Here is a 286317-nt window from a genome sequence, read left to right as displayed (position 1 = left end):
AAATACGGGGGACCCCTACTCTTTTTGTCCCCCGTATTTTTGGAACCAGGACCAGGCGCAGAGCCCGATGCTGGTTGCTTAAATATGGGGGAACCCCTGTCAATTTTGTCCCCATATTTCTGCAACCAGGATCGGCTCAAAGAGCCCGAGGCTGGTTATGCTTAGGAGGGGGGACCCCACGCATTTTTTTTTGGGGTTTTTACATTGCTTAATTTAAAAAAAAAAAAAATAAGAACCCCAGCACGGATCACACAGATCCGGCCGAGATTGATTGTAAAAAAAAACGGCAGTGTTTTGCTAATCACTGCCGTAAAAATAGGTAAAAAAAAACGAATGACATCGACATCGGAAGAAAAGAAAAACCCGAATACGACAGCTTAGTAAATCCATCGTAATCAATTCAAAAAGTTGCAGTTTTACACTGTCGATGTCATTCGTGATTGAACTTTGACCTATTTTCGGGAATTACGAATCTTAGTAAATGTACCCCTATGTCTCTGTTCCCAGCAAGAGGGTCCTCACTGGACTCCCCATCTGTCACTTCCCCAGCCAAACTAGCAAAAGGCAAAGGGCCAGAAAGTTCCGAAGACCCACGTACATCCATAAAATCACCGGTATTATCAACTGGCTTTTTACTTCTCACATCTGTAGATAACCGTGATTCCCACAGTTTCCAAAAATGAGGAAAATCCCACCCTATTATGGCCTCATGCACCAAGGTAGGGACCAGTCCCACTTTAACTATTGCTGACCCACAACAAGTTTCTATATTCACCTCAGCAGTGGCATAATGTTGGGTATCCCCATGTATGCAAGTTACCCCAATAGGTATTTGCTGGACCTTTAAGGGGTTCACTAACCCAGCTTTCACGAGGGTAACTAAACTTCCTGAATCTAGCAAGGCCTCTACCCGGTTACCCTCTAAGAACACATCACACATTTGTTTTTCCAGCTCAGGTGAAGGTACCACAGTACAGGCTAACCTAGCAAAGAAAGACATTCTGCGACATTCAAAGGCAGCATCACATTGCATGGGTTCTTGCGTGACTGGGCAATTGGCAATAACATGACCTGGCATACCACACCTAAAACATTTAATCACACGATTATCAACCCGTTTGGGCAGCATAGACCGTTCTAGCCCCATTGGCCTGTTTCCAGGGCCAGTGTTTACAGTCTCTCCAGCCTTGCGTTCTCTTAACCGCCCAGCAACGTTTTCCCACGGAACAGTCTTACCAGTCTTTACTGAAGGGCGCTGTCGAGGATCTATGGGTTGCTGGGTGGTCATCAGTAGTTCCTCTGCTGCCAAATACCTCTCTACCATGTCCACTAATTGGTCAGCAGTACCCGGGTTTCCATGGCTCACCCACTTGCGCAGGACCATGGGCAAAGATCTCAAGTAGCGGTCCATGACGACTCTTTCCACCATCTGGGGACCAGTTAATGTCTCTGGCTGTAGCCATTTTTTTGTTAGCTGAATAAGGTCGTGCATCTGGGAGCGCGGAGGCTTCTCCATGGCGTACAGCCAACGGTGCACCCGTTGTGCTCGTACTGACAGCGTGACACCCAGGCGGGTCAGGATCTCAGTCTTTAGTTTATCATAGTCCCGAGCCTCAGCAGGGCTTAAATCAAAGTAAGCTTTTTGGGGCTCACCTGACAGGAAAGGTGCCAGCAGACTGGCCCACTGTGCTTTCGGCCAGTTCTCACGCTCGGCAGTCCTTTCAAACGTGGTCAGATAGGCCTCCACATCATCAGCCTCTGTCATTTTCTGCAGGAAGTGACTGGCCCGTATAGAACTAGAGCTGGTTGGAGCACTGACGGCCACATCTCCAACCCGAGCTGCAAGTCTCTGCACCACTTCTGCTAAGGCCTCTCTATCCTGACGCTGTTGCCTGTAAAGTTCATCAACAACTGCCTGCTGTTGTCTCTTATTTTCCTCCATTGCCACCTGCTGCTGTCTGTTGGCCTCCTGCTGTAGTCTCCAATTTTCCTCCATTGCCACCTGCTGTTGTCTCCTATTTTCCTCCATTGCCACCTGCTGCTGTCGGTTGGCCTCCTGCTGAGCCGCTGTAGCTTGCAGCAAGGCTTTAAGCAGATCCTCCATGTCGACAGATTTTTCAGGCGGCTTTGTAGCTGCTTTCACCCAGGACATATATCAAACCCTCAGGGGTGAGTCTCAGTAACTTCACACTGGGCTGTATCTGCATAAACCACCGTTTTCTGCAGGCCTCACAAAGCTGCTGCTTTCACTTATGCGCAGAACGGTGTGCTCGCATTCTCCACCAAGTTGTAACACTGTAGGGGTGCAAGGCGCCTTTTCCTGGGGAATATGGCCGCACGCAGCAGCTGAGGAACAACACAAGTCCAGTTTCTGGTACAACTGACCCCGGCCAGTTTTATTGAAACAGAAAATAAAACAAACCCCAAAATAAAAATACCTTGCCTGTCCGGCACTAACTAAACATAAGATATTCCTAACTGTCACTAAACAAAACACAGAGTTCTTCAGTACATACTGTATAGCTTACTTGCATCAGAAAACGTGTCTCTCACACACAGATCCTGCAGCCTTCCCAGGCAGTCTGCCCATACTAATCAGGTTAGAAACACTATAACACTCTTACACAGCTGAAACCCTGATTAGCCCTCTGTGAGGCCAAAGACCCGAACTGGGCCCAATGTCTAGAACTCGCCTTATCTCTCTCTCAGAGCCTTTACCCAGCTTTTACAGCAAACTGAAAAGGTTCAGACAAAACAAAAAGCATTTTTCCTAGAAGTTAACATTTTCTAAAACATGTAAGACAAGAACCTGGGACAAATATACCTGCCCTCAAACACTATCCCAGTGTTCTTGTCACAATATATATATATATATATATATATATATATTAGCTAAGCCAAGCACTCAGTATTTTCCTCAGTGGGGTTTTAATGGTATCTGGCACTGCTGGGGGCTTACTGTGCGGCGTAATATGAATTTGGCTCATACCGAGTGATGTAATGTGTATTTGGCTCATACTGTGTGGCGTAATGTGAATTTGGCTCATATCGTGTGGTGTAATGTGAATTTCCACTCATACCTTGTGGCGTAATGTGTGTTTGGCTCATACTGTGTGGCGTAATTTGAATTTGGCTCATACCGTGTGGTGTAATGTGAATTTGGCTCAGACTGTGTGGCGTATTGTGAATTACTGCTCATACCTTGTGGCGTAATGTGTATTTGGCTCATACTGTGTGGCGTAATGTGAATTTCCGCTCATACTGTGTGGCGTAATGTGAATTTCCACCCATACCATGTGGCGTAATGTGAATTTCAGCTCATACCGTGTGGCGTAATGTGAATTTCCACTCATACCATGTGGCGTAATGTGAATTCAGCTCATACCTTGTGGCGTAATGTGAATTCGGATCATACCGTGTAGCTTAATGTGAATTTCTGCTGTTACCGTGTGGCGTAATGTGATTTCCACTCATAATGTGTGGCGTATTGTGAATTACTGCTCATACCTTGTGGCGTAATGTGTATTTGGCTCATACTGTGTGGCGTATTGTGAATATCCGCTCATACTGTGTGGCGTAATATGAATTTCCGCTTATACCATGTGGCGTAATGTGAATTTCCGCTCATATCGTGTGGCATAATGTGAATTTCCACTCATACTGTGTGCTTTAATGTGAATTTCAGCTCATACCAGATGGGGGTGTAGTATGGTATGCAGGCAGCTGGGCAAGCGCAAGTGAGTCCCTTGCGGGCTTGCTGCGCTCGCCGCGCTATTTATTCTCCCTCCAGGGGGGTTGTGGACCCCCTAGAAGGAGAATAGTTGTTGGTATGCCGGGTGTTGGGATTCCGGCACCGGTATACTGAGCGCCAAGATCCCAACAGCCGGCATACTGAATACCACCCCCGTGTGCCGTAATGTGAATTTCAGCTCATACTGTGTGGCGTAATATAAATTTCGACAAATGTCACATGTACTACGGAGGAGGAGTCTGGTGGCATAGAAAGAGGCAGATGTGGCTGTGATTGCACATGTGTAAATATTAAACTTTACTTGTGTTGTATTAAAGCTCAAATGTTCGGCCCCCTAAATCTCCCATACATTTCAGAGTGGCCCTCTCAAAATCAGGGTGTTAGTGCTGGCGGGTGCAAGGGTTGGGGTGTAGTGGGGGAGGGGAATGCATATGCACCTAGGCCCACCACTCTCTATTTCTGCCACTGGATCAGGGATAGGTTGGGGAAGTGTAAGCAACGATAAGGTGCGGCGGCAGCAAGAGCTAAGGGTTATACCGTAGCAGACAGTCAGTACCAGCCGGTGGTTGCACCATAATGTTTTATTTTATTTCTCTGGGGTGTATTATATTAAGTTTATTAGGAACTAGGGAGAAATTAGATTAAGCCATGTGATTTTACTGAGGAAATGTGAAATTGTGCTAGACATGTCCCTGGGCGGTGCTAGACACGCCCAAAAGGTATTGCTAGATATGCCCAAAAGGTGGTGCTAGACACGCCCCTCCTGCGGTGCACCCCCTAATAAAATTAGCTGCGCACGCCTATGCTGGCAGCCTGTCTGCTCGAATCACTGCCATCAGTGCCAGTGCCCACTGAACACCCACCCCCAGCTGCCGATCACCTCAACACAGCCGCCCGAAGCTCCGCCCCCGGCCATCAGAAGCTGCATCACCAGTGTGGAACTCCCTGGTTGCTCTACGCTCTGCCCCCTGGAGGTGCTAAACTCCGCCTGCTGGCTACATTAAGCTCCGCCCCTGGCCATCAGAAGCAGTGTCACCAGTGTGGAATTCCCGGACTGCTATAAGCCCCGCCCCCTGACCACGCTAAGCTCCTCCCCCGGTCATCTGAAGCTGTGTCATGTGGGTGGGAGCTCCCTTGTGTTTAGCTCCACTCCCAATCACCCTAAACTCCACCCCTGTTCACCTGTGTCAGTCACCAATGTTGGAGCCCCCTGTTTGATCTATATAGCTCTGCACTGCCCACCCCACCCCTTACCCAGCCATCCAAAGAATCTATGGTTTGGTGTGACCCATTTGGACTACACCAGAACATCCCAGTACCTGATACCCTGGAGCCTGGACCAACTGCAGCCTTGTATTTCTGCAACCCAGGATTAGTGAGTACTACTGTACACTGATTTTTCCATACTTGGTTGTATCCCTGAAGTTGTCTGCAGAGCAGCATATGGTAATTTAAGAACACCAGGGCCTTATTCAGAGATGTATGTGACCTTGATGATTTATTTACATCTCTAGTGTTTGTGGGTCTCCACAGTGTGTGCTGCCACTGTACAGATTTACCCTGTGTGTGCTGTCATTGTATGCTGTAACCCTGTGTGTGCTGGAGCAGTGCGGTGTAACCCTGTGTGTGCTGTCATTGTATGCTGTAACCCTGTGTGTGCTGGAGCAGTGCGGTGTAACCCTGTGTGTGCTGTCATTGTATGCTGTAACCCTGTGTGTGCTGGAGCAGTGCGGTGTAACCCTGTGTGTGCTGGAGCAGTGCGGTGTAACCCTGTGTGTGCTGGAGCAGTGCGGTGTAACCCTGTTTGCTTGCACTCTATGGTGTGTGCAGTGTAATACCCCTTTTCCACTAGCGTAGCACGGGTCGCAGCCGTGTCGCCTGACACGGCTGCGACCCGTGCTACAGCCCCCTGCAGACAGCGCTCACCAACCCGGCAAAACATGATCTCCCAGCGCCGCCCTCCCTATGCACTGTGAACGGGAGCCGTGTCGCCTCGACACGGCTCCCGTTCACACTAGACAGCTAGCCGGGTTGAACCAGGGTAGGATTTGCCGGGGGACCCGTTTCCACTAAGGAAAAACACGGGTAAATGCGCGCCCCCGCACATTTACCCGTGTTTAAAAAAGCTAGTGGAAAAGGGGTATAACTGTGTGTACGGCCACTATATGGTGTGCCCTGTGTATATTATTACAGTATATTGGGTTTATGTGTATATACAGGAGGGTGTATGGGCGGGATGTAATAAGATGTTACGCTGCGCTAAGCTGCATTGCCTGGTGCTAATAGCCATCTTACCGCACCGAAGCCCCCACCCTTCGCCTCCTCCTCACCCAGCGCAGCCGCCTCACCCCTCTCTCCTCCCCGGGAAGAGAGGACACCTGGGAGCAAACATCTCCTCCCTCCACAGCCTCCACCTTTTCCACTAGAGCTGCACACTCCCCGCACGGCGCTGGCTGCAGGCGGCAGTGAGTGAGCGAATAACACCGCCACCTGTGTGCTGTATCCTCTAACCGCTCCGAAGCATGTTAGAAATCCTCCTCAGCCTCCCAGCGCTGTCATTCTTTCCAAGCAGTTTCCGCATCACGTGATCCCTTTGTCTCCTGACTCCATTGGCTAGTGCATACAGTTCACGTGATGAGGAAACTGCTTTGAAAGAATGACAGCGCCTGGAGGCAGAGAGGATTCTAATATGCTTCGGAGCGGTAAGATAGCTATTATCGCAGCGCAATGCAGCTCAGCGTAGCATCTTAGTACATTGCCGCCCTATGTATGTTTATTGGCGGGTAGTGAAGGTAATGGTTCCTGCTTGGTTAGGGTGCAGAGATCCAGGGACAGCAGCCGGGGATCACCTGTATGCTGCGGATAAGTTTTTTTGTTTTTTTGTTTTTTGTGCTTCTGAAGTGCAGATTGATGTGTTTAGTTAGTTACAGCACACAATGGGGGGAATTCAGTTAATATCGTGGGGTTGTAACTTCTTGGTTAAGTGCCCTGAGTTACCCAATCGCTCGCGTGGTAAACCTGCTAATAGCGGATTTCTACTCACAGCATCCAGAGGGAGCGAGCAAAAATCTGCATTAAGTACTGCCTTAAGGATAGTTGCGGTGTTACTGTGTGATACTAGCATTGCCCAGGAGGTGCAGTTTACCGCAACTAAGCCCTGGGCATTAGTCGCTGTAAGGTGCATCTCCTGAGTTAAATGCCGGATGTGATGCTTTCTATCGAATAGCTCCGGCACTTAACCTAGGCGCTACATCCGCACAATACTAATTGAATTTCCTTCAATGTGTATTTAGTAGTAATATTTTATATACTAAAACAAAGCAGGTGCCCTCCAGCCTAGTAAATATAGCAATGGGCCAGTAATACATGCAATACTCTAGAGGCAGCACTCTATGGAGACTAATTAGTACCACAACAATTGTAGACAGTGACCAGTGTTTCAGTGTTATTGTAGCATTTTGGTCAGGGTACACTGTGTATACGCGTAGAGTATGTTTGACTGATGGCCGGGATCCCGGCGGTCAGCATACCGACGCCAGGATCCCGGCCGCCAGAATGCCGGCAGGGAGGCAAGCGCAACAAAGCCCCTTGCGGGCTCGCTACGCTCGCCACAGGTTTTATTCCCTCTCTGTGGGTGTCGTGGACACCCACGAGTGGGAATACTCATTGGCCCCCTGCCGGCATTCTGGCGCCCAGGATCCTGGCGTCGGTATGCTGATCACCGGGATGGTAACTACATCCCGTGTATACACAGAGGTGCAGCTGTGACTGAGATGCACTGTATCAGAAATGTCTGGTAAATATGCTAGACGTTCCTGGGCAGTGACTGGGAGGTGGCTATTAATGTACGCAAAAATGGTCTGTCTCATGGGTGTGTTGCATACATGATGCTACAGTGTTTGCGCACACATACGCTTCATAGCTCACACTGGAGCCCACCCTCAGGGCCTAATTCAGACCTGATCGCTGTTGTACGAATTTGCAAGAAGGACGATTATCGATTGACTGCACATGCATACAGATTGTAGTACGCACGTGCGAGGCCAAACTGCGACAGAATCCTGCGTCTTTTTTGATCGCTAGGCGTACGCAAGTTGATTGTCAGGAATTGGACGTGTGTGGGTGGTAACTGGCTGTTTTCTGGGAGTGTCAGGAAAAATAGAGGCGTTCCCAAGCGTTTTCGGGGCAGATGTGTAACGTCGGCTCCGGCCCCGATCAGCCTGTGTGTGTCGCACTGTAGGAGTAAGTCCTGGGCTACGCACAGACTGCACAGTATGGAAAAACCATTTGATAGTAAGTGAGTTGCGAACGGATTTGCAGCTGACTGGCATTTGCAAAGCTTTTAGTACGGCGTACGCAGACTTGCACGGGGCAGGTATTCACTCTGTCTGGGCGGCGACTATCTGATAGCAAACCTCTGCAAATTCACAGAGGAGTGATCAGGTCTGAGTTAAGACCTGAGATGGAAAATCTGCACTCACCCAAAGACTGGTGCAAGTTTCCATGGTGCAACCAATAATGGTGTCTAAGCACCAGACAGGAAAGAGAAACTGCACCAAGCTGTATTACAGCATTTATAGACACTGACAGTGGGTGTCTCAGTCCTTGCACATTCCCACACATACTTATACACAAGGGAAGGGCTTTGTAGCGGCATATGCATAAAGTGCAGGTCACATATTCGCTTTATTTAATATTCTTTCATGTTTTCATGTTCTGTTCCTTGTACTTTGTTTAGAGCTAGATATTGGGAAATTAGCAATTTTCAGGTATATATTTCTGTCAAAGCACTCTAAATAAAAATATTATTAATAACCCATGGGGGGGGGGAGGGGTGTTATTCAGTGATTAATAATATAACAGGTGGTGTGGGAAGGGAGATTCAGGTGGTTGAAGGCAGACGGTAGCTATGTATGCCACTAGCCACACCCCATGTCGCAGACCAAACCCCCTGTGAAGACTACACCCCCACAACACTGGTCACACCCCATCAGTACTAACACCCCTGCCATGCTGATCATACCCGCTTCGGCACACACACAATAGGCCCTTCATAAATTTCAGCTCCAGGCCCATGTGGACCTTAATCTGGCACTGGCTCTGACGATAGGCCTTGCAGGTCTGAGAACTAGTGCCGTCTGGGCCACGCTGGAGCTATAAGAAGCAGAATTCCTTTTTCTTGCTTGAACTTCCGAAATACCCTGGGCAGGAGTGACACCGGAGGGAACACGTACGGCAGCCGAAACCTCCACGGCACTGCCAGCGCATCCACGAATGCTGCTTGAGGATCCCTTGTCCTTGCTCCGAAGACCGGAACCTTGTGATTGTGTCGAGACGCCATCAGATCTACGTCTGGAAGGCCCCTCTTTTCCACTAGGAGTTGAAACACTTCTGGATGGAGGCCCCACTCGCCGGCATGTACGTCCTGACGACTGAGAAAGTCCGCTTCCCAGTTCAGGACTCCCGGAATGAATATTGCCGATATGGCCGGTAGATGGCATTCTGCCCAATGTAGAATCTGTGAGACTTCCTTTATTGCCAAAAGGCTTCGAGTGCCGCCTTGACGATTTATGTAAGCCACTGTGGTGGCTTTGTCCGACTGTACTTGAACAGGACGGTTCTGAATTAAATGCTGGGCCAGGTTCAATGCATTGAAGACCGCACGCAATTCCAGAATGTTGATTGAGAGGAGGGACTCCTCCTTGGTCCACCGACCCTGAAGGGAGTGTTGCTCCAGCACCGCGCCCCAACCGCTTAGACTGGCATCCGTCGTCAACAGGACCCAGTTGGATATCCAGAAGGGACGGCCCCTGCACAATTGTTGGTCCTGGAGCCACCAGACCAGCGACAGACAAACCTCCGGAGTCAATGAGATCATGTGAGACCTGATCCGGTGAGGCAGGCCGTCCCACTTGGCTAGAATTAGCTTCTGGAGGGGGCGAGAATGGAATTGAGCATACTCCACCATGTCGAATGCTGAGACCATGAGGCCCAGCACCTGCATCGCCGAATGTATCGACACTTGCGGACGAGAAAGGAAGCAACGAATCCTGCCCTGAAGCTTCAGGACTTTCTCCTGAGACAAGAACAACCTCTGGTTGTGAGTGTCCAATAGTGCTCGCAGGTGCACCATGCTCTGAGCAGGGACCAAGGAGGATTTCTTCCAGTTGATGAGCCACCCGTGGGCTTGTAGAAACCGGACCGTCATATCCAGATGACGTAGGAGAGGTTCTGGGGAATTTGCCAAGATTAACAAGTCGTCCAGATACGGCAGTATCCTGACCCCTTGACGGCGGAGTACCACCGTCATCACCGCCATGACTTTGGTGAAGACTCGCGGAGCCGTAGTTAAACCAAAAGGTAACGCCCAAAACTGGTAATGGAGGTTGTCAATCACAAACCTCAGGTATTGCTGATGTGACGCTGCTATAGGAAGATGCAGGTAAGCATCCTGTATATCCAGGGAGACCATGTAGTCTCCAGGTTCCAAGGCCAGAACTATAGAGCAAAGGGTTTCCATACGGAACTTGGAAACCTTCACAAACCTGTTCAATGCCTTGAGGTAGAGAATGGGCCGGGAGGACCCATTCGGTTTCGGGACTAGAAAAAGCGGAGAATAGTACCCCCGGTCCCTCTGCGCAAGAGGCACCTGTACTACGACTCCTGTATCCAGGAGGGTCTGTACCACCGAATGTAGAGTATTTGCCTTTGTCTGTCCGGCAAAATCGGTGAGGGGGTCGGTTTTTGAAGGCTATGGCGTAACCTCGAGTGACGACTTCCCGTACCCAGGCATCTGAAGTGGTCTTCAACCATTCCTGGGTATACCCTAGAAGCCGGCCCCCCACCCTGGGGGCCTGCTTGTTGTACACCTGACCTTTTGCTTTACCTGAAGGGCGAAAGGAAGTACCTTTAGCCTTCGAAACAGAAGTAATGGTACTTGGCAGACAGGCAGTTTTGGCAGTAGCCAAGTCAGCCACTATCTTATTTAAGTACTCCCCAAACAGAATATCTCCCTTGAAAGGGAGTACCTCCAGGGTTTTTCTAGAGTCCAGATCTACAGACCAGGATCTCAGCCACAATCTCCGGCGAGCCAGGACTGACGTAGTAGAGGGCTTGGCTGCTAGAATACCGGCATCAGAAGCCGCCTCTTGTCACAACTGAGGGCCTGAGCTGACGGGAGGCAGCCTCAGTTGTAGGGGCTGAGATGTAACGGAACCTGGGAGGTTGTATCAGACCCCTAGACATGTAAGTAACATGTAGAATAACTGCCCGAAGGCGTGACCACGACAACCAGGATAAAAGTCAATGATGTTTATTATGACAAACTCCGTAACACAGCAGCAGTAAAGGAAACATAAAAGTCAACAGAGGATAAATACAATTCCTGGGTACTACAGGGTGGCAAGGGCCACAGGCACTGGTAGAGTGAGACAGTTCTTATAATCTTCTAGTTGGAAAGTCCTTACCAGGCCTGACTGTAGCAATGGAGAGAACCCAGGATCGTACCAGCTGGTGTTCCAGGAAAGGCTGGGCTGCTGAAGATAAAACGGCTGCTGTGGATACTGGCTGGAACCAGACTGTTGTTGGTACGGAGTGGATACTGGCTGGAACCAGTTAAATAATAAACGAACTTGAGAGCGATGAAATAATAATGAAGTTTGGAGTTTGAGAGCGGTGAAATAATAATACCGGTGGAGAGTGGTAAACTGCAGAAAGGACACCGGCCCTTTAAGAGAAGCTGTACACTGCTGGAAGCTGGGCTGGAAGCAGGTGATTGTTGTAACTGGAAACAGGTGAGTCCAGAATGGATCGGAGAGTCAGGCTACACCGCAGATGGAATGCTGGTGCGGGTCTCTATAGCAGAAGTCTGGAGACAGGAGCTGGAACCTGGAAGACAACCACAGGAGAGAGACAAACTGGAACTAGGTTAGACAACCAAAGCACTGACGCCTTCCTTGCTCAGGCACAGCATACTTATACCTGCAGCAAGGAAGGGGTTGGCTAGGCAATTATGCAAATCAACAATACAGACAGCAGATTGGTGGAAATAATCAGATGACATAATCCAAGATGGCTGCGCCCATGCAGACACTTGGAGGGAAGTTTGGTTTGTAATCCATGTGAGAATTGAAACAGTAATGGCGACGCCGGCCACAGGAGACAGGAGACGCCAGACTGACAAGCGCACATTTAACCACGCGGGCACAGCGGAGGCCGCGGCTGATGAAATCACCACTCTGACATTCTGCATGTGGAAACTCAGGAACAGCGGGATCCGGTCCTGGAACGCTGAGCCAGCCTTAGGAGGCATCTGAAGGGTAAGTAATGGCGTCCAGATACCCGGATCGTGACAGCACCCCCCCCTTTAGGAGTGGCCCCAGGACACTTCTTAGGCTTTAAAGGAAACTTTGCGTGGAAATTTCGGACCAAGGCAGGAGCATGGACGTCTGAGGCATTGGTCCAAGAGCGTTCTTCAGGACCATAGCCCTTCCAGTCAATGAGGTATTGTAACTGACTGTAACGGAAACGTGAGTCCAAAATCTTGGCCACCTCGTACTCGACTCCCCGTTGAGTCTGAACTTTGGGAGCTGGAGGAAGTGCGGAATGAAACCGATTCAGGATCAGCGGTTTCAACAAAGAAACATGAAATGTCCTGGGTATTTTCAAGAAGGATGGTAACTGTAACCTGTAGGCAACAGGATTGATGACTTGTTCAATCTTGAAGGGTCCGATGTAGCGAGGTGCAAATTTCATGCTGGGAACTCTCAACCTCAAATTCTTCGTGGACAGCCACACACGATCACCCACCTTGAGAGCAGGAACCGCTCTACGCTTCCTATCGGCAAACTTCTTATACCTGAATGAGGCTTTAAGCAGGGCTGCGCGGACGTTCCTCCAGTTATTTGAAAACTGACGCAAGGTGACATCCACTGCTGGAACAGAAGTTGCGGGAAGCGGTTGGAATTCTGGGACTTTAGGGTGGAATCCATAATTAATGAAGAATGGTGTAGAAGAAGATGAGGAATGGTATTGATTGTTGTGGCTGAACTCGGCCCAAGGAAGGAGTTGAACCCAGTCATCTTGAGAGGAAGACACATATATACGGAGGAAGGCCTCCAAGTCCTGATTCACCCTCTCGGTTTGACCATTGGTCTGAGGATGGTAAGCCGTGGAAAACTTTAACTTGACTTGGAGGGCTTGACACAAACTTCGCCAAAATTTGGCTACAAATTGTACTCCACGATCCGAGATGATCTCTTCAGGAAGACCGTGAAGTCGGAAGATCTCTTGTATAAACACTTGAGCCAACTTGGAAGCTGACGGAAGACCGGTGAGAGGGATGAAATGTGCCATCTTGGTGAACCGGTCAACTACCACCCAGATGGTATTAAACTTGTTGCAGATAGGTAGATCGGAAACAAAGTCCATCGACAAATGGGTCCAAGGTCGACGGGGAACAGATAATGGAACCAGTTGCCCCGCAGGCGACTGGCGGGAGACTTTGTGTTGGGCACACTTTGGGCAGGAGGCAATAAATTCCATAACGTCCTTCTTCAGAGTTGGCCACCAGTAGGACCTAGAAATAAATTCAAGGGTTTTCTGAATGCCTGTATGTCCAGCAAAACGGGAAGCATGGGCCCAATGCATGAGCTTCTTCCTTAGAACTGGCTTAACAAAACTTTTCCCTGGTGGAGGCGTAGAGTCCATCCCTACCGTGGAGAATGCCAACGGATTAATAATAGGATGCTTGTCTGCAGACTCGGACTCATTTTCTTGCTCCCATGAGCGGGAAAGGGCATCGGCCTTACGATTCTGAGAACCCGGACAGAACTGGAGTTTAAAGTCAAACCTAGAGAAGAAAAGTGTCCATCTGGCCTGACGAGGATTCAGACATTGTGCGCCTTTGAGATATAAAAGATTTTTGTGGTCGGTAAGTATGGTGATTGAGTGGGAAGCTCCCTCCAACAGGTATCTCCACTCCTCCAGAGCGAGCTTGATGGCTAGCAACTCCTGATCGCCAATGGCATAGTTGCGCTCAGCTGGGGAGAACTTCCGGGAGAAGAAACTGCAAGGATGTAGATGTCCATCTTTGGCCCTCTGGGATAACACTGCTCCTACTCCAACGGAGGAGGCATCTACCTCTAAGATAAAAGGAGAGTCGGTGTCGGGCTGTTTCAGAACTGGTGCAGAGATGAACCGTTGCTTCAGAAGGTGAAAGGCCTGTGTAGCTTCCTCGGACCACTTGGACGGATTAGCACCTTTCTTGGTTAATGCAGTGATAGGCGCCACGATGTTGGAAAAGTCTCGTATAAATTTTCTATAATAATTGGCGAACCCTAAGAACCTCTGGACCCCTTTGAGGCTTAAGGGTATAGGCCAATTCTGGATTGCTTGGAGTTTCTCAGGATCCATCTCTAGTTCGGAACCGGACACAATGTAACCTAGAAACGGAATGGTTTTAACTTCAAACACACACTTCTCCAATTTACAATAGAGGTGATTGACACGGAGACGGGAAAGAACCTCTTTTACCCAGAAACGATGATCTTCGAGATTATTAGCAAAGAGGAGGATGTCGTCTAGATAAACCACGACATGGCGGTACAAGATGTCCCTGAAAATCTCATTCACGAAGTGCTGGAAGACTGCTAGAGCGTTGCTCAATCCGAAGGGCATGACGAGGTACTCATAATGTCCGTCACGGGTGTTAAAGGCGGTCTTCCACTCGTCACCCTCACGGATTCGGATGAGATTGTAGGCACCCCTCAAGTCCAGCTTTGTGAAAATAGTTGCACCACTAACTCTATCAAAGAGCTCGGTAATCAGGGGTAAAGGGTATCGGTTCTTGACGGTAATGTCGTTCAGACCTCTGTAGTCGATGCACGGACGCAGACCACCGTCTTTCTTCTTAACAAAGAAGAAGCCTGCGCTGGCTGGAGAAGAAGATGGTCGGATGAAACCCTTCGCCAGGTTCTCTTTGATGTACTCTTCCATGGAGTGTGTCTCAGGCAGAGACAACGGATAAGTTCGGCCTCGCGGTGGAACCTTCCCTGGAATGAGGTCGATTGGGCAGTCCCATTCTCTATGAGGAGGAAGGATATCAGCAGAGGCTTTACTGAACACGTCCGTGAAGTCTTGATATGGAGGAGGCGGAACATCAGATGACCTGGGGAAGGAAGAACAAACAGGAAGAACTTTGGCTAAACAAGTCTCAGCACAGGAGAGACCCCATGCCAGTATTTGCGTAGTCGTCCAGTCAATTGATGGGTTGTGGAGACGGAGCCATGGAAGGCCTAAAACCACTGGATGTGTGGCTCTTGGAATCACTAAAAAAGAAATATACTCAGAATGAAGAACTCCCACTCTCAGACGAACTGGAAGAGTCCTTAAGGAAATGACTGCGTCAAAAATCTTGCTGCCATCCACGGCAGTCAAAGAGATGGACGAGGACAGTCTCTCGGTGGGTAGGGACCACCGTTTAACATAAGCTTCGGTTATGAAATTCCCAGCTGCTCCGGAATCAAGGAGGGCAATGACGTTCCTGTAACGTTGAGCAATTTGGAGCGACACTGGGAGGTTACAGTCATGAGGAGATGGAGAGGAGATCATTACTCCTAGCCGGCCCTCTCCTTGGCGAGCTAGGATCTGGAGTTTCCCGGACGTTTGGGACAGGCATTGATAGTGTGCGACGGAGCTGCACAGTAGAGACAGAGAGACTCAGAGAGACGTCTTCGGCGCTCAGCGGGAGATAGACGGGAACGACTAATTTGCATAGGCTCATCCTTGGATGGAGATGGTTGACGAGGAGGAGAAGCAGAAGATTTAGGAGTAGATGATCTTCCTCGCTCGGTTGCTCTCTCTCTGAAACGTAGATCAACCTTCGTGCAAAGAGAAATTAGCTCATCCAACTTAGAGGGCAAGTCTCTGGTAGCTAACTCATCCTTGATGCGTTCTGATAAGCCATGCCAGAATGCAGCATACAGGGCCTCGTCGTTCCATGCCAGTTCGGATGCCAGGATTTTAAACTGTATAAGATACTGTCCCACAGTACGTGTTCCCTGGCGTAAACGGAGAATCTCAGATGAAGCAGATGTTATCCGGCCTGGCTCGTCGAAGATGCGCCTGAATGTAGCTACAAAGTCAGTATAGGAGGATAGCAGGGGATCAGACTTCTCCCATAAAGGTGATGCCCAGTCAAGGGCTGAGCCACTGAGAAGGGAGATGTTATAGGCAATTTTGGTACAGTCACTGAAGAAATTGCCAGGTAGAAGCTCAAAGTGGATTTCACATTGATTGAGAAATCCCCTGCAGAACCTTGGAGATCCATCAAATTTTGCTGGCGTTGGAAGATGAAGATGTGGACTGGAAATGGGTAAGGTGGGTGGGGTTACAGCTGGTGTTACTGTAGTGGACGCACCGGACGTGCCAGGTCCACGGAGGGTCGTTTGAATCCCATCCAGCCGTGTAGAGAGATCCTGGAGACAGCGGATGATGTGGCCCTGTGCAGCCTCCTGATGTTCAAGTCGGGCTGCCAGTTCTTGCATCGGCCTGGCCGCTTGATCCTGGTCTCCAGCTGGATTCATTAGGTCAGTGCTTACTGTCACAACTGAGGGCCTGAGCTGACGGGAGGCAGCCTCAGTTGTAGGGGCTGAGATGTAACGGAACCTGGGAGGTTGTATCAGACCCCTAGACATGTAAGTAACATGTAGAATAACTGCCCGAAGGCGTGACCACGACAACCAGGATAAAAGTCAATGATGTTTATTATGACAAACTCCGTAACACAGCAGCAGTAAAGGAAACATAAAAGTCAACAGAGGATAAATACAATTCCTGGGTACTACAGGGTGGCAAGGGCCACAGGCACTGGTAGAGTGAGACAGTTCTTATAATCTTCTAGTTGGAAAGTCCTTACCAGGCCTGACTGTAGCAATGGAGAGAACCCAGGATCGTACCAGCTGGTGTTCCAGGAAAGGCTGGGCTGCTGAAGATAAAACGGCTGCTGTGGATACTGGCTGGAACCAGACTGTTGTTGGTACGGAGTGGATACTGGCTGGAACCAGTTAAATAATAAACGAACTTGAGAGCGATGAAATAATAATGAAGTTTGGAGTTTGAGAGCAGTGAAATAATAATACCGGTGGAGAGTGGTAAACTGCAGAAAGGACACCGGCCCTTTAAGAGAAGCTGTACACTGCTGGAAGCTGGGCTGGAAGCAGGTGATTGATAATGAAGTTTGGAGTTTGAGAGCGGTGAAATAATAATACCGGTGGAGAGTGGTAAACTGCAGAAAGGACACCGGCCCTTTAAGAGAAGCTGTACACTGCTGGAAGCTGGGCTGGAAGCAGGTGATTGTTGTAACTGGAAACAGGTGAGTCCAGAATGGATCGGAGAGTCAGGCTACACCGCAGATGGAATGCTGGTGCGGTTCTCTATAGCAGAAGTCTGGAGACAGGAGCTGGAACCTGGAAGACAACCACAGGAGAGAGACAAACTGGAACTAGGTTAGACAACCAAAGCACTGACGCCTTCCTTGCTCAGGCACAGCATACTTATACCTGCAGCAAGGAAGGGGTTGGCTAGGCAATTATGCAAATCAACAATACAGACAGCAGATTGGTGGAAATAATCAGATGACAAAATCCAAGATGGCTGCGCCCATGCAGACACTTGGAGGGAAGTTTGATTTGTAATCCATGTGAGAATTGAAACAGTAATGGCGACGCCGGCCACAGGAGACAGGAGACGCCAGACTGACAAGCGCACATTTAACCACGCGGGCACAGCGGAGGCCGCGGCTGATGAAATCACCACTCTGACATTCTGCATGTGGAAACTCAGGAACAGCGGGATCCGGTCCTGGAACGCTGAGCCAGCCTTAGGAGGCATCTGAAGGGTAAGTAATGGCGTCCAGATACCCGGATCGTGACACCTCTTTAATATAGTGAGAAGCTGTGACAATATATGACAAGCATTGTCTAGCATGGTCAGAAGAGATTTCAGCTTCCAACTCTAGGGCCCATGCTTCAATAGTCTCTTCAGCCCATGTTGCTGTAATAGTGGGCCTTTATGCAGCACCCGTGAGGGTGTTAATCGCTTTCAGACAACCCTCCACACGTTTATCCGTAGGCTCTTTTAGAGACGTGACGGTAATTACAGGTAGAGCTGAGGAAACCACCATCCTAGCCACATGTGAGTCTACTGGAGGAGGCGCTTCCCAATTTTTAGACAGCTCTGGCGCGAGGGGATAGCGAGCCAGCAACTTCTTTTGAGGCACAAACTTCTTACCCGGGGTTTCCCAGGGTTCCTGATGTATATCCACTAGGTGGTCAGAGTGAGGTAAAACTTGTTTAACCACCTTCTGACGCTTGAACCTATCTGGTTTCTTAGGAGGGACGGATGGCTCGGGATCATCCGTAATCTGAAAAATCAACTTAATAGCCTCCAAAAAATCAGGAACATCCACATGTGAACTACCCTCCCCATCAGCAGTATCTGTGTCAGAATCTGTGGGGTCAGTGTAAGTGCCCAGGGAATTACCCTGGGCAGGAGTGACACCGGAGGGAACACGTACGGCAGCCGAAACCTCCACGGCACCGCCAGCGCATCCACGAATGCTATTTGAGGATCCCTTGTCCTTGCTCCGAAGACCGGAACCTTGTGATTGTGTCGAGACGCCATCAGATCTATGTCTGGAAGGCCCCACTTTTCCACTAGGAGTTGAAACACTTCTGGATGGAGGCCCCACTCGCCGGCATGTACGTCCTGACGACTGAGAAAGTCCGCTTCCCAGTTCAGGACTCCCGGAATTAATATTGCCGATATGGCCGGTAGATGGCGTTCCGCCCAATGTAGAATCCGTGAGACTTCCTTTATTGCCAAAAGGCTTCGAGTGCCGCCTTGACGATTTATGTAAGCCACTGTGGTGGCGTTGTCCGACTGTACTTGAACAGGACGGTTCTGAATTAAATGCTGGGCCAGGTTCAATGCATTGAAGACTGCCCGCAATTCCAGAATGTTGATTGAGAGGAGGGACTCCTCCTTGGTCCACCGACCCTGAAGGGAGTGTTGCTCCAGCACCGCGCCCCAACCTCTTAGACTGGCATCCGTCGTCAACAGGACCCAGTTGGATATCCTGAAGGGACGGCCCCTGCACAATTGTTGGTCCTGGAGCCACCAGACCAGCGACAGACAAACCTCCGGAGTCAATGAGATCATGTGAGACCTGATCCGGTGAGGCAGGCTGTCCCACTTGGCTAGAATTAGCTTCTGGAGGGGGCGAGAATGGAATTGAGCATATTCCACCATGTCGAATGCTGAGACCATGAGGCCCAGCACCTGCATCGCCGAATGTATTGGCACTTGCGGACGAGAAAGGAAGCAACGAATCCTGCCCTGAAGCTTTAGGACTTTCTCCTGAGACAAGAACAACCTCTGGTTGTGAGTGTCCAATAGTGCTTGCAGGTGCACCATGCTCTGAGCAGGGACCAAGGAGGATTTCTTCCAGTTGATGAGCCACCCGTGGGCTTGTAGAAACCGGACCGTCATATCCAGATGACGTAGGAGAGGTTCTGTGGAATTTGCCAAGATTAACAAGTCGTCCAGATACGGCAGTATCCTGACCCCTTGACGGCGGAGTACCACCGTCATCACCGCCATGACTTTGGTGAAGACTCGCGGAGCCGTAGTTAAACCAAAAGGTAACGCCCAAAACTGGTAATGGAGGTTGCCAATCACAAACCTCTGGTATTGCTGATGTGACGCTGCTATAGGAAGATGCAGGTAAGCATCCTGTATATCCAGGGAGACCATGTAGTCCCCAGGTTCCAAGGCCAGAACTATAGAGCAAAGGGTTTCCATACGGAACTTGGAAACCTTCACAAACCTGTTCAATGCCTTGAGGTTGAGAATGGGCCGGGAGGACCCATTCGGTTTCGGGACTAGAAACAGCGGAGAATAGTATCCCTGGCCCCTCTGCGCAAGAGGCACCTGTACTATGACTCCTGTATCCAGGAGGGTCTGTACCACCGAATGTAGAGTATTTGCCTTTGTCTGTCCGGCAAAATCGGTGAGGGGGTCGGTTTTTGAAGGCTATGGCGTAACCTCGAGTGACTACTTCCCGTACTCAGGCATCTGAAATGGTCTTCAACCATTCCTGGGTATACCCTAGAAGCCGGCCCCCCACCCTGGGGGCCTGCTTGTTGTACACCTGACCTTTTGCTTTACCTGAAGGACGAAAGGGGCGAAAGGAAGTACCTTTAGCCTTCGAAACAGAAGTAATGGTACTTGGCAGACAGGCAGTTTTGGCAGTAGCCAAGTCAGCCACTATCTTATTTAAGTACTCCCCAAACAGAATATCTCCCTTGAAAGGGAGTACCTCCAGGGTTTTTCTAGAGTCCAGATCTACAGACCAGGATCTCAGCCACAATCTCCGGCGAGCCAGGACTGACGTAGTAGAGGGCTTGGCTGCTAGAATACCGGCATCAGAAGCCGCCTCTTTAATATAGTGAGAAGCTGTGACAATATATGACAAGCATTGTCTAGCATGGTCAGAAGAGATTTCAGCTTCCAACTCTAGGGCCCATGCTTCAATAGTCTCTGCAGCCCATGTTGCTGTAATAGTGGGCCTTTATGCAGCACCCGTGAGGGTGCTAATCGCTTTCAGACAACCCTCCACACGTTTATCCGTAGGCTCTTTTAGAGACGTGACGGTAGTGACAGGTAGAACTGAGGAAACCACCATCCTAGCCACATGTGAGTCTACTGGAGGAGGCGTTTCCCAATTTTTAGACAGCTCTGGCGCGAGGGGATAGCGAGCCAGCAACTTCTTTTGAGGCACAAACTTCTTACCCGGGGTTTCCCAGGGTTCCTGATGTATATCCACTAGGTGGTCAGAGTGAGGTAAAACTTGTTTAACCACCTTCTGACGCTTGAACCTATCTGGATCCTTAGGAGGGACTGATGGCTCGGGATCATCCGTAATCTGAAAAATCAACTTAATAGCCTCCAAAAGATCAGAAACATCCACATGTGAACTACCCTCCCCATCAGCAGTATCTGTGTCAGAATCTGTGGGGTCAGTGTAAGTGCCCAGGGAATTACCCTGGGCAGGAGTGACACCGGAGGGAACACGTACGGCAGCCGAAACCTCCACGGCACCGCCAGCGCATCCACGAATGCTGCTTGAGGATCCCTTGTCCTTGCTCCGAAGACCGGAACCTTGTGATTGTGTCGAGACGCCATCAGATCTACGTCTGGAAGGCCCCACTTTTCCACTAGGAGTTGAAACACTTCTGGATGGAGGCCCCACTCGCCGGCATGTACGTCCTGACGACTGAGAAAGTCCGCTTCCCAGTTCAGGACTCCCGGAATGAATATTGCCGATATGGCCGGTAGATGGCATTCCGCCCAATGTAGAATCCGTGAGACTTCCTTTATTGCCAAAAGGCTTCGAGTGCCGCCTTGTCGATTTATGTAAGCCACTGTGGTGGCGTTGTCCGACTGTACTTGACCAGGACGGTTCTGAATTAAATGCTGGGCCAGGTTCAATGCATTGAAGACTGCCCGCAATTCCAGAATGTTGATTGAGAGGAGGGACTCCTCCTTGGTCCACCGACCCTGAGGGGAGTGTTGCTCCAGCACCATGCCCCAACCTCTTAATCTGGCATCCGTCGTCAACAGGACCCAGTTGGATATCCAGAAGGGACGGCCCCTGCACAATTGTTGGTCCTGGAGCCACCAGACCAGCGACAGACAAACCTCCGGAGTCAATGAGATCATGTGAGACCTGATCCGGTGAGGCAGGCTGTCCCACTTGGCTAGAATTAGCTTCTGGAGGGGGCGAGAATGGAATTGAGCATACTCTACCATGTCGAATGCTGAGACCATGAGGCCCAGCACCTGCATCGCCGAATGTATCGACACTTGCGGACGAGAAAGGAAGCAACGAATCCTGCCCTGAAGCTTCAAGACTTTCTCCTGAGACCAGAACAACCTCTGGTTGTGAGTGTCCAATAGTGCTCCCAGGTGCACCATGCTCTGAGCAGGGACCAAGGAGGATTTCTTCCAGTTGATGAGCCACCCGTGGGCTTGTAGAAACTGGACCGTCATAAACAGATGATGTAGGAGAGGTTCTGGGGAATTTGCCAGGATTAACAAGTCGTCCAGATACGGCAGTATCCTGACCCCTTGACGGCGGAGTACCACCGTCATCACCGCCATGACTTTGGTGAAGACTCGCGGAGCCGTAGTTAAACCAAAAGGTAACGCCCGAAACTGGTAATGGAGGTTGCCAATCGCAAACCTCAGGTATTGCTGATGTGACGCTGCTATAGGAATATGCAGGTAAGCATCCTGTATATCCAGGGAGACCATGTAGTCCCCAGGTTCCAAGGCCAGAACTATAGAGCGAAGGGTTTCCATATGGAACTTGGAAACCTTCACAAACCTGTTCAATGCCTTGAGGTTGAGAATGGGCCGGGAGGACCCATTCAGTTTCGGGACTAGAAACATCGAAGAATAGTACCCCCGGCCCCTCTGCGCAAGAGGCACCTGTACTACGACTCCTGTATCCAGGAGGGTCTGTACCACCGAATGTAGAGTATTTGCCTTTGTCTGTCCAGCAAAATCGGTGAGGGGGTCGGTTTTTGAAGGCTATGGCGTAACCTCGAGTGACGACTTCCCGTACCCAGGCATCTGAAGTGGTCTTCAACCATTCCTGGGTATACCCTAGAAGCCGGCCCCCGACCCTGGGGGCCTGCTTGTTGTACGCCTGACCTTTTGCTTTACCTGAAGGACGAAAGGGGCGAAAGGAAGTACCTTTAGCCTTCGACACAGAAGGAGTGGTACTTGGCAGACAGGCAGTTTTGCAGTAGCCAAGTCAGCCACTATCTTATTTAAGTACTCCCAAACAGAATATCTCCCTTGAAAGGGAGTACCTCCAGGGTTTTTCTAGAGTCCAGATCTACAGACCAGGATCTCAGCCACAATATCCTGCGAGCCAGGACTGACGTAGTAGAGGCCTTGGCTGCTAGAATACCGGCATCAGAAGCCGCCTCTTTAATATAGTGAGAAGCTGTGACAATATATGACAAGCATTGTCTAGCATGGTCAGAAGAGATTTCAGCTTCCAACTCTAGGGCCCACGCTTCAATAGTCTCTGCAGCCCATGTTGCTGCAATAGTGGGCCTTTATGCAGCACCCGTGAGGGTGTAAATCGCTTTCAGACAACCCTCCACACGTTTATCCGTAGGCTCTTTTAGAGACGTGACGGTAGTGACAGGTAGAGCTGAGGAAACCACCATCCTAGCCACATGTGAGTCTACTGGAGGAGGCGTTTCCCAATTTTTAGACAGCTCTGGCGCGAGGGGATAGCGAGCCAGCAACTTCTTTTGAGGCACAAACTTCTTACCCGGGTTTTCCCAGGGTTCCTGACGTATATCCACTAGGTGGTCAGAGTGAGGTAAAACTTGTTTAACCACCTTCTGATGCTTGAACCTATCTGGTTTCTTAGGAGGGACGGATGGCTCGGGATCATCCGTAATCTGAAAAATCAACTTAATAAACATAGAAACATAGAAACATAGAATTTGACGGCAGATAAGAACCACTTGGCCCATCTAGTCTGCCCCTTTTTTATTTTATCCTTTAGGCAATCTCAACCCTTTTTTAATCTTGATTCTTTGTAAGGATATTCTCATATGCCTGTCCCAAGCATGTTTAAATTGCCCTACAGTCTTAGCCTCTACCACCTCTGATGGGAGGCTATTCCACTTATCCACTACCCTTTCTGTGAAGTAATTTTTCCTTAAATTTCCCCTGAACCTCCCCCCCTCCAGTCTCAATGTATGCCCTCGAGTTCTAATACTTCTTTTCCTTTGAAGAATGTTTCCCTCCTGAACTTTGTTAAGACCCTTTATATATTTATAGTCTCCAAAAGATCAGGAACATCCACATGTGAACTACCCTCCCCATCAGCAGTATCTGTGTCAGAATCTGTGGGGTCAGTGTAAGTGCACAGGGAATTACCCTGGGCAGGAGTGATACCGGAGGGAACACGTACGGCAGCCGAAACCTCCACGGCACCGCCAGCGCATCCACGAATGCTGCTTGAGGATCCCTTGTCCTTGCTCCGAAGACCGGAACCTTGTGATTGTGTCGAGACGCCATCAGATCTACGTCTGGAAGGCCCCACTTTTCCACTAGGAGTTGAAACACTTCTGGATGGAGGCCCCACTCGCCGGCATGTACGTCCTGACGACTGAGAAAGTCCGCTTCCCAGTTCAGGACTCCCGGAATGAATATTGCCGATATGGCCGGTAGATGGCATTCCGCCCAATGTAGAATCCGTGAGACTTCCTTTATTGCCAAAAGGCTTTGAGTGCCGCCTTGGCGATTTATGTAAGCCACTGTGGTGTAAGTGCCGTCTTCATCAGACGAGGTGTCAGTGACAGTAGTGGATTGTGAGGAGCATCTATTCACTGGAGTCAGAGGGAGAGGGGGCATGCCAGTGGCTCACAGAGCGCTGGGCATGCCCCCTTAGTGACGAAAATGGGGGTGTGGCTCGCGATCGTGGGTCCTCCGCGAAGCCACGCCCCTTTAATTAGGTCACACCCCTTTTCCGGGAGTGCGCGCGTGTGTCCCTCCTACCAGATATGAAAAGTTGGGAGGTATGTATATATACACACAGACACACTAGTTTTACGGACCCAGCATATACTGGGTCACCTCAGTCCCCACCCCCGTGCTTGGCTCCACCCAGTTCTGGAAACCCCCCCCCATGCAAATCCTGCGTTTGCCACTGCCCTGGGGCTGGGGAAGGGGCTTCAGGTCTAAGCCTTATCCCCCTGTTGGCAAAACCACCGGGTACTGTGGGCTACTATTAAAATGGTTTTAAGGGAAAACCTGACCTGCACCCATGCCCTGGTGATCTAGTGGGATCGCCTGTACTGCCACAGTGTCCACCGCCAGCGCGCTCTGCCCGCCTCCCACTGACCGCGCCGGATCGCGATAAAGTACGGGTCCCGCAAGCGGGACCCACTCGCCACCTCCCGAAGCGCAGCGATGCAATCCCGGAGAGCCCCCGTCGTGTGTGCCTAACCATGAAGAAAACCGGAGCCTCCTGCTGTAGTTACCCGGCAACCAGGGCTCGGGAGTGTACAGCGCCGCTGGGGAGAGCTGGAGCTGCAGCAGTGAATGTCTCTGACATTTACACACCGCTGCTGCCCTTGTAGTCTTCACTTTTTCTTCAAAAAAGCTCTTCTTAGGGCTGCCTGGAGCAGCCCCTCTGTTATGTGCCTGCTATCTGCGGCACCAACTACAAAACTGAGCTCTTGTGCAGGGAGGCGGGGTTATAGAGGAGGCAGCGCTATGCATTCTGGGAACAGTCAAAGCTTTTCAGCCTGTTAGTGCCTCGGATCAAGATCCTACTCTACACCCCTATGTCTATCCTTGTGGAGCCCAGTGTACCCCGCAGCAGAAACTAGGAGGTCTGGTCGTTGTGGAAGTAGAAAGGGACGATCCCACGAGAAACCCAGTAGGTCGGAGAACCAGTGTCGTCTGGGCCACGCCGGAGCGACCAGAAGCAGGTTTCCTCCTTCTTGCTTGAACTTCCGTATTACTCTAGGCAGGAGTGACACAGGAGGGAACACATATGGTAGCTGACAATTCCATGGAATTGCCAGAGCGTCCACAAACGCAGCTTGAGGATCCCTTGGCCTTTGATCCGAAGACCGGAACCTTGTGATTGTGTCGAGACGCCATCAGATCCACATCTGGAAGGCCCCACGTGTCCACGAGAAGTTGAAACACCTCCGGATGGAGGCTCCGCTCTCCTGCGTGAACATCCTGACGACTGAGATAATCCGCTTCCCAGTTCGGGACGCCCGGAATGAACACTGCGGATATAGCCGGTAGACGGCGTTCTGCCCACTGAAGAATCCGTGATACTTCCCTCATTGCCATGCGGCTTCGAGTGCCACCTTGATGATTTATGTACGCTACCATGGTGGCGTTGTCCGACTGTACTTGAACAGGTCTGTTCTGTATGAGATACTGGGCCATTGCCAACGCATTGAACACTGCCCGCAGGTCCAGAATATTGATCGGGAGCAGAGACTCCTCCTTGGTCCACCGACCCTGACGAGAGTGTTGTTCCAACACTGCGCCCCAACCTCTCAGACTAGCATCCGTCGTCAGAAGGACCCAATTGTATATCCAGAAGGGACGGCCCCTGCTCAATTGTTGGTCCTGCAGCCACCAGCTCAGGGACAGGCGAAACTCCGGAGACAATGAGATCATCTGAGATCTGATTTGGTGAGGCAGGCCATTCCACTTGGTCAGAATTAACTTCTGCAGAGGGCGAGAGTGGAATTGAGCATACTCCACCATGTCGAAAGCCGACACCATGAGACCCAGCACTTGCATTGCCGAATGTATCGACACTTGCAGACGAGATAGAAAGCATCGTATCCTGTCCCGAAACTTCAGGACTTTCTCCTGAGACAAGGACAACCGTTGGTTGTGAGTGTTCAATAACGCTCCCAGGTGTAACATGCTCTAAAGCAGGAACCAGGGAGGATTTCTTCCAGTTGATCAGCCATCCGTGGGCTTTCATGCACTGGACCGTCAGATTGAGATGACACAGGAGAAGTTCTGAGGAATTTGCCAGGATCAACAAATCGTCCAAGTACGGTAGGATCCTGACCCCTTGGCGGCAGAGTGTAGCCGTCATGACCGCCAATACTTTGGTGAAAACTCGCGAAGCCGTTGTCAAACCAAAGGATAATGCCCGAAATTGGTAATGAAGGTTGCCCACCGCAAACCGCAAGTACTCCTGATGTGATACCACAATAGGAATATGTAGGTAGGCATCCTGTATGTCCAGGGAGACCATATAGTCCCCAGGCTCCATGGCCAGAACAATAGAGCGCAGCATTTCCATACGAAACTTGGAGATCCGCACATGCTTGTTCCAGGACTTCAGATTGAGAATGGGCCGCGAGGACCCGTTCGGTTTCGGGACCAGAAACAGCGGTGAATAGAACCCCTTGACCCTCTGAGCCAGAGGCACCTGTACTACCACTCTTGTGGTCAGGAGGGAATGTACCACCGAGTGTAATGTGTTTGCTTTTGCCGGATCCAGAGGCACATCTGTCAGGCAAAATTGATGAGGGGGACGATTCTTGAAGGGTATGGCGTAACCTCGAGCGACGACTTCCCTCATCCAGGTATCTGAAGTGGTCTTCAACCATTCCTGGGCAAAACCTAGAAGTTGACCCCCCACCCTGGGATCCCCCAGAGGGAGGCCCGCCCCGTCATGTGGCAGGCTTGTCAGTTTTGGAAGCTGGCTGATGAGCGGCCCAGGCACGCTTCGGTCTGGGCTTGGTCGGTCTGGAAGCACGAGCTTGCTTTGGGTACGCCTGATGACCTTTTCCTTCTCCTGGAGGACGAAAGGGTAGAGGGAAAGTACTTTTAGCCTTCTGTGCGGAAGGAGCCATACTAGGTAAGCAAGCTGTTTTAGCAGTAGCCAGATCAGCCACAATCTTACTGAGGTCTTCTCCAAAGAGAATGTCTCCCTTGAAAAGAAGCACCTCTAGGGTTTTCTTGGAATCCATATCCACCGACCAGGATCTCAACCAAAGGATACGTCTGGCCAAGACGGACGCAGTAGCAGCCTTGGCCGCGAGCACCCCAGCATCGGAGGCCGCCTCCTTAAGGTACAGAGAGGCCGTGGCAATATATGAGAGACATTGTCGAGCATGCTCAGATGCATTGGAAGGCATCTGCCTCAAGTTCCTGTTTTAAACAGCCCTCCACACGTCGATCCGTTGGTTCCTTCAGAGAGGTGACGGTAGTTACTGGCAGAGCAGAGGAAACAACCATACGCGCCACATGAGAATCTACAGGCGGAGGGGTTTCCTAATTTTTACATACCTCCGCAGAGAGAGGATAGCGAGCCAACAGTCTCTTATTTGGTGTAAATTTTGTCCCCGGATTTTCCCAGGATTCCTGACGTATGTCAACCAGGTGTTTAGAATGGGGTAAAACTTGTTTAGCCAACTTCTTATGTTTAAACCTATCCGGTTTCATGGAGACAGTCTCAGGCTCAGAATCATCAGACACCTGAAGAATGAGCCGTATCGCCTCAATCAAATCGGGACATCCACCAATTACTTCGCTTCCCCATCCGAAACATCAGCATCAGTGTCTGTGGGGTCAGTATATGCATCGTCCTCGTCAGAGGACGTGTCTGGAATAGCAGTGGATTGGGAGGAGGTAATGGCCCTTTTAGAAGATGACTTAGTCTTATGCGGGCGAGAGTGACACTTAGATTTAGTCATAGATCGGTTCAAATGCTGTAACTGAGTGGAAAGCTGATCTGCCCATGGCGGGTTCACAGTAGGGACCATAAACTGTGGAAGTGGCACAGGTGGTCCCACAGGGGGCATTAATTTAGTCACAAGCGTGTTTAACAATGTGGAATATGTAGGCCAAGGTGGGTCTTGTGATGCCCCAGGTGCTACCGACCCACTGGGGGTTAAGGAACCCTCTGAACCTGAAATCTCAGCTATCCTCTGTTACGTCCGCGTCCTCACTACCATGCAGTGTGAGAGAAGCCCCAACGTCATTGCCACGTGTAGCAGACATAACTATGTGCACAATAATGGGCAACCTGGTACAAAGTGTAGCAGCACTACACCTAGCAAAAACTCTCAGAAAGGGTGCCTAAGATGGCACAGACCGGGGCCTATATTTACTAATAATCCGAGTTTGTCCGATTTGTGTTTTTTTTTCTAAGTCCCAACACGGGAATTCACTAAGCACAAATCTCAGCAGTGTTTGGGCTATTCGTAATGGTTTTAACGGCAAAGTTCAGAAATACGAATGAATAGACCATCGGTCAAACGCGGCTGTTATTTCATACAACACGGGTATTCACTATTCATTCGTATTTGGGTGTTAGTCTCTGAATGCTCAAGTGCAGGTGTATTTTTTTGCGATTCGTTCAAAAAAGCAGCAAAAAAATAGACCTGCTTTTTCCTGGTGAGTTTGGATAATCATGCACGGATCAGTGAGATCTGTGCATGGTTATCTATGGGAACGGGTCGTTTGGTGTAAAAACTGGAAAAGATTTTTGCGTGGGGTCCCCCCTCCTAAGCATAACCAGCCTCGGGCTCTTTGAGCCGGTCCTGGTTGTAAAAATATGGGGGAAAAATTGACAGGGGTTCCCCCATATTTTAAACAACCAGCACCGGGCTCTGCGCCTGATCCTGGTGAAAAAAATATGGGGGACAAAAAGCGTAGGGGTCCCCCGTATTTTTAACACCAGCACCGGGCTCCACTAGTCAGAGAGATAATGCCACAGCCGGGGGACACTTTTATATAGGTCCCTGCAGCCCTGGCATTAAATCACTAACTAGTCACCCCTGGCCGGGGTACCCTGGAGGAGTGGGGACCCCTTAAATCAAAGGGTCCCCCCCTCCAGCCACCCAAGGGCCAGGGGTGAAGCCCGAGGCTGTCCCCCCCATCTAAGGGCGGCGGATGGGGGGCTAATAGCCAAGTGTACTACAAGTCCCAGCAAGCCTCCCCCGCAAGCTGGTACTTGGAGAACCACAAGTACCAGCATGCGGTGGAAAAACGGGCCCCTGGTACCTGTAGTACTACTACAAAAAAAAATACCCAAATAAAAACAGAAATCACACACCTTGAAAGTAAAACTTTATTACATACATGCACACCTACATTCACACATACTTACCTATGTTCACAGGAGGGTCGGTCCACTTCTCCAAGTAGAATCCATTGTATCCAATGGTGGGAACTTTGCGGTCAGTGGTGAGGTTACTCGCGGTCAACTGCTGACCGCAAAGTTCCCACCATTGGATACAATGTAGCGCCTATTCACTACATTGTATCTTCAGTGCGCAGCCTGACTGACAGTTCAGGAGCACACAGGTAATCAGGAGAGTTCCGCGACGTGGCGCTCCCTGATTGGCTGAAGGGACCCTCTGTGACAGGAGTCACGGGGGGTCTCGGCAGTCGGGGAAAGGGGTCCCATATGTAAACATGGGACCCCTTTCAGTGTGTGGTTCGGGTTTTTCGGTGTGTTTTTTTGCCAAGTACGTGGATTACAAGCTCAGAAGAGGACCGATCTACACTGGATTTTTGTGAGTATAATTTTATTTTCAGGTACCCCATGGATTCTACTTGGAGAAGTGGACCGACCCTTGTGTGAACATAGGTAAGTATGTGTGAATGTAGGTGTGCATGTATGTAATAAACATATGTCAAAGGAATTACACAACTGCGCCTGCATGCATATAGAATGACATAAATGAGTGATTTTAGTGAAAAAAGGGGATCACAAAATAATATTTGTAAAAACAAATGATATTTATTCTTATGATGTTTATAATAAGAGGAAATAGAAAGAACTTGAAAAAAATTTGAAAAAATAATAAAGATGCAAAAAACAAATACACCTTTTATTTCGGGCAAAATATATGTCAAAAAATATTTATTTGTTAATACCAGGTCAGACTACCGTCCTGCACCTGTGTACTATTAAGAAAATTTGAAAAAAGCTTTGAAAAAACTTTGAAAAAGAACTTGAAAAAATTGAGGTTCCAAATGTCTGGTATGAACAGAGTGTGGCGTCCCACCTCTATTCCACCTTGTTGTGGCTTGTTAGATAGTCGCGGTCCCTCCGTTACTGACGATCGGCAGACACCTGTGTGTGCAGGCGCCTCCGGCTGTGCATAACGGAGCGATACAGCGGGGAGTCCGGGGCTTCTCTTCACCTTCTTCCCTGATCACCTTATCCCGCATATACCCACGTTTGGGGTACCCCGCAGCAACACATCCGCAAAAAACAAGAACTTGCCTCCCCTGGGAACTACAAATATTATAACCACTGTGTTTTACTTGGAAATTGAACATTCCAGAATATCCAGATATATCCACCTACCTGCAGTATACTATCTAACAAGCCACAACAAGGTGGAATAGAGGTGGGACGCCACACTCTGTTCATACCAGACATTTGGAACCTCAATTTTTTCAAGTTCTTTTTCAAAGTTTTTTCAAAGCTTTTTTCAAATTTTCTTAATAGTACACAGGTGCAGGACGGTAGTCTGACCTGGTATTAACAAATAAATATTTTTTTACATATATTTTGCCCGAAATAAAAGGTGTATTTGTTTTTTGCATCTTTATTATTTTTTCAAATTTTTTTCAAGTTCTTTCTATTTCCTCTTATTATAAACATCATAAGAATAAATATCATTTGTTTTTACAAATATTATTTTGTGATCCCCTTTTTTCACTAAAATCACTCATTTATGTCATTCTATATGCATGCAGGCGCAGTTGTGTAATTCCTTTGACATATGCTTATTGTTGGAGGCATTTGGGTTTAGCCTCTCTCACGTACTGCTGCCACCCCCGTATTATCCATATAAGTGGAGCGTTGGTCACACTTGCGAGAAACATGTATGTAATAAAGTTTTACTTTCAAGGTGTGTGAGTTCTGTTTTTATTTGGGTATTTTTTTTGTAGTAGTACTACAGGTACCAGCGGGCCTGTTTTTCCACCGCATGCTGGTACTTGTGGTTCTCCAAGTACCAGCTTGCGAGGGAGGCTTGCTGGGACTTGTAGTACTGCTACAAAAACCAATATTCTTATTTTTACACTTGGCTATCAGCCCCCCATCCGCCGCCCTTTGATGGGGGGGACAGCCTCGGGCTTCACCCCTGACCCTTGAGTGGCTGGAAAGGGGGGACCCCTTGATTTAAGGGGTCCCCACTACTCCAGGGTACCCCGGCCAGGGGTGACTAGTTAGTGATTTAATGCCAGGGCCGCAGGGACCTATATAAAAGTGTCCCCCGGCTGTAGCATTATCTCTCTGACTAGTGGAGCCCGGTGCTGATGTTAAAAATACGGGGGACCCCTACGCTTTCTGTCCCCCGTATTTTTGGCACCAGGACCAGGCGCAGAGCCCGGTGCTGGTTGTTAAAAATAAGAATTTACTCACCGGTACTTCTATTTCTCGTAGTCCGTAGTGGATGCTGGGTACTCCGTAAGGACCATGGGGAACAGACGGGCTCCGCAGGAGACTGGGCACTCATAAAAGAAAGATTAGGTACTATATCTGGTGTGCACTGGCTCCTCCCTCCATGCCTCTCTCCCAGACCCCAGTTAAGGAAACTGTGCCCGGAAGAGCTGACATTACTAGGAAAGGATTTGGAATCCAGGGTAAGACTCATACCAGCCACACCAATCACACCGTACAACTTGTGATAACTATACCCAGTTAACAGTATGAATAACAACTGAGCCTCATGCAACAGATGGCTCAAACAATAACCCTTTAGTTAAGCAATAACTATATACACGTATTGCAGAAAAAGTCCGCACTTGGGACGGGCGCCCAGCATCCACTACGGACTACGGGAAATAGAATTACCGGTGAGTAAATTCTTATTTTCTCTGACGTCCCAGTGGATGCTGGGAACTCCGTAAGGACCATGGGGATTATACCAAAGCTCCCAAACGGGCGGGAGAGTGCAGATGACTCTGCAGCACCGAATGAGCAAACACAAGGTCCTCCTCAGCCAGGGTATCAAACTTGTAGAACTTTGCAAAGGTGTTTGAACCCGACCAAGTAGCCGCTCGGCAAAGCTGTAAAGCCGAGACCCCTCGGGCAGCCGCCCAAGAAGAGCCCACCTTCCTTGTGAAATGGGCTTTTACTGATTTAGGATGCGGCAGTCCAGCCGCAGAATGCGCAAGCTGAATCGTGCTACAGATCCAGCGAGCAATAGTCTGCTTTGAAGCAGGAGCACCCAGCTTGTTGGGTGCATGCAGGATAAATAGCGAGTCAGTTCTTCTCACTCTAGCCGTCCTGGAAACATAGATTTTCAGGGCCCTGACTACGTCCAGCAACTTGGAATCCTCCAAGTCCCTAGTAGCCGCAGGCACCACAATAGGTTGGTTCAAATGAAACGCTGATACCACCTTTGGGAGAAATTGGGGACGAGTCCTCAATTCCGCCCTGTCCATATGGAAAATCAGATATGGGCTTTTACACGATAAAGCTGCCAATTCTGACACACGCCTAGCCGAAGCCAAGGCCAACAGCATGACCACCTTCCAGGTGAGATACTTCAACTCCACGGTTTTAAGTGGCTCAAACCAATGTGATTTAAGGAAATCCAACACAACGTTGAGATCCCAAGGTGCCAAAGGGGGCTGAATATGCAGCACTCCCTTGACAAATGTCTGAACTTCAGGCAGTGAAGCCAGTTCTTTTTGAAAGAAAATAGACAGGGCCGAAATCTGGACTTTTATGGATCCCAATTTGAGGCCCATAGTCACTCCTGACTGGAGGAAGTGCAGAAATCGACCCAGCTGAAATTCCTCTGTAAGTACCTTCCTGGCCTCACACCAAGCAACATATTTACGCCATATGCGATGATAATGTTTTGCTGTCACATCCTTCCTAGCTTTTATCAGCGTAGGAATTACTTAATCTGGAATGCCCTTTTCCGTTAGGATCCGGCGTTCAACCGCCATGCCGTCAAACGCAGCCGCGGTAAGTCTTGGAACAGACAGGGCCCCTGTTGTAACAGGTCCTGTCTGAGAGGCAGAGGCCATGGGTCCTCTGAGATCATTTCTTGTAGTTCTGGGTACCAAGTCCTTCTTGGCCAATCCGGAACGATCAGTATTGTTCTTACTCCTCTCCTTCTTACTATCCTCAGTACCTTGGGTATGAGAGGAAGAGGAGGGAACACATAAACCGACTGGTACACCCACGGTGTCACTAGTGCGTCTACAGCTATCGCCTGAGGGTCCCTTGACCTGGCGCAATATCTTTTTAGCTTTTTGCTGAGGCGCGACGCCATCATGTCCACCTGTGGCCGTTCCCAATGATTTACAATCAGTGTGAAGACTTCTGGATGAAGTCCCCACTCTCCCGGGTGTCCACTCCCGGAATAAACACTGCTGACAGTGCCAGTACGTGATTCTCCGCCCATCGAAGAATCCTTGTGGCTTCTGCCATCGCCATCCTGCTTCTTGTGCCGCCTTGGCGGTTTACATGGGCGACCGCCGTGATGTTGTCTGACTGAATCAGCATCGGTAGGTTTTGAAGCAGGGGTTCCGCTTGACTCAGGGCGTTGTAAATGGCCCTTAGTTCCAGAATATTTATGTGTAGGGAAGCCTCCTGACTTGACCACTGTCCTTGGAAGTTTCTTCCCTGAGTGACTGCCCCCCAACCTCGGAGGCTTGCATCCGTGGTCACCAGGACCCAGTCCTGTATTTGCATGGAACCTGCCAAAGGGAATTGCTTCGTAAGAAGCCACCATCTTTCCCAGGACTCGCGTGCAGTGATGCACCGACACCTGTTTTGGTTTCAGGAGATTCCTGACCAGAGATGACAATTCCTGGGCCTTCTCCGCAGGGAGAAACACCTTCTTTTGTTCTGTATCCAGGATCATGCCCAAGAACAATAGACGTGTCGCAGGAATCAGCTGCGACTTTGGTATGTTCAGAATCCAGCCGTGTTGTTGCAGCACTTCCCGAGCTAGTGCTACGCTGGCTAACAACTGTTCCTTGGACCTCGCCTTTATCAGGAGATCGTCCAAGTACGGGATAATTGTAACTCCCTTCCTCCGAAGGAGTATCATCATTTCGGCCATTACCTTGGTAAATACCCTTGGTGCCGTTGAGAGACCAAACGGCAACGTCTGGAATTGGTAGTGACAGTCCTGTACCACAAACCTGAGGTACTCCTGGTGAGGTGGGTAAATGGGGACATGCAGGTATGCATCCTTGATGTCCAATGATACCATAAAATCCCCCTCTTCCAGGCTTGCGATAACCGCCCTGAGCGATTCCATTTTGAACTTGAACTTCCTCAGATAAGTGTTCAAGGATTTTAAATTTAGAATGGGTCTCACCGAACCGTCCGGTTTCGGTACCACAAACATTGTGGAATAGTAACCCCGTCCCTGTTGAAGGAGGGGAACCTTGATTATCACGTGCTGAAGGTACAGCTTGTGAATAGCCGCCAGCACTACCTCCCTTTCCCTGGGAGCAGTTGGCAAAGCTGATTTGAGGTAACGGCGAGGGAGAGTCGCCTCGAACTCCAACATGTATCCCTGAGATACCACTTGTAGGGCCCAGGGATCCACCTGTGAGCGAACCCACTGGTTGCTGAAGTTCCGGAGACGGGCCCCCACCGCACCGGGCTCCGCCTGTGGAGCCCCAGCGTCATGCGGTGGACTTAGAGGAAGCGGGGGAGGGCTTTTGTTCCTGGGAACTGGCTGTCTGATGCAGCTTCTTTCCTCTACTCCTGCCTCTGGGCAGAAAGGAAGCGCCTCTGACACGCTTGCCTTTCTGAGGCCGAAAGGACTGTACCTGATAATACGGTGCTTTCTTTGGCTGTGAGGGAACGTGGGGTAGAAAAGTTGATTTTCCAGCTGTTGCTGTGGATACCAGGTCCGAGAGACCATCCCCACACAGTTCCTCACCCTTATAAGGCAAAACCTCCATGTGCCTTTTAGAATCAGCATCACCTGTCCACTGCCGAGTCCATAATACTTTCCTGGCAGAAATGGACATTGCATTAATTCCCGATGCCAGTCGGCAAATATCCCTCTGTGCATCTCTCATATATAAGACTACGTCCTTTATATGGTCTATGGTTAGCAAAATAGTATCTCTGTCGAGTGTATCAATGTTATCTGACAGGGTGTCGGACCAAGCTGCTGCAGCACTACACATCCATGCTGACGCAATAGCAGGTCTCAGTATAGTACCTGAGTGTGTATATACAGACTTCAGGATAGCTTCCTGCTTTCTATCTGCAGGCTCCTTTAAGGCGGCCGTATCCTGAGACGGCAGTGCCACCTTTTTTGATAAGCGTGTGAGCGCTTTGTCCACCTTAGGGGATGTTTCCCAACGTAGCCTATCCGTTAGCGGGAAAGGGTACGCCATCAGTAACTTCTTAGGAATTACCAGTTTTTTATCAGGGGAACACCACGCTTCTTCACACAATTCATTTAACTCCTCAGATGGGGGAAAAGTAACTGGAAGCTTCTTCTCCCCAAACATAATACCCTTTTTAACGGTAACGGGGTCAGTATCAGAAATGTTCAATACATTTTTCATTGCCGTAATCATGCATCGGATGGCCCTTGTGGACTGTACATTTGTCTCATCCTCGTCGACACTGGAGTCAGACTCCGTGTCGACATCTGTGTCTGCCATCTGAGGTAGCGGGCGTTTTTGAGCCCCTGATGGCCTCTGAGACGCCTGGGCAGGCGCGGGCTGAGATGCCGGCTGTCCCAAGGCTGTCACGTCATCCAGCCTTTTATGTATGGAGTTGACACTGTCGGTTAAAACCTTCCACATATCCATCCACTCCGGTGTCGGCCCCGTAGGGGGCGACATCACACTTATCGGCTCTTGCTCCGCCTCCACGTAACCCTCCTCATCAAACATGTCGACACAGCCGTACCGACACACCGCACACACACAGGGAATGCTCTGACTGAGGACAGAACCCCACAAAGTCCTTTGGGGAGACAGAGAGAGAGTATGCTAGCACACACCACAGCGCTATATAACCAGGGATTTACACTAAAGTGAGTGATTTTTCCCTATAGCAGCTTATTATACACAGTTTGCGCCTAAATTTAGTGCCCCCCCCTCTCTTTTTTACCCTTGAAGCCTGGAAACTGCAGGGGAGAGCCTGGGGAGCTGCCTTCCAGCGGAGCTGTGAAGAGAAAATGGCGCCGGTGTGCTGAGGAAGATAGCCCCGCCCCTTTCTCGGCGGACTTCTCCCGCTTTTTTATATGCTTTATGGCGGGGGATTATGCACATATACAGTTTATTAGCTGTATTATGTGCTATTTAGCCATGTAAGGTACTCTAATTGCTGCCCAGGGCGCCCCCCAGCGCCCTGCACCCATCAGTGACCGGAGTGTGTGGTGTGCAGAGGGAGCAATGGTGCACAGCTGCAGTGCTGTGCGCTACCTTAATGAAGACCGGAGTCTTCAGCCGCCGATTTTCAACTTCTCTTCGTACTTCTGGCTCTGCAAGGGGGACGGCGGCGCGGCTCTGGGACCGGACGACCGAGGACTGGGCCTGTGTTCGATCCCTCTGGAGCTAATGGTGTCCAGTAGCCTAAGAAGCCCAATCTAGCTGCAAGCAGGTAGGTTCGCTTCTCTCCCCTCAGTCCCACGTAGCAGTGAGTCTGTTGTCAGCAGATCTCACTGAAAATAAAAAACCTAACAAATACTTTCTTTCTAGGAAGCTCAGGAGAGCCCCTAGAGTGCATCCAGCTCTGGCCGGGCACAGATTCTAACTGGGGTCTGGAGGAGGGGCATGGAGGGAGGAGCCAGTGCACACCAGATATAGTACCTAATCTTTCTTTTAAGAGTGCCCAGTCTCCTGCGGAGCCCATCTGTTCCCCATGGTCCTTACGGAGTACTCAGCATCCACTAGGACGTCAGAGAAATATGGGGGAACCCCTGTCAATTTTTTCCCGTATTTTGACAACCAGGACCGGCTCAAAGAGCCCGAGGCTGGTTATGCTTAGGAGGGGGGACCCCACGCATTTTTTTTCTGTTTTTTTACTCTTTAAACTCTTTTTTTAAGGTACACAATGAAGCCCTGCACGGATCTCACAGATCCGGCCGGGATTCCTTGTGTTTTGTCAGGCAGTGTTTTACTCTTCACTCCCGTAAAACACTGCCTGACATTACGAATGACATCGACATTGGAAAAGACGAATAAGGAAAACTCGGCAGCTTAGTAAATGACCGTATCGGGATTCAAAAAGTTGCAGTAAAATGCACCCGATACCATTCGAGTTCAAACACCCTTAAAAATGGCTAAAACACAAATATTAGTAAATATACCCCCGGGAGTTCAAGAGATATAGATTATATGGTGACTATAAATCACAAGTAAAAATACACTGTCAGTATATCTTGTGATACAATCCTATATTAAACATAAAGAAAAACCTGAAACACTTGGCCCCCTCAGGTATAGCAATATAGGAATAGCCCACTGAGTGAAATACACTGCAATAAGGCAACCACACAACAGCTACACGTACACACACGTATATAGTCACAAGCGTACCATGCAGAAATTATGTACCATAAACTGCACTGGACTAGCAATACAAAGTAATACTCAGTATGGCTATATGTGACAACAATAGATATAACAATGCACAGTAAGCACTGGATGTATATCGCAGGGTGTTTGTACCTCACCACCCTGAATGTATGCACTTTTTCTTAACTAACACTGTCCCAGTGAGAGGTAGAATACTTAAGTGTCCTGTAGGAAGCACAGCACTGGCAATCAGGCGGTTCCACAGAAGAGGATTTGCCCTAGCAGTCCCAGGAACAGCAAGACTCCAACTTACAAACTCAGCTCCCTGTGCATGGAGGCGGGATTATAGAGGAGGTGGCGCTGTGCATCTTGGGAACAGTCAAAAGCTTTGAGCCTGTTGGTGCCTCGGATCAAGATCCTACTCTACACCCCGATGTGAATCCTTATGGAGCCCAGTGTACCCCGCAGCAGAAACATCCTTTTTGGGGAAGATCTCAATAAAATTGTTGCTGACTTAGCATCCGCTAAGACTGCCTGTCTGCCCAGTACTACTCCTTCGGCTCCGAAGGCTAAGACTACTTCCTTTCGTTCTTTTCGACCTCCAATTAAAGCAAAGGGTCTGGCATACCCGAAACAGGCTTGCACTTCCAAATCCACTAAGCCCAAACCTAAACGTGCCTGGGCTGCCCGTCAGCCTGCTTCCAAAACAGACAAGCCTGCTGCATGACGGGGCTGGCCTCCCCCTGGGGGATCCCAGGGTGGGAGGCCGACTTCTACGGTTTGCCCAGGTAGGTTACAGACCACTTCAGACGCCTGGGTAAGGGAAGTCGTCGCTCACGTATACGCCATCTCTTTCCACGTCCCCCTTGCCAGTTTTGCTCAACAAACATCCCTTCGGATCAGGTAAAAGCACAAACTTTGCATTTAGTGGTACATTCCCTCCTGGACACAGGAGTGATAGTGCCAGTGCCTCTGGCTCAGAGAGGCAGGGGGTACTATTCAACGCTGTTCCTAATTCCGAAACCAAATGGGTCTTCCCGGCCCATTCTCTACCTCAAGTCTTTGAATAAATTTGTGAAAGTTTCCAAATTCCGTATGGAAACTCTTCGCTCTATTGTTCTGGCTTTGGAGCCCAAGGACTATATGGTATCCTTGGACATACAGGATGCTTACCTGTATATACCTATTGCCGTGTCGCATCAGCAATACCTGCGGTTTGCTATTGGCAACTTACATTTTCGATTCCAGGCCTTACCTTTTGGTCTGACCATGGCTCCAAAAATTTTCACCAAGGCCATGGCTGTCATGACGGCTCTGCTCCGCCATCAGGGTATCAAGATCCTGCCGTATCTGTATGACTTGTTGATCCTGGCGAACTCTCCAGGTTCTCCTTTGTCATCTGGAACTGACAGTCCAATTCCTGCAAGCCCACGAGTGGCTCATCAACTGGAAGAAATCCTCACTGGTCCCTGCTCAGAGCATGGTGCACCTGGGGGCATTATTGGACACCCACAGCCAGCGGTTGTTTTTGTCTTCGGAGAAGGTCCTGAAACTTCAGGACAACATAAGATGTGTCACAATCCTGACTGTAGGTTTCATATTTGGTGACTTACCCCTGCCATCTGTCCCGGATCCTGTGTCTTTTTACTCACTGAGTTAAACAGCTTGTCAGCACTATGAGTTTTCCTGAGTTCTCTGCCTGAAAGGTAATAGTTAATCAGCTCCACCTGTGGGGATCTCCTGTGTGAGGCTGAATTCAGTAATCTGAAGTTTAGGCCTAAAAGCCAGCATCCTATGTTTTGCAGAAGTTCAGGCTTCAGTGTTCTCTCTGCCTGCTAGGCCTCATTCTACATCACAGCCTAGTCTAGAGTAGTCACATGACAGTGACTGTTCACCTGACCCAGAGTTGTCCAATCCTCTGCCAGCCTGAGACTCTCTGCATCACCTAATCCTGCTCACCAATCACCAAGGACCAGGAAGTATAAGTTGGGAGACTGAGTTGGAAACTGGGCCAGTTCCTCATGTCACACACAGCTCTGTGTGAGCCTTAAAGCTGAGCTCCCTAAAGGTAATCTTTGTACTTAAGTTCCTGTGGAAACTCTGTTCCCTTGTTACCCTGTTTGGTTTACTTTTGTGTTGCCACTGATATTCACTATTTCCACGAGTCTCAATGTAAAGGCACAGCTGCAGTGGTTCATCTTAAAGGCACAGTACTGTATTCCATAGTCTCAACTGAAAACCACAGCTGCCGTGTTTCATCTTTACTGCTGTTGTAGTTGTGATCTCCAGAGCTCCCGTATCCCTGTGGCTTCCGTGCCTCCAAGAACCTCCGTGCCTCAGCATCTCCGTGCCTCAGCATCTTCGTGTCTCAGCACCTTCGTGCCTCAGCATCTCCGTGCCTCAGCATCTCCGTGCCTCAGCACCTCCGTGCCTCAGCACCTCCGTGCCTCAGCATCTCCGTACCTCAGCATCTCCGTGCCTCAGCATCTCCGTGCCTCAGCATCTCCATGCCTCAGCACCTCAGCACCCCCGCGCCTCAGCACCCCCATGCCTCAGCACCTCCGTGCCTCAGCATCACCGTGCCTCAGCACTTCCGTGCCTCCAAGCACTTCCGTGCCTCCAAGCACCTCCGTGCCTTCAAGCACCTCCGTGCCTCCAGCACCTCCGTGCCTTCAAGCATCTCCGTGCCTTCAAGCACCTCCGTGCCTCCAAGCACCTCCGTGCCTCCAAGCACCTCCGTGCCTCCAAACACCTCAGTGCCTCCAGACACTTCTGCACCTCAGTGCCTCCTAGCACCTCAGTGCCTCCAAACACCCAGTGCTCACAAGCGTAGTTGGTGTCTCCAGCATCCAGTACTCCTTAATTCTTTCCTCAGCACCTTTTCAAGTTCTGTCTTTCAGGAGACCTCCAGCATCCATACCTGCTTCCTGTCTGCTGACCAAATCCTGCATGAGGAAAACCTAGATTCGGTCATCTCTGCTGCGTTTCCTCTTCCCGGTCACCGGAAGAAACCCCGAGCCCACAACACTCCCAAACCAGGTCAGTGAAAGTATTCACATAGTCCTCCAGTCGCCCGCACAGACTTCACTAACACCGGGTTCACAAAACCTCAGTCATGACAGTAGGAACTGGCCACATGGACCCGGCCGAAAGTGTTTGTCTGACGCAGGACCTCCTAAACAATATTGCAGGATGCTTGGAAGGTCTGGAGTCGACTCAGCATCAATTGGCACAGTGTCTGCAGCGGAATTCGTTCTCCAGAGATTCTCTGACATTCTGCACTAAGACTCCTGACCAACTGCAGATTTTCTACCAGATGTTATTACAGTTACAAGAACTTTTGTCTAGTATTCTTTCTGTGATGCCTGATCTCTTCAGGAATACTACCAACGTTGTTGATCCTGTTTTGTCCCATCCAGTTAATAGAGTCTCTTCCTCTGTGCAAGGAAAAGTTGTTCATCAGAGCTATCCACGGCCCAAACTCTCTGAAGCTGAACGTCAGCGGCGTAGGGAGCTACACCTCTGTCTTTACTGTGGAAATTCCGGTCATTTTGTTGTCATTCTTTGTCATTCTTCGTAAGCCAGGGAATGGTGACAAATCTCAGTATCACAGTGCTCATGTCTACAAGTCATCCACAGTAGCCGATCCTGCTACTGCTGACAGGGGTATCAAGATGGCTACTCTGAAAGAGACTCAAATTTATGACTGGGGACCGGTGATTAAAAGACCTTATCCCAAGTTGGGTGTCCAGAGAAGAATGTTCAAGCCATTTAGAGTCACAGAGGAGTCCGTGTCTTCAGCCCAAGGAGGGGCGTCCGTGTCTTCAGCCCTAGGAGGGGCGTCCGTGTCTTCAGCCCAAGGAGGGGCGTCCGTGTCTTCAGCCCAAGGAGGGGGGTCCGTGTCTTCAGCCCAAGGAGGGGCGTCCGTGTCTTCAGCCCAAGGAGGGGCGTCCGTGTCTTCAGCCCCAGTGAGGGGTTCAGAGCGTCCAGCCCCAGTGAGGGGTTCAGAGCGTCCAGCCCCAGGAGGGGGTTCTTCAGAGTGTCCAGCCCCAGGAGGGGGTTCTTCAGAGGATCCTGCCCAGCCAGAGAGTCTACAGAGCGCTGCCCAGCCAGAGAGTCTACAGAGCGCTGCCCAGCCAGAGAGTCTACAGAGCGCTGCCCAGCCAGAGAGTCTACAGAGCGCTGCCCAGCCAGAGAGTCTACAGAGCGCTGCCCAGCCAGAGAGTCTACAGAGCGCTGCCCAGCCAGAGAGTCTACAGAGTGCTGCCCAGCCCCGTGAAGTGGGGGCTCTTGCCTCAGCCCAGCCCCGTGAAGAGGGGGCTCCTGCCGGTCCAGCAATACTCCAGGCTCCGCCTGGTCAGTCCGTCCCGGTTCCATACAGTCCAGCGATACTACAGGACCAGCCTGGTCAGTCTCCTTTGGCTCCAGCCAATTCAAGAATCCTTGGATCCAATCCAGCCCTACTCGTTCAGCCAAAGATTTCTTCAGTTTCAGTCTTTTCAAGTTCATCTGGACTCAAACCGATTCCAAGCATTGGTCCGAGTACAGAACTTTTGTCAGTTGGTCCCAGTAAAGGACTTCCACCATCTAGTTCTAAAATTAGACTTCAGTCTGTCTCTGATTCTGTTTCCTTGTCTTCCAGCATTGAGTCCACAGCTTCTGCAGGGGAATCTAATACCTCTTCTCATCAATGTCAGAATAATTCTGCTGTAGCCGCCAAAGTCAAGGAAAATCCCAAGGCTACTCACTTAAAGTCTGAACGTGCTACAGAGCTGGATACCGATCTGAGTACAGTTTTCTCAGCTTTGTCCCTAAGCTTGTCTGAGCAACCTAATGTTCCATCTGCTGATTCGGATAAAGGACTTCAGACTAATATTGCTGAGAAGGATACTGATGTTGCTTCCTCAATCCTGTCACCAGATTCATTTGCCTCAATTGCAGACGCGAGTGTCGCAGCTTCAGGGAAAATTACTAGCATCTCCATCCAGAATGAGATTTCAAGTGACTTCCCAGTCTCATTTGAGGATTCCAGCGAGGCAACTTCAGAAAGGATATTTTCTCATCGATGTCGGGATAATTCTGCTGTAGCATCTAAAGTCAAGAAAAATACCAAGGCTATTGACCTAATGTCTGAATGTGTACCTCAGTCTAATGTTTCAGTGGCATCTGTTTCCTTGAGTCCAATTTCATCCCCCACTCAGTCTTTAGAACATTTAGCCAATGCTCCGTTTTTTGACCCATCGCTTTCTGAGCAAGATAATGCCTTGATGAACCAATACATTAGGAATTTCGGGGATGCCAAGAGTTGAAAACAGTACAAAGACAGCAGCCTGTTGATTTAAGAGTTGGTTATGTTTCCATTGATTCCACTCCAAGTTCCTTGTGTTGTTCTAAACTTGTTAATGCAGCTTATAAAACGGATGTTGTCACTCCCAAAGAAGACTGGTATCTTCCAATAGACTTGGACTCAGACTCTGAATTTGATCCAGTTTATGATGCTACTCCTTTCTTGGGAGGTCCCGTTCGTTCCTGTTATGCTTTAACGCATGAAGAGGTTCCGGAATTACCAAAAAACTCTACAGGTCTCGGTATGAAAAGTCCTCGTTATAGAACAAGATTTAATTTAAGTCTTAGTGGAGTGCTAGCTTCAAAAGCACAATCTTCTCGTACTACTAATCTAGGAAAGGAACCTTCTACAGTTTATTCCTCAGTCCTTTCTGATGAAGGAAATTCCAGTCTTGTCTATGATGGATGGTCTACCTATTCAGAAGATGAAGATCAGGAAGACTTCTAAAGAATCCAGCTTAAGTTTTGTTTCTGGACCCTCTGGTTTCCACTTTTCAGAAGCTTTGTGTACAAGTTATTCATCAAGTTCCCCTAGGTTTCAAGTTGGGTGTTCGGAGCCCACCCTTGAAGAGGGGGGTACTGTCACAATCCTGACTGTAGGTTTCATATTTGGTGACTTACCCCTGCCATCTGTCCCGGATCCTGTGTCTTTTTACTCACTGAGTTAAACAGCTTGTCAGCACTATGAGTTTTTCTGAGTTCTCTGCCTGAAAGGTAATAGTTAATTAGCTCCACCTGTGGGGATCTCCTGTGTCACTCACCGCGGGCAGCGGCGGCCGTGCTTGTCCCTGCGGGTGACCTGGTCTGCCCGGCGCCTCTCTTCTCCCGGCGATCTCCGGTTCCAGCGGCGGGTCGGCGCGTTCCTCCGGCGGCTTCCCGGAGTGAGGGCGCCACCATCATAGTGAGGTCAAGGAGGCGGAGCAGGACTGACGTCACCTGCCTGCTCCGCCAATCAGGCAAGGGCGGGGAATTCAAAACCAGACGCCGGGCAGAGATCCGGTGCCTGAGTATCTTCGTTTCTCCCACAGAAGCTGTGATTCCAGAGCTCCCACGTTCCTGTGATCTCCGTGCCTCCAAGCACCTCCGTGCCTCAAGAGCATCCTGTGCCTCCAAGCACCTCCGTGCCTCCAAGCACCTCCGTGCCTCCAAGCACCTCGTGCCTCCAAAGCATCCTGTGCCTCCAAGCACCTTCGTGCCTCCAAGCACCTCGTGCCTCCAAGCACCTCGTGCCTCCAAGTACCTCGTGCCTCCAAGCACCTCCGTGCCTCCAAGCACCCTGTGCCTCCAAGCACCTCCGTGCCTCCAAGCACCCTGTGCCTCCAAGCACCCAGTGCCTCCAAGCACCTCCGTGCCTTCAAGCACCTCCGTGCCTCCAAGCACCTCGTGCCTCCAAGCACCTCCGTGCCTCCAAGCACCTCCGTGCCTCCAAGCACCTCCGTGCCTCCAGCACTTCAGTGCCTCCAGTGCCTCAGCATTCAGTCTCACTGTGCTCCCGGCGCCTGTGTGTCTCGGTACCTGTACTACCAGCACCTCAGTGCCTCCAACACCACAGTGCCTCCAATACCACAGTGCCTCCAACACCTCAGTACCTCAGTATTCAGTATTTCTACAAGTCTTGTCTTTCAGGAAACCTTCAAGAATTCTTCCGTGCTTCCTGCCTGCCGTCTTAATCCTGCATGAGGAAGACCTACATCCGGCCATCTCTACTGCGACCCAGTAGCGGTTCCTCTTCCCGGTCATCGGAAGAAGCCCCGAGTTCACAACACTCTCAAATCAGGTCAGTGACAGTATACTCAGGCCAGATGGACCCGGGGAATCGGAACACGGACTCAAGTGCCATCCAGAATCTGGCTTCCCGAGTACAAAGTCAGGAAGCGGCGCAAGGCCAGGTGATGCAGTACCTCCAGCAGTTGTCCGGGCGTCTGGATCAGATTCAGGCGTCTCTAGCCTCTGTAATTCCGGCACCTGTTCCAGTAGTCGCACCAGTTGCCGTTGCCAGCAATGTTCAACCTTCGGCCGGTATCACCCCACGCCTTCAGCTGCCTACTCCGTCCCGCTATAATGGGAATCCTAAAAATTGTCGTGGTTTCTTAAACCAATGCGAGGTACATTTCGAGTTACTTGCACACAACTTTCCTACAGACCGGTCCAAGGTAGCATATATTATTTCTCTGCTGGAAGGGTCTGCCTTGGATTGGGTGTCTCCATTATGGGAGCGATCTGATCCCATGGTTTCCAACTATTCCAACTTCATCACGTCCTTTCGAAGAATTTTCGACGAACCCGGCAGAATGACCACTGCTTCTTCCGACTTGCTCCGTGTTCGACAGGGCGCCCGTTCCGTGGGTCAGTACGTGGTTCATTTCCAGACCATTGCCTCCGAACTACGCTGGAATAATGATGCCCTGAGAGCTGCCTTCTGGAACGGTCTTTCCGACCGGCTGAAAGATGAGCTGGTTACTAGAGATCTGCCGGATCCATTAGAAGATTTGATTTCCCTTTGCGTCAAGGTGGATCTTCGGATGCAGGAGCGTGGAAGAGAACGTAGCCGTTCAGATCGTTCCAGGTTCCGGAATCCTACTCCTAGACCGGTGGCCTCACCTAGCTTGGACGAGCCCATGCAAGTTAACCGATCCCGACTGTCTCCGGAAGAACGACAGCGTCGTCGTGAGGGTAAACTCTGCCTTTACTGTGGAGCCGCAGATCATTTTCTTAAATCTTGTAAATCCCGTCCGGGAAATGGGCAGGCCTAGCTTGTTCCGGAGGAGTCAAGCTGGGAGTTACGACAAAAGCTTCTCCAACTTCGGACTGTTTGCTTCCTGTAACTCTAGTCTCCGATTCAGTCTCCAAGTCTTGTGAAGCCCTGTTGGATTCCGGGGCTGCGGGGAACTTCGTATCTTCCTTCTGTGCCCAACGCTTGGCTTTAAAGTTACGGCCTATCGAGCGGCCAATTTCATTGACGGCTATCAACGGGACTAGAATTTCCAAAGGTCTTATAATGTGGCGCACGGGGCCAGTTAAGCTGCAGGTCGGGGCTTTACATCAGGAAGGTCTGGAACTCTTGGTAATCCCAGAAATGCACCATGATCTGGTTCTTGGAATGCCTTGGCTAAAATGTCATAATCCCCACATCGACTGGAAGTCTTCACAAATTCTGTCCTGGAGTTCCTTTTGTCACACTAATTGTCTCACTCCTGTTTGTCCGCTCCGTGTCTCCTCCAAGACGGATGAAGAGCACATTCCGGAGGCGTATCAAGGGTACAAGGACGTATTTTCGGAACAAGCAGCTGATCTGTTACCACCTCATAGGCCTTGGGACTGCCCTATTGACCTTGTCCCTGGGAAGACGCCACCCCGTGGTCGCACATATCCTCTGTCACTTCCCGAGACTCAAGCTATGTCGGAGTATATTAAGTCCAATCTGCTCAAGGGATTTATTCGCCCCTCCTCCTCCCCTGCTGGAGCGGGCTTCTTTTTCGTGAAGAAAAAGGACGGGGGGTTGAGACCATGCATTGACTACCGCGGCTTAAACGATATTACTATCAAGAATAAATACCCCTTGCCACTAATCACAGAGTTATTTGATAGGGTTCGTGGTGCCCGCATTTTTTCCAAACTCGACTTGAGGGGAGCTTATAATCTTATACGCATCTGAGAAGGGGATGAATGGAAGACTGCCTTCAATACCCGAGATGGGCATTACGAATACTTGGTGATGCCGTTTGGTCTCAGTAATGCTCCCGCTGTTTTCCAGGGATTTGTCAATGAAATCTTTCGTGACAGGTTATATCAGAGTGTTGTGGTATATTTGGACGACATACTGATCTTTTCCAAGAATCTTGTCGAACACAGGACTCAAGTCAAAGAGGTGCTCCACCGTTTACGAGAGAATCATCTCTATGCCAAGCTTTCCAAATGTACCTTTGAAGTAACATCAATTCCGTTCCTCGGTTATATCATCTCGGGGACGGAGCTTCGCATGGATCCGGAAAAGCTGTCTGCCATTCGTGACTGGACTCAGCCTCTTTCTTTGAAAGCAATACAAAGGTTCCTGGGCTTTGCGAACTACTACAGGAAATTCATTAGGGGTTTCTCCACCATTGTTGCGCCCATTACTGCCCTGACGAGAAAGGGTTCTAATCCAAGTTTGTGGCCTCCGGAAGCCATTGAGGCTTTTTCCCACTTAAAGTTAGCTTTCATGACGGCTCCAGTTCTCCAACAACCAAATTTCGATCAACCTTTCTTCCTAGAGGTTGATGCATCTTCAGTCGGGGTTGGAGCTGTTCTCTCTCAGTACTCCTCTGATAAGAAATTACATCCGTGTGGCTTCCATTCTCGTAAATTCTCTCCGGCCGAACGAAATTACACTATTGGAGACCAGGAACTCTTGGCAATTAAATCCGCCTTGGAAGAGTGGAGATATCTTTTGGAAGGGGCTAAACATGTGTTTACCATCTACACGGACCACAAAAATTTGCTGTACATCAAATCCGCACAATGCTTGAATCCTCGCCAAGCGAGATGGGCACTTTTCTTTTCTCGATTCTCGTTTGTTATCAAGTACCGTGCCGGGACTCTCAATATTAAAGCAGATGCGCTTTCCCGTTCACAAGCTTCCACAGACGAGGATGAATCTCCTGAGCGGGGTTTAATTCTAAATCCAGTTTCTGTCTCTGCTGCTTTAACTACTCCAGCTCCTCCTCCTGGAAGAATGTCCGTACCAGCTAGATTCCGGCCAAGAATACTACAGTGGGTCCATAACTCCAAGTTTTCCGGTCATCCCGGTGCCCAGAAGATGTACAAGTTTCTGCAAAGGTCTTACTGGTGGAACACCATGAGGAAGGATGTACAAGATTGCGTTAATTCTTGTCCACAATGTACACAACATAAATCTCCTCGTCTGCCTCCTGCAGGGTTACTTCGTCCTTTGCCTATCCCTGTGAGACCCTGGACTCACATTTCCATGGACTTTATCACTGACTTGCCCTGTTCCAAGGGTTACAACACCGTTTGGGTAATCGTTGACCGTTTTTCGAAGATGGCACACTTCGTGCCTTTAACTGGTCTCCCGACAGCTCCGAAACTGGCTCTACTGTTCATCCAAGAACATTTTCGATTGCATGGGTTGCCACAAGAAATTGTTTCTGACCGTGGAGTACAGTTCACCGCCAGGTTTTGGAAAGCCCTCTGTTCAACTCTACAAATTAAACTTAAGTTTTCGTCCGCTTATCATCCCCAAACAAATGGTCAAACGGAACGAGTCAATCAAGATCTAGAGACTTTCCTTCGTTTGTATCTCTCCCCTTCACAGGACAACTGGGTGGAGTTGTTGCCTTGGGCGGAGTTTGCCCATAACCATTTGTTTCATTCTTCCACTGGGGAATCACCATTTTTCGTCAACTACGGGTTCCATCCACGTGTTCCAGAATTTCCAAGCCTTCCGATAGAAGAGGTTCCAGCTGTAACATCCACTCTACGACACTTCGGACAAATTTGGAGAAAGGTTCATGCTAATCTTAAGAAGGTTTCAGTCCGGTACAAGTTCTTCGCAGATAAGAAACGGCGAGCCGCACCTCAATATAAAGTTGGGGACAGGGTATGGCTGTCCACACGTAATCTCCGGTTGAAGGTGCCCACCATGAAGTTCGCTCCAAGGTTCATCGGTCCTTACCCTGTGCTACAAGTCTTAAATCCTGTGGTCTGTAAACTGGGTTTGCCTTCCCACCTTCAAATACCTAACGCCTTTCATGTTTCTCTACTCCGTCCCCTCATTCTGAATCGGTTCCACTCAGCATCCCCTAGGCCAACGTCTGTAGTGACAGAAGCTGGAGCGGAGTTTGAAATCAAAGCTATTCTTGACTCCCGTTATCTTCATAAAAAATTACAGTACTTGGTGGACTGGAAGGGTTATGGTCCTGAGGAGAGAAGTTGGATTAAGGCTACTGAAGTAACGGCTCCTCGACTGGTTCGGATCTTCCACTCCAGACATCCAACTAAGCCCGGAAAGTGTCCAGGGGCCACTCCTGGAGGAGGGGGTACTGTCACTCACCGCGGGCAACGGCGGCCGCGCTTGTCCCTGCGGGTGACCTGGTCTGCCCGGCGCCTCTCTTCTCCCGGCGATCTCCGGTTCCAGCGGCGGGTCGGCGCGTTCCTCCGGCGGCTTCCCGGAGCGAGGGCGCCGCCATCATAGTGAGGTCAAGGAGGCGGAGCAGGACTGACGTCACCTGCCTGCTCCGCCAATCAGGCAAGGGCGGGGAATTCAAAACCAGACGCCGGGCAGAGATCCGGTGCCTGAGTATCTTCGTTTCTCCCACAGAAGCTGTGATTCCAGAGCTCCCACGTTCCTGTGATCTCCGTGCCTCCAAGCACCTCCGTGCCTCCAGAGCATCCTGTGCCTCCAAGCACCTCTGTGCCTCCAAGCACCTCCGTGCCTCCAAGCACCTCGTGCCTCCAAAGCATCCTGTGCCTCCAAGCACCTCCGTGCCTCCAAGCACCTCCGTGCCTCCAAGTACCTCGTGCCTCCAAGTACCTCGTGCCTCCAAGCACCTCCGTGCCTCCAAGCACCTCCGTGCCTTCAAGCACCTCCGTGCCTTCAAGCACCTCCGTGCCTCCAAGCACCTCGTGCCTCCAAGCACCTGTGCCTCCAAGCACCTCCGTGCCTCCAAGCACCTTGTGCCTCCAAGCACCTCCGTGCCTCCAAGCACCTCGTGCCTCCAAGCACCTCCGTGCCTCCAAAGCATCCTGTGCCTCCAAGCACCTCCGTGCCTACAAGCACCTCCGTGCCTACAAGCACCTCCGTGCCTCCAGCACTTCAGTGCCTCCAGTGCCTCAGCATTCAGTCTCACTGTGCTCCCGGCGCCTGTGTGTCTCGGTACCTGTACTACCAGCACCTCAGTGCCTCCAACACCACAGTGCTTCCAATACCACAGTGCCTCCAACACCTCAGTATTCAGTATTTCTACAAGTCTTGTCTTTCAGGAAACCTTCAAGAATTATTCCGTGCTTCCTGCCTGCCGTCTTAATCCTGCATGAGGAAGACCTACATCCGGCCATCTCTACTGCGACCCAGTAGCGGTTCCTCTTCCCGGTCATCGGAAGAAGCCCCGAGTTCACAACACTCCCAAATCAGGTCAGTGACATCCTGTGTGAGGCTGAATTCAGTAATCTGAAGTTTAGGCCTAAAAGCCAGCATCCTATGTTTTGCAGAAGTTCAGGCTTCAGTGTTCTCTCGGCCTACTAGGCCTCATTCTACATCACAGCCTAGTCTAGAGTAGTCACATGACAGTGACTGTTCACCTGACCCAGAGTTGTCCAATCCTCTGCCAGCCTGAGACTCTCTGCATCACCTAATCCTGCTCACCAATCACCAAGGACCAGGAAGTATAAGTTGGGAGACTGAGTTGGAAACTGGGCCCGTTCCTCGTGTCACACACAGCTCTGTGTGAGCCTTAAAGCTGAGCTCCCTAAAGGTAACCTTTGTACTTAAGTTCCTGTGGAAACTCTGTTCCCTTGTTACCCTGTTTGGTTTACTTTTGTGTTGCCACTTATATTCACTATTTCCACGAGTCTCAATGTAAAGGCACAGCTGCAGTGGTTCATCTTAAAGGCACAGTACTGTATTCCATAGTCTCAACTGAAAACCACAGCTGCCGTGTTTCATCTTTACTGCTGTTGTAGTTGTGATCTCCAGAGCTCCCGTATCCCTGTGGCTTCCGTGCCTCCAAGAACCTCCGTGCCTCAGCATATCCGTGCCTCAGCATATCCGTGCCTCAGCACCTCCGTGCCTCAGCATCTCCGTGCCTCAGCATCTCCGTGCCTCAGCACCTTCGTGCCTCAGCATCTCCGTGCCTCAGCACCTCCGCACCTCAGCACCCCCATGCCTCAGCACCCCCACGCCTCAGCACCACCGTGCCTCAGCACCTCCGTGCCTCCAAGCACTTCCGTGCCTCCAAGCACCTCCGTGCCTCCAAGCACCTCCGTGCCTCCAGCACCTCCGTGCCTTCAAGCACCTCCGTGCCTCCAAGCACCTCCGCGCCTTCAAGTACCTCCGTGCCTCCAAGCACCTCCGTGCCTCCAGCACCTCCGTGCCTCCAAGCACCTCCGTGCCTCCAAGCACCTCCGTGCCTTCAAGTACCTCCGTGCCTCCAAGCACCTCCGTGCCTCCAAGCACCTCCATGCCTCCAAGCACATCAGTACCTCCAAACACCTCTGTGCCTCCAGACACTTCTGCACCTCAGTGCCTCCAAGCAACTCAGTGCCTCCTAGCACCTCAGTTTCTCCAAGTACCTCCGTGCCTCCTAGCACCTCAGTACCTCCAAACACCTCAGTGCCTCCAGACACTTCTGCACCTCAGTGCCTCCAAGCACCTCAGTGCCTCATAGCACCTCAGTGCCTCCAAACACCCAGTGCTCACAAGCATAGTTGGTGTCTCCAGCATCCGGTACTCCTTAATTCTTTCCTCAGCACCTTTTCAAGTTCTGTCTTTCAGGAGACCTCCAGCATCCATACCTGCTTCCTGTCTGCCGACCAAATCCTGCATGAGGAAAACCTAGATTCGGTCATCTCTGCTGCGGTTCCTCTTCCCGGTCACCGGAAGAAACCCCGAGCCCACAACACTCCCAAACCAGGTCAGTGAAAGTATTCACATAGTCCTCCAGTCGCCCGCACAGACTTCACTAACACCGGGTTCACAAAACCTCAGTCATGACAAGATGCTTCCTATCCTGCCCACGTGTGTCGAAACACTAGGCGATGCAAGTCCTAGGCCTCATGGTGTCAGCTTTCGACATGGTGGAGTACGCTCAATTTCACTCCCGCCCTCTACAGAGGTTAATCTTTTCCAAATGGGATGGCCTGCCTCACCGGACCAGGACTCACATGATCTCCTTGACTCCGGAGGTTCGCCTATCACTGACCCGGTGGCTACAGGACCAGCAATTGAGCAGGGGTCGTCCCTTCTGGATCTTCAACTGGGTCCTTCTAACGACGGATGCCAGTCTGTGGGGTTGGGGTGCGGTGTTGGAGCAACACTGTCTTCAGGGTCGGAGGACCAGGGAGGAATCTCTCCTCCCGATAAAAACATTCTGGAGTTGCGGGCAATGTTCAATGCTATAAAACTAGCCCTGCCTCTGGTACAGAACAGGCCTGTTTAAGTACAGTCGGACAACGCCACCACGGTGGCGACATAAATCATCAAGGCGGCACTCGAAGCCGCATGGCAATGTTGGAAGTGTCAAAGATTATTCTTTGGGCGGAACGCCATCTGCCAGCAATTTCGGCAGTGTTCAGTCCGGGAGTCCTCAACTGGGAAGCGGACTTCCTCAGTCGTCAGGATGTACACGCCGGAGAGTGGTGCCTTCATCCGGAAGTCTTTCAACACCTAGTGGACAAATGGGGCCTACCAGATGTAGACCTGATGGCGTCTCGACACAACTACAAGGTTTCGGTCTTCAGAGCAAGGACAAGGGATCCTCAAGCAGCGTTCGTGGACGCACTGGCACTTCCATGGAAATTTTGGCTGCTGTACATGTTCCTCCGGTGTCCCTTCTGCCCAGGGTAATACGGAAGTTCAAACAAGAAGGAGGAATACTACTTCTAATCGCTCCAGCGTGGTCCAGACGGTATTGGTTCTCAGACCTGCAGGGTCTCTTGTAGAGCTTCCTCTTCTACTTCCACGGTGCCCAGACCTTCTCATTCAGGGCCCTTGTGTCTACCAGGACTTGGCCCGGCTGGCTTTGACGGTGTGGCTCTTGTAGCTTCAGTACTGAGGGCCAAAGGATTTTCTGAGGCGGTCATTCAAACTATGTTGAAGGCCCGTAAACCGTCTTCTACTCGGATTTATCATAGGGTCTGGAATTCTTACTTCACCTGGTGTGCGGCTAAGAATTATGATGCATACAAGTTCAGTACTGCCAAACTTTTGGCTTTCCTGCAACAGGGCCTCAAGGTTCATATTTCTGCCTTGTCGATATGGTTTCAGAGAAAAATTGCGACTCTGCCTGATGTTCATACAGGGTGTTTTACGAATTCAACCTCCCTATGTTCCTCCTGTGGCTCCTTGGGATTTGTCGGTTGTTCTGGATGCCTTACAAAAGTCTCCGTTTGAACCTCTTGAGTCTGTGGAACTTAAATGGCTTACTCTTAAGGTCTTGTTTTTGCTGGCTATCGCCTCTGCTAGACGGGTTTCGGACTTGGGTGCCTTGTCCTGTTGGTCACCTTTCTGATTTTTCACCATGACCGGGCGGTTCTTAGAACTCGCCCTGGTTATCTGCCTATGGTGGTGTCGTCTTTCCACCTTAACCAAGAGATTGTGGTTCCGGTCTTTACCTCTCCAGGTTTATCCTCCAAAGAGCGGTCTTTGGATGTGGTACAGGCTCTCCGTATTTATGTGAAGAGAATAGCTTCGCTTAGGAGATCTGATTCTCTCTTTGTTCTTTTTGGTTTTCACAAACGTGGCTGGCCTGCTAATAAGCAGACCTTGGCCAGATGGATTAAAATGGTGATTGCACATGCTTATGTATAGGCTGCGTAAAAAATGAGTAAGTGCGCAGCCAGCAGCATCTGGTATGAGGGTGGTCAAGCCCTCTGATGTACAGAAATAGGAAAATGTACCAGCGCTGGCTGTATAAATTAATATAAGGACGGTTTGCTTTGTATATAAAGATTAACAATTTATTAACATGTTACATTTAAAAACACAGTAATCAATTCCTATTACAGCTAGTGGTAGCAATCTCAGATGGTAATGTCCTCCTGGATGGAATACGTATTGTAAAACCACTCGCCTTTACGACAATTGTCAGTTCCTTATAGGCTAGGACAGTCGCTTGAATGGCAATCACTGTAACACATGGATATTTACCGGATCCACAGGAAGGTGTTAATAAATGGCATCAGCTTTAGGAAAGTCCATTTTGAGCTGCATGGGTGGATCGGATGATGTTGTGAAAAGATTTCCCAGTGATTGGAATAATGTCCAATATTGGCCAAAGGATTACAAAGTCCCAGTAAATGTATGTCATGGAGTGGAGTCCAGGTAGAGATAGGCTCAACGCGTTTCACTGGCAACAATATAATCCACTTTCCTCAGGAGCATAAACTTAGTGTATACTGGGTTATCTATTTATACCTGTCTTAATAGCTGTAATAGTCAGCACATGTTCGGGTGTAAAATCATAACGAAGTAAACCATCTCAAAATGATATTAAAAAAATATAATCTATAAATTAAAAATTTATTTAAGAGGACTTCCGGTGGGCGGAGCATCGAGATGGCCGCGTTTTAGTCTTATCTCCGTCTCCCCTGTACAGAATCCTCCACCATCCTTCTTTAACACGGCTGATTAACAAAAATAACCTATACTAAGAGCTGTGGGAGGACTAACTGTATGCAACAAGCTATATACCGGGGACATCGGAAAAACATTTCCACCGGAATCCAGCCCGCAAAGTCTGGGCCTCTATATGCCTCGTGGCGAGGAAAGCAGCCACTGCTCATTTTGACTCAGCGCTGCCTTACGGAACACCTTGGTCACACATCGGGGAAAGCAGCGGAATCCTGTGACTGGCCACCCGTTCGATAGCGGAGCCGACGTGGGGTGAGCAGTGACCGAGACCTTGTTGGTATGTGCGGTCTGGCGAGCGCTGCCTGAGACGACTGCTCCCGGAGCCCATTCCCCGTAATTATAGTGGCGGCTATACGGATTGCCACTGTCGGGCAGAGAGAGGGGACCTTTGCCTAAGACTTCAGAGGCGTCTCTGATGAACTCCTCATATTCCACCATATGAAGACAACGCAGCAGCGCTCTGGTAAGAACGGACATACCCCCCGGAGACACAGCTTTGCCCGGCTAATTTGCTGAACTTACCCTGCTGGAGTAGTGTGTGTAGAATACTGCAAGGGTAGTCTGCTGAACTGCTGCGACAGCCTAGGAGGTTTATTGCATCAGCTGGGACCGATCGGCTTGCTGCCTGCCCCTGCTGACGTCCGGACCTCGGATATATTTCTGCCGCTGAGGACCCGGGAGGTGACTTGTGGGTGGATGGTGCGCCTGCAGTCTGTGCCAGACATCGAGCCCTAGCTGCGGTGGATTCAGACCCATATGCGAGGATCTCCTGTCTTGGTGTTTGAGGATTCAGCCCTGAAAAGACGGATCCCGCCTTTACTGCAGAGCCTCTCCTTAATCTTCTCTGCCCATCACTCATCCATCAGAACCCTTGATACCAGAATCGGTGACGGACGGAGTGACACTGCCTCTATTAACCACGTATTGGTTAATCTGGTACTAATTACCTATCTCTCCCTTTCACTTTCTATCTATTTCTGATCCTCTTCTCTTCTACCCTCCTGTACTTCTGCTCTATATTCTCATCTCCACTCTATACCTCAAGTCAGAGCACAACCTGATTTTACCCAAGGAACTTATTGTTTAGCGTGACTGTAAAACTGCTGTATATGACATTCGTATTGCTGCAAGTATTTCCAAAACCCACTACAGCTCACGGTTTCATAAGTTGATACGTCACTCAACCTTGTTAGAGAAAGCAAACACTGCCATCTGGTGGTGTCCAGTCATAAAGGCCAGTATTATTCATCTAGTCTATATTAGAAAACCTATTATTAACAGTGACTGTGAGGAGGTTGTCTCTAAATAACTTACCACAACAGAGGTTAAAGTGGTGACAAACATTTCTGACTAAAATTCTATACCTAGTGACATATTCATATATTATACTGTTTCATATTTATAATTGTCTTGGCTACTGTTAATTTGTGAAGCAGTCATTACTGTAATCTCTAGTCATATATACAAATACTCCATTACTTTGTAATAGCTTATGAATAATAATTTTACAGGGATTACCAACTATGCTGTATGCTATTCTCCCACTACGATAAATAGCACTGATTACAGAGGACAGACGTTACCATCGTATGTCTCTCAACTTTCCGCAAATGTGAAGTGGTGTATGGATAAATAATATGCCCCACATTACTGGTATTTCAATACAAATTACGCTGATTCTAGGATCATAACCCTCTATATACTACATTTACTTTCAGTTATATATTGGTGTAGGTCTCATTGGATACTGTTTTAGAGGTTTATTCCCCCCCCTCCCCCTTTTCCCCCTCCCCCCCCCCCCCTTTTTTTATTGGTTTTAAGCCTTGCAGGACTGCTGCTGATTAACTGTGTTGCTGTGAGTGACCCAAAGGTACTGATCCTGATAATTTGCACATAATTCAATAAGTGCAGACTAATCTTTACGGATTCAGTGACTGAATTTAACCTTGATCCTAGATATATTTAAAGTTATGTAGCTGCCTCAAAGATCAACATCCATAGGTGGTACAGAATCTCTAGCTAACCTGGTTATTGTCCCGTAGTATGGACAAATTTGTAGACAAATATCCAACTGATACTATGGTCAGGAACGGGAAATCTCAATCAAAAACCCCTTCTGCTAGGGAAAAGGTAAATACACCCCAACCCAACCGCTCACCTCCCTCAGCTTCTCAAGATCTTTCCTCCTCACCCATTATACCTTCTCTCTCTGTGGAAGGCTCCGTACCTTTAAACCCAACTCTGGAGAAAAAGTTGGATGCAATCCAAACAAGTTTAAATACGGTCCTGGCCCATTTAGAATCACATACCAAACGATTAGGGGAAGTGGAACAACGTGTTAGTAGAGGATGCTATTGTATCTCTGCAAAATTCTGATGATTCCCACTATCAACAAATAGCCTTCCTGACCTCAAAGATTGATGAACTTGAAAATAGAGATATGCGAAGCAATCTCAGATTTATAGGCATCCCAGAATCAATATCGGGTTCAGATCTTTTTGATTTACTAAGTGTTGATATAATTCAAATCCTTAATGTTCCTAGTACCTCGGGAACAGTGATTATAGAAAGGGCGCATCGTATTGGCCCTGATAGAGGTCCCCCCTCATCCCAAATACGCCCTCGTCCTGTCATTGCCAAATTTCTTAATTTCAGAGATAAAGAGAACATACTCATGGCATACAGGAAAAAGCGCACTCTTGAGGTGCGAAACTTTAAAGTGCTGATATTTCAGGACTTTTCGGCCTCTGTGGCTCAGAGGAGAAAAGAATTCACCCCAATATGCAAACATTTGTTCACTGAGAATGTTAAATTCGCCCTTCTATACCCAGCTAAACTGCGGGTCCTCACTGATGGGAGGACCCTTACTTTTGATACTCCTGACCGAGCTAGAGATCACCTAAAGATTCCGTTGCAAGGTTCCTCTAAAAATCCACCTCCAAATGGATGAATTGATGGTTTACCATCTTGGCTATTTACGCTTTACTCTGGTCTCCCGACAAAATAATAGTTTCATACCCCCTTTGTGAAGGAGGGGTTGATCTATTGTTAATAAGCTGTCGGAATTATTACAATAATTACATGCTTACTATTTCTATGATGTATTACAGTTTGTTTATGTGTTATTTTTGGTGCTCTTTACTCTTTCTTTCTTTTCTTCTTACTTCTCCTCTTCTCCTGAATCGCCTGTGGCCCCTCTCCATTCTCCCCTTGCAGTTACCATCTTCAACCTACATTCAGAACACCGGTCTCACTCGCTGGGATGTGACGGGCACCCTAATCAAAGATACACTGTTTACATTCTCCTTTGGTAAGTGTGGAATTGGATGACAGCCCATGCTGACTTTTCTAATTTAGCCCCCCAACTATCATCGACTTCTATCCGGTTTTTGTCATGGAATGTAGCTGGATTGAATTCCATATGCAAACGACGACGGGTACTATCCCATCTCAAACGATTAACCCCTGATATCACTTTATTACAGGAGACACACTGGCTGCGTGGTCCCCATGCGACCCTTAAAGCGACATGGATTCAGGAATGTGTCTCTGCCTCTTTTGATAAAAAGAAACGTGGTGTGGCGATTTTATTTAGTAAACATCTTCAATATACTATTGATAATGTAGTGGCTGATAGGGAGGGGCGGTTTTTGTTGGTACATCTTTCAGTTCAGGGTGAGAAATTTACTATTTTAAATATTTATGCTCCTAACACGTCTAGTTTAACCTTTTATAAAAAACTATCAAATCTTCTTATGAAATATGATACCCCTAATCTGATATTTGGTGGCGATTTTAATTGTTTACATAATCCCCTATTGGATCACTCCGCCCATACCTCCCCCATCCCTTCAAATCGTGTAAATGGGGTTGATTTTCTCTGTTCCAACCATGATGTGGTTGATCAATGGAGACTGCATAATCCTTCTAGCAAGGACTTCACATTTCATTCTAAGGTTCATGATGTATTTACCAGAATAGACTATATACTGGTAGCAAATACTCTATTCCAGCGAATCCATAATACTATAATAGATCCTATCATTATATCGGATCATGCCCCTATACTTTTCGACTTAACTAGACATACTCCTTGGCATTCCTCACGCCTTTGGCGCTTCCCCTCTTTCCTTTCCCAGAATGACAATTTTCAATTATATTTGAAAACCAAGTGGAGGGAATATGTAGACGATAACTTAGAACATTGGAACGATCCTGTTTTATTTTGGGAGGCCTCAAAGGCGGTGATGAGAGGGCATGTGATCTCTTACATAGCCAAACGTAACCGAACCCACAGGGAGACATTACTCATTACTTTCTTTAAAAAATAGACTGAAGGAAGCTTACCGTCATTATTTGCGATTTTCAACAGCAGATAATAAATCTAATTATTTACATCATAAACAAATTTTGGAATCTTTCCTTTTAAAGGAGGCTCAAATCAAAATAGATTATTCTAAAAATACTTATTACCGCTGGGGAGGTAAATCGGGAAAAATTTTGGCTTACATGGCAAGTCGACAACGGAAGAAACAATTCATTATGAAAATCCTAGATCCAAACTCTAAAGTAATGGCTGCTAAACCTGCTGACATTAACAATATATTTCATTCATATTTTACTTCTCTTTATGAAGATTCTTCAGTTGACCCCCTTTTATCAGACTCCTTTCTTAAAGAAGCCAACTTACCATATCTAACAGCTCAACAGAAAGAATTCCTTTCTAGTGATATAACAGAGGAAGATGTCAGGTTTGCCATTGATAACCTACATCTTAACAAGTCACCGGGTCCTGACGGATTTAATGGGAACTATTATAAGATACTAAAAGATGATATTATTCCTTCCCTGACTCATGTTTTCAAACAGATTCAGGAGGGAAAACTTAAATATCCTACATTTAATGATTCCTACACTATATTATTATTGAAACCCAATAAAAATCCTGATTTGGTAGCCTCATATAGACCCATTACTCTCCTAAATCAGGATTACAAAATTCTTTCTAAGATTTTGGCTTCTCGCTTGCAAACAATCCTTCCTTCTCTCTTGACATCCCACCAATCTGGATTTACTCATGGCAGGAACATGGTTCGCAATGTTCGCTTGGCAATAGCAGCTTTATATTCTTCAACAACTCAAGGTCACTCCACTAATATATTGTTAAGTTTAGATGCCGAAAAGGCCTTTGATAAAGTTTTATGGCCACATTTATATGCTATATTACAACAACGGGGGTTTGATTCTTCCTTTATTAATTTACTCAAATATCTATATAGCTCCCCCAAGACAAAATTGTTAATCAATGGTCTTTTAGGTGATCCTATTCAAATGTTCAGGGGAACTCGACAGGGATGCCCTTTATCCCCCTTACTTTTCAATCTTGCGTTAGATCCTTTGTTAAGAGTTCTCCAATCCTGGCCCCTTTTCCGAGGTGTGTCTTATGACAATACAGAAATCAAGATAGCCGCCTTTGCTGATGACCTTCTCCTTTTTATTTCTAATCCACACAAATGTTTAATGCCCCTTCTCTCTAAACTAGAAGATTTTGGTAGGATATCAGGTTTTACCATAAATCACTCCAAATCTACCATCATGGCCCTAAGCGCTTCCTTTCGTAGAAATACATTACCGGTTGGTGATCTGAAATGGGCAGATGCTTACATCTCTTACTTAGGGATTCGCCTTCCTAGAAATATTCATGATTTATATACCATTAATATTAAAAGTACTATTGATGCGGTTCTCAAAGAATTAGACGGATGGCAGCATTTACGGCTATCTTTTCTGGGAAGAGCCAACCTTATAAAGATGATTACCTTCCCGAAGCTGCTGTTTCCTATTCAGGTTCTACCACTTGTGTTTACCAAGACGGTTCTTAAACGAATTGATGCAGCTTTCCGACAATTTATTTGGAAAAAAACAAAACCTCGCCTTAGTCTCCGATTGTTACAAAGAACTAAATCAGAAGGAGGTATTCATTTTCCAAATATGGAGATCTATAATTATACTGCTGTATGCAGGCATATTAAGGATTGGATTTCACATTCTGACTTATACTCCAATTATTTAGTAGAACAGTCCTTCCTTACCAATACAGACTTGGTTTGTTTTTTACACTTCCATAAATCTGACATCCCAACAGGAGTATTAGACAACCCTCTCTTAATGTCAGCATGGTCAGTTTGGCATACGATCCGTAATAAATGGAGACTTGGCACCTCGTACTCTTTGTTTCTTCCTTGGCTTGGCAATGTAAACTTTCAACACGGTTTGGCCTCTGCCCCCTTTACTTTATGGGCTCAACAGGGGCTTACCTCAATTCATCAGCTTACTGATACAACCATACAGCGTACTCTTACTTTTTCTCAGGCCCAATCTAAATTTTCTTTCTTAAAAATTCACAATTTAGCCTTTTTGCAAGCACAGCATTATGTTGCTAAAGTGACCTCTTATCTTTCTCCCATGGACTGGAAGAACCAGTTGGATATCGCCTTTCGATCTATATCTAATACTAAAGGAACTATTTCAAGGTTCTATAAAATATTGCGGACACCGTATTATAAAGGCCATTACGACACAGGCATTACTAGATGGCAGAGACACTTTCCTGATCTTAGTGAAGCAATCATTCTAAAAGCGCTTTTATATTCCAATCGTACCCTTCCAACCATTATGTACCAGGAAATGTTCTTCAAAATCTTTTATAGGGGATACCTATCACCTTCTCGTTGTCAGTTGGTGGGGATGTCTTCCACTTCGGCATGTCCAAAATGTACTCGACCTGAAGCTACTCTTTTTCACTGCCTGTGGGATTGTACTTATATTAAAAAATTCTGGCTTCAAATAAAACAATTCGCCATTTCAGATTTGGTTAATTTTCTACCATTGTCCCCTGAATGGGCCGTTTTTGGCATATTAACAACCACTTCTAGAATATCTCCAGGTTGTCGCAAGCTACTGTTGATTCTATCAGCTGTGGCAAAAAAATGTATTTTACAACAATGGATACACCCATCTCCTCCTTCCTTACAAATGTTTAAAGATAAACTTTTTCACGTGTTCAAAATGGACTGGATGGAGACTTCACTACATAAAGAACAACGCATAGAGAAATTTTTTGAGGTTTGGGAATCTTTTATTGATACCTTAAACATTTCAACAAAAACTCAGATTCATAATTGTTTTCGTACAACTCTGTGGTATGAAACTGCAGTATTTCTATCTGAACCCCCCATCCGATTGAGTTAACATCCTTTCCCTTCTCCCCCCCCCCCTTTTTTTTATTTTTTATTTTATGTCACGGGGCTACAGGCGATCCCCTTCCCTACTTTCCTCTCTTTACACCATACATCTGTTCATTCTTCGTTTCCTACTCTTCTATACCTTCGCCTTTTCTTCCTTCTTTCTCTCTACTCTTTCTCCTTGGAAGATTAAATTCTCCTTTACTCTTCTTTTCCTGATTGATTACGTAACGTTCTGATAATGTACGGACTTTATATTCTGGACACAACAATTTGTATTACAATCATTTTCTACTGTATTGTTCTCTTAAGTATTATTCCACTTAATGTTTTGTTGGCATTGTATTGAAAATGTTTAAGAGGAAAAAAAATAAAAATAAAATAAAAACATTTTTGAAAAAAAAAAAAATCTATTTAATTAGTAAAGTAGATATTATCTAAAAACGAGCATTAAGACAATTATTTAACACTAAAATTAGTTGAATAAAGTCGGTAACATATTCTCCCTTCGTATGAGGTCACATGGTGTTGTTCATGTGACCAGAACTCATGTACGGCTATTGAAGTATTAAGAATGCGTGACCCAAGTTCTCCGGTCACGTGACAACATCCACTATAAATAGAGTTTATGTACGTTTGATATCCACGGTTCGGCAGTGTTACTCACGTGACCGGGACATCCGCTACACTCATAGGCTACTTTTAAACACATGGACCAGAGGCACGTCTCGGGGAGTGTCCGGAAATATCTCCCTCTTAAGAATCATTAATGCAGGGGTGTATTAAAAGTGGCTGGATGTCCCGCGCACGTGAGTAACACTGCCGGACAGTGGATATCAAACGGACAAAAACTCTGTTTATAGTGGATGTTGTCACGTGACCGGAGAACTTGGGTCACGTATTCTTAATACTCCAATAGCCGTACATGAGTTCTGGTCACATGAACAACACCATGTGATCTCATACAAAGGGAGAATTTGAGACTCCGATCACGTGAGTACCATCACGTGAGTGGAGGATTAGGTCATTGATTGTAGTTTGACCAATGGATTAAGCATGAATCATGTGATGTGTGTTATCACGTGACCGGCTTTATTCAACTATTACTATTTTCCTATTTACAGTATGTATAGGCTGGCCTTCCAGCTCCTGCTACTATCATAGCCCATTCTACTCGGTCTGTTGAACCTTTTGGGGCTGCCCGCCGTGGTGCGACCCTTGAACAATTGTGCAAGGCGGCTACGTGGTCTTTAGTGAACACGTTCATAAGGTTCTATGCCTTTGATACTTCCGCCTCCCAGGATGCCTCCTTTGGACGCTAGGTTCTTGTGCCCGCTACAGTGCGTCCCCTCCCATGAGGAACTGCTTTAGGACATCCCCGTTGTTATTCCCTGTGGAATCACAGTGTACCCCGCAGCAGAAAGGAGATTTATGGTAAGAACTTACCTTTGTTAAATCTCTTTCTGCGAGGTACACTGGATTCCACAGAGCGCCCACCCTGACGCACTTGGCTTCTTTGGGTTTGTATGGCATTAGCAGCTGGTACCTTCTCCTGTCGTGAGAATGTAGGTGCATGTGGCTACTAACTGTTGTCGTCTTTTACCTACTACTGCATTGGACTGGTTAACAAAACTGAGCCCCAGTGCCTGGAGGTGGGGATATAGAGGAGGCGGCGCTAAGCATCCTGGGAACAGTCAAAGCTTTTAGCCTGTTGGTACCTCGGCTCAAGATCCAACTCTACACTCCGATGTAATTCCCTGTGGAATCCAGTGTACCTCGCAGAGATTTAACAAATTTGGCCTAAAACTACTTCAGATTTCCAAAAAGTAGATGAAGAGAACCAACTCAAACAAATAAGCAAAAAAATTAGACATGCTAATTTTTTAATTGAGGAAACTGATCAATATTACATATCTGTGAGTGGCAAAGTATGTGAACATTTAGGCTTAGCAGATATTTTGAAGAAGACATTAGAGTCAGGTATTTTTAATCTATGGGATGGCAAACTATAGCTTTGAGTCCTACTAAGAGAAAATTGCTATATAAATATCATTATAATTCTAATTATTATTATCTTAAGTTAACACAATCAATATGTGTACCTACCCCTATTAAAATTATATACTTGCTCATCAATTTGTTTATATGGTCCACAGATTCAAATAAATAAAGAACAGAACCACTGATATTTGATAAGATGGTGCGTAAATTCACATTCTGACAGTACTTCAATAACGAATGGACATTATTTTTTTAGATTTGTGTCCAGATCTAGCCCAAACTTTTTTTTCATGTCGAGTACTTTTTTTAATACATATCACAATTTATCCCAAGGATCTTGTTTGAGCACTTACAGAAGATTATTAAGTCCAATATTTGTGCACTTTAGCCGACAATCTGTACAGAAACATACATAGAATTGGACTTTAGGTAAAAACCAATTGGCCCATCTAGTCTGCCCCTTTAGAGTTAGGGTGATAGTGTTAAGGATTTATTTTGGGTTAATGGTTTTGGTTAGGTTATTTGGGTTGGGGTAGTGTTATGAGCCACGGCTGTGGCTCATTCCTGTTTTGCAGTTTTGTTCTGTATTTCATGTTATACTTCTGTTTATGTTCCCCGTGGGTGTCATGGGGTGCTCGGAGCTCATCCTTAAGGAGGGGATACTGTTATGAACCACAGGTAGTGGTTCATTCCTATTTTATGTTTATAAAGTTGTCTTGCATGCCAGGATTTCCTGTTGCTCTGTTTTAGAATACTCTTGTCTGCTGCCGCTGGTGAGTCTGTGTAATTGCAGCTTGTTCCCTTGTGTTCAGCCTCACCTGGCTGCTAATTGCATCTGGTCAGTTTGGAATCTTGCAACAAGGCAGCTGCATGGGATTATTAATTAGGCCTCTCTGTTATATGCTGGCTGTTTGCAATTCACAGATGCTGGTGATATTCCTGGGTTTTCAGTCCGCTTGAGTTCTGAACTTGGTTCCTGCTAGTTCCTGAGCTTCCTGTGTCAGTCCCTGTGTCGATTCCTATGTCTGATCCCGTGTCCTGCCGTGAGGCGTTCCTGTCCTGAGGTCCAGTACCTTTGCCTGTGCAAGTTTCTGGCTTCTTGGTGTCCACCGGTCTGTCGTTTGGGATTCTGCCTGTCCTCCAGTTCTGAGAGTCTGTGTCAGCAGCATTGGGAGTTCCTGTCCGTTTGCCAGTATTCGTACCGGTTCCGTGAGTAGCGGCACGGCCACGTCCGTTGGCGTAGGCCGCTGTATTCCCTTATTATTTCTGTCACTGGTGTTTTGCAGAGGGTTCTGCTTATGCTGTCACCGCCGGTACACAAGAGTATTGTCGGTGTGTGGTCAGCATTTCCTTTGTTGTTCTTTTCCTTTGGCGGCAAGCCGCACATACTTTGGTTTTAGGTTTGTTAGTAGCCCCTGGCCTTGTTGTTTAGTCAGAGGGCCCCTTGTTATCACCCTGTCTCGGTTCACTCTTTGTCTCTCATTAAGACCTGAGGGGGCATCGAAGTTGGGCAGACGTAATCCGCCCTTCAAACGCGGCTGCCTTGGGCTCAAGCAACCATAGTCTCGCAAGAGTGTACGGACAGCACAGGTGAGACAACGGAGATAGGGCGCCAGGGGCTATTCCCTTTCCATTCCCCTTTCCCAGCATTCCGTCCTGGTGCTCTGGACTCGCTTCATAACATCTCCCTTGTTCTGAGCACCAGGAACCTAACATTATCACCAGCCATACCACAAAAAAGAAATAAAACTTTTTTCTTTTTTGGCCCAGTCCAGTGTCTAGTCTAGAATCCAGTCCTGTCTAGAATTCGGTGTTTAGAATCCAGTCCAGTGTTAGAATCCAGACTTGTCTAGAATCCGGTGTTTAGAATCCAGTCCGGTGTTTAGAATCCAGTCCGGTGTTTAGAATCCAGTCCGGTGTTTAAAAAAAAAAAAAGTCTTGCTTTGTTTAGCAAAATTTAGTCTTGCCTTGTCTTGCCTTGTCTTGTCTTGTCTTGTCTTGTCTAGTTTTAAATCCTCCTATGTCTACTATGCAAGCCCTGCAGGCATCTCTCGCAGCCCTGAACTCTGTATTCAGTGCTTTGAGACCAGAGCGACTAGAAGTTTTGCAGCAATCCCTAAAGCAACTGCAAAACCTACTGACTAAAATCTTGCTCATCTTGCCAGAAGTCGTTGAGAGTACATCTATCTCTAAAGAGACTCTTGTTCACAGTATGGTGACAAGAGAATCCTCTGGTTTAATTGAAGAGAAAAGATTTAAAAGTTTTCTGCGGCCCAGGCTCTCAGAAGAGGAGCGTCTGCGTCGCAGAAACTTAAACTTGTGCCTATATTGTGGGGGTTTAGGCCACTATCTGCAGACCTGTGAGTTGCGCAAGCCAAAGTGTGGTGACGAGTCTTGCCCTCTGGCCAAGTTGAGTCAGGATACAAGACCTACTCCTGTCTCTACTGTGGAAGAGGTACTTGTCACACAACCCACACTAAAAAGCTCTCTGTCCTATAATTGGGGTCCTTGGGCAAGGGAGCCCCATTATAGATTCAGGAATCAAAAAAGAATGTTTTTCTCCTCTCTTGAGGTTCCTGTGGAAGCGGAGTTGCAAGCCCCTGGAGTGGTGCCCGATGCCCAGGGTCCTGGAGTGGTGCCCGATGCCCAGGGTCCTGGAGTGGTGCCCGATGCCCAGGGTCCTGGAGTGGTGCCCGTAGCCCAGGGTCCTGGAGTGGTGCCCGTAGCCCAGGGTCCTGGATTGGTGCCCGTAGCCCAGGGTCCTGGAGTGGTGCCCGATGCTCAGGTTCTTGGTGCGGTGCCCGATGCTCAGGTTCTTGGTGCGGTACCCGATGCCCAGAGTGCTGGATCGGTACCCGATGCCCAGAGTGCTGGAGCGGTAATCGATGCCCAGAGTGCTGGAGCGGTACCCGATGCCCAGAGTGCTGGAGCGGTACCCGATGCCCAGAGTGCTGGAGCGGTACCCGATGCCCAGAGTGCTGGAGCGGTACCCGATGCCCTAGCTTATAGAGGGACATCAAATATTATAGTTCAGGTGTCCATACCGGAAGGGGTCTCAGAAGCTGTCACCCCAGGTAGGGACTTGAAAAGCGCAACCCAAGAAAGGGTCTCTAAAACCATAGTTCTTGAAGGGAACTCGAGAAGCAAAACCCCAGAAGGGATCTTTGAAGTAATATCCCCAAGTGGGGTCTCGAGAGACGCAGCCCCAAAGAAGGGTCTAGAAGTCGCTTCCCCAGGAAAGAACTTAAGAAGCATAGCATTAGTGGAGGATCTGAACGTTATTGCTTCAGCAAAAGTCCTGGAAGTCATAGTCCCGGGAGAACTTTCGATAATTATCGACTCAGAGAGGGAGGCCGATGGCCCGATCCCAGTCAGGGAGGCCAACGGCCCGGTCCCAGTAAAAGAATCCGAGGTGCTGGCCCCAGCGGGGTTCCCGGAGGCCACTGCCCCAGCGGGGTTCCCGGAGGCCACTGCCCCAGCGGGGTTCCCGGAGGCCACTGCCCCAGCGGGGTTCCCGGAGGCCACTGCCCCAGCGGGGTTCCCGGAGGCCACTGCCCCGGGTGGGGTTCAGGAAGTCTCTGCCCCGGGTGGGGTTCAGGAAGTCTCTGCCCCGGGTGGGGTTCAGAAAGTCTCTGCCCCGGGTGGGGTTCAGAAAGTCACTGCCCCGGGTGGGGTTCAGAAAGTCACTGCCCCGGGTGGGGTTCAGAAAGTCACTGCCCCGGGTGGGGTTCAGAGAGTCTCAGCCTCGAGTAAGGTCAATAGTGACCAGGTCCTAGCAAAGCACTCCAGTCAGTCAGATGAGAAGGAAACAGATCCTGACTCTGATATCTCAACATCCATAATCTTTGATGGGGACTTAGCCCAATTTTTGACACTTTACAAACACTATTACATTATTATGTTGTCTAGACCATTTCTGGGCATCACTTCAGAGAACATTGTGCTTTATCTGATTTATTCTTTTAGAGGAGAGCCTTTTGAGTGGGCGACCAGCCTAATGAAAGCTGAAGATCCCATTCTTCAGGATCCCCTAGCATTCAGTGATGCAATTATTAAAAGATATGGTTCCAAAGAAATTGGTTCAGGTTCCTCTAGGTCACCCGTCTTATATACTGAGAGTCCACCAAATACTGTAAACTCAGCACAAGAGTCTCAGCCCGTTGTTTTGACTGCAGGATGTGCTTTTCTGACTTCTTCTTCTAATAATAGTACTTTAACAGAAAGTTCAGCTCCCAAGGGTAAGAGACCTGTCTCTGATTTGAACGCAGCCTTGCTGGGTGGTACCATCAGTTCAGACAATGTGTGGGGAATTACCTTGGTCAGACCTAAAGAGCTTTGTAAAAAGAAGAAGAAGAAAAAGAAATAATTTTTGACTCTTGCCTTGATAAAAAAAAGTTGTTTTTTCCCCTTGTCTTGTGTCCAGTGGCCACCATCAAGGGGAGGGCACTGTTACAAGTTGTTGCTACAGCTTGTTTTTGTTTTCTTGTCTGTTAGACCAGTGTGTCAGGTTTTTTTTTTGTATCCCTTGTTCTGGATACTCTGAATTTTGGGGTCTTTTGACCCCTCCTCAAGGGGGGGGGTAATGTTATGAGCCACGGCTGTGGCTCATTCCTGTTTTGCAGTTTTGTTCTGTATTTCATGTTATACTTCTGTTTATGTTCCCCGTGGGTGTCATGGGGTGCTCGGAGCTCACCCTTAAGGAGGGGATACTGTTATGAACCACAGGTAGTGGTTCATTCCTATTTTATGTTTATAAAGTTGTCTTGCATGCCAGGATTTCCTGTTGCTCTGTTTTAGAATACTCTTGTCTGCTGCCGCTGGTGAGTCTGTGTAATTGCAGCTTGTTCCCTTGTGTTCAGCCTCACCTGGCTGCTAATTGCATCTGGTCAGTTTGGAATCTTGCAACAAGGCAGCTGCATGGGATTATTAATTAGGCCTCTCTGTTATATGCTGGCTGTTTGCAATTCACAGATGCTGGTGATATTCCTGGGTTTTCAGTCCGCTTGAGTTCTGAGCTTGGTTCCTGCTAGTTCCTGAGCTTCCTGTGTCAGTCCCTGTGTCGATTCCTATGTCTGATCCCGTGTCCTGCCGTGAGGCGTTCCTGTCCTGAGGTCCAGTACCTTTGCCTGTGCAAGTTTCTGGCTTCTTGGTGTCCACCGGTCTGTCGTTTGGGATTCTGCCTGTCCTCCAGTTCTGAGAGTCTGTGTCAGCAGCATTGGGAGTTCCTGTCCGTTTGCCAGTATTCGTACCGGTTCCGTGAGTAGTGGCACGGCCGCGTCCGTTGGCGTAGACAGCTGTATTCCCTTATTATTTCTGTCACTGGTGTTTTGCAGAGGGTTCTGCTTATGCTGTCACCGCCGGTACACAAGAGTATTGTCGGTGTGTGGTCAGCATTTCCTTTGTTGTTCTTTTCCTTTGGCGGCAAGCCGCACATACTTTGGTTTTAGGTTTGTTAGTAGCCCCTGGCCTTGTTGTTTAGTCAGAGGGCCCCTTGTTATCACCCTGTCTCGGTTCACTCTTTGTCTCTCATTAAGACCTGAGGGGGCATCGAAGTTGGGCAGACGTAATCCGCCCTTCAAACGCGGCTGCCATGGGCTCAAGCAACCATAGTCTCGCAAGAGTGTACTGACAGCACGGGTGAGACAACGGAGATAGGGCGCCAGGGGCTATTCCCTTTCCATTCCCCTTTCCCAGCATTCCGTCCTGGTGCTCTGGACTCGCTTCATAACATCTCCCTTGTTCTGAGCACCAGGAACCTAACAGGTAGTAGAGTTAGGGCATAGGTTTAGGGGTTATGGTTAGGAGAAGACTTAGAGTTGGGTTAGGGTATTAGTGTTAGAGTATTAAGATTAACGTATTAGGGTGTGGGTTTGGTTAGGGCATTCGGGGGAGGGTTAGGGTACAGGTGCTCTACAGTCCAGATTTACCTGGGTTTGTACTGGATTTGGGGTATATCCCCCAGTGTCTTGGAAATAGTGGTAAAGGGAGGGTGGATTAGAAGTTGCCCATGGCAACCAATCAGCATTGACGTAACATTTATAATTTGCATACTATAAACATATACAGAGCAGCTGATTGGTAGCCATGGGCCACTTCTCCACTGGCTCACTTCTCCACTTTTATCACTGCTTAGTACATGCCCCCCTTAGTCTGGTGGTCAGCAGGGTGTGGGGAGAAGGACGAGGGAGTCATCCAGTGGTCAGCAGAGTGCAGGAAACAGAGTCCTGGCCTACAGCAGCAGCAGGTAGAGTGGTGGGCAGATACTCAGTCAGATCATAGAAGTCCAGCTTGGGAAAGTGCTGAGGAAGGAGTGCAGGAGTCTTAGGGGAAAACTTAAAAACAATCAGAGTGAAGCAAGTGTTATTTCTTTGCAATGTCCATGCAGGGAGCCCAGCAAGTAGTGTCCAGGATATAGAGAAAGCATGTGTTTGCATTTGAGGCAGCCAAAATGCAGTTTCTTCACAGTAGTTTTAAAATACTTCTAAACCTAAGAGTGCCTGCACACTTAAGGCCCATACACATTAGACGATGTCGCTCTGCGAGCGACATCGTCTAATGTTTCCCCCTCCCGGGCCGGCCGGCCGGCGGCCGACTATACACACTGAGCGATATGACCGCTCATATCGCTCAGTGACGTCACGCCCCCGCTAGCCCTGCATGAAGGTCATGGACGACAGTCCACATCCTTCATGCATGCCCTACCGACAGCGATGATCATTGCCGACCTGCGGGGCCGCGCATCGGTCGTCGCTGGCGGCATACACACTTGACGATAAAATGAGAGACGACGCTCAAGGAGGGGGAAAATGAGCGACGTCGCTCATTTTATCGTTAAGTGATATAGTAAACTATATTGCTCAGTTTCCACCTTCTGAGCGATATAGTTTACCATATCACCCAGTGTGTATGCAGTCAACGACGAGTGATGCGCAGCCTCAGTCTCAGACGCGCATGCAGCTCAATTTGGACTCATCGTCCAAAGCTGCATACTCCGGCTGGCCGCGGTATGACGTCACTGTGCGATATTGCTAGTGATATCGTGCAGTGTGTATGCCTGCCGTCAGGAGGGGAAACACTAGTTGATGTCACTCACCGATCACATCGCCTAGTGTGTACCCATCTTGAAGAGATAATAATATTGACATATGTATGCATTTAAAAACATTCTGTCTAAAAATAAGTACATAATAATAATAATAATAATAATTTTTTACTTTGCTTCCGCAAACTAATACACACTGCATACTACTATTTTCTGAAATGTGCCCCCTTTCCCATTCATAGTTAAATGGCAGCATTTCTATGTGATTGTGATGTAATACCTAACAAGCCCATAAGCATGTTTACCCATACTGCAATCATTTAATTTCAGCATACATTGTAGGATGAGGGCAACATGTAATATTATGGCAACATTAGATGATATTACACCTGAGGGAGGCAGCGTGACAATATGTCTCTCTTCAGCTACTGTTGAGCTAGTACTCTCAGCATGCTGGAGTGTCCCAGTGTGCCGGACACTGTATTAAACTAAATTGAATAATTACTTGTGGAAATTACAACTACAAAGAGAAAGCAAGAATGGACATTTCACCAATGAGTTCTTCAGGGAGCAAGGAGACTGTTGTAATAATTGTCTGTGTGAGACCTAACAACCTGAAAAGATACAATAATAGATAAGTCAATTCATGATGATAGTGCGTAACATATGTTTATTATTTTTTTTATATTAAAATTACTTTTTTTTAATCCAGAAATATATGTAGGTTATGAACAGTTTATAAGGGATCTGGTCAGTGGCTATTAAGTGTCCAAGACAGAAAGAGGAGCTGTAATCCAAAGTATATATAATAACGCTTTCACACCTCACAAATAACCTGGTGTCGACCCAGTATATTGCCGGGTCGACGCAGGTCACTTTGCGGTGTGAAAGGGGTCACTACCGAATTCCCGGATCACCTGATCCGGTAATTCAACCCTAGAATAAAGAGGGGTTATTACCGGGTCAGGTGCAGTGTGAATGGATTGCCTGGTCAATGCGACCCGGTACCCATTCACAGCAGAGGTGGTGTGGAGATGATCTCATCTCCCAGCGCCTCCTCCGCCACGATGCCGGCTCCGTCGGGAAGCCAGTGTGTAAGGGTCCAAAGCCGGGTCCCACCTGGGAAGTACCCGTTTCCAATTCTCGGGTGGGACCCGGCATTGCGATCTGAAAGCGGTATAATAAAATGTTTATTTTACATGCAATCACCATAGTTGGGGTAAAAACACTGGTATAAAAACACTGGTATAAAAACCCGGACCATTAAGTGAAAACAGATGGGAGATTACCTCAGGAATATCAATGTTCTCTAATGATATTCCTTTTTTTTTTTTTGGAATTCTTTATTTATACATGGTTAAGCACAGTAAGAAAACATTACATGAAGACATGGGACAGTTGGCCATCAGAACCAGTGTCCAGTATAAACCACAAATTTTCAAGTAAACAACAAGATTATTCAGTGAAGAAAGAACAGTAAACTTCAAACGTGGAATTCGGGGAGGGGGAGGGGAGGTGGGAAAGGGGGACAGGGGGGGGGGGGAGAGAACCACGATACAATCTGTGCATAGTACAAATCCTGGAAATAGTAAGATCAGAAGAAAGAGGAAGAGGGGGGTCAAGGAGGAGACGAGAGCAGACAAGAAGAAGGGAAGGAAGAGGAGAAAGAGAGAGAGAAGAAAAGAGAAGGAGATAGGCCGGAAGGGGAAATAGTAGGCAGTGCCCATGGATCTACGGAGGAAGCTAGGAGCAGGAAGAGGGGGATGGCAATCTGCGTTCAGCAGCGAGCCAGGGGGCCCAGACCTGCTCAAAAATGTGACCCCAGTCGTGGAGATAGTATGTAATCTTTTCCATTGAGGCATTGTGCCAAATTTTAGTTTTAAGGGACGGGAGGGAGGGTGGGGAGGGGTTCTTCCAATTAAGAGCTTTCAGCGACTTTGCCGCCGTTAGGATATGTGTGGCCAGCTTTTGGGAAAATTTATGGAGCAACGGGGGAGGATAACATAGCAAAAAGATCCAAGGATCTTTCAGCACAGGAGAATCCAAAAGCGAATTGAGGAGGGAGTGGACTAGGTCCCAAAAGGACACAATGGCCGGGCAGGTCCACCATATGTGGAGCATAGTGCCTCTAACCCCGCAGTTCCTCCAGCAATTAGGGGAGGAAGACGGAAAGAATTTGTTAAGACGGTCGGGGGTGTAGTACCAACGGTAGTAAACTGTGTAGGCCGTTTCCTTAAAAGCAGTGGCAATAGAGCATTTAGCAATCCCCAGTCTCATGTCCTCCCAATCTTCACTTTCTGGTGGGGGCCCAAGATCCTGCTCCCATGCGAGCTCATGGGGCCGGGAGGGGGGAAGGGAGGAGTCCAGTAAAAGAGAGTAGAGTTGGGAGATTACGCCTTTGGAGAGATGGGAGTTGATGCATAAGCTTTCAAAGGGGGTGAGGGCACGAAGTAAGGCGGTGGAGGGGAGAGAGCCTAGAAAGTGGCGTATTTGTAGGAATTGGAAGGGATTAAGTGGTTGTGAGGGGGTCTTTTGTTGGAGGTCAGGTAGGGATAGCCATTGGCTCCGATCGGCAAAGTTGATCGGGAATTTGAAGCCCAGCGTTATCCATAAACGGAACCTCGTAGTTGAGAGTCCAGGAGGAAACATAGGGTTCTGCCAGATGGGGGTCAAGGGCGAGGGGGCAGTGGTAAGACCCCTCTTCAGGGAGAGGGAGTCCCAAGTTTTAAGGTTGAATTTAATAGTAGGGAGAAGTTTAGAGGTTGGGGGTCGGGAGGTGGAGGTCAGACCCCATAAGGGGTCAGGTCCGGGAAACCAATGAAGGCTGCCTCAATATCCAGCCAGGATACCGATCCCGCAGGAGCATAAGAGGTGACAATATGGGATAGGTGAGAGGCTAGGTAGTAAAGTTTGACGTCAGGAAGGCCTCTACCTCCCGCGGGGGTTGGCCTTTTCAGGGTATTGGCAGCAATGCGGGGGGGTCTGTGATTCCAAATAAAACGCACAAGGGCTCGTTGGATAGTGCGAAGAAAGGAGGCCGGGACTGCCACTGGGAGGGTCTGGAAAAGATAGAGCCATTTGGGGACTATGGTCATTTTAACCACTATGACCCTGCCCAGCCACGAAATAAAAAGGCTGTTCCAGGAGGTCAGGTCAGCGAGTGTGTTGGTGAGGATGGGTGGGAAATTTTCCCGAAAGAGGGAATCATAACGAGAAGTCAGGTATATCCCCAGATATTTAATCTTTGTGGGCTGCCATTTAAAATTAAAGTTAGCGCGAAGGGACTCAGCCTCTCGATGAGGGATGTGAAGCAGCATAGCCTCGGATTTGGAGTAGTTGATCTTATACCCTGATATAAGGCTATAAGAATGCAGGACTGAGAATAAGTTTGGGGGTGAGATAAGGGGTTGGGTCAGAGAAAGGAGGATGTCGTCAGCGAAAAGGGAGATTTTAGGGTCTGTGCGGCCTACTTGTATTCCGTGTATATCTGGATGCGCTCTAATTTGGGAGGCAAGGGGCTCTATAATGAGGGCAAATATTAGCGGCGAGAGGGGGCAGCCCTGACGTGTACCATTTGAGATGCTAAGTGGGGCGGATGGGACCCCATTGATTAAAACTGTGGCAGAGGGTGCGGAGTATAGTGCCAGGACGCCAGTGAGAAAGCCACCGGATAAGCCATAGGCCTCCAGGGCGGCTCTCAGGAAACACCAGGAGATCCGGTCAAATGCTTTTTCAGCATCCAAGGTGAGCATGATAGTGGGGGATCTCCTGGAGTTCGAGATATGTATAAGATCAATAGCACGCCTGGTGTTATCTCTCGCCTGACGGCCCGGGATAAACCCCACCTGGTCGTAATGAACAAGGGAAGGGAGGTATGGGTTAAGACGGTTGGCAAGGATCTTAGCAAAGATTTTCAGGTCCAAGTTCAAGAGAGATATAGGGCGGTAGCTAGCGCAGTTAAGGATGTCCTTGCCTTCTTTGGGGATCACCACAATTCTAGCCTCCAGCATCTCGGGGGAAAAGGGTCGCCATGGACAATCCCATTGAACAGGGACTGAAGGTGGGGGGAGAGAAGAGCAGATAATTTTTTGTAGTAAAGAGCCGTGAACCCATCCGGGCCCGGGGATTTGCCAACTTTTTGCATGAGTATAGTCTGAGTAATTTCTTCCACCGAGATCTCACTGTTAAGATGGTCCATGGCGTCCTGGGGTAATCTAGGCAAGTTAGAAGCAGAAAGAAAGTGGGAGACTAGATCGGAATGGGGCAGTGGGGAGGAACCAGGTGGGGGGGGGGTGGGAGGTTGTACAGGTCAGCGTAGTAGGATTGGAAGGCAGCTCTAACGGCCGTGGGGTCTTGGACAAGTTGATTGAGAGAGTTTCTGATAGAGACAATATTGGTTTTGGCTCTCGTGGAATGGAGTCGTGCCGCTAGGATCTTGTCCGCCTTGTCTCCCTTCTCATAAAAGGATTAGCGAAGCCATTTAAGACGCTTGGCCACCCGTGCAGTGAGAAGGAGATCAAGTTCCGCCTTAACAGTACGAAGTTCGTACAAGACAGCCTGGTCGGAGGACGCCTTATGCTGGGTCTCAAGTAAGTGGAGTTTAATAGAAAGCTTGTTAAACTGAGAGAGGGATTGTTTTTTAGCTTTTGAGGCTAGGCTGATAACGTGTCCACGAAGAACTGCCTTGTGCGCCAACCAGAGAGTGGATCTGGAGATATCAGGGGAATCATTCAAGGTAAAATAGTCTGAGATCGTGTCCCGAAGCTGGGAACGTATCTCAGGGTTGTGGAGGAGGGAATCGTTAAGGCGCCATGTCATGGGGCGAGGTCGTGAAACCAAACCTGAGAGATCGCAGGTGATAGGGGCATGAAGGTATAGTCGCGGGCAGAGGGGTCTTTTATCCTCCAGGAGTCGTAGAGAAGTTGGGATCGCATGAGGCGGAGGAGGGATCTGGAGCGGAGGGAGTCCGACGAGGAAGCAGTAGGGGGAGAGGAAGAGCGGTCTATCTGTGGATTCAAGACGGAGTTAAAGTCCCCAGCAAGTATGAGGTCGCCCTGCCGGACTCGAGTGAGGAGGTTATCTAGCTTGGTAAAGAACCGTTCCTGTCGTTGGTTAGAGGCATAAACGTTGGCTAGGGTACAGAGGTTGTTATTAAGTTTCCCCACCAGGACAAGAAACCGGCCATCCTTGTCGGGATATGAGTCTAGAAGTTCAAAGGTGAGGTGACGGGCAAATAAAATCGCAACCCCCCCCCCGTTTCTTGGCCGAGTGGTCGCAGGCATGGAAGGAGTCAGGGTATGGTTTACATTGTAGGGTAGGGTGGGAGTCATGCAGGAAGTGAGTCTCCTGTAGGAAGACCAAGTCGCCTTTATGGTGTTTAAGGGAGGCAAAGAGCTTACCCCTCTTTTGAGGGCTATTCAGGCCCTTCACATTAAAAGATAGTACCCGGAGACCCATGGGCAAGCAACGATGAGGGAGGCAGATTAGAAAGAGCGGAGAGCACTGAAAGTAGATGAAGGAGAGAGGATAGAAAAGAAGGATATAAGGCGGGAGAGAGTGTGGTCAGAAGGGAGGGGGGAAGGAAAGGAAACCGGGAGGGGAGGGAGGGTGGTTGGTCATCCGGCAGTAGAGGCCAGGACCGGTAGTGCTGACAGGGGAAAAGGGGTACTAGGTGTCGGGAGGGCACCTAGGTCAGCGAGAGGGCTCAAAGCCCTGAGGGGGCGTGGCATGGGGTCCGAATCACGGATCGCAAGCCGCCTGGTGAAGGGTAGGAGGCAAACCTTCCCTTGAGGTACCTGAGGGAGAAAGCTGGAGAGAAGACAGGAAGAGAAGACAGATGGAGCGCCAGCTCCGAAAGGTAAAGGAGAGGGGGGGGGGGGGGGGGGGTAGATGGAGAACAAAGAATCAGGTTTCAGCATGTTAACATATCAGCAGCATAACATTTTAACAGAGGGTAACAACAGAACAGTCATGAGGTAACTAAGGGGCCGGGAGTTCAGGGTACGGGAAGCCTAAAGTGGAACAGCTCCCCGGGCAGGGGAGTGCGACCAGGAAGGGTCGACCCTATTAAGTAGAGGAGACATGAAATTAGAGAGCTGGAAGTCCATCAGGGAACCGGAGGTGGAGCCTGGGAGGCCGCAGAGGTCGGGACCGTAAACCACTCAGAACGAGGGGGCTGGAGCGAATCCCGCTGTGTCCGTGGCGACTGGCGTTGAGTATGGATATCCTGATCGGCAGTGGGGATGCCCAGCTTGGAGAGCAGCGTTTGAGCCTCGGATAGATCCCTGGCCGTGAGGAGCTTCCCTTGGTGCCAAACCAGGATACGAAAAGGGAAACCCCAGCGGTATTTTGGAAAGTCACAGATCCCAGCCGTCGGGCCTCCCTCATGACAGCCTCTTTCGCAGTGAAGTAGTGCAGTCGGAGAATGACATCCCTGGGCTGGGAGGAGTCCTGAGAGCGAGGTCGTAGGGCTCGGTGCGCTCGATCCAGGAGGAGTGTCAGGCGACAGGTGTGCAAAGAGGCGCTTGAGGTAGAGGTCAAGATGGGCCGCCTCGACCTCCTCAGGGACACCCCGGATCCTCAGGTTGTTTCTCCTCGCCCTATTGTCCTGGTCCTCATGCTCCTCCCGCAAGTGGGCAACATCTTGGCGGAGTTGATGGAAGTCGGTCTCGACCGCTTGTTGGAACGACACCACCTCCTCCACTCATCGTTCAAGTTGATCGGTTCTGGAGCCGATGTAGGCAATATCGGATTTCAGGGAGTGGAGAGCCTGGACTGAGGTCTTAATGTCCCGCCTCTCCTTAAGGAGGGAGAGAAAGTCCTTGCGGGTGAGGGGCGTGAGATCGTCATCTTCGGTCTCTGAGTCAGAGGGACCCTGGGGGGGTCCGGGAGTGTCAGGCCTGCTCTTGGCCGGGGTGTTTTTTTTTATAAGGAATGGTGTGAGGTCGGACCCCTGTGACTTTTTGCCACCCCTGGGCATCGTGAACATATGGAGGAGGGGGTGGACAGCAGGGTGGGAAGTAGAGGTGGCGCTCCAGCAGTGAGGCTCAGGACCAGGGAAGGTAAGGCGAGGGCCTTAAGGAGACATCATGGTGTGGTCAGCCGAGCCCGGGAGACGAGGCAGGTTCAGGAAGCCCCAGGAGAGCAGGGGGCCCGCGTGGTCCCGGAGAGGAGTCAGGCAGACAGAGAACGCAGGAGGCGTAGCTCCGTGAAGGACCACCCCCGTCCAGGGACTGCGGAGATGAGCCCCGGGCACGGACCAGCTAGTGACCGGGGCAGCACCGGGGCCGGACAGCAGGGGGGAGGGAGGTCTGCGGTTAATAGCGGGAATGGCCCTCAGATGGAATATAGTGTGTTCTCCAGAGAGCTGCAGCAGGGGGGGTCGCAACCTGCAGGTAGTGAGGGAGTATGTGAGAAGGTTGGATGGAGTGCAGCAGTGGAATCCTGCGATCTCTCCTCACAGGCTGCAGTGACAGTGTCCAGGGGTTAGGACCTCTCAAAGCCTCTATGTGGGGCACTGAGGGAGTTCGCAGCCAGGGTGTTGAGAGCTAGGAGTAGGCTCTGTGGGGTTCCAAACGTGTTGTTGCTATTTGGCCGGGTCTGCGGACTTCCGCGCCGAGTGTGCACAGTTTCTGGGTTCAGTCTGCAACTCGGGCCCGCGGCTTCAGCAGGGTGACTAGGCCACGACCTGCAAGTGTGGGAGGCCTTGTCTCCGGAGCCCGGGACCGACACCCTCCTGGTCAGCAGGGGTGCGGGCAGCAGATGGAGCACAAGGGGAGGTAGTATATGTGCCAGAAGTCCTGGTGTTTGGCCCGGAATGCGGGAGCTCCCTCAGGCTGCCTCCCCTCACAAAGCCAGCTAGGCCACGTCCCCCCAGTGTGATGTTTCAAAAGGAGCGGAGCCGACACATTGATTCCCCGCCCGGCAATGCAGCTCCGCGGAGTCCCCTTGATCTGTCGCCGGAGGTCCGCGGGCGGCGTGTCACGATGAGGTGAGTGTGGGCCCAAGCTCCGAGCCCGGAGCGAGGCCTCCTTCCCGTACAGCCGCCGCACGCCGCCCAGCTCCGGCTGGCCGGGGTCAGAGTGCGGCCGCAGATCTTCAGTGTCCACCGCAGGTAGTACTCAGCGGCCGCTCCGTCACCAAGATGTAGTGGGGGAATCCGCGGCGCCGCTCCACCGGACCTGGAAGGCCCTCCGGTTCAGAAGGTAAATTGAGGTCCCGGTCTGGGAAGCGCCCGCAGGCCGCAATCCGCGGAAGCTCCAAAAGGTGCTCCCCGATTCCGCGGTTCCTGCAGGGGCACTTCAGTAGGGACAGAAGGGGCTTGGGATCCACGTAGCTGGAATCAGGGGCAGGAAAGAACAATATATCTGGCTTATAAGTCTTCCAGCAGCAGGAGCCCGTGGGATGCACGTCTGCTGCCTTCAGCATCCAGGCCACGCCCCCCCCCCCCCCTCTAATGATATTCCTGAGGTAATCTCCTATCTGCTTTGACTTAATGGTCCGGGTTCCATTTTTTTGACAGTGGATGCCTTTAACTACAGTTTTTCACTATTATATCTGATCTATACATACCGTTGTTTTTATCCTAACTATGGAGGATTGCATGTAAATTAAACTTTTAGATTACAGCTCCTCTTTCTGACTTGGTTTGATTTTATTTATTTATTTATTTATTTATTAACTAACAGTTTCTTATATAGCGCAGCATATTCCGGTGTGCTTTACAAGTAAAACAACAGTAATAGAACAAAACTGGGTAAAAACAAACAGACATAGAAGTAGGAAGGTCCTGCTCGCAAGCTATTTTATGCACCACACCAAATTTGCTGGGAGGAAATTATTTTAAGACTGATGGGACATAAAGAAACTCAGTAAGAGTGTTTATCCTTCTTTAATCGTGAGTGTGGTACTGCAGAACCAACGTCTAAGTGAAATCACAAACAAAAAAGAAAAGACTACAAATATTCACCAACCACACCTCCTCAAAAGGACCATATTGTATACATATTTAATTGTGTATTAATTAATAGCGCCTGCACTTGTGTCTATCTGTCTCATTGTTAATTTACAGTGAAATCCAAGCGTTTGCTTTCAGACAATGATATAAAAACTTAAAAGGCATGATGTCGCCTCAGTACTACATCAGATGGCCTTGTGGAATTTGAATGACATTGTTCTGCACATGCCCAGGAAAGTGGCGGAATGCAAAGGAGATGAGAGTTGTAGTATTTGAACAGTTTTATTCATGTTTAATATTGAATGTGTTTGTGGCAATCAATATGATTAAATGCATGGTTCGCAATTAGGACGTGAATTGGGGCTTTGCATATGGTTGTAAATATGCATATGGGCCCTCATTCCGAGTTGATCGCTCGCTAGCTACTTTTAGCAGCCATGCAAACGCATTGTTGCCGCCCACGGGGCAGTGTATTTTCGCTTTGCAAGTGTGCGAACGCCTGTGCAGCCGAGCGGGACGAAAACATTTTGTGCAAAACAAGACTAGCCCTGTAGTTACTTATCCTGTGCAATGAATCTAGCGACGGAGGTCCCGGAATTGACATCAGACACCCGCCCTGCAAACGCCTGGTCACGCCTGCGTTTTCCCAACCACTCCCAGAAAACAGTCAGTTGACACCCATAAACACCCTCTTCCTGTCAATCTCCTTGCGATCGGCTGTGCGAATGGATTCTTCGCTAGAACCATTGCACAGCAACGATGCTCTTTGTACCTGTACTACGCGCATGCGCATTGCGGCGCATATGCATGCGCAGTTTTGCCATTTTTTGACCTGATCGCTGCGCTGCAAAAATCGGCAGCGAGCGATCAACTTGGAATGACCCTCTTGGTGTCTTCTTTTTTTTTTTCATTGCAATTGTGATTTGAGGCTCAAACTTGGCTAACTCAGCATTAGCCCCAAAATGTATGAAAAATGTAAATGCTTGGGAAATTATCTGCATTAGGTAAAACATAAGAGCTGGAGGCTACAGTCTCAGATTTGTAACACGCACTGGCTCAGCATGAATACTGGTGATTGTTTTGCTCCATCAGGTGAGTTTTCAAAGTGGGTTGTCACAGCCACACCAATTGTCCGCATGGACACTGAGGGAGTTAATGGGGGGTTTTATATGTTTGTAGCTTGTGCAAGTCTGCGACTGTGAAGCATTTGATACATTCTATATTGACGCTGTGATGATTTTTCTATATCAATAGTGCTCAGAATTCTTTCTTGTTGAATTTGAACATACAGTACTTTTCAATATCATATATGTATGTGCAAATGTGTGTGCAGTATACATTAAAAAAAATGTTATCTACATGAAGTATTTTGTGAGTGCCATGTCTGTATGGAAAGCTTGCCACATGAAGTATATTATGGCATAGGTGGTGTTTACTGGATTGATGTCTTACCATGTTAGAAGATATGCCGGTAAAAGAGGTTCCTGTCTTGATCCCTCGGATGTAGTTAGTGCAGATTTCACAGACTTAAAATTTGCTTCAATGTCTCTCTTTAGAACGTCTAGATAAAGACTTCCACTAAAATAACTGAGAACTTTCTAAGAAAGAGAACAGCACAACACTATCATCTAAAACGTAAAATAAGTGCTCTGCCCATATGTAATATAATTTTCTTACAAATATGTTTTACACAATGAAAACTCAGACATGACATATATGCTATTTGTGCTGCCAATATAATTGATATCAAAATTGGATCAAATGTGTGTCCTGAATAAATCGTAGTTGTACTGTGTTCTGTGACCTCACACGCATACAGTATATGATATTTGGACATTTTTAGGCACATTACCTTAGACTGAACGTCTGTGTTTAATGTAATTGTTTCTACATCAGTGATGATTGTATGGTCATCTATTTGAGCAATTTTGCACTTTCCTAAAGCTGTGCAAACACTATGCAATTATCTGCTAGACCATCTATCCAATGTGGCTGGTTGGAATGAATATCTGGCAATGTATTGGAGCAAGTGACAATCGACCTTTTGCTCCCAGACACTGGAAAATGGACAAAAATTATTGATCACGGATTTATCCAATTTGTCTGACCGACAGGTTTTTCCATTTTCAAGTGTTTGGGAGCAAATGGTTGATCGCCATTTGCTCTCATACATTACCAGATTTTAATTTCAACCAACCAGATTGGACAGATGGTCTGCCAGATAATTGTGTAGTGTATGCCCAGATTAAAATATGTGATGCTTTTACAGGTTTTTTAATAGAATGGGCTACACAAGTGATTCTCAGTGTAACGATTGGTGTGTAAATGAGTAGTTGAAAATAAGATTTTACTTACCGATAAATCTATTTCTCGTAGTCCGTAGTGGATGCTGGGGACTCCGTCAGGACCATGGGGAATAGCGGCTCCGCAGGAGACAGGGCACAAAAATAAAGCTTTAGGATCAGGTGGTGTGCACTGGCTCCTCCCCCTATGACCCTCCTCCAAGCCTCAGTTAGGATACTGTGCCCGGACGAGCGTACACAATAAGGAAGGATATTGAATCCCGGGTAAGACTCATACCAGCCACACCAATCACACCATACAACTTGTGATCTGAACCCAGTTAACAGTAGAGATGAGCGGATTCGGTTTTACTCGGTTTTACTCGGTTCTCAAAACGACATCTTATTGGCTCACGGATGTCACGTGTTTTGGATAGCCAATAAGATTCGGTTTTGAGAACCGAGTAAAACCGAGTAAAACCGAATCCGCTCATCTCTAGTTAACAGTATGACAACGTAGGAGCCTCTGAACAGACGGCTCACAACAAGAACAACCCGATTTTTTTGTAACAATAACTATGTACAAGTATTGCAGACAATCCGCACTTGGGATGGGCGCCCAGCATCCACTACGGACTACGAGAAATAGATTTATCGGTAAGTAAAATCTTATTTTCTCAAACGTCCTAGTGGATGCTGGGGACTCCGTCAGGACCATGGGGATTATACCAAAGCTCCCAAACGGGCGGGAGAGTGCGGATGACTCTGCAGCACCGAATGAGAGAACTCCAGGTCCTCTTTAGCCAGGGTATCAAATTTGTAGAATTTTACAAACGTGTTCTCCCCCGACCACGTAGCTGCTCGGCAGAGTTGTAATGCCGAGACCCCTCGGGCAGCCGCCCAGGATGAGCCCACCTTCCTTGTGGAATGGGCCTTGACAGATTTAGGCTGTGGCAGGCCTGCCACAGAATGTGCAAGTTGAATTGTGCTACAAATCCAACGAGCAATCGTCTGCTTAGAAGCAGGAGCACCCAGCTTGTTGGGTGCATACAGTATAAACAGCGAGTCAGATTTTCTGACTCCAGCCGTCCTTGAAATATATATTTTCAATGCCCTGACAACGTCCAGCAACTTGGAATCCTCCAAATCGCTAGTAGCCGCAGGCACTACAATAGGCTGGTTCAGGTGAAACGCTGACACCACCTTAGGCAGAAAATGAGGACGCGTCCGCAGTTCTGCCCTGTCTGAATGGAAAATCAGATATGGGCTTTTATACGATAAAGCCGCCAATTCTGACACTCTCCTGGCTGAAGCCAGGGCCAGTAGCATGGTTACCTTCCATGTAAGATATTTCAAATCCGCCGATTTGAGTGGCTCAAACCAATGGGATTTGAGAAAATCCAAAACTACATTAAGGTCCCACGGAGCCACTGGGGGCACAACCGGGGGCTGTATATGTAGTACTCCTTTTACAAAAGTCTGGACTTCAGGAACTGAAGCCAATTCTTTTTGGAAGAAAATCGACAGGGCCGAAATTTGAACCTTAATGGACCCCAACTTGAGGCCCATAGACAATCCTGTTTGCAGGAAATGTAGGAATCGACCCAATTGAAATTCCTCCGTGGGGGCCTTCCTGGCCTCACACCACGCAACATATTTTCTCCAAATGCGGTGATAATGTTGTGCAGTCACCTCCTTCCTGGCTTTTACCAGTGTAGGAATGACCTCTTCCGGAATGCCTTTTTCCCTTAGAATTTGGCGTTCAACCGCCATGCCGTCAAACGCAGCCGCGGTAAGTCTTGGAATAGACACGGTCCTTGCTGAAGCAGGTCCCGTCTTAGAGGTAGAGGCCACGGATCTTCCGTGAGCATCTCCTGAAGTTCCGGGTACCAAGTTCTTCTTGGCCAATCCGGAGCCACGAGTATCGTTCTTACTCCCCTTTGCCGTATGATTCTCAGTACTTCTGGTATGAGAGGCAGAGGAGGAAACACATACACTGACTGGAACACCCACGGCGTTACCAGAGCGTCCACAGCTATTGCCTGAGGGTCTCTTGACCTGGCGCAATACCTGTCCAGTTTTTTGTTGAGGCGAGACGCCATCATGTCCACCTTTGGTTTTTCCCAACGGTTCACAATCATGTGGAAGACTTCTGGATGAAGTCCCCACTCTCCCGGGTGTAGATCGTGTCTGCTGAGGAAGTCTGCTTCCCAGTTGTCCACTCCCGGAATGAACACTGCTGACAGTGCTATCACATGATCTTCCGCCCAGCGAAGAATCCTTGCAGCTTCTGCCATTGCTCTCCTGCTTCTTGTGCCGCCCTGTCTGTTTACATGGGCGACTGCCGTGATGTTGTCCGACTGGATCAACACCGGCTGACCCTGAAGCAGGGGTTTTGCCAGGCTTAGAGCATTGTAAATCGCTCTTAGCTCCAGTATATTTATGTGAAGAGATATCTCCAGGTTTGACCATACTCCCTGGAAGTTTCTTCCCTGTGTGACCGCTCCCCAGCCTCTCAGACTGGCATCCGTGGTCACCAGGACCCAGTCCTGTATGCCGAATCTGCGGCCCTCTAACAGATGAGCACTCTGCAACCACCACAGAAGAGACACCCTTGTCCGTGGCGATAAGGTTATCCGCTGATGCATCTGCAGGTGCGATCCGGACCATTTGTCCAGCAGATCCCACTGAAAAGTTCGTGCGTGGAATCTGCCGAATGGAATCGCTTCGTAAGAAGCCACCATCTTTCCCAGGACTCTTGTGCATTGATGCACAGACACTTTTCCTGGTTTTAGGAGGTTCCTGACAAGTTCGGATAACTCCTTGGCTTTCTCCTCCGGAAGAAACACCTTTTTCTGAACCGTGTCCAGAATCATTCCCAGGAACAGCAGACGTGTTGTCGGGGTCAACTGAGATTTTGGAAAATTCAGAATCCACCCGTGTTGTTGCAGCACTACTTGGGTTAGTGCTACTCCGTCCTCCAGCTGTTCTCTGGACCTTGCCCTTATCAGGAGATCGTCCAAGTAAGGGATAATTAATACGCCTCTTCTTCGCAGAAGAATCATCAATTCGGCCATTACCTTGGTAAAGACCCGAGGTGCCGTGGACAATCCAAACGTCAGCGTCTGAAACTGATAATGACAGTTTTGCACCACGAACCTGAGGTACCCTTGATGTGAAGGGCAAATTGGGACATGCAGATAAGCATCTTTTATGTCCAAGGACACCATAAAGTCCCCTTCTTCCAGATTCGCTATCACTGCTCTGAGTGACTCCATCTTGAACTTGAATTTTTGTATGTACAGGTTCAAAGATTTCAGATTTAGAATAGGTCTTACCGAGCCGTCCGGCTTCGGTACCACAAATAGTGTGGAGTAATACCACTTTTCCTGTTGTAGGAGGGGTACCTTGACTATCACCTGCTGAGAAAACAGCTTGTGAATGGCTTGCAATACCGTCGCCCTGTCTGAGGGAGACGTTGGCAAAGCAGACTTTAGGAACCGGCGAGGGGGAGACTTCTCGAATTCCAACCTGTAACCCTGAGATACTACCTGCAGGATCCAGGGGTCCACCTGTGAGCAAGCCCACTGCGCGCTGAAATTCTTGAGTCGACCCCCCACCGCTCCTGAGTCCGCTTGTAAAGCCCCAGCATCATGCTGAGGGCTTTGCAGAACCCGGGGCGGGCTTCTGTTCCTGGGAAGGAGCTGCTTGCTGCCCTCTCTTACCCTTTCCTCTGCCTCGGGGCAGATATGACTGTCCTTTTGCCCGCTTGTTCTTATAGGACCGAAAGGACTGCGGCTGAAAAGACGGTGTCTTTTTCTGTTGGGAGGGGGTCTGAGGTAAAAAGGTGGATTTTCCGGCAGTTGCCGTGGCCACCAGATCCGATAGACCGACGCCAAATAATTCCTCCCCTTTATACGGCAATACTTCCATATGCCGTTTGGAATCCGCATCACCTGACCACTGTCGTGTCCATAAACTTCTTCTGGCAGATATGGACATCGCACTTACTCTCGATGCCAGAGTGCAAATATCCCTCTGAGCATCTCGCATATAAAGAAAAGCATCCTTTAATTGCTCTAAAGTCAATAAAATACTGTCCCTATCCAGGGTATCAATATTTTCAGTCAGGGAATCCGACCAGACCACCCCAGCACTGCACATCCAGGCTGAGGCGATGGCTGGTCGCAGTATAACACCAGTATGTGTGTATATACTTTTTAAGGTAGTTTCCAGCCTCCTATCAGCTGGATCCTTGAGGGCGGCCGTATCAGGAGACGGTAACGCCACTTGTTTTGATAAGCGTGTGAGCGCCTTATCCACCCTAGGGGGTGTTTCCCAGCGCGCCCTAACCTCTGGCGGGAAAGGGTATAATGCCAATAACTTTTTTGAAATTAGCACTTTTCTATCTGGGTTAACCCACGCTTCATCACATACATCATTTAATTCCTCTGATTCAGGAAAAACTACAGGTAGTTTTTTCACACCCCACATAATACCCCTTTTTGTGGTACTTGCAGTATCAGAGATATGTAAAGTCTCCTTCATTGCCGTGATCATATAACGTGTGGCCCTACTGGAAAATACGTTTGTTTCTTCACCGTCGACACTAGATTCAGTGTCCGTGTCTGGGTCTGTGTCGACCGACTGAGGTAAAGGGCGTTTTACAGCCCCTGACGGTGTCTGAGACGCCTGGGCAGGTACTAACTGGTTTGCCGGCCGTCTCATGTCGTCAACTGATTTTTGTAATGTGCTGACATTATCACGTAATTCCATAAACAAAGCCATCCATTCCGGTGTCGACTCCCTGGGGGGTGACATCACCATTACCGGCAATTGCTCTGCCTCCACACCAACATCGTCCTCATACATGTCGACACACGCGTACCGACACACAGCAGACACACAGGGAATGCTCTATTGAAGACAGGACCCCACTAGCCCTTTGGGGAGACAGAGGGAGAGTTTGCCAGCACACACCCAAGCGCTATAATATATATGGGAACAACCCTATATAAGTGTTGTATCCTTATAGCAGCTTAAAATAAGAATTTACTTACCGATAATTCTATTTCTCGTAGTCCGTAGTGGATGCTGGGGACTCCGTCAGGACCATGGGGAATAGCGGGCTCCGCAGGAGACAGGGCACATCTAAAAAGCTTTTTAGGTCACATGGTGTGTACTGGCTCCTCCCCCCATGACCCTCCTCCAAGCCTCAGTTAGGTACTGTGCCCGGACGAGCGTACACAATAAGGAAGGATCTTGAATCCCGGGTAAGACTCATACCAGCCACACCAATCACACCGTACAACTTGTGATCTGAACCCAGTTAACAGTATGATAACAAAACGAAGTAGCCTCCGAAAAGATGGCTCACAACAATAGTAATAACCCGATTTTTGTAACAATAACTATGTACAAGCATTGCAGACAATCCGCACTTGGGATGGGCGCCCAGCATCCACTACGGACTACGAGAAATAGAATTATCGGTAAGTAAATTCTTATTTTCTCTAACGTCCTAGTGGATGCTGGGGACTCCGTCAGGACCATGGGGATTATACCAAAGCTCCCAAACGGGCGGGAGAGTGCGGATGACTCTGCAGCACCGAATGAGAGAACTCCAGGTCCTCCTTAGCCAGAGTATCAAAATTTGTAAAATTTTACAAACGTGTTCTCCCCTGACCACGTAGCTGCTCGGCAAAGTTGTAATGCCGAGACTCCTCGGGCAGCCGCCCAGGATGAGCCCACCTTCCTTGTGGAATGGGCATCTACATATTTCGTCTGTGGCAGGCCTGCCACAGAATGTGCAAGCTGAATTGTACTACAAATCCAGCGTGCAATAGACTGCTTAGAAGCATGAGCACCCAGCTTGTTGGGTGTATACAGTATAAACAGCAAGTCAGACTTTCTGACTCCAGCCGTCCTAACTATATATATATATATATATATTTTTAGGGCCCTGACCACGTCTAGTAACTTGGAGTCCTCCTAGTCCCTAGTAGCCGCAGGCACCACAAGAGGTTGTTTCAGGTGAAAACGCTGACACCCCTTTATGAAGAAACTGGAGACGAGTCCCAGTTCTGTCCTGTTCAAATGGAAAATTTTAATATGGGCTTTTGTAAAACAAAGCCGCCCATTCTGACAATCGCCTGGCCGAGGCCAGGGCTAACAACATGGTCACTTCCCATGTGAGATATTTGTCAACAGCATGGTCACTTTCCATGTGAGATATTTCAAATCCACAGATTTGAGCGGTTCAAACCAATATGATTTTAAGAAATCCCAACACTATGTTGAGATCTCACGGTGCCCCTAGGGGCACAAAAAAACTGTATATGTAATACATCCTTTACAATCTGGACTTCAGGAACTGAAGTCAATTCTTTCTGTAAGAAAATCTACAGGGCCGAAATTTAAATGTTAATGAACCCCAATTTGAGGTCCAAAACACTCCTGTTTTCAGGAAGTGTAGAAATCGACCTAGTTGAATTTCCGTCGTGGAGCCTTCCTGGCCTCACCCACGCAACATATTTTCACCACATGTGGTGATGACGTTGTGCGGTCACCTCCTTCCTGGCTGTGACCAAGGTAGGTATGACCTCTTATGGAATGCCTTTTCCCCTCAGGATCCGGCATTCAACCGCCATGCCGTCAAACGCAGCCGCGGTAAGTCTTGGAATAGACATGGTACTTGCTGAATCAAGTCCCTTCTTAGCTCCCCAGGCCCTTAGTCCTCTGTGAGCATTTCTTGAAGTTCCGGGTACCAAGTCCCTCTTGGCCAATCCGGAGCCACTAGTATAGTTCATACTCCTCTATGTCTTATAATTCTCAATACCCTGGTTATGAGAAACAGAGGAGGGAACACATACACAGACTGGTACACCCACGGTGTTACCAGAACATCCACAGCTATCGCCTGAAGGTCTCATGACCTGGCGGAATACCTGTCCCGTTTTTTGTTCGGGCGGGACGCCATCATGTCCACCTTTGGTCTTTGCCAACGGTCCACAATCATGTTGAAAAACTTCCCTATGAAGTTTCCACTCTCCCGGGTGGAGGTCATGCCTGCTGAGGAAGTCTGCTTCCCAGTCGTCCACTCCCGGAAAGAACACTGCTGACACTGCTATCACATGATTTTCCGCCTAGCGAAAAATCCTTGCAGTTTTCACTGCCCTCCTGCTTCTTGTGCCGCCCTTCTGTTTACGTGGGCGACTGCCGTGATGTTATCCCACTGGATCAATACCGGCTGACCTTGAAGCAGAGGTCTAGCTAAGTTTAGAGCATTATAAATTTGCTCTAAGCTTATTTATGCGGAGAGAATTCTCCAGACTTAATCACACTTCCCTGGAAATTTTTTCCCTGTGTGACTGTTCCCCAGCCTCTCAGGCTGGCCTCCGTGGTCACCGGCATCCAATCCTGAATGCCGAATCTGCGGCCCTCTAGAAGATGAGCACTCTGTAATCACCACAGGAGAGACACCCTTTTCCTTGGATATAGGGTTATCCGCTGATGCATCTGAGGATGCGATCCGGACCATTTGTCCAGCAGATCCCACTGAAGAGTTCTTGCGGGAAATCTGCCGAATGGAATTGCTTCGTAATAAGCCACCATTTTTACCAGGACTCTTGTGCAATGATGCACTGACACTTTTCCTGGTTTTAGGAGGATCCCGATTAGCTCGGATAACTCCCTGGTTTTCTCCACTGGGAGAAACACGTTTTTCTGGACTGTGTCCAGAATCTTCCCTAGGAACAGTAGACGTGTCGTCGGAAAAAACTGCGATTTTGGAATATTTAGAATCCACTCGTGCTGTCGTAGAACTACTTAAGATAGTGCTACTCCGACCTCCAACTGTTCTCTGGACCTTGCCCTTATCAGGAAAGCGTCCATGTTTCTTTTAAGAAAAATCCTCATTCCGGCCATTACCTTGGTAAAGACCCGGGGCGCCGTGGACAATCCAAACGGCAGCGTCTGAACTGATAGTGACAGTTCTGTACCAGGAACCTGAAGTACCCTTGGTGAGAAGGGCAAATTTGGACCTGTAGGTAAACGTCCCTGATATCCAGTGACATCATATCGTCCCCTTCTTCCTGGTTCGCTATCACTGCTCCGAGTGACTCCATCTTGATTTGAACGCTTGTATGTAAGTGTTCAAATATTTCAGATCTCACCGAGCCGGTTGGCTTCAGTACCACAATATAGTGTGGAATACTACCCCCTTCCTTGTTGTAAGAAGGGTACTTTGATTATCACCTGCTGGGAATACAGCCTGTGAATTGTGTGAGGGGGAGACGTCTCGAATTTCCAATGTACACCTGGGATATTACATGTAGGATCCCGGAGTTCCCTTGCGAGTGTTGCTGAAACTCTTGAGATGACCCCCTACCGCACCTGAGTCCGCTTGTACGGCCCCAGCGTTATGCTGCGGACTTGGCAGAAGCCGTGAGGAGCTTCTGTTCCTGGGAATGAGCTGCTTGCTGCAGTCTTCTTCCCTTTCCTCTCCCCCTGGGCAGATATGACTGGCCTTCGCCCGCCTGCCCGTATGGGGACGAAAGGACTGAGACTGAAAAGACTGTGTCCTTTTCTGCCAATATGTGACTCGGGGTAACAAAAGGTGGATTTTTCAGCTGTTGCCATGGCCACCAGGTCCAATGGACCGCCCCTTTATACGGCAATACTTCCATATGCCGTCTGGAATCTGCCTCACCTGACCACTGTCGTGTCTTCGTCTGGCAGATATGTACATCACATTTACTCTTGATGCCAGAATGCAAATATGCCTCTGCGCATCACACATATATAGAAATGCATCCTTAAAATGCTCTATAGACAATAAAATCCTGTCCCTGTCAAGGGTATCAAAATTTTCAGTCAGGAAATCCGACCAAGCCCCCTCAGCGCTGCACATCCAGGCTGAGGCGATTGCTGGTCGTAGTATAACACCAGTATGTGTGTATATACTGTTATGATATTTTCCAGCTTCCTATCAGCTGGCTCCTTGAGGGCGGCCGTATCTGGAAACGGTAACGCCATGTTTTTTATAAGCGTGTGAGCGCCTTGTCCACCCTAAGGTGTGTTTTCCAACTCGCCCTTACTACTGGCGGGAAAAAGGGTATACCGCCCATAACTTTCTGTCGGAGGAACCCCACGTATCATCACACACTTCATTTAATTTATCTGATTTAGGCAAAACTACAAGTAGTTTTTTCCCACCCTACAAAATACCCTTATTTGTGGTACTTGTGGTATCAGAAATACGTAACACCTCCTTCATTGCCCTTAACATGTAACTTGTGGCCCTAAAGGAAAAATACGTTTGTTTCTTCACCGTCGACACTGGGGTCAGTGTCCGTGTCAGTGTCTGTCGACCGACTGAGGTAAATGGGCGTTTTTACAAGCCCCTGACGGTGTCTGAGACGCCTGGACCGATACTAATTTGTCCGCCGGCTGTCTCATGTCGTCAACCGGCTTGCAGCGTGTTGACATTATCACGTAATTCCATAAGTAAGCCATCCATTCTGGTGTCGACTCCCTAGAGAGTGACATCACCATTACAGGCAATTTTCTCCGTCTCCTCACCAACATTTTCCTCATACATGTCGACACACACGTACCGACCTACAGCACACACATACAGGGAATGCTCTGATAGAGGACAGGACCCACTAGCCCTTTGGGGAGACAGAGGGAGAGTTTGCCAGCACACACCAAAAGCGCCATAATGTATATAACAACCCTAGAAGGTGTTGTTTCTATATATGGGCTCTTAATATATAATTATATCGCCAATTTATGCCCCCCTTCTCTTTAACCCTGTTTCTGTAGTGCAGGGGAGAGTGGGAGCCTTCCTCACCAGCGGAGCTGGTCAGGAAAATGGCGCTGAGTGCTGAGGAGAATAAGCTCCGCCCCTTTCACGGCGGGCTTTTCTCCCGGTTATTAGGAAAACTGGCCTGGGTTAAATACATACATATAGCCTTAATGGCTATATGTGATGTATTTATTTGCCAAATAGGTATTTATATTGCTGCCCAGGGCGCCCCCAGCAGCGCCCTGCACCCTCCGTGACCGTGTCAGTGAGCCGTGTAGCAACAATGGCGCACAGCTGCAGTGCTGTGCGCTACCTCTCTGAAGACTGTGAAGTCTTCTGCCGCCTGTTTCCGGACCTCCGTTCCGCCGTCTTTCTTCAGCGTCTGTAAGGGGGATCGGCGGCGCGGCTCCGGGACGAACCCCAGGCTGACCTGTGTTCCGACTCCCTCTGGAGCTCAGTGTCCAGTAGCCTAAAACTTCAATCCTCCTGCACGCAGGTGAGTTGCAAGTCTCTCCCCTAAGTCCCTCGTTGCAGTGATCCTGTCGCCAGCAGGAATCACTGATTAGAAACCTAAAAAAAAACTTTACTAAACAGCTCCTTAAGAGAGCCATCCAGTTTGCACCCTTCTCGGACGGGCACAAAAACCTAACTGAGGCTTGGAGGAGGGTCATGGGGGGAGGAGCCAGTACACACCATGTGACCTAAAAAGCTTTTTAGATGTGCCCTGTCTCCTGCGGAGCCCGCTATTCCCCATGGTCCTGACGGAGTCCCCAGCATCCACTAGGACGTTAGAGAAATATAGTAATATCGCCAAAAAAGTGCCCCCCCTCTCTGTTTTACCCTGTTTCTGTAGTGCAGTGCAGGGGAGAGTCCTGGGAGCCTTCCTCACAGCGGAGCTGAGCAGGAAAATGGCGCTGTGTGCTGAGGAGAATAAGCCCCGCCCCCTATTTCGGCGGGCTCTTCTCCCGGAGTTTGTGAGATCTGGCAGGGGTTAAATACATCCATATAGCCTCAAGGGCTATATGTGATGTATTTTTAGCCATAAAAAAGGTATTATACATTGCTGCCAAGGGCGCCCCCCCCTCAGTGACCACTGTGTGAAGTGTGCTGACAACAATGGCGCACAGCTGCAGTGCTGTGCGCTACCTCATGAAGACTGAAAAGTCTTCTGCCGCCTGTTTCTGGACCTCTTCAATCTTCGGCATCTGCAAGGGGGGTCGGCGGCGCGGCTCCGGGACCGGACTCCATGGCTGGGCCTGTGTTCGATCCCTCTGGAGCTAATGGTGTCCAGTAGCCTAAGAAGCCAATCCATCCTGCACGCAGGTGAGTTCACTTCTTCTCCCCTAAGTCCCTCGTTGCAGTGAGCCTGTTGCCAGCAGGACTCACTGAAAATAAAAAACCTAAAAACTTTTTCTAAGCAGCTCTTTAGGAGAGCCACCTAGATTGCACCCTGCTCGGACGGGCACAAAAACCTAACTGAGGCTTGGAGGAGGGTCATAGGGGGAGGAGCCAGTGCACACCACCTGATCCTAAAGCTTTATTTTTGTGCCCTGTCTCCTGCGGAGCCGCTAATCCCCATGGTCCTGACGGAGTCCCCAGCATCCACTAGGACGTTAGAGAAAGACTTTTATTTTGTTGATTAGTTTTATTTGTATTCTGTATTATAATGTATAATTGTCCAAAAATAAATATAGATAAATGAATGTGATGCTTTGTGACATTGTGAATGAGATACATTGTGAATATCGGATGACCATACTCCAAGTGAACACAAACCAAGTATGACAATATTAAGATATATCAGTAATCTTCCTATATAAGAAGACACGTTTATAGTGTAGTTTATAATGTAGTACTGCTAAAACATATCTATTAACAAAGGCTTCTGAAAACATACATAAGAATTAAATTAAAGTAGCTTCTATGTAGTTGGCTTGATTCTGATGTGTACGCAAACCCTACGGAGTTGTAATTTTTGAGGAACAATGCAAGTGAAGCAGCCACCTAGAAATGATTAGAGACACCCACCGACGCCATCACAAAATCTCAGCAACTGCGTAAATATTTGCACAAATCCGAGGAACATTGACCCCCCTAAGTGAGTCTATGGTCTCACAGAACAGCTGCAAGAGCTGTGACACTAGCACCAGGTTTTCTATGTGTACGATCACAGAAGTAAGCAGAGACACGCCCAAAACAGTCTCTGACTGTCAAACACTCTGAGATTAAATTCTCACTGCGAGCACCATCCCTAAAGTCTGATAATGACTCAGCTGCGTAATTACTGGCATTGCGTACAAGTCAGAATCAGGCCCATTGTTAGGTAGGTAGATCTTAATCTGTCTGCTATAATATCTCTGATGCTCAAGGGTTTAGAGGGGAAACACTCAAGGCGGAGTATTGGCCAAAGTTTTTTAAACTCTAAATAAAGTGTTCCAGCTCCTAATAATTCAGTGAACAGACGAAACACATAGGAAATTAAGAACACTTTATAGGAATTAGATGTTTTGTCCAAATCATCTTCATAATAATTCACTGTAATCTTGTCATATTTTTTTTCTTGTCATTTTTACTTTATGTAGAAAGTACAATGGAGGGCAACTCTTTCCCAGATACACTTTAATATCTGTTATGCTTGTTATGGGTTCACTAAGGCTATGCAATGGAAAAAGTACAACCTCACTTTCTGCGCTCCAAATGTCCCATCGATTGAACGGTTTCTCACCAGAGTAATGGTATCATATGAAAAAGAAAATAAAACACAACATAGTGTAATATAGTCTATGAGAAATAGTTCTTTCCACTGTGTGGGGGGGAAGAATAGGTGATGTAGAATTTTCCCAAAAAGATTCAAACGTCCACCTTCTTATGGGATCACCACAAGTGATGTCATACCAACGAAACAAGGAATTCGTACATGTATGCTTACTTGTATAAGCGAGGTAGAAAACACATAAAGGTTTCTTTATTGTGAGTGCTGTCTTGTTTTTCTTCAACCAATTCAGAAAGGATGAATATCACTCACAAAATACATAAGAAGAATTGAAAAAAAGGGAGCCAATTAAGGCAAACAAAAACCCCTTTATTAAAATTCAAAATACAAATAGACGACCGGCCATACCATGAAAAAGGAAACTGAGATGGAAATCAGCTGACACAATGTGACCCGGGTATCAATATGTCATAAGTTCCCCTCAATGAATATGGCAGGTTAGGACATCAATATGGCACTGTATCTGTTAGATACAGTGCCATATTGATGTCCTAACCTGCCATATTCATTATGTATTTTGTGAGTGATATTCATCCTTTCTGAATTGGTTGAAGAAAAACAAGACAACACTCACAATAAAGAAACCTTTATGTGTTTTCTACCTCGCTTATACAAGTAAGCATACATGTACGAATTCCTTGTTTCGTTGGCATGACATCACTTGTGGTGATCCCATAAGAAGGTGGACGTTTGAATCTTTTTGGGAAAATTCTACATCACCTATTCTTCCCCCCCACACAGTGGAAAGAACTATTTCTCATACACTATATTACACTATGTTGTGTTTTATTTTCTTTTTCATATGATACCATTACTCTGGTGAGAAACCGTTCAATCGATGGGACATTTGGAGCGCAGAAAGTGAGGTTGTACTTTTTCCATTGCATACTGTTGTATAGGTTGGTGACCTATTTTTGTACTACCCATTGCTGCTCCAATTTGCAGCGCCAAAAGAGGAACTGTTTTTCTATTCACTAAGGCTATGATCCAAACACAAAAAGCACAACTTTATGTTATTTTTTTAATAATATATTACCATAGTTTAGCAATTGTTGCAGTTATGTTGTAGTTTACCTCTTTTTTATTATATAAAATTAAAAAGCATTGTGCTTCTATAATAGTGTAGTGTATCTGTTTCGCTCTGCTTATGTGGACAGCTGTGTACTGCCATTCCACTAGTTCTTTTACAGATGTTATATTGTACCATAGTTATATAACTCTGATGCTGGCCATAAACTATACATTAGATGCGAGACGCCCTACGCTCCCCGGTGTATTATAGATCGTATGGTGACTTTGCGCCGTATGGCCTATAGCACCTCCGCAATTCAGCGCTGCCGGGATTAACTGATCATATGTACAGCACATATGATCAGTTGATGTGATGTGCGACCCGCGGGGCCACTCATCGCATTGTAATCAAACCCACGATGGGGCAATCAACACGTCATTATTGTGTATTCGTACACGATATCGACATAGTATATAGCCAGCTTGAGTGACACAGTATGGTGAAAGAGGTCATGGCAGTGTGAAAATGGTGGGCCTATACTTTTTTTAAAGGAGACATACCGTAACCACAAAAATGAAATTCCTAGGGTACAAACGTGTCTAGTTGATGGCTTTGCAATATATATGTTCACTAAAATACTTACATAGAGTACTGACAACTGATGAGCTACATATTTATGGCTTCCTAAGTGCTTCACATCATCCTCCAGTTGTTGACTCAAAACCAGGAGCTGATTAAGTTTCCCAATATGAGTGTAGTAATCTGCAGAAAAGTAGAATATTAATGATATCAGAATAACAAACATCAGGTTCATAGCTGCTCTAGACCATCACTGAGGACTCCAAGCATTAGATGACAGCTTTGCGTGGTTACTAACATATTCCATGAAATCTATTTCATAAATTATAACCGTTTCAGTAATGCATTTGGCATTCAGAAACAAAAGTAGTGACAAATCTTTATAAACTACTATGTTTGTGGAAAGATCAAGTCATACACATATGTAAGCGAGGACAGGATGGTATAATAATTATTATTATGATAATTATTGTGTATTTATATGGTGCCACAAGGGTTCAGCAGCGCCAAAGTACATAAATAAATTAGCAAAATATGAAAACCACAACATACAGTACAAGACAGTGTAGGACACATGACAAGTACATGGTGTATAAATATTTCTGCATCAGGGGACATGACACTTACATACTGTAAGCATCAGGGAGGCAGAAATCGAGGGTCAGGTGCTATTGTAGGGAGTATGGAGTATGGAGTAGAAGATAGTCTAAGTAAGAGAGGCTAAACCACATGAGACCCCTGCTCATAAGAGCTTACATTCTGATGGGAGAGGCATACAGACTGATTACAGATACAGATTGGGTAGCAGTGAGCATGGAACAGAGGTTTAGGACCAAAGATGGCTGGGATCTATGAAGAAGTGGGTCTTGAGAGCCCATTTGAAGTTTTGTAGGGCGGTGGCGAGTCTGATAGGGAGAGGTAGAGAATTCCAGAGGTAGAGAGCACCACGGACAAAATCTTGGAGGCAGGAATGGGAGGAAGTAATCAGTTGGCAGGAGAGGCAGCATGCATATGTGGAGCGAAGAGGGCGGTTGGGAGTGTAAAAGGAGAGAAGGTCAGAGATGTAAATGGGAGAGGAGTGGATGAGGGCTTTGTGAGTGTGAGAAGCTTGAATTGGATTTGGAAGTCAAAGGAGAGCCAGTGTAGGGCTTGTAATAGAGGGGAGGTGGATGTAGTATGTTTGGAGAAGAAGATAAACCTAGCAGCCACATTAAGGATAGATTGGAGTGCAGAAAGGTGTTTGTCAGGGAGGCTAGATAGGAGGAGATTACAATAGTCCAGTCTGGAAATAACCAGTGACTGGATGAGGGTCTTAGTAGCATCCAGAGTGAAAGATCCTGGAAATATTTTTAAGATGGAAATGGCAGGACTGTAAGAGGTACTTAATGTGTGGTATGAAGACGAGGGGTGAATCAAGGGTAACTGATACAATGTAATTTGAGGAAAGAGGAGATAGTTGTGCCATCAATAGATGATGAAATTGTGGGTGGTGAGATTATGTGGGAGGGTAGGAAGATGATCAGTTCTGTCTTAGACATGTTAAGATAGTGCTAGGACATCCAAGAAGAGATAGTTGAGAGACAGTTGGAGATAAGAGGGAGGAGAGAAGGGGAGAGGTCAGAGGAGGAAAAAGTAGATTTGAGTATCATCAGTGTAGAGATGATATTGGAAGTCAAAAGAACGAATGAAAGAGGTTGTATAAACAGAGAAAAGAAGAGGTCCAAGAACAGAACCTTGGGGGACAGCTACTGGTAGATGGAGTCATGAGAGGAGACAGAGAAGGAGCAGTTAGAGAGCTAGGTTTACAGCCAGTAGAGGGCAGTATCATGCAGATCAATGGAGCAAATGATTTGCAGGAGGAGAGGGTGGTCCACAGTGTCAAAAGCAGCGAGAGATCAAGCAGCATAAGCAAAGAGTAGTGGCTCTTGGATTTGGCAATAGAGTGGTAAGGACAAAAGCTAGGCTAAAATTGGTCAAGCAGGGAATGGGAAGAAAGAAAGTCAGCGGTTGTAGACAATACACTCATGGAGTTTAGAGACAAAAGGGAGGAGAGAGATGGGTCAGTAGTTGGAGAGAGTGTTAGGCTCAAGGGTAGTTTTTTTTTTAAGAATGGGGGAGACAAGGGCATCCTTGAAGGCAGAGTGGGCAGTGCCTGATGAGAGGGAGATATTGAGGAGGTGGGCAAGATGGAAACCGGCAGAAGGAGAGAGCTACCGGATAAGGACCATGACTTCATCTCCAAATACAGCGGAAAAAGAAGTCAGAGCTGGTAAGATGGAGGGGGAGAGGTGGTCAGGGAAAGGAGGGGTGGGATGCTGAGGGTCTGGTGTGATGTGATGTCCTGACGGTATTACAGGCATCATCCTGCAATATATCTGAAACAACAAGCAGGTGAACAGACTGGGTGTACTACGGTATGCCAGCGCTCGGGAAAACCAACCCCACATTACATATAAAATCAAATTCAAGCCCAAGTTGCTTTATGGCCTTACCCATTGGCATTGTGTTCCATGACAGTGAAATTGCATGTGCAATGTTCAAATGCTAGTGGATATAGTACCACTGAAGCCGGTGTGTTTCCCTAACATCCATGTTACATGCTTTTACTAGAATTAAAAAAATGCATGTAAAAGCTTTGTTTATCCAGGTGTCATCATACGATGCCAATACTTCTGGCATTTCATCTCATCTACTGACTTCCCATGTAACCATCTCTCACCTGCTGCTTTTATATCATCAGGTTTGCAAGTCTTCCTTGCTTTCTATTGTTGCACCTTCCAGACAAATCCATTGAAGCTTGTTATGTACTACATATAGTTATTCCTACATTTTATAATTTAGTGAGCAGTTCAGTTGTATATTAGTAATTTTGTAGTAACTGCACATGTAATATATACAAATGATGTCTCATTGCCTCTTACCATCCATTGGAGGACGCTCCAAAATATCAACAGGTCTCTCATGTATTATGTATATCTCAACCCTTGGGAAAAGGACTGATAACCCTGAAGTGTCAAGATAGTCCTGCAGAAAATGGAGATCTTCTTTATGACATGTACGTTATAAAAAATAGTCTAGTTCAATGATTTACTGTATTCATTAGATAGTTACCTCTAGGCATGGTGTTGGCTCCGGTAAGTGGATTAAACAGTCTTTCATTCTGTCAACGAGTTGTGAACCTAAAATTGGAAGTGAAACACTACAATGTGTTCTTTTTGGGGTTGTTAAAGTAACTTACATGTAACATAATTACAGGTCATAGCAAACCTAAGCAACAAACATCACACATTGGTGTATGCAACTTTAAAGTAAATGAGGCAACATACAGCATAAAAACCCAGGTGACAAAATGAGAGACACCTAGTATATTTAAAACAAAGGCTTCCCTACAAGTGTGGTTAGTGGGGATGTTTTTATTCCTTTTAGTTGTTAACACTCCAGGTTAATGCACATATTTTTAGGGTAAATTGGAGTTGTTTTAAGGCTAAATCGGGTTAATTTAACAAAAAAAGTAGGTATTTTCTTCTTATCCCCTCATTCAGCCCCAGACACTATGAGATGAGGCACGGTACCGATAGATAGATAGATAGATAGATAGATAGATAGATAGATAGATAGATAGATAGATAGATAGTATTATTATTTAAAACCCCAGGAAAATGTTTGTGATTGCAAAACAGACTGAATAGATGTTTTGGGCTTTAGTAAAAGCCAGTTAAGGGTTCCTGGGATTGTGGATGGAGAGAGAGGAGAGGCTCCATCCATTAGGCCCATATCAGGTATTCAAGCTTTCAGCCTGAGATCAGGCTAATTAGTGCTTGCACCTGTAAAGGCCAATAAAGGTGTGTCAGGGCTTTACTGAGGGTTTCACTACCTGGGGGTAACAGACAGGAAGCCCATTGACACTGGTCCTAATTAAGACCTGATCACAGCAGCAAAATTGTTCTCTAATGGGGAAAACCATGTGCACTGTAGGTGGGGCAAGTATAACATGTGCAGAGAGAGTTAGATTTGAGTGGGTTTCTGTGCAGGGTAAATACTGGCTGCTTTATTTTTACACTGAAATTTAGATTTCGGTTTGAACACCACCCACCCAAATCTAACTCTCTCTGCACATGTTATATCTGCCCCCCCCCCCTTGCAGTGCACATGGTTTTGCCCATTAGAGAACAATTTTGCTGCTGCGATAGGGCCTATTTACACTACTCTTTGTAAATCTTTGTGGTACGCAGTTTTATTTCTAGTAATTAAAGGGGGGTACATATGGGGAGATGTGTGCTGAGCGATCTATCACAGAACGCTCAGCACACGTCTCCCCCCCCCCCCCCCCCCCTTTCGCTCAGCACACAGTGCGATGGCCAATCTAGAACTGGCGCTATGGGGCATACACACGGAGCGATGTGTGCTTCATTTCTAATCAATCTGGTCAGATTGCTTAGAAATTAAGCAAAAATCGACAACCATTTCAATCAACAGGGGTATCTGATGAAAATCATATATGAGTGATGATGAAAATCATGTATGAGTGATTTAATGTTACTTTATTACAATAAATGAAACCTAGATTCTAACATCATACAAGTGAGTACCAGATCCTCCTTTTTTCTGATTGGCGAGGTGTTTGTATGCATATGTAGTTCTCAGGGTTCATCAGTGGTAGCCGATGCTTCTGGCATTTTATTTCATCTGTTGACTAACTACTGTACTTGTATCTCATTTGCTGCCTTTATATCCTCAGGTTTGCAAACCTTGAGATCATTGTTGCACTTTTCATTCAAGTATGCATCGGTGTGCAGGTCTGCTTTAAGCTAACACATCCCAGCTGTACTCTGCATCCGTTAGTGCCCACCATCCCGCCTCTCCGAGTGTCAACTTCATGGACATCTGCATATTAGAATGTGGTCTCTTTACTGGTCTTGTGCAGAATGGTTTGTCTGGTCTTACGCAGCGCAAACGGTTGTCTTACTCCACATCAGCCACTCTGAGTTTAACGCAATTTGTTTCTAGGAACATACCTGTCCATTACTTAAGGGCCATTACACGTAATATCTGCCTTACCCTGCTGTTCAATCTGCTATTCTGTCCTACATTCACCTGGATATTTGCTCTTCTGCTTTGCCATGCATAACTCTAGTTTCGAATTTGATTTTTATTTTATTTATTTTTTTTATAAGTGTTCCTGTTACTTCTGTGATTTTTCTTCTGTTTATGGTTGTATCTTCGTAAAGGGGCTTCTGCTTGTGCCTGCACTGGTCTGTGTAATCATACCAGAGGCTCTGCCATTTCTTTGACCATTCAGAACATGGGGCCTAATTCAGATCTTATCGCAGCAGCAAATTTGTTAGCAGTTGGGCAAAACCATGTGCACTGCAAGGGGGGGGCAGATATAACATGGGCAGAGAGAGTTAGATTTGGGCGAGGGGTGTTCAAACTGAAATTTAAATTACAGTGTAAAAATAAAGCAGCCAGTGTTTACCCTGCACAGAAAAGCAAATAACCCACCCAAATCTATCTCTCTGCATATGTTATATCTGCCCCCCCTGCAGTGCACATGGTTTTGCCCAACTGCTAACAAATTTGCTGCTGCGATCAGATCTGAATTACCCCCATGGATTGGAAAAACTGCTAATTGTTCACTGTTTCTTGATTTGTTCAAATACAAAAATTGCATTTGAAATGGATTCAACTATTTTTGTTTTAGAAAGATAAAAAATAGACAATTCATTTTATTTGAAATGTACAATGTAGTTTTTTCTGTTACATAGCTCACCTAATGCTTGAAATATGTCAGACTCTCCAAGGCATGTATTATCTGCAACATGTTCCTGTAACTGGTCACAAAGGTAGATGGTGTTAAATAAAATACAATTACAAGCAGTGAATTTAGAGTTGTGATAAAGTTGTACATATTCCCTCTCATAAAGTGTATACAATTTTTATGTTCCAGTTGGGACACTTTTTCTATGTTGGGGACTGTGTCTAATGTCAGCTCCATCACTCACTACATTTTTCTCTTTATTTTTTTTAAGCTAAAAATGTCTATATGTATTCTAAAGCTGAGTACACACTGGAGTGATGTCGCTCCAAAACGCCGTTTTGGAGCAACATATCGCTTACATCGCTCAGTGTGTACCCAAGACTGTGCGCTCCCGTGGTCATATGTGACAGACACTTGGATGGATGTGCTGCACATCAAACCAAGCGTCCGTCGCTAGCGTCCTGTGTTATGTTAAGTTCCGTCCTTCATTAAAGTCTCCCCAGTGTGTAGGTGCAATTCGGGCTGAGTAGGATTCTTTCCTATGTCGGAACGAATCCCTTTCGCTTCAGTGTGTACCCAGATAGATTTTGTTGAAACAGCACATATTGTCCCATAACTAATACACCGAGTCAGCTACAGCATACGTCACAGCTCAGGAAATGTTATACCTTGTGTTGTATTTAATATAATACCTAAAATGTAACCTAAGGGCTATATAAATTATTGTCCCTCCCTATAAACCAAATGGATAATGAGATGAAACTATCACAATCTTCAAGCGCTGTTATTTTTATTTTTTATGAACATTTGGGCCATATTTTTTTTTATTACCAGCAAGAAACCAAATGAGTCAATATTAGCATCACATTTGTATTTTAAAAACACTGGAGTAAAGTTGGTTCTGAAATGACAATAATGTTAGACAGGGCCACCGGGAGAGGTGTTTGAGCGGTGCCGGAACCTAGGGTGCAGGGCTCTGGGGGCATCACCATCACTGCCCCAAAGCCCTTGCATCTAGCTAGCCTGCAGTGGCACCCTGCAGCCAGTAGGGCTGCTTCAGTGCTGCCTGGAGTGTCCAAAGGATTCTCCAGACACACATTCCCCACTGTGTATAGCCGCACTGATATATGCTGCAATAATATTTAATAATAAATTCGATATCAGATTAATGTGTACTTCAGAAATGCTAATTATTAGTTGTCAGTAAAACAATGGTCTGAATACTGAATCAACCAACACGATGACTGTATACGCTATACTGTACATGCAGGTGACAGGCACATTTTACCCAGAGCCGGTTCTTGGCCTTGTGGCGTCCCGGGCAAAGTATAGGGGCGTGGCTTCAAATGGGGGCGTGGTCAGTTACGCCCCCATTTATGCCCCCTGTAGCGACGCTGAAAGAAAAAATAAAATAAAAAAAAGTATACTTACCATCCCCGTTCCTGATCCAGACCGCTGCAGACCTCCTCCGCCGGCGGCGCCACTCTTCTCCTCTCCTCGATCTATGGGAGAGACGTTATTACGTCTCTCCCATAGAACAGCATAGACACTAGAGGTCAATTATGACCCCTAGTGTCTGTGCCACTATGCTGTGCGGTGCGCGATGACGTCATCGCGCACCGCACAGCAAAGGTCCTCTACATGAAGGGAAACTAGACCGTAGCGCACACTAGACCGCACAACTAAGGTCCTCTCAATGAAGGGAAACTAGACGCTACGCGTCTGGTTCCCTTCAAAGTGGGGGGGCACAGCGGGGCACTGCGGGGGGCACAGTGGCGGATCTTGCCCTGGTGCGGCGCCTTCCGGATGGCGCCGACGCCCTCCGGAAGGCGGCGCCCTGGGCAAAAGTACCGCTTGCCCGTGGCAAGATCCGCCACTGATTTTACCATTGAATGTTAAACATTGCAACTGAAAGATTTAAGTTTTGGGGCCAAATGTAATAGAGTGAGAGTTTCAGAAAGTGAGACATTTGGTAAGGTTTTTCAGGGTTTTTTTTTTTAAGTGGCAATCATTTACACTGCAAAACCAGGTTGATCTTGCTGTGTAAATGATTGCCACTTTAAAAAAAAACCCTGCAAAATCTTACCAAATCTCTCACTTTCTGAAACTCTATTACATTTGGCCCTGGGTGTTGATAAGGTCGCCTTGTATAACTGCATGCAGATGGTTTTCAGTAATGACCTGTACGCTCTGAGCTAGATGAGTCTGCAACACACTGATACAGTATCTCAATAACATTGATAATGGTTTCCTCAGTGATGTCTATGCTTATGAATGATAATTCAGTGCAGTATTTCTAAAGTCGGGCGCAAACAATCATACTTGGATGCGATTGTTCTTACAGTTTTACTGATGATGAATATTCTTATTAATGCATACACACTATTAAGATCTTCCTTCTGAACAGTGTTCCTCATCTCAAAAGATTCTGCAGGAAGGACTTTACATACTCAACAGCTATTTGGCTATGAAACATGAAGCTCATCGGCAGAAGTATTGAACAGATTGATTGGTAGTGTGTACACTAGACACTGTACCATCTTGTTGCAATAATATTAGGATGAACATAAAGCCAAGGGCACGATTCATGTTTGTAAGTAAAGTGAAAAAGTACACAACTGGGCAAAACCATCTTGCACTGCAGGTGGGGCTGATGTAACAGAGAGATTTAGATTTGGGTGGGTTATATTTTTTTTTCTGTGCATGGTAAATACTGTCTGTTTTTGCATGTAGCCCTCAAACATTAGACAGCTTTATTTTTACACTGCAATTTAGATTGCAGTTTGAACACAGTCCATCCAAATCTAACTCTCTGCACATGTTACATCTGACCCACCTGCAGTGCAACATGGTTTTGCCCAGGTGCTTGCTTTTTTTGCTTTACTTACAAACATGAATCAGTCCCCAAACTAGCAGACGAGAACTGTTTTGTTGAGCTAAAATGTGATTGTGGGTTTGTACATACTCTTACAATATCTCACTAAGAGGTTGTGAATTTTATGATCTGCAAGGGCATTGTATAGGTGTGTACCCAGCTTAAAATAAGATTTTACTCACCGGTAAATCTATTTCTCGTAGTCCGTAGTGGATGCTGGGACTCCGTAAGGACCATGGGGAATAGCGGCTCCGCAGGAGACTGGGCACAACTAAAGAAAGCTTTAGGACCACCTGGTGTGCACTGGCTCCTCCCTCTATGACCCTCCTCCAGACCTCAGTTAGGATACTGTGCCCGGAAGAGCTGACACAATAAGGAAGGATTTTGAATCCCGGGTAAGACTCATACCAGCCACACCAATCACACCGTATAACTCGTGATACTATACCCAGTTAACAGTATGAAATATAACTGAGCCTCTCAACGGATGGCTCAACAATAACCCTTTAGTTAACAATAACTATATACAAGTATTGCAGACAATCCGCACTTGGGATGGGTGCCCAGCATCCACTACGGACTACGAGAAATAGATTTACCGGTGAGTAAAATCTTATTTTCTCTGACGTCCTAAGTGGATGCTGGGACTCCGTAAGGACCATGGGGATTATACCAAAGCTCCCAAACGGGCGGGAGAGTGCGGATGACTCTGCAGCACCGAATGAGCAAACTCTAGGTCCTCCTCAGCCAGGGTATCAAACTTGTAAAATTTAGCAATGTGTTTGACCCCGACCAAGTAGCTGCTCGGCAAAGTTGTAAAGCCGAGACCCCTCGGGCAGCCGCCCAAGAAGAGCCCACCTTCCTCGTGGAATGGGCTTTCACTGATCTAGGATGCGGCAGTCCAGCCGCAGAATGTGCAAGCTGAATCGTACTACAAAACCAGCTAGCAATAGTCTGCTTTGAAGCAGGAGCACCCAGCTTGTTGGGTGCATACAGGATAAATAGCGAGTCAGTTTTCCTGACACTAGCTGTCCTGGAAACATAAATTTTCAGGGCCCTGACTACGTCCAAAAACTTGGAATCCTCCAAGTCCTTAGTAGCTGCAGGCACTACAATAGGTTGGTTCAAATGAAAAGCTGATACCACCTTAGGGAGAAACTGGGGACGAGTCCTCAATTCTGCCCTATCCATATGGAAAATCAGATAAGGGCTTTTATATGACAAAGCCGCCAATTCTGACACACGCCTGGCCGAAGCCAAGGTCAACAGCATGACCACTTTTCACGTGAGATATTTCAAATCCACGGTTTTTAGTGGCTCAAACCAATGTGACTTTAGGAAATCCAACACCACATTGTGATACCAAGGTGCCACTGGAGGCAAAAAAGGGGCTGAATATGCAGCACTCCCTTAACAAATGTCTGAACATCAGGCAGTGAAGCCAGTTCTTTCTGGAAGAAAATCGACAGAGCCGAAATCTGGACCTTAATGGAACCCAATTTTAGACCCCTGACTGTAGGAAGTGCAGAAAACTGCCCAGCTGAAATTCCTCAGTTGGGCCTTCCTGACCTCACACCACGCAACATATTTTCGCCATATGCGGTGATAATGGTTTGCGGTCACTTCTTTCCTAGCTTTAATCAGCGTAGGGATGACTTCCTCCGGAATGCCCTTTTCCTTCAGGATCCGGCGTTCAACCGCCATGCCGTCAAACGCAGCCGCGGTAAGTCTTGGAACAGACAGGGCCCCTGCTGCAGCAGGTCCTGTCTGAGCGGCAGAGGCCATGGGTCCTCTGAGATCATTTTTTGAAGTTCTGGGTACCAAGCTCTTCTTAGCCAATCCAGAACCACGAGTATAGTTCTTACTCCTCTCCTTCTTATTATTCTCAGTACCTTGGGTATGAGAGGCAGAGGAGGGAACACATACACCGACTGGTACCCCCACGGTGTTACCAGAGCGTCCACAGCTATCGCCTGAGGGTCCCTTGACCTGGCGCAATATCTTTTTAGCTTTATGTTGAGGCGGGACGCCATCATGTCCACCTGTCGCCTTTCCCAATGGTGTACAATCATTTGGAAGACTTCTGGATGAAGTCCCCACTCTCCCGGGTGGAGGTCGTGCCTGCTGAGAAAGTCTGCTTCCCAGTTGTCCACTCCGGGAATGAACACTGCTGACAGTGCTAACACATGATTTTCCGCCCATCGGAAAATCCTTGTGGCTTCTGCCATCGCCATCCTGCTTCTTGTGCTGCCCTGTTGGTTTACATGGGCGACCGCCGTGATGTTGTCTGACTGGATCAGCACCGGCTAGTGTTGAAGCAGGGGTCTAGCCTGACTTAGGGCATTGTGAATGGCCCTTAGTTCCAGAATATTTATGTGTAGGGAAGTCTCCTGACTCGACCATAGTCCTTGGAAGTTTCTTCCCTGTGTGACTGCCCCCCAGCCTCGGAGGCTGGCATCCGTGGTCACCAGGACCCAGTCCTGTATGCCGAATCTGCGGCCCTCTAGAAGATGAGCACTCTGCAGCCACCACAACAGCGACACCCTGGCCCTTGGAGACAGGGTTATCAGCCGATGCATCTGAAGATGCGACCCGGACCACTTGTCCAACAGATCCCACTGGAAGATCCTTGCATGGAACCTGGCGAATGGAATTTCTTCGTAAGAAGCTACCATCTTTCCCAGGACTCGCGTGCATTGATGCACCGACACCTGTATTTGTTTTAGGAGGTCTCTGACTAGAGATGACAACTCCTTGGCCTTCTCCTCCGGGAGAAACACTTTTTCCTGTTCTGTGTCCAGAACCATACCCAGGAACAGTAGACGCGTCGTAGGAACCAGCTGCGACTTTGGAATATTCAGAATCCAGCCGTGCTGTAGTAGCACTTCATGAGATAGTGCTACTCCAACCAACAACTGCTCCCTGGACCTCGCCTTTATAAGGAGATCGTCCAAGTACGGGATAATTATAACTCCCTTTTTTCGAAGGAGTATCATCATTTTGGCCATTACCTTGGTAAATACCCTCGGTGCCGGGGACAGACCAACGGCAACCTCTGGAATTGGTAATGACAGTCCTGTACCACAATTTTGAGGTACTCCTGGTGAGGAGGGTAAATGGGGACAATGTAGGTAAGCATCCTTGATGTCCAGTGATACCATGTAATCCCCTTCGTCCAGGCTTGCAATAACCGCCCTGAGAGATTCCATTTTGAACTTGAACCTTCGTATATAAGTGTTCAAGGATTTCAATTTTAGAATGGGTCTCACCGAACCGTCTGCTTTCGGTACCACAACCATTGTGGAATAGTAACCCCGGCCTTGTTGAAGGAGGGGTACCTTGATTATCACCTGCTGGAGTACAGCTTGTGAATTGCCGCCAGTACTACCTCCCCTCGAGGGCAGCAGGCAAGGCTGATTTGAGGTAACGGCGAGGGGGAGTCTCCTCGAACTCCAGCTTGTATCCCAGTGATACTACTTGCAGAACCCAGGGATCCACCTGTGAGCGAGCCCACTGGTCGCTGAAGTTCCCGAGACACGCCCCCACCGCACCTGGCTCCACCTGTGGAGCCCCAGCGTCATGCGGTGGACTCAGAGGAAGCGGGGGAAGAATTTTGATCCTGGGAACTGGCTGTCTGGTGCAGCTTTTTCCCTCTTCCCTTGTCTCTGTGCAGAAAGGAAGCGCCTTTGACCCGCTTGCTTTTCTGAAGCCGAAAGGACTGTACCTGATAATACGGTGCTTTCCTAGGCTGTGAGGAAACCTGAGGTAAAAAATTTTCTTTCCCAGCTGTTGCTGTGGATACGAGGTCCCAGAGACCATCCCCAAACAATTCCTCACCCTTATAAGGCAGAATCTTCATGTGCCTTCTAAAGTCAGCATCGCCTGTCCACTGCCGGGTCCCTAATACCCTCCTGGCAGAATGGACATTGCATTAATTCTGGATGCCAGCCGACAAATATCCCTCTGTGCATCCCTCATATATAAGACGACGTCTTTAATATGCTCTATGGTTAGCAAAATAGTATCCCTGTCCTGACAGGGTAATAGACCACACTGTAGCAGCACTATCCATGCTGAGGCAATTGCAGGTCTCAATATAGTACCTGAGTGTGTATATACAGACTTCAGGATAGCCTCCTGCTTTTTATCAGCAGGCTCCTTCAAAGTGGCCGTATCCTAAGACGGCAGTGCCACCTTTTTTGACAAACGTGTGAGCGCCTTATCCACCCTAGGGGATATCTCCCAACGTGACCTATCCTCTGGCGGGAAAGGGTACGCCATCAGTAACTTTTTAGAAATTACCAGTTTCTTATCGGGGGAACCCACGCTTCTTCATACACTTCATTCACTCATCTGATGGGGGAACAAAACACTGGCTGCTTTTTCTCCCCAAACATAAACCCCCTTTTTTTTTTTGTAGTACTTGGGTTAATGTCAGAAATGTGTAACACATTTTTCATTGCCGAGATCCTGCAACGGATGTACCTAGTGGATTGTGTATATGTCTCAACCTCGTCGACACTGGAGTCAGACTCCGTGTCGACATCTGTGTCTGCCATCTGAGGTAGCGGGCGTTTTTGAGCCCCTGATGGCCTTTGAGACGCCTGGGCAGGCGCGGGCTGAGAAGCCGGCTGTCCCACAGCTGTTACGTCATCCAGCCTTTTATGTAAGGAGTTGACACTGTCGGTAAATACCTTCCACCTATCCATCCACTCAGGTGTCGGCCCCGCAGGGGGTGACATCACATTTATCGGCATCTGCTCCGCCTCCACATAAGCCTCCTCATCAAACATGTCGACACAACCGTACCGACACACCGCACACACACAGGGAATGCTCTGACAGAGGACAGGACCCCACAAAGCCCTTTGGGGAGACAGAGAGAGAGTATGCCAGCACACACCAGAGCGCTATATAACACAGGGATGAACACTATAACTGAGTGATTTTCCCTTATAGCTGCTTATATATATACTGCTGCGCCTAAATTTAGTGCCCCCCCTCTCTTTTTTACCCTTTGTAGTCTTGAAACTGCAGGGAGCGATCCTTCCAGCGGAGCTGTGAGGGAAAAATGGCGCCAGTGTGCTGAGGGAGATAGCCCCGCCCCTTTTTCGGCGGACTTCTCCCGCTTTTTTATGGATCTCTGGCAGGGGTATTTTTCACATATATAGCCTCTAGGACTATATATTGTGATTTTTTTTGCCAGCCAAGGTGTTAATATTGCTGCTCAGGGCGCCCCCCCCCCAGCGCCCTGCACCCATCAGTGACCGGAGTGTGAGGTGTGCATGAGGAGCAATGGCGCACAGCTGCAGTGCTGTGCGCTACCTTGTTGAAGACCGAAGTCTTCTGCCGCCGATTTTCAGGACCATCTTCTTGCTTCTGGCTCTGTAAGGGGGACGGCGGCGCGGCTCCGGGACCGGACGATCGAGGTCGGGCCCTGTGTTCGATCCCTCTGGAGCTAATGGTGTCCAGTAGCCTAAGAAGCCCAAGCTAGCTGCAAGCAGGTAGGTTCGCTTCTTCTCCCCTTAGTCCCTCGTAGCAGTGAGTCTGTTGCCAGCAGATCTCACTGAAAATAAAAAAACCTAAAATATACTTTCTTTTCTAGGAGCTCAGGAGAGCCCCTAGTGTGCATCCAGCTCAGCCGGGCACAAGATTCTAAATGAGGTCTGGAGGAGGGTCATAGAGGGAGGAGCCAGTGCACACCAGGTGGTCCTAAAGCTTTCTTTAGTTGTGCCCAGTCTCCTGCGGAGCCGCTATTCCCCATGGTCCTTACGGAGTCCCAGCATCCACTTAGGACGTCAGAGAAATGACAAATAATTTCTGTTTTGTTTTTTTTTTCTATTACACTGGCATACCTCCCAACATTGTTGGTTCAGGGAGTGGGACCCTGTGCACACCGAAGGAGCGCGTGCAATCGCAATGGGAGCGAAGCCTCGGAGAACAGGGGTGGGGCTTCATGGCACACCCGTTCTCGTCACTGTGGCAGCGTGCCCAGCACTCAGACATGTTGGGCAGCCCCCAGACTCTCCATATTCTCCGAGTAGGTGCCATGAGCATGCGAGCAGTATCTATTCTCCTGCTGCTACCCGCTGCTCCCTAACTGCCCACCCCCACCGTGGAATACTGCGCGGGTGGGACAGCGGGACAGTCCGAGAAAAATGGGACTGTCCCGCTGAATGAGGGACAGTTGGGAGGTGTGTACTGGCATCATTCTCAACATTATGTTATTTACATTGCTGTATACTTATATGCACAGTACTCACATGCTGTACTTCCCCTCTGATGAGAACATCAAGCTGTGAACATAGTGAGAACATTTCTGATGCCACTTGCTTGTAATCCATTTGAATTGGCTGTAAAGGTTTCTTCAAATTGATAATCACTTAAGAAAATAGAAATGTTTATGAAAATAGAACACTTATGACTACACACAAACTGAAGTACATTGCAGTGAGGGACAACAACTGTGTTATAGAGTGGTCCTTGATGTAAGTTTCTGTATGGGAAAAATCTGTTTCAGGCACAGCTTGTTGTCACCTAACTAATACAAATGAAACCCGCCGCAAACACACATTTAGATATACTGGTGGCAAAACAGGGCCAAAACTAGGATTTTCACCACCCGGGGCTAGGCAGTAATTCCCCCCCCCCCCCCCCCTCCCCCCAAAAAAACAAACAAAAACAAAACAAAAAACCCCAAACAAACCCTGTCAGATTCAAATAATCAGATTATAAAAAATGGATACTATTAGACAATATTTCCCTATGTGTCTCAAATGCTCTGTGTCACATGCCAGGCCAGCGTGTTCAACTACATGCTCCTCTGTGTGTCCCCATACAATGCACTATATCATAACACTTCATCACTGCCCTACATTCCCCTATCCACTGCACTACATCACTATACTACATCCCCTAAACGCTGAACATCACTACACTACCTGCCCTTATGCACTGCAGTACATACCCTATATGCTGCACTACATCACTACACTACATCCCCTTATCTGCTACACCACATCAGTGCACTACATGTCCCTATATACTGCAATACATTACTACACTACATACCCTATATGGTACACTACTACAACACTACACTACATCCCCCTATCAGCTACACCAAATCCCCTCATCTGGGAGGCAAAGCAGAGGTTGATACTGCTAACTGGGAGTACAGTGTGCTTCTATAGCATGTACGGTACACCGCATGCTAGTCGCAGCACTGCATGGCAAAGAAGAGAGTTTAAGACAGTAGCTAGCATAGGAGAGATCCCAGGTACTGGAGCTCACCCGCACAGCGTCGGAGCCAGCTACGGGCAGACATGTGGGTCAGATACATTGCCCTGGGACCTGTCTGTGACTCACTGAAGCAACACAGCACTGCTGGTAAAAACAAAACAAAAAACCCTGCTCCTCTGTAACTCCTTGGCACCCCCTCAAATCCTGCACCCGGGGCGCATGCCCCCTTATAGCCCCCCTCCCCCCACTAGTTATGGCTCTGTGCAAACTGTAATAGCCTGCGACATGCAGGCTGCTCGGGAATTCCTGCGAGTCTGCCTGTATTTTTAAAGTGGTAATAATTGGCAAGGCAAAACTGACTTGGTTTTGTCTTGTAAATGATTGCCGCTTTAAAAAATATGTGCAGACTTCAAGGAATTCCCGAACAGCCTACATCTCACAGGCTATTACATTTTCCCCTGGGACTGAATTGCACACAGAAGCCCATGCAGCAGCGTCTATTGGTGGTTGCTCATCTTCGACCTTATACAAATGCTGCTCCAAACTTTTTTCATTATGTACATCCGTGCCGCCAAATGTGCTGACTGATAGGCCCACTTTTAGAGTCCATACAAGCTGTAATACTTACTTGTACATCTATATGCCACCATCGGTTGCACCACTAAAACTTGCAACTACTCTATAGCAGGTGCAATTTCTCAGTCTGACTATGGCCACATTTGCCTACGGCTGTGCATCTAGGAAAGCAGCCACTTGCATTGACATGCCTACTGAGTGTACCGTTTGTGCATTCATGGCCACCTCCAATTCACCACCCAGGGATGTCCATAACTTTTCTACAACATTTTGGATACCCTTGCCTTATTCACAAAAGTGCCTTTCTGCGTACACAGGGTCATTCCGACCTGATCGCACGCTAGCTATTTTTCTCTTACGTCCTAGAGGATGCTGGGGACTCCATAAGGACCATGGGGTATAGACGGGCTCCGCAGGAGACATGAGCACCTATAAAGAACTTTTAGTATGAGTGTGCACTGGCTCCTCTCTCTATGCCCCTCCTCCAGACCTCAGTTAGATCTTGTGCCCAGAGGAGATAGGGTGCATTACAGGGAGCTCTCCTGAGTTTTCTGTGTAAAATAATTTTGTTAGGTTTTTTATTTTCAGGGAGCACTGCTGGCAACAGACTCCCTGCGTCGTGGGACTGAGGAGAGAGAAGCAGACCTACTTAAATGATAGGATCTGCTTCTTAGGCTACTGGACACCATTAGCTCCAGAGGGAGTCGGAACACAGGTCTCACCCTGGGGTTCGTCCTGGAGCCGCGCCGCTGTCCTCCTCGCAGAGTCGGAAGATAGAAGCCGGGTATGAGAAGAAAAGAAGACTTCAAGGCGGCAGAAGACTTCAGATCTTTATAAGGTAAGCGCGCAGCTCCCAAACAACACACACAGGCACAGATGGGTGCAGGGCGCAGCGGGGGCGCCCTGGGCAGCAATAAACCTCGTTTTTGGCACAAATATATATATTAGGCTGCGGAGGCAGCAAATAGACGATCCCCCGCCATTTTTATGATATTGAAGCGGGACCGAAGCCCGCCGCTGGAGGGGGCGGAGCTTGATCTCTCAGCACTAACCAGCTCCATTTTCTCCACAGAAGCTGCAGAGAACGCTGGCTCCCCGGACTCTCCCCTGCTGAACGCATCAGAGGGCTGAAAAAAAGAGGAGGGGGGCACATTTCAAGCGCAGTGAGTGGGAATAGCATTGGCATTATATATAAAAGCGCTATCTGGGTTTTCCAGTGTTAGTTTGGCGCTGGGTGTGTGCTGGCATACTCTCTCTCTGTCTCTCCAAAGGGCCTGGTTGGGGAATTGTCCCCGTTCAGTTATATCCCTGTGTGTGTGGGGGGTCAGTACGTGCGTGTCGGCATGTCTGAAGCGGAAGGCTTATCAAAGGAGGAGGTGGAGTATATGAGTGGTGTGTCCCCGTCGGTATGGATGGATATGTGGCATATGTTAAATGCAAGTGTACATCATTGCATAAGAGGCTAGACAAAGCAGAATCCAGAATCAGGGGGTCAATCCACGGATTGGACCGACTCACAGGGCCCGTCAGGGTCTCAAAAGCATCCCTGGTCACAAATTGTGGACACAGATACCGACACGGACTCTGATTCCAGTGTCGACTATGATGATGCTAGATTGCACCCTAGGGTGGCAAAAACTCTTCAGTATATGATTATTGCAATTAAAGATGTTTTGCATATCACAAACGACCCCTCTGTTCCCGACACGAGGGTGCGCATGTATAAGGAAAAGAAACCTGTGGTAAACTTTCCTCCATCTCATGAACTTAATGAGTTATTTGAAAAAGCTTGGGAATCTCCAGATAAGAGACTGCAGATTCCCAAAAGGGTTCTTATGGCGTACCCTTTCCCTACACAGGACAGGGCACGTTGGGAATCCTCTCCCATAGTGGACAAGGCTCTAACACGCCTGTCCAAAAAGGTGGCGCTGCCGTCTCCAGATACAGCGGCCCTCAAGGACCCTGCGGACCGCAGGCAGGAGTCTACATTAAAGTCTATTTATACACATACTGGTACTTTACTTAGACCGGCAATTGCGTCGGTATGGGTAAGTAGTGCAGTTGCAGCTTGGACAGATACCCTGTCAGCTGACCTTGATACCCTAGATAGGGATACTATTTTGCTAACTTTAGCACATATTAAAGACGCAGTCTTATATATGAGAGACGCTCAAATAGACATTGGATTGTTGGGTTCCAGAGCCAATGCCATGGCTATTTCAGCGAGACGATCCTTATGGACCCACCAATGGACGGGTGATGCGGATTCAAAAAAGCATATGGAGGTTTTACCCTATAAGGGTGATGTGTTGTTTGGGGATGGGCTCGCGGACCTGGTTTCCACAGCTACCGCAGGTAAATCTACCTTGTTACCTTTTGTTCCCCAACAGCAAAAGAAAACTCCACAGTATCAGATGCAGTCCTTTCGGTCGCAAAAGCCCAGAAGAGGTCGGGGCTCCTCCTTCCTTGCCAGAGGTAAGGGTAGAGGGAAAAGAACACCTGCCGCAGCGGGTTCCCAGGAACAGAAGTCCTCCCCGGCTTCTACAAAATCCACCACATGACGCTGGGGCTCCCCTGCGGGAGTCCGCACCGGTGGGGGCACGCCTTCGACTCTTCAGCCAGGTCTGGGTTCGGTCAGACGTAGATCCTTGGGCGATGGAGATAGTTTCCCAAGGCTACAAGCTGGAATTCGAAGAGGTGCCCCCACGCCGATTTTTCAAGTCGGCCATACCAGCTTCTACCCCAGAGCGGGAAGTAGTGTTAGCTGCAATTCAAACGCTGTGTCAACAGCAAGCAATGATAGGGGTTCCCCTGAGCCAACAGGGAAAAGGGTACTATTCGACCCTCTTTGTGGTCCCGAAGCCGGATGGTTCGGTTGGGCCCATTTTAAATCTAAAATCCCTAAATCTGTACTTGAAACGTTTCAAATTCAAGATGGAATCACTCCGAGCTGTAATAGCCAGCCTGGAAGGGGGGGATTTTATGGTGTCACTGGACATAAAGGATGCTTACCTTCATGTCCCCATATATCCCGCTCATCATGAGTACCTGAGATTCGCGGTACAGGATAGTCATTTCCAGTTTCAGACGTTGCCGTTTGGGCTTTCAACGGCCCCGAGGATTTTCACCAAGATAATGGCGGAAATGATGGTGATCCTGCGCAGGCAAGGAGTCACAATTATCCCTACTTGGACGATCTCCTGATAAAGGCGAGATCAAAAGATCGATTACTGAAGAACGTGTCACTCTCTCTGAGAGTGCTCCAGCAACACGGTTGGATTCTCAATCTGCCAAAGTCACAGTTGGTTCCAACAACTCGACTATCGTTCCTAGGCATGATACTAGACATGGAACGAAAGAAGGGTTTTCTCCCGTTGGAAAAAGCTCAGGACCTCCAGAACATGGTCAGCGACCTGCTAAAGCCAAAAAGAGTGTCAGTTCATCAATGCACTCGAGTTCTGGGGAAAATGGTGGCAGCGTACGAGGCCATTGCCTTCGGCAGGTTCCATGCGAGGACGTTTCAATGGGACCTTCTGGACAAGTGGTCCGGGTCCCATCTACAAATACATCAGAAAATATCACTGTCCCCCAGGGCCAGAGTGTCTCTCCTACGGTGGCTGCAAAGTGCTCACCTTCTAGAGGGTCGCAGGTTCGGCATTCAGGACTGGGTTCTGGTAACCACGGACGGAAGTGGGGACTTCATCAAGAAGTCTTTACAGAGATAACAGGTCTCTGGGGAGTTCCTCAAATAGACATGATGGTGTCACGCCTCAACAAGAAGCTTCGGAGGTACTGTGCCAGGTCCCGGGACCCTCAGGCAATAGCAGTAGACGCTCTGGTAACGCCATGGGTGTTCCAGTCGGTCTATGTGTTTCCTCCTCTGCCTCTCATCACAAAGGTGTTGAGGATCATAAGACGGAAAAGAGTACAGACAATACTCATTGTTCCAGACTGGCCTCGAAGGGCCTGGTACTCGGATCTTCAGGAGATGCTCGTAGAAGATCCTTGGCCTCTTCCGCTAAGGGAGGACCTGTTACAGCAGGGTCCCTGCACATTCCAAGACTTACCGCGGTTACGTTTGACGGCATGGCGGTTGAACGCCGGATCCTAGCTGAGAAGGGTATTCCGGAGGAGGTCATATCTACTCTAATAAAGGCTAGGAAGGAGGTGACGGCGAAACATTATCACCGTATCTGGAGGAAGTATGTATCTTGGTGTGAAGCCAAGAATGCTCCTACGGAAGATTTCTACCTGGGCTGTTTTCTCCACTTTCTACAGACAGGAGTGGATATGGGCCTGAAGTTAGGCTCTGTTAAGGTACAGATTTCGGCCTTATCGATATTCTTTCAGAAGGAATTGGTTTCTCTTCCAGAAGTCCAGACTTTTGTGAAGGGAGTGCTACACATTCAGCCTCCTTTTGTGGCCCCAGTGGCGCCATGGGACCTGAACGTGGTGTTACAGTTTTTTAAGTCACACTGGTTTGAACCCCTTAAAACGGTTGAGTTGAAATTTCTCACCTGGAAGGTGGTCATGTTATTGGCCATAGCTTCGGCAAGGCGGGTGTCTGAATTGGCGGCATTGTCTCACAAGAGCCCCTACTTGATTTTTCATGTGGATAGAGCAGAATTGAGGACTCGTCCTCAATTTTTACCTAAGGTGGTGTCTTCATTTCATATGAACCAACCTATCGTGGTGCCTGTGGCTACGAGTGACTTGGAGGATTCCATGTCCCTGGATGTAGTCAGGGCCTTAAAGATTTATGTAGCCAGGACGGCTAGAATTAGGAAAACAGAGGCTCTGTTTGTCCTGTATGCAGCCAACAAGATTGGCGCGGCTGCTTCAAAGCAGACTATTGCTCGCTGGATCTGTAACACGATTCAGCAGGCTTATGTTACGGCTGGATTGCCGTTACCACATTCAGTAAAGGCCCATTCCACTAGGAAGGTGGGCTCTTCTTGGGCGGCTGCCCGAGGCGTCTCGGCATTACAGCTTTGCCGAGCGGCAACTTGGTCGGGTTCAAGCACTTTTGCAAAACTCTACAAGTTTGATACCCTGGCTGATGAGGACCTAGCATTTGCTCAGTCGGTGCTACAGAGTCATCCGCACTCTCCCGCCCGATTGGGAGCTTTGGTATAAACCCCATGGTCCTTACGGAGTCCCCAGCATCCTCTAGGACGTAAGAGAAAATAAGATTTTAAACCTACCGGTAAATCTTTTTATCCTAGTCCGTAGAGGATGCTGGGCGCCCGTCCCAGTGTGGAAGATCTGCAAGACTTGTATATGGGCCCTCATTCCGAGTTGTTCACTCGCAAGGCGATTTTAGCAGTATTGCACACGCTAAGCCGCCGCCTACTGGGAGTGAATCTTAGCTTCTTAAAATTGCGAACGAAAGATTCGCAATATTGCGATTACACATCTCGTAGCAGTTTCAGAGTAGCTTCAGACTTACTCGGCATCTGCGATCAGTTCAGTGCTTATCGTTCCTGGTTTGACGTCACAAACACACCCAGCGTTCGCCCAGACACTCCTCCGTTTCTCCAGCCACTCCCGCGTTTTTTCCGGAAACGGTAGCGTTTTTTCCCACACGCCCATAAAACGGCCTGTTTCCGCCCAGTAACACCCATTTCCTGTCAATCACACTACGATCGCCTGAGCGAAGAAAAAGCGGTGAGTAAAAATCCAAACTTCATAGCAAATTTACTTGGCGCAGTCGCACAGCCGATCACAAGAAGATTGACAGGAAAAAGGCGTTTATGGGTGTCAACTGACCGTTTTCAGGGAGTGGTTGGAAAAATGCAGGCGTGTCAAAGCGTTTGCAGGGCGGGTGTCTGACGTCAATTCCGGTACCGGACAGGCTGAAGTGATAACAGCGGCTGAGTAAGTTCAGACCTACTCAGAAACTGCACAAAACTTTTTTGTACCGCTCGGCTGCACAAGCGGTCGCACACTTGCAAAGCGAAAATACACTCCCCCATAGGCGGCTACTATCTGATCGCAGCGTTACAAAAAATAGCGATCAGGTCGGAATGACCCCCACTGTGTGTAATGCACCTGTTACACAGAGTGTACACGCAAAGTCACATTTAGCGCATGCACAGTTTTAAAAAATCGCTCAGCTACGTGGACATGGGTATTGCATGCTGTTCTGAATCAGGCGCACTATCCTAAATGAGTGCATGATGCTGAATTGCTGACAGATCTTTAATCAGTTTATTTAATAACCAATAATTTACAATTGGTAAAACAATTAAGGTGAATATTACATCATAAATTACCTTCAACTACATCATGATCCATTTATAAGGAGTCGCAAGTATCAGAAATTGCGTATCTGCATGCAATAGCTTTCCGTACATTCGCTGACTGAAGTTACTATATACAAACTGTCTTACTTCTCTGCATCAGAAACTAAGGGCCTGATTCATTAAGGGTTGCAAATATGCATTTGCCGTCCTTAACAATGCAAATGCAGGAGGAGGTGCATACCTCCTCCTGCCTGCATTTTTTATGTGATCGCAAATCAGATGAACATCGCAACCACCGGTTTAGATGTTCATCTGCGACAAAGGGGTTGTAAGTTTCAGCTTACTCTGCCTTGCCGTCACAGTGTGGCTTGCGGGGCCAAGGAAACCGCGTCTCGTGACGCAGTCCTTGGCCTCACCACTCCAGGAAAACGCCCCCCTTTTCCTAAACACCGGCCGAGATTCATCAAATATCCTAAAATCCATTTAAAAAATAAAGAAAAACAGAAAAGGAGATTTATGGTAAGACTTACCATTGTTAAATCTCTTTCTGCGAGGTACACTGGTTTCCACAGGGAATAACATCGGGGTGTAGAGTTGGATCTTGATCCGAGGCACCAACAGGCTAAAGTTTTGACTGTTCCCAGGATGCACTGCACCGCCTCCTCTATAGCTCCGCCTCCAGGCACTGGAGCTCAGTTTTGTTAACCAGTCCAATGCAGTAGCAGGTAAGAAAGACGGTAGATGTTAGTCACACAGACCCACATTCTCACGACAGGAGACGGGACTAGGCTAATGCCATACAAACTCAAAGAAGCTAAGTGAGTCAGGGTGGGCACCCTGTGGAAACCAGTGTACCTCGCAGAAAGAGATTTAACAATGGTAAGTCTTACCATAAACCTCATTTTCTACAGCAGGGTACACTGGTATTCCACAGGGAATAACATCAGGGATGTCCTAAAGCAGTTCCTCATGGGAGGGGACGCACTGTAGCGGGCACAAGAACTCGGCGTCCAAAGGAAGCATCCTGGGAGGCGGACGTATCAAAGGCATAGAACCTGATGAACGTGTTCACTGAGAACCACGTAGCCGCCTTGCACAAGTGTTCAGCGGACGTGCCACGGCGGGCCGCCCAAGAAGATCCAACAGACCGAGTAGAATGGGCCTTGATAGCAGCAGGAGCTGGGAGTATAGCCTGCACATAAGCTTGTGCAATCACCATTCTAATCCATCTGGCCATGGTCTGCTTATTCGCAGGCCAGCCATGTTTGTGAAAACCAAAAAGTACAAAGAGAATCTGATCTCCTGATAGAGGCAGTCCTTTCTACATATATACGGAGAGCCCGTACCACATCCAAAGACCGCTCTTTGGAGGACAAACCAGGAGAGATAAAGGCCGGAACCACAATCTCTTGGTTAAGGTGGAAAATTGACACCACCTTATGTAGATAACGTTCTAAGAACTGCCCGGTCATGGTGAAAAATGAGAAAGGGTGGACGACAGGACAAAGTGCCTAAGTCAGACACCCTCCTAGTAGAGGCAATAGTCAACAGAAAAATTACCTTAAGCGTAAGGCATTGAATGTCCACAGACTCAAGAGGTTCAAACGGAGACTCTTGAAGGGCATTAAGGACAACAGACAGATCCCATGGAGCCACAGGAGGGACATAGGGAGGTTGAATCCGTAGTACGCCCTGAGTGACTGTATGAACATCAGGAATAGATACAACTTTTCACTGAAACCACATCGACAAGGCAGAAATGTGAACCTTGAGGGAGGCCAGACGAAGTCCTAAATCCAGGCCTTGTTGCAAAAAAGCCAGAAGTCTAGACGTACTAAGCTTGTATGCATCGTAATTCTTAGCACCACACCAGGTGAAGTAAGAATTCCAGACCCTATAATAAATTAATGCAGAAGCCAGTTTGCAAGCCTTCAACATAGTTTGAATAACCGCCTCAAAAAATCCTTTGGCCCTCAGGAGTGAAGCTTCAAGAGCCACGCCGTCAAAGTCAGTATTGCCAAGTCCTGGTAAACATGAGGTCTGGGCGTTGAGGAAGTAGAAGAGGACGCTCGATCGAGAGACCCTGCAGGTCAGAGAACCAATGCCGTCTGGGCCACGCTGGAGTGACTAGAAGCAGTATTCCTCCTTCTTGCTTGAACTTCCGTAGCACCCTGGGCAGGAGTGACACTGGAGGGAACACGTATGGCAGCCGAAAGATCCATGGAATTGCCAGTGCATCCACGAACGCTGCTTGAGGATCCCTTGTCCTTGCTCCGAAGACCGCAACCTTGTGATTGTGCCGAGACACCATCAGGTCTACATCTGGTAGATCCCACTTGTCCACAAGGAGTTGGAAGACCTCCGGATGAAGACTCCGGGTTGGAAGACCTCCGGATGAAGTCTGCTTCCCAGTTGAGGACCCCCGGAATGAACACTGCCGATATTGCTGGCAGATGGCGTTCCGCCCATCGAAGAATTTTTGACACTTCCATCATTGCCATGCAGCTTCGAGTGCCGCCTTGATGATATATGTACGCCACCATGGTGGCGTTGTCTGATTGTACTTGAACAGGCCTGTTCTGTACGAAAGGCAAGGCCAGTGTCAATGCATTTAACACTGCCCGCAATTCCAGAATGTTTATCGGGAGGAGAGATTCCTCCCTGGTCCACCAACCCTGGAGAGAGTGTTGCTCCAACACCGCACCCCAACCTCGCAGGCTGGCATACGTTGTCAGGAGGACCCAGGTGGAGATCCAGAAGGGACGGCCCCTGCTCAACTGTTGGTCATGTAGCCACCAGCACAGTGACAGACGAACCTCCGGAGTCAAGGAGATGATTTGAGTCCTGATCCGGTGAGACAGGCCGTCCCATTTGGAAAGGATTAACCTCTGCAAAGGGCGGGAATGAAATTGAGTGTACTCTACCATATCGAAAGTCGACACCATGAGGCCTAGTACTTGCATCGCCGAGTGTATCAACACTCTTTGGCGAGAGAGGAAGTATCTGATTCTGTCCTGAAGTTTCAGGACCTTCTCTGGAGACAAGAACAAACGTTGGTTGTGTGTGTCAAGTAATGCCCCCAGGTGCACCATGCTCTGAGCAGGGACTAGTGAGGATTTCTTCCAGTTGATGAGCCACCCGTGGGCTTGTAGGAATTGGACCATCAGTTCCAGATGACGAGGGAGAACCTTTGGGGATTTTGCCAGTCATCCAAATACGGCAGGATCCTGATACCCTGACAGCGGAGAAGGGCCGTCATGACTGCCCTGACCTTGGTGAAGATCCGAGAAGCCGTGGTCAGTCCGAAAGGCAAGGCTTGGATCTGATAATGAAGGATGCCAATAGCAAACCGTAGATATTGCTGATGCGACATGGGTATGTGTAGGTAAGCATCCTGTATATCCAGGGATACCATATAGTCCTTGCGTTCCAAGGCCAGTACAATAGAGCGCAGAGTTTCCATACAGAATTTGAACACCCTCACAAATTTGTTCAAAGATTTGAGGTTGAGTATATGCCGGGAAGATCCATTCGCTTTGGAACCAGAAACCGCGTTGAATAGTAGAATAGTATCCCCTGCCTCTCTGAGACAGAGGCACCGGCACTATCACTCCTGTATCCAGGACGGATTAGACAACCAAATGTAGAGTTTCTGCTTTTAACAGATCCGAAGGGATAACCGTTGAGCAAAACTGGCGAGGGGGACGTCTCTCGAAAGAGATCGCGTACCTGTGAGAGACCACTTCCTGCACCCAGGCGTCCAAAGTGGTCTTTAACCATACCTGGGCGAACTGCAGAAGTCGGCCTCCCACCCTGGGCTCCCCCGTCATTCAGCAGGCTTGTCCGGTTTGGAAGCAGGCTGACAGGCGGCCCAAGAACGTTTAGGTTTGGGCTTAGAGGACTTGGAAGTGCGAGCCTGTCTCAGGTACGGCTGACCCTTTGCTTTACCTGGAGATCGAAAGGAACGAAAAGTAGTACTCAGCCTTCGGAACCGAAGGATTAGTACTTGGGAGAAACGCAGTCTTGGCCGATGCCAAGTCGGTCACAATCTTGTTCAGATCATCTCCAAATAGTATATCTCCCTTAAAAGGGTCTTCTTAGAGTCCAGGTCCACCGACCAGGACCGTAACCACAGAATCCGGCGAGCCAGGATAGACGTAGTAGATGCCTTGGCCGCCATAACGCCTGCATCAGAGGCCGCCTCTTGAATATAGTGGGTGGCTGTGGTAATATAGGACAGATATTGTCTGGCAGTGTCAGAAAAATTCAGAGGTAGCTCTTCCTCAATTGCTTGAACCCATGCTTCAATGCCTTTTGCAGCCCAAGAGGCTGCCATAGTGGGTCTATGTTCAGCACCTGTAAGAGTGTAAATAGACTTCAAGCAACCCTCCACACGCCTATCCGTTGGTTCCTTCAAACAGGTGACGGTGGTGACAGGTAGAGTAGATGACACCACAAGTCGGGCTACATGTGAGTCCACTGGTGGCGGGGTTTCCCACATGTTACTCCGCAGAGATAGGATAACGAGCTAGCATCTTTTTAGACAGGGAAAATTTCTTTCCTGGAGAAGACCAGGATTCCTGACGTATGTCAATTAAATGGTCAGAATGTGGTAAGACAAATTTAGTAACCTTCTGACGTTTGAACTTATCAGGTTTCTTAGACATATCAGGAGTGTCAATCTCATCATCAATCTGAAGAATCAGCTTTATAGCCTCCACTAGGTCAGGAACATCAACCTGTGTTGTAGAATCTTCATCAGAAGCAGCGGTATCAGCATCTGATGGATCAGTATATTCCACATCCGAATTGGAAGAATCATCCAAAATATTAGTGGATTGTGAGGAAAAAATGTCCCCTTTGGGCCCAGTAGGGCGAGGGTTAGGTTTTTGTTTAACCAAGGACTGACTTAGGGGGTAATTCTGAGTTGATCGCAGCAGCAAGAAAGTTAGCAATTGGGCAAAACCATGTGCACTGCAGGTGTGGCAGATATAACATTTGCAGAGAGAGTTAGATTTGGGTGGGTTATTTTATTTCTGTGCAGGGTCAATACTGGCTGCTTTATTTTTACACTGCAAATTAGATTGCAGATTGAACACACCACACCCAAATCTAACTCTCTCTGCAAATGTTATATCTGCCCCCCCCTGCAGTGCACATGGTTTTGCCCAATTGCTAAAAAATTTCCTGCTGCGATCAACTTGGAATTACCCCCTTAATTGCTATAACTGGGTTGACAGAGTATCCGCCCATGGTGGATTAACTACAGGGACAATATGTGGCTGTAATGACACAGGAGGTCCCACAGGGGGCGTAAGTTTTGTTACAAGCGTAGTCAGCATATTTGAAAATGCAGCCCAAGGTGGATCTGCCATAGGTGCTGCGGGCTGACTAGGGGGTGCAGAACACCCAGTACCTGAACCCTCAGCAGAAATAATTTCCTCAGGTAAATTGGTGGCGCCAGCACTGCATGATGCAGGAGCGTCTGCGGATTTTATAGCCAGACACACACAACACCTGACAAAAACCGCATAAGATATGTGACAGCAATTGCAGAGCACAAAAATAAGAATTTACTCACCGGTAATTCTATTTCTCGTAGTCCGTAGTGGATGCTGGAAATTCCGTAAGGACCATGGGGAATAGACGGGCTCCGCAGGAGACTGGGCATTCTAAGAAAGAATTAGATCTACTGGTGTGCACTGGCTCCTCCCTCTATGCCCCTCCTCCAGACCTCAGTTAGGGAAACTGTGCCCGGAAGAGCTGACACAATAAGGAAAGAATTTGGAATCCCGGGTAAGACTCATACCAGCCACACCAATCACACCGTACAACTCGTGATACTATACCCAGTTAACAGTATGAATAACAACTGAGCCTCACGAACAGATTGCTCATAACAATAACCCTTTAGTTAGGCAATAACTATATAAGTATTGCAGACAATCCGCACTTGGGATGGGCGCCCAGCATCCACTACGGACTACGAGAAATAGAATTACCGGTGAGTAAATTCTTATTTTCTCTGACGTCCTAGTTGATGCTGGGAACTCCGTAAGGACCATGGGGATTATACCAAAGCTCCCAAACGGGCGGGAGAGTGCGGATGACTCTGCAGCACCGAATGAGCAAACTCAAGGTCCTCCTCAGCCAGGGTATCAAACTTGTAGAATTTTTTTTTTTAATCAATAGTTTTTATTGAAAAGATAAACATTTTTATGGGGTACAGAACGAAGAAAAAAGGGGGGGTGATACATCAACACAGTGTAAGGGTCGGTATGGTAGGGATGTAGAAGAAAGAGGGAGGGGGGGGGGAGAATAGGGGTCCAGACTAGAATTGGAGAGTGTTACATCGGAGCCTTGTATACATAATACATCAGAGAACAGAGAAGTTGGGACATATAGAAAAACTATACATTGCAGTAAGGTAGTAGTGGCCTAATCCTGTTGAGCAGAAGTTATAGGTACGCTTTAGAAGATGGTATTGGGGGGAGACCTAGTAGGGGTCGACTCTTAACAGGGAGGGGAAGGTGTAACTGCCTAGGTAATGGGGGGTGTGATGATAGGTGTTGTATTTTAGATCCCGAATGGGCTAAGTGGGGGTGAGGTGGATTTATGAAGATATTGAGACCCTTCAATCGAGGAAATAAAGGTTTGCCACGCGAGCCAGCGCGTTTTGAGGGAAGAGAAGTTGGGGGAGGAGGAAGCTGAATCTGTCTCCATATGGAAATGGTGGTTTATCTTATGTATAACTCTTAGCAGGGTAGGGGGAGTGGATTGTTTCCACATTTGGGCTAGGTTTGCTCGAGCGGCTATCAGGATGTGGCCCAGGACATATCTGGCAGGTGGCGTTATTGAAGCGGGGACGACTTGTAATAATGCTAGAGTTGGGTCTGGAGCTAGGTGGGTGGACAGAACTTTGTTTATTAGCTCAAATACATCTAACCAGTATTTAGTGATCTTTGGGCACGACCAGAATATGTGGAAGACATGTCCTACCGAGCCGCATAGTCTCCAGCATTTATTACTGTGAGAGGGCCAGAATTTATGTATTCGGTCCGGGGTTTGGTATAGTCTGTTCACTAGTTTAATATGCATTTCAGTGTGGTTTAGGCACTGGGACATGGAGTGCGAGGTTAAAAAGATTTGACGCCAGTCGTTTGGAGATAGGGTTTTTCCTAGGTCCTAATCCCATTTCTTTTGGGCGTTTGACTTGGAAGGAGAGGTAGGGGTAATCCGAAGTTTATACCAGTATGTGATGTCGCCTTTGGAATCTGGTAAGGAGAGACGAGAAAAGAGAGTATGTGAGGATGTGTGGAGCGTTGCGTAGGTAGGAGGAATCGTCTTCCACCAGTGTGCTACTTGTACATAGTGGAAGAGTTCTGTAGCTGGAAGAGAGTAATGTGACTGGAGAGTAGAAAAAGATTTTAGAGAAAGTCCATCGAGGAGGTCTCCTAGGGATAATACTCCTGCGCGTCTCCATTTGGATAGGTTGAGATGTGGAATCATCGATGCTAATGTGGTGATGGATATCTGGGAAATATGGGAAATGGGCGATGTTAGGGAGGTCGATAGGGAGTCCCAGGTTTGTAAAGCAGCTTGCGTGGAGGGAAGGAGGGACGGTTGCGTAGGTCGGAGCGATTTTGGGATACGGAAAAGGTCAGCTAGGGGGATTGGGTTTGATCGAATTTGCTCCAGCTCCATCCAACCACTGTGCAATTGGGTTGAGAAATAGTATTTAATGGGGGCTAGGAGGGAGGCTTCTTGGTATAGAAGAATATTAGGTATATTAAGACCCCCAAACGCTCTTGGCAAGGTCATTCGTGAAAGAGCCATTAAGGGTGGTTTTGCAGACCAGATATACTTAGTCATGATAGAGGAACAAGTTTGGATGGCTTTCTTTGGGAAGGGGTATGGTATAGTTCGGAAGAGATACATTAGTTTAGGGAGTAGGGACATTTTAAATGCCGCCATTCGTCCCAGCCAAGAGACCTCATAGGATGACCAGGCTTTCGTAAGTGCTTCTAATGACTTCATCAAGGGGGTTAAGTTGGCAGAGAAGGCGTCTGTAGTGGAGATAGGGATGTTGATACCCAGGTATTTAATTGTATGAGTTCGCCAGTTATATGGAAAGGTAGTTTGGAGTGCTGGGGTGGAGTGAGATAAATTGAAGGGGAGGGCGTCCGTTTTAGTAGTGTTTAGTTTATAGTAAGAAGCGAGGCTGAAGGCTTCTAGGACAGAGTGTAAGACTGGAAGAGTTGTAGTGGGGTTGGAGATAAATAGGAGGACATCGTCTGCAAAGAGGCTCAGTTTATGGAGGGATGAACCGAACTGAATCGCCGGAATGTTGGGATTGTCTCTTATTTTAGCTGCTAGGGGTTCAATTGATAGGACGAAGATCAGGGGGGATAGGGGACAGCCTTGCCTGGTGCCATTTGAAATAGGGAAAGGGTCGGATAGGAAGCCTCCATTGAACACCCGGGCCGTGGGGAAGCTGTATAACGCTAAAATAGAGGAAAGAATACGATCCCTAAATCCGAATCTAAGGAGGGTTTGGCGCATGTATGTCCAGTTTAATCTGTCAAAAGCCTTCTCTGCGTCTAACGAAAGCAAGAGAAGGCCCTGGTCTTCAGATAGGGAGTCTATCAGGTTGAAGACCCGACGTGTGTTGTCAGACGCTTGTCTCCCAGGGACGAAGCCAGTCTGATCCGGGTGTATCAGTGAGGGTAGGAATTTGTTAATGCGTGTTGCAATCATTTTGGCGTATAGTTTGATGTCGCAGTTTAGTAGCGCTATTGGTCGGTAGTTGTGTACGTGGGCGGGGTCTTTGCCGGGCTTAGGAATAGTAACAATACGCGCTTCTAAGAGTTCTGGGGGAAGGGAGCCTCGATCTGAGAATGTATTGTATAGCGAGGTCAGGAGGGGAGAAAGGACGTCATGGAAAGTAGTATAGAAGTCAGAGACAAAGCCGTCTGGGCCGGGGGCTTTATTCCTGGGTGTGGATCTAATAGTTGTAGAGATTTCATCCGCCGACCAAGGGGCATTCAGAGAAGAGAGCTGGTCCTGCGTAAGAGTAGGGAGGGAAAGGTCATCTAGGAAGGACGAGATAGACGGAGGGGAGGGTTGTGGGGTGGACGGGTCAGTTGCTAAGTTGTATAATTTGGCGTAATAGCTTGCAAATTGGTTCGTTATATCTTTTGGGTTCAAGATCTTTTGTTTGGTGGGAGAATAAATACATTTAATTCTATTTCTGGCTTGCTGAACGCGGAGTTTGCGCGCAAGCATTTTGCCAGTTTTATTTCCTAGCAGGTAAAACTTGTGGCGCATTCTATTCAAGGCCGCTTGGGTGCGTGCGAGGAGTAGCTTTTGTAGTTGTCCTCGGACATTAGAGATCTCAGTTTTAAGTGTTTTGGAGGGATGGGCCCTATTCTTAGTCTCAAGGTCTAACAGGTCAGCCTCCAGAGTCTTCTGCTTTTGAAGGGCTTGTTTTTTGAGAGTGGCTCCGGCCTGAATGGCGGCTCCACGGGTGACGGCTTTAAAAGCACACCAGTGATTGATAGGAGAGGTATCTTGGGGAGAATTAGTGGTTAAATAGGAGTCAATAGAGTCAGAGATTATTTTTTTAGACAAAGGGTTATTTAGTAGGTAGGGATAAAGGCGCCATTGTCGGGGAGGGTTGTAGTTGCCCTGAAGGTTCCATTTCCAGAGAACTGGGGCGTGGTCCGACCATGTGATTGGTAAGATATCTACGTTATTAGTTCTCTGGAGAGACCATTTATCACATAGAATCAGGTCTATTCTGGAGTAGGAGTTATGGACAAGGGAGTGAAATGTGTATTCTCGACCTGAGGGGAATTGTGTCCTCCAGACATCGTATAAATCGAATTCTGCAAGCAGGTTGCGGAAGGCTAGGGAGGGGCCAGAGATAGTGGTTGGAACAGGCTGGGGGAATTGGCGGGACTTGTCCAATTTAGGGTCTAGAACAAGGTTAAAGTCCCCCAAAACTACCAAAGATCCCCTTAGAGCATTCCGTATATTGAGGAATAATTTTCGCAAAAAGGGGACCTGGTTAGAGTTAGGAGCGTATAGGGATACCAGGGTAACCGGTTTGTCATTGAGGAGGCCAGTTATGATAATATATCGGCCATTTTTGTCTGAAAGTTGAGAGTGTAGGGAAAAGGAGACATTTTTGTTAAAAAGGATGGCTACTCCGTTTCTTTTGGATGGGCCATTAGCATAGTACCCCACTGGGAAATGGCTGTCTTTAAAGAGGGGGGGATTAACAGAAGAGAAGTGGGTTTCTTGTAAAGCTACGACATCAGCTTTTTGCTGGTGGAAGAAGGAGAGGGCCAGCCTACGTTTGTTGGGAGAGTTCAGTCCCTTGACATTGAGAGATATAAGGTTCAACATTGAAAGTCTATATTAGACATGAGAAAGAGGGGTCTATGGAGATCTATTGGAGCGTATCTGCTCCGAGTGCTAATAGGCACTGGTAGCCAGGGATATGATTCAAGTCTGGAGCTTGAGGAGGAGGGGAGCATGCGGGAAGTGGATGGGTCGGGTTTAAAACAGGAGAGGAAGAGGTAAACAACGAAAAGAAAAGGTCCGGTATATTGGACCTGCATGACTACTGCAGGGGAAGGGAAAAAAAATTCTGGGGAATGCAGTAGTGCAGAAAAAGGTGAAGGCGGGCTGGATTAACCTGCGCCGCCACTCCAAAACAACTTCTGAGAAAGTAACCTTAGGGCATAGGCATCTATTGAAGGCTTCTCTAATTAGGAAACATATGCACCCTAGGGCATAGGCAGGTAATTAGTATGTGTCAGTAAATAACTGGGCAAAGTGTCGCCCCTTAAGATATAACAACAGTTGAACAACATGTGAGGGAGTAACCCCGTAACTTATAGACCTGGAAAACAAACTTATAATAAGGCACAACATTGCATTTGTAGAAAAGAGCATAATGAGGATATTTTCAACTCCCCACACTAGGGGGGGAGGAGGTCTACAGCCTCCGTGACTCTGAGGTTTTGGTGCATGGTTTCCGAAAAGACCCAGCTCGGCAGTCCAGTGATTCAGGTGTTCGTCCAATCATGGCTGACGTTAGCAGCACGAGACGATGAAGACGGCTTCGAGATGGAAATGTCCCAGTCCATCAATAATTTCACACCTGCATCTAGGGAGGAAATTATGTAGGTCGAGTCTTCATACGAGACTATCAGTTTAACTGGGAATCCCCAGCGGTAGTGGATGTCGTGGGATCTCAAAGCAAGGGTGATAGGGGTGAAAGCACGTCTCTTTGCTATGGTAGCGGCAGAGAAATCTTGGAACAACTGAAGTCCCCCCAGAGTGTCTGAATTTTTGGATTCTCTAGCGGCCCTCATAATGCGTTCCTTAACTGGGAAGAAATGGACTCGAAGGAGGGTGTCTTTAGGGAGGTCGGATGAGACAGTTCGGGGTCTGGGGAGGCGGTGAATGCGGTCAATCAGGAGTTCCGAAGGATCCGCCTTTGGGAGGAGTTTCTTGAATAGGACAGTGGCGTAGGCTTCCAGTTCAGAGTTGGTGACTGAGTCTGGGATGCCTCGAATTTTGATGTTGTTCCGCCTTGATCTGTCCTCCATATCTGCCAATTTAGATTTGAATTGGTCTAGATCTTGTTGTTGGCGATCGTGAGATGAGAGTAGGTCGTTGTGGGAGGTAACCAATTCCTCCATCTTGCGTTCCAAATGATCCGTCCTATCTCCCAGAGATATCAGCTCAGTTTTGACCTCACGGATGGCAGAGGTCAGATCTTTAGAGAGTTCAGACTTGAAGGCGGAAAGTATCTGGCAGAGGGATCTCACGGTTAGGGGGGCATCCGACTCGCAGTCTACTCCCGAAACTGAGAGAGCTGTGGACAGGACACTAGATCCCAAGGGGTCCAGTGTGGCGGAGGGGGAAGGAGCATTTTGTAGCGGGGAGATTTGGAGAGATTTTCGCGAGGGGTAGGCGACTTTCGGGGGAATTGTCTCCTTTTTTTTTGTAGGAGCCATTTCTCGTCAGTAGCAGCGCACTTAGAGTACTCGGAGAGACGTGCTTCAGGGGAGGGTCCAATCGGCTGGTAATAGTGAAACAGGGGTGCTCAGTCACATTGATGGATATTTCGTGTTATTTAGACAAGCATGAGTGGCGACAGACAGGTTAGAGAGCGCTCACTTTGTGGAGGTCACTGAGGTCATAAAGCCGGAGGGTGTGATTGCAGGAACAGATCTGAGCTGGGCGGGATGACAATCAGGCCTGTTAATCCAGAGGGGTAAGGGATCTGGTTTTGTCCCGAGGGTGGTGCGGCAAGAGTAGTGGGAGTGCTTCTGGTCTCCGATCTCGTGGTGTTTGGGGTGGTCTGAGTGTTGGGTGCGGGGTATAATAATCGCCGCACGCAGCCGCTAGAGCTATTCCGTCTGCCTTTCTCTGGAGTAGGTGCTGGCTTCAGGAGATAAGAGAACAGGCAGGGTTATAGAGATAAAGTATAGTGGCTGAGTTGACTATACCAGTATTCGCCACAAGAGGGAGCCTTAGTTACAGCCAGCACCAGTCAGGGAGTGAGATGTGTGCTTTGCCAGTCCCAAGATGGCCGCCGCTTATCAGTGAGAGTTAGGCCCACCGGAGGACTCCCGGTCGTCGATCCCCGCCAGCGGGGGAAGAGATCTTGCTAGATCTTGCTAGCAGTGTTGTGTGAGACGGGGGAGGAAGGGCAGGCGCCTGGAGAGGTCGGGAATCGGCCAGGTAAAGTCTAGAGGCCGGGCGGCGCCAACCGCAAGATGGCCGCCGGCTGCCAGCCAGACACTTCTCGGCCCTTACCTCCAGCCGATCGTCCGGTCCCTGGTCTCCTGCGAGGATCAGCGCCCGGTGGGTGAGTCCCCCAGTGCCAGGGAGAGCCTTTCAGGTGGGTGGGAGAGTCTGCAGGGTCGCCGAACCGGGTCCCAGGAAACGCCGGCACAGCTCCAAAATCGAGGCCCCGGCTTCTGGGGCGGAGGTAGGCCGCAATCCGCAGGGGGCAACGCAGGGCCCCCTCGATTCCGCAGCTTCTTCCTCCAGGTGCTGGGTGTAGTGGTGGGGCTTAGGGGACTAGTCCCTTGTCGGTGGGCCTCCAAATCTGGTCAAAAAGTGGGTTTTAATACAGTGCCAGCCAGAGCTCAGCAGAGACCCGACCTTCCTCTATGCTAGCCAGGCCACCGGCCAAACTTGTAGAATTTTGCAAACGTTTTTGATCCCGACCAGGTAGCAACTCGGCAAAGTTGTAAAGCCGAGACCCCTCGGGCAGCCGCCCAAGAAGAGCCCACCTTCCTCGTGGAATGGGCTTTGACTGATTTAGGATGCGGCAGTCCAGCCGCAGAATGTGCAAGTTGAATCGTGGAGCAGATCCAGCGAGCAAGCAGGAGCACCCAACTTGTTGGGTGCATGCAGGATAAACAGCGAGTCAGTCTTTCTGACTCTAGCCGTCCTGGAAACATAGATTTTCAGGGCCCGGACTACGTCCAGCAACTTGGAAGCCTCCAAGTCCCGAGTAGCCGCAGGCACCACAATAGGTTGGTTCAAATGAAACGCTGATACCACCTTAGGGAGGAATTGGGGACGCGTCCTCAATTCTGCTCTGTCCATATGGAAGATCAGATAGGGGCTTTTACAGGACAAAGCCGCCAATTCTGACACCCGCCTAGCTGAAGCCAAGGCCAAAAGCATGACCACTTTCCACGTGAGATATTTTAATTCCACGGTCTGAAGTGGCTCAAACCAATGTGATTTTAGGAAATCCAACACAACGTTGAGATCCCAAGGTGCCACTGGGGGCACAAAAGGGGGCTGAATATGCAGCACTCCCTTAACAAACGTCTGAACTTCAGGCAGTGAAGCCAGTTCTTTTTGAAAGAAAATAGACAGGGCTGAAATCTGGACTTTTATGGATCCCAATTTTAGGCCCATAGTCACTCCTGACTGTAGGAAGTGCAGAAATCGACCCAGCTGAAATTCTTCTGTGGGGGCCTTCATAGCCTCACACCAAGCAACATATTTTCGCCATATGCGGTGATAATGCTTTGCTGTCACATCTTTCCTAGCTTTTATCAGCGTAGGAATGACTTCAACCGGAATGCCCTTTTCCATCAGGATCCGGCGTTCAACCGCCATGCCGTCAAACACAGCCGCGGTAAGTCTTGGAACAGACAGGGCCCCTGCTGTAGCAGGTCCTGTCTGAGAGACAGAGGCCAAGGGTCCTCTGAGATCATTTCTTGCAGTTCCGGGTACCAAGTCCTTCTTGGCCAATCCGGAACGATGAGTATAGTTCTTACTCCTCTTTTTCTTATTATCCTCAGCACCTTTGGTATGAGAGGAAGAGGAGGGAACACATAAACCGACTGGTACACCCACGGTGTCACTAGAGCGTCCACAGCTATCGCCTGAGGGTCCCTTGACCTGGCGCAATATCTTTTTAGCTTTTTGTTTAGGCGGGACGCCATCATGTCCACCTGTGGCCATTCCCAACGGTTCACAATCAGTTGGAAGACTTCTGGATGAAGTCCCCACTCTCCCGGGTGGAGGTCATGCCTGCTGAGGAAGTCTGCTTCCCAGTTGTCCACTCCCGGAATGAACACTGCTGACAGTGCTATCACGTGATTTTCCGCCCATCGGAGAATCCTTGTGGCTTCTGCCATCGCCATCCTGCTTCTTGTGCCGCCCTGTCGGTTTACATGGGCGACCGCCGTGATGTTGTCTGACTGAATCAGCACCGGCTGGTTTTGAAGCAGGGGTCTTGCCTGACTTAGGGCATTGTAAATGGCCCTTAGTTCCAGAATATTTATGTGTAGGGAAGTCTCCTGACTCGACCATTGTCCTTGGAAGTTTTTTCCCTGTGTGACTGCCCCCCAACCTCGGAGGCTTGCATCCGTGGTTACCAGGACCCAGTCCTGTATGCCGAATCTGCGGCCCTCTAGAAGATGAGCACTCTGCAGCCACCACAGCAGAGACACCCTGGCCCTCGGGGACAGGGTGATCAGCCGATGCATCTGAAGATGCGATCCGGACCACTTGTCTAACAGATCCCACTGAAAGATCCTTGCATGGAACCTGCCGAATGGAATTGCCTCGTAAGAAGCTACCATCTTTCCCAGGACTCGCGTGCATTGATGCACCGACACCTGTTTTGGTTTCAGGAGGTCTCTGACCAGAGATGACAACTCCTTGGCCTTCTCCTCCGGGAGAAACACCTTCTTCTGTTCTGTGTCCAGAATCATACCCAGGAACAGCAGACGCGTCGTAGCAACCAGCTGCGACTTTGGAATATTCAGAATCCAGCCGTGCTGTTGTAGCACTTCCTGAGATAGTGCTACTTCGACCAACAACTGCTCCCTGGACCTCGCCTTTATAAGGAGTTCGTCCAAGTATGGGATAATTATAACTCCCTTCTTTCGAAGGAGTATCATCATTTTGGCCATTACCTTGGTAAATACTCTCGGTGCCGTGGACAGACCAAACGGCAACGTCTGGAATTGGTAATGGCAGTCTTGTACCACAAAACGGAGGTACACCTGGTGAGGTGGGTAAATGGGGACATGCAGGTAAGCATCCTTGATGTCCAGTGATACCATGTAATCCCCTTCTTCCAGGCTTGCAATAACCGCCCTGAGCGATTCCATTTTGAACTTGAACCTTCTTATATAAGTGTTCAAGGATTTCAAATTTAGAATGGGTCTCACCGAACCGTCTGGTTTCGGTACCACAAACATTCTGGAATAGTAACCCCGTCCCTGTTGAAGGAGGGGAACTTTTATTATCACCTGCTGGAGGTACAGCTTGTGAATTGCCGCCAGCACTACCTCCCTGTCCGGGGGAGTAGCTGGCAAGGCTGATTTGAGGTAACGCCGAGGGGGAGACGTCTCAAATTCCAGCTTGTATCCCTGAGATACCACTTGTAGAACCCAGGGATCCACCTGTGAGCGAACCCACCGGTCGCTGAAGTTCCGGAGACGGGCCCCCACCGCACCTGGCTCCACCAGTGGAGCCCCAGCGTCATGCGGTGGATTTAGTGGAAGCAGGGGAGGATTTCTGTTCTTGGGAACTGGCTGTATGGTGCAGCTTTTTCCCTCTACCCCTGCCTCTGGGCAGAAAGGACGCGCCTCTAACCCGCTTGCCTTTTTGGGGCCGAAAGGACTGTACCTGATAATACGGTGCTTTCTTTGGCTGTGAGGGAACCTGGGGTAAAAATGTCGACTTCCCAGCTGTCGCTGTGGAAACGAGGTCCGAGAGACCATCCCCAAACAATTCCTCACCCTTGTAAGGCAAAACCTCCATGTGCCTTTTAGAATCCGCATCACCTGTCCACTGCCGAGTCCATAATACTCTCCTGGCAGAAATGGACATTGCATTTATTCTAGATGCCAGCCGGCAAATATCCCTCTGTGCATCTCTCATGTATAAGACTACGTCTTTAATATGCTCTATGGTTAGCAATATAGTGTCCCTGTCAAGGGAATCAATATTATCAGACAGGGAATCCGACCACGCTGCTGCAGCACTGCACATCCATGCTGAAGCAATAGCAGGTCTCAGTATAGTACCTGAGTGTGTATATACAGACTTCAGGATAGCCTTCTGCTTTCTATCCGCAGGCTCCTTTAAGGCGGCCGTATCCTGAGACGGTAGTGCCACCTTTTTTGATAAGCGTGTGAGCGCTTTATCCACCCTCGGGGATGTCTCCCAACGTACCCTGTCCTCTGGCGGGAAAGGGTACGCCATTAGTAACTTTTTAGAAATCACTAAATTTTTATCGGGGGAAGCCCACGCTTCTTCACACACTTCATTTAACTCATCTGAAGGGGGAAAAACCACTGGTTGCTTTTTCTCCCCAAGCATAATACCCTTTTTAGTGGTACCTGGGTTAATGTCAGAAATGTGCAACACATTTTTAATTGCCGTAATCATGCAACGGATAGCCTTAGTGGAATGTACATTAGTCTCGTCGTCGTCGACACTGGAGTCAGACTCCGTGTCGACATCTGTGTCTGCCATCTGAGGTAGCGGGCGTTTTTGAGCCCCTGATGGCCTTTGAGAGGCCTGGGCAGGCACTGGCTGAGCCGGCTGTCCCACAGCTGTTATGTCATCAAACCTTTTATGTAAGGAGTTGACACTGTCGGTTAATACCTTCCACATATCCATCCACTCCGGTGTCGACCCCACATTTATCGGCACCTGCTCCGCCTCCACATAAGCCTCCTCATCAAACATGTCGACACAGCCGTACTGACACACCGCACACACACAGGGAATGCTCTGACTGAGGACAGGACCCAACCAAGTCCTTTTGGGAGACAGAGAGAGAGTATGCCAGCACACACCACAGCGCTATATAACACCGGGATTTACACTATACAAAGTGATTTTCCCTATAGCAGCTATAATACACAGTATTGCGCCTAAATTTAGTGCCCCCCCCTCTCTTTTTTACCCTATTGAGCCTGGAAACTGCAGGGGAGAGCCTGGGGAGCTGTCTTCCAGCGGAACTGTGAAGAGAAAATGGCGCCCGTGTGCTGAGGGAGATAGCCCCGCCCCTTTCACGGCGGACTTCTCCCGCTCTTTTATTAATATTATGGCAGGGGATTTTTACACATATATAGTGTATTAGACTATATTATGTGTTTATTTGCCATTTGCAAGGTAATCTAATTGCAGCCCAGGGCGCCCCCCCCTCCCCAACGCCCTGCACCCATCAGTGACCGGAGTATGTGGTGTGCATGGGGAGCAATGGCGCACAGCTGCAGTGCTGTGCGCTACCTTAATGAAGACCGGAGTCTTCAGCCGCCGATTTTCTCCTCAGAATCTTCCGTCTTCTGGCTCTGCAAGGGGGACGGCGGCGCGGCTCCGGGACCGGACGACCGAGGCTGGGCCTGTGTTCGATCCCTCTGGAGCTAATGGTGTCCAGTAGCCCTGAAGCCCAAGCTAGCTGCAAGCAGGTAGGTTCGCTTCTCTCCCCTAAGTCCCTCGTAGCAGTGAGTCTGTTGCCAGCAGATCTCACTGAAAATAAAAAACCTAACAAATACTTTCTTTACTAAGAGCTCAGGAGAGCCCCTAGTGTGCAACCAGCTCGAGCCGGGCACAGATTCTAACTGAGGTCTGGAGGAGGGGCATAGAGGGAGGAGCCAGTGCACACCAGTAGATCTAATTCTTTCTTAGAGTGCCCAGTCTCCTGCGGAGCCTGTCTATTCCCCATGGTCCTTACGGAGTTCCCAGCATCCACTAGGACGTCAGAGAAAAGAGGATTTAAGTGGTATGAGGTGACTGAAACACACAGTGAAAAATATAAAACAGTATATCCTGTGGAACACTATATAGTATATGAGACCTTGATGCACTTAGACCAGGGCACAGAATATAGTGATAGCAATATGTGTGATACACAGAATAGAATCCACACAGCAGCTATAGACACACACAGTCACAGGTACAATGCAGAAATTATTACATATAAAAAATAAAACTGCACTGGACTAGTAATACTACATATAGAAATGTATGTATACAGATATAACAACACAGTAAACACTGGATGTATATCACAGATACTTGTACTAAATATTCATATAGCAGTACACTTGTTTTTAACTAACGCTGTCTAAACGACATGTAGAATACTTAAGTGTCCTGTAAATGCACAGCGCTGATGCGACAGGCGGCTTTACAGAGGAGACTGTGCCCAGCAGTCCCAGGATCAGCGCAGCTCTGTGAAATGGCGCCCACACGCGACAGGGAGTGAGGGAGAGAGATGCAGCTCCATGGAAGGGACACCTGCTGTAGATGGCGCCTGGAGCTGGGGGAGGGGCTACAAGTCAGCGTCTTATCCCCTCTGCTGGACTTCACCACCGGGTACTATGGAGCCTATAATAAATGGATTTTTGTAAATTCGACCTGTGCTCCCTGCCCTGGTGGATATAGTGGGGTCCCTGCATGGCCACAGTGTGCACGCCAGCGGCGCGGTCTGTCTCCTGGGACCGCGACCGGATCGTGATTTCGGCAGGTCCCACCTGGGGGACCCTCTTACCTCCTCCCTGAAGTGCGGCCACGCGATCCAGGAGAGCAGCAGCGGTGATGTGTGCCTGATGACCGAAGCGCCTCCGCTGCAAGTACCCTGCAACCAGGGCGCGGAAGTATGCAGCACCGCTGGGGGAGGTGATGGAGCCGCAGCACAGAATGTCAGCATGACATACACAGCATCTAGTGCCTGTGCTGCGGCCCTTGAAGTCTTCTTTCTTCTTAAAAAGCTCTTCTTAGGGCTGCCTAGCGCAGCCCCGCGCAGCCCCACCTGTTAGCTCCCTGCACTGCAGGCACCAACTTACAAACTGAGCTCCAGTGCCTGGAGGCGGGGCTATAGAGGAGGCAGTGCAGTGCATCCTGGGAACAGTGAAAGCCTTAGCCTGTTGGTGCTTCGCAGTGCCGTAACTAGACATTTTAGCGCTGTGTGCAAGAAACGACATTGGCGCCCCCCCATGCAAGATAGGGGCAGTGCGCGCCGTAGACGCGTGAAAAATATATAGGGGCGTGGCCACAAAATAATAGCAATTCATACTACAGTGCACAGTAGTCTCCATTATTCAAATTACGCTGCACAGTAGCGCCACTACACCAGGTAGAGCCCCTTTTATACATTACAGCAGACAGCGTCCCCCTTTTTACACATTACAGCAGACAGTCCCCCTTTTTACACATTGCGGCAGCCAGTCCACCTGTTTTACACATTGCGGCAGCCAGACCCCCTTTTTACACATTGCAGCAGCCAGGCCCCCATTTTACACATTGCAGCAGCCAGGACCCCTTTTTACACATTGCGGCAGCCAGGCCCCCTTTTTACACATTGCAGCAGCCAGTCCCCCTTTTTACACATTGCAGCAGCCAGGACCCCTTTTTACACATTGCAGCAGCCAGGACCCCTTTTTACACATTGCGGCAGCCAGGACCCCTTTTTACACATTGCGGCAGCCAGTCCCCCTTTTTACACATTGCAGCAGCCAGGACCCCTTTTTACACATTGCGGCTGCCAGCCCCTCTTTTTACACATTGCAGCAGCCAGGCCCCCTTTTTACACATTGCGGCAGCCAGTCCCCCTTTTTACACATTGCGGCAGCCAGGCCCCCTTTTTACACATTTCAGCAGCCAGGCCCCCTTTTTACACATTGCAGCAGCCAGGCCCCCTTTTTACACATTGCAGCAGCCAGGACCCCTTTTTACACATTATGGCAGACGGTGTCCCCCAGAGAGAGAGAGAGAGAGGGATATACTTACCTTCTCCCCGCTGACAGGCTCCTCGTGCTGGCATCTCCCTCTGTGCAGGCATCGGACAAGGAGGAGGAGGGAGGGGGACTGAAGCCGCAGCAGTGCTATGTCATTGGTAGTAAGCGCAGCTGCAGCATCCCCCTCTCCTTCCGTATAGGCTGCCCGACGCTGCTGTGGATGCTGAGATGGAGGAACCGCATCCCAGCATCCACAGCAGCGCCGGGCAGCCTATACGGAAGGAGAGGGGGATGCTGCAGCGGCGCTTACTACCAATGAAATAGCGCTGCTGCGGCTCCAGTCCCCCTCCCTCTCACCTGCCCGGCGCTGCTCTCTCCTTCACAGCGCGGCTGCGGCGCACGGTGCAGACTTCAGAGGCATGTAATGAGTCAATTTGACTCATTACATGCCGCTGGCCGTGCGCCCTCAGGGCAACTGCGCTGTGTGCCAAGCCCACTTGGCACACACGTAGTTACGGCCCTGGTGCTTCGGATCAAGATCCAACTCTACACCCTGATGTTATTCCCTGTGGAATACCAGTGTACCCCGCTGCAGAAAACATGTTTTAGCAGAAGCCATTTACTGTTCCATTAAACCAAAGATAAATGAAAATGATTCCTATTTACATTATAGAATGCTAATATTCTATACAAAACCCACTGCTCTCCCAATAACAGATTATTGCTCTAAATGTAATACAGGGTATATGTAATAAAAGAAATGTTTATGTCATGTTTTGCACAACACAAACAAAAGCCATAAAATATCACAAGCAGCAAACCTCGCAGAGAATGCAAGATGCTGAGCCTGTCAATAAATAAACTACCTTTACAATGCGAGTGGTAGAGGCAGGGCTGGCGCAGGGGCTGAGACAGGCTCACAGCTGCCATCCTCACACAATACCCAGGGAGAGCAGAATTCTTCCAGGAGCACCACAGACAGGATGGGATCTATGCAGCACACAGCATGGAATACTGTCTATTCTGTGTCTGAAGACACAGTAACAACAGTATGATGCTACCGAGTTGGATGCTGCCCAGCCAATGGCAGCAAATCTTTTTCAGGGCTGTGCAGAAGACAGCTGTGTTCAGAAATGCATTTCTAGGAATCTAGGAGAATCTAGGAAGGTGAGCTTAGAGGGGAAATAACTAGAGAGAATAAGGTTTTTTTCTTCCATAAACTGAACATATAACATCCACAAAATAGCGAGGATTCGCACTGCACATTCTAATAAAATGGCTGCACATAAATATGGGCAATGCAGAGTTGTATGCATTTCTGTCACATTCTACCACACGTCTGTGGTAGCGGCTAGGGATAACATTCGGAAGGTTCTATCACATAAAGATTTATGAAGAAATAGGCAGATCTGAGTAGTAAGAACTGCTAGATTCATGTAACTTGGCCCTATTTTTATAGTTTATTGTTCCTATAGTATCATTAATGTCAATAACGTTAATTTCCAGTCAATTTTGCCCACCTCACCATACACTCTTCAAAGTGAAATGGCACCTGATATTATGAGGGTGGGACTTAGGGTGTGTACACACGGTGAGATCCCTGCTATGTTCGATTTTGACTATGCGATTTCCCTTGAACTCCCCCAGAGCCCAGATAGCACAGATTGTACAGATTTTGACTATCTGTGCTTGAGATTTTGGGGTAAATTTACTAAGATTCGTGTTTTCCCGTTTGAGGTCAAAGTTCAATCACAAATGACATCGAAAGTGTAAATATGAAACTTTTTGAATTGATTACGACTAATTTACTAAGCTGCCGTATTCTGCATTTTCGGGTTTTCCGATGTCGATGTCATTCGTTTTTTTAGGCAGTGTTTTACGTGAGTGACTTGTAAAACACTGCCGACTTTAATACAATGAATCTCGGCCGGATCTGAGAGATCCGTGCTGGGCTTCATTGTGCACTTTGTTAAACAAAAAAATAAAGTTTAAATGTAAAAAAAAAATTGCGTGGGGTCCCCCCTCCTAAGGCAAACCAGCCTCGGGCTCTTTGAGACGATCCTGGTTGCAGAAATATGGGAAAAAAATGGACAGGGGTTCCCCCATATTTAAGCAACCAGCATCGGGCTCTGCGCCTGGTCCTGGTTCCAAAAATACGGGGGACAAAAAGAGTAGGGGTCCCCCGTATTTTTGAAACCAGCACCGGGCTCCATTAGCTGGACAGATAATGCCACAGCCGGGGGTCACTTTTATACAGTGCCTTGCGGCCGTGGCATCAAATATCCAACTAGTCACCCCTGGCCGGGGTACCCTGGGGGAGTGGGGACCCCTTCAATCAAGGGGTCCCCCCCCCCACAGCCACCCAAGGGCCAGGGGTGAAGCCCGAGGCTGTCCCCCCCATCCAATAGGCTGCGGATGGGGGGCTGATAGCCTTTGTGAAAAGTGATTGATATTGTTTTTAGTAGCAGTACTACAAGGCCCAGCAAGCCTCCCCCGCAAGCTGGTACTTGGAGAACCACAAGTACCAGCATGCGGCGGAAAAACGGGCCCGCTGGTACCTGTAGTACTACTACTAAAAAAAATACCCCAATAAAGACAACACACACACACACCTTGAAAGTATAACTTTAATACATCCATCCACACCTCCATATACACATACTTACCTTATGTTCCCACGCAGGTCGGTCCTCTTCTCCAGTAGAATCCAGGGTGTACCTGTAGAAAAAATTATACTCACATAATACAGTGTTTTCGGCTCCTCGGCAAATCCTTTTGTAATCCACGTACTTGAAAAAATAAAAAAACGAATACCCAACCACGAACTGAAAGGGGACCCATGTTTTCACATGGGCCCCCTTTCCCCGAATGCCAGAAACCCACTCTGACTGATGTCTAAGTGGGTTTCCTCAGCCAATCAGGGAGCGCCACGTTGTAGCACCCTCCTGATCGGCTGTGTGCTCCTGTACTGTATGACAGGCGGCACACGGCAGTGTTACAATGTAGCGCCTATGCGCTCCATTGTAACCAATGGTGGGAACTTTCAGGTCAGCGGTGAGGTCACTTTCGGTCACCGCATCCCGCAGAACATACCTAAAGGATTCAAATAGCCATTATGCTGTAGTCATTTGTTTTATACTACTTGTTCTGTATTTGGCTTTTATTTGGAGGTAAGATATTTACATTAACGTAGAGTCTCTTCCTTTGAATCCTCCGATTAATTTGCAATGTTTCACATTAGCAATACACACTGTGATTTCACACATACAAAGGTATATGAATGATTTGACATTAAGCACATTGCCCCTGCCTCAATTGATGTCTGGAAACAAATGGTCAAGCGTAGAGAAATAATTTTCTCTGACGTCCTAGTGGATGCTGGGGACTCCGTAAGGACCATGGGGAATAGACGGCTCCGCAGGAGACTGGGCACACTAAAAGAAAGATTTGGTACTACCTGGTGTGCACTGGCTCCTCCCTCTATGCCCCTCCTCCAGACCTCAGTTAGATTTCTGTGCCCGGCCGAGCTGGATGCACACTAGGGGCTCTCCTGAGCTCCTAGAAAGAAAGTATATGTTAGGTTTTTTATTTTACAGTGAGACCTGCTGGCAACAGGCTCACTGCAACGAGGGACTAAGGGGAGAAGAAGCGAACCTACCTGCTTGCAGCTAGCTTGGGCTTCTTAGGCTACTGGACACCATTAGCTCCAGAGGGATCGACCGCAGGACCCGTCCTTGGTGTTCGTTCCCGGAGCCGCGCCGCCGTCCCCCTTACAGAGCCAGAAGCATGAAGATGGTCCGGAAAATCGGCAGCAGAAGACTTCAGTCTTCACCAAGGTAGCGCACAGCACTGCAGCTGTGCGCCATTGCTCCTCATACACACTTCACACTCCGGTCACTGAGGGTGCAGGGCGCTGGGGGGGGGGGCGCCCTGAGCAGCAATAAAAACACCTTGGCTGGCAAAATAATCACAATATATAGCCCCAGAGGCTATATATGTGATAATTACCCCTGCCAGAATCCATAAAATAAGCGGGAGAAAAGTCCGCGAAAAAGGGGCGGAGCTATCTCCCTCAGCACACTGGGCGCCATTTTCTCTTCACAGTGCAGCTGGAAGACAGCTCCCCAGGCTCTCCCCTGTAGTTTTCAGGCTCAAAGGGTTAAAAAGAGAGGGGGGGCACTAAATTTAGGCGCAATATTGTTTATACAAGCAGCTATTGGGGAAAATTCACTCAGTGATAGTGTTAATCCCTACATTATATAGCGCTCTGGTGTGTGCTGGAATACTCTCTCTCTGTCTCCCCAAAGGGCTGTGTGGGGTCCTGTCCTCAGTCAGAGCATTCCCTGTGTGTGTGCGGTGTGTCGGTACGGCTGTGTCGACATGTTTGATGAGGAGACTTATGTGGAGGCGGAGCAGATGCCGATAAATGTGATGTCGCCCCCTGTGGGGCCGACACCAGAGTGGATGGATAGGTGGAAGGTATTAACCGAAAGTGTCAACTCCTTACATAAAAGGCTGGATGACGTAACAGCTGTGGGACAGCCGGCTTCTCAGCCCGCGCCTGCCCAGGCGTCTCAAAGGCCATCAGGGGCTCAAAAAACGCCCGTTACCTCAGATGGCAGACACAGATGTCGACACGGAGTCTGACTCCAGTGTCGACGAGGTTGAGACATATACACAATCCACTAGAAACATCCATTGCATGATCTCGGCAATAAAAATTGTGTTACACATTTCTGACATTAACCCAAGTACCACATAAAAGGGGTTTTATGTTTGGGGAGAAAAAGCAGCCGATGTTTTGTTCCCCCATCAGATGAGTGAATGAAGTGTGTGAAGAAGCGTGGGTTCCCCCGATAAAAAAATTACTGCTGGCGTACCCTTTCCCGCCAGAGGATAGGTCACGTTGGGAGATATCCCCTAGGGTGGATAAGGCGCTCACACGTTTGTCATAAAAGGTGGCACTGCCGTCTTAGGATACGGCCACTTTGAAGGAGCCTGCTGATAAAAAGCAGGAGGCTATCCTGAAGTCTGTATATACACACTCAGGTATTATACTGAGACCTGCAATTGCCTCAGCATGAATAGTGCTGCTGCAGCAGGGTCTGATACCCTGTCAGATAATATTAATACCCTAGACAGGGAGAATATGGTGCTACCATAGAGCATATTAAAGACGTAGTCTTATATATGAGGGATGCACAGAGGGATATTTGCCGGCTGGCGTCCAGAATAAATGCAAGGTCCATTCTGCCAGGAGGGTATTAGAGACCCGGCAGTGGACAGGTGATGCTGACTTTAAAAGGCACATGGAGATTCTGCCTTATAAGGGTGAGGAATTGTTTGGGGATGGTCTCTGGGACCTCGTATCCACAGCAACAGCTGGGGGAAAAAAAATTCTATCTCAGGTTTCCTCACACCCTAAGGAAGCACTGTATTATCGGGTACAGTCCTTTCGTCTTCAGAAAAGCAAGGGGGCCAAAGGCGCTTCCTTTCTGCACAAGGGAAGAAGGAAAAAGCTGCACAGACAGCCAGTTTCCAGGATCAAAAATCTTCCCCCGCTTCCTCTGAGTCCACAGCATGACGCTGGGGCTCCACAGACAGGTGCGGTGGGGGCGCGTCTCGGGAACTTCAGGGACCAGTGGGCTTGCCCACAGGTGAATCACTGGGTTCTGCAAGTAGTATCACAGGGATACAAGCTGGAGTTCGAGGCGACTCCCCCTCGCCGTTACCTCACATCAGCCTTGCCTGCTGCCCTCGGATATAGGGAGTTAGTACTGGCGGCAATTCACAAGCTGTACTTCCAGCAGGTGAAATCAAGGTACCCCTCCTTCAACAAGGCCGGGGTTACTATTCCAAAAATGTTGTGGTACCGAAACCAGACGGTTCGGTGAGACCCATTCTAAAATTGAAATCCTTGAACACTTATATACGAAGGTTCAAGTTCAAAATGGAATCGCTCAGGGCGATTATTGCAAGCCTGGAGAATTTCAGGTTATCACTGGACATCAAGGATGCTTACCTGCATGTCCCTATTTACCCTCCTCACCAGGAGTACCTCAAAATTGTGGTACAGGATTGTCATTACCAATTCCATACGTTGCCGTTGGTCTGTCCCCGGCACCGAGGGTATTTACCAAGGTAATGGCCGAAAGAATTATCCAGTACTTGGACAATCTCCTTATAAAGGCGAGGTCCAGGGAGCAGTTGTTTGTCAGAGTAGCACTATCTCGGGAAGTGCTACAACAGCACGGCTGGATTCTGAATATTCCAAAGTCGCAGCTGGTTCCTACGACGCATCTACTGTTCCTGGGGATGGTTCTGGACACAGAATAGAAAAAAGTGTTTCTCCCGCAGGAGAAAGCCAAGGAGCTGTCATCTCTAGTCAGAGGCCTCCTGAAACCAAAACAGGTGTCGGTGCATCACTGCACGCGAGTCCTGGGAAAATTGGTAGCTTCCTACGAAGCAATTCCATTCGGCAGGTTCCATGCAAGAACTTTTCAGTGGGACCTCTTGGACGGGATCGCATCTTCAGATGCATCGGCTGATAACCCTGTCTCCAAGGACCAGGGTGTCTCTGCTGTGGTGGCTGCAGAGTGCTCATCTTCTAGAGGGCCGCAGATTCGGCATACAGGACTGGGTCCTGGTGACCACGGATGCCAGCCTTCGAGGCTGGGGGGCAGTCACACAGGGAAGAAATTTCCAAGGACTTTGATCAAGTCAGGAGTCGTCCCTACACATAAATATTCTGAAACTGAGGGCCATTTACAATGCCCTAAGTCAGGCAAGACCCCTGCTTCAAAACCAGCCGGTACTGATCCAATCAGACAACATCACGGCGGTCGCCCATGTAAACCGACAGGGCGGCACAAGAAGCAGGATGGCGTGGCAGAAGCCACAAGGATTCTCCGATGGGCGGAAAATCACGTCTTAGCACTGTCAGCAGTGTTCATTCCGGGAGTGGACAACTGGGAAGCAGACTTCCTCAGCAGACACGACCTACACCCGGGAGAGTGGGGACTTCATCCAGAAGTCTTCAAACTGTTGGTAAACCGTTGGGAAAGGCCACAGGTGGACATGATGGCGTCCCGCCTCAACAAAAAGCTAAAGAGATATTGCGCCAGGTCAAGGGACCCTCAGGCGATAGCTGTGAACGCTCTAGTGACACCGTGGGTGTACCAGTCGGTTTATGTGTTCCCTTCTCTGCCTCTCATACCAAAGGTACTGAGAATAATAAGAAGGCGAGGAGTAAGAATGATACTCGTGGTTCCGGATTGGCCAAGAAGAGCTTGGTACCCAGAGCTTCAAGAAATGATATCAGACGACCCATGGCCTCTACCGCTCAGACAGGATCTGCTACAGCAGGGGCCCTGTCTGTTCCAAGACTTCCCATGGCTGCGTTTGACGGCATGGCGGTTGAATTCCGGATCCTAAAGTAAAAGGGCATTCCGGAGGAAGTCATTCCTACGCTGATAAAAGCCAGGAAAGAAGTAACCGCAAACCATTATCACCGCATTTGGCGAAAATATGTTGCGTGGTGTGAGGCCAGGAAGGCCCCTACAGAGGAATTTCAGCTGGGTCGTTTTCTGCACTTCCTACAGTCAGGAGTGACTATGGGCCTAAAATTGGGTTCCATTAAGGTCCAGATTTCGGCTCTGTCGATTTTCTTCCAGAAAGAACTGGCTTCACTGCCTGAAGTTCAGACTTTTGTAAAGGGAGTGCTTCATATTCAGCCCCCTTTTGTGCCTCCTGTGGCACCTTGGGATCTCAATGTGGTGTTGAGTTTCCTAAAATCACATTGGTTTGAACCACTTAAAACTGTGGATCTCAAATATCTCACGTGGAAAGTGGTCATGTTATTGGCCTTGGCTTCGGCCAGGCGTGTGTCAGAATTGGCGGCTTTGTCATGTAAAAGCCCTTATCTGATTTTCCATATGGATAGGGCAGAATTGAGGACTCGTCCCCAGTTTCTCCCTAAGGTGGTATCAGCTTTTCACTTGAACCAACCTATTGTAGTGCCTGCGGCTACTAAGGACTTGGAGGATTCCAAGTTACTGGACGTAGTCAGGGCCTTGAAAATTTATGTTTCCAGGACGGCTGGAGTCAGGAAAACTGACTCGCTTTTTATCCTGTATGCACCCAACAAAATAGGTGCTCCTGCTTCTAAGCAGACTATTGCTCGCTGGATTTGTAACACAATTCAGCTGGCGCATTCTGCGGCTGGATTGCCGCATCCTAAATCAGTGAAAGCCCATTCCACGAGGAAGGTGGGCTCATCTTGGGCGGCTGCCCGAGGGGTCTCGGCTTTACAACTTTGCCGAGCTGCTACTTGGTCAGGGGCAAACACGTTTGCTAAATTCTACAAATTTGATACCCTGGCTGAGGAGGACCTGGAGTTCTCTCATTCGGTGCTGCAGAGTCATCCGCACTCTCCCGCCCGTTTGGGAGCTTTGGTATAATCCCCATGGTCCTTACGGAGTACCCAGCATCCACTAGGACGTCAGAGAAAATAAGATTTTACTCACCGGTAAATCTATTTCTCGTAGTCCGTAGTGGATGCTGGGCGCCCATCCCAAGTGCGGATTGTCTGCAATACTTGTATATAGTTATTGCCTAACTTAAGGGTTATTGTTGAGCCATCTGTTGAGAGGCTCAGTTGTATTTCATACTGTTAACTGGGTTAAATATCACGAGTTATACGGTGTGATTGGTGCGGCTGGTATGAGTCTTACCCGGGATTCAAAATCCTTCCTTATTGTGTCAGCTCTTCCGGGCACAGTATCCTAACTGAGGTCTGGAGGAGGGGCATAGAGGGAGGAGCCAGTGCACACCAGGTAGTACCAAATCTTTCTTTTAGTGTGCCCAGTCTCCTGCGGAGCCGTCTATTCCCCATGGTCCTTACGGAGTCCCCAGCATCCACTACGGACTACGAGAAATAGATTTACCGGTGAGTAAAATCTTATTATCACAATATCACATCTGGGACAGAGAGAGGGGGGAGGGGTATACACTTGGATCTAAAAAAAAATGGTGGTAGCAAGGTAAAATAGTAAAATGTGAGAAAACAAGAACGTCAAGCAGAGAGGGTATATGGGGTGATATTTATTTTTGCTCATACCATCTACATCTGTATATTTGGTTGTCATTCACCATGTCGACATGATAATGTTGACGTTGAACACATTGACAAGTGCATAATGTCGACATGGATGAATTGTCGACACTGTACAGGTCTACCCCTAATGGTAATGTATACATTTTGAAACTGTCAATATTATGTCGACATACCGACCGCCACTAGTGCCCCTACATATATGCTGTAATAACGGTGCGTGCTGTATCCCTTGCGTGTGATGTATAATAGTGCACCAGCCAGGAAACACCTAACACACCGGCTCCCTGTGCTGTGTTGTTCCAGTGTCCGGGGTCAGGGTGTTACAGTGTGCGTACAGTACACTACAGAGCTCCCCTCACGTCACACCCATATACATGTAATACGCCCAGGCCAGCACCAGACTATGGCATCGTCCGGGCCAGCAAGTACTGGAGGGGAGGAGTCAGGGAGTGAGCTGAGCTGTGTGCAGGAACTGACACCCCAGCAGCTGTGCTTCCGCCCCTGTGTGATGACCGCTGCCACTAGCAGCTCGGCTGGGTAGCGTCTAGTTTAGCTTCGTGGAGAGGACCTTTCCCATAACCCCCTGGGTCCATGTCACAATCTACCGGTATTTGGAATAGTACGTAGCAGCTAGGCTGCGGCAAATGGCACCATCCTGTGTGAGAGCCGGCATGCTGCTTCCAAGGTTGCTGAGGGCGGTGGGGAGACACCATCGTGCCGGCGGGGTGGCTGCTGTGCATAGAGCAGCCTGGTGCGGCCTGGGTGCTCCTCCGTACCCTGGTCCCCGCCAGTCTCATGCTCCGAGACCCCGCACACTATTTAGCGTCACGCCGCTCTGGCAAGCCGGTAGACCTGGGGGTAGGGGGCGCTGGGGTGGGAGTGAGGACGGGAGCTGCAGCGAGGAGGAGACGGACGGAGATGAGGAGGATGAGGACGAGCTGATAGTGTCTCATACGCCGCCCCTGCACGGGGCTCAGCACGTACTGCTGCTGCACCCTGACGTGAAGTGGGGACCCAAAAAGCAGCACAGCACCACCGGTAATACAGGCAGCCGTGATAGACATACAGGCCCTACTGGGTACACGCACTGTAACTAATGGTTACCGACAACCATAACTGTTAACATTGGCTACAAATGTCATATACTGACATGTAGAAATGTATATTTTAGCAGAATGGCTGCAGGGGGCCCACGCTTTCAGTTAGAGATCACAGTTTATCTTTATTACCAGTTATTTATATAGCGCACACCTATTTCACAACGCTTTACAGAGAATATTTGCCCATTCACATCAGTCCCTGCCCCACTGGAGTTTACCCCCTATATTCCCTACGACACGTACACAGACACACACATTATTATTAACCTTTATATAGCGCCACAAGGGATCCGCATTGCCTAATTACAGAGTACATCTGTGGCGTCACAGGGGGCAGGGGGTGCGGCCCGCAGCCGAGGGGTGACACCAAAATGCCGGCTTCTGCTCAGTGACAGGAGCCGAGTGCTGCACTGTTACATTATGTGCAGCACTCAGCTCCTGTCACTGAGCAGGAGCCGACACGGCAGAAAAAGCACTCCGCTGGAGGCAGCACGCACCTCCCGAACCCCCCAAGTGACGAAAAACGGGGGTTGGGAAGCGAAGCCCCGCCCCTCCCATGAAGCCATGCCCCTTTTTCTGGCAGGGGTGTACAAGGCGTAAGTGACGCTTCTGGAGTACATAAATTAATAATCAAAACAGGAAAACAGTGACTTACAGTTGAAGAAAATTATAGGACAAGTACAGGGTAAATAAACATAACTAAAGCAACAGAAAAAAGTATTGGGGTGGAAGAAAACCACAGGATTTGGTGCTGTTGAAGATGGTTTACGTAAAAGAAGGATAAGCACATGAGGGTTGAGGGCCCTGCTCTTGAGAGCTTACATTCATACTAAGGTTAATTTTTTTTGGACGCCAATTAACCTACCAGTATATTTTTGGTTTGTGGGAGGAAACCCATTCAAGTACGGGGAGAATATACAAACTCCACACAGTTAAGGCCAGGGTGGGAACCTGTGACCTCAGTGCTGTCAGGCAGTAATGCTACTACACTGTTACTGCCACTTGTGCTGAATGTTTATAAACTGCATTTTCTCTATCGTCCTAGTGGATGCTGGGGTTCCTGAAAGGACCATGGGGAATAGCGGCTCCGCAGGAGACAGGGCACAAAAAGTAAAGCTTTAGGATCAGGTGGTGTGCACTGGCTCCTCCCCCTATGACCCTCCTCCAAGCCTCAGTTAGATTTTTGTGCCCGGCCGAGAAGGGTGCAATCTAGGTGGCTCTCCTAAAGAGCTGCTTAGAAAAGTTTAGCTTAGGTTTTTTATTTTACAGTGAGTCCTGCTGGCAACAGGATCACTGCAACGAGGGACTTAGGGGAGAAGAAGTGAACTCACCTGCGTGCAGGATGGATTGGCTTCTTTGGCTACTGGACATTAGCTCCAGAGGGACGATCACAGGTACAGCCTGGATGGTCACCGGAGCCTCGCCGCCGGCCCCCTTGCAGATGCTGAAACGAGAAGAGGTCCAGAATCGGCGGCAGAAGACTCCTCAGTCTTCTTAAGGTAGCGCACAGCACTGCAGCTGTGCGCCATTTCCTCTCAGCACACTTCACACGGCAGTCACTGAGGGTGCAGGGCGCTGGGAGGGGGGCGCCCTGGGAGGCAAATGTAAACCTATTTTTGGCAAAAAATACCTCACATATAGCCTCCGGGGGCTATATGGAGATATTTAACCCCTGCCAGAATCCGTTAAAGAGCGGGAGACGAGGCCGCCGAAAAAGGGGCGGGGCCTATCTCCTCAGCACACAGCGCCATTTTCCCTCACAGAAAGGCTGGAGGGAAGGCTCCCAGGCTCTCCCCTGCACTGCACTACAGAAACAGGGTTAAAACAGAGAGGGGGGGCACTAATTTGGCGTTAGAAATATATAAAAAAGATGCTATAAGGGAAAACACTTATATAAGGTTGTCCCTATATAATTATAGCGTTTTTGGTGTGTGCTGGCAAACTCTCCCTCTGTCTCTCCAAAGGGCTAGTGGGTCCTGTCCTCTATCAGAGCATTCCCTGTGTGTGTGCTGTGTGTCGGTACGTGTGTGTCGACATGTATGAGGACGATGTTGGTGAGGAGGCGGAGCAATTGCCTGTAATGGTGATGTCACTCTCTAGGGAGTCGACACCGGAATGGATGGCTTATTTAGGGAATTACGTGATAATGTCAACACGCTGCAAGGTCGGTTGACGACATGAGACGGCCGACAAACAATTAGTACCGGTCCAGACGTCTCAAAAACACCGTCAGGGGTTTTAAAAACGCCCGTTTACTTTAGTCGGTCGACACACACGGACACTGAATCCAGTGTCGACGGTGAATAAACAAACGTATTCCTTATTAGGGCCACACGTTAAGGGCAATGAAGGAGGTGTTACATATTTCTGATACTACAAGTACCACAAAGGAGGGTATTATGTGGGATGTGAAAAAACTACCGTAGTTTTTCCTGAATCAGATAAATTAAATGAAGTGTGTGATGATGCGTGGGTTCCCCCCGATAGAAAATAATTGGCGGTATACCCTTTCCCGCCAGAAGTTAGGGCGCGTTGGGAAACACCCCTTAGGGTGGATATGGCGCTCACACGCTTATCAAAACAAGTGGCGGTACCGTCTATAGATAGGGCCGTCCTCAAGGAGCCAGCTGACAGGAGGCTGGAAAATATCATAAAAAGTATATACACACATACTGGTGTTATACTGCGACCAGCGATCGCCTCAGCCTGGATGTGCAGAGCTGGGGTGGCTTGGTCGGATTCCCTGACTAAAAATATTGATACCCTTGACAGGGACAGTATTTTATTGACTATAGAGCATTTAAGATTCCAAACGGCACAAAGGTGTATTGCCGTATAAAGGAAGAGGAGTTATTTGGGGTCGGTCCATCGGACCTGGTGGCCACGGCAACTGCTGGAAAATCCACCGTTTTTACCCTAAGTCACATCTCTGCAGAAAAAGACACCGTCTTTTCAGCCTCAGTCCTTTCGTCCCTATAAGAGTCATATCTGCCCAGGGATAGAGGAAAGGGAAGAAGACTGCAGCAGGCAGCCTATTCCCAGGAACAGAAGCATTCCACCGCTTCTGACAAGCTCTCAGCATGACGCTGAGACCGTACAGGACCCCTGGATCCTACAAGTAGTATCCCAGGGGTACAGATTGGAATGTCGAGACGTTTCCCCTTCGCAGGCTCCTGAAGTCTGCTTTACCAAGGTCTCCCTCCGACAAGGAGGCAGTATGGGAAACAATTCACAAGCTGTATTCCCAGCAGGTGATAATTAAATTACCCCTCCTACAACAAGAAAAGGGGTATTATTCCACACTATATTGTGGTACTGAAGCCAGAAGGCTAGGTGAGACCTATTCTAAATCTAAAAAAAAATTTGAACACTTACAAAGGTTCAAATCAAGATGGAGTCACTCAGAGCAGTGATAACGAACCAGGAAGAAGGGGACTATATGGTGTCCCGAGACATCAGGGATGCTTACCTCCATGTCCCAAATTTGCCCTTCTCACTAAGGGTACCTCAGGTTCGTGGTACAGAACTGTCACTATCAGTTTCAGACGCTGCCGTTTGGATTGTCCACGGCACCCCGGGTCTTTACCAAGGTAATGGCCGAAATGATGATTCTTCTTCTTCGAAGAAAAGGCGTCTTAATTATCCCTTACTTGGACGATCTCCTGATAAGGGCAAAGTCCAGGGAACAGTTGGAGGTCGGAGTAGCACTATCTCGGATACTGCTACAACAGCACGGGTGGATTCTAAATATTCCAAAATCGCAGCTGATCCCGACGACAAGTCTCCTGTGCTTAGGGATGATTCTGGACACAGTCCAGAAAAAGGTTTTTCTCCCGGAAGAGAAAGCCAGGGAGTTATCCGAGCTAGTCAGGAACCTCCTAAAATCAGTGCATCATTGCACAAGGGTCCTGGTAAAAATGGTGACTTCCTACGAAGCAATTCCATTCGGCAGATTTCACGCAAGAACTTTTCAGTGGGATCTGCTGGACAAATGGTCCGGATCGCATCTTCAGATGCATCAGCGGATAACCCTATATCCAAGGACAAGGGTGTCTCTCCTGTGGTGGTTACAGAGTGCTCATCTTCTAGAGGGCCGCAGATTCGGCATTCAGGATTGGATGCTGGTGACCACGGAGGCCAGCCCGAGAGGCTGGGGAGCAGTCACACAAGGAAAAAAAAAAAAAAAAAAAATTTCCAGGGAGTGTGATCAAGTCTGGAGACTTTTCTCCACATAAATATACTGGAGCTAAGGCTAAATTTATAATGCTCTAAGCTTAGCAAGACCTCTGCTTCAAGGTCAGCCGGTATTGATCCAGTGGGAAAAACATCACGGCAGTCGCCCACGTAAATAGACAGGGCGGCACAAGAAGCAGGAGGGCAATGGCAAAAACTGCAAGGACTTTTCGCTGGGCGGAAAATCATGTGATAGCACTGTCAGCAGTGTTTCATTCCGGGAATGGAAACTGGGAAGCAGACTTCCTCAGCAGGCACGACCTCCACCCGGCAGAGTGGAAACTTCATCGGGAAGTTTTCCACATGATTGTAAACCGTTGGGAAATACCAAAGGTGGACATGATGGCGTCCCGTCTGAACAAAAAACGGGACAGGTATTGCGCCAGGTTAAGAGACCCTCAGGCAATAGCTGTGGACGTTCTGGTAACACCGTGGGTGTACCAGTCGGTGTATGTGTTCCCTCCTCTGCTTATCATACCTAAGGTACTGAGAATTATAAGACGTAGAGGAGTAAGAAGTATACTCATGGCTCCGGATTGGCCAAGAAGGACTTGGTACCCGGAACTTCAAGAGATGCTCACAGAGGACTTATGGCCTCTGCCGCTAAGAAGGGACTTGTTTCAGCAAGTACCATGTCTGTTCCAAGACTTACCGCAGCTGCGTTTGACGGCATGGCGGTGGAACGCCGGATCCTAAGGGAAAAAGGCATTCCGGAAGAGGTCATTCCTACCCTGGTCAAAGCCAGAAAGGAAGTGACCGCACAACATTATCACCACATATGGAAAAAAATATGTTGCGTGGTGCGAGGCCAGAAAGGCCCCACGAAGAAATTTCAACTCGGTCGATTCCTGCATTTCCTGCAAACAGGAGTGTCTATGGGCCTCAAATTGGGGTCCATTAAGGTTCAAATTTCGGCCCTGTCGATTTTTCTTCCAGAAAGAATTGGCTTCAGTTCCTGAAGTCCAGAAGTTTGTCAAGGGAGTATTGCATATACAACCCCCTTTTGTGCCTCCAGTGGCACTGTTGGATCTCAACGTAGTTCTGGGATTCCTCAAATCACATTGGTTTAAAACCAGTCAAATCTGTGGATTTGAAGCATCTCACATGAAAAGTGATCATGCTCTTGGACCTGGCCTGGACCAGGCGAGTGTCAAATTGGTGGGTTTTTTTTTCTCAAAAAAGCCCATATCTGTTTGTCCATTTGGACAGGGCAAAGCTGCGGACTCGTCCCCTGTTCTCTCCCTAAGGTGGTGTCAGTGTTTCACCTGAACCAGCTTATTGTGGTGCCTTGCACCAGACTAGGGACTTGGAGGACTCCAAGTTGCTAGATGTTGTCAGGGCCCTGAAAATATAGGTTCCAGGACGGCTGGAGTCAGGAAAACTGACTTGCTGTTATCCTGTATGCACCCAACAAACTGGGTGCTCTTGCTTCTAAGCAGACTATTGCTAGTTGGATGTGTAATACAATTCAGCTTGCACATTTTGTGGCAGGCCTGCCACAGCCAAAATATGTAAATGCCCATTCCACAAGGAAGGTGGGCTCATCTTGGGCGGCTGCCCGAGGGGTCTCGGCTTTACAACTTTGCCGAGCGGCTATTTAGTCAGGGGCAAACACGTTTGTAAAATCCTACAAATTTGATACCCTGGCTAAGGAGGACCTGGAGTTCTCTCATTCGGTGCTGCAGAGTCATCCGCACTCTCCCGCCCGTTTGGGAGCTTTGGTATAATCCCCATGGTCCTTTCAGGAACCCCAGCATCCACTAGGACGATAGAGAAAATAAGAATTTACTTACCGATAATTCTATTTCTCGGAGTCCGTAGTGGATGCTGGGCGCCCATCCCAAGTGCGGATTATCTGCAATACTTGTACATAGTTACAAAAATCGGGTTATTATTGTTGTGAGCCATCTTTTCAGAGGCTCCGCTGTTATCATACTGTTAACTGGGTTCAGATCACAGGTTGTACAGTGTGATTGGTGTGGCTGGTATGAGTCTTACCCGGGATTCAAAATCCTTCCTTATTGTGTACGCTCGTCCGGGCACAGTATCCTAACTGAGGCTTGGAGGAGGGTCATAGGGGGAGGAGCCAGTGCACACCACCTGATCCTAAAGCTTTACTTTTTGTGCCCTGTCTCCTGCGGAGCCGCTATTCCCCATGGTCCTTTCAGGAACCCCAGCATCCACTACGGACTCCGAGAAATAGAATTATCGGTAAGTAAATTCTTATTTTTTGTAATTAAGTGGTTTGGCCATTGGGTAAAGGGGGTTTGAATAGCATTCCCAGCTGACTCCTTGGGGTCCGTTCAAATAGCAGGGAGCCCCATGGTGTGCTTTTGCATTCCAATGGAAACACCAGCAACAGCTCATTAACTCACCCCTATTACGCGCCAATGTAACCCAGAGCTGATTTCTGTATGCAGCCCTGTGGGACAGTGAGCAAACATCTTCAGGGATGTACAGTATGTAGCCTATGCGTGTGCCGGTTTGTAACTAATGTTGCTTTCAGATGTGACCCTGGAATTTGCTGGTTCTAGCAAGCTGGAAAATTCCTGGGTCTCTGCTTCATGGCCCTGGTCGGGAACAGGGATGTGTATCCAGGAGATAGTCTCGGGTTGTTTCCTTTCACACATGCAGAAATCTCGCATTTATGTGCGTTCACGTGCAAAAACCAGAGATGTAATTGCATGTGTGAAAGGGGTGTAAGTGGATAGAAACACATAATTTGATGGCAGATGAGACTGCCAATCTTGTCTCCCCCACCCCCCTTCCCTTTTCTCTTACGTCCTAGAGGATGTTGGGGACTCCGTAAGGACCATGGGGATAGACGGGCTCCGCAGGAGACATGGGCACTTTAAGAAAGACTTTAGATCTGGTGTGCACTGGCTCCTCCCTCTATGCCCCTCCTCCAGACCTCAGTTTGATACTGTGCCCAGAGGAGATGGGTGCACTTCAGGGAGCTCTCCTGAGCTTCCTGGCAGAAAGTATATTTGTTAGGTTTTTTATTTTCAGGGAGCCTGCTGGCAACAGACTCCCTGCATCTGAGGGGAGAGTAGCAGACCTACTTCTGTGAGTTTCAAGGCTTTGCTTCTTAGGCTACTGGACACCATTAGCTCCAGAGGGAGTCAGAACACAGGTCTCACCCTGGAGTTCGTCACGGAGCCGCACCGCCGTCCTCCTCACAGAGCCGGAAGATAGAAGCCGGGTGAGTATGAGAAGAAAAAGAAGACTTCAAAGGCGGCAGAAGACTTCATGATCTTCACTGAGGTAACGCACAGCAGTGCAGCTGTGCGCCATTGCTCTCACACACGGCAGTCACTGTAAGGGTGCAGGGCGCAGGGGGGGCGCCCTGGGCAGCAATATAAACCTCATTTCTGGCAAAAGAGATATATATATACAGCTAGGCACTGTATATATAAAGAGCCCCCGCCAGTTTTTATTATTTAAGCGGGACAGAAGCCCGCTGCCGAGGGGGCGGGGCTTCTCCCTCAGCACTCACCAGCGCCATTTTCTCCACAGCACAGCTGAGAGGAAGCTCCCCGGACTCTCCCCTGCTTATCCACGGTGAAAGGGGGTTTCAGAGAAGAGGGGGGGCACATAATTGGCAGCAAATAATAGTATTACAGCGCTACTGGGTAAACACATTGTGTGTTTTTCCTGGGGTATTAGCGCTGGGTGTGTGCTGGCATACTCTCTCTCTCTGTCTCTCCAAAGGGCCTTGTGGGGGAACTGTCTTCAGATAAGAGGATTCCCTGAGTGTGTGGTGTGTCGGTACGTGTGTGTCGACATATCTGAGGTAAAAGGCTCTTCTAAGGTGGAAATGGAGCAAATGTGTGTGTGTGGTGTCTCCGTCGACAACGCCGACACCTGACTGGATATGTGGAATTAAGTGCTGAGGTAAATTTATTGCACAAAAGATTAGAGAACAGACAGGGAATCTACCCATGTCTGTCCCTATGTCGCAGGGACCTTCACAGTCTCAAAACGCCCACTATCCAAAATAATAGACACTGATACCGACACGGAGTCTGACTCCAGTGTTGACTACGATGATGCAAAGTTACAGCCAAAACTGGCAGAAAAGTATTCAATATATGATTATTGTAATAAAAGATTTTTTGCATATCACAGATGACCCATCTGTCCCTGACACGAGGGTACACATGTTAAGGGGAAGAAAGCTGAGATAACATTTCCCCCCTCTCCTGAACCAAATGAATTGTGTGAAAAAGAGCGGGAATCTCCAGACAAGAAACTGCAGTTTCCCAAAAGAATTCTCATAGCGTATCCTTTCCCTGCTAGGGCCAGGATACGATGGGAATCCTCCCCTAGGGTGGACAAGGCGTTGACACGTTGACCCAAAAGGTAGCGCTGACATACCAAGATACAGCTACCCTCAGGGATCCTGCAGATAGCATGCAGAAAAGTACTTTGAAGTCCATTTACACACATTCTGGTACACTACTCAGACCGGCGATTGTGTCGGCAGGGGTTTATAGCGCTGTAGCAGCGTGGACAGATACCTTATCAGCGGAGATTGAAACCCTAGATAAGGATACCATGTTATTGACCCTAGGATATATAAAAGATGCTGTCTTATATATAAGACATGCTCAAAGAGACATTGGTCTACTGGGTTCTAGAGTCAGCGCTATGTCGATTTCTGCTAGACGTGTCCTGTGGAACATGCAATGGACAGGTGATGCCGACTAAAAGAGGCATATGGAGGTTTCTCTATCGTCCTAAGTGGATGCTGGGGTTCCTGAAAGGACCATGGGGAATAGCGGCTCCGCAGGAGACAGGGCACAAAAAAGTAAAGCTTTTACCAGATCAGGTGGTGTGCACTGGCTCCTCCCCCTATGACCCTCCTCCAGACTCCAGTTAGATTTTGTGCCCGAACGAGAAGGGTGCAATCTAGGTGGCTCTCCTAAAGAGCTGCTTAGAGAAAGTTTAGCTTAGGTTTTTTACTTTACAGTGAGTCCTGCTGGCAACAGGATCACTGCAACGAGGGACTTAGGGGAGAAGTAGTGAACTCACCTGCGTGCAGAGTGGATTTGCTGCTTGGCTACTGGACACTAGCTCCAGAGGGACGATCACAGGTACAGCCTGGATGGTCACCGGAGCCGCGCCGCCGGCCCCCTTGCAGACGCTGAAGAGAGAAGAGGTCCAAAATCGGCGGCTGAAGACTCCTGAGTCTTCATAAAGGTAGCGCACAGCACTGCAGCTGTGCGCCATTTTCCTCTCAGCACACTTCACACAACAGTCACTGAGGGTGCAGAGCGCTGGGGGGGGCGCTCTGAGAGGCAAATAAAAACCTTATTAGAGGCAAAAAATACCTCACATATAGCCCACAGAGGCTATATGGAGATATTTAACCCCTGCCTAACTTCAAAAATAGCGGGAGACGAGCCCGCCGAAAAAGGGGCGGGGCCTATCTCCTCAGCACACAGCGCCATTTTCTCTCACAGAAAAGCTGGAGAGAAGGCTCCCAGGCTCTCCCCTGCACTGCACTACAGAAACAGGGTTAAAACAGAGAGGGGGGGCACTGATTTTGGCGATATTGTATATATATAAAAGATGCTATAAGGGAGAAACACTTATATAAGGTTGTCCCTATATAATTATAGCGTTTTTGGTGTGTGCTGGCAGACTCTCCCTCTGTCTCCCCAAAGGGCTAGTGGGTCCTGTCCTCTGTCAGAGCATTCCCGGTGTGTGTGCTGTGTGTCGGTACGTGTGTGTCGACATGTATGAGGACGATGTTGGTGAGGAGGCGGAGAAATTGCCTGTAATGGTGATGTCACTCTCTAGGGAGTCGACACCGGAATGGATGGCTTATTTAGAGAATTACGTGAGAATGTCAACACGCTGCAAGGTCGGTTGACGACATGAGACGGCCGACAATCTATTAGGACCGGTCCAGGCGTCTCAGAAACACCGTCAGGGGTTTTAAAAACGCCCATTTACCTCAGTCGGTCGACACAGACACAGACACGGACACTGAATACAGTGTCGACGGTGAATAAACAAACGTATTTCTCATTAGGGCCACACGTTAAGGGCAATGAAGGAGGTGTTACGTGTTTCTGATACTACAAGTACCACAAGAAAGGGTATTATGTGGGAGTGAAAAAACTACCTGTAGTTTTTCCTGAATCAGATAAAATAAAATGAAGTGTGTGATGATGCGTAGGGTTACCCCGATAGCAAATATTGGCGTTATACCCTTTCCCGCCAGAAATTAGGGTACGTTGGGAAACACCCCTTAGGGTGATAAGGCGCTCACACGCTTATCAAGTGGCGTTACCGTCTCCAGATACGGCCGCCCTCAAGGAGCCAGCTGATAGGAAGCTGGAAAAATATCCTAAAAAGTATATACACACATACGGTGGTTATACTGCGACCAGCGATCGCCATCAGCCTGGAGATGCAGTGCTGGGTTGGCTTGGTCGGATTCCCTGACTGAAAATATTTTATTCATGTAGAGCATTTAATAGGATGCATTCTATATATATGTATGTGAGATGCACAGAGGGATATTTGCTCTCTGGCATCAAGATAAGTGCGTTGTCCATATCTCCCAGAAGATGTCAGGGACACGACAGTGGTCAGGTGATACAGATCCCATACGGCAGATGGAAGTATTGCTGTATAAAGGGAAGGAGTTATTTGGGGGTCGGTCCATCGGACCTGGGGACCACAGCAACAGCTGGGAAATCCAACCTTTTTTACCCCAAGTTACATCTCAGCTAAAAAAGACACCGTCTTTTCAGCCTCAATCTTTCCTTTCCCATGAGGGCATGCAGGCAAAAGGCCAGTCATATCTGCCCAGACATAGAGGTAAGGGAAGTAGACTGCAGCAGGCAGCCCTTTCCCAGGAAAAGAAGCCCTCCACCGCGTCTGCCAAGTCCTCAGCATGACGCTGGGGCCGTGCAAGCGGACTCAAGGTGGGGGGGTAGTCTCAAGAGTCTCAGGGCGCAGTGGGATCACTCGCAAGTTGACCCCTAGATCGTACGAGTATTATCCCAGGGGTAAAGATTGGAGAGTCGAGACATCTTCTCCTCGCAGGTTCCTGAAGTCTGCTTTACCAACGGCTCCCTCCGACAGGGAGGCAGCATTGGAAACAATTCACAAGCTGTATATCCAGCAGGTGATAATCAAAGTACCCCTCCTACGACAAGGAAAAGGGTATTATTTTTCCACACTATATTGTGGTACTGAAGCCAGACGGCTTGGTGACACATAGTCTAAATCTAAAATGTTTTGAACACTTACATAAAAGGTTCAAATCGAGATAAAGTCACTCAGAGCAGTGATAGCGAACCGGAAAAAAGGGGACTATATGGTGTCCCTGGACATCAAGGATTACCTCCATGTCCAAATTTTGTCCTTCTCATCAAGGGTACCTCTGGTTCGTGGTACAGAACTGTCAATATCAGTTTCAGACGATGCCGTTTGAATTATCCACGGCACCCCGGGCCTTTTTACCAAGGTAATGGCCGAAAAGATGTTTCTTCAAAGAAAAAAGGCATCTAAATTATCCCTTACTTGCACGACCTAAAAAGGGCAAGTTCCAGAGAACAGTTGGAGGTCGGAAGAGCACTATCTAAAGTAGTTCTTCGACGGCACGACTGGATTCTAAATATTCCAAGAATCGCAGCTGTTTTCCGACGATACGTCTGCTGTTCCTAGGGATGATTCTGGACACGGTTCAGAAAAAGGTTTTTCTTCCCGAGGAAAAAGCCAAGGAGTTATCCGACCTGTCAGGAACCTCCTAAAACCAGGAAAGGTGTCTGTACATCAATGCACAAGAGTCCTGGGAAAAATGGTGGCTTTTTACGAAGCAATTCCATTCGGCAGATTCCATGCAAGAATTTTCCAAAGGGATCTGTTGGACAAATGGTCAGGGTCGCATCCTCAGATGCACCTGCGAATAACCCTGTCGCCAAGGACAAGGGTATATCTTCTGTGGTGGTTGCAAAAGGCTCATCTATTGGAGGGCCGCAGATTCGGCATACAGGATTTGATCCTGGTGACCACGGACGCCAGCCTGAGAGGTTGGGGAGCAGTCACACAAGGAAGAAACTTCCAGGGGGTATGGACGAACCTGGAAAAGTCTCTTCACATAAACATTCTGGTACTAAGAGCAATCTAAAATGCTCTAAGCCAGGCGGAACCACTCCTGCAAGGAAAACCGGTGTTGATTCAGTCGGACAACATCACGGCGGTCGCCCATGTAAACAGACAGGGCGGCACAAGAAGCAGGAGTGCAATGGCAGAAGCTGCCAAGATTCTTCGCTGGGCGGAGAATCACGTAATAGCACTGTCAGCAGTGTTCTTCCCGGGCGTGGACAACTGGGAAGCAGACTTCCTCAGCAGACACGATATTCACCCGGGAGAGGGGGTCTTCATCCAGAAGTCTTCCACATGCTAATAAACTGTTGGGAAAGACCAATGGTAGACATGATGGCGTCTCGCCTCAACAAGAAACTGGACAAGTATTGCGCCAGGTCAAGAGATCCACAGGCAATAGCTGTGGACGCACTGGTAACACCTTGGGTGTACAAATCAGTATATGTGTTTCCTCCTCTGCCTCTCATACCAAAGGTATTGAAGATTATACGGTGAGGAGGAGTAAGAACAATACTAGTGGCTCCGGATTGGCCAAGAAGGACTTGGTACCCGGAACTTCAAGAGTTGGTCACGGACGACCCGTGCCCTCTACTTCTGAGAAGGGACCTGCTACAACAGGGTCCCTGTCTCTTTCAAGACTTACCGCGGCTGCGTTTGACGGCATGGCGGTTGAACGCCAGATCCTAAAAGGGAAAGGCATTCCAGAAGAAGTCATTCCTACCTTGATTAAGGCAAGGAAGGAAGTCACCGCGAAACATTATCACCGCATTTGGCGAAAATATGTCGCGTGGTGCGAGGATCGGAGTGTTCCGACGGAGGAATTTCAACTGGGTCGTTTCCTACATTTCCTACAATCAGGATTGTCTATGGGTCTCAAATTGAGATCTATTAAGGTTCAAATTTCGGCCCTGTCAATATTCTTCCAAAAAGAATTGGCCTCAGTTCCTGAGGTACAGACTTTTGTTAAAGGAGTACTGCATATACAGCCTCCTGTGGTGCCTCCGGTGGCACCGTGGGATCTAAATGTAGTTTTAGATTTCCTCAAATCCCATTGGTTTGAACCATTGAAAAAGGTGGATTTTAAATATCTCACATGGAAAGTGACTATGTTACTGGCCCTGGCTTCCGCCAGGAGAGTATCTGAATTGGCGGCTTTATCTTATAAAAGCCCTTATCTAATCTTCCATTCGGATAGGGCAGAACTGAGGACTCGTCCGCATTTTCTCCCTAAGGTGGTATCAGCGTTTCACCTGAACCAACCTATTGTGGTGCCTGCGGCCACTGGCGACTTTGAGGACTCCAAGTTGTTGGACGTTGTCAGAGCCTTAAAAATATACATTTCAAGGACGGCTGAAGTCAGAAAATCTGACTCGCTGTTGATACTATATGCACCCAACAAGTTGGGTGCCCCTGCTTCTAAGCAGACGATTGCTCGTTGGATTTGTAACACAATTCAACTTGCTCATTCTGTGGCAGGCCTGCCACAGCCTAAATCTGTTAAGGCCCATTCCACAAGGAAGGTGGGCTCATCTTGGGCGGCTGCCCGAGGGGTCTCGGCATTACAATTCTGCCGAGCAGCTACGTGGTCGGGGGAAAACACGTTTGTAAAATTCTACAAATTTGATACCCTGGCAAAAGAGGACTTGGAATTCTCTCATTCGGTGCTGCAGAGTCATCCGCACTCTCCCGCCCGTTTGGGAGCTTTGGTATAATCCCCATGGTCCTTTCAGGAACCCCAGCATCCACTTAGGACGATAGAGAAAATAAGAATTTACTTACCGATAATTCTATTTCTCGGAGTCCGTAGTGGATGCTGGGCGCCCATCCCAAGTGCGGATTATCTGCAATACTGTACATAGTTATTGTTAACAAATTCGGGTTATATTGTTAAGGAGCCATCTTTAAGAGGCTTTTTCTGTTATCATACTGTTAACTGGGTTTAGATCACAAGTTGTACGGTGTGATTGGTGTGGCTGGTATGAGTCTTACCCGGGATTCAAATTGCCTCCCTTATTGTGTACGCTCGTCCGGGCACAGTACCTAACTGGAGTCTGGAGGAGGGTCATAGGGGGAGGAGCCAGTGCACACCACCTGATCTGGTAAAAGCTTTACTTTTTTGTGCCCTGTCTCCTGCGGAGCCGCTATTCCCCATGGTCCTTTCAGGAACCCCAGCATCCACTACGGACTCCGAGAAATAGAATTATCGGTAAGTAAATTCTTATTTTTACCTTACAAGGGTGAGGAATTGTGTGGAGAAAGGCTCTCGGACCTGGTCTCCACAGCTATAGCTGGTAAATCTGATCTTTTGCCTTATATTCCCTCACAGCCTAAGAAAGCACGACATTATCAAATGCAGTCCTTTCGGTCGCAGAAAAACAAGAAAGTACGAGGAGCGTCCTTTCTTACCAGAGGTAAGGGCGCAGGGCACAGCTAGTTCCCAGGAACAGAAGTCCTCCCCGGCCTCTACTAAATCCACCGCATGACGCTGGGGCTCCGCTAAGGGAGTCCGCCCCAGTGGGAGCACGTCTTCGACTCTTCAGCCACATCTGAGTTCACTCACAGGTGGATCCCTGGGCAATAGAAATTGTTTCTCAGGGTTACAAGCTGGAATTCGAAGAGGTGCCTCCTCGCCGGTTTTCCTGATCGGCCCTACTGGCTGCTCCCCCAGAAAGGGAGATAATATTAAATACAATTCACACATTGTATCTCCAACAGGTGGTGCTCAAGGTTCCCCTCCTTCAACAAGGAAGGGGATATTACTCAACCTTGGCTGTAGTCCCGAAACCGGACGGTTCGGTCAGACCTATTTTAAAATTAAAATCTCTGAACCTATACTTGAAATGGTTCAAATTCAAGGTGGAATCGCTCAGAGCGATCATCGCCAGCCTGGAAGGAGGGGATTTTATGGTGTATCTAGACATAAAGGCTGCATACCTTCATGTTCCCATTTATCCACCCCATCAGGCGTACCTGAGAATTACGGAACAGTATTGTCATTACCAATTTCAGGGTAATTGGCGGAAATGATGGTGCTCCTACGCAAGCAAGGAGTCACAATTATCCCATACTTGGACGATCTCCTAATAAGGGCGAGATCAAAAGAGCAGTTGTTGAACAGCGTGTCACTTTCGCTGAAGGTGTCACAGCAACTCGGCTGGATTCTCAATATCCCGAAGTCACAGTTGGTTTCTATGACTCGTCTGCCCTTCTTGGGTATGATTATGAATACGGACCAGAAATGGGTTTATCTTCCGATAGAGAAGGCCCAGGAACTAATGACTCTGGTAAAAAAAAACCTATTAAAGCTAAAACAGGTGTCAGTGCATCACTGCACTCGGGTCCTGGGAAAGATGGTGGCATCTTACGGGGCCATTCCCTTCGGCAGGTTCCATGCGAGGACTTTCCAATGGGATCTACGGAACAAGTGGTCCGGATCACATCTACAGATGCATCAGTTAATCACCCTGTCCCCTAGGGCCAGGGTGTCTCTCCTATGGTGGCTGCAGAGTGCTCACCTTCTGCAGGGTCGCAGGTTCGCCATCCAGGACTGGATTCTGGTAGCCACGGACGCGAGCCTCCGAGGTGGGGGAGCAGTCACACAGGGAAGAAACTTTAAAGTTCTTTGGGTCAAGTCAAAAAACTTGTATTCAAATCAACATCCTGGAGCTGAGGGCCATATACAACGCCCTTCGGCAAGCAGAAACATTGCTTCGCGACCTACCGGTTCTGATCCAGTCAGACAACATCACCGCAGTGGCTCATGTAAACCGCCAAGGCGGCACAAAGAGCAGAGTGGAAATGGTAGAAGGCACCAGGATTCTCCGCTGGGCGGAAAATCATGTAAGCGCATTTTCAGCAGTTCATTCCGGGAGTGGACAACTGAGAAGCAGACTTCCTCAGCAAACAGGACCTGCATCCAAGAGAGGACTTCTTTAGGAAGCCTTCGCACAGATTGCAAGTCAGTGGGAACTGCCACAGATAGACATGATGGCGTCCCGCCTCAACAAGAAGCTACAGAGGTATTGCACCAGGTCAAGAGACCCTCAGGCAGTAGCTATAGATGCCCTAGTGACACCGTGGGTGTTCCAGTCGGTCTATGTATTTCCCCCTCTTCCTCTCATACCCAAGGTGTTGAGAATGGTAGGAGGGAGAGGAATGAGAACAATCCTCATTGTTCCAGATTGGCCACGAAAGACCTGGTATCTGGATCTGCAGGAAATGCTCACAGAAGATCAGTGGCTTCTTCCTCTAAGACAGGACCGGTTGCAACAGGGGCCATGTCTATTCCAAGACTTACCGCGGCTGCGTTGGACGGCATGGCGGTTGAACGCCGGATCCTAGCGGATAAGGGTATTCCGGATGAGGTCATTCCTACGCTAATAAAGGCTAGGAAGGACATGACATCTAAACATTATCACCGTATATGGCGAAAATATGTTTCTTGGTGTGAGGCCAGGAATGCTCCTACGGAATTATTGCATCTGGGCCATTTCCTTCACTTCCTGCAAACTGGAGTGAATTTCGGCCTAAAATTAGGATCTATTAAGGTTCAGATTTCGGCCTTATCCATTTTCTTTCAAAAGGAATTGGCCTCTCTCCCTGAAGTACAAACTTTTGTGAAGGGAGTACTAGGTATTCAGCCTCCTTTTGTACCTCCGGTGACGCCTTGGGACCTTAACGTGGTGTTAAGTTTCATTAAGTCACACTGGTTTGAACCACTTAAAACGGTGGAGTTGAAAAATCTCACTTGGAAGGTGGTCATGTTATTAGCCTTGGCTTCGGCTAGGTGAGTGTCGGAATTAGCGGCTTTATCACATAAAAGCCCCTATCTGGTTTTCCATATGGATAGAGCGGAATTTCGGACCCGTCCTCAATTCCTGCCAAAAGTGTTTTCATCCTTTCATATGAACTATTGTGGTGCCTGTGGCTACGCGTGACTTGGTGGATCCTGAGTCCCTTGATGTGGTCAGGGCTTTGAAAATTTACGTGGCCAGATCGGCTACAGTCAGAAAAACAGAAGCACTGTTTGTCATGCATGCAACCAACAAGATTGGTGCCCCTGCTTCAAAGTAGACTATTGCTCGCTGGATCTGTAACACGATTCAGCAGGCGCATTCTACGGCTGGATTGCCGTTACCTTAATCGGTCAAGGCCCATTCCACTAGGAAGGTGGGCTCTTCTTGGGCGGCTGCCAGAGGGGTCTCGGCGCTACAGCTGTGCTGAGCTACTACTTGGTCGGGTTCAAACTCCTTTGCAAAGTTCTATAAGTTTGATACCCTGGCTGAGGAGGACCTCGTGTTTGCTCAATCGGTGCTGCAGAGTCATCCGCACTCTCCCGCCCGTTTGGTCCTTACGGAGTCCCCAGCATCCTCTAGGACGTAAGAGAAAATAAAATTTTAAACCTACCGGTAAATCTTTTTCTCGTAGTCCGTAGAGGATGCTGGGCGCCCGTCCCAAGTGCGGACTACTTCTGCAAGACTTGTATGTAGTTATTGCTTAAATAAGGGTTATGTTATAGTCTCATCGGTCTTGGACTGATGCTATGTCGTTTTCATACTGTTAACTGGATAGTATATCACAAGTTATACGGTGTGATTGGTGTGGCTGGTATGAATCTTGCCCTTGGATTAACAAAAATCCTTTCCTCGTACTGTCCGTCTCCTCTGGGCACAGTTTTTCTAACTGAGGTCTGGAGGAGGGGCATAGAGGGAGGAGCCAGTGCACACCAGATCTAAAGTCTTTCTTAAAGTGCCCATGTCTCCTGCGGAGCCCGTCTATCCCCATGGTCCTTACGGAGTCCTCTACGGACTACGAGAAAAAGATTTACCGGTAGGTTTAAAATCTTATTTTTTTTTATTTATTTATTTTAATTCCTTAGGTAAACTCAACTACTGTTTTACACAATTCAAAGTAATTATCTGTAGAAGATTATTATCAAAAATACTGGCAGCAAAGGAGTCGCAGCATGTAAGCAGCAGGTGAACAGTCCTAGTGGGAATTTAATTTAGCGTGGGCTTTTAGCTCCCAGTTTAAATGTCTGGAGCTAACCCTGAGGATGGACGTAACATGGATTTCTGCTTGCACTCTGCTGTGGGGGTGAACAGAAATCTGCGGTAGGTAGTGCTTTTGGGGCTAGTCACAAGCAGTAATTGCACAGCCGCGGGCACTTACCCCAGGAACTATGGGTTACTGCGCGACAGCCATGGGCTTACAGTGGTAATTGAATAGCTCTGGACATTTAAGCGAGGAGCTAAAATCCGGCGGTAAATCCCGCAGATAATTGACAGCTAGAATGGTGGTTATTTCTTTGTGGCGTCAGGAGGATCTGTTTACATATTTGAAGAAAATGTTATTTCATATGGGACTGTAAATGTATTAAAGGCTGTCACACTTGGTTGATGGCAATAGGCGTCAGTTATACATTACTACAGGTATACCACCTATAATCTGGCACCCTCAGTTCCAGCACTGTGCTGGACTATCGGTTGTATTACAGAGAGTGGTGTTGGTGGCATCCTGACCTCCACTCGCAGCCTAATCTTATAAAGCATGTCTCCCAGAGCCTAACCCCAGCCACGCAGCCAGACTCCCTGCCCACAGCCAGACTCCCCCACTCGCAGCATAACTAATCATCCCACAGCCTATCTACATCCTCCCACCTCACATTAGCAGCCTAACTTCCCCCAGCACCTGACGTGTCCGGATTATCGGTGGTGTACCTGTATGTTAATATCCTTTAAAAGTAACTTCACATTGCTGCAAAAAGCCACTAGTGACAAATAGACCCTTCCAGAGAGACAACCGCGATTGCTAACATTGCATTTGAAGGGTTGCTGTATCATAAGCCCATTATTTATGTCAATCATCTGATCAGATCACCCACCCCAGCAGGTGAGGTAGTAATATTTATCGGTAATAGATGTGTGGTACTAAATTGTGTATTTTAACAAATGAAAATAAAATACACATTGAGGTCAATCCAATTAGGTGTAAGTTGGATTGTGCGAGCGGTTTTCACAGTAAATTTGTGGGAGTTTTATGCGTGCCCTAAGGGTTTGAAAAGGTAGGGAAAATCTGTATTTTAAGGTAAAAATGTGGGGGCTTGCTTCAGAACCCCTTGTTGACCCCTAATGACTAGGCACTTGGAAATTTTCAGGAATGCCTCTTTTCCACTGCAGCTAGAACCCGGGTTATTGCCTCGATAACCCAGGTCGCGGCTCAGTGGAAAATGGGTTAATCCGGTTAAAAGCATCCAGTACTATGCTATCTAACTTTACCTTTTTTATGTATTAGGCTACGTTGTGATTTATGTATATCACATGGACGGATACCTCATGTTACTTTCCTGTACAAGACTTGCTTTGTTGTAATATGTCTTTATTTTTTTACAGTGTTTCAATAAAAATATTTAAAAAAAACCCAAAACAGCCAGTGCGTTCTTTAGGCCCACTAGCAGCCTTCTACATGATTCTGCTAATGAAGTTGTCACTTATTTCGGTCCAGAAAGGTCTCCTCGCTTTTTGATGCGCTGCTCCCAAGTCGCATTTTGTAGAAATATTGCACAACTTCACCACAACTACTGCAATTAGGTATTTCTAATTGGATCTCGCATTTCTTGGGTGTGCGAAGTCTGCGAGTTTCATGAAACAAACATTTACAGACTCGCACCTAAATGGATTGAGCCCAGTGAGTAGTTTTCAAATGGGACTCTTGTGTCTACTACATATTTAGCATTATGGAAGGGGGGTGGGGGGAATGATAAGAGTAAACTAATTCCATGAGCCAGGTAGCCAACAGATTTAGTTATTGCTAACCTCATGCTCTTTGAAGTCATTTCTATTGATGTCCCTTGAAGCCGGAGCTGGATTGACAAAATCCAGAGCCACCACATATCGCTACATCACCAGCGTGGGGAGGGGGGCACTGTGGCATATGTGAACTGGAGTTTCTGTGTGGCATAATGTTAAGTGTGGACACCACAGTGTGCTTACCACATTTGTTGTGCTGGGAGTAATTACACAAATATTTCTCTTACGTCCTAGAGGATGCTGGGGTTCCACTTAGTACCATGGGGTACAGACAGGTCCCTTGGAAGCCATGGGCACTTTAAGAGTTTAATAGTGTGGGCTGGCTCCTCCCTCTATGCACCTCCTACCAGACTCAGTTTAGAAAATGTCCCCGGTGGAGCCGGTCACAGCTAGGGGAGCTCCTAGGGGCTTTTCTAGTTTTATTATTATTTAAGAGATGTTAGGTCCAGGGAGGCTGCTGGCAACAGCCTCCCTGCTTCGTGGGACTTAGGGGGGCGGGGGAGTAGGATCCAAACCTAGAGGTTAATGGCTCCTATCTCCGCTGACAGGACGCTGAGCTCCTCAGGGTGATGATCGCAAACCCACGAGGCGACCGCTCACTCCCGCAGCACAGCCGCCACCCCCCAAACAGAGCCAGAAGATGGAGTGGTGAGTATGATGCCGGTGCCCCAGTAAGCGGGTCACCGTCGTGAAATGGCGGCATAAGGGTTGGAGCGCAGCCCTGTGAAGCTGCGCTTTGGAGGTCTCAGCGGTACGATGTGCGGCGATGTGAGGGGCGCCCTGAGCCAGCGCACAGACCCTACACTGGTATCCAGAGGCTAACGGGCTAATCCCACTGTTAGTAACCACAGTCACCTCAGGCCAGTATAATCTCATCAGCGGGAAGACATTACAGGGGGCGGGGCTTCTTCCTCAGAGCGGATCCAGCACTCACCAGTGCCATTTTCTCCCTGCAGATCACACTACAGAGACGCTGACAGGGAGCGCTGCCCTCCTCTTCACTCCAGATATCCTCTGCGGTACCAGGGTGTATTAGATAAAGGGGGGAGAGTGTTATATTTCACTGTGTAATATATTATTCAGTCAGCGCCAGGCATTTAGCATAATAACTGCCTACTGGGGCGCTGTTTGGCTGGTTCCTTATACTCTGTGACTTTCTGAAGGTATTCTGGGGGGAAACTGTGCTGACATTTTACTGTGTGTCTGTGTAAACAAGTTTACCATATTTAAGGGACTTTGGGGGTCATTCCGACCCGATTGCTCGCTGCAGTTTGTCGCAGCGATCGGGTCGGAACTGCGCATGTGCCGGCGCATGGCAGCTTTCGTTACCTAGCGATCGCCTCAGAGAGAGGCGGGAGGGGGCTGAACGGCGGCGTTAAGCCGCCGTTTAGGGGGAGCGGTCCGGCCAACGCAGGTGTGGCCGGACCGTTGGGGGGGCGGGCCGCGGCGGCTGCGTGATGTGTCACGCAGCCGCTACGGCCAGCGTGAGCGATGAGCAACTCCCAGCCAGCCGCAGGAGCTGCGCTGGCCGGGAGTTACTCCTCAAATACAAAGGCATCGCCTCTGTGCGATGCTTTTGTATTTGTGGGGGGGCACTGACATGCGGGGCGTCCCCCTGCGTGTCTGAGTTAACGATCGTAGCTGTGCTAAACTTAGCACAGCTACGATCAACTCGGAATGACCCCCTTAGTCCTGTACTGTAGAATGTATATCTTCTCCTGGGGAGTCTAACATGCTCAAAACTGTACAAATTCTTAGGCTTCGGTGGCAGTCCCCCTGGGGTGGCCTCCATAAGGTGTTCTTTGATTTATATTTCTTACATAAATATATCCGATATTAGGAAGAAGCTGCAGTTTTGGAGTAGGCTGGGGATTAAAATCCCACAGCTGTGCCTCTGGCCCCATTTACATACCCTAACAAGCGTACACTTGCCCATATAATGCATGACATAGGAGGGCAACATATGTTTGAGGCTATTAGGGATGAGGAACATTACTTATATATATATATATATATATATATATATATATATATATATATGTAATAAATGTCTTCCCACTGTTTAGGGCGTTAAACTCCTGATTTGGGAAAACCTGAGTACACCCTGAGTTATTATCCACATCCCTAAAGAGTGTCTAAATTGTCAAAGGTTGTGTTACCTGTACCTGGTACAACCTCCATAAAGGCTGATCACAGATTGAGACTAATCTCTAATACTATACACTGCTGCAGGTTTGACTCGGAGACCCACTATTGCGTAGATCTCTGGAGATATTGTAACGTGTTCAGGCTCTTGATGATTTAGATTCTATATGTAGGAGTGACATGTACTTGTTTCTCTGTCACATACAGGATTCTACCGGCTTCACAGCTGGATGCCATGAAAAAGATTGGCCTGTGTAACGCAGGGCCACTGCTCTGGCAGTTTCGACATGCAGGGGACGGTGGCTACACCAATGGACTGCAGATACAGAATCCAAGAACGGTACGGTGAGTCAGCCCTTCACGGGTGAGGCCCTGTTGGGATGCTCGTGATACTTGAATATCCGAGCCAACTGCAAGTAAGTTTCCATATCTTCCTTCCGCAACTACACAGACTAGGAAATTAAATCCTACACCTATACTGCAATCCCTTCCAAGGGTTCCTCCACTTCCTTTTAGGACGTTGGAGAAATTCCAGAAAACCTGCACCGCCAGGTTCTTAGGAATGGATTTCGGGTTCGGCATTCTAATAACCTTCGTTTTGATGGTGGACCTCGCTGCCTGGGGATCAAGCAGGTGGGAGAGAGACTAAAAAGATTTCAGTAAAGCATCTGGGCGATATCCTGCCTAGTCCCCTGGGAAATGTTAGACTTCTAGTACTCCCGCCTCACAGATTCTTCACATCAGGCTTACTAGCTTCTCAGGCTGAAAGTACAATACTGCTGGAAGCTATTCTAACATTTGTCAAACACATGTCATTATTCCGGTTCCACCTCATTTACGTAACAGGGGTTACTATTCAAACATAAGGTCACTGGACTCCTATTGGTGGGTGTTCAATTCAGGAGGGAGTCAGAGAGCGGTGATCTCTGGTCGAGATATAGGGGAATTCCTGGTATCCCGGGATATCAGGGGCGCGTACCTTCACATTCCAATCTGGCTGCCTCTCTAGACCTATCTAAGGTTGCACTACAACTATGTCACTTCCAATCACTGCACTTGGCGTATACGCGACACCGGGGGTGTTCATCAAGGCCATGGCAGCGATTGTGCTCCTACTCCACAGTCCAGGAGTTGACATAATTCCAAATCTGGATGACCTTAACTTCCTCCAGGGGGATGTTGTTACAGAGTGTTGCTCTTGTCACGTCTAGCAAGGTTTGAGGATCCGGCAGCTAAGACTTGCCCAAGGAGGTAGTTGTCTGTGGATGAACAAGACGAGGGGGTTGGATATAGTTCCTTCTCATGGGACAAGGGGCAATGAAGAACGTAGGCGGGGCTAAGAGTCAGTGGGTTGTAGTTCTTGTGGACAGGACTGAGGTAGAGAACTGTAGCTGGTGAACGATGATTTAAAGACGTAGTTGTAGACAAAGAACTGCGGGTTGTGACTTGAAAGACGAGGTTGTAAATAATGAACTGCGGAACTGTGAATGGTGGTTAAAGACGTGGCTGGAGACGAAAAACTGTGGACTGTGATTTGAAAGACGAGGCTGTAGATAATGAACTGCAGAACTGTGAATGGTGGTTAAAGACGTGGCTGGAGACAAAGAACTGTGGACTGTGGTTTGAAAGACGAGGCAGGAGACCCGGGGTCGACCGTGCCCAAAGGGTCTTACTGGACCGGGTTTTCCAGGAGCGCTTCCACAGGCAGCAGCAGGTTAGGAACGGCAGGGCTGCAGCAGCAACTGAGAACCGGCCAAGCAGGGTCAGGAGTAACCAGAATACGGCAAGAATCCTGGGAGCACAGGCTAAAGCACCTACAACAGGGTTGTAACTTGAAGCACTGGCGTCCCTGTCCTAAACTAGCCCCCTTTTATAGGGAGAACTTCCCCTGGATTGGCTGGAAGAAACAGGATACAGGAACTATGCCTCAAACTTGGTCTCCAACATGGCGGCACCCAGTAATGCAGACCTTTCTGCATAGCCACACAGCTCACTGCCCCTGGTCTCCTAGCAACGGCTCAGCAAGAGCAACCCGCTGCAGCGGCGTTCCGCCGCCACGAGCGGACCCCCTCACCACCGCTACTGCTGCCCTCGGACTCGGCACAGCAGCCCACCTCCGCCGCTGCCCACACGCCGCCTGAGAAGCCAGCCCCGCGGCCCCAGCGTACCGGTAAGACTCCGGACACTTACAGCTCTCTCAAATCAACTGTCCCGGGATCTTGGGTGGATCCTGAAGCTTCCAATTTCACATTTGGAACCGACAAGGAGGCGTTCCTTCCTGGAGATGATTCTTGACATGGAAGTGCAGAGGGTGTTTCTACCGGTGGAGAAAGCGTTGTTGATCCAATCCATGGTCCAGAATGTCCAAAAGCCAGACCGGATATCGGTTCATCAGTGCATTCCCCTTATGGGGAAAATGGTTGCCTCTTATGAGGCTCGACAGTACGGAAGGTTCCTAGCAGGGTCGTTCCAACTGGATCTTCTGGTCAAATGGTAGGGATCTCATCTTCACTTGCACCAGCACATACGCCTGTTGCCGAAAGCCAGAATTTCATTCCTCTGGTGGCTGCAAACTTCTCACCTTCTCGACAGAGGTTATGGAGCTGTCGCCAAATGGAAAAACTTCTAAGGAAAGTGGTCAAGTCTGAATCCATCCTTCCAATAAACGTTCTGGAGCTAAGGGCCGGGTTCAACAGCCTTCTACGAGCGGCTCATCTTCTTCAAGATCAGGCCATTCAGGTTCTGTCGGACAATGTACGGCTGTCTTCTACATAAACCAACAGGGTGGAACGAAGAGCAGAGCTGTAATGTCAGAGGTGATAAAAATACTCCTCTGGGCAGAAAATCACACAGTGGCGCTGTCAGCATTCTTCATTCCGGGAGTGAACAACTGGGAAGCGGACTTCCTTAGCAGACACGATCTCCTTCCAGGAGAATGGGGCCTCCATCCGGAGGTATTCATAGAGGTCATAAGCCGATGGGGTGTGCCTCAGATAGGCATGATGACCTCTCGCCTTAACAAGAAGCTTTGGAGGTACTGTTCCAGGTTGAGAGACCCACATGCAGTGGCGGTGGACGCCCTGGTAAATCCGAGGGTGTTCCTGTCAGTGTATGTGTTCCCTCCACTTCCACTCATCCCAAGGTTTCTCAAACTCATAAGACAAGAGTTCAGGTGTTCCTAATTGTTCCGAACTTGCCAAGAAGGGCTTGGTACGCGGATCTTCTGGCATTACTGCTGGGGGATCCGAGGCCTCTTCCTCTTCGCGAGGGCCTTCTGCAACAAGGGGCGTTCACCTATCAAGACTTCCCGCGGCTACGTTTGACGGCATGGAGTTTGGACGCTTCATATTAGCTCGGAAGGGCATTCTGAAAAAGGGCATTCCTACTCTGCTACAGGCTAGGAAGGGAGTTACATCTCAGTATTGCCATCGGATTTGGAAAAAGTGTGTGTCTTGGGGTAAATCCAAGAGATTTCCTATGGTGGAGTTTCAACTAGGGCGGTTTCTCCTCTTTCTACAAGCAGGTGTGGATGTGGGCCTACACTTGGGCTCCTTAAGAGTCCAGTTTTGGCCTTGTCCATTTTCTTCCAGAAACGATTGGCTGCTCTCCTTGAGGTTCAGACTTCCTTGAATGGGGTTCTGCATATCCCACCACCTTTTGTGGCTCCTACGGCACCGTGGGATCTTACTGTGGTGCTGCAGTTCCTACAGTCTGATTGGTTCGAGCCTTTACAGGAGATAGAGGTCAAGTTTCTTACTTGGAAGGCAGTCACACTGTTGGCATTAACATCTGCTGGTGTGTGTCAGAATTGGGGGCATTGTCCTTCAAGAGCCCCTACTTCTTTTCCATGAAGATAGGGCTGAGCTCAGAATGCGTCAGCAATTTCTTCCAAAGGTTGTGTCAGCTTTTCATATCAACCAATCTATTGTGGTGCCAGTGACTACTGACTCCTCAATTATTTCCAAGTCCTTGGATGTGAGGGCTTTGAAGATTTATGGGAAGAGAATTTCTCGTCACAAAAAGTCGGACGCTCTGTTTGTCCTTTATGATCCCAACGAGGTTGGTGGTTCTGCTTAGGGTGGCCAATCCCGGGATCGGCGGGATCCCGGTATTTGAGGCCAAAAATGCCGGGATTTGAATCCCGGGATTGGAGCCTCCAATCCTGGGATTCACGGGATTAAACTGCGCATGCGCATTGTGTTTTTCTTGTCCGGGCAGCGCTGCTGAGCACTAGCGCTCGGCTCAGCCTCAGACGCTGCCCGGCCCTGGCTGTGCGTGGCGTGCACATCTCACACCTTCCCTCCGGTGGCCCGCAGCATCTACTCTTCGGCTGCCTTCCAACCTGCCTGATCAGTGGAGGAGGCCGGCCCTGGCTGCCCGTCTGTGCGCGGCGTGACGTCAGCGAGGTCACTCTGCGCATCCGCACACCTTCCCTCCGGCGGACCGCCGCATATGGTCTACATCGTGGCTGCCCTACAGCCCGCCTTCTTTGACCTTAAATGGAGGAGGACGCCGCCAGACTATGCTCATGCCTGTAGTGAGTTTGTTATTTATTTATTTTTTAATCTAAATTTAAAATGGGCGGGGCTTGGGTGGGAGAAAAATTGAATCACGGTTCAATCCCGGGATCCCGGGAATCCTGGGATTAAGCATTTTTCAATCCCGATTCCCGGGATTGCAAAATGCCCCGGGATTGGCCTCCCTAGTCCTGCTTCTAAGCAGACGATTTCTCGCTGGATCAGGATTTTCTATCCAGCATGCTTATTTTACGGCAGGATTGCCGTGTCCAAAGTCTGTTGAGGCCCACTCTAGCCGTAGAGTGGGTTATTTCCGGGCGGCTGCCCGGGGTGTCTCAGCTTGGCAGCTTTGCCGGGCAGTTACTTGGTCAGAGTCGAACACGTTGGCTAAGTTCTACAAGTTCGATGCTTTGGCCTCTGAGGACCTTAAGTTTGGTCAATCTGTTCTGCAGGAGCCTCAGCACCCTCCCTCCCATACTGGGAGCTTTGGTACATCCCCATGGTACTAAATGGAACCTCAGCATCCCCTAGGACGTAAGGGAAAATAGGATTTTAATTACCTATTGGTAAATCCTTTTCTCGTAGTCCATAGTGGATGCCCAGCGCTTCGTTTCCTGCGTTGTTACTTGGTTAAGTATTGGTTCAGCTGTTTCTGTTCCTCTTTCCTGCTGACTAGAATGGTTTCTTCTAGTTCCTGCTGGTTAGCATGGTGTCTTCATGTTGCGTGCTGCTTAGCATGTTTTCTTCATGTTGCATGCTGGTTAACATGGTTTCTCCATGTTCCGGTTGGTTAGCATGGTTTCTTTCATGTTGCATGCCAGTTGGCATGGTTTCCTCATGTTTCATGCTGGTTCGCTTGATTTTTTCAAGTTGCATGCTGGTTTGCATGGTTTCTCCATGTTGCATGCTGATTAGCATGGTTTTTCCATGTTGCATACTGGTCAGCATAGTTTTTCATTTCGGTGTGAGCTGGTGTGAATCTCACCACTATCTGTGTATTTCCTTCTGTCGAAGTATGTCCGTCTCCTCGGGCACAGTTTCTAGACTGAGTCTGGTAGGAGGGGCATAAAGGGAGGAGCCAGCCCACACTATTAAATTCTTAAAGTGCACATGGCTCCCAAGGGACCCGTCTATACCCCATGGTACTAAATGGAACCCCAGCAACCTCTACGGACTACGAGAAAAGGATTTACCGGTAGGTAATTAAAATCCTATTTTTAATAACATTGCCAACAAATTAACAATCCTATTGGTAGGGGCCCTCGCGAACCTCAGCCTGGCCCTGTCTGATACATATCTTCCCTGTATCTGCAGTGTGTGACCAGTTGTTCAAACATTTAGTTAGCGGTAACTATTTAAAATAGACTGTAGTAAAGTGATGCAAATAGTAATTACTGTATATTGTTAATGTCAAAAACATTTTTTGTTACACACTTACAGTACAACACTTTCCTTTTTATGTTGGCTGCAAATTGCACAACTAGCACCTGTTTCACTGTTTGTTCTTGCTACTAATTGTATTCATTTCCATTTTCATAAACTGTTTTTCTTCTCCCCAGCCGAATTGCAGGTTGCTGAGGCTGTCAGTCTGGTACAGAGCATTCCGAATTGGACGGTGGTAGACAAATTAATAATGTCTACTAAATCACCTGACAGTAAATACATTTTTGGCAAAGGGAATTTGCAGGTTCTCACAGGTAATGTGCACTTTAATGTATAACATTGCTGAAAGAAATTGTCTCCTTCAACAGCAGGGGCACATAGATGGCAGGTTATGTTCCAACCTGACGACACAAGTCACTAAAAATATCTTAACTCTTCCTCTGGTCTACCATGGGATCCGGCCAGGGGAGAGGTTAGGTTTAGGCTGTGATTAGGTTTAGGGTGGGGGTTAGGCAACCCCCCAGGAATGGTTAGGCTGTGAACGGTGGGGATGATTAAATTTAAGCACCACCGGGGAGAGTTAGGATTGGGCTGTGGGTGTTGGGGTGTTAATTATACTTACCTTCCCCTGTTGGAATTCCAAACATCGGGATGCCACAGTGGGTTTTTTGACCACCGGCAAATCTAACCCAACCCATAATCCTCTCAGGTCTTAGTCCTGGAATGCAATTAGGGAGGCCAATCCCGGGGCATTTTTTCAATCCCGGGAACCCTGGCCGCGCCCGGTCCGCCGGAGGGAAGGTGTGCGGATGCGCAGAGTGACCTCGCTGACGTCACGCCGCGCACAGACGGGCAGCCAGGGCCGGCCTCCTCCACTGATCAGGCGGGCTGGAAGGCAGCCGAAGAGTAGATGCCGCGGGCCACCGGAGGGAAGGTGTGAGATGCGCACGCCACGCACAGCCAGGGCCGGGCAGCGTCTGAGGCTGAGCCGAGCGCTAGTGCTCAGCAGCGCTGCCCGGACAAGAAAAACACAATGCGCATGCGCAGTTTAATCCCGTGAATCCCGGGATTGGAGGCTCCAATCCCGGGATTCAAATCCCGGCATTTTTGGCCTCGGATCCCGCCGATCCCGGGATTGGCCACCCTAAATGTACTGTAACGGCACATTTCCCATTAAGAATGCAAACTCTATTCTTCTGTTATCTCTACGTAATTTGCAGGTAATTATTAAGTTCATTTGTGAACCTGAATCTGTTTACATTTTTCACCTTGTATCCATGTAGTGTATGTAGTATGTTCTATAGCTATTTACACAGCTAAGGAACCCATGTAACACCATATAAATAGAATATAATAATGGTAGAACAAGGTGTATCTCTGAGAATTTGTCAATGAAATATTGTCCCTTATATTCATGGCCAGTGCTTTGTGACCCTGGTTGTCCCTAGACTAATCGTGGATATGGTACTGAGAACATTACTAGTATACGCATAAAAAGACACAGCCTTCTATCCCATTATTCCATGGGTATCTAGTTCTTACTCGGTGCCCCTTGTGCCATCCATTGCTAATGGTATGGTAATGTGTTCTGCATGTATTATAGCTAAGAATCTTTCTTCCACTTTATCTTACCTGCACTTTCTTTTGGTCACAGAGAGGATTAGAGGTATGTCTCCGCTCACTGCAGTCTTCTTGAATGTTGAAAGACTATCTTCTTTGACTGAGGTAATATTGAACTTTCTTAATATGATAATAAATACATAAGTGTAATAATTTGTAAACGAGTAGCAATTATATATCCTAGATTAACAATCAGGAAAACTATTAGTGATGGGTAAGTGCGGATGGTGATGGAGAGCAAGTGTAAACTAACAGGACCACCATTGGAAACGCAGCTATATGGAGCTCCACTTGAGATTGGTTATATTTTCTAAACCTGTTTTATTGTATATTTGTGTTACACCCTGACCATCTCAAAGTGTGCTCTACATTCTTACCAATGTAATCAGTTCATATGGTGATAGGAAAAAACAGGTTTGTATGTTAGCGCTCCTATTCTCAAGCATGGTACATGATTGCATGCACAAATCAAGCATGTCTTAATGACCAATCTCAAAACAGAAGCGCCGGTATACAAGTATTTAATATATCTTTCCCCTTCATTCATCTGGGGGACGCTGCATCTGTACTGATGGGGTTAGAGTGTGTGGGAAGGGAGCTTTGGCCCAGAACCTATAAAAACAACCCCCCCCCCCCCCCCCCCCATCTCCAGCCTGACTGACTGACTAACATATCCTAAGTACCTTACAGGTGACAGGTATATTTTGAGTGGGGAGTAGTTAGTTAGCTTTTCCCTGCTCTCTACAGTCTCTGGGGAAGTCACCACACTGTGATCACTGGGGCTCCCTGTATCCGGACTGGTAATCCGAGGAGGCAAAAATACAGGCAAGATGCTGGCAGCCACAACCTGTATTACAGTGTTGGGCTGTCAGTTTCTTCCCCCCATAAGCTGGTGTTTATGTGGACTGTAAGAGGTGCGCGGCTCTGTGTATGCAGCGCGTGCTGTGACTGGTGGTTATGGATACAGCGCGCGTGGCGGGGGGGCACTGACTGCTATCTGACAGCAGCGGTCAGGCAGTTCCCCGGTCACTATTACGGAGAGACAGGCGGGACGCTGCTTCCGCCTGCTTCTAGCGCCGGTCTGCACTTAGTTCCCCTTCCTGAAGGGGACCGTCCAGCCGCGGCGGAAACAGAAGGGGAAGCACGACTTCCCACCTTCGTCTCCCGCTCAGAGGATGTTACTGCGCCGCCCACCTCAGTCTGTTGGGGCGGGCTTCTGCTACAGGAGCCATTTTCTCCACGCTGAAGCACTGCCGGGAATGCTGCGCTCCGGAGCACACATACACAGCATATCAGGGGGATTCAGCTTCTCACCCTCTCAGGCGGGGGTCAGCTTACCGCAAGTACACTGTATTACTTTCATAGCGGGCTACCTAATGTTTATCTGTTCATATACCAGTCCCCCCCCCCCCCTTTTCATTATACAGGGGGGTTTTAGATCTACAGAAGGAGTAAGGAGTTACAGTTTGTAGTTGTAGTCCGTACTGAGTGCTTCCTTCTTAGGACACTTGTGATATTTTAACACGGCAGTATGGTCAATAAGCCAGACAAATCTGCTAAGGGGAAGGCAGGCTCTGCTGTTTATTTTGCCTGTTCTCAGTGCGGGTTCAAACTTTCTAAGGGTAGCACAGATCGTGGTTCTCACTGCACTGCATTCTCTGGGGCGCCTGTTGTTGAGCAGTCTAGTGGATCTACAGCTCAGCTTATTCCTCTGTGGGCCAGGAACATGGCCGATGCTACTGCGGATTTGCGTCAGTCCCAGTCAGGTACTGATTCAAGTCAATCTGTCGAGGAACCTCCTTGGGCAAGACATATGGGCAAATGTCTTTCGGATATAGCGCAGTCTATTAACAAAATTGTGACTACTTCGGGCTCAGCGGCTTGTAAGAGACAGCATCCGCGGCCTGCTATCACCTTTCCTGGTCAGGAGTTAGATTCAGTCACTCCTTTGGAAGAGGGTGAACTGGATTCTGAGTAGGAGGATACTTCCACTTGGGAAGTAGAGGAATTGTCTACAAATTTAGGTGTCAGGTTATTAATCGAAGCTATACGTCAAACTCTTAATCTTCAAGATACGGTAGAGGCAGAGACTTCAACAGCATTTTTTCAAACGACAGAAGAGACAAGTAGCTGTCTTTCCTTCATGTACACATTTTGCTGATACCTTGAAGAAACGTTGGCTTAAGCCGGATTCACGCTTTCAGGCTCCTAAAAAATTAAGGTTTCTATGGGATCAGTACTAAATGCCGCCGGCCGGAATCCCGGCGGTCGAAATACCGACGCCGGAATCCCGACCACACAATCCCGACAGGGGTGGCGGGCGGAACGCAGCCCCTTGAGGGCTCGCCACGCTGCGGGCACGGTGCCTCGCTACGCTCGGCACACTATTATATTCTCCCTCTATGGGTGTCGTGGACACCCACGGAGGGAGAATATGTCGGGATTGTGGCGGTCGGGATTGTGGCGGTCGGGATTCCGGCGTCGGTATTTCGACCGCCGGGATTCCGGCCGGCGGCATCTTGACCGCATCCCGTTTCTATATCCCTTTGCAGAGGAAGATAAAAAATTCTGGGAAACGGCTCCAAAGGTGTTTGCTCCTATTTCTCACCTGGCGAAGGCTACAGTAATTCCTTCAGTACAATCAGGGACATTAAAGGATCCAACGGATAGGAAAATTGAGGCGATTCTTAAATCCATGTTTGCCTTATCAGGTATTTCTCTGCGTCCAGTCCTCGCTGGTGTCTGGGTTCTTAAAGCTATAGATGACTGGTTAGCGCAAGTGGTATCGGGCATACAGTTTGATGACCCATCGGAGGCTATTCAATTAGCTGAGCAGATTTCTGAGGCTCTCACCTATGTTGGTGAAGCCTAGTTGGACTCGGCCTAGCTACAGTCACGTGTTTCTGCTCTAGCGGTTACAGCGAGGCGTTCACTCTGGCTTCGTGTTTGAAATGCTGACTCTGATTCCAAACAAACATTGACAGCCATTCCATTTGAAGGAGAATTCCTCTTTGGTCCGGAACGTACAAAGATTATCTCTAATACCATGGGTGGCAAGAGCCCGTTTCTTCCAGATGCTCCTCAAAAGCCGAAACCAACAAAATTTTGGTCCTTTCGTACTCAAGGCAGGGGCAGCTTCCAGTCCTTTTGAGCCTTTTCAAGCTTTCGAGCCTTTTCAAGATTTCCACGCAGAGGTGCGTACTGTGGTAGAGGATCACAGGCACCTCACAAACCGGTAGTCAAGCCTGCCGACAAGCCTACCGCATGACGCAGGTAGGTCTCCGGAGGGATCCGCGGTGGTGGGGGCACGGTTACTACGGTTTAAGGAAGTGTGGCTCCTGTCACAACCAGATCGGTGGGTGACGGGGGTCATAACCCGAGGTTACATTTTGGATTTCGAGGAACCTGTCCGAGACCGCTTTTTCATCACTGCTCTACCATGCGATCCCTCCAGGCAACAAGCACTGATTCAGGTAGCCTCCACACTTTTACAAAATGGAGTATTTCTTTCAGTCCCCAAACTACAACGGGGTCAAGTCTTTTACTCAAGTCTGTTTCTCATAAACAAACTGGATATTTCATTTCGACCCATTTTAAATCTAAAATCCCTGAATCCATGTATCTGTGTCCAGAAATTAAAAATGGAATCCATTCTTTCAATCATCGCTGCTATGGAACCAGAGGAATATTTGGCATCTATAGACATAAAGGATGCGTACCTCCATGTTCCCATTTAGTCAGGTCATCAACATCTTTTGAGGTTCGCAATCGGTCCTTGGCATTTCCAATTTCCCGTTCGGTTTATCCATGGCCCCTTGAGTATTTACAAAAGTTTTGGGACACGTAGTGGCGATCCTCAGATGTCAGGGGGTCAACATTACTGCTTACATGGACGATTTGTTGCTGAGAAGCTCCATCACAGGAACGTCTTCAACAACACCTGCAACTCACCATGGACACTCTACAACAGGGGTGGCCAACCAGTCAGAGGCAAAGAGCCAGAAAAAATCTGTAGTCAAGACAAAGAGCCACTATCGCAAATATGAGGGCATGGCGTAGTTGTCACAAAGCCACACCCCATTTTTTTGTGCACACCTTTCGGTATGACGTTTGTAGAAGTATGACCTCATATCATAACCCCGTTTTTCGTCATGTTGTACAGTGCCAGATACATATAATGCCCCTCGTACAGTGCCACATACATATAATAACGCCCAAAAATGGGTGCCTCACAGTGCCAGATACATATATGCCCCCAGTGCCAGATACACATGTCCCCAGTGCCAGATACATATGTCCCCACAGTGCCAGCTATGCCCCACAGTGCCAGAAACACATGTCCCCACAGTGCCAGAAACACATGTCCCCACAGTGCCTGCTATGCTCACAGTGCCTGCTATGCTCACAGTGCCTGCTATGCCCCCAGTGCAGATACACATGTCCCCACAGTGCCTGCTATGCCCCCAGTGCCAGATATGCCCCCAGTGCCAGATATGCCCCCAGTGCCAGATACACATGTCCCCACAGTGCCTGCTATACCACCAGTGCCAGATACACGTGCCCCCAGTGCCTGCTATGTCCCAGTGCCATATATGATCCCATTGCCAGATACACGTGCCCCCAGTGCCAGAAACACATGTCCCCACAGTGCCAGATATGCCCCCAGTGCCTGCTATGCCCCCAGTGCAGATACACATGTCCCCACAGTGCCTGCTATGCCCCCAGTGCCAGATATGCCCCCAGTGCCAGATACACATGTCCCCACAGTGCCTGCTATGCCACCAGTGCCAGATACACGTGCCCCCAGTGCCTGCTATGTCCCAGTGCCATATATGCTCCCAGTGCCTGCTATGCACCCAGTGCCAGATACACATGTCCCCACAGTGCCAGATACACATGTCCCCACAGTGCCAGAAACACATGTCCCCACAGTGCCAGATATGCCCCCAGTGTCTGCTATGCTCACAGTGCCTGCTATGCCCCCAGTGCAGATACACATGTCCCCACAGTGCCTGCTATGCCCCCAGTGCCAGATATGCCCCCAGTGCCAGATACACATGTCCCCACAGTGCCTGCTATGCCACCAGTGCCAGATACACATGTGCTCCCAGTGCCTGCTATGCTCCCAGTGCCTGCTATGTCCCAGTGCCATATATGCTCCCAGTGCCTGCTATGCCCCCAGTGCCTGCTATGCCCCCAGTGCAGATACACATGTCCCCACAGTGCCTGCTATGCCCCCAGTGCCAGATATGCCCCCAGTGCCAGATACACATGTCCCCACAGTGCCTGCTATGCCACCAGTGCCAGATACACATGTGCCCCCAGTGCCTGCTATGTCCCAGTGCCATATATGCTCCCAGTGCCTGCTATGCACCCAGTGCCAGATATGCCCCAGTGCCAGATACACATGTCCCCACAGTGCCAGAAACACATGACCCCACAGTGCCAGATATGCCCCCAGTGCCTGCTATGCCCCCAGTGCAGATACACATGTCCCCACAGTGCCTGCTATGCCCCCAGTGCCAGATATGCCCCCAGTGCCAGATACACATGTCCCCACAGTGTCTGCTATGCCACCAGTGCCAGATACACATGTGCTCCCAGTGCCTGCTATGCTCCCAGTGCCTGCTATGTCCCAGTGCCATATATGCTCCCAGTGCCTGCTATGCCCCCAGTGCCAGATATGCCCCCAGTGCAGATACACATGTCCCCACAGTGCCTGCTATGCCCCCAGTGCCTGCTATGCCCCCAGTGCCTGCTATGCCCCCAGTGCCTGCTATGCCCCCAGTGCCTGCTATGCCCCCAGTGCCTGCTATGCCCCCAGTGCCTGCTATGCCCCCAGTGCCTGATATGCCCCCAGTGCCTGCTATGCCCCCAGTGCCAGATATGCACCCAGTGCAGATACACATGTCCCCACAGTGCCTGCTATGCTTCCAGTGCCTGCTATGCTTCCAGTGCCTGCTATGCCCCCAGTGCCTGCTATGCCCCCAGTGCCTGCTATGCCCCAGTGCCAGATATGCCCCCAGTGCAGATACACATGTCCCCACAATGCCTGCTATGCCCCCAGTGCCTGCTATGCCCCCAGTGCCAGATATGCCCCCAGTGCCTGCTACACATGTCCCCACAGTGCCTGCTATGCCCCCAGTGCTAGATATGCCCCCAGTGCCTGCTATGCTACCAGTGCTAGATATGCCCCCAGTGCAGATACACATGTCCCCACAGTGCCTGCTATGCCCCCAGTCCAGATACCCATGTCCCCCCAGTGCCTGCTATGCCCCCAGTGCCTGCTATGCCCCCAGTGCCTGCTATGCCCCCAGTGCCTGCTATGCCCCCAGTGCCTGCTATGCCCCCAGTGCCTGCTATGCTCCAGTGCCAGATATGCACCCAGTGCAGATACCCATGTCCCCACAGTGCCAGATATGCCCCCAGTGCCAGATATGCCCCCAGTGCCTGCTATGCCCCAGTGCCAGATATGCCCCCAGTGCAGATACACATGTCCCCACAGTGCCTGCTATGCCCCCAGTGCCTGCTATGCCCCCAGTGCAGATACCCATGTCCCCACAATGCCTGCTATGCCCCCAGTGCCAGATATGCCCCCAGTGCTAGATATGCCCCCAGTGCCTGCTATGCCACCAGTGCTAGATATGCCCCCAGTGCGGATACACATGTCCCCACAGTGCCTGCTATGCCCCCAGTGCTAGATATGCCCCCAGTGCCAGATTCACATGTCCCCACAGTGCCTGCTATGCCACCAGTGCCAGATATGCCCCCAGTGCCAGATACACATGTGCCCCCAGTGCCTGCTATGCTCCCAGTGCCTGCTATGCTCCCAGTGCCAGATACACATGTCCCCACAGTGCCTGCTATGCCCCCAGTGCCTGCTATGCTTCCAGTGCCAGATATGCCCCCAGTGCCTGCTATGCGACCCCAGTGCCAGATATGCCCCCAGTGCAGATACACATGTCCCCCCAGTGCCTGCTATGCCCCCAGTGCAGATACCCATGTCCCCACAATGCCTGCTATGCTCCCAGTGCCTGCTGCGCCCCCAGCGCCTGCTATGCCACCAGTGCTAGATATGCCCCCAGTGCAGATACACATGTCCCCACAGTGCCTGCTATGCCCCCAGTGCCAGATATACCTCTAGTGCCAGATATGCCCCCAGTGCAGATACACATGTCCCCACAGTGCCTGCTATGCCCCACAGTGCCTGCTATGCCCCACAGTGCCTGCTATGCCCCACAGTGCCTGCTATGCTTCCAGTGCCTGCTATGCCCCACAGTGCCTGCTATGCTTCCAGTGCCTGCTATGCCCCCAGTGCCTGCTATGCCCCCAGTGCCTGCTATGCCCCCAGTGCCAGATATGCCCACAGTGCAAATACACATGTCCCCCCAGTGCCTGCTATGCCCCCAGTGCAGATACCCATGTCCCCACAATGCCTGCTATGCTACCAGTGCTAGATATGCCCCCAGTGCCTGCTATGCCACCAGTGCTAGATATGCCCCCAGTGCAGATACACATGTCCCCACAGTGCCTGCTATGCCCCAGTGCTAGATATACCCCTAGTGCCAGATATGCTCCCAGTGCCTGCTATGTCCCCAGTGCAGATACCCATGTCCCCACAGTGCCTGCTATGCCCCACAGTGCCTGCTATGCCCCACAGTGCCTGCTATGCCCCACAGTGCCTGCTATGCCCCACAGTGCCTGCTATGCCCCCAGTGCCTGCTATGCCCCCAGTGCCAGATATGCACCCAGTGCAGATACCCATGTCCCCACAGTGCCTGCTATGCCCCCAGTGCCTGCTATGCCCCCAGTGCCTGCTATGCCCCCAGTGCCTGCTATGCCCCCAGTGCCAGATATGCCCCCAGTGCAGATACACATGTCCCCACAGTGCCTGCTATGCCCCCAGTGCCTGCTATGCCCCCAGTGCAGATACCCATGTCCCCACAATGCTTGCGTTGCTCCCAGTGCCTGCTATGCCCCCAGTGCCAGATATGCCCCCAGTGCCTGCTATGCCACCAGTGCTAGATATGCCCCCAGTGCAGATACACATGTCCCCACAGTGCCTGCTATGCCCCCAGTGCTAGATATGCCCCTAGTGCCTGCTATGCCCCCAGTGCAGATACCCATGTCCCCACAGTGCCTGCTATGCCCCCAGTGCAGATACCCATGTCCCCACAGTGCCTGCTATGCCCCCAGTGGCAGATATGTCCCCAGTGCCAGATATGCACCCACAGTGCCAGCTATGCCCCCAGTGCAGATACCCATGTCCCCACAGTGCCTGCTATGCCCCCAGTGCCTGCTATGCCCCCAGTGCCTGCTATGCCCCCAGAGCCTGCTATGCCCCAGTGCCAGATATGCACCCCCAGTGCCTGCTATGCCCCCAGTACAGACACGCATGTCCCCACAGTGCTCACCAGACCCCCCTCCCCCCGTTCCGCTTCCCTCCGCTCACCGCGCTACTGCTGCTTCTCTCCAGCGGCGGTGTCTCTCTTGAATTATGCGCCGGTCCGTGAGCCAATCTAAGCTAGCAGTCCGGCAGCCAATCAGGAGCCTTAGCTGCCGGTCTGCGAACACTGATTGGCACGCGGGCCGACGCGCCGAATTGAAGCGAGACACCGCTGCCGGAGAGGCGTGCGTGTGTCTGGGTATTGGGGGCAGAGGTGGCCAGGAGCCAGCCGAGCCGCATGCGGCGGATGAAAGAGCCGCATGTGGCTCGAGAGCCGCGGGTTGGCCACCCCTGCTCTACAATCATTCGGATGGATTGTGAATTTCCGGAAATCTTCCTTGATCCCCTCTCAAGAGATGGTTTTTCTCGGTCTATTATTCGTCACGAGACGTCAGAAGGTTTTCCTGCCTCAAGACAAACTTCAGGATCTGCAATCCAGAGTCTGATCCCTGTTACACTTGCCGAGGGTCTCAGTTCTCCGATGTATGCAGGTGTTGGGCAAGATGCGGGCGACCTTCAAAGCAGTACCGTATGCCAGATTCCATGCAGTTTCAATCTCAACACTTCCAGGGACTCTGGAATGGTCAAGAATCGAAGTTACCAATCAACATTTTGGAGTTGAGAGCAATTCGTTATGTTCTGATTCAGGTTCAGGGTCATCCGGTACGCATTCAGTCAGACAACACCACGGCGGTGGCTTACATAAACAAACAAGGCGGGACTCGCAGCTGGAGAGCCATGAAAAAGGTCGCCCATATTCTCCAGTGGGCAGAACGGTGGATTCCGACCATCTCCGCAGTTCACATTCCAGGCGTGGACAACTGGGAAGCAGATTTAAGCCGTCACACGATACATCCGGGAGAATGGGAACTTCATCAAGAGGTCTTTCTGACCATCGTGTCTCTGTGGGGAACACCCGACATCGACCTCATGGCGTCTCGTCTCAACCGAAAGCTACCTCAGCACGGTTCGCAAACTCAGGATCGTCAAGCAACGCTGATCGATGCATTGACAGCACCGTGGCAATTTCAACTAGGATACGTGTTCCGCAATTTCCCCTGATACCGCGCCTACTTCAACGCATTCGGAGAGGGGGTCTCTCAGTCATTCTGGTAGCACCAGACTAGTCTCGTCGTCCGTGGTACTCTCTTCTCTGCAGCATGGTAACCAGGGAACCATTCCGTCTGCCTCTGCGACCCGATCTACTTCTACAGGGTCCTTGTCACTACCACGATTAAATCGTCTGGCTTTGACGGCATGGTTCTTGAATCCAGCATTTCTCCGGCAGGGTCCACAGATTATCCACAGGATAGCAATGGGATATAATGAAGCGACACTGGATTTGCACCAGTCGGTCAAAGCCATCCGGCCTGCCAGCATGCAACGGGCCCGTCCATATATCCCCGCCTCCTGGCTCAAGCAAATCAGTTTTTTGTTTGGTGCGGCAGGAGCCGGACCATGGTCAGAGGGCTGCTGGTTTTTACCATCCCTAAGCTTTCTTATTTAATTTTTATAGTCTTGCTATTTTTCTGAGCAATCTTTCTAAACAGCGTCTTATACATACCTTAGAAAGAGTCGCTCCAACAACTCTCCACTGGGTCGCGACAACGCTTACCCACGAGTACAGCGCTGTTTCGGCGGGCGTCTGTGTCAGATAAACTAGCAGGTCCAGCAGACGTTACCAGGTTGTGGCCGGAGCACGGGGAGAAGCTAAGGCATCGGTTCCGCTTAGAAGGGGATTACGGATACAGCCGCACTGTTTTGGGAGGAGACTACCAAACAGTCGCAGACGCGGCTGCCACCTCGGGTGCACCAGCGTTAGGCCTTAGGGATCATAGGCTCCAGGAATAGTATGAGGCCGCGATCACTAGGGTTGTCAGCAGTGGGGAGTCAGATGCTTTCCTGGTCACCCCTCCCCTCGGTTCATGACCAGTTTCCTCCGAGTCTCCCGCCATGAAGTGTTTCCCGCTTCCGTCTCAGATGCTGTACACGAAGGGGACCCAGTCACAGCATAGGCAGCTGTGTGACTGGTGCGTCTGTGTTCACTGAGCGTTTGTGTTCACTATAGGTCCATGGAGCGGCAGTGTACACTAGTAGCGTCTGGATGGACTCAGCGTTCGCTAACGTATTGATCAATCCTGGAAGCGAGGTGAGTCTCCCTGTATCCCACTCTACTGAGTACGGGTAATACAGCACTAAGTCTCTACCTTTTTGAGTATGAATAGTTAGATAAGTGCCTATTGCGTATGAGTCTGTACATTTACTGTTTCTTTCGCAGTGCGTCTGAATACGGTAGATCTGTTTAAACATTATTCAGTAATATGTTCTCCTACATACTTGAAATGTAGTTAATGTGCTCAAATTGCTTATTATACTAATGTATAACATGTGACTGACTGCTAGTGTGATTGCTGACTTTACTATATTCTGTCAGTTTTGTTCTATTCCGATCCTCAATGCTGGTGCATGGGTAGGGTCGGATTGTATGTCATTTTAAAATTCTTAAAGTGATTACAGTCACAAATTGTGTAGAACACTGTGGAAGTGTTGATTATTTATCATGTCTAAGAGCGGCAAAGGTGAGGAAGATACACTCACAGCAACACCAACACTCATATCATGTTTGTCTTGCAAAGCTGTGTTATCCTCTCAGGATCTGGTTCAGGATGGTTTGTGTGCAAATTGTTTCAGGTGCAGGTTGATCCACCTTGGGTGATGTTTGCACATACTTTATCTAGTATAGCTGGAAGGATACTTCCTCCAACGTCTGTACCGGGGTTAGGTTACATGATTAACCCTTACATGCAGCTTCCCACCTGTGGTGTATCACTTCCAGAAGCTGCCTCTCAAAAGAAACAGGCTGATAAGCCGGTGGTAAGTAAATCTTCATCCTCATAGGCTACACATGGTTCAAATGAGGATTCATTGGAAGATGAAAGCTCAATTAATTCTACTTCAGCATACGAAGAGGAGGAGGAAGGTCTCAGCTCAGTTGATACAGCTGAGTTAATTAAAGCAATGAAAGCCATTCTATCCTTAGAGGATTCAGCAGAGCCTGTGTTAAAAATCAAGGCACCTGTGTTTAAACGTCCCAAAACAGTTAAGACTGAGTTTCCAGCGTCAGATCAGCTGACGGAAATCATGGAAGAGGCTTGGCCTATGCCTAATAAGAAGTTTAGAATTCCTAAGAAATGGAATTCCAATTATCCTCTTCCAGCTGGGGATTGTTTAAAACGGGAGGTGGCTCCTAAACTAAGCATGTGATTTGATTAGTACGAAAATCTATATTACCTTTGCCTTCAACATCATTAAATGATGTCACGGATAGGAGAGTGGATGGTTTTCTAAAAACAATTTTTTCCCTGTCTGGGGCAGTCATAAGGCCAGCCATGGCTTCAGCTTGGATGGCAAAGGCAGTGGCTACCTGGGCTGATGCATTGGAGGGGGATTTTTCAATAGCATATAGAGAGCAAAAATCCCATATAGCACATGTAAAACAGGCTGCAATGTTCTTGGAAGAACCAGCATTGGATATGGGTACTATTGCCTCCAGGGCATCAGCTTCAACAATAGCTGCTCGTAGAGCAGTTTGGCTACGTACGTGGAAAGCTGATACAGAATCTAAGAAGGTTTTGGAATCTTTGCCCTTTTCTGGAAATATTCTTTCTCTGACGTCCTAGTGGATGCTGGGAACTCCGTAAGGACCATGGGGAATAGCGGCTCCGCAGGAGACTGGGCACAACTAAAGAAAGCTTTAGGACTACCTGGTGTGCACTGGCTCCTCCCTCTATGACCCTCCTCCAGACCTCAGTTAGAATTTTGTGCCCGGCCGAGCTGGATGCACACTACGGGCTCTCCTGAGCTCTTAGAAAAGAAAGTTATATTTAGGTTTTTTATTTTCAGTGAGATCTGCTGGCAACAGACTCACTGCTACGAGGGACTTAGGGGAGAGAAGCGGACCTACCTGCTTGCAGCTAGCTTGGGCTTCTTAGGCTACTGGACACCATTAGCTCCAGAGGGATCGAACACAGGCCCAGCCTCGGTCGTCCGGTCCCGGAGCCTCGCCGCCGTCCCCCTTGCAAAGCCAGAAGCAAGAAGATGTTCCTGAAAATCGGCGGCAGAAGACTTCGGTCTTCTTTTAGGTAGCGCACAGCACTGCAGCTGTGCGCCATTGCTCCCCATGCACACCACACACTCCGGTCACTGATGGGTGGAGGGCACTGGGGGGGGGGGGGGGCGCCCTGGGGCTGCAATAAGAGTACCTTACTGGCAAAATAACACATAATATAGTCATTAAGACTATATATGTGTAAAATCCCCTGCCATATATTCCATAAAAAAGCGGGAGAAGTCCGCCGGAAAAGGGGCGGGGCTATCTCCCTCAGCACACTGGCGCCATTTTTCCTCACAGCTCCGCTGGAAGGACGCTCCCCAGGCTCTCCCCTGCAGTTTCCAGACTACATAGGGTAAAAAAGAGAGGGGGGGCACTAAATTTAGGCGCAATCTGTGTAATATCAGCAGCTATAGGGGAAAAATCACTGTGGGTAGTGTGAATCCCTATATATATAGCGCTCTGGTGTGTGCTGGCATACTCTCTCTCTGTCTCCCCAAAGGACTTTGTGGGGTCCTGTCCTCAGTCAGAGCATTCCCTGTGTGTGTGCGGTGTGTCGGTACGGCTGTGTCGACATGTTTGATGAGGAGGCTTATGTGGAGGCGGAGCAGGTGCCGATAAATGTGATGTCACCCCCTGCGGGGTCGACACCTGAGTGGATGGTTATGTGGAAGGAATTACGCGACAGTGTCAACTCCTTACATAAAAGGTTTGACGACATAGCAGATGTGGGACAGCCGGCTTCTCAGCACGTGCCTGCCCAGACGTCTCAAAAGCCATCAGGGGCTCTAAAACGCCCGCTACCTCAGATGGCAGACACAGATGTCGACACGGTTATCGACTCCAGTGTCGACGATGATGAGACTAGTGTACATTCCAATAGAGCCACCCGTTACATGATTACGGCAATGAAAAATGTGTTGCATATTTCTGATATTACCCCAGGTACCACAAAAAAGGGTATTATGTTTGGGGAGAAAAAACTACCAGTGGTTTTTCCCCCTTCTGATGAATTAAATGAAGTGTGTGAAGAAGCGTGGGCTTCCCCCGATAAGAAACTGGTAATTTCTAAAAAGTTACTAATGGCGTACCCTTTCCCGCCAGAGGACAGGTCACGTTGGGAGACATCCCCTAGGGTGGATAAAGCGCCCACACGTCTGTCAAAGAAGGTGGCACTACCGTCTCCGGACACGGCCGCCTCAAAGGAACCTGCAGATAGAAAGCAGGAGGCTATCCTGAAGTCTGTATATACACACTCAGGCATTATACTGAGACCAGCTATTGCTTCTGCATGGATGTGCAGTGCTGCAGCTGCGTGGTCAGATTCCCTGTCAGAAAACATTGATACCTTAGACAGGGACTCTATATTGCTAACCGTAGAGCACATTAAAGACGCAGTCTTATACATAAGAGATGCACAGGGGGATATTTGCCGGCTGGCATCTAAAATAAACGCAATGTCCATTTCTGCCAGGAGAGGATTGTGGACTCGGCAGTGGACAGGTGATGCTGATTCTAAAAGGCACATGGAAGTTTTGCCTTACAAGGGTGAGGAGTTGTTTGGGGATGGTCTCTCGGACCTCGTTTCCACAGCTACAGCTGGGAAATCAGCATTTTTACCCCATGTTCCCTCACAGCCAAAGAAAGCACCGTATTATCAGGTACAGTCCTTTCGGCCCCAGAAAGGTAAGCGGGTTAAAGGCGCGTCCTTTCTGCCCAGAGGCAGAGGTAGGGGGAAAAAGCTGCAGCATACAGCCAGTTCCCAGGAACAAAAGTCCTCCCCCGCTTCCTCTAAGTCCACCGCATGACGCTGGGGCTCCACAGGCGGAGCCAGGTACGGTGGGGGCCCATCAGAACTTCAGCGACCAGTGGGCTCGCTCACGGGTGGATCCCTGGATTCTACAGGTAGTATCTCAGGGGTACAAGCTGGAATTCGAGACGTCTCCCCCTCGCCGTTTCCTCAAATCTGCCTTGCCGACGGCTCCCTCGGACAGGGAGGCAGTGCTGGAGGCAATTCACAAGCTGTATTCGCAGCAGGTGATAGTCAAGGTACCCCTCCTTCAACAGGGACGGGGTTACTATTCCACAATGTTTGTGGTACCGAAACCGGACGGTTCGGTGAGACCCATCTTAAATTTGAAATCCTTGAACACTTATATACGAAGGTTCAAGTTCAAAATGGAATCGCTCAGGGCGGTTATTGCAAGCCTGGACGAAGGGGATTTCATGGTATCACTGGACATCAAGGATGCTTACCTGCATGTCCCCATTTACCCCCCTCACCAGGAGTACCTCAGATTTGTGGTACAGTACTGTCATTACCAATTCCAGACGTTGCCGTTTGGTCTGTCCACGGCACCGAGGGTATTTACCAAGGTAATGGCAGAGATGATGATACTCCTTCGAAAAAAGGGAGTTATAATTATCCCGTACTTGGACGATCTCCTTATAAAGGCGAGGTCCAGGGAACAGTTGTTGATCGGAGTAGCACTAGCTCGGGCAGTTCTACAACAGCACGGCTGGATCCTGAACATTCCGAAGTCGCAGCTGGTTCCTACAACGCGTCTACTGTTCCTGGGGATGGTTCTCGACACAGAACAGAAAAAAGTGTTTCTCCCGGAGGAGAAGGCCAAGGAGTTGTCATCTCTAGTCAGAGACCTCCTAAAACCAAAACAGGTGTCGGTGCACCACTGCACACGAGTCCTGGGAAAGATGGTGGCTTCTTACGAAGCAATTCCATTCGGAAGGTTCCATGCAAGGATCTTTCAGTGGGATCTGTTGGACAAGTGGTCCGGATCGCATCTTCAGATGCATTGGCTGATAACCCTGTCTCCAAGGACCAGGGTGTCGCTGTTGTGGTGGCTGCAGAGTGCTCATCTTCTAGAGGGCCGCAGATTCGGCATACAGGACTGGGTCCTGGTGACCACGGATGCCAGCCTTCGAGGTTGGGGGGCAGTCACACAGGGAAGAAACTTCCAGGGACTATGGACAAGTCAGGAGACTTCCCTACACATAAATATTCTGGAACTAAGGGCCATTTACAATGCCCTAAGTCAGGCAAGACCCCTGCTTCAACACCAGCCGGTGCTGATCCAGTCAGACAACATCACGGCGGTCGCTCATGTAAATCGACAGGGCGGCACAAGAAGCAGGATGGCGATGGCAGAAGCCACAAGGATTCTCCGATGGGCGGAAAATCATGTGTTAGCACTGTCAGCAGTGTTCATTCCCGGAGTGGACAACTGGGAAGCAGACTTTCTCAGCAGACACGACCTCCACCCGGGAGAGTGGGGACTTCATCCAGAAGTCTTCCAAATGATTGTACAACATTGGGAATGGCCACTTGTGGACATGATGGCGTCCCGCCTCAACAAAAAGCTAAAAAGATATTGCGCCAGGTCAAGGGACCCTCAGGCGATAGCTGTGGACGCTCTGGTAACACCGTGGGTGTACCTGTCGGTGTATGTGTTCCCTCCTCTGCCTCTCATACCCAAGGTACTGAGAATAATAAGAAGGAGAGGAGTAAGAACTATACTCATTGTTCCGGATTGGCCAAGAAGAGCTTGGTACCCGGAACTTCAAGAAATGATCTCAGAGGACCCATGGCCTCTGCCGCTCAGACAGGACCTGCTGCAGCAGGGGCCCTGTCTGTTCCAAGACTTACCGCGGCTGCGTTTGACGGCATGGCGGTTGAACGCCGGATCCTGAAGGAAAAGGGCATTCCGGAGGAAGTTATCCCTACGCTAATTAAAGCTAGGAAAGAAGTGACCGCAAACCATTATCACCGCATATGGCGGAAATATGTTGCGTGGTGTGAGGCCAGGAAGGCCCCAACGGAGGAATTTCAGCTAGGTCGATTTCTGCACTTCCTACAGTCAGGGGTGACTATGGGCCTAAAATTGGGTTCCATTAAGGTCCAGATTTCGGCTCTATCGATTTTCTTCCAAAAAGAACTGGCTTCACTACCTGAAGTTCAGACATTTGTTAAGGGAGTGCTGCATATTCAGCCCCCTTTTGTGCCCCCAGTGGCACCTTGGGATCTCAACGTGGTGTTGGATTTCCTAAAGTCGCATTTGTTTGAACCACTTAAAACCGTGGAACTAAAATATCTCACGTGGAAAGTGGTCATGCTGTTGGCTACGGCCAGGCGTGTGTCAGAATTGGCGGCTTTGTCATGTAAAAGCCCTTATCTGATTTTCCATATGGATAGGGCGGAATTGAGGACTTTTCCCCAATTTCTCCCAAAGGTGGTTTCAGCGTTTCATTTGAACCAGCCTATTGTGGTGCCTGCGGCTACTCGTGACTTGGAGGACTCCAAGTTGCTGGACGCAGTCCGGGCCCTAAAAATCTATGTTTCCAGGACAGCTGGAGTCAGAAAGACTGACTCGCTATTTATCCTGCATGCGCCCAACAAGTTGGGTGCACCTGCTTCAAAGCAGACTATTGCTCGCTGGATCTGTAGCACGATTCAGCTTGCACATTCTGCGGCTGGACTGCCGCATCCTAAATCTGTGAAAGCCCATTCCACGAGGAAGGTGGGCTCTTCTTGGGCGGCTGCCCGAGGGGTCTCGGCTTTACAACTTTGCCGAGCAGCTACTTGGTCGGGGTCAAACACGTTTGCTAAATTCTACAAGTTTGATACCCTGGCTGAGGAGGGCCTAGAGTTCGCTCATTCGGTGCTGCAGAGTCATCCGCACTCTCCCGCCCGTTTGGGAGCTTTGGTATAATCCCCATGGTCCTTACGGAGTTCCCAGCATCCACTAGGACGTCAGAGAAAATAAGATTTTAATCACCGGTAAATCTATTTCTCGTAGTGGATGCTGGACGCCCGTCCCAAGTGCGGATTGTCTGCAATACTTGTATATAGTTATTGTTAACTAAAGGGTTATTGTTGAGCCATCTGTTGAGAGGCTCAGTTATATTTCATACTGTTAACTGGGTATAGTATCACGAGTTATACGGTGTAATTGGTGTGGCTGGTATGAGTCTTACCCGGGATTCAAAATCCTTCCTTATTGTGTCAGCTCTTCCGGGCACAGTATCCTAACTGAGGTCTGGAGGAGGGTCATAGAGGGAGGAGCCAGTGCACACCAGGTAGTCCTAAAGCTTTCTTTAGTTGTGCCCAGTCTCCTGCGGAGCCGCTATTCCCCATGGTCCTTACAGAGTTCCCAGCATCCACTACGGACTACGAGAAATAGATTTACCAGTGAGTAAAATCTTATTTTTTGGTAAAGAATTGACAAATATTTTGGAGTCAGAAGCAGACTCCAAGAAAGTAGTTTCCTTCCACATAAAATTTCAAACGTAAAGTTCCAGCTTTTCGGCCCTTTCGGATAAGGAAATGCTAAAGGTAAAAGTGGTAGCAGGCAGTCCCAATACAACAAGTCTGGTAAGACTAAAAAGCATTGGGCTACCAGAGGACCAGTTGGTAAAACAGATAAGCCATGAGCCTGATGGTGCGGGCCTCCACCTGGGGGATCCCACTTCTTCAGTTTGCTCAGATCTAGCAGCAGTCTACAACAGATGCCTGGGTGCAGGAAGCGGTATCTCTAGGTTATGCTTTTGCCTTCAAGAAGCACCCTCCTCGAAGGCTTTTTTTTACCAGCCCGTCTCGGGTAGAGACGAAGGCCAGGGCTTTGCAAGAGGCAGTTCAGAAGTTGCTTCAGTCAGGAGTAGTCATTTCAGTTCCTCATGCACAACGAGGACAGGGATTTTACTCCAGCCTGTTTTTAGTTCAGAAGCCAAATGGGTCATTTCAGACCATTCTCAATCTCAAAGTGCTGAACAAATACATTTGGGTTTCACATGGAGACTTTACGTTCCATAATTTTGGCCATGGAGCCAGGGGATTATATGGTTTCCCTGGATATACAGGATGCTTACCTACATATTCCTATAGCACTGTCCCATCAGTGCTATCTCAGGTTCGCTATCCTCCAACAGCATTTTCAGTTCCAGGCCCTACCTTTTAGGTTAGCCACAGCCCCCAGAGTATTTACCAAGATTATGGTGGTAATGGCAGCTTATCTCCACCAGCAGGGGATAAGAATTTTCCATACCTCGACGATCTTTTAATCCTGGCACAGTCGCAGGAATTGCTCCTATGTCATCTGCAACAGACAATAACGTGTCTGCAGAAGCACGGGTGGCTCATAAATTGGGCAAAATCATCTCTGGTTCCGTCACAGCTGATGACTCACTTGGGGGCTGTACTGGATTCAAGTCTTCAGAGAGTAATGTTACCTCTGCACAAGATATCCAAGGATCAGTCAAGGATTCAGGACATGCTACACAGTAAAAAGGTATCCATTCACGCAGCAATGCTTGTGATGGGTTTGATGGTGTCAACATTCGACACGGTGGAGTATGCACAATTCCACTCAAGGCCTCTGCAGCGTTTGATTCTAGCCAGATGGAATGGGTTGCATCAGACGATAAAAACACAGACTATGGTTCTTACGCTAGAAGTAAGAAGGTCATTAGCCTGGTGGCTACAGACATCCCATCTGGACAAGGGGAGACCCTTTTGGATATCAGATTGGGAAATTCTGACGACAGATGCCAGTCTCCAGGTCTGGGGAGCAGTGTCAGGAAGGTTGTGTTTCCAGCGGCAATGGACCATGGAGGAAGGTTGCCTGCCAATAAATATATTGGAACTTCGGGCCATATACATGGCACTGATTCAGGCAAAGGACATTCATTGGGGAAAACCAGTCCATATCCGCTCGGACAATGCGATGGCAGTAGCGTACCTCAACCATCAGGGAGGAACTCGCAGCTGAAAAGCGATGAAGGAGGTAAGTCACATACTAAAGTGAGCAGAACTTCATCATCCAGCCTTGTCCGCAGTGTTTGTTCCGGGAGTCCTAAACTGGGAAGTGGACTTTCTCAGTTGACATGCCATTCAGGCAAGCGAATGGGCTCTACACCCGGAGGTCTTCCAGACTCTAGTAGACAAGTGGGGGTTGCCAGAGGTAGATCTCATGGCGTCCCATCTGAACAACAAAGTTCTCGCATACGGGTCAAGAACAAAGGATCCCAGAGCAATCTTTGTGGATGCCCTGTCGCTGAGATGGGACTTTCATCTGGCTTATGTGTTCCCTCCCATCACCCTATTACCCAGGGTGGTGAGAAATATAAAGCAAGGGAAAGGTGCCGTGATACTAATAGCTCCGGCTTTGCCCAAAAGGCATTGGTACACAGATCTGCAGACAATGTCGATGGATGCTCCACTTCTGCTCCCTCAACGTCCAGATCTACTGATGCAGGTGGCTTCCTTGAGAGTGCAAGTGTCAGCATTAACTGTGTGGTTCCAAAAGAAAATTGCCAATTTACAGGATGTGCGTACTTTTTTCCAGGGAATGCTGCGCATTCAACCTCCTTTTGTTCCTCCTACAGTGCTTTGGGACTTAAGTCTAGTCCTGAAAGCCCTTCAAGTTGACCCATTTGAACAACTTAATAAAGTGGATCTTAAATGGTTGACCGCTAAAGTTCTCTTTCTACTGGCTATGGCGTCAGCTAGAAGAGTATCAGATTTAGGGGCATTATCATGTCGTTCCCTATTTCTGATTTTTTTTTATCCAGATAGAGCAGTTCTCAGAACTAGATCTGGGTATCTTCCGAAGGTGGTGCCTAATTTCCACCTTGATGAAGAAATTGTAGTCCCGGCTTTCCAGGTACAGGGTCTTTCTGCAGGAGATGGATCGCTGGACGTGGTCCGTCCATTAAGGCTCTACATGGATCGTGCCAGTGCCATCAGAAAGACAGATTCTCATTTCATTCTCTACGGATTTTACAAGAGAGGATGGCCTGCTGATAAGCAGACTCTGGCAAGATGGCTTCGGATGACTATTTCAGAAGCCTGTTCCGGCTAATGTCTGCTCACTCTACTCGAAAGGTAGGTCCATCATGGGCAGCACAACGTGGTGCTTCAGCAGAACAGATATGCAAGGCAGCCACATGGTCTTCAGGGGAGGGGTCCTGGGGTGCACACATGGTCTTCCATTAACATATTCATTAAACATTATGCCATAGATACCTTTGCCTCTCATAACGCTGAATTCGGGCGAAGGATTCTCCTGTCCAGTCGGGAGCGTCCCTACCACTAAATTGCTTTGGGAAATCCCATTGTTATCCTGTGGATAACCTGTGGACCCTGCCGGAGAAATATACGTTATGGTAAGAACTTACCATTGATAATTGTATTTCTCCTAAGTCCACAGGATCGACAGGGATCCCACCCTGACGCACCTGATTTGATGATCCTTTTACTCACTAACCTCTTCCTTCTTGTACGGAAGGGTGTGCATGTGTGTTCTTGTCGCCTGATTAGGGCTATCTATGATACTCCTGCCTTGAGCTTTGGAATACAACTGATTTGCCTGAGCCAGGAGGCGGGGATATATGGACGGGCCTGTTGCATGCTGGGAGGCCGTAAAGCTTTGACCGATTGGTGCAAATCCGCTGTCACTTCATCATATCCCATTGCGATCCTGTGGACTTATCAACGGTAAGTTCTTACCATAACGTATATTTTAAGGGCGAAAGGGTTATCTCGACCAGTGGTAAAGACTATGCTTTAGCCTAGGATACCAGTCACCTCTCATATTTATCATAGAGTATGGCTTATTTACATTGCTTGGTGTGAACGGCACGGGTTGTCGCCGCACCTCTTTCGTTTACCTCGTCTGTTGTCCTTCCTTCAGGATGGTCTGACTAAAGGATTTCATTTGACTTCCCTTAAGGGTCAGGTTTCAGCATTGTCGGTTCTTTTTCAAAAAAGATTGGCTCTCGTTCCAGAGGTACAGACATTCCTTCAAGGTGTACTCAGGATTCAACCTCCGTTTGTTCCTCCGGTTCCACCCTGGGATTTAAATTTGGTTCTTCAGGCTCTCCAGAAGCCTCCGTTTGAGCCACAAGAAACTGTTGAATTACGTTTTCTTACTCTGAAGGTGGTTTTTCTTTTGGCCGTTGCTTCGGCCAGGCGTGTTTCTGAGTTAGCGGCGCTTTCTTGCAGACCGCCTTTGTTGGTTTTTCACAGTGATCGAGTGGTCTTACGTATGAAGCCCTCCTGCTTACCCAAAGTTGTGTCAGCTTTTCATATGAATCAGGACATTGTGTTTCCAGCGTTTGTTCCAGAGTCTTCTGGTAGGGATTGTCAGTTGGCTCTATTGGATGTTGTTTGGGCTTTACGCATTTATTTGTGTCTCTTCGTCGTACGGATACCTTGTTGGTTTTGATGCACCCAAACGTGGCTGGCCGGCTTCTAAAAACACGGTGGCGCGTTGGGTTACTTCTGCTATTCGCAGGCCTATGTTTCTTCTGCAGTACCTGTTTCGGATTCATTGAGGGCTCATTCGACTAGGGCTGTTGGAGCCTCCTGGGCTGTTTGTGGCGATGTTTCAGTTGAGCAGTTGTGTAGAGCAGCTACTTGATCTTCCGTGCATACTTTCACCAAGTTTTACCGTTTTCATACTTTTGGTTTGGAGACTGCCTCTTTTGGGGCGTCAAATTTTACAGACTGCCCTACAGTCTGTTTCTCCCTCCTTTATTTCTCTGACGTCCTAGTGGATGCTGGGAACTCCGTAAGGACCATGGGGAATAGACGGGTTCCGCAGGAGACTGTGCACTCTAAAAGAAAGATTAGGTACTATCTGGTGTGCACTGGCTCCTCCCTCTATGCCCCTCCTCCAGACCTCAGTTAGAATCTGTGCCCGGCCAGAGCTGGGTGCTCCTAGTGGGCTCTCCTGAGCTTGCTAGAAAAGAAAGTATTTGTTAGGTTTTTTATTTTCAGTGAGATCTGCTGGCAACAGACTCACTGCTACGTGGGACTGAGGGGAGAGAAGCAAACCTACCTGCTTGCAGCTAGATTGTGTTTCTTAGGCTACTGGACACCATTAGCTCCAGAGGGTTCGAACACAGGGCCTGACCTCGATCGTCCGTTCCCGGAGCCGCGCCGCCGTCCCCCTTGCAGAGCCAGAAGACAGAAGAAGAACGATGACTCCTGTCCTCATTAAGGTAACGCACAGCACTGCAGCTGTGCGCCATTGCTCCCACTGCACACCACACACTCCGGTCACTAGGGTGCAGGGCGCTGGGGGGGGCGCCCTGGGCAGCAATTATATTACCTTTTGGCAAAAAATACACATAATACAGTCAGTTAACTGTATATGTGTAAAAAACCCCGCCATTAAGTACAGAAAACGCGGGACAGAAGCCTGCCGCTGAGGGGGCGGGGCCTTCTTCCTCAGCACACCAGCGCCATTTTCCCTTCACAGCTCCGCTGGAAGCACGCTCCCCAGGCTCTCCCCTGCAGTATCCAGGTACAAGACGGGTTAAAAAGAGAGGGGGGGGGGGGCACATAAATTTAGGCGCAAATCGATACAGACAAGAAGCTATTGGGAAAATCACTTATTAGCAGTGTAAATCCCTGTGTTATATAGCGCTGTGGTGTGTGCTGGCATACTCTCACTCTGTCTCCCCAAAGGACTTTGTGGGGTCCTGTCCTCAGTCTGAGCATTCCCTGTGTGTGTGCGGTGTGCCGGTACGGCTGTGTCGACATGTTTGATGAGGAGGGTTACGTGGAGGCGGAGCAGGGGCAGATACATGTGGTGTCGCCCCCGACGGGGCCGACACCTGATTGGATGGATATGTGGAAGGTCTTAACCGACAGTGTCAACTCCTTACATAAAAGGTTCGATGACGCAGCAGCCTTGGGACAGCCGGGGTCTCAGCCCGTGCCTGCCCAGGTGACTCAGAAGCCGCCAGGGGCTCATAAACGCCCGCTAGCTCTGATGGTAGACACAGATGTCGACACGGAGTCTGACTACAGTGTAGATGAGGATGAGACAAATGTACAGTCTACAAAAGCCACCTGATGCATGATTACTGCAATGAAAGATGTATTGGCGTACCCTTTCCCTCCAACGGATAGGTTACGTTGGGAAACATCCCCTAGGGTGGACAAGGCGCTAACACGCTTATCTAAAAGGGTGGCACTGCCGTCTCAGGATACGGCCGCCCTAAAGGATCCTGCGGATAGAAAGCAGGAAGCTATCCTGAAGTCTGTGTATACACACTCTGGTACTCTACTGAGACCTGCTATTGCTTCAGCCTGGATGTGTAGTGCTGCAGCAGCATGGACTGATACCCTGTCAGACAACATTGATTCCCTCGACAGGGATACTATTTTGCTAACCATCGAACATATAAAAGACGTCGTCTTATATATGCGGGATGCACAGAGGGACATTTGCCTGCTGGCATCTAGAATTAATGCAATGTCCATTTCTGCCAGGAGAGTATTATGGACTCGGCAGTGGACAGGTGATGCTGATTCTAAAAAACACATGGAGGTTTTGCCTTATAAGGGTGAGGAATTATTTGGGGACTTTTTTACCTCAGGTTCCCTCACAGTCTAAGAAAGCACCGTATTATCAAATGCAGTCCTTTCGGCCTCAGAAAGGCAAGCGGGTCAGAGGAGCATCCTTTCTGGCCAGAGGCAAGGGTAGAGGAAAGAAGCTGCACCAGGCAGCCAGTTCCCAGGAACAAAAATCCTCCCCTGCTTCCACTAAGTCCACCGCATGACGTTGGGGCTCCACAGGCGGAGCCAGGTGCGGTGGGGGCGCGTCTCCGAAACTTCAGCAACCAGTGGGTTCGCTCACAAGTGGATCTCTGGGCTGTACAAATTGTATCTCAGGGATACAAGCTGGAGTTCGAGGCGACTCCCCCTCGCCGTTACCTCAAATCAGCCTTGCCAGCTGCTCCCAGGGAAAGGGAGGTAGTACTGGCGGCAATTCACAAGCTGTACCTCCAGCAGGTGATAATCAAGGTCCCCCTCCTTCAACAGGGCAGGGGTTACTATTCCACAATGTTTGTGGTACCGAAACCGGACGGTTCGGTGAGACCCATCCTGAATTTAAAATCCTTGAACACTTATATAAAGAAGTTCAAGTTCAAAATGGAATCGCTCAGGGCGGTTATTGCAAGCCTGGAAGAGGGGGATTTTATGGTGTCGCTGGACATCAAGGATGCTTACTTGCGTGTCCCCATTTACCCACCTCACCAGGAATACCTCAGGTTTGTGGTACAGGACTGTCATTACCAATTCCAGACGTTGCCGTTTGGTCTCTCCACGGCACCGAGAATATTTACCAAGGTAATGGCCGAAATGATGATACTCCTTCGGAAGAAGGGAGTTATAATTATCCCGTACTTAAACGATCTCCTTATAAAGGCGAGGTCCAGAGAGCAGTTGTTGGTCAGCGTAGCACTCTCTCAGGAAGTGTTGCAACAGCACGGCTGGATTCTGAATATCCCAAAGTCGCAGCTGATTCCTGCGACGCGTCTGCTTTTCCTGGGCATGATTCTGGACACAGAACAGCAGAAGGTGTTTCACCCGGCGGAGAAAGCCCAGGAATTGTCATCTCTGGTCAGGGACCTCCTGAAACCAAAACAGGTGTCGGTGCATCACTGCACGCGTCCTGGGAAAGATGGTGGCTTCTTACGAAGCAATTCCCTTCGGCAGGTTCCATACAAGGATCTTTCAGTGTTTCAGTGGGATATGTTGGACAAATGGCCTGGTTCGCATCTTCAGATGCATCGGTTGATCACCCTGTCCCCAAGGGCCAGGGTGTCTCTACTGTGGTGGCTGCAGAGTGATCATCTTCTCGAGGGCCGCAGGTTCGGCATACAGGACTGGGTCCTGGTGACCACGGATGCAAGCCTCCGAGGATGGGGGGCAGTCACTCAGGGAAGAAACTTCCAAGGCCAGTGGTCAAGTCTGGAGACTTCACTACACATAAATATACTGGAACTAAGGGCCATTTACAACGCCCTGAGGCAAGCAGAGCCCCTGCTTCAAAACAAACCTGTACTGATTCAGTCAGACAACATCACGGCGGTCGCCCATGTAAATCGCCAGGGCGGCACAAGAAGCAGGATGGCAATGGCAGAAGCCACAAGGATTCTTCGTTGGGCGGAGAATTACGTGCTAGCACTGTCAGCAGTGTTCATTCCGGGAGTGGACAACTGGGAAGCAGACTTCCTCAGCAGACACGACCTCCACCCGGGAGAGTGGGGACTTCATCAAGAAGTCTTCGCACAGATTGTAAATCGCTGGGAACTGCCACATGTGGACATGATGGCGTCCCGCCTCAACAAAAAGCAAAAAAGATATTGCGCCAGGTCAAGGGACCCTCAGGCGATAGCTGTGGACGCACTAGTGACACCGTGGGTGTACCAGTCGGTTTATGTGTTCCCTCCTCTTCATCTCATACCCAAGGTACTGAGGATAGTAAGAAAGAGAGGAGTAAGAACTATACTCATCGTTCCGGATTGGCCAAGAAGAACTTGGTACCCAGAACTACAAGAAATGATCTCAGAGGACCCATGGCCTCTGCCTCTCAGACAGGACCTGTTACAACAGGGGCCCTGTCTGTTCCAAGACTTACCGCGGCTGCGTTTGACGGCATGGCGGTTGAACGCCGGATCCTAGCGGAAAAGGGCATTCCGGATGAAGTTATTCCTACGCTGATAAAGGCTAGGAAAGACGTGACAGCAAAACATTATCACCGTATATGGCGAAAATATGTTGCTTGGTGTGAGGCCAGGAAGGCCCCTACAGAGGAATTCCAGCTGGGTCGATTCCTGCATTTCCTATAGTCAGGAGTGTCTATGGGTTTAAAATTAGGATCTATAAAGGTCCAGATTTCGGCCCTATCTATTTTCTTTCAAAAAGACCTGGCTTCACTGCCTGAAGTTCAGACGTTTGTTAAGGGAGTGCTGCATATTCAGCCCCCTTTTGTGCCTCCAGTGGCACCTTGGGATCTTAACGTTGTGTTCGATTTCCTGAAATCACACTGGTTTGAGCCACTTACAACCGTGGAGCTAAAGTATCTCACGTGGAAGGTGGTCATGCTGTTGGCCTTGGCTTCGGCTAGGCGTGTGTCAGAATTGGCGGCTTTATCATGTAAAAGCCCATATCTGATCTTCCATATGGACAGGGCGGAATTGAGGACTCGTCCCCAATTTCTCCCAAAGGTGGTATCAGCGTTTCATTTGAACCAACCTATTGTGGTGCCTGCGGCTACTCGGGACTTGGAGGATTCCAAGTTGCTGGACGTAGTCCGGGCTTTGAAAATTTATGTTTCCAGGACGGCTGGAGTCAGGAAAACGGACTCGCTTTTTATCCTGCATGCACCCAACAAGCTGGGTGCTCCTGCTTCAAAGCAAACTATTGCTCGCTGGATCTGTTGCACGATTCAGCAGGCACATTCTGCGGCTGGACTGCTGCATCCTAAATCAGTGAAAGCCCATTCCACAAGGAAGGTGGGCTCTTCTTGGGCGGCTGCCCGAGGGGTCTCGGCTTTACAGCTTTGCCGAGCTGCTACTTGGTCGGGTTCAAACACGTTTGCTAAATTCTACAAGTTTGATACCCTGGCTGAGGAGGACCTTGAGTTTGCTCATTCGGTGCTGCATAGTCATCCGCACTCTCCCGCCCGTTTGGGAGCTTTGGTATGATCCCCATGGTCCTTACGGAGTTCCCAGCATCCACTAGGACGTCAGAGAAAATAAGAATTTACTCACCGGTAATTCTATTTCTCGTAGTCCGTAGTGGATGCTGGGCGCCCGTCCCAAGTGCGGACTCTCTGCAATACATGTATATAGTTATTGCTTCACTAAAGGGTTATTGTTATGAGCCATCCGTAAAAGGAGGCTCAGTTGTTGTTCATACTGTTAACTGGGTATGGTTATCACAAGTTGTACAGTGTGATTGGTGTGGCTGGTATGAGTCTTACCCTGGATTCCAAATCCTTTCCTTGTTGTGTCAGCTCTTCCGGGCAAAGTTTCCCTAACTGAGGTCTGGAGGAGGGGCATAGAGGGAGGAGCCAGTGCACACCAGATAGTACCTAATCTTTCTTTTAGAGTGCCCAGTCTCCTGCGGAGCCCGTCTATTCCCCGTGGTCCTTACGGAGTTCCCAGCATCCACTACGGACTACGAGAAATAGAATTACCAGTGAGTAAATTCTTATTTTACCTTGCTTTTGGGAAATCCCATCAGTACAGACGCAGCGTCCCCCAGATGGATGAAAGACAAAAAGGGATTTTTGTTTACTTACCGTAAAATCTCTTTCTCTGATTCCATCTGGGGGACGCTGCGATCCCTCCCGTATTTTTGTCTGGTTTATTGGTTGTATTCTGTCTGCCTCTTCCGGCTTTGCTAAACGTTAACTGAGGTAATCTGCTAGTCAGGCTGGAGATGGGAGGGGTTAGAGGGGGGAGGAGTTTGTTTTTATAGGTTCTGTGCCAAAGCTCCCTTCCCACACTCTAACTCCATCAGTACAGACGTAGCGTCCCCCAGATAGAATCGGAGAGAGAGATTTTACGGTAAGTAAACAAAAATCCCTTTATTATGCACTAGAAACACACAATGCAGATAACTGTCACTTTGTTAGTAGCATAGGTTTCAACCTTGTTTAAAGTTCCCAGTATCTTTATGATTAGTAGATATTAAGAGGCCTACACACTGTGCAATTCTGCCTCAAGGCAGATTTTGACTTGGCAATTTCCGTTAAACTCCCCAGAATTCAGAACCATCTATACTGACTATACTCACGGTGCAATTTTGGCTCTGTACAATTTTGATTATACTAGAAACTAGATTGTACACTTTCTAGTCAAAATTGACCTGCCTGCACTATCTTTACTTGTGATGCGGACCCCGTGGCGTATACACACGATGCGATATGCACTATGTTTTCTACCAATGTGGTCTATATAGTCCACATCAGTAGTTATATCGCACCGTGTGTATGTGTCTTTAGAGCAGGGTTACTTACTCCTGCTTCCATTCCTAGCCAGGTAATCGGTGTTAGCATGGTTAGTACTTTTTGTACAGCCAGATGTGTCCTCATGCATCCAGCCTCCATATGCCATGCAGTGCGAGATGCCTGGCATGAGTGAGCCGTCAGGTTCTGTGAAACTCTGCTAATGTTTTTTTTTTTTTTTTTCGAAAATGCAACGCAATGCGACTAGGACACACAAGGAAACTGTGCTGATTCATTTGATATGACACTTGAATATTGTGTGTGTCTGAGACTGTATACAAAGCGCAACTGAACTTTTATTTGAAAAAATTTGAAGATGCTACATTCTAGAACTTAATGAACATATTCAGAGACTCAGTCACACACAGAGACTCAGTCGCACACAGATATACAAGTGACATATAGCAAATTAAGTACCAGTCTCCTCGTGCATCCTAGTCGCATTGCGACTTAGATGCGCATTGCGAATAGGACACAGTTTCTGCAAAATTAAAAGCCGTCCGACACTTGAAGATTCTCACACGTCCTGGTGTGCCAAGAGGGGCTGTTTGGTGGGTATGCGGTCAGCATACCACTCGTCAGGATCCGGGCTGTCACAATATCAATGCTGGGATCCCGACTGAGTTACCATACCGCCACTGGTACACCAGTGAGGTGGGTGATTCTCCCTCTATGGATGTCCATGACACCCATAGAGGAAGAACAGAACCTGTGGCGAGCATGGCTTGCCACCGAGCCCGTAGCGTGGCGAGCACAGCGAGCCCACAAGGGGCTTGCCGGCTTTCCACCGCTCCGGATGCCGATGTCTGTATAATGACAATCGGCATCCTGTGCGGCGGGATACCAAACCGATCCCGTTTCGTGTGACTATATCAAAGATGTATGAGGACACACCACTAGGTAGCTCCTTAGTCCTTTGATGCAGCAAACAGGCATATATATAAAGTAAGTAGTTCACCTCCCGGCTGCTGGTGCTGTCGTATATTGCAGCCATTTCCAGAGGGCACAAGTTTCAGTCTCTACAGAGCTCTTCAAGGACAGAACAGGGGTACTGGCTGGAGCAATAGCAATGTCTTTAACGCGTTTCACCGCCTTAAATATGTATCAGTGGCTTCCTCAGAAGGTTATGGTCTTAATGGATATGTTCCACTTTAGGCCACAAAGAGTCTATTTATATTTAGTGACTGTAACTTTTATAGTTGAGCTAGGCACCAAATATCTAAGTATATAGATTTTCATTCTACTGATTTCAAAGGTAGATGTATCTGATAATAGTGTCCTGATTGTAGTGTGTGTAATACTCATGTATAAAGAAATTATTTAAGATCTACATTTCTGTGAGTCTTAATTGTCCATAATCTCCCACTGTGAATATACAGTATTAGGGGAAAGCTTATGACAGGAAGATCAAAAAGTTTGAATAGAAGGTGTGTGGTCCTGTTGTGATATGAGATTTATAACGAATCCCCCAAAATTATCATATTCTTTTCATAAACATCTTCTTCTATTCTGACTCTACTTTTATTCTACTTTCAAAACCAGAAAGAGCTGGAAGCAGTATGGGGAGTGAAAGTTTTTGACAGATATACAGTGGTCCTAAATGTTTTCCGCTACAATGCTTGCACAAGAGAGGCCAAGCTACAGATTGCACTAGCTGAGCTTCCACTGCTGAGGTAGGGAGACACCGTGTAATCCTCAGTTAGTAATGTGCCTCTTTGTTTGTAGGGTGCCACATCAGTTATTTTGCTCTAATAGAGTCCCTTTACAGTAGATCTATGGCAACAGAGGGGACCTACAGTAGTTATCTTTATTCCTTTTATCCCTTCCTACACTAAGGGACATATTTAATAAAATGCTGGTTTTTAGAAGTGTAGATCAGATTCAGCCCATTATCTTCTAGAAGGTGCTGCTTAAAAAGAGATGTGGAATCTGAGTGGTTGCTATGGGCAACATCTCTACTTCTATAAACCCACACTATAGTAAATATACCCCTTAGTGCACAAATTAATTAATTATAGGGTGGTAAATTAAGGTAGCTGTCCTATTCGTGCGAGTACAGATATTTGCTATATATATATATATATATATATATATATATATATATAACAGGGGGGATAGGGGTACCGGCAACCAATGTGGCTAAAAGACCGTGATTAAAAAATGTATTAAAATTGAAAGCCAAAAAATATAAAAGCAAAAAGTTTTTAATATATGAGAGTAATAACAGTTTTAAAAATTGTTTAGAGTACAAGCAAAGATTTCATATAAAAGAATATAAAAGGATAAAAAGGATAGGGAATAAAACTTAACTTGAAAACACTGGGTGGTCAGTACAGGCCTGTACCCCTATACCCCTGTTTTATGCATTTTTAACAACACAATACCATTGTTGTATTTTTAGGGTTGGCTGACACCTTTTGATAAGGTCAAATGGGCTTTTAGTATTTTTGTGTGGTAAAACCTTTTATCGTTTACATAGCCTTACTGAGATTTTCATTTCACAAGTGGTGCTGTACTATCTTTTTGTACATATATATATATATATATATATCTATCCCACACAACTGTGTGTGTATGTATGTGTGTATATATATATATATATATATATATATATATATATATATATATATATATATATATATATATATGTGTGTGTGTGTGTAATGTACCCTTCTCTCCCTTTGTAAGTACATATATTGAGTAAATGTATTCTGAACCTATGTCTGGGGGTGCCCTAATTGTATGTTTGTACAATTCACTCAATGTCATCCTAGCAAAATAAAACACTGATAGAAACACTACTAATATGTCATCCCCAAAAAGGAAAAATTAGCTGGGATACGCAAACAATTCACAAGAGACCGAATAAAACATGAGCACATGTTCACCATTGGATAGCCAATATATTTTAGGAGATTTTGTTCTGTCTTATTTTTACATAGATCTAGTATTAAAAATGAAACTGCCCACTTGGACCAGCAGGGTGGCGGATCCAGATATATCATGGGATCAGGTAATACTGTATGCATTGCTTTCACTTATGAACAGTAGGTTCAGTTAAATTGATTGACATATTGGTCTTATTAATATGTTAGAGTATATCATACACATAGCTAATACATCTTCCTACCCATACTTCTTGTGTTTTAGCGCCCATAAAGCTCATAGTCACAGGAGTTCTACAGCACAGGCGCCTATAGCATCTTGGTTGGCTTTTTTCAATGCACTCAGATGTCCGTCATCAGCACATCATTATGAGGAATGCATAGTAGGTCCTAATGGGACGTCTTATAAATACACAATGGATCCTGAATGATGCTTGCCCACCATGACATTTGACAAAAAACTAAAAAATGCCATCACAATTGACACTGGGATCCATATATAATGTAGCAACTACTAACGCATGACAGTCACTCTGTTAAATCTGCAAGAAATACAATTTCTCTAACGTCCTAAGTGGATGCTGGGGACTCCGTAAGGACCATGGGGAATAGCGGCTCCGCAGGAGACTGGGCACATCTAAAGAAAGCTTTAGGACTATCTGGTGTGCACTGGCTCCTCCCCCTATGACCCTCCTCCAAGCCTCAGTTAGATCTCTGTGCCCGAACGAGAAGGGTGCACACTAGGGGCTCTCCTGAGCTTCTTAGTGAAAGTTTTAGTTAGGTTTTTTATTTTCAGTGAGACCTGCTGGCAACAGGCTCACTGCATCGAGGGACTAAGGGGAGAAGAAGCGAACTCACCTGCGTGCAGAGTGGATTGGGCTTCTTAGGCTACTGGACATTAACTCCAGAGGGACGATCACAGGCCCAGCTTGGATGGGTCCCAGAGCCGCGCCGCCGGCCCCCTTACAGAGCCAGAAGGCAGAAGAGGTCCGGAAAATCGGCGGCAGAAGACGTCCTGTCTTCAACAAGGTAGCGCACAGCACTGCAGCTGTGCGCCATTGCTCTCAGCACACTTCACACTTCGGTCACTGAGGGTGCAGGGCGCTGGGGGGGGGCGCCCTGAGACGCAATAAAAACACCTTGGCTGGCGAAAATACATCACATATAGCCCCCAGGGCTATATGGATGAATTTTAACCCCTGCCAGAATCCATAAAAAAGCAGGAGAAAAGTCAGCGAAAAAGGGGCGGAGCCTATCTCCTCAGCACACTGGCGCCATTTTCCCTCACAGCTCCGTTGGAGGGAAGCTCCCCTGGCTCTCCCCTGCAGTCACTACACTACAGAAAGGGTTAAAAAAGAGAGGGGGGCACTAATTAGGCGCAGTATTAACTATACAGCAGCTATAAGGGGAAAAACACTTATATAAGGTTATCCCTGTATATATATAGCGCTCTGGTGTGTGCTGGCAAACTCTCCCTCTGTCTCCCCAAAGGGCTAGTGGGGTCCTGTCCTCTATCAGAGCATTCCCTGTGTGTGTGCTGTATGTCGGTACTTTTGTGTCGACATGTATGAGGAGAAAAATGATGTGGAGACGGAGCAGATTGCCTGTAATAGTGATGTCACCCCCTAGGGGGTCGACACCTGAGTGGATGAACTGTTGGAAGGAATTACGTGACAGTGTCAGCTCTGTATAAAAGACAGTGGTTGACATGAGACAGCCGGCTACTCAGCTTGTGCCTGTCCAGACGTCTCATAGGCCGTCAGGGGCTCTAAAGCGCCCGTTACCTCAGATGGCAGATATAGACGCCGACACGGATACTGACTCCAGTGTCGACGGTGAAGAGACGAATGTGACTTCCAGTAGGGCCATACGTTACATGATTGAGGCAATGAAAAATGTTTTACACATTTCTGATAATACGAGTACCACCAAAAAAGGGGTATTATGTTCGGTGAGGAAAAACTACCTGTAGTTTTCCTGAATCTGAGAAATTAAATGAGGTGTGTGATGATGCGTGGGTTTCCCCCGATAACAACTGATAATTTCTAAAATGTTATTGGCATTATATCCTTTCCCGCCAGAGGTTAGGGTGCGTTGGGAAACACCCCCTAGGGTGGATAAAGCGCTCACACGCTTGTAAGGGCTCTACCTTCGCCTGAGATGGCCGCCCTTAAGGATCCTGCTGATAGAAAGCAGGAGGGTATCCTAAAAGGTATTTACACACATACTGGTGTTATACTGCGACCAGCAATCGCCTCAGCCTGGATGTGCAGTGCTGGGTTGGCGTGGTCGGATTCCCTGACTGAAAATATTGATACCCTAGATAGGGACAGTATATTTTTGCCTATAGAGCATTTAAAAGATGCATTTCTATATATGCGTGATGCACAGCGGAATATTTGCCGACTGGCATCAAGTCTAAGCGCGTTGTCCATTTCTACCAGTAGAGGGTTATGGACACGTCAGTGGTCAGGTGATGCGTATTCCAAATGGCATTTGGAAGTATTGCTTTATTAAGGGGAGGAGTTATTTGGGGTCGGTCTTTCAGACCTGGTGGCCACGGCAACAGCTGGGAATTCCACGTTTGTACCCCAGGTCGCCTCTCAACATGAGAAGACGCCGTATTATCAGGCGCAGTCTTTTCGTGGACAAGCGGGCAAAAGGTTCCTCATTTCTGCCCCGTGACAGAGGGAGAGGAAAAAGGCTGCAGAAATCAGCCAGTTCCCAGGAACAGAAACCCTCTCCCAGTATACGCTGGGGCTTTACAAGCAGAATCAGGCACGGTGGGGGGCCCGTCTCAATGAATTTCAGCGCGCAGTGGGCTCACTCGCAAGTAGACCCCTGGATCCTTCAGGTGATATCTCAGGGGTACAAATTAGAATTCGAGACGTCTCCCCCTCGCCGTTTCCTAAATTCGGCTTTACCGATGTCTCCTTCTGACAGGGAGACAGTTTTGGAAGCCATTCACAAGCTGTATTCCCAGCAGGTGATAATCAAGATACCCCTCCTGCAACAGGGAACGGGGTATTATTCCACACTGTTGTGGTACCGAAGCCGGACGGCTCGGTGAGACCGATTCTAAATCTAAAATCTTTGAACACTTACATACAGAGGTTCAAATTCAAGATTGAGTCACTCAGAGCAGTGATTGCGAACCTGGAAGAAGGGGACTACATGATGTCTCGGGACATCAAGGATGCTTACCTTCATGTCAAAATTTACCCTTCTCACCAAGGGTACCTCAGGTTTATGGTACAGAACTGTCACTATCAGTTCAGACGCTGCCGTATGGATGGTCCACGGCACCCCGGGTCTTTACCACGGTAATGGCCGAAATGATGATATTCCTTCGAAGGAAGTGAATTTTAGTTATCCCTTACTTGGACAATTCCCTGATAAGGGTAAGATCCAGGGAACAGTTGGAGGTCGGTGTAGCACTATCTCAGGTAGTGTTGCGGCAGCACGATTGGATTCTCAATATTCCAAAATCGCACCTGGTTCCGACGACGTGTCTTCTGTTCCTAGGGATGATCCTGGACACAGTCCAGAAAAAGGTGTTTCTCCCGGAGGAGAAAGCCAGGGAGTTATCCGAGCTAGTCAGGAACCTCCTAAAACCGAGCCAAGTCTCAGTGCATCAATGCACAAGGGTTCTGGGTAAAATGGTGGCTTCCTACGAAGCAATCCCATTCGGCAGATTCCACGCAAGAACTTTCCAGTGGGACCTGCTGGACAAATGGTCCGGGTCGCATCTTCAGATGCATCAGCGGATAACCCTGTCACCAAGGACAAGGGTGTCCCTCCTGTGGTGGTTGCAGAGTGCTCATCTTCTAGAGGGCCGCAGATTAGGCATTCAGGACTGGGTCCTGGTGACCACGGATGCCAGCCTGCGAGGCTGGGGAGCAGTCACACAGGGAAGGAATATCCAGGGCTTATGGTCAAGCCTGGAGACATCACTTCACATAAATATCCTGAAGCTAAGGGACATTTACAATGCTCTAAGCTTAGCAAGACCTCTGCTTCAAGGTCAGCCGGTGTTGATCCAGTAGGACAACATCACGGCAGTCACCCACGTAAACAGACAGGGTGGCACAAGAAGCAGGAGGGCAATGACAGAAGCTGCAAGGATTTTTCGCTGGGCGGAAAATCATGTGATAGCACTGTCAGCAGTATTCATTCCGGGAGTGGACAACTGGGAAGCAGACTTCCTCAGCACGACCTCCACCCGGGAGAGTGGGGACTTCACCCAGAAGTCTTCCACATGATTAAAAACTCGACAGGTATTGCGACAGGTCCAGGGACCCTCAGGCAATAAGCTGTAGACGCTCTGGTAACACCGTGGGTGTACCAGTCAGGGTATGTGTTCCCTCCTCTGCCTCTCATACCCAAGGTACTGAGATTGATGAGATGGAGAGGAGTAAGCACTATATTCGTGGTTCCGGATTGGCCAAGAAGGACTTGGTAACCGGAACTTCAAGAGATGCTCACGGAGGATCCGTGGCCTCTACCTCTAAGAAGGGACCTGCTCCAGCAAGGACCCTGTCTGTTCCAAGACTTACCGCGGCTGCGTTTGACGGCATGGCGGTTGAACGCCGGATCCTGAAGGAAAAAAGGCATTCCGGATGAAGCCATCCCTATCCTGATCAAAGCCAGGAAGGATGTACCGCAAAAACATTATCACCGCAATTGGCGAAAATATGTTGCGTGGTGCGAGGCCAGTTAGGCCCGACGGAGGAAATTCAACTGGGTCGATTCCTACATTTCCTGCAAACAGGAGTGTCTATGGGCCTGAAATTGGGGTCCATTAATGTTCAAATTTTGGCCCTGTCAATTTTCTTCCAAAAAGAACTAGCTTCAGTCCCTGAAGTTCAGACGTTTGTAAAAGGAGTACTGCATATACAGCCTCCTTTTGTGCCTCCAGTGGCACTTTGGGATCTCAATGTAGTTTTTGGTTCCAAAAGTCACATTGGTTTGAACCACTTAAATCTGTGGAGTTAAAATATCTCACATGAAAAGTGGTCATGCTGTTGGCCCTGGCCTGGGCCAGGCGCGTGTCAGAATTGGCGGCTTTATCCTGAAAAAGCCCTTATCTGATTTTCCATTCGGACAGGGAGGAATTGAGGACTCGTCCTCAGTTTCTCCCCAAGGTGGTTTCAGCGTTTCACCTGAACCAACCTATTTGTGGTGCCTGCGGCTACTAGGGACTTGGAGGCCTCCAAGTTGCTAGACGTTGTCAGTGCCCTGAAAATATATGTTTCCAGGACGGCTGGAGTCAGGAAATCTGACTCGCTGTTTATCCTGTATGCACCCAACAAGCTGGGTGCTCCTGCTTCTAAGCAGACTATTGCTCGTTGGATTTGTAGTACAATTCAGCTTGCACATTCTGTGGCAGGCCTGCCACAGCCAAAAATCTGTAAATGCCCACTCCACAAGGAAGGTGGTCTCATCTTGGGCGGCTGCCCGAGGGGTCTCGGCTTTTCAACTTTGCCGAGCAGCTACTTGGTCAGGAGCAAATACGTTTGTAAAATTCTACAAAATTGATATCCTGGCTGAGGAGGACCTGGAGTTCTCTCATTTGGTGCTGCAGAGTCATCCGCACTCTCCCGCCCGTTTGGGAGCTTTGGTATAATCCCCATGGTCCTTACGGAGTCCCCAGCATCCACTTAGGACGTTAGAGAAAATAAGAATTTACTTACCGATAATTCTATTTCTCATAGTCCGTAGTGGATGCTGGGCGCCCATCCCAAGTGCGGATTGTCTGCAATACTTGTACATAGTTATTGTTACAAAAATCGGGTTATTATTGTTGTGAGCCATCTTTCAGAGGCACCTCTGTTATCATGCTGTTAACTGGGTTCAGATCACAGGTTATACGGTGTGATTGGTGTGGCTGGTATGAGTCTTACCCGGGATTCAAAATCCTTCCTTATTGTGTACGCTCGTCCGGGCACAGTATCCTAACTGAGGCTTGGAGGAGGGTCATAGGGGGAGGAGCCAGTGCACACCAGATAGTCCTAAAGCTTTCTTTAGATGTGCCCAGTCTCCTGCGGAGCCGCTATTCCCCATGGTCCTTACGGAGTCCCCAGCATCCACTACGGACTATGAGAAATAGAATTATCGGTAAGTAAATTCTTATTTTTCCATTGATTAACACTTTTATTTTCTAAGTCTTATATACTATTTAGGGCAATAAGGTTTTTTTATGTATGCATTGCAGAGTAGTAAATTTCCTAAACATGTTGCGTGGGCAGCATTATCCTCCCTCCTCTATGTAAGCAGTGCTGGAAGGACTGGTGTACAGGTAGGAGGCGGCCGATGAGGTGCCTCAGCCATTTTCAGTGGGGACAGGTCCACTTCAAATTCATTTATTTTGCCAGAAGTAAAAAATCCTCTGTAATTTCCCCCCATTATAATCCTTAAGGTGAAACCTTCATGGAGGTCCAGCAGAGACTCTTAAAAGAAAGAGAAATAAAGATAAAGAAGGCTTTGGAGAAATTGCGGAAGAAGAGAAAGTTGCTTAGGACCCAGCGCACAAGACGGGAGTTTCCAGTTATCTCTGTGATGGGTTATACAAACTGTGGTGCGTGTATAAGGGATTCTATTTAATGGTTTTCATGATTGATACAGTACATGTATGTATCTGGTGTGATATTCTGATTGCAGGAAAAACAACATTAGTAAAGGCGCTTACAGGTGATGCAAACCTTCAGCCCCGTGACCAGCTCTTTGCCACACTTGATGTCACTGCCCATGGTGGATTGCTTCCTTGTCGAATGCCAGTTATTTTTGTTGACACGATTGGATTTCTGTCTCAGCTGCCTCATAGCCTGATTGAGTCCTTTTCTGCCACGCTGGAGGATGTTATCCACTCGGTAATAACCTTCAAATGTAAATTGATGACCACTGACTTTTTTTTTTTCTGTCAATAAATTTTCATTGAAATGTTTGCAAAAATGGGAAGGGGATACAGGAAAAGGAAAGTACCGGGGGGAATGCATGGAGACGACCATTGGCCTTTAAAGTAGAACTTAGTTATACTTGCTGTAATTGTAAAGTAGAACTACATTACGCTTTCATGCTGTCCCCTGTAAACATTTTATGAACCAGAAGTTATTCCTGAAAGAATTGCACGTGGATTTAAATGTAACAACCTATGTGGTCTATTTTTTTTATTTTTCATTATAGAACTGTTTAAGTAGTTTAAACCATTGTTTAGATGTGTATCATCTAGTTGACTATATATATATATATATATATATATATATATATATATATATATATATATATATATTCTAATATATAACAGAACTAGCATGCATAGCAAGCAGACAGTCATATCTGGCCCAATATTCGCTTGTATAAGATTGATAATTTAGGCTTTTAATATAGAATTTTCTCATTTGCTGTATTTTACTATACAAATTAGTAGAGCAATCGGGAAACACCCTCTCTTACAGGTAGCATATGCTAATATTTCTTCCTGCTTATTTAATTTACCAGGACTTATTAATTCACGTGAGAGATATCAGCCACCCAGAAGCTGTGAATCAGAAGAAAAGTGTGCTGTCTGCTCTCGCCAATCTGACCGTCCCACACAAGCTCCTCGACACAATGATTGAGGTGCATAACAAAATTGACTTAGTTCAAACGTAAGTGCTCATATTGGTGTCTTATATGTCAATACTTATACTAATTAGTAGTCTAAATGCTAAAGTTGTGTTGACAGATATTTTAATTATTAGTAGGCATACATATTTGTTTATTAATAGAACAGAAATGTATTTGTAATTAAAATGTATGTGGTACTTCTAATTTGTATTAGAGGTTTTTATGTTTCTAGCTTGGGGATCTGTATACATCTGTAGAAAGCATAGAGTAAATTACCGAGGTAATTTGTCCGGCGCTGTTAAGAGGATATGCTTGTCCTTTACAGCTGCTGTTTAAAGGGATAGTTAGTCCCTGTATGAGTGATAAAGGTAAAGAAATATACAGCGCTAATAACAAACTGGATATGGGGAAATTAATAATCACAATTTATTGTAAAAAATTGTTGCAACAACTAAATTCATTATAAAAAAGAGACATTATTTTGTCAATAAAAGACTCAGATAAAAATCTATAGGGCAGGCACAGCAATTTTTGTTTGGTAATTTACCACACGAGGAAGCCGAATAAGTACACTGGTACGAGTCCTTGGAATGGTAGCCACAGTCCTAGGGTGCAGTTTTCAGTGCTTAGCAGGTGAGGTCCAAATGCAAAGGCAGATCTTTATAGTGTTTGATCCGGACTGGATTGAGTCCTGTTGGATTACTGGATCTTTCTGCGCCTTATGGACATCCGCTATTTTCCCAATTTGCTGGTGGACTTCTAGGCTGGTTTCCAAGTGACGAAATTGTTTCCAGTGGCATACGGCTCCTCAGAACCAACGCGTTTCGCTGTATTCACAGCTTTTTCAAGGTATGACTGGGCACTTACTAATGTAAACACATGATGGAAGTGACTTATATATTTACGTGCTTTGTTTGACGTTTAATCTACACAAAACATACAATGACAGCTATATATGGCGAGACAGTTTATTCAGAAAGGGGGAGTGTAGAATATATCTTTCCGGTGTCATAAATGTGGTAGGCTAACGTTATTTACAGTTTTACATGAATGTTTTTGAATTTAAGAATATTTTTAACATTTCAAGGATTACAATTTTAATTGGTTACCTGAGATTTGACCTACAATATTGTTCAATCCATTGTAGACATGAACCGGATGAGGCAGCTATACCTGTGTCTGCACTTTTGGGTTACGGCTTGGATGGCTTGAAACAACACATAGAGAAAGCAGTGATGAAAAATACAGGAAGGATTAGTATGACAATTAGGGTGAACCTGGAAGGTCCCCAATTAAGGTATGTAATCTAAACCTAATAAAAACACACACAGTCTTGCAATACATAGAACAATTGGTTATAATAACTGTTTAGTACATAGGTGCACATTTTTCGATTCCAGAGGTAGAGTATTAACAGAGTACCCAGGCACGTAAATTAGATGAGCTTATCTGTGAATGTAGTTACCATTACCAGGTCTCCCTAGGAAGTGTAGCGGTCGCTAAGATTTCACTTGTTTTTTATGAATTGTGTTTTATGCATTTTATTAGTGCCATAAGTTTACATTTCATATAGAAAGTAATTAATTGTGCAAAATACAACTGTAACTTGTTGTACAGCTTGCAATGTCTACATGAAATGGCATGAAATAATCAATGGACAGCCCTTCTCTAGAAAGTGGCAGGTCAGTCAGGGAAGAGTGGGAAACTGACTCAGCGGCATATGGGGGTGGTCTGGGACTGAGTGGGATGGGGCTTAGCTCCGTACCTCCTACCCAGCGAAGGAAAACTTGTTGCTTAACTGCCATCAATTGTGGTGAACTATGGGATATCAGGTATTGTTGGCAAGCCATCGATGGTTGCTAATTGTCGATGGTCATCCCTAACTTATACCACCTTTTACAAATATGTTGTATTATATTTATGGATGTTTTCTAATCTATTTCAACCTGGGATCTGAGTCAGTACAGTAATTATTTATAACAGTTTGCACTGGACATGAGAATACTACATCTAGAATTACATTACTACCTGCTGATTCTGCAAAAAGATTCTGTGGGGCTTCTTCTAAATTCTGATGGAGGTCTGTTTGTTTGACAACCAACATATTAAGCACCTCAGGCTTAAATGTACATTTCTGTATTTTTATCTGGGGATCCAGTCTTTAGGTCGACCACTTTTGCTCGACATTCATTAGGTCGACATGGAAAAAGGTCGACATGAGTTTTTCCCTTTATTTTCTTTTTCTTTTACATTTTTTTAAAATGTACGATTCACGTGGACAGCGATTGGGAATAGTAACCTGTGCTGAGCGAGGCACCTTGCCCGAAGCAAGGGGATACGGTGCACTATTTGGGGTTCCCGGTCACTCATGTCGACCTAGCATCCATAAGGGATACTGGGGTCTTAGTACAATGGGGTATAGATGGGGTCCAAAGGAGCTGGTGCACTCTAAATTTCTTCAACTGGGTGTGCTGGCTCCTCCCTTCTATGCCCCCTCCCACAGCCAGTTTAGAAAAATGTGCCCTCAGGAGAGAATGCACACTCTGGAGCTCCAGAGGATTTTTCTTCAGTTTATTTTGAACGTTGTTATTTTCGGTATACCTGCACCATGGCTGTTAGGGGGGATGGTCACCAGCCTCTGTAAGGTCTCAGAGCCGCTTCCTTGCTGTAGGACCACTGTCCTGAGAGGTTGTGGTACCACGGGCACGGCGCTTTAGCGAACGCAAACGCAGCACGCCGCACAACCCCAACATTATCTGAAGGTTACAAAAGAGTGGTGAGTACAAACCGGAGGGCTCCGCCTGGGGTGGCACTATCGCAGGGGCAGCATCCGGAACACCCCCTGGGGGGATCCCATAGCCCCCCTGCGTAAACTGCACAGCGGTTTGGTGAAAACAAGTATTCATACTCTGTTTTACACAATAGGAGACATTTGCCAGTATAAATAAATGCATAGCTCCGGCGCCATTACAGGGGGTGGAGCTTACTCAGAGCGGGACCAGTGGCTTTTTGACGCCTTCCTCTGCTTACAGCTGCAGCAGCAAGGCATACAGTTCCTCCAGGACACTCAAGATACACAGGAAACTGGTACAGGGGTGTAAATTAAGGGGAGAGACACTATTATACATGAAAATAGTGTCCTGAAAAGGACAAAGTACGGTATTACGCCAAGCTAATACAGCCTGCAGTCTTACTGAGTGTGCTGGTCTCTTACATACCAGTCTGGCAGGCTTGCTATATATACTTGTCTGTGTGTTGTGTGTGAGTGTTTTGTCTCCTGTAAACATGGTAAAACATCAATTATGTAAAGTTTGTAATATCAGCTTCTCTCCCTCCGTTGCTGGTTCCCCCTCATGTGAACAAAGCAGCCATTCCTCCCAAGTTAGTGAGGAAGCTGGGGGGCGTTGTGGTTAGGAGCCATCCTGGTTAGGTACTATAAAAACCATGATGGCTGATATGTCTTCACGCCGCACTGATCACACACCCCAAGTACTGTATTAGGACACAGCTTCAGAGGGAACATAGGCATTCACCACTCCTATGGTAAAGGTGACCCGCAGGGTACACCTGACATTTACCTGAGCTGGGGTTCATTTTGGTATACCAATAGGAGGTATACCTTGCAAAGGGTAGTCTGCAGGATACACCTGACAGCGGTGAACGAAGGACAACTAAGAACTTATAACATACCAAAAGGAGGTTGCTGATAAAACAGCAGCCTGCATACTGCATCAGAACATTGTACACACAATAAAGTGAGTGTTAAACACCCATCCTAGATTATCATTGCCTTATATACACATCTATAGGAAAGCAAAATCAAACACACATATATACACACATAGATCACACCCATTCCGCAACACCTCTTTTCTCATCTCTCCATTCCACTAATGAGCGCGCTGACCATTTCCAGCAAAATGATATGTCTTCTTAGCTCACTGCAAATAGTCTAAAGACACAGCAAGCTGCAGCAGGCTGTAGCAGACCTGGTTGCAAAGGCAGATGACAGACAGCACCCTCTCCCTAGCTCAGTGATGCATAAACGTGGACGCCCTGACTTATTCTCAGAATCTGATGAAGAGGGACTGGAGGAGGGGGAGGAGCTGGACCCTATTACAGAGGATTCATCTCCAGCACAGGGGATTGAACCCCTCATACTTGCTATCAGGATGTATTAAAAATCCCAGTGGAAGACGATGCAGCAACACAGTCGTTCTTCTCCTCCCAGGAAAAGGTTAGCGTCACTTTCCCTGATTATAAGGAATTCATTGACATGTACTTTATCATTTCCTCTGGATGGCAGGAAAATTTGGGAAGATCCTTCGGCTGTAGACGTGTCGGTCTCACGCCTATCTAAAAAGGTCGTATTACAAGTCCCGGGCGCCTCTGCCTTAAAGGACCCTGGGGATAGGAGAATAGAGACTACATTAAAGTCCATTGACACAGCAGCTGGTGTATCACAAAGGCCTGTGATAGCGGTTGCTGGATGACACATGCCATTCACACATGGGCAAGCCAGATTCAAGTGGGCCTTGCGGGGGATATGTCTCTGGTGAATATGGTTATACTGACAAAACACATTCAGGATACTGCACGTGTCCTGTGTGATTCTATGAAGGAGATAGGTGCTATTAATGTTAGTACTTCTGTCATGGTAGTGTCTTTGCGCAGAGCTTTATGGCTGCGTCAGTGGAGAGCGGATGCAGATTCCAAGCGCAGTGTGGAGTCTCTTCCTTTCTCGGGAGAGTGGCTATTCGGGGTTGAGTTGGATATGTGGGTGTCAAAAGCTACTGCGAGTAAATCCACATTTCTCTATCGTCCTAGTGGATGCTGGGGTTCCTGAAAGGACCATGGGGAATAGCGGCTCCGCAGGAGACAGGGCACAAAAAGTAAAGCTTTAGGATCAGGTGGTGTGCACTGGCTCCTCCCCCTATGACCCTCCTCCAAGCCTCAGTTAGGTTTTTGTGCCCGGCCGAGAAGGGTGCAATCTAGGTGGCTCTCCTAAAGAGCTGCTTAGAAAAGTTTAGCTTAGGTTTTTTATTTTACAGTGAGTCCTGCTGGCAACAGGATCACTGCATCGAGGGACTTAGGGGAGAAGAAGTGAACTCACCTGCGTGCAGGATGGATTGGCTTCTTTGGCTACTGGACATTAGCTCCAGAGGGACGATCACAGGTACAGCCTGGATGGTCACCGGAGCCTCGCCGCCGGCCCCCTTGCAGATGCTGAAAAGAGAAGAAGGTCCAGAATCGGCGGCAGAAGACTCCTCAGTCTTCTTAAGGTAGCGCACAGCACTGCAGCTGTGCGCCATTGCTCTCAGCACACTTCACACGGCAGTCACTGAGGGTGCAGGGCGCTGGGGGGGGGGCGCCCTGGGCAGCAATGAAAATCCTTTTTTTGGCAAAAAATACCTCACATATAGCCTCCGGGGCTATATGGAGATATTTAACCCCTGCCAGAATCCATTTTTAAGCGGGAGACGAGCCCGCCGAAAAGGGGGCGGGGCCTATCTCCTCAGCACACAGCGCCATTTCCTCACACAGTTCCGCTGGTCAGGAAGGCTCCCAGGCTCTCCCCTGCACTGCACTACAGAAACAGGGTTAAATCAAGAGAGGGGGGGCAAAATTTGGCGAAATTGTGATTTTATAAAAGCAGCTATAAGGGAGCACTTATTATAAGGCTATCCCTGTAAAATATAGCGCTTTGGTGTGTGCTGGCAAACTCTCCCTCTGTCTCCCCAAGGGGCTAGTGGGGTCCTGTCCTCTATCAGAGCATTCCCTGTGTGTGTGTGCTATATGTCGGTACGTGTGTGTCGACATGTATGAGGACGATGTTGGTGAGGAGACGGAGCAAATTGCCTGTAATGGTGATGTCACTCTCTAGGGAGTCGACACCGGAATGGATGGCTTATTTATGGAATTACGTGATAATGTCAACACGCTGCAAGGTCGGTTGGCGACATGAGACGGCTGGCAAACAAATTAGTACCTGTCTAGGCGTCTCAAACACCGTCAGGGGCGTTAAAACGTCCTTTTACCTCAGTCGGTCGACAGACACAGACACGGACACTGATTTCAGTGTCGACGGTGAAGAAACAAACGTATTTCCCTTTAGGGCCACACGTTACTTGTTAAGGGCAATGAAGGAGGTGTTACATATTTCTGATACTACAAGTACCACAAAAGAGGGTATTATGTGGGATGTAAAAAAACTACCTGTAGTTTTTCCTGAATCAGATAAATTAAATGAAGTGTGTGATGATGCGTGGGTTCCCCCCGATAGAAAATTATTGGCGGTATACCCTTTCCCGCCAGAAGTTAGGGCGCGGTGGGAAACACCCCTTAGGGTGGATAAGGCGCTCACACGCTTATCAAAACAAGTGGCGGTACCGTCTATAGATAGGGCCGTCCTCAAGGAGCCAGCTGACAGGAGGCTGGAAAATATCATAAAAAGTATATACACACATACTGGTGTTATACTGCGACCAGCGATCGCCTCAGCCTGGATGTGCAGAGCTGGGGTGGCTTGGTCGGATTCCCTGACTAAAAATATTGATACCCTTGACAGGGACAGTATTTTATTGACTATAGAGCATTTAAAGGATGCATTTCTATATATACGAGATGCACAGAGGGATATTTGCACTCTGGCATCAAGAGTAAGTGCGATGTCCATATCTGCCAGAAGATGTTTATGGACACGACAGTGGTCAGGTGATGCAGATTCCAAACGGCACAAAGGTGTATTGCCGTATAAAGGAAGAGGAGTTATTTGGGGTCGGTCCATCGGACCTGGTGGCCACGGCAACTGCTGGAAAATCCACCGTTTTTACCCTAAGTCACATCTCTGCAGAAAAAGACACCGTCTTTTCAGCCTCAGACCTTTCGTCCCTATAAGAGTCATATCTGCCCAGGGATAGAGGAAAGGGAAGAAGACTGCAGCAGGCAGCCCATTCCCAGGAACAGAAGCCTTCCACCGCTTCTGCCAGGCTCTCAGCATGACGCTGGGACCGTACAGGACCCCTGGATCCTACAAGTAGTATCCCAGGGGTACAGATTGGAATGTCGAGACGTTTCCCCCTCGCAGGCTCCTGAAGTCTGCTTTACCAAGGTCTCCCTCCGACAAGGAGGCAGTATGGGAAACAATTCACAAGCTGTATTCCCAGCAGGTGATAATCAAATTACCCCTCCTACAACAAGGAAAGGGGTATTATTCCACACTATATTGTGGTACTGAAGCCAGAAGGCTAGGTGAGACCTATTCTAAATCTAAAAAATTTGAACACTTACAAAGGTTCAAATCAAGATGGAGTCACTCAGAGCAGTGATAACGAACCAGGAAGAAGGGGACTATATAGTGTCCCGGGACATCAGGGATGCTTACCTCCATGTCCCAAATTTGCCCTTCTCACTAAGGGTACTTCAGGTTCGTGGTACAGAACTGTCACTATCAGTTTCAGACGCTGCCGTTTGGATTGTCCACGGCACCCCGGGTCTTTACCAAGGTAATGGCCGAAATGATGATTCTTCTTCGAAGAAAAGGCGTCTTAATTATCCCTTACTTGGACGATCTCCTGATAAGGGCAAAGTCCAGGGAACAGTTGGAGGTCGGAGTAGCACTATCTCGGATACTGCTACAACAGCACGGGTGGATTCTAAATATTCCAAAATCGCAGCTGATCCCGACGACACGTCTGCTGTGCCTAGGGATGATTCTGGACACAGTCCAGAAAAAGGTGTTTCTCCCGGAAGAGAAAGCCAGGGAGTTATCCGAGCTAGTCAGGAACCTCCTAAAACCAGGAAAAGTGTCAGTGCATCATTGCACAAGGGTCCTGGTAAAAATGGTGGCTTCCTACGAAGCAATTCCATTCGGCAGATTTCACGCAAGAACTTTTCAGTGGGATCTGCTGGACAAATGGTCCGGATCGCATCTTCAGATGCATCAGCGGATAACCCTATATCCAAGGACAAGGGTGTCTCTCCTGTGGTGGTTACAGAGTGCTCATCTTCTAGAGGGCCGCAGATTCGGCATTCAGGATTGGATGCTGGTGACCACGGAGGCCAGCCCGAGAGGCTGGGGAGCAGTCACACAAGGAAAACATTTCCAGGGAGTGTGATCAAGTCTGGAGACTTTTCTCCACATAAATATACTGGAGCTAAGGGTAATTTTATAATGCTCTAAGCTTAGCAAGACCTCTGCTTCAAGGTCAGCCGGTATTGATCCAGTGGGAAAAACATCACGGCAGTCGCCCACGTAAACAGACAGGGCGGCACAAGAAGCAGGAGGGCAATGGCAAAAACTGCAAGGACTTTTCGCTGGGCGGAAAATCATGTGATAGCACTGTCAGCAGTGTTTCATTCTGGGAATGGAGACTGGGAAGCAGACTTCCTCAGCAGGCACGACCTCCACCCGGGAGAGTGGAAACTTCATCGGGAAGTTTTTCCACATGATTGTGAACCGTTGGGAAATACCAAAGGTGGACACAGGCAATAGCTGTGGACGTTCTGGTAACACCGTGGGTGTACCAGTCGGTGTATGTGTTCCCTCCTCTGCTTCTCATACCTAAGGTACTGAGAATTATAAGACGTAGAGGAGTAAGAACTATACTCATGGCTCCGGATTGGCCAAGAAGGACTTGGTACCCGGAACTTCAAGAGATGCTCACAGAGGACTTATGGCCTCTGCCGCTAAGAAGGGACTTGCTTCAGCAAGTACCATGTCTGTTCCAAGACTTACCGCAGCTGCGTTTGACGGCATGGCGGTGGAACGCCGGATCCTAAGGGAAAAAGGCATTCCGGAAGAGGTCATTCCTACCCTGGTCAAAGCCAGGAAGGAGGTGACCGCACAACATTATCACCACATGTGGCGAAAATATGTTGCGTGGTGTGAGGCCAGGAAGGCCCCACGAAGAAATTTCAACTCGGTCGATTCCTGCATTTCCTGCAAACAGGAGTGTCTATGGGCCTCAAATTGGGGTCCATTAAGGTTCAAATTTCGGCCCTGTCGATTTTCTTCCAGAAAGAATTGGCTTCAGTTCCTGAAGTCCAGAAGTTTGTCAAGGGAGTATTGCATATACAACCCCCTTTTGTGCCTCCAGTGGCACTGTGGGATCTCAACGTAGTTCTGGGATTCCTCAAATCACATTGGTTTAAAACCAGTCAAATCTGTGGATTTGAAGCATCTCACATGAAAAGTGACCATGCTCTTGGCCCTGGCCTGGGCCAGGCGAGTGTCAAATTGGTGGTTTTTTTCTCAAAAAAGCCCATATCTGTTTGTCCATTCGGACAGGGCAGAGCTGCGGACTCATCCCCAGTTCTCTCCCTAAGGTGGTGTCAGTGTTTCACCTGAACCAGCTTATTGTGGTGCCTTGCGCCTACTAGGGACTTGGAGGACTCCAAGTTGCTAGATGTTGTCAGGGCCCTGAAAATATAGGTTCCAGAACGGCTGGAGTCAGGAAAACTGACTTGCTGTTATCCTGTATGCACCCAACAAACTGGGTGCTCTTGCTTCTAAGCAGACTATTGCTAGTTGGATGTGTAATACAATTCAGCTTGCACATTCTGTGGCAGGCCTGCCACAGCCAAAATATGTAAATGCCCATTCCACAAGGAAGGTGGGCTCATCTTGGGCGGCTGCCCGAGGGGTCTCGGCTTTACAACTTTGCCGAGCGGCTACTTAGTCAGGGGCAAACACGTTTGTAAAATCCTACAAATTTGATACCCTGGCTAAGGAGGACCTGGAGTTCTCTCATTCGGTGCTGCAGAGTCATCCGCACTCTCCCGCCCGTTTGGGAGCTTTGGTATAATCCCCATGGTCCTTTCAGGAACCCCAGCATCCACTAGGACGATAGAGAAAATAAGAATTTACTTACCGATAATTCTATTTCTCGGAGTCCGTAGTGGATGCTGGGCGCCCATCCCAAGTGCGGATTATCTGCAATACTTGTACATAGTTACAAAAATCGGGTTATTATTGTTGTGAGCCATCTTTTCAGAGGCTCCGCTGTTATCATACTGTTAACTGGCTTCAGATCACAGGTTGTACAGTGTGATTGGTGTGGCTGGTATGAGTCTTACCCGGGATTCAAAATCCTTCCTTATTGTGTACGCTCGTCCGGGCACAGTATCCTAACTGAGGCTTGGAGGAGGGTCATAGGGGGAGGAGCCAGTGCACACCACCTGATCCTAAAGCTTTACTTTTTGTGCCCTGTCTCCTGCGGAGCCGCTATTCCCCATGGTCCTTTCAGGAACCCCAGCATCCACTACGGACTCCGAGAAATAGAATTATCGGTAAGTAAATTCTTATTTTCTGCCCTCTGGGGCTCCACCGGCCAGATGCTCCTACCCGGGGCCATCTACACAGTCCTTTCGGACCACTAGATTTAGGTCAAGAACCAGAGGCGCCTCAAACGCTGCAAGAGGCACCAGGGGCAAGACAAGAAAACCAGCCGCCACTGGTTCTCAGGACAAAGCACCAGCTCTGCTTCCACCAAGGCCTCAGTATGACGGTGTTCCCCTACCCTGAGAGAATCTCGAGGTGGGATCTCGGTTGTGTCACTTCAGCCTCATCTGGGAAGGCTCCTGCCAGGATGCCTGGGTAAAGGAGCTAATTTCTCAGGGCTACAAGCTGGAGTTCGACAGTTCTCCCCACCGGTTTCTCAAATGAAGCTTGCCAGTTTTGGTGGATACGCGAGTTATACTTCAACAGGCCATCCTGAAATTGGTCCAGTCCCAAGTCATTGTTCCAGTGCCACTGCAACAACAGGGAAAAGTTTACTACTCCAACCTGTTTGTGGTACCAAAACCGTACGGTTCGGTAAGGCCCATTTTGAATCTAAAATCCTTGAACCCTTACCTAAAGGTCATCAAGTTCAAGATGGAATCCTTGCGAGCAGTGATTGCAGGCCTGGAAGAACAGGAGTTCATGGTTTCGCTGGATACAAAAGATGCTTATCTCCATATTTCGATTTAGCCGCCTCACCAGGCTTACCTGCAGTTTGCCCTGTTGAACGACCACTACCAATTCCAGGCACTGCCCTTCTGCCTGTCGATAGCTCCGAGGGTCTTCACGAATGTGATGGCGGAGATGATGTTCCAGCTCCGAGTCCACGGGGTCAATATTGTCCCTTACCTAGACAATCTCTTGATAAAGGTGAAATCCAAGGAGCTTCTATTGCTCCATTATAGAACGTACTATTCAGCTTCTGTCACATCATGGGTGGATCCTCAATTTACAGAAGTCTCACCTGGAGCCTACTCAGCGGCTCCTGTTCCTGGGAATGTTTCTGGATACAGTGGCTCAGAAAGTATTCCTCCCAGAGGACAAGGCAAGGATGCCCCAGGAGATGGTCCAAGCGGTTCTCTGGTCGCATCTGATCTCCCTTCATCTTTGCATAAGATTGTTGGAAAAGATGGTAGCCTCATACGAGGCGATCCAGCACGGAAGGTTCCATGCCAGAACATTTCAATTGGATCTCCTGAGCAAGTGGTCCGGATCACATCTTCAGATGCACTGGATCATACATCTATCACCTCAGGCCAGGGTTTCCCTCCTGTGCTGGCTACAGTCCTCAAACCTGCTGAAAGGTTGACATTTTGGATTCAGGATTGGATTCTCCTCACAACGGACGGGGCTTAGTTCCAGGGCAGGTGGTCAACCCACGAAGCCCTTCTTCCAATCAACATTCTGGAACTGCAGGCGATCTACAACGCTCTCTTTTAGGCCTCTCCTCTGCTCCGGGATCAGGCCATTCAAGTTCAGTCGGACAACGCTACGGCGGTGGCATAGATCAATCGACAAGAAAGAACAAAGAGCACAGCCTGCATGCGAGAGGTGTCCAGGATACTGCTCTAGGCAGAAGGAAACGCAAGAGCGTTGTTGGACATCTTTATTCCGGGGGTGGCCAACTGGGAAGCGGACTTCCAAAGTCGTCGCAACCTACACCCGGGGGATCGGAGCCTCCTCCCACAGGTATTTCAGCAGACCACCGATCTGCGGGGCTGCCCACAGATCGACTTGATGGCATCTCGACTCAACAAGAAACTTCGCCGGTATTGTTCGAGGACCAGGGACCCGCAGGCGGTTACAGTGGGATGCACTGACGACACCGTGGCCTTACAGGTTGGTCTACCTGTTTCCTCCGATTCCGTTGCTCCCGATGGTGCTAAAGAGAATCGGGCATCAAAGAGTCCAGGCAGTTCTGATTGCCCCAGACTGGCCTCGAAGGGCATGGTACATGGATCTTCAGGACATGTCCATGGCAGGCCCTTGGTCTCTGCCAGTGAGAAGAGATCTTCTGCAACAAGGTCCGTTCGTCTATCCGGACTTATGGTGGCTTCGTTTGACGGCATGGCGGTTGAGTGGAACATCCTAGCTCACAAAGTCCTTTCCAAAAAGGTTATTGCAACCACGGTTCAGGCCGGAAAACCTGTGATGTGACGTGAAAGCACTATCATATCTGGAGGAGATATGTCTCTTAGTTTGAGCAGCGCAAGTATCCTTCGGCGGTTTTTCACTTGGGACGTTTCCTGCAGGCTGGGGCGGATATGGGCTTACGTCTGGGCTCTCTTAAGGTCCAGATTTCAGCCCTCTCAATCTTCTTCCAGAAGAAGTTGGCAGTGTTGCCAGAAGTTCAGACTTGCAAGGAATTCTTCACATACAACCTCCCTTTGTGTCACCAACGGCACCCTGGGATCTGAATGTGGTATTGGAATTTCTACAGTCCTCCTGGTTTGAACCGTTGAGGACGGTGGAAGACAAGTACCTCACGTGCAAGGCGGTGATGTTACTGGCCCTGGCTTCTGCTAGGCGTGTCTCAGAATTGGGGGCCTTATGGTGTAAAAGTCCACACTTGGTCTTTTACGAAGACAGAGCAGAGCTCAGGACGAGGCAGCAGTTCCTGCCGAAGGTTGTCTCTGCGTTCCACTTGAACCAACCTGTTGTGGTTCCGTCAGGTTCTGCCCCTCCGGAGGCATTGGATGCTGTGCGAGCTTTGAAGTTCTACGTCAAGAGGACGGCTCGGTTCAGAAAGACAGATTCCTTGTTTGTGCTTTATGATGCACAGAAAATAGGAATTTGATACCTACCAGTAATTCCTTTTCTCGTAGTCCGTAGTGGATACTGGGGAACATACGGACATACCACGAGAGAAGAAAACAGGGACAACAGCAGTGAGGCACTAAGCCATCACACAACCATAACCGAAAAGGAGGGCGCTAACCAGAACAGAGGATAGCAACACCAACCGAACCAGGATAGCAAAGCTATCCGAACAACAAAAGGGGACCGCAACGGTGGGCCAACTAAACACTTACACAGGTAAGAAGGAATAGAAGCACTGAGGCGGGTGCCCAGTATCCGCTATGGACTCCGAGAAAAGGAATTACAGGTAGGTATCAAATTCCTATTTTCTCTTACGTCCTAGTGGACACTGGGGAACTGTACTATAGTACCATGGGGAAGTCCCAAAGCTCCCAAATGGGTGGGAGAGTGCTGAGACCCCTGTAAAACTGCCTGACCAAACTGAAGGTCATCCTTGGCCAAGGTGTTGAACCAATAGAACTTAACAAAAGTGTCTGTGTAGCAGCTTGGCACAACTGCGAGGCAGAGACACCCCCGGGCAGCCACCCAGGAAGAGCCCACAGACCTCGTCGAGTGGGCCTGGATAGACTTAGGCAAAGGCAGAGCCGCCGAAGTATAGGCCTTTTGAATGGTCAACCTGAGCAAACGAGCAATCGATTGCTTAGAAGCCGGCCATCCAGTTTTGGTGGCATCATAAAGGACAAACAGCGAGTCAGATTTCCGATGACGAGCAGTCCGTTTGACATAAATCTTCAAAGCCCTCACCACATCCAAGGACTCTGGACTAACGGAAGCGTCAGATAACACCGGCACCACAATGGGTTGATTCACATGAAAAGCTGATACCACTTTTGCAAAAACTGAGGTTGGGTCCTGAATTCCGCCCTGTCTTCATGAAAAATTAAATAAGGGCTCTTACAGGTAAGGCCCCCAATTCAGAGACATATCTGGCAGACGCCAATGCTAATAACATCACTGTCTTCCAGGTAAGAAATTTCAACTCCACCCTATGTAAGGGTTCAGTTCAGTCCGATTGAAGAAAGGACAGAACCACATTGAGATCTCACTGAGCCGTGGGAGGTACGAAGGGTGGTTTCATATGAAGAACTCCTTTCAGGAAAGTTTGTACTCCTGGCAACATGGCAAGTTGTTTCTTAAATAAAATAGAGTGCGCCAAAATCTGCACTGTGATGGAGCCTAAACGTAGGCCCATATCCACTCCCGCTTGCAGGAAAAGTAAAAAAACAACCAATTCTAAATTCCACGGAAGAAACATTTCTACTTTCACACCAGGAAACATACTTTTTCCAGGTACAATGGTAATGTTTAGATGTAACCATCTTCCTGGCCTGGACCATAGTGGAAATAACCCTGGAGGGAAGACCTTTTCTTGCTAGAATCTCACTCTCAACTTCCAAGCTGTCAAACGTAGCCGCTGTAAGTCTGGATGGACGAACGGACCTTGTTGAAGAAGATCCTTTTGAAGTGGCAGAGGCCAGGGATCCTCCAGAGCCATGGTTAGGAGGTCCGAGTACCACGCCCGTCGAGGCCAATCCAGCTTTCCCTTATCAGTCTTTTTAGAACCCTTGGGATTAGCGGTAGAGGAGGGTACAGGTACACAAACTGGTACGTCCACTGCTACAGCCTGTCGATCCCTCGTTCTGGAACAGTAACGGCATAGCTTCTTGTTGAGATGAGAAGCCATCAGATCTATCTGCGGACAGACCCACCGGTGAATTAACTGTTGAAACACCTGGGGATGTAGGCCCCATTCCCCCGATGGAGGTCGCGTCTGCTGAGGATGTCTGCTTTCCAGTTGTCCACTCATGGAATAAATATGGCTGAGATGGTCTTTGCGTTGGCCTCTGCCCAGAAGAGTATTTTTGACACTTCTCGCATCGCCGCTCTGCTTCTTGTTCCCCCTTGTCGGTTTATGTACGCCACCGCCGTGGCGTTGTCCGATTGAACCTGGATCGCCTGATCTTTCAGGAGATGGGAAGCTTGCAGAAGAGCATTGTAAATTGCCCTGAGTTCCAGGATGTTTATTGGCAGAGCAGATTCCTGAATTGACCATATCACCTGGAACTGGGCCCCTTGGGTCACAGCCCCCAACCCCGGAGGCTGGCATCCATTGTCTGTAGAATCCACGAGTGGATATTGAAATTCCTGCCTTTTACCAGGTGAGGAACTTGTAGCCACCATAATAGAGGTATCCGGGCTTTCGGAGATAAGGTCACTTCCTGATGCATGTGAAGGTGAGACCCGACCATTTGTCCAGCAGATCCAGCTGAAATGGGTGGGCATGAAATCTGCCGTATTGGATTGCCTCTTAAGCAGCAACCATCCTGCCCAGCAAATGGATGCAAAGATGTATGGATACCTTGCGAGGACGGAGCGCTGAGTGGACCATAGCCTGGATATCAAAGGTCTTGTCCATCGGAAGAAACACCTTTTGAGACACTGTATCTAGTATCATTCCCAGGAACTGAAGACGTTGGGTCGGTTCCAGGTGAGATTTCTGAACATTTTTGGATCCACCCATGATCCGTAAGTAGGCGAGTCGTCAGATCGATGCTGTGCAGTAGACGCTCCCTGGACATAGCCTTTATCAGGAGATCATCCAAGTAGGGGACTATGTTGACTCCCATCATGCGCAGTTGTGGATAGGCCAAAGGATAAGGCCTAAAACTGGAAATGGTCGTCCAAGATGGCGAACCTGAGGTAAGCTTGATGAGGGGGCCACATGGGAATGTGTAGGTAAGTATCCTTGACATCTCTCGATACCAGGAATTCTCCCTCCTTCAGTCCCGGCAGGACTTCGCCTCTTGAAGGCGAGCACCTACCTGAAAGTCGCCTTGCTGCTCGGGCCAACCGTCACGCGGAAGGCTTAGTGGCAGGGGATCCGGTGGTCTGATCCAGGGACGCAGCAGTTGCAGGTTTACGGGACTTACCATGAGATCCTCTGGGAGTGGTGAAGACCCCTCGGCCCCTTCCTCTGAACCTGCCACATGAAAGGACTGCAAGGAGAGTTCTGTATAAGAACGTCGAGCAGGTGGTGCAGCCGACGGCAGAAAGGTAGACTTACCCGCCGTTGCCTGGGAGATCCATTTATTTAACCCGTCCCCAAACAAGGCAACACCTGTAAAGGGAAGATTTTCTACACCCTTTTTGGAATCAGCGTCCGCTGACCATTGATGTGACCACAGAGCTCTGTGTGCCTAAACTGCCATAGCAGTAGTGCGGCCATTTATCTTACACAATTCCTTTATAGCTTCGCTCATAAAATTTGCAGCATCCTGTATGTGTTGGAGCAGAGTGTCTAAATCATTAATAATACTATCAGACCACTTGACTACTGCCCTACAAATCCAACCACAAACTATTGTGGGGCGCTGTGCTACGCCCGCTGCTGTATATATTGCCTTGAGAGTGGTCTCAATTTTACGGTCAGCAGGGTCATTTAGGGATATAGCCCCTGGCACTGGCAGTACCAATTTCTTAGACAGTCTGTGCACAGACGTATCGACTGATTGGGGGGGGGGGGGGGGTTCCCATACCTTCCTGTCCTCAGCTGGGAGGGGAAAAATAAGATTTTAAACCTACCGGTAAATCTTTTTCTCCTAGTCCGTAGAGGATGCTGGGGACTCCGTAAGGACCATGGGGATAGACGGCTCCACAGGAGACATGGGCACTGTAAAGCTTTAGAATGGGTGTGCACTGGCTCATCCCTCTATGCCCCTCCTCCAGACCTCAGTTATGACTGTGCCCAGAGGAGACTGACAGTACGAGGAAAAGGATTTTGTTATCTAAGGGCGAGATACACACCAGCCCACACCATACACACCGTACAACATGGTATACAATAACCAGTTAACAGTATGAACAAAACAGTATCAGCCAGAGGCCGATCTCAACTGTAACTTAACCCTTAAGAATGCAATAACTATATACAAGTCTTGCAGAATGTTTCCGCACTGGGATGGGCGCCCAGCATCCTCTACGGACTAGAAGAAAAAGATTTACCGGTAGGTTTAAAATCTTATTTTCTCTTACGTCCTAGAGGATGCTGGGGACTCCGTAAGGACCATGGGGATTATACCAAAGCTCCAAAACGGGCGGGAGAGTGCGGATGACTCTGCAGCACCGATTGAGCAAACATGAGGCCCTCATCAGCCAGGGTATCAAACTTGTAGAATTTTGCAAAAGTATTTGACCCCGACCAAGTAGCTGCTCGGCAAAGGTGTAATGCCGAGACGCCTCGGGCATCCGCCCAAGAGGAGCCCACCTTCCTAGTGGAATGGGCCTTTACCGAATTTGGTACCGGCAATCCAGCCGTAGAATGAGCCTGCTGAATCGTGTTACAGATCCAGCGAGCAATAGTCTGCTTAGAAGCAAGAGTGCCAACCTTGTTGGCTGCATACAGGACAGACAGTGCCTCTGTTTTCCTAACTGTAGCCGTTCTGGCTCAATAATCTTTAAGGCCCTGACTACATCAAGGGACTTGGAATTCTCCAAGGCCCCGTGGCCACAGGCCCACAATAGGTTGGTTCATATGAAATGACGAAACCACTTTAGGCAGAAATTGAGGACGAGTCCTCAACTCTGCCCTATCGGCATGGAAAACCAGATAGGGGCTCTTGAAAGACAAGGCCGCCAATTCGGACACCCGTCTCGCAGATGCCAAGGCCAATAACATGACCACTTTCCAAGTGAGAAACTTCGATTCAACTGTTTAAAGCGGTTCAAACCAGTGTGACTTAAGGAAACTTATCACGTTAAGGTACCATGGTGCCACTGAGGGGCACCAAAAGAGGTTGGATGTGCAACACTCCTTTTACAAAAAACTGGACTTCTGTGAGAGAAGCCAATACCTTCTGAAAGAATATGGATAAGGCAGAAATCTGCACCTTAACGGAGCCTAACTTTCGGCCCATATCCACTCCTGTCTATAGAAAATGGATAAAACGTCCTAGTTGGACATCCTCAGTAGGAGCATTCTTGGTTTCACACCAAGACACGTATTTTCTCCCGAAACGGTGATCGTGATTCGCCGTAACATCTTTTCTAGCTTTAATAAGAGTAGGAATGATCTGGAATACCCTTTTAGCTAGGATTTGGTGTTCAACCGCCATGCCGTCCAACGTAACCACGGTAAGTCTTGGAACACGCACGGCCTCTGTAGTAGCAGGTCCACCCTGAGAGGAAGGGGCCCCTGAAGATCTGCATACCAGGCCCTTCGAGGCCAATCTGGAACAATGAGTATCGTCTGCACTCTTGTTCGTCTTATAATTCTCAATATTTTTGAGATGAGAGGAAGTGGAGGGAACACATAGACCGACTGAAACACCCACAGTGTCACCAGGGCGTCCACCGACGCTGCCTGAGGGTCCCTCGACCTGGACAATACATCCGAATCTTCCTGTTGAGGCGTGATGCCATCATGTCTATTTGAGGAAGTCCCCAACGACTTGTCACTTCTGTAAAGCCTTCCTGATGAAGTTTCCACTCTCCTGGATGGAGATCGTGTCTGCTACGGAAGTCTGCTTCCCAGTTGTCTGGAATGAAGACCGCTGACAGTTTGCTTACATGATTTTCTGCCCAGCGAAGAATCCTGTTGGCTTCTGCCATTACTGCTCTGCTTTTTGTCCCGCCCTGGCGGTTCACCTGCGCCACTGCCGTGACTTTGTCTGATTGGATCAGAACAGGTAGGTTGCGAAGAAAATTCTCCGCTTGTTTGAGGCCGTTGTAAATGGCCCTGAATTCCAGCACATTGATGTGTAGGCAAGCCTCTTGGCTTGACCGTATTCCCTAAAAAAATGTTTCCCTGTGTGACTGCTCCCCATCCTCGGAGGCTCGTTTCCGTGGTCACAAGAACCCAATCCTAGTGCCAAACCTGCGACCCTCTTGAAGGTGAGTACACTGGAGCCACCACAGGAGAGAGAGAGAGAGACCCTGGCCCGGGGGGACAGGACAATCTTCCAATGCATGTGCAGGTGGGACCCTGACCACTTGTCCAGAAGGTCCCACTGAAAAGTCCGTGTGGAATGGCCTCGTAGGCCGCCACCATCTTTCCTAATACATGAGTGCATTGATGAACTGACACTCTTTTTGGCTTTAACAGGTCTCTGACCATGTTCTGGAGTACTTGGGCCTTTTTCTCTGGGAGAAAAACCTTTTGTTTTTCTGTGTCCAGAATCATGCCCAGAAACGACAGTCGAGTTGTTGGAACCAACTGCGACTTTGGTAGATTTAGGATCCAGCCGTGTTGTTGTAGTATTTTCAGGGAGAGAGATACGCTTTGTAACAATTTTTCCCTTGAACTCGCCTTTATTAGGAGATCGTCCAAGTACGGGATAATTGTGACGCCTTGCTTGCGCAGGAGCACCATCAATTCCGCCATTACCTCGTCGGGGCCGTGGAACGCCCAAACGGCAACGCCTGAAATTGGTAAGAACAATCCTGTACAGCGAATCTCAGGTACGCCTGATGAGGAGGATATATGGGGACATGAAGGTATGCATCCTTTGTCTAGTGACACCATAAAATCAGCATCACCTGACCATTGGCGGGTCCACAGGGACCGTCCAGCAAAAATTGCCATGGCATTGGCTCTTGCACCCAACAGCCCAATATCTCTTGCAGCTTCTCTCATATATAATGCTACTTCTTTAATGTGACCCAAGATCAACAAAAAGGTATCTTTATCTAGGGTGTCAATGTCAGATGACAAGGTATCTGCCCACGCTGCAGCTGCGCTACCCACCCATGCCGACGTTACTGTCGGCCTTAGTAGGGCACCCGTATGTGTATAAATCGATTTTAAGGTAGTTTCCTGTCTGCGATCAGCAGGATCCTTAAGGGTTGCCGTATCTTTTGACAAGCGCGTTAAAGCCTTGTTTACCGTGGGTGGGGGATCCCACCGTAACCTGTCCTGGGAGTGGAAAGGTTACGCCATAATAATTCTCTTGGGAATCTGCAGTTTCTTATCTGGAGTTTCCCAAACTTTTCAAACTGGGCGTTCAGCTCGTGAGATGGGGGAAAATTTACCTCCGGTTTCATTTCCTTAAACATGCAGACCCGTATGTCAGGGACAGAGGGGTCCTTAGTGATATGTAAAACATCTTTTATTACAGCAAACATATATTGAATACTCTTGGCCACCCTTGGGTGCAACTTAGCATCATCATCATCATCGTCGACACTGGAGTCGGAATCCGTGTCGGTATCAGTGTCTACTACCTGTGAAAGGGTACGTTTCTGAGACCCCGAAGGGCCCTGTGACACAGTCAAAGCTATGGATTGACTCCCTGCTTTTTCCTTGGACTCAGCTTTGTCCAATCTTTTGTGTTTAAAACATCCACATATCCATCCAATCAGGTGTCGGCGGCGCCGACATAGACACCACAATCATCTGCTCTGCCTCCTCCCTAGATGAGTTTTCCACCTCAGACATGGCGACACACACGTACTGACACCCCCACACACACTGGGATACCTAATATTATGGGGACTGACCCACAATAAGGCCCTTTGGAGAGACAGAGAGAGAGTATGCCAGCACACACCCAGCGCCGCTGTACACTGAGACAAAAATCCCAGTCTGTCAGCGCTTTTTATATACATGTGTAAAACACTCTTTTTCACAATTTTTTGCGCCAAATAACGTGCCCCCCCCCCCCCTCATTCTGACCCTCTGTACTAGGTAACAGCAGGGGAGAGTCCGGGGCCGCTTCTCTGCAGCATGCTGAGGAGAAAATGGCGCTGGTTGGTGCTGGAGGATCAAGCTCCACCCCCCGATAGCGGGCTTCGGTCCCCCTCTAAATCTTTATACTGGCGGGGGATTTGGATTTATATAGCCTCTACAGTATATATAAGTACTTTGCCAATGTTATCTGAGGTATATTTATGCTGCCCAGGGCGCCCCCCCTGCGCCCTGCACCCTTACTGTGGTGCCTGTGTGTGTGAGCTGGGAGCAATGGCGCGCAACGTTACCCTGCGCGTTACCTCATGAAGATCTGAAGTCTTCTGCCGCCTTTGAAGTCTTCTTTCTTCTTATACTCACCCGGCTTCTATCTTCCGGCTCTGTGAGGAGGACGGCGGCGCGGCTCTGGGACGAACTACAGGGTGAGACCTGTGTTCCGACTCCCTCTGGAGCTAATGGTGTCCAGTAGCCTAAGAAGCAGAGCCTATCATTTAAGTAGGTCTGCTTCTCTCCCCTCAGTCCCACGAAGCAGGGAGCCTGTTGCCAGCAGTGCTCCCTGAAAATAATAAACCTAACAAAAGCTTTTTCAGAGAAACTCAGGAGAGCTCCCCTGCAGTGCATCCAGTCTCAACTGGGCACAGGAATCAACTGAGGTCTGGAGGAGGGGCATAGAGGGAGGAGCCAGTGCACACCCATTCTAAAGCTTTATAGTGCCCATGTCTCCTGTGGAGCCGTCTATCCCCATGGTCCTTACGGAGTCCCCAGCATCCTCTAGGACGTAAGAGGAAGTATATAAAAACCTCTGAGGAGTTTTTTTTATTTTTTATTTAATCAAGTAATTTTTTATTGAGTTTTGTAACACATTGACACAACAAGACAAAACAACAACATTGAAATAAACTATAACAATTGCCATCAATAAACAGGTATTTTCAGATCACAGTTCGGTGTGCGTGTTAATTCTTTTCGCATATGTGTACACGACATAGAATATCAATATTATTACGAATGTCGCTCAAGTGCTCAATACCTGCCCGCCCAGCCATGTGCTACTCCAGCGATCCCACATCTCCGTAAATCGAGAGGTGGAACCCCGTATTTTATACATATGCCTCTCATGACGAATTACCTCGTTCACCAACGCCCTCCAGTGCTCCACCCTAGGCACATCTGCCGAGAACCAGACCCTAGCAATAACAACTTTTGCCAGCGTAGTGAGACACAGGACATATTTATACAGTAAGACAGAGTGTGTTTCCTCAAGATCTAACCCAAACAAGCATATACCAGGATCTAATGTAGGGAGGGACGGTGCTGTCATGATCACATCACTCCACACTTTACGCCAAAAAAGGGAAATCTCAGGGCAATCCCACAGTAAGTGCCAAAATCCGGCATCGGCTGCCCGACACCTGGGGCAGTTAGAATCTTCCCTAAGACCAGCCCTCTGCATAGTAACTGGAGTACGATAGGCCCTGTGTAAAATATAGAAAAAAACCTGCTTATATCTTATACACGGCGTAGTGTATCTAAGGGAGCTCATAATCTGGAGCCACTGCTCATGGGACAAGCGCCCCAAATCAGTCTCCCATTTAATACGGAGATTATTTAATAGATCGGGGTAGCTTCTATTATTTAAAGCAGCATATATGGTAGACACCCTCCCCCTCTGACTCAGAGAAGTAAGCATCGTCCTAACAGGTGAGTCAACAATCAGTGGTGGGCCATGAGGGAATTGAGTTTGTACAGCATGTCTAAGCCGAAAATACCGGAACAGAGCAGTATTAGGTACATCAAATTCGATTTTCAGTTGCTGAAATGACTTCAGCACTCCATCGTGGTACAGCTGACCCAGCGCCACGACACCCCTAGCAATCCATATATTATCTAGCGACATCTCATATAGCTCAGGGTATGCACTATTGAACCACAATGGAGTACCGGCATCATGTCCCTCCCAATCATATAAAGTGTGTGCATAGCGCCAGATGAGCAAGGCTTGACGCAACAGGGGAGGCAAGCCAGGCGCTGAGAGACCAGAGAGGAGAAGCTGAAGAGGAGAAAGAGAGAAAGTAGGAGAGCACTCCGCCCGCTCAGCCAGAAACCCCCTCACCGTAGTACCTAGAGAATCCCCGATCCATTCACTCAGATGAGACAGCTGAGCCGCTACATAGTATAGTCTGAGATCAGGGAGACTTGCCCCGCCGGACATCTGAGATCTGCATAATGTCCTGATAGAGACTCTCGCTGGCCTGCCACCCCATATAAATGAGGACAGAACGCCCTCTATAACAGTAAAGATCTTCTTGGGGAGGTATACCGGAGAATTGTGTAGAGCATAAAGGAATTTTGGCTGCATCACCATTTTAAATAGATTAACCCGACCCAGGACAGACAACGGTAGTTTTTTCCAGCTATGAGCCTTCTCTTTAAATGTCGCTAGAATGGGGTCAATATTTTGGGCCACATAGCTACGCGCCATAGGAGTAATCCAGATGCCTAAATACTTGAACCGCAATGTCCATTGCAAAGGATACGCCCCCTGTGTATTTTCCGGGAGAAGGCCAGAGATGGGGAAAATGTGGGATTTGTCCCAGTTAATTAGTAGACCGGAAAAGATACCAAAATTTTCCACTACCTGTAACACTGCTTGTAGGGAGTCATCAGAGTCTTGCAAAAAAAGAAGCATGTCATCCGCGTATAGCGCTACCACATCCACATGACCCCCAATCTCAACGCCCCTGACCCTACCATTACTGCGCAGCAGGCCGGCCAACGGCTCCACGGCGATTGCAAACAGTGCAGGAGATAGGGGGCAACCCTGTCGAGTGCCCCTCTCCAACGCAAAAAGCTCAGACGTGAAACCATTAGCCGTCACCCGAGCCACAGGCAAGGAATACAACAACTGGATAAAGCTAATAAATCGAGGGCCAAAAGCAAATTTCTCCAGCACCCCCCACAGGTACCTCCATTCTACGGAGTCGAACGCTTTGGCCGCATCAAGGGACACCACCACCGCGTCCGACCCCACCACATCACCCCTCTGGAGATGACAGAACAGTCTACGCAAATTTTGGGCCGTGGACTTACCTGGCATAAAGCCAGTCTGGTCCGGGTGAATTATTGTTGCAATTACCAAATTCAATCGAGATGCCAAGATTTTTGCCAGTATCTTGACATCAGTATTGAGGAGGGAAATGGGTCGATAAGACTCGGGGAGTAGGGGGTCCTTCCCTGGTTTCAACAGGACAATTATATTGGCCTCGGCCATAGAGCGCGGGAGAGCCTTACCCTCTAAGAGTAAGTCAAATAATTGTAGGAGATAGGGGGCAAAAAACGTACTGTATTTTTTATAGACTTCCCCCGGAAGCCCATCGGATCCCGGTGCCTTAGACGCCGGGAGAGACAGGATCGCAGCCTCCACTTCTTCCAACGTGATAGGTGCATCCAAAGCCTCCGAGTCCTCCCGGGACAAGCATGGCAAGGTCAACTGGGCCAAAAAATCCCGAAGCTGATCGTCAGAGTAACTGGCTCGGGAGGCATAGAGCGAGGAGTAATAACTACGGAACGTCTCCGCCACCATTGATCCAGAGTAACACAATTGGCCAGCAGAGTTCTTCACACACTGAATTACAGTTCTAGGGGAATCGGACCGGGCCAAAAAAGCCAAGTAGCTGCCATTCATCTCCGCCCGAAAATACTGCTCATGTCCTGCAAAAAGGAGTCTACGCCTGGATTTCTCAAATAAACAATCCGACCACTCGCTCTGCGCGCTCTTCCACAACAGCTCATCAGATCGCAGATGGGTAATAAGGTATTGAGACTCCAACTGCCGGCACAAAGATTCCAACCGCACCTCTTCCCTCTTACTAAACGCTTTAACTTCAGAGATCCGCTTTATAAAGGAGCCTCGCAAAAACGCTTTAAAAGCATCATGTTTTAGCGGCAGATCACTGAATAGTAAATTGTCTTCCTGGAACCCTTCCCAAGCGGCAATCAGGTCTGCACCCTCCCCCAGCAAAGTCAACCAAAAGGGGTTAAGCTTCCACATTTTTGCACCCCGCTCCCAACCAATATTAACTGTAACTAAAACAGGAGAGTGATCCGATATACCCCTAGGGAGATAATCTACCGCCAGCACGTCCGGGGACAGATCAGGAGAAACCAAAACCAAATCAATACGGGAAAAAGCATGATGGGTAGCGGACTGACAGGAGAAGTGAGTAGCTGTGGGATTACGACATCTCCATACATCCTCCAGCCCCAGCTCCCCCACCAGTCTTGCGAACGGGGTAGGGGACGCTAGGGGAGGGGAGGACGCAACAGACTCCCTCCACCTGTCCATACCACCATCCATAACATTGTTGAAATCCCCTAGGCATATTACAGGGGTAGCAGGGGACCGGGCCAGGAATCGGGCAGCATGACGGAGAACCTCATTATTATATGGCGGGGGGACATATACTGCTAATACATGGAACAATCTGCAGTTGATATGGGCTCGTAGGAAGACGTATCTGCCATATTGGTCAGTTTCACAGTCATCCAGGTGAAATTGTACGGACTTTCTAATCATTACAGAAACGCCTCTGGCACTGCTAGAGAAAGTGGAATGATACACGTGACTAACCCATGGTTTTTTAAGTGCCAACACCCTACCTCCATGCAAATGTGTTTCAGAAAGACAAATTATGTCCGCCTGGTATTTTTTAACCTGAGTCAGGACCAACGATCTTTTAATTTTCTCATTCAATCCCCGAACATTCCAGCTGAGCAGACGAAGCCCCTCAGAAACAGCAGACATGGAAGTTATAGAAGGAAGGTGCAACAGGATAGATTAAAGAGACATACATCAAAACCTGGCATCGCAGCAGAGCAAGGCTGAGCAAACAATAAACAGGGACAAGAGCAACCAGTCCCCCTACGCCCCAGGAGACAAAAGAGCACAGAGCAGTATCGTACGGATATAGCGTGTCATTGCACAGTACGCACAGAACTAAAAAGTGATGGCTTAGAAAAAAACAAACTAACCCCCCCCGCACCCACCCTGTATCACCTCGCAAACTTAAGGCATACCTGGATCCCATAACTCCCATTAAGTAACCAAACTAAGGGATAAGGGCCTAACCAAAGAACCTTAGGAAAAGCCCCTACACTATTTTCGGCAAGAGCTCTCCACAACTTGTAGAAGGAAGTAGTACCCCAACCCTGAAAAAAAAATAAGAAAAAACAACATAGCTAGGCACATGCCCCATTATAAAGCATCAAACAGTAGTAAAACAATGTGGGGCTGACCGTTACCGCCATATCATAACGATGCATAGCAAGCAATACCATAATTTTGCCCCATTTCTATTCGCCCCACATCGCATATATCCCCACAGTGCATTTATATTCACAGGAATATGCATCAGATAAATAGAAACAGCGGTGCAAGAAGAATGAAATCAACATCTGAGCAACAACACATCATCAAGGAGAACGTGGTTGACGTTCCAGCCATGCACCAGCATCTTGAGGAGATGTAAAAAAATGAGTGGTGTTGTTAAGCACCACCCGCAACTTGGCTGGAAACAGCATAGCATATTGTATATTGCGGTCTCTGAGCTGACGCTTGACGTGAATAAATTGAGATCGGCTCTTTTGCACCTCCAGGGCAAAATCAGGAAATACGGAAATATTATGTCCATCTTGTTGAATAGGGCCTTTTGTTCGGGCCAGACGGAGCACCGCATCACGGTCCTTGAAATGCAGGAAGCGTGCAATAAATGTTCTAGCCGGGGCCCCCGGCGGCGGCGGCCTAGGTGGAAGCCTGTGCGCCCTCTCCACCGCAAATTGAGAGGTAAATGCCTCCTTGCCAAATAGATCAATAAGCCACCCTTCAAGAAATGACTCCGGAGAGGTGCCCTCCGCTCTCTCGGGGAGCCCGACAAACCGGACGTTGTTGCGCCGCAATCTCCCTTCTATATCTGACATTTTAGCCTGCATAGATGTCACTTGGGTAGACAGGTCCGCCACCTTCAACTGCAAGGGTGGAGCAGCATCCTCCAAAGCCGATATCCGATGTTCAGTTTCACCCACTCGCTCTCGGATCTTCTGCATATCCTGCCTTAGCAGAGAAACATCCATTTGTACTTGCCCAATCCGGTCCGTGACCCTCTGCTCGGACGCAGAAATTGCCTGCAATATTTGCTGGGTAGAATGCACCTGTTCATCATGGTCAGAGGTGTCCCCCTCGGCCATCGGCGAGGGCGGGCCGGCCTCACCCCGCTTTGTCGAAGTGGATGCCTGCTGTGGTCTGGCAAATTTCTCCAGTTTCGCAGCAGCGTTAGCTGCACTCTGTCCTCCCCTCACCATGGTATCCCTGAACGGGAATGCAGATCCGGAGGAGTATTACAGCAGGTTCTGCACAAGAGTCAGGGCAGAGATGGCACCCCAATAAACGGAGCAAGTGTGTGGGCACACTGCAGATAATCAGGAAGCAGGTGTATGTTGTAGAAATTGCAGCAGAGTGAAAGCTGAGTCAGGGGCACCCAAGCTGTCCCCACAGGATAACAGGCAGCTAATGTAGGGCAGCCGGCTCCAGTGAAATGTATATAGTCCATCCAAAAAAGGGCACTGTGGACAGGTATTAAGCCCAAGAGGGAAACTGGATGGCAACCACAGTCATCGCATCGCACAGCACCTCAGGGGGAGAAGGAGCAGCAGGACTGAAAATGGCGGCTTTTCGCAGGCTTTTTCGCCCGTACTCGGTCTCCAGCGTCACCGCAGTGGGGCCCCAGGCATGCACCTCCACTGGACCCAGCAGATGACAGGGCCCTCCTCTCTGTAGTCCCCCAGCCGGAGGACCAGCGCTCAGACACCGCCGGGTGCGCGGACACGCGCCGCTCCCGGAGCTCCGACGGCGGCCGGCGGAGGGGTAGGGAGCCGGAGACCACGCTGGAAGGTCCTCAACAGCACACCCGCGCCGCTCACCGGATCAGCAAGGGCAGCAGCAAAGGCAGCACACATTCAGGGGCCAGCTGGCAGGGAACAGGATCCACAGGTTGGGGTAAAAAGGATGGGTTTGCAGGATTTTAGTGGAGAGCTAAGGCTGCACACAGCTACTCCATGCCGATCCAAGCCACGCCCCCCACCTCTGAGGAGTTTTAAATTTCTTGTCAGGGTTCACCGATGCCTCCCTGGCCAGTGAGTTTTATTCCTTAGACACAGGAAAAGTGGCTGAAGTCTTGGGTCTAATATTAAAGTACAACTCTTCATCTGGTTCTGCTTCCTGATTGGGTGCGTGAAGAACCTCTCTTACAGCATAAATGAGGGCCTTCATCCCGGGGGACAGAGAGCTGTCCTCATCCATATCATCATCATCCACATCAGGCTGGTCAGAATCAGACTGGAGCACCTGTGGCAGAGAGCATTTATGTGAAACCAACATAGGGGGCTGAGAAGGCTTTCTGGTATCTGCTGCTTTAGCCATACAATAAATAGACTGTTTTAACACCCGTCTCTCCTTAACTGCAGCTAATTCTGAATTCACATTGTGAATCATGCTCTTAAAAGTATCTAGCCAGTTAGGTGCCTGTGAACTGTGTCCCTGTATAGATACGGAGCACTGTTCACACATGAGGGTCCCTGCAGAAGAAGGGGTAGAGTTACAGAACAAGCAGTACACATAACCATGTCAACAGACATATTGTACACAACTGTAATGCAGTGCAAAGCCACTGAAAAACACCTCCACACAGTCCCTAGAGAGCCCCTGGAGTGAAACAGAAACGGAGACCAACACACAAAACACAGCAGCGCAGTGTGTGAAAATATGTGTAACGCCTTATATATGTGCAGCAGCGCTACCACTGATGTGCTCCCCCCCCCCCCCCCCCCCACTGCTATGACCCTCTGGTACCAGTACAGAGTCTGTAAGAGCTTGGGTCCGTGGAGGGAGCAGCATGCATGTAGCCTTGATTATCTGCAGCAGCAGGAAATGGCGCCTTCCTGCCTCTGGTCGCGCTCTCCGGAAAGCCCCTGTAACGGCACGCGGTCCCACTAAATTTTTTATACTGGCTGAAGTAAGATATACAGTACACACAAAGCCTACTGACAGTGAGTACCTGTGCAGCATAAAGCCCGCTGAGCCAGTATTGTCCGCGGCAGGCACCGCAGCTCATAGCCCGTCCCCGCCACGTGACATGCCGCCAAACCGCATCGGGGACCCGCTAAGTGGGACCCCGGTGTTAACACTCACTGCACTGTGATCTTTGGCATCTGTTAGAGGGTGACGGCTAGCTGCTGGCGTGGGCACACACAGTATGATGTGTGAAACAGCACCTCAGGAGCTCAGTGTCCTGTCAGTTGGGATTACGAACCATTAACCCTCAGGAGGTTGGTTCGGTCCCCCCTCTAAGTTGGTAGACTGGTTGCCAACCAGTACTATCTGAAAATAAAGAACTAAAATAAAGGGAACTCTGGAGCTCCAGAGAAATGCACCCGGCTCCTTGGGCACATTATTCTAAATGGATTCTGGTAGGAGGGGCATAGAGGGCAGGAGCCAGCACACACATAAACACACTAAAGGTTTTAAAGTGCCAGGCTCCAGTGGACCCGATCTATACCCCATGGTTAAAGTACAGATCCCCAGTATCCACTTGGACGTAAGAGAAAAAGGGTTACCGTGTTTCTAAGCAGTCCATTGCGCATTGGATTAGGCTGACTATCCAACAGGGCTAGGTGCAATTATGCCGAGCTGCTACCTGGTCTGCGAAGAAAACCTTTGTGAAGTTCTACAAGTTTGATACCCTGGCCAAAGAGGATACCCAGTTTGGGCAGGCGGTGCTGCAGACGTCTACACACATTCCCGCCCGTTCTGAAAGCTTTGGGATGTCCCCATCTTACTAAGACCCCAGTATCCCTTATGGATGCTAGAGAAAATAGGATTTTAATTACCTACTGGTAAATCCTTTTCTCATAAGGGATACTGGGCGCCCGCCTCAGTGTGTTGACTTTTCTGCAGGATTTCTTTTGTAAACGTTTACCTGTTCAGCTGTTGCTGGTCAGCTATGTTGTGGTGTGCTGGTGTAAATCTCACCATTTGTTATTGTTCTGTTCCTTCGGCACAGTTTTACCTAGACTCGCTGTGGGAGAGGGCATAGAGGGGAGGAGCCAGCACACCCAATTGAAGAAATTTAAAGTGCACCGGCTCCTTTGGATCCCATCTATACCCCATCGTACTAAGACCCAGTATCCCTTATGGACTACGAGAAAAGGATTTACCGGTAGGGAATTAAAATCCTATTTTTTCCATGTCGACCTAATGACCTTGTCGACCAATAGTGGTTGACCTAGTTACTGTCGATCCTATGATCCACACCCCATTATCTGCCTCCTACCATTTAGCAGACTGCTTTCTCTGCATAACTTCGTGCTTTCATAATTAATTCATTGTTTTTCTAGTTTTAAGAACAATAAATTACTTTTAATTAATGCGTGAATTAAGAAAAGAAAAATGTATTTATAATTTAGCATTTTTTTCATGGGTCCATAAAGGCGCATTAACAGTTGTGGTGTATTAATTTATTGTGCTGCTCACGCATTGACCATTGTCTGCTGTATGTGTTTGTTTGACAGCTGGCTGCACAAAGAAGCCTCAGTACAGGAAGTAATCGTGTTACCAGAAGATGGCACAGCTGACGTGATTGTTATAATAACCAATGCTGCTTATGGAAAATACACAAAACTGTTTTGTAAATGAGCACTCACAGTAGGTGTGTTTTAGATACCAAAACATTAGGTGCGTGCAGCGTGTTTTGAAGAGTATAGTAAATAGCCCAAGAGTCCTTATCTAGAGGTACTTCCTGCACTAATCTAATGATTGAGGGGGTGTAAAGTGGCTCTACCTACCACTGCTGGATTATATGGAAAGCTGCCACACACTCCTGGAAAGAGACTCGCCAATGAATCAATGACAGAAAAATATATTCTTATATTGTCCTACACCAAATAAACTATTTTCTTGTAATGACAATCTGTGGACATGGTTTTGTTACCTACCCATTTTAGTATTTAATGACTGTAACTTATAACAAAACATAATATATGGTGTAGAAACTTTTCTGGTATTCTGGCAAATACCAGGTCCAATGTACTAGTTATTTAAATTTAAATAGAAACAGTCTACAAGCCAATATATAAAACCAATTAACCCCATAATATTTAACATAGATTTAAGCATTATTCTATTAATTAGGTGCAAAAACAGGAGGCCCTTTGCACTGATGCTCCACAGTAAATGCAATACAGAATATGGTCCCTTTTTGCAGACAAGGGACTCCTCCGATCTCCCGATAGTCAAGATAAATCAAAATGTCCTCCACGGTGGCAGTACACAGCACTATTCCACTCTCCCTCGATTCACAGTGTGACGTGAATCACTCGGATGTCATAAGGGTAATATATAACATAGAACAGAGAATATTGTGCGTAGCATAAATCATTTTGCTTTTAATGATACAACATACATAAAAATGCCAAAAAAAAATGCTGTGTTTGGAACAATAAAAATAAGAGCACTCAATATGAGATGTGGCAGTGGTGATGTATGAGAAACAATTACCAACTGTGTAGGAGCACTGAAGTGAACAACTCTCTGAATGGACATAGATGTAATGAAATACCAGAAGGCGTCCCGGGTGAAGTCACTGATAGACAGTCGTCATTGGTTTTGTCATCACCGTAAGGCAGTCCCAATCAAAACCAGCGCGTTTCATCCCTGTCTGCAGTCTTTATCAAGGCAAAAAACAAAGTGCGCTCTCAGTGTACAGGATATGATTAAATACGCTGTTCAACCAATCAGTAATACAGAACTAATTCTGACTAGACATATCACCTGTCTAAAAATCTCCCCTCCCTTGGGAATATTCTGCACCAATCATCCTAAAGAAGCACTGTCACATGAGTCTTAAAATGTTTACAGTCATTACAGAAACATTCTAGTAATGATGAAGTCAAGACACTGTCAGGCATCAATATACATGAAAGCCCTTTGTGATAGAGTTAAACGGGATATGTTCAGCATGCCCGTGGTCGGGATGCTGGCAGTCTAAATCCCGGTGCCAGAATCCCAGCACGCGGCCAAAATACTGACGCTGGAACTCTGTCATGAGTCGAAATGCCAACCCCAGAATCCTGACTGCCGTCACCCTGATCATAAATATGCAGGGGACTCTTTAGGTTTAGGAACCCCCTGGGAGAGTTAAGGTTAGGCACCTACGGGGAGGGTTAGGCTGCGGGTATGGGGGTTAGGTTTAGGCACCACCAGAGAGGGTTATGGTTAGGCTGCGGAGGGTTATGGTTGGGCTGTGGGGAAGTGAGGGTTATGATGCGGAGATGGGGGTTAGGTTTAGGCACCACTGGGGAGGGTTAGGGGGATTGGTGGGGAAGGTAAGTATATTTACCTGACCCCTGTTGGGATCTTCTCCATTGGGATGTTGCTGTCAGTCATATGACCGCCGGCATCCCGAGCGCCGGTAAATCACACCCAGTTAAACAATATACCTGAAATAATGTATGTGTGTCACATCCCAGTGTTGTATACATTTTCAAACTATTTTTGGTGGTGGCACTATATTCTATTACAATAGGGCAGTGCAGCAGTCAGTGTTTGTCTTCAGTAATAGAAAAGCTGCATTCAGACTGAATGAAAAACTCATTTTGGGTATGACCAAATGTCAAAAAAAAAATAATTAACATGTTTTGCTTTAACAGTTATATCTGATAACAAACCCGCTTTTTATCTAATGTTACAGATTAGTGGTGTGCAATTTTAGCTGTTTCTGGTGCCAGGAGGGAGTATTGATCACACACGTCACCTTTAGCAATTACAGTGGGAAGTTAGTAGAAATGCAATAATTAGTGGCAGACTGAATTAGACATAAGCGCAATTACGGCAGCGTGATTTCTGCTCATACCTATAAAGACTGAGACCAGAAGTCAGCCAGAGACACATCCTGACAAGTGGCTGCTCACGGCTAATTAGATCTGCCCCTGAGTTTACCATCTTGCATTATATATGAATATTTCATTTGTTTAGATTGTTTCTTCTTCACCCCGTTTATCTCTGTGGTATAATAAATTGCATTGTGGATGTAACGTGGAGTTTACATTACTTTTCTCCTTCGTCCTAGAGGATGCTGGGGACTCCAAAAGGACCATGGGGTATAGACGGGATCCGCAGGAGACATGGGCACTTTAAGACTTTAAGTGGGTGTGAACTGGCTCCTCCCTCTATGCCCCTCCTCCAGACCTCAGTTAGATTCTGTGCCCAGAGAGACTGGACACACACTAGGGGAGCTCTCCTGAGTTTCTCTAGAAAATACTTTTTTTAGGTTTATTATTTTCAGGGAGCACTGCTGGCAACAGGCTCCCTGCTTCGTGGGACTGAGGGGAGAGAAGCAGACCTACTTCTGTGAGTTAAAGGCTCTGCTTCTTAGGCTACTGGACACCATTAGCTCCAGAGGGTCTGATCACTTGGTATAGCCTAGCTGCTCGTTCCCGGAGCCGCGCCGTCGCCCCCCTCACAGAGCCAGAAGAAAGAAGCCGGGTGAGTAACCGAAGTACAGAAGACTGCACTAAAGACGGCAGAAGACTTCAGTCAGAGGTACCTGCGCAGCAGTCGCGCTGCGCGCCATTGCTCCCACACACCAGCGGCACTACTTGGGTGCAGGGCACAGCGGGGGCGCTCTGGACAGCAATAAGACCTCAAAACAGCCTGGCAACAGTACATACAGTGCATAGGCACTGTATACAAACCCCCGCCAGTATAAAAAATAGCGGGACATAAGCGCGCCATTACGGGGGCGGGGCTTGGTCCTCCCAGCTCTAATCAGCACCATTTTATCTCCACAGTGAGCTGCAGAGACGCTGGTCCTGGCCTCCTACACTTCTGTGACAAGTAACAGGGTGCTAAACGGGGGGGGGGGGAGGGGGGGGCACAGCAAAATTGGTGTTGATTATTATTAAAAGCGCTGTCAGGTCGGGGGCATTATATATTTATATGTGCTTTCAGACTGGGATAGGCGCTGGGTGTGAGCTGGCAAACTACCTCTGTGTTTCTCTAATAGGCCTTATTGTGGGTCTGTCTCCTATAGCCCAGTGTGATAGTGGTGTCGGTACGAGTGTGTCGACATGTCTGAGGCTGAAGGCTCTTCCCAGGAGGAGGCTGGTGTAGAGACAGAACAGTGTGGGGGAGTGAATCTGTCGGCACCGCCGACTGCTGATTGGGTAAATATGTTGAGTGCCTTGAATGCAAATGTGGCTTTATTAAATTAGAGACTGGATAAATCTGAGGCTCCGGAACAAACATGGAGACAATCCATGGAAGATGCTTTATCCCAAACGCAGGCTCCCTCAGGGTCACAGAAACGGCCGTTTACCCAAATAGCAGACACTGATACCGACACGGATTCAGATTCCAGTGTCGACTATGGTGATGCCAGGTTGAATCCTAAACTGGCTAAGAGCATTCAGTACATGATTGTGGCAATAAAAGAAGTGTTACATATCACGGAAGACTCTGCTGTTCCTGAGACAAGGGTCTGTATGTTTAAAGGAAAGAAACCTCCGGTAACGTTTCCTCCCTCTCATGAACTGAACACTCTTTTTTTTGAAAAGGCTTGGGAAATTCCTGACAAAAAGTTGCTGATTCCCAAGAGAATTATTATGATATACCCGTTTCCCTCTGAAGATAGGAAAAAGTGGGAGTCGACTCCCAACATGGATAAGGCTCTAGCACGGCTGTCCAAGAAGGTGGCGCTTCCGCCCCCTGACACGGTGGCCCTAAAGGATCCTGCGGATCGTAAGCAGGGAACTACTTTGAAATCTGTTTGTCACTACGGGTACACTGCTCAGACCTGCAGTGGCATCAGCATGGGTGAGTAGTGCAATTGAAAAGTGGGCAGATAACTTATCATCTGACTTGGACACCCTGGATAGGGATAGCGTTCTTTTGATGCTGGGTCATATCAGGGACGCTGCAGTCTATCTAAGGGAGGCTGCGAGAGATATTGGCTTCTTGGGATCAAGGGCCAATGCCATGGCAATCTCGGCTAGGAGAGCATTATGGACTCATCAATGGAATGTTTATGCTGACTCTAAGAGGGCTATGGAGGCTTTGCCGTATAAAGGTGGTGTTTTGTTTGTTGAGGGCCTCGCGGATCTGGTATCTAAAGCTACCGCGGGTAAGTCATCTTTTCTACCGTATGTCCCTGCACAACAAAAGAAGACACCTCCTTATCAGATGCAGTTCTTTCGGTCTAATAAATTCAAAAAAGGACGAGGGTCCTCCTTCCTTGCTGCTAGAGGTAGGGGAAGGGGTAAAAAGTCGCCGGCTGGGGCAAGCTCCCAAGAGCAGAAGTCCTCCCCGGCCGCTGCCAAATCCACATGACGTTGGGACTTCGCTGCTGGAGTCCGCACCGGTGGGGGAACGCCTTCAACTCTTCAGTCAGGTCTGGGCTCATTCGGCCCTGGATCCTTGGGTGCCAGAAATAGTGGTCCAAGGGTACAAACTGGAGTTTCAAGATGTACCCCCTCACCGATTTTTCAAATCGGCCTTACTAGCTTCTCTTCCGGAAAGGGAAGTAGTATGCGCTGCGATACAAAAGCTGTGTCTGCAGAAAGTTGTTGTCACGGTCTCCCCGTCACAGCGGAGAGAAGGGTTTTATTCAAGCCTGTTCGTGGTCCCGAAACCGAATGGCTCGGTCAGACCGATTCTAAACCTAAAATCCCTCAATTTCTTACTAAAACAATTCAAATTCAAGATGGAATCTCTCCGAGCAGTGATCTCCAGTCTGGAAGGGATTTTATGGCGTCAGTCAACATAAAAGATGCCTACTTACATGTCCCAATATTTCCTCCACATCAGGCTTACCTGAGGTTTGCTGTTCAGGATTGTCATTACCAATATCAGACGTTGCCGTTTGGTCTTTCCACGGCTCCGAGGATTTTCACCAAAGAAATGGCGGAAATGATGGTGCTCCTGCGCAAGCAGGGTGACACAATTATCCCGTACTTGGATGATCTCCTGATAAAGGTGAGATCAAAGGAGCAGTTACTAAGAAACATTGCGCTCTCCCTGACAGTCCTGCAACAACATGGTTGGCTCCTAAATTTGCCAAAGTCACAGTTGATTCCGACAACGTGGCTGTCATTCTTGGGCATGATCCTGGACACGGAACTGCAGAGAGTCTTTCTCCCAGTAGAAAAAGCTCTGGAAATCCAGTACATGGTCAAGGAGATTCTGAAACCGGCAATAGTGTCGATTCATCAATGCACACGGGTGCCTGGGAAGACGGTGGCAGCATACGAAGCCATTCCGTTTGGCGGGTTCCATGCCAGGGTGTTTCAGTGGGACCTGTTGGACAAGTGGTCCGGGCCTCACCTGCACATGCATCGGAAAATAAGCCTATCTTCCAGGACCAGAGTATCTCTCCTGTGGTGGCTCCACAGTTCGCACCTCTTGGAGGGACGCAGGTTCGGGATCCAGGACTGGGTCCTGGTGACTAAGGATGCAAGTCTCCGTGGCTGGAGAGCAGTCATACAGGGGGAAAATTTCCACGGAAAATGGTCAAGCCAGGAAGCTTGTCTGCACATAAACATTCTGGAATTAAGAGCCATCTACAACGGCCTTCTACAAGCGGAACATCATCTTCGCGGTCTGCCCGTCCTGATTCAGTCGGACAACATTACAGCAGTGGCGTACATAAACCGCCAGGGTGGAACAAAGAGCAGAGCAGCGATGGCGGAGGTCACAAAAGTTCTACGCTGGGCGGAAAAACATGCAAGCGCTCTGTCAGCGGTCTTCATTCCGGGCGTGGACAACTGGGAAGCAGACTTCCTCAGCAGACACGATCTTCATCCGTGAGAGTGGGGTCTGCATCAAGAGGTCTTTGCAGAAGTGACAAGTCATTGGGGAATTCCTCAAATAGACATGATGGCGTCTCGCCTCAACAAGAAGCTTCAGAGATATTGTTCCAGGTTGAGGGACCCTCAAGCCTGCGCAGTGGACGCCCTGGTGACACCGTGGGTGTTTCAGTCGGTATATGTGTTCCCTCCACTTCCACTCATTCCAAAGGTGATAAGGATCATAAGAAGAACAAGGGTTCAGGCAATACTCATTGTTCCAGATTGGCCATGGAGGGCCTGGTATCCGGATCTTCAGGAATTACTCATAGGAGATCCATGGCGTCTTCCTCTAAGAGAGGACCTATTACAGCAAGGGCCGTGCTTGTTCCAAGACTTACCGCGGTTGAGTTTGACGGCGTGGCGGTTGAACACCAAATCCTAGCTCGGAAGGGTATTCCCGGTGAAGTCATCCCCACACTTAAACCTAGAAAGGAAGTAACGGCGAAGCATTATCACCGTATTTGGAGAAAACATGTGTCTTGGTGTGAATCCAAGAAGGCTCCTACGGATGAATTTCAGCTGAGTCGTTTTCTCCATTTTTTGCAAGCAGGTGTGGATGCGGGCCTAAAGTTAGGCTCCATTAAAGTGCAGATTTCGGCCTTATCGATTTTCTTTCAAAAAGAATTGGCCGCCCTTCCAGAGGTTCAGACTTTTGTGAAGGGAGTGCTGCACATCCAACCTCCATTTGTGCCCCCGGTGGCACCATGGGACCTTAATGTGGTGTTGCAGTTTCTTATGTCACACTGGTTTGAACCTTTACGAAAGGTTGAGTTGAAATTTCTCACTTGGAAAGTGGTCATGCTTTTGGCCTTGGCGTCCGCAAGGCGGGTGTCGGAGTTAGCGGCTTTGTCTCACAAGAGCCCCTAGTTGATCTTCCATGAGGACAGAGCGGAATTGAGAACTCGTCAACAATTTCTGCCGAAGGTGGTTTCTTCGTTTCACATAAACCAACCTATTGTGGTGCCTGTGGCTACTGAAGCCTTGGCTGTTTCAAAGTTTCTCAATGTGGTCAGAGCTTTGAAAATTTATGTAGCCAGAACAGCTCGTATTAGGAAATCAGAAGCTCTGTTTATCCTGTATGCTCCCAACAAAATTGGGGCTCCTGCTTCTAAGCAGACTATTGCGCGCTGGATCTGTGATACGATTCGGCATGCTCATTCTACGGCAGGATTGCCATTACCGGATTCGGTGAAGGCCCACTCTACCAGAAAGGTGGCTTCATCTTGGGCGGCTGCCCGAGGAGTCTCGGCGGTTCAACTTTGCCGAGCAGCTACTTGGTTGGGTTCAAACACCTTTGCTAAGTTCTACAAGTTTGATACCCTGGCTGATGAGGACCTCATGTTTGCTCAATCGGTGCTGCAGAGTCATCCGCACTCTCCCGCCCGGTCTGGAGCTTTGGTATAAACCCCATGGTCCTTTTGGAGTCCCCAGCATCCTCTAGGACGAAGGAGAAAATAGGATTTTAATACCTACCGGTAAATCCTTTTCTCTTAGTCCGTAGAGGATGCTGGGCGCCCGTCCCAGTGCAGACTCTATCTGCAGTATTTGTTCATAGTTATTGCTTTTGTTACACAAAGGTTGTGTTTTTGGTTTCGATCAGCCTGTTGCTGTTTTTTTTTTGGTTCATGCTGTTAACTGGTTTTGGGCCAATGCCATGTTGTATGGTGTGTTGTGGTGTGAGCTGGTATGTATCTCACCCTTGGTTAACAAAAATCCTTTTCCTCGAAATGTCCGTCTCCCTGGGCACAGTTCCTATAACTGAGGTCTGGAGGAGGGGCATAGAGGGAGGAGCCAGTTCACACCCATTTAAAGTCTTAAAGTGCCCATGTCTCCTGCGGATCCCGTCTATACCCCATGGTCCTTTTGGAGTCCCCAGCATCCTCTACGGACTAAGAGTAAAGGATTTACCAGTAGGTATTAAAATCCTATTTTCTCATTCGTCGTAGAGGATGCTGGGGATGCTTCAAGAACCATGGGGTATAGACGGGATCCGCAGGAGACATGGGCACTTCAAGACCTTAAAAGGGGTGTGAACTGGCTCCTCCCTCTATGCCCCTCCTCCAGACTCCAGTTAGATTCTGTGCCCAGGGAGACTGGTCACACACAGGGGAGCTCTTCTAAGTTTCTCTGAAAAAAGACTTATGTTAGGTTTTTTATGTTCAGGGAGCTCTGCTGGCAACAGGCTTCCTGCTTCGTGGGACTGAGGGGAGAGAAGCAGACCTACTTCTGTGAGTTCAAAGGCTCTGCTTCTTAGGCTACTGGACACCATTAGCTCCAGAGGGTCCGATCACTTGGTACGCCTAGCTGCTCGTTCCCGGAGCCGCGCCGTCACCCCCCTTGCAGAGCCAGAAAAAAGGAGCCGCGTGAGTAAAAGAAGAATCGAAGACTTCAGTGACGGCAGAAGACTTCAGGTCTTGAGGTACCGCGCAGCGGTCGCGCTGCGCGCTATTCTCCCACACACACAGCGGCACCAACAGGGTGCAGGGCGCAGGCTGGGGGGTGCTCTGGGCAGCATGTAGACCTGAAATAAACTGGTAAAAGTTATATGAAAAGTGCCTGGGCACTTAATATAGACCTCCGCCAGTATAAATATGCTAAAATGAGCGGGACTGAAGCGCGCCGGTGAGGGGGCGTGGCTTAGCCCTCACAGCTCTAACCGGCGCCATTTTCTCTTCACAGAAGCTGCAGAGATGCTGGCCCTGACCTCCACACTGCTGTACAAGTAGGCTTTTATGAAACAGTAAGCGCAAACCTAGATCAGGGTAAAGACGTGGATGTAATCTTTTTAGACTTTGCCAAAGCGTTCGACACTGTACCACACATGAGACTTATCTACAAGCTACAAGAATCAGTGCTAGGAAGCACAATATGCACTTGGGTCAAAAACTGGTTAGATAATAGGGAGCAGCGCGTTGTGGTTAATGGATCTTTTTCAACTTTGACTGAAGTGCTAAGTGGTGTGCCGCAAGGCTCAGTATTAGGACCGCTATTGTTCAATATTTTCATTAACGACCTAACAGAAGGTCTAGAGAGCATGGTGTCAATTTTTGCAGATGATACCAAATTGTGTAAGGCTATAAATACAGAGGAGGATGCCGAGTCTCTTCAGAACGACTTAGTTAAATTAGAAGCATGGGCAGCCAAATGGAGAATGCGCTTCAACACAGACAAGTGTAAGGTAATGCACTGTGGTAACAAGAACAAAAATTACACCTACCTACTAAATGGGGTAAAATTAGGGGATTCTGTACTGGAAAAGGACTTAGGTGTCCTCATAGATAGCAAGCTAAGCAGTAGTACCCAAAGTAGGACTGCAGCAAAGAAGGCTAATAAGATATTAGCATGCATAAAACGGGGTATTGATGCTAGGGACGAGAGTATTATACTCCCGTTATATAAATCACTAGTGAGGCCACACCTTGAATACTGTGTACAATTCTGGGCACCGTACTACAAAAAGGATATCCTGGAGCTTGAAAAGGTACAGAGGAGGGCGACCAAACTAATTAAGGGCATGGAGACGATGGAATACAAGGAAAGGCTTGAAAGACTAGGCATGTTTACATTGGAAAAGCGGAGACTAAGAGGGGATATGATCAACATCTACAAATATATAAGGGGACAATACACAGAGCTTGCGCGGGACCTGTTTTTGGTTAGATCAACACAGAGGACTCGTGGACACTCGCTCAGGTTAGAGGAGAGGAGATTCCGCACAATACGGAGTAAAGGCTTTTTCACGGTAAGGACAATACGTGTTTGGAATTCCCTGCCCGAGGGAGTTGTAATGGCGGAATCTGTCAACACCTTTAAGAATGGGTTAGATAAATTCCTAATGGATAAGGATATCCAGGGGTATGGTGCATAGTCATGCATTATAGTTACTATAAATAGGGATAAAATGCAACGGCTGACAGCAGCATCTGTCAGAAATTTTAGTCAAATCATCATGCATAGGAGACCACAAATAGGTTGAACTCGATGGACAATTGTCTTTTTTCAACCTCAGATACTATGTTACTATGTTAGGCTGCAAAACTGGGGGGGGGGGGGGGGGGGGGGGGTCACAGTACATTTGGTGCTATTATCTTTATTCTAAAAGTGCTAACAGGTCTGAGGCATTGTATATAAAGTTTCAGTACCGGGATAGGCGCTGGGTTGTGAGCTGGCAAACTCCCTCTGTGTCTTTCTAACAGGCTTTGCTGTGGGTCTGTCCCCTATAGCCCCAGTATGATTGCAGGTGTCGGTACGTGTCTGTCGACATGTCTGAGGCTGAGTGCTCTTCCCAGGAGGAGGCTGGAGTGGGGACAGTAAAGACTGTGGGAGTGACCGTGTCGGCACTGCCGATGGCTAATTGGGTAAATATGTTGAGTGTTTTGAATGCAAATGTGGCTCAGTTGACTAAGAGATTAGATAAATCTGAGTCTAGGAACCAGACATGGAGAAAATCCATGGAGGATGCATTGTCACAAGCTCAGACCCCTTTGGGGTCACAGAAACGTGCATTTACCCAGATAGCAGATACAGATACCGACACGGATTCTGATTCCGGTGTCGACTATAGTGATGCCAGATTAAATCCTAAACTGGCTAAGAGCATTCAGTACATGATTATGGCGATAAAAGAAGTATTGCATATCACAGAGGACCCTGCTGTTACTGATACAAGGGTCTGTATGTTTAAAGGAAAGAAACCTGAGGTAACGTTTCCTCCCTCTCATGAACTGAACGCTCTTTTTGAAAAGGCTTGGGAAAATCCTGACAAGAAGGTACAGGTTCCCAAAAGAATTCCAGCGGCATATCCGTTTCCCTCTGGGGACAGGGAAAAGTGGGAGTCGACTCCCACGGTGGACAAAGCTCTATCGGAAAAAAAGGTGGCACTTCCGTCTCCTGACACGGCAGCCCTACAGGATCCTGCGGATCGTAAGCAGGAAAATACACTAAAATCCATTTATGTCACTACGGGTTCGCTACTCAGACCTGCCGTTGCTTCGGCATGGGTGAGTAGCGCTATTGAAAAGTGGGCAGATAACTTGTCATCTGAGGTAGATACCCTGGACAGGGATAGCGTGATTTTGATTCTGGGTCATGTCAGGGACGATGCAGCATATTTAAAAGAAACAGCGAGGGATATTGGCCTTTTGGGATCAAGGGCCAATGCCATGGCAGTCTCTGCTAGGAGGGCATTGTGGATTCATCAATGGAATGCTGATGCTGACTCTAAGAAGACTATGGAGTCTCTACCGTTTAACGGTAGGGTCTTGTTTGGTGACGGCCTCACTGACCTGGTATCTACGGCTACCGCGGGTAAGTCATCATTTTTACCTTATGTTCCTGCACAACAAAAGGAAACGCCCCACTTTCAGATGCAGTCCTTTCGGCCCAATAAATACAAAAAAGGACGTGCGTCCTCCTTCCTTGCTGCGAGAGGAAGAGGAAAGGGAAAAAGGTCACAGGCTGTGGCAAGTTCCCAAGAGCAGAAGTCCTCTCCGGCTTCTACCAAATCCATCGTATGACGCTGGGGCTCCTCTACGGGAGTCCGCACCGGTGGGGGCACGTCTCAAACTCTTCAGTCAGGTTTGGGTGCGCTCGGACCTGGATCCTTGGATAGTAGAAATAGTAACCCAAGGGTACAAATTAGAGTTTCAAGACGTGCTCCCTCACCGATTTTTCAAATCGGCTTTGCCAGCTTCTCTTCTAGAAAGGGAGGTAGTATGCGCTGCAATACTAAAGCTGTGTCAAAATCAAGTCATTGTCACAGTACCCCCGTCACAACAGGGGGAGGGTTTTTATCCGAGTCTGTTCGTGGTCCCGAAGCCGGATGGCTTGATCTGACCGTTTTTGAACCTAAAATCCCTCAATTTCTTTCTAAAGAATTTCAAATTCAAGATGGAATCTCTCCGAGCAGTGATCTCCAGTCTGGAGGAGGGGGATTTTATGGTGTCGGTCGACATAAAGGATGCCTACTTACACGTTCCCATATATCCTCCGGGTTCACTATGGTATGCCGGCGGTCGGGCTCCCGGCGACCAGCATACTGGCTTACCGACAGTGTGGTGAGCGCAAATGAGCCCCTTGCGGGCTCGCTGCGCTCACCACGCTACGGGCACGGTGGCGCGCCACGCTATTTTATTCTCCCTCCAGGAGGGTCGTGGACCCCAACGAGGGAGAATAAGTGTCGGTATGCCGGCTGTCGGGATCCCGGCGCCGGTATACTGTGCGCCGGGATCCCGTCAGTCGGCATACTGAAGACCACCCATATCCTCCACATCAGGCATACCTGAGGTTTGCTGTTCAGGATTGTCATTACCAATTTCAGACGTTGCCGTTTGGTCTGTCCACGGCTCCGAGGATTTTCACCAAGGTTATGGCGGAAATGATGGTTCTCCTGCGCAAGCAGGGAATCACAATTATCCCGTACTTGGACAATCTCCTCATAAAGGCGAGATCCAAGGAGCAATTGCTGAAAAACATTGCGCTCTCACTGACGATTCTGCAACAACATGGTTGGCTCCTAAACTTGCCAAAATCACAGTTGGTTCCGACGACACGGCTGTCGTTCCAGGGTATGATTCTGGATACAGGATTACAGAGAGTTTTTCTTCCAGTGGAAAAGGCTCTGGAAATACAGAACATGGTAAAACAGATTCTGAAACCGGCAAGAGTGTTGATTCATCAATGCACTCAGTTGCTGGGGAAGATGGTGGCGGCCTACGAGGCCATTCCTATGGCAGGTTTCATGCCAGGGTGTTTCAGTGGGACCTGTTGGACAAGTTGTCCGGGTCTCACCTGGACATGCCCCGGAAAATAATCCTATCTTCCAGGATCAGGATCTCCCTTCTGTGGTGGCTGCACAGTTCTCACCTTCTGGAGGGACGCAGGTTCGGGATTCAGGATTGGATCCTGGTGACCACAGATGGAAGTCTCCGAGGCTGGGGAGCAGTCACACAGGGGAGAAACTTTCAGGGAAAATGGTCAAGCCAGGAAGCTTGTCTGCACATAAACATTCTGGAATTAAGGGCCATTTACAACGGCATTCTGCAAGCGGAACATCTTCTTCGCGGTCTGCCCGTCTTGATTCAGTCAGACAATATAACAGCAGTGGCGTACATAAACCGCCTGGGCGGAACAAAGAGCAGAGCGGCGATGGGCGAGGCCACGAAAGTTCTTCGCTGGGCGGAGAGACATGCAAGCGCTCTGTCAGCAGTCTTCATTCCAGTAGTGGACAACTGGGAAGCAGACTTCCTCAGCAGACACGATCTCCATCCAGGAGAGTGGGGTCTTCATCAAGAGGTCTTTGCAGAAGTGACAAGTCGTTGGGGAATTCCTCAAATAGACATGATGGCGTCCCGCCTCAACAAGAAACTTCAGAGATATTGTTCCAGGTCGAGGGACCCTCACGCAATAGCGGTGGACGCCCTAGTGACACCGTGGGTGTTTCCTTAGGTCTATGTGTTCCCTCCACTTCCACTCATTCCAAAGGTGATAAAGATTATAAGAAGAACAAGGGTTCAGGCGATACTCATTGTTCCGGATTGGCCAAAAAGGGCCTGGTATCCAGATCTTCAGGAGTTCCTCATAGAAGATCCCTGGCCTCTTCCTCTACGGGAGGACCTGTTACAACAAGGACCGTGCGTGTATTAAGACTTACCGTGGCTGCGTTTGACAGCATGGCGGTTGAACGCCAAATCCTAGCCCGAAAGGGTATTCCCAGTGAAGTCATTCCCACACTTCTTCAGGCTAAAAAAGAAGTAACGGCAAAGCATGACCACCGCATTTGGAGAAAATATGTGTCTTGGTGTGAATCCAAGAAGGCTCCTACGGAAGATTTTCAGCTGGGGCGTTTGCTCCATTTTTTGCAAGCAGGTGTGGATGCGGGCCTAAAGTTAGGCTCCATTAAAGTACAAATTTCGGCCTTATCAATCTTCTTTCAGAAAGAATTGGCCTCCCTGCCAGAGGTTCAGACCTTCGTAAAAGGCGTGCTGCACATCCAACCTCCATTTGTGCCCCCTGTGGCACCGTGGGATCTTAATGTGGTATTGCAGTTCCTGCAATCTCATTGGTTTGAACCTTTGCTTAAGGTGGAGTTAAAATTCCTTACTTGGAAAGTAGTCATGTTGTTGGCCTTGGCATCCGCAAGGCGGGTATCTGAGTTGGCGGCTTTGTCTCACAAAAGCCCCTATTTAATCTTCCATGCTGATAGAGCGGAGTTGAGAACTCGTCAGCAATTTCTGCCAAAAGTGGTTTCATCATTTCACGTAAACCAGCCTATTGTGGTGCCAGTGGCTACTGACGCCTTGGCGGAATCGAAGTCTCTCGATGTGGTTAGAGCTTTGAAAATCTATGTCGCCAGAACGGCGCAGATTAGGAAAACAGAGGCTCTGTTTGTCCTCTGGGCTCCCAATAAGATTGGGGCGCTTCCAAGCAGACTATTGCGCGCTGGATCTGTAATACGATTCAGCAGGCTCATTCTACGGCAGGATTGCCGTTACCAAAATCGGTGAAAGCCCATTCTACCAGAAAGGTGGGCTCTTCCTGGGCGGCTGCCCGGGGGGGTCTCGGCATTACAGCTTTACCGAGCTGCTACTTGGTTGGGTTCAAACACCTTTGCAAAGTTTTACAAGTTTGCTACCCTGGCTGAGGAAGACCTCTTGTTTGGTCAATCGGTGCTGCAGAGTCATTCGCACTCTCCCACCCATTCTAGAGCTTTGGTATAAACACCATGGTTCTTGAAGCATCCCCAGCATCCTCTAGGACGTATGAGAAAATAGGATTTTAATACCTACTGGTGAATCCTTTTCTCTTAGTCCGTAGAGGATGCTGGGCGCCCGTCCCAGTGCGGGCTGTATCTGCAGTTTGGTTATGGTTACACTCGTGTTGAGTTAAGTTCAGTCAGTCTGTGGCTGATGTTGGTCATGCCGTTGCATGCGTTGTTGTTGAATGCCATGTTGTACGGCGTGTTTGAGGTGTGAGCTGGTATGTATCTCACCTTAGTCTAAAAATTAAATAAATCCTTTTCCTCGAAATGTCCATCTCCCTGGGCACAGTTCCTATAACTGGAGTCTGGAGGAGAGGCATAGAGGGAGGAGCCAGTTCACACACCTTTTAAGGTCTTGAAGTGCCCATGTCTCCTGCGTATCCCGTCTATACCCCATGGTTCTTGAAGCATCCCCAGCATCCTCTACGGACTAAGAGAAAAGGATTTACTGGTAGGTATTAAAATCCTATTATTACTGTCTATTTCCCTCCTGAGCACTCTATATACAAGCTTCCTTTCCTCCTATTTCTTTTACTTTGTGCTTTATGAATTGGGTATTGAAATGTATATACTACAGTAAGTTATCTTAAGAGATTTTAGACCAGAAAACAATTCCACGTACAGAAGTGGAGGAGTAGATTAATGAGCATTGTTTCTTAGGTACAAACAATCTGCTCTTGCATATATCAATTCTATCCTTTAAAAAAAAAAAAGCGCCACTTTATTGGCATCACTACAGTAAAAATGTGATTTTCAGTTCGTTTCATTAACCTGTAAGATAATGGTCCATGGAACTGATACACCAGAGATGAGAAATATCTTAGTTTGACCGTTATGGATCAACCACACCACAACATTTACTTTGTAAAAAACTTTTTGGTTATATGAATGACAAAGTTTATAGTTCGTTCTTCCACAATGCCTCTGTGCCAAGACATTCCCTGAAAAGTGGTTCTCAGCTTGAGTTCTGAAGTACCCCAACAGGTCATGTGTTGTAGATTTCTTAGATCACACACAGGTGTGTTTATTCTATGTTGCTGGGTAAATAATTATTCCACCAGCTTCTACAGACAGAAATCCTCAAAACATGATCAGTTAGGCTAGGGCCACACATGGTCCTGTTCAGCGGGACCCGCATAGCCGGAAGGAGACTGCACATGGGCTCCTCTATGCAGGCGCCCACACATATGCAACAAAAAAGAAATAAACCAGCGCTGGCTGTTTATGAAAGAATAGAACGGCTTGTTTTTAGTTTAAAAAGATAACAAATTTATTCAAATTACACACACTAATTCTATAAATTCAAAATTCATATGAGATATACATAATCGGTAAAAAACCACAAATATCTATGCTTAGTAAATCTAATTGCCATAGGTCTCCATTGTAACGAAACTGGCTAGGACTGTTTCATACATTCAACAATCCTGTCGTTGGGAAAGACAGCAATACCGGAAGTTTAACTTTTCGATGTCCCGATAAATCGGTTTAGTGTTTATTACCGGTAGGCTAGAAACTGATTTCCAGTCCCCTTATTCTTTGGCTTGGAATGAATCCTCTAGGTAACAGGTTTCCGTTTGGCAAAAGAGTGCTGTATAAGTCCCAAAAAGGCAGGAATGAGTCCAGATATCGCCAGTGGTGGAAAGGAGATCTAAATGGCAGAGCACAGTAGTGAATTAGCTCAACGCGTTTCACTGGTGTTATGTGTCCAGCTTCCTCAGGAGTATATATGTTCATTCATCATACAGCATACATTATGGTTGATAAAATCAAAATAAATAACTGCATGCCATTAGCCTCTTATACTCCATTATGCTGCTCTGTTGGAAAAGGGCAGTGAAGACGCTCAAACATTGTCTTAACATGTTTAAATATGCATATCTTTTATTTCAAGCAAACCGAACCTGAGTGCCTGCCATGCCTGATAAGGCATGTTGGGCTGGTTATGCAGTGGCATGCCATACCTACATTGCTTTGAATGTAAAGCTATTACTACACAAAATAATGGGATAAACTGTTGTTGATATAAAATGAAAAATACAGTATTAACACTGGTTAGAGAGATGGGATGTAGTTATGTGACTGGCGGTCAGGAGACACCTACCCCTACATCTCACCCCCAGAGAATACCGACACTCTGCATGGCGACTAGCAGGGACTATTCCGACTCGCGGGTGTCCACGACACCCATAGAGTGGGAATAGAACCTGTGGCGACCACAGGTCGCCACCGAGCTCGCAAGGGGCTTGTTATGCTTGTGCCCCCCCCCTCCCCAGCCAGCATTCTGCTCTGGGATACCGGCAGACGCCGGTCACGCATACCCAACCCAGAGAGATAAACAGCAATTAATATGAACTATGGCAGGTGAAGATTACTTATGCTTAGTAATTCATTTTTCAAAAGTTGAGGTCAGACTGTTGCTGAGACAGCGTGTCAGTATGACAACCAAAATTCCACTGCAGAGCGTCTTACATGTGACCTTCAGTTACTTACTTCACTGTTCTCTTCATACAAGTTGCTGACTCCACCGAAGCCCTTGTTGTACACTATATTCAGGACCAATAAGTACTTTAAGTGACTGAGTAAATTATTCATAAAGCCATTCTAATAAAAATCCTGGCCAGATGCCCAGTCATTATTAACAAGCTCTCTTCAGAATCCATCAACTCAAGCTGAAAGTAAGTTATTTCTCCATAAAGCTGATATAAAGAGGTTAAAGCAGGAGTGTCCAAACTTTTTGCAAAGACGGACAGACTTGGTGAGGTGAAAATGTGTGAGGGCCAACCATTCAGCCTGACATTCTTTGAACCATTAATGGATCAGATGATGGCAAAAAGAGTCCTATATGACACATGCAACCCTGAGCAGAGTGACAAGACAGGGAAAAACACTACATTTTAGTTTTTCCCTGTCTTGTCACTCTGCTCAGGGTTGCATGTGTTATTGTGGTTTTTATATATATATATATATATATATACACACACACACACACACACACACACACACACACACACACACACACACACCTCAAAAAAATAAAGGGAACACTAAAATAACACATCCTAGATCTGAATGAATGAAATATTATTATTATTATTATTATTATTGTTATATACTTTGTTCTTTACATAGTGGAATGTGCTGACAACAAAATCACACAAAAATTATCAATGGAAATCAAATTTATTAACCCATGGAGGTCTGGATTTGGAGTCACACTCAAAATTAAAGTGGAAAAACACACTACAGGCTGATCTAACTTTGATGTAATGTCCTTAAAACAAGTCAAAATGAGGCTCAGTAGTGTGTGTGGCCTCCACGTGCCTGTATGACCTCCCTACAACGCCTGGGCATGCTCCTGATGAGGTGGTGGATGGTCTCCTGAGGGATCTCCTCCCAGATCTGGACTAAAGCATCTGCCAACTCCTGGACAGTCTGTGGTGCAACGTGGCGTTGGTGGATGGAGCGAGACATCATGTCCCAGATGTGCTCAATTGGATGCAGGTCTGGGGAACGGGCGGGCCAGTCTATAGCATCAATGCCTTCGTCTTGCAGGAACTGCTGACACACTCCATCCACATGAGGTCTAGCATTGTCTTGCATTAGGAGGAACCCAGGGCCAACCGCACCAGCATATGGTCTCACAAGGGGTCTGAGGATCTCATCTCGGTACCTAATGGCAGTCAGGCTACCTCTGGCGAGCACATGGAGGGCTGTGCGGCCCCCCAAAGAAATGCCACCCCACACCATTACTGACATACTACCAAACCGGTCATACCGGAGGATGTTGCAGGCAGCAGAACGTTCTCCTTGGCGTTTCCAGACTCTGTCACGTCTGTCACATGTGCTCAGTGAGAACCTGCTTTCATCTCTGAAGAGCACAGGGCGCCAGTGGCGAATTTGCCAATCATGGTGTTCTCTGGCAAATGCCAAACGTCCTGCACGGTGTTGGGCTGTAAGCACAACCCCCACCTGTGGACGTCGGGCCCTCATACCACCCTCATGGAGTCTGTTTCTGATCGTTTGAGTAGACACATGCACATTTGTGGCTTGCTGGAGGTCATTTTGCAGGGTTCTGGCAGTGCTCCACCTGTTCCTCCTTGCACAAAGGCGGAGGTAGCGGTCCTGCTGCTGGGTTGTTGCCCTCCTACGGCCTCCTCCACGTCTCCTGATGTACTGGCCTGTCTCCTGGTAGTGCCTCCATGCTCTGGACACTACGCTGACAGACACAGCAAGCCTTCTTGCCACAGCTCGCATTGATGTGCCATCCTGGATGAGCTGCACTACCTGAGCCACTTGTGTGACTTGTAGACTCCGTCTCATGCTACCACTAGAGTGAAAGCACCGCCAGCTTTCAAAATTGACCAAAACATCAGCCAGAAAGCATAGGAGCTGAGAAGTGGTCACCACCTGCAGAACAACTCCTTTATTGGAGGTGTCTTGCTAATTGCCTATAATTCCCACCTGTTGTCTATTCCATTTGCACAACAGCATGTGAAATTGATTGTCAACCAGTGTTGCTTCCTAAGTGGACAGTTTGATTTCACAGAAGTGTAATTGACTTGGAGTTACATTGTGTTGTTTAAGTGTTCCCTTTATTTTTTTGAGCAGTGTATATATTTAATTTTTTTATTTAAATGGTGTGGTCACAAATACCACTGGCACCGCGGATGTATGAGTGCTGTGGGTTCTAGCCTATTGTTTTATTATATATATATATATATATATATATATATATATATATATATATATACCATCTTAGCTATTGGCTCTGATTTTATTTTTAGTGTTTATTTTTTAGTGTACACTGAGTATATGTACAAAAATAAATAAATATATATATGTATGTATGTATATATATAGAGAGAGAGAGAGAGGAGTAGGAGGAGGGCACAGCAAAGGGAGCACACAACTGAACCCAAGACCTCCCCCCCCCCCCCCCCCCGATTCCCAGTACACAGCGTGCCAATACCCCAGGGCCGGATTAAGCCTTTGAGGGGCCTGGGGCACCAAGGACAGGGGGGCCCAGGCGGAGGGGGGGGGGGGGGGGTATATTAGGTTGTGCATACCTCTCACCATGACCCAATCCAGGAGGGATAAAATGCTCTCTACCTGGACTTCCCTTTTAATATATGATTGGCATCACGTGTGTTGAAGTATTTCATTGATAAAAAAAGATATTTCTCGGACGTCCTAGTGGATGCTGGGCACTCCATAAGGACCATGGGGAATAGACGGGCTCCGCAGGAGACTGGGCACTCTAAAAGAAAGATTAGGTACTATCTGGTGTGCACTGGCCCCTCCCACTATGACCCTCCTCCAGACCTCAGTTGGATTTCTGTGCCCGGCCGAGCTGGATGCACACTAGGGGCTCTCCTGAGCTCCTAGAAAGAAAGTTTATTTTAGGTTTTTTATTTTACAGTGAGACCTGCTGGCAACAGGCTCACTGCATCGAGGGACTAAGGGGAGAAGAAGCGAACCTACCTGCTTGCAGCTAGCTTGGGCTTCTTAGGCTACTGGACACAATTAGCTCCAGAGGGATCGACCGCATGGAACTGGCCTTGGTGTTCGTTCCCGGAGCCGCGCCGCCGTCCCCCTTACAGAGCCAGAAGCAAGAAGAGGTCCGGAAAATCGGCGGCAGAAGACTTCGGTCTTCACCAAGGTAGCGCACAGCACTGCAGCTGTGCGCCATTGCTCCTCATGCACACTTCACACTCCGGTCACTGAGGGTGCAGGGCGCTGGGGGGGGCGCCCTGAGGGAAATATATGACACCTTGGCTGGCAAATCTACATCATATATAGTCCTAGAGGCTATATAGATGTAAAATTACCCCTGCCAGTATTCCAGAAAAAGCGGGAGAAAGTCAGTTGAAAAAGGGGCGTGGCTTCTCCCTCAGCACACTGGCGCCATTTTCTCTTCACAGTGCAGCTGGAAGACAGCTCCCCAGGCTCTCCCCTGTAGTTTTCAGGCTCAAAGGGTTAAAAAGAGAGGGGGGGGGGGCCACAAAATTTAGGCACAATATTGTATATACAAGCAGCTATTGGGAAAAATTCACTCAATATAGTGTTAATCCCAAAATTATATAGCGCTCTGGTGTGTGCTGGCATACTCTCTCTCTGTCTCCCCAAAGGGCTGTGTGGGGTCCTGTCCTCAGTCAGAGCATTCCCTGTGTGTGTGTGCGGTGTGTCGGTACGGCTGTGTCGACACGTTTGATGAGGAGGCTTATGTGATGGCAGAGAAGATGCCGATAAATGTGATGTCGCCCCCTGTGGGGCCGACACCAGAGTGGATGGATAGGTGGAAGGTATAAACCGACAGTGTCAACTCCTTACATAAAAGGCTGGATGACGTAACAGCTATGGGACATCCGGCTTCTCAGCCCGCGCCTGCCCAGGCGTCTCAAAGGCCATCAGGGGCTCAAAAACGCCCGCTCCCTCAGATGGCAGACACAGATGTCGAAACGGAGTCTGACTCCAGTGTCGACGAGGTTGAGACATATACACAATCCACTAGGAACATCCATTACATGATCCCGGCATTAACCCAAGTACCACTAAAAAAGGGTTTTATGTTTGGGGAGAAAAAGCAGGCAGTGTTTTGTTCCCCCATCAAATGAGTGAATGAAGTGTGAAAAAGCGTGGGTTCCCCCGATAAGAAACTGGTAATTTCTAAAAAGTTACTGATGGCGTACCCTTTCCCGCCAGAGGATAAGTTACGCTGGGAGATATCCCCTAGGGTGGATAAGGCGCTCACACGTTTGTCAAAAAAGGTGGCACTGCCGTCTTAGGATACGGCCACATTGAAGGTACCTGCTGATAAAAAGCAGGAGGCTATCCTGAAGTCTGTATTTACACACTCAGGTACTAGACTGAGACCTGCAGATAGTGCTGCTGCAGCGTGGTCTGTAACCCTGTCAAACAGGGATACTATTTTGCGAACATAAGACGTCGTCTTATATATGAGGGATGCACAGAGGGATATTTTGCCGGCTGGCATCCAGAATTAATGCAATGTCCATTCTGTCAGGAGGGTATTAGAGACCCGACACTGGACAGGTGATGCTGACTTTAAAAGGCACATAGAGCCTTATAAGGGTGAGGAATTGTTTGGGGATGGTCTCTGGGACCTCGTATCCACAGCAACAGCTGGGAAGAAATTTTTTTACCTCAGGTTTCCTCACAGCCTAAGAAAGCACTGTATTATCAGGTACAGTCCTTTCGGCTTCAGAAAAGCAAGCGGGTCAAAGGCGCTTCCTTTCTGCACAGAGACGAGGGAAGAGGGAAAAAGCTGCACCAGTCAGCCAGTTCCCAGAATCAAAATTCTTCCCCTGCTTCCTCTGAGTCCACCGCATGACGCGGGGGCTCCACAGGCGTAGCCAGGTACGGTGGGGGGCCGCCTCAAAAATTTCAGCGATCAGTGGGCTCGCTCACAGGTGGATCCCTGGATCCTTCAAGTAGTATCTCAGGGGTACAAGCTGGAATTCGAGGCGTCTCCCCCCCCGCCGTTTCCTCAAATCTGCCTTGCCGACAACTCCCTCAGGCAGGGAGGCTGTGCTAGAGGCAATTCACAAGCTGTATTCCCAGCAGGTGATAGTCAAGGTGCCCCTACTTCAACAAGGACGGGGTTACTATTCCACACTGTTTGTGGTACCAAAACCGGACGGTTCGGTGAGACCCATTTTAAATTTGAAATCCTTGAACACATACATAAAAAAATTCAAGTTCAAGATGGAATCGCTCAGGGCGGTTATTGCAAGCCTGGAGGAGGGGGATTACATGGTATCCCTGGACATCAAGGATGCTTACCTACATGTCCCCATTTACCATCCTCACCAGGAGTACCTCAGATTTGTGGTACAGGATTGCCATTACCAATTCCAAACACTGCCGTTTGGACTGTCCACGGCACCGAGGGTCTTTACCAAGGTAATGGCAGAAATGATGATACTCCTTCGAAAAAAGGGAGTTTTAATTATCCCGTACTTGGACGATCTCCTTATAAAGGCGAGGTCCAAGGAGCAGTTGTTGGTCGGAGTAGCACTATCTCGGGAAGTGCTACAACAGCACGGATGGATTCTATACATTCCAAAGTCACAGCTGGTTCCTACCACACGCCTACTGTTCCTGGGGATGGTTCTGGACACAGAACAGAAAAAAGTGTTTCTCCTGCAGGAGAAAGCCAAGGAGCTGTCATCTCTAGTCAGAGACCTCCTGAAACCAAAACAGATATCGGTGCATCACTGCACACGAGTCCTGGGAAAAATGGTAGCTTCTTACGAAGCAAAATTACATTCGGCAGGTTCCATGCAAGAACCTTTCAGTGGGACCTCTTGGACAAGTGGTCGGGATCGCATCTTCAGATGCATCGGCTGATAACCCTGTCTCCAAGGACCAGGGTATCTCTACTGTGGTGGCTGCAGAGTGCTCATCTTTAAGAGGGCCGCAGATTCGGCATACAGGACTGGGTCCTGGTAACCACAGATGCCAGCCTTCGAGGCCGGGGGGCAGTCACACAGGGAAGAAATTTCCAAGGACTTTGGTCAAGTCAGGAGTCGTCCCTACACATAAATATTCTGGAACTGAGGGCCATTTACAATGCCCTAAGTCTGGCAAGGCCTCTGCTTCAAAACCAGCCGGTACTGATCCAATCAGACAACATCACGGCAGTCGCCCATGTAAACCGACAGGGCGGCACAAGAAGCAGGATGGCGATGGCAGAAGCCACAAGGATTCTCCGATGGGCGGAAAATCACGTCTTAGCACTGTCAGCAGTGTTCATTCCGGGAGTGGACAACTGGGAAGCAGACTTCCTCAGCAGACACGACCTACACCCGGGAGAGTGGGGACTTCATCCAGAAGTCTTCCAACTGTTGGTAAACCGTTGGGAAAGGCCACAGGTGGACATGATGGCGTCCCGCCTAAACAAAAAACTAGATATTGCGCCAGGTCAAGGGACCCTCAGGCAATAGCTGTGGACGCTCTACTGACACCGTGGGTGTACCAGTCGGTTTATGTATTCCCTCCTCTGCCTCTCATACCAAAGGTACTGAGAATAATAAGAAAACGAGGAGTAAGAACGATACTCGTGGTTCCGGATGGGCCAAGAAGAGCTTGGTACCCAGAACTTCAAGAAATGATATCAGAGGACCCATGGCCTCTACCGCTCAGACAGGATCTGCTACAGCAGGGGCCCTGTCTGTTCCAAGACTTACCGTGGCTGCGTTTGACGGCATGGCGGTTGAATTCCGGATCCTAAAGGAAAAGGGCATTCCGGAAGAAGTCATTCCTACGCTGATAAAAGCCAGGAAAGAAGTAACCGCAAACCATTATCACCGTATTTGGCGAAAATATGTTGCGTGGTGTGAGGCCAGGAAGACAGAGGAATTTCAGCTGGGTCGTTTTCTGCACTTCCTACAGTCAGGGGTGACTATGGGCCTAAAATTGGGTTCCATTAAGGTCCAGATTTCGGCTCTGTCGATTTTCTTCCAGAAAGAACTGGCTTCACTGCCTGGAGTTCAGACATTTGTAAAGGGAGTGCTACATATTCAGCCCCTTTTTGTGCCTCCTGTGGCACCTTGGGATCTCAACGTGGTGTTGAGTTTCTTAAAATCACATTGGTTTGAGCCACTTAAAACTGTGGATTTGAAATATCTCACGTGGAAAGTGGTCATGTTATTGGCCTTGGCTTCGGCCAGGCGTGTGTCAGAATTGGCGGCTTTGTCATGTAAAAGCCCTTATCTGATTTTCCATATGGATAGGGCAGAATTGAGGACTCGTCCCCAGTTTCTCCCTAAGGTGGTATCAGCTTTTGACTTGAACCAACCTATTGTAGTGCCTGCGGCTACTAGGGACTTGGAAGATTCCAAGTTACTGGACGTAGTCAGGGCCTTAAAAATTTATATTTCCAGGACGGCTGGAGTCAGGAAAACTGACTCGCTTTTTATCCTGTAGGCACCCAACAAAATAGGTGCTCCTGCTTCTAAGCAGACTATTGCTCGCTGAATTTGTAGCACAATTCAGCTGGAGCATTCTGCGGCTGGATTGCCGCATCCTAAATCAGTAAAAGCCCATTCCACGAGGAAAGTGGGCTCATCTTGGGCGGCTGCCCGAGGGGTCTCGGCTTTACAATTTTGCCGAGCTGCAACTTGGTCAGGGGCAAACACGTTTGCTAAATTCTACAAAATTGATACCCTGGCTGAGGAGGACCTTGAGTTCTCTCATTCGGTGCTGCAGAGTCATCCGCACTCTCCCGCCCGTTTGGGAGCTTTGGTATAATCCCCATGGTCCTTACGGAGTTCCCAGCATCCACTAGGACGTCAGAGAAAATAAGATTTTACTCACCGGTAAATCTATTTCTCGTAGTCCGTAGTGGATGCTGGGCGCCCATCCCAAGTGCGGATTGTCTGCAATACTTGTATGTAGTTATTGCCTAACTAAGGGTTATTGTTGAGCCATCTGTTGAGAGGCTCAGTTATATTTCATACTGTTAACTGGGTGTAGTATCACGAGTTATACGGTGTGATTGGTGTGGCTGGTATGAGTCTTACCCGGGATTCAAAATCCTTCCTTATTGTGTCAGCTCTTCCGGGCACAGTATCCTAACTGAGGTCTGGAGGAGGGTCATAGTGGGAGGGGCCAGTGCACACCAGATAGTACCTAATCTTTCTTTTAGAGTGCCCAGTCTCCTGCGGAGCCCGTCTATTCCCCATGGTCCTTACGGAGTGCCCAGCATCCACTACGGACTACGAGAAATAGATTTACCGGTGAGTAAAATCTTATTTTCAGCAAAAGTGATTGCAATTATAAGTTAGAGGGTTGTCCAGGTAGAGAGCATTTTGTCCCTCTTGGAATGGGCCATGTTGGGATGTATGGATTGTGTGTATTCAATAAAGACAACTTAAGCTTAAAATACACATACTGTAGAAAAAAAACCAAAGTATAATGGCAATAGCAGCAGCCTTTGTACAACTAATACACTGGGGCAGGACTCAGAAGGATGGGGGGGGGGGGGGGGGGATAAGCTGGGATCCCTGGGTCACTTACCGCTCTCTCCCCTCTGCTATCTCTCCTCTGGTCAGGAAGCTCTGATACTACTGTGTCTATGCCTGCAATGCATACTGTCCTGCTCACATTCTGCCACCCTGGTTCTGATGCTGCACAAGAGAGAGAGATAGTAATGTCTGTATGCTCTGGCTGTGGGACCCCTTGACAGACGGGGGCCCAGGGTACAGTATGCCCTGCATCCCCCCCTTAATCTGGCTATGCAAATGCAATACCCCTAATCCCCCTTCCCTCCAGCATACTGCAGCATCGTCCAACACTCCTGCCCCCACCACCCGCACACTCACCAGAAAACCGGCAAAAACTCCGTCCACAAAGCTTCACAGTGGCGGCCGGCACCCCCTCACCAGCTTCAGACAGCAAGAAAGCCGGAAAATCCTTCTGCCTCTCCAGGACAGAGGCAACGGCCGGCACTTGATCCTCTGCAGCACACACAGACAGCCTCCCTCTGCTCCATTACTGGGAAGGTAAATGCACGCTCGCGGGGCCCCACCAAGAGATGGGAGATTGGACTAAGCACCAATCAGCTGCAGCTGGAATTTCCATGCAGAACAGTCTGTACGGCAGTTACGCCACTGGATTGCGCTGTCCTCACTCTGCATCCTGCCAACCACAAGCCTCCGCAGCCTGCACAGGCTCCAGGGAGAAAGGTACAGGACTCTGGCACGTCTACTGCTCCGCCCGCTTCCGCCTGCACAGAGGCTGCGGGCCGGTGGAAATTTGAGCACAGGCCGCAATTGGCCCCCGGGCCGGACATTGGCCTTGCCTGGGTTAAAGTAACAAAAATAACTATTAGTCAGCAATACATAATGTACAGATATACAAGTTACTTAGGGTTAATTTATTAATAAAATAAACTTTTGCTTGATCTAATTGTAAAGCGCAACGGAATATGCTGCGCTATATATGAAACTGCTAATAAATAAATAAATAAATATGTAATCTACAATAAAATAGTGTGAGCAGAGATATGAAGGCTTCAATTTACATGGAATGAAACTACAAAACAAAATACATTTTTTTTTGCTGCTTATTATTCCTATGACATCCCTTACCTGGCAGCTGCAGCTCTTCTCCTTAGTACAGCACATCCTGCTGTGTGCTGGGCTGCAGTGTGACCAGGGATATGTTCAAAATAAAGACTTTCCTGTTACTTTTTTTTTTGTACGGGTGCATGGCCACACCCCCTGAAAAGTGCCTGGGCCCAGCCAGTCTCTACTGCCCTGAGTACAGCTACACATGGGAGGAATTCAATGAACTTGCCTCCGGACACAAGGGGGGCAAGTTGCCATGTAAACACAAAACCAGTGGTTATAGCTGCACTTACTTGTGGTGACAAGGACATTGCTCCTAATTGAATTCCCCCATACCGTTATTTCTCTAACGTCCTAGTGTATATTGGGGTTCTGTACTTTAGTACCATGGGGTATAAATCGGGTCCACTGGAGCCTGGCACTTTAAAACCTTTAGTGTGTGTATATGTATGTGCTGGCTCCTCCCCTCTATGCCCCTCCTACCAGACTCAGTTTAGAATAATGTGCCCAGGGAGCCGGGTGCATTTCTCTGGAGCTCCAGAGACTTTCCTTTATTTATTTATTTTAGTTATTTTCAGGTAGCCCTGGTTGGCAACCAGGCTACCTGCTTCATGGGACTTAGAGGGGGGACCGAACCAACCTCCTGAGGGTTAATGGTTCGTAATCCCAGCTGACAGGACACTGAGCTCCTGATCACGCATCATTAGTATGTGTGCCCACGCTGGCAGCTTGCCACCACCCTCTAATAGATGCCGAAGTTCAAGGTGCGGTGAGTTACACCGGGGTCCCGGCTAGGAGTCAGAACCGGATGAGGAGTTGTACTTTAATGTTAGACCAAAAACGTCAGCATCTGTTCCTGTGGCTAAAGAATTAAACTCCCTGGCCAGGGACGCATGGTTAAATCCGGATAAGAAATGTAAAATTCCTCAGAGGTTTTTAACTACCTTTCCCCTCCACGCTGAGGGGTCGAAACGTCTGTGTCCAGACTGTCTAAAAAATTGGTACTGCTGGCAGAGCCGGCCCTAACCAATATGATGCCCTAGGCAAGATTTTGGCTGGTGCCCCTAGCACCACCGCTGTTTCCACCTCTGACCTTGCACCTTTTTCCCAGCACCATCACCCCTCACCCATAGCAGTCCTTATTTTGGTGTTTGTACCCCCAATATTTTAAATAGGAACAGTTTGCACATTTGGTGCACAGCCCAAAAAAGGGGTGTGTTTTTGCTGGCAAGGGGCATGGCCACACAATAGTAACCCCAATTCCAATTACGCCACACAGTACTGCAACTTCATTCACATTTGATCATGCGATAGTGTCCATAATTCATATTACATCCCACAGTAGTATCACTTTACCTTATAAACGTTACTCTTCACAGTAGTGCCCCTTATTCACATTACGTCACACCCTATTGCTCTTTATTCACATTAGAAAACACAGTAGTGCCCTTTCTATACGCAACGCCACATAGTAGAGCACCTTATACACATAATGCCACACAGTAATGCCCCTTACACATATGAGACACATTTTTAATGTCCTTATAAACATAATGCGCCTTACACATTAGGACGACCTTTATTAATGCCCTTTTACACATAATGTCCCTTACAAATATGCCGCACATTAGTAATGCCCTTATACACATAATGACACGAATAGTGCCCCTTACACATAAGCCGCACCTTAGTAATGCCCTTATACACATAATGACACACATAGTGCCCCCTACACATTTGCTGCACATTATTAGTGCCCCTATACACATAATGACACATACAGTAGTACCCTGTTACACATATGCCGCACATCATTAATGCCCGTATACACATAATGACACACATAGTGCCCCCTACACATATGTTGCACATTATTAATGCATTTTTACATGACACACATAACGCTCCTTACACATATTCTGAACACTACTGCACAACCAACCCACTCACATACACACATCACTCACACTGCTACTAACATTGTGACCTCTGCCTCTGCTTGGATACAGATGTGTCCTCATAAATACTACCTCAATGATAACATCTGTCACCTTTTTTAATGAAAATGCATCTTATTTGCATTGCTATGTGGCTAGGATACACAAGCAGCTTCTGCTGATTAAAATGATATGCAGCATGCCTATATACTCTGAGACTGTGGCTGTATCTGCATATGAAATGCTACAGAATATAGGCATGCCGCATATCATTTTAATCAGCAGAAGCTGCTGATGCCCCTAGGCATATCAAATGTCTTAGGCAATTGCCTAGTTTGCCTATGCCTATGGCCGGCTCTGACTGCTGGTACCATGGGCTATATCCCTAAAAGAGCCAGCAGACCGTAAAATTGAGTCCACTCTCAAAGCAATTTATACGGCAGCGGGTGTGGCACAGTGCCCCACAATAGTTTGTGGGTGGATTTCTAGGGCAGTGGTAAAGTGGTCTGATTCTGTTATAGATGGTTTAGACTCTCTGCCCCGGGATGAGGTCAATACTCTGCTACAACACATACAGGATGCTGCAAATTTTATGAGCAAGGCTATATTTGTGTAAGATAAATGGCCACACTACTGCTATGGCTGTTTCGGCACGCAGAGCTTTATGGTTACGTCAATGGTCAGCGGAAGCTGATTCCAAAAAGTGTGTTCTTCTCTTTACAGGTGATGCCTTGTTTGGGGACAAATTAAATAAATGGATCTCCCAGGCAACGCCGGGTAAGTCTACCTATCTGCCGTCGGCTGCACCACCTGCTCGACGTTCTTACACAGGACCCTCCTTGCAGTCCTTTTGTGTGGCGAGGTTCAGAGGCAGGGGCCGGGGCGTCTCCACCACTCCGAGAGGATCTCGTGGTAAATCACGTAAACCTGCAACTGCTGCGTCCCTGGACCAGACCACCGACTCCCCTGCCACTAAGCCTTTCGCGTGATGGTTGGCCCCAGCAGCAAGGCGATTTTCAGATAGGTGCTCGTCTGCAATACTTCACCTACGTGTGGGCGAAGTCCTGCCAGGATCCTTGGGTGAGGGACCTCATTTCCCAAGGATAGCGGCTGGAATTTCAAGCACTTCCTCCTCACAGATTTTTCAAATTGGGCTGACCAGTTTTGCCCGCAGCAAAAGGTACCTTGCAAGAGGTCCTTCAAAAACTTTTACGGATAGGGGTGGTGGTTCAGTACCTCCTCCGTTACACAACAGGGGTTTTTACTCCAGCCTTTTTGTCATTCCAAAACCAGATGGTTCGGTGCGACCTATCTTAAACCTGAAGTCTCTAAACCCGTATTTGTGGGTGTTCAAATTCAAGATGGCATTCCTGCAGGCAGTGGTGTCCGGTCTGGAAGAGGGGGAATTCCTGGTATCCCTAGATGTCAAGGATGCTTACCTACACATTACCATGTGGCCCCCTCATCAGTCTCACCTCAGGTTCGCCATCTTGGACAACCATTTCCAGTTTCAGGCCTTGTACTTTGGCCTGTCCACAGCTTCGAGGGTATTCACCAAGGTCATCGCGTGTCATGACTAAGGTTTTGTGAACCCGGTGCTAGCGAAGTCTGCGCGGGCGACTGGAGGACTACACGAATACCACCACTGACCTGGTTTGGAAGTGTTGTGGACTCGGGGTCTCTTCCGGTGACTGGGAAGAGGAACCGCGGCAGAGATGGCCGAATCCAGGTTCTCCTCATGCAGGATAAGGTCGGCAGACAGGAAGCACGTGTGGGCGCTGAAGGTCTCCTGAAAGACAGAACTGGAAAGGCGCTGATGAATCAGTGAAGAATAACAGGTACAACTGTGCTAAAGGGCACGGGGTGCTTGGGGACACTGAGATGCTTGGAGACACTGAGGTGCTTGGAGACACTGAGGTGCTTGGAGACACTGAGGTGCTTGGAGACACTGAGGTACTTGGAGACACTGAGGTACTTGGAGACACTGAGGTACTTGGAGACACTGAGGTGCGTAGAGGCACTGAGGTGCGTGGAGACACTGGGGTGCGTAGAGACACTGGGGTGCGAAGAGACACTGGGGTGCGTAGAGACACTGGGGTGCTGAGGCACGGAGGTGCTGGAAGCACGGAGGCACGGAGGTGCTGAGGCACGGAGGTGCTGAAAGCACGGAGATGCTGAGGCACGGAGGTGCTGAGGCACGGAGGCACGGAGGTGCTGGAAGCACGGAGGTGCTGAGGCACGGAGGTGCTGAGGCACGGAGGCACGGAGGTGCTGGAAGCACGGAGGTACTGAGGTACTGAGGCACGGAGGTACTGGGATACGGGAGCTCTGGAGATCACAACCTTAGGGAGCTCAGCTAGAATGCTCACACATAGCTGTGTGTGACACAAGGAACTGGCGCCGTTTCTAATTCAGCCTCCTGATTTATACTTCCTGGTCCTTGGTGATTGGTGAGCAGGATTAGGTGATGCAGAGAGTCTCAGGCTGGCAGAGGATTGAACAACTCTGGGTCAGGTGAACAGTCACTGTCATGTGACTACTCTAGCCAAGGCTGTGATGTAGAATGAGGCCTAGCAGGCCGAGAGAACACTGAAGCCTGGACTTCTGCAAAACACAGGATGCTGGCTTTTAGACCTAAAGTTCAGATTACTGAATTCAGCCTCACACAGGAGATCACCACAGGTGGAGCTAATTAACTATTACCTCTCAGGCAGAGAACTCAGGAAAACTCAGTGCTGACAAGCTGTTTAACTCCGTGAGTGAAAAGACACAGGATCCAGGACAGATGGCAGGGGTAAGTCACCAAATATAAAACCTACAGTCAGGATTGTGACAGTATCCCCCTCTTCAAGGGTGGACTCCGGACACCCATCTTGAATCTTAGAGGAACTTGAGAAATTCATACAGAAGAATTTAGGACCTTCGTTGATGCAGATTCCAAAGGTTTAGGACTAAATTCTTTAACTACAGCGTTACTAAAAGTCTGTAAGTCATGGAACACAGGATCATTACTCTCAAAGAGCATGTTGGCCCACTCCAAAGCTCTTCCTCTGAATGCCAGGAACAGATATCGAGTAATGTTGGAAGGAGTTACTGCACCTGAAGGATCAGACTCCATCCGAGAGAGAAATTGTTCAACCAGAGCGGCATATTGCAATAAATCTCCATCAAAGTAAATAGGTGGAAAACCATCAGACGAAAGCTTAGAGGATGAAACTGAAGAAAGCTTTGGCTGGACGAGTAGGACTGGATTGGATCCGAGGATACTTGAATTGGCTGGAGCCAAAGGAGACTGACCAGGCTGGTCCTGGAGTATTGCTGGACCGGCTGGAACCGTGACGGACTGACCAGGCAGGGCCTGGAGTATTGCTGGACCGGCTGGAACCGGGACGGACTGACCAGGCAGGGCCTGGAATATTGCTGGACCGGCTGGAACCGGGACGAACTGACCAGGCAGGGCCTGGAGTATTGCTGGACCGGCTGGAACCGGGACGGACTGACCAGGCTGGGCCTGGAGTATTGCTGGACCGGCTGGAACCGGGACGGACTGACCAGGCTGGGCCTGGAGTATGGCTGGACCGGCTGGAACCGGGATGGACTGAGCCCTTTCTTCACGGGGCTGAACTAAGGCAGGAGCCCCCTCTTCACGGGGCTGGGCAGCACTCTGTAGAATCTCTGGCTGGGCAGCACTCTGTAGAATCTCTGGCTGGGCAGCACTCTGTAGAATCTCTGGCTGGGCAGCACTCTGTAGAATCTCTGGCTGGGCAGCACTCTGTAGACTCTCTGGCTGGGCAGCACTCTGTAGACTCTCTGGCTGGGCAGCACTCTGTAGACTCTCTGGCTGGGCAGCACTCTGAAGACTCTCTGGCTGGGCAGCACTCTGAAGACTCTCTGGGGCTGGACGCTCTGAACCCCTCACTGGGGCTGGACGCTCTGAAGACGCCCCTCCTGGGGCTGGACGCTCTGAAGACGCCCCTCCTGGGGCTGGACGCTCTGAAGACGCCCCTCATGGGGCTGTGGACACGGACTCCTCTGTGACTGTAAATGGCTTGAACATTCTTCTCTGGACACCCAACTTGGGATAAGGTCTTTTAACCACCGGACCCCAGTCATAAATTTGAGTCTCTCTCAGAAGAGTAGCCTTCTTGATACCCCCGTCAGCAGCAGAAGGATCGGATACTGTGGATGACTTGTAGACATGAGCACTATGATACTGAGATTTGTCACTATTACCTGGCTTGCGAAGAATGCAGTCTTTAATAAAATGACCAGAATTTCCACAGTAAAGACAGAGATGTAGCTCCTTACGCCGCTGACGTTCAGCTTCAGAGAGCTTGGGCCGTGGATAGCTCTGATGAAAAACTTTCCCTTGCGCAGAGGAAGAGACTCTATTAACTGGATGGGACAAAACAGGATCAACAGTGTTGGTAGTATTCCTGAGGAGATCAGGCAACACAGAGAGAATACTAGGCAAAAGTTCTTGTAACTGTAGTAACATCTGGTAGAAAATCTGCAGTTGGTCAGGAGTCTTAGAGCAGAAGGTCAGAGAATCTCTGGAGAAAGAATTCCGCTGCAGACACTGTACCAATTGATGCTGAGTCGACTCCAGACCTTCCAAGCGTCCTGCAATATTGCTTAGGAGGTCCTGCGTCAGACAAACACTTTCGGCCGGGTCCATGTGGCCAGTTCCTACTGTCATGACTAAGGTTTTGTGAACCCGGTGCTAGCGAAGTCTGCGCGGGCGACTGGAGGACTACACGAATACCACCACTGACCTGGTTTGGAAGTGTTGTGGACTCGGGGTCTCTTCCGGTGACTGGGAAGAGGAACCGTGGCAGAGATGGCCGAATCCAGGTTCTCCTCATGCAGGATGAGGTCGGCAGACAGGAAGCACGTGTGGGCGCTGAAGGTCTCCTGAAAGACAGAACTGGAAAGGCGCTGATGAATCAGTGAAGAATAACAGGTACAACTGTGCTAAAGGGCATGGGGTGCTTGGGGACACTGAGATGCTTGGAGACACTGAGGTGCTTGGAGACACTGAGGTGCTTGGAGACACTGAGGTACTTGGAGACACTGAGGTACTTGGAGACACTGAGGTACTTGGAGACACTGAGGTGCGTAGAGGCACTGAGGTGCGTGGAGACACTGGGGTGCGTAGAGACACTGGGGTGCGTAGAGACACTGGGGTGCTGAGGCACGGAGGTGCTGGAAGCACGGAGGCACGGAGGTGCTGAGGCACGGAGGTGCTGAAAGCACGGAGATGCTGAGGCACGGAGGTGCTGAGGCACGGAGGCACGGAGGTGCTGAGGCACGGAGGTGCAGAGGCACGGAGGTGCTGAGGCACGGAGGCACGGAGGTGCTGGAAGCACGGAGGTACTGAGGTACTGAGACACGGAGGTACTGGGATACGGGAGCTCTGGAGATCACAACCTTAGGGAGCTCAGCTAGAATGCTCACACATAGCTGTGTGTGACACAAGGAACTGGCGCCGTTTCTAATTCCTGATTTATACTTCCTGGTCCTTGGTGATTGGTGAGCAGGATTAGGTGATGCAGAGAGTCTCAGGCTGGCAGAGGATTGAACAACTCTGGGTCAGGTGAACAGTCACTGTCATGTGACTACTCTAGCCAAGGCTGTGATGTAGAATGAGGCCTAGCAGGCCGAGAGAACACTGAAGCCTGGACTTCTGCAAAACACAGGATGCTGGCTTTTAGACCTAAAGTTCAGATTACTGAATTCAGCCTCACACAGGAGATCACCTGAGGAGATCAGGCAACACAGAGAGAATACTAGGCAAAAGTTCTTGTAACTGTAGTAACATCTGGTAGAAAATCTGCAGTTGGTCAGGAGTCTTAGAGCAGAAGGTCAGAGAATCTCTGGAGAAAGAATTCCGCTGCAGACACTGTACCAATTGATGCTGAGTCGACTCCAGACCTTCCAAGCGTCCTGCAATATTGCTTAGGAGGTCCTGTGTCAGACAAACACTTTCGGCCGGGTCCATGTGGCCAGTTCCTACTGTCATGACTAAGGTTTTGTGAACCCGGTGCTAGCGAAGTCTGCGCGGGCGACTGGAGGACTACACGAATACCACCACTGACCTGGTTTGGAAGTGTTGTGGACTCGGGGTCTCTTCCGGTGACTGGGAAGAGGAACCGCGGCAGAGATGGCCGAATCCAGGTTCTCCTCATGCAGGATGAGGTCGGCAGACAGGAAGCACGTGTGGGCGCTGAAGGTCTCCTGAAAGACAGAACTGGAAAGGCGCTGATGAATCAGTGAAGAATAACAGGTACAACTGTGCTAAAGGGCATGGGGTGCTTGGGGACACTAAGATGCTTGGAGACACTGAGGTGCTTGGAGACACTGAGGTGCTTGGAGACACTGAGGTGCTTGGAGACACTGAGGTGCTTGGAGACACTGAGGTACTTGGAGACATTGAGGTACTTGGAGACACTGAGGTACTTGGAGACACTGAGGTGCGTAGAGGCACTGAGGTGCGTGGAGACACTGGGGTGCGTAGAGACACTGGGGTGCGTAGAGACACTGGGGTGCTGAGGCACGGAGGTGCTGGAAGCACGGAGGCACGGAGGTGCTGAGGCACGGAGGTGCTGAAAGCACGGAGATGCTGAGGCACGGAGGTGCTGAGGCACGGAGGCACGGAGGTGCTGAGGCACGGAGGTGCAGAGGCACGGAGGCACGGAGGTGCTGAGGCACGGAGGTGCAGAGGCACGGAGGTGCTGAGGCACGGAGGCACGGAGGTGCTGGAAGCACGGAGGTACTGAGGTACTGAGGCACGGAGGTACTGGGATACGGGAGCTCTGGAGATCACAACCTTAGGGAGCTCAGCTAGAATGCTCACACATAGCTGTGTGTGACACAAGGAACTGGCGCCGTTTCTAATTCCTGATTTATACTTCCTGGTCCTTGGTGATTGGTGAGCAGGATTAGGTGATGCAGAGAGTCTCAGGCTGGCAGAGGATTGAACAACTCTGGGTCAGGTGAACAGTCACTGTCATGTGACTACTCTAGCCAAGGCTGTGATGTAGAATGAGGCCTAGCAGGCCGAGAGAACACTGAAGCCTGGACTTCTGCAAAACACAGGATGCTGGCTTTTAGACCTAAAGTTCAGATTACTGAATTCAGCCTCACACAGGAGATCACCACAGGTGGAGCTAATTAACTATTACCTCTCAGGCAGAGAACTCAGGAAAACTCAGTGCTGACAAGCTGTTTAACTCCGTGAGTGAAAAGACACAGGATCCAGGACAGATGGCAGGGGTAAGTCACCAAATATAAAACCTACAGTCAGGATTGTGACATCGCGGAGATGATGCTGCAACTGCACATGATGGGAGTCAACATAGTCCCCTACTTGGACGTTTTCCTGATAAAGGGTATGTCCAGGAAGCGTGTATTGCACAGCATCGATCTGACTACTCGCCTGCTTACGGATCATGGGTGGATCCTAAACTTCCAGAAATCTCACCGACCCAAAATCTTCAGTTCCTGGCAATGATACTGTCTTTAAAGGTGTTTCTCCTGATGGAAAAGGCCTTGGCTTTCCAGGCTATGGTCTGCTCAGTGCTCTGTCCTCGCAAGGTCTCCATTTATCTTTGCATATGCTTACTGGGCAGGATGGTTGCTGCTTAAGAGGCAATCTAATATGGCAGGTTTCATGCCCGGCCATTTCAGCTGGATCTGCTGGACAAATGGTCGGGGTCTCACCTTCACATGCATCAGGAAGTGACCTTATCTCCGAAAGCCTGGATTTCTCTATTATGGTGGCTGAAAATTTCTCAACTGATCGAAGGCAGGAATTTCAACATCCACTCGTGGATTCTACGCACAACGGATGCCAGCCTCCGGGGTTGGGGGGCTGTGACCCAAGGGGCCCAGTTAATCGGCTCTGCTGATAAACATCCTGGAACTCAGGGCAATTTACTAGCTTCCCATCTTCTGAGGCATTGTCCAATCCATGTTCGAATGGACAACGCCACGGTGGTGGCATACATAAAACGACAGGGGGGAACAAGAAGCAGAGCAGCGATGTGAGAAGTGTCAAAAATCCTCCTCTGGGCGGAGGCCAATGCAAGGGCCTTCTCAGCCATATTCATTCCAGGAGTGGACAACTGGGAAACGGACTTCCTCAGCAGACACGACCTCCATCCGGGGGTATGGGGCCTACATCCCCAGGTGTTTCAACAGCTAATCTGTCTGCAGATAGATCTGATGGCTTCTCGTCTCAACAAGAAGCTATGCCGTTACTGTTACAGAACGAGGGATACGCAGGCTGTAGAAGAGGACGCGCTGACGACACCATGGACGTACCAGTTTGTGTACCTGTTCCCTACTCTACCGCTAATCCCAAGGGTTCTAAAAAGACTAAGAAGGGAAAGCGTTCAAGCAATTCTAATTGCCCCGGATTGGCCTCGACGGGCATGGTACTCGACCTCCTAACCATGGCTCTGGAGGATCCCTGACCTCTAACGCTCCGAAAGGATCTTCTTCAACAAGGTCCGTTCGTCTATCCAGACTTACAGCAGCTACGTTTGACGGCTTGAGAGTTGAGAGGGAGATTCTAGCAAGAAAAGGTCTTCCCTCCAGGGTTATTTCCACCATGGTCCAAGCCAGGAAGATGGTGACGTCAAAACATT

At 48.5% G+C, this 286317-nt stretch overlaps 2 protein-coding genes across 4 annotated transcripts; one reads left to right on the top strand and one right to left on the bottom strand.

Moving 5' to 3' along the window:
* Positions 1 to 63682: 63682 nt before the first annotated feature.
* On the bottom strand, positions 63683 to 149848 carry LOC135019241 (uncharacterized). Of its 3 annotated transcripts, none has more exons than XM_063953086.1 (8): positions 149703 to 149848; positions 111169 to 111287; positions 102043 to 102103; positions 99384 to 99451; positions 99194 to 99296; positions 96337 to 96455; positions 81268 to 81413; positions 63683 to 71473 (listed from the first exon to the last, which is right to left on the bottom strand). In XM_063953086.1, the coding sequence occupies exons 1-8, from the start codon at positions 149749 to 149751 to the stop codon at positions 71380 to 71382; spliced, it is 759 nt and encodes a 252-aa protein (XP_063809156.1). In that variant the 5' UTR covers positions 149752 to 149848; the 3' UTR covers positions 63683 to 71379. The 3 variants fall into 3 exon arrangements, with proteins under 3 accessions (XP_063809156.1, XP_063809157.1, XP_063809155.1); XM_063953087.1 differs by lacking the exon at positions 149703 to 149848 and adding an exon at positions 148509 to 148810; XM_063953085.1 differs by lacking the exon at positions 149703 to 149848 and adding an exon at positions 140087 to 140224.
* On the top strand, positions 148980 to 248943 carry LOC135019225 (putative GTP-binding protein 6). The gene is made up of 10 exons (XM_063953084.1): positions 148980 to 149373; positions 177825 to 177962; positions 179303 to 179373; positions 209195 to 209325; positions 210595 to 210665; positions 216956 to 217114; positions 217198 to 217406; positions 218035 to 218183; positions 219290 to 219439; positions 248547 to 248943. The coding sequence occupies exons 1-10, from the start codon at positions 148980 to 148982 to the stop codon at positions 248668 to 248670; spliced, it is 1596 nt and encodes a 531-aa protein (XP_063809154.1). The 3' UTR covers positions 248671 to 248943.
* The last annotated feature ends 37374 nt before the right edge of the window (positions 248944 to 286317 follow it).

The sequence above is a fragment of the Pseudophryne corroboree genome, chromosome 2 (genome assembly GCF_028390025.1).
Source record: "Pseudophryne corroboree isolate aPseCor3 chromosome 2, aPseCor3.hap2, whole genome shotgun sequence".
Classification (NCBI taxonomy): domain Eukaryota; kingdom Metazoa; phylum Chordata; class Amphibia; order Anura; family Myobatrachidae; genus Pseudophryne; species Pseudophryne corroboree.
The sequence above is the reverse complement of the archived record's forward strand: the minus strand, read 5'-3'. Positions and strand labels throughout refer to the sequence as shown.

What these genes read in the sequence shown, in the direction of transcription:
- LOC135019241 (XM_063953085.1), bottom strand. Translation starts at nt 140,150, where the DNA reads ATGGCAGCTGTGAGCCTGTCTCAGCCCCTGCGCCAGCCCTGCCTCTAC. An exon ending in CTACCACTCGCATTGTAAAG is followed by an intron (nt 111,288 to 140,086) that starts GTAGTTTATTTA and finishes TATTTTCTTAAG; the next exon opens with TGATTATCAATTTGAAGAAA. An exon ending in CCGGCATATCTTCTAACATG is followed by an intron (nt 71,474 to 81,267) that starts GTAAGACATCAA and finishes GTATCTTTTCAG; the next exon opens with GTTGTTAGGTCTCACACAGA.
- LOC135019225 (XM_063953084.1), top strand. Translation starts at nt 148,980, where the DNA reads ATGGCACCATCCTGTGTGAGAGCCGGCATGCTGCTTCCAAGGTTGCTG. An exon ending in GCTGAGCTTCCACTGCTGAG is followed by an intron (nt 209,326 to 210,594) that starts GTAGGGAGACAC and finishes ATTTTTACATAG; the next exon opens with ATCTAGTATTAAAAATGAAA. An exon ending in AAAATTGACTTAGTTCAAAC is followed by an intron (nt 218,184 to 219,289) that starts GTAAGTGCTCAT and finishes AATCCATTGTAG; the next exon opens with ACATGAACCGGATGAGGCAG.